The sequence below is a fragment of the Erinaceus europaeus genome, chromosome 16 (assembly GCF_950295315.1).
Source record: "Erinaceus europaeus chromosome 16, mEriEur2.1, whole genome shotgun sequence".
Taxonomy (NCBI): domain Eukaryota; kingdom Metazoa; phylum Chordata; class Mammalia; order Eulipotyphla; family Erinaceidae; genus Erinaceus; species Erinaceus europaeus.
The window spans coordinates 48518970-48781573 of NC_080177.1; the positions used below are offsets into that span (position 1 = coordinate 48518970).

Below are 262604 nucleotides of genomic sequence, written 5' to 3' on the forward strand. Positions count from 1 at the left end.
CTAGTTCCTCTTTACTTAATTTTGGAAGTTGGTAGGTATCAAGGAAATCATCCATTTCTTCCAGGTTCTCTAGCTTGGTGGCATATAGTTGTTCATAGAGGTCTCGCATGATATGTTGAATTTCTTTGGTGTCTGTTGTGATAACTCCTCTTTCATTTACAATCCAATTTATTTGGGTCTTCTCCCTTTTTGTTTTGTGTTCCACATCTCTTGAAGCTGCTGCCCACCTGCCAAGAGTGGTTTGAATTGGTAATGTTGTGTTCTACTGGGTGCACTGCTGCCCAGCCCCATGCTCTATTCTTGCCAACTCTGGAGTTGGTCTGAGCTCAGGGTCTGGGTCACAGTGGGCCTTGGGCAGAGGAGAGAGGCCTGTGCTGAGGGGTAGATGCGGGAACTGGACAGTGAGGCAGCCTGGGGAGCTGAGGCCCTCCTTGCAATGTGGGTGCAGAAAGTCAGTTTATAACAGTCTGGTGCCTGCGTTCTACCTAAGCTAGTTCTGAAATGTTGATGGGCAGAACTCAGCCCAGGCACCCTTTGTACCCAAGCCCCTAGCCATACCCCTTGCTAAGAGAAATAGTCTGGGACCAAGCAGAAGCGTTTCGGGGTGAGAGGCTGGGGAACTTCTGGGGTGTGGGTGGGGTTCTTCAGAAGGGTGGTGGAGATCAGAAGGCAGATGTACTGCAATTTCTGCCATAAAAACTAGCAGTGCTGCCCCTGGGTTGCCCTCTGGGTTGGGTTGAAGTGAACCAGTTGGGCACCATCACCTGGTTTGGTGACTTTTCGAGGGAGGAAGCCAACATGACCTGCCCTGGCTGTGGGCCAGGCTGGTGCTGTGGGAACAGTGGCAACCCCAGTGGCTCAGGACAGGTGCCACAGGGAAGTCCCCACCTGAAGGCAGGTCTGACTCTGACTTTTAAAGAGCTGCTGGGAATAGCCAACCAGCCAAGTCACAGGCCATGAAGCCCAAGACCAGATGCTAGTGCACAGGTCGGAGGTTGCAGGTGGCAGGTATGATCTTGTATACAAGGTGGTACCTTCCTCATCACTCACCTCAAGACTCAGGCAAGAGCTTGGACATTTCACTGACACACCCTGAGGGTGAATGCTCATCCAGGTCACCTGGGATGATGGGCTGTTCTGGACACAGGCTTTTACAAACTAAACCATGGTCAATCCTAGCTCATCAAGGACCATTATCTACTCCCCACTTCCAGCTGTTTTTTGTCCCCTCTGAAGACTATGGTGGCCTGGGCATGGCCCTAAAGCCCCCTCTCTGAAAAGGTCAACCTAGAGTAGTAAAGCCTACTGTCTTAGGCTGCTGATGCTCTGAGGGGTTCCTCCTCACCCCTTTAACTATTCCTAAGGTCTTTTCTGCTTGTCACCAAACCATCAGTCCATCTCTCTACCCCCACCCCCCCAAAGGTGCTGGACCTGTTCCCTACCCTGAGGGTGTAACCCCAACTACTCTTCACCCTTGAGAGAGGAAGTGAGGGAGAGGGTAGTGAAAAACTGACCCCCAACCTCCCTGCCCACCTCACTACTGTGTCAAGTCTGGTTTGCATTCTACCAGCCTGGCCACTTGCTGGTGAACCCCCTTCACCTCTGGTGGGTGGCCTGTCCCTCACTCCTACCCTGTCACCCAGTCTTGCTCACTTCCTTCAAGCTACCCTTCAGGGAAGTTCCTGAATTGATCTGGCCCTGGCCTAGCCTCAGGAAGCTTTGTCTCAATACCTCTGGGTTAGGGTTACATTTTGGTCTCCAGTCCTGGGTGGGACAGCCATTCTAGACAAGCCATAGGCAGGGCCTCAGTCAGATCTGTGTTTCTGTCCCAGTGTGGGCCTAAGAAGTCTCCCTATGGCTGTGGGTGTGGGTGTCCCTGTCCCTTTCTCTTTAGCCACATGTTCTTGAATTGGTTCCAGTCTGCAGATTCCAGTCCACAAACATGTTCCAAACACAGTCTACCCAGGAGTGTGGGCTTGTAGGCCAAGTGGCTGGCTACTGAGAATACCTGGGCTTAGTCAGGGGAGAGACAGGTTGACTGGAACCCAAAGCCTAGATGCTGAGACAGAGGGTTGATGCCATGTCAAGGCAAGGGTAAGGGAGGAGACACAGGTGAAGTGTCAGTGGAAACAGCTTTGCTCTGGATGGAGGAGGAAGGTAATGGGGCAGGCACATAGTGCTTCTCTCTGCCTCCTTCTCAATAAGACAAGTCACTTAGGCCTGAGAGCTGGTGCAGTGGACAAAGTGTTGAACTCTAAAGTATAAATGTTTTCTTTATTCTACTGGAATTGGCAGATGGCAGCTTCAGAGACTTGGGGGAGCAGGGCTGGGAATTCTAAAGAGCCCCCACCATCCAGGTTTTTGCAATCCTATCGCCCCCTAGTGGTAAAACAGAATAAGCACAATAAGAGCTGACTGGAGACCCTCAGGTTTGACCATTCTGCCTCTACATGAAGTTTTTTTTTTTTTTTTTTTTTTAGCTCAGGAAGCTTTAGAACCTTTTTAATTTAATTTAATTTTACTTTATTTTATTTCTTTATTGGGAATTAATATTTTACATTCAACAGTAAATACAATAGTTTGTACATGTATAACATTTCCCAGTTTTCCATATAACAATACAACCCCCATTAGGTCCTCTGTCATCCTTCTTGGATCTGTATTCTCCCCACCCACCCACCCCAGAGTCTTTTACTTTGGTGCAATATGCCAATTCCAGTTCAGGTTCTACTTGTGTTTTCTCTTCCGATCTTGTTTTTCAACTTCTGCCTGAGAGCGAGATCATCCCATATTCATCCTTCTGTTTCTGACTTATTTCACTTAACATGAATTTTTCAAGGTCCATCCGAGATCGGCTGAAAATGGTGAAGTTACCATTTTTTATAGCTGAGTAGTATTCCATAGTGTATATATACAACTTGCTCAGCCACTCATCTGTTGTTGAACACCTGGGTTGCTTCCAGGTTTTGGCTATGAAAAATTGTGCTGCTAAGAACATATGTGTACACAGATCTTTCCAGATGGGTGTGTTGGGTTCCTTAGGATGTATCCCCAGGCTTTAGAACCTTTTGTCTCACTCAGAGGACATTCTGCAGTACAAAGGACAGAGAGATAACATGGAGGCCTGGGTCACTTGGCACACTACTCCTACAGCAGATCTTCTGTCCATCATAGTGATAGACAGATGGGCCATGGGTCCTCCACAAGGCAGAGAATGCAGGGGTCACCAGGGCTGAGTGTTGGTTGATCCTGGGGGTGGGGGAGCTTCAGTTAGATTTTTTGAAGGGGGGGTGCTTTACCTGCAGACCCTTCAAAAAAAAATAACCTCTCCTTTACACAGGGGCTGAGTTCCTTCCTTCCTTCATTTCTTTCTTTGTTTTTAAAAATATACTTCTGTTTATGGTGGTTATCTTTGGGAAGTGGGGACACAGAACTTTTGGTGTGATGTAGAATATTGTAATCTTAAAATATTGTAACTCACTATCTGTTTTTTAATTTTTTGGTATTATCTTTATTTATTTATTGGATAGAGACAGAAATTGAGAGGAGATATAGAGGGAAAGAGACAGAGAAACACCTGCAGCACTGCTTCACCACTTGCAAAGCCTTCCCTCTGCAGGTGGGGACTGGGGGCTTGAAGCCCCAGTCCTTGTGTATTGTAATATGAGCTCAACCAGGTACACCACCTTGTAACTTGTAACTCACTATTAATCACAAATTTAACTCACTATTAATCCCTTGGAACTCACTACTAATAATAAATTTTAAAAATGGAGAAAAATAAATAAAGCAGGGTAAGACAATTAAAAATATGCATGTATTCATTAGAGAGGAGGAGGAGAGAGAAACAGTATAACTCTGGTATATTTGATACCAGGACTCTTATTTGAGAACTCAACATTCTGTCCAGTGTGCCACCTCGTGGGCCACCAGAAGAGCTGGATTTCTACCCACCTCCTTTGCCTTCAGCAGTCCCAGCACCCACATACTTTGCTTCTCCCCCCCAGCTGCCTATCAGCACCCCCTAGTCGCCAGAGTTGGTCTGGTCCATGGATTCCAGAGGCGACTGGAACACAGGAAGTGACAGCTGCAGTTCCCCTCCCAGGATTGGGGGCCTCAGGGCAACACCCTGCAGAGCAGGGCAGGCTCTGTGAGCTTGGTGCTGCCTGGTGGGGTGGAGCCTTGTTTAGATGCTGGGCTAGAACTCTGCAGTCTGCGTGGGGCAGCACAGGGTGGGGTAGGAGATTGAGTGTGCGTGCGTGTGTGCGCGTGTGTGTGCGCGTGCGCGTGTGTGTGTGTGTGTGTGTTTCTGCTTTATTGTCACTAGTTCTGGGAAGGCAGGGCTATGATTCAGTGGGAGTATCTGGCAGGAAAGGCAGAGCATGCTGACATTTCCAGCAGAGTGAGGTCACCAGGATAATAGAGAGAGAGAGTGGTGGCAGGTGCTGGTGCTGGTGTTAACCTAGCTAGGAAAGGGACTAGCACGGTGGAGTGGATTGGGGAGTACTTCCAGAGGGATCAGAGGTGTGGAGGAGAGAGGGGGCAGCAGGCTTTTTGTTCTGGAGACAGAGGAGGACAATCTGTGGTGTAAGGCTGGGGAGACTGAGGTCAGGTGCATCAGGGCAGGGGGGTGAGTCTTCAAAGCCAGGAGGTCCTGGAATCACTTGTTAGCGAGCATAAATCAAACCACCATCCACTGTAAGGAAGCAAAGATGTTTATTGACGAATTGCAATCCGGGCCGAGATGGTGACTGGTGTTAGTCTACCAAGCTCGGCCCCGAACAGGGCTCAAACAATACAATTTATAGGAATTCAGACTACACTCAGGGAGGGGGAGCACATCACCTTATCAACCTACATCCAATAACAGGCTATAGCAAACACAAGATCCAATCATTTCAAACTTAGCAAAAGCATGATCCATTCAAAGCAAAGCGCGGGCTAGTTTCAAATATAGTAAGATCACACAACCAATAGAATTCAACCAGGCACATCCTCCTGCCATCGGCTATGACCACCCATCAGGTAGACAGCACACCACAAAGTCAGTTCAAAGGTCCTGATAAGGCTTGTCCCCATGTAGGGTCCTTCGAACAATGGGTGGCCTTCACTGATGAGGTCCTGATAAGGCTTGTCCTCAGGCAGGGTCCTTTGAACAATGGGTGGCCTTAACTGATTAGGTCCTGCTTATTCAAGGGGGAAGGGGCAAGGAATTTTACACCTCATACTACAAGCAACTCATACTAAAAGCACTTAACAAACAACTGCATAAAAAGGGAATTTCAAGGCTACTGCCTTTTACATCACTGAGTCAGATAGCTTCTACATGCATCTGCTACAGAGAGACCCCCTCCACAGGTCCCAGAGGTGTTGAAGGTGGGAGCCAGGGACACTTTGCAGACTCTCAGGGCAGAGAACATACCTGGGTCTCCCCCCATGGAAATATGGAGGGAGAGAGGCTCTGCTGAGGAAGGTCATTTCCTTCCTCACAGCAGGGAGCTGGGTAGCAGGGTTCAAGCTAGGGGGCTTCTGGTTAGTTTGAGGCATGGTAACCCAGGCCAGGGAAGGCCCAGTAGTGTGTTGGGGACTATAGATAAACAACTCGAGCTCCCGGGAGTGACTGCTCTTCAAATTTTGTGGAAAATAAGGTCCAGCAAAAAGAATAAATGACAGACTGCTATAGGTATGTGGTCCTGACCAGGTGACCCAAGGAATCTGTGAGTCACTAAAACCAGCATTGGTGAGATAGGCCCTTCTTGAGCTGAGGGCACTCAGACCAACCCCCCCACCCCCAAAGGGCCCAGCCTAACAGTAGGCCCTTCTCTCCAGTGGGAGGGACAAGGTGGAGAGGGCTGGCTTCTGTGAGGACACAGGGCCTAAGGGAGATGAGCTGGGCCTACCTGGGTTGGATGGGTGCTCAGCCTTGTGTCCAGCTGCCAGGGGCCAGGCAGAGAGAGGCACTGGGCTGGGCCATCGGGTGGCTGGGCCCTCGCCCTCTGGGAGTGGATGGTGGGGGCGGTGGCTTGGTGTTCCTGGCTGGAAGCCCAGAGGAGCCTTTTGTAATCACAACATGATCTCTTGTGCTGAGCACAGAAGCCGGCTAGAGAGGCCAGCTGAGGCCTGGCCCTGAAGCTATACTTCTTTGGGCTCCAGCTCCCGCAGGGCTGCTCTGGAATTCTCTGGGTGCCTGTATTGTCATGCAGGCCACTGTGAGTGCCACTTAGCTTTTTGTGGGGGGCTGCTTGGGACTTGGGGGTGCCTGGAGCACCAAGTAGCCACATTCCTAGAGGAAGCTGGGAAGGAAGGGCCCAGCCTGGGAGGAGGAAGAGGGCTGAACTTTGGTGGGTGAAGTTGGGAACTGGCCACCAAGGGGATGGACCAGGGTGGTGCTTGCTGGGCCTGGCCCTGAGCTGCTTGTCTCTGCTGACTCCCAGTGCCACCTGAGGCTAGATTTTGGGCCTGTGGGAGCCCTCTCTCCTAGGAACTGTGGATTGGGGGCCAGATTCCACGAGCCTGGAATGGAAGGGGCTTCTTTTCTTGCTGTAGGTCTGGGTCTGGGAGCTGAATGCCTCCCCCCTCAACCTCCCTGATCCTCTGGCAGCCTCCCAGGCACAGCATTGGGTTCTGTTGCCAGAGCCATTTATAACTCCTCCTTAAGGCCTTGGGTGTAGCTGCGGGCCCCCTGGAGGGCTGGGGGAGGGGCTTCTCTGTGGGAGCTAGAGCTTAGATTTGAGGTTCTGACCTGGATCCCTGAGGAGGGAGAAAAGGCAGGCCAGTGGAATGGGGGTCTACAATCTGCTCTATAGCTCCCTCTGTGGCTCTGGCTCTAGGTGTGGGCTCTGTTCACTTATAATGGGTGAGTAAAAGGCAAACTTTGGAAATTGGCAGCCCCAAAGGGTGTGCAGTGGGTAAGCATTGAATTTCCAAGCACAAGGTCCTGAGTTTGATCCCTGCCATCACATGTGCCAGAGTGATGCTCTGGCTTTCTCTCACTCTCTCCCTTTTATTAATTGATAAGAATTAAATATATATGTATATATATATTTCCCCACCACAGTTATCTCTGGGGGTTTTATGCCTGCATGGCTCCTCTGTTCCCAATGGCTTATCTCCTCTTCATTTTCTTCTTCTTCTTTTTTTTATATTTTATTTATTTATCAATGAGAGGGATAGGAAGAGAGAGACAGAACCAGACATCACTCTGTCACTTGTGCAGCCAGGGATCGAACTCAGGACCTCATGCATGAGAGTCCACTTTATCCACTGCACCACCTCCTGGACCACCTTCTTCTTCTTTTTTAAACCAGTGCACTGCTCAGCTCTGGCTTATGATGGTGGTGGGGACTGAACCTGTAACAGTCAGAGCCTCAGGGATGAAAGTATTTTGCAGAGCCATTATGCTATCTCTCATACCCTTCCCCCCCTTTTTTGGTAGAAGGTGAGAGACAGGTAGAAGTAGTGAAAGGAGGGGAGTAAAAGACAGAGAGAAGGAGGGATGCTACTCATGAAGCTTTGCCTCTGAAGGTGGGGACCAGGGGCTTGAACCTGTGTCCTCACACATATTTATGTGTGTGCTTTACTGGGTGCACCACTGTTAGGTATCTAAATAAATCAGTCTCAAATAAACAAAAGGGGCCAGGGAAATAGCTCACCTGAATAGTGTGCTGCTTTGCCAAGTACACAAGCAAGCCCAGCCACCACTGCTCTGGAGGGAACTTCAGTGCTGTGGTCTCTTCCACTCTCTAAAAAAATTTTAAAAGTAAGGGGGCTAGGCAGTGGCACACCTGGTTAAGTATACATATCACCATGTGCCGCAATTCAGGTTTAAGCCCTTGCTCCCCACCTGCAGGGGAGATGCTTCAGGAGTGGTGAAGCAGGTCTGCAGGTGTCCATCTTTCTATTTCCCCCCCAATTTCTCTTTCAAATAAAATAGAAAGAAAAAAAGGAAAAACAGATGCCAGGAAAGATGGATTCATGAGCCCCAGCAATAAAGCTGGTGGCAAAAAAAAAAAAAAAGAAAGAAAGAAAAATTTAAAAAAAAAAAAGAAAGAAAAGAAAAGAAATAAAACCCAAAGGTTGGGGAGCTGGTGAGGGTTGGGCCCAGCAGCCAGCACATGGCTGCCCCCTACAGGGATCTCAGGGCACCAAGCCCTCCATGACCAGGCAGGAAGAGAAGGACGCTGAGCTGGACCGGAGGATCGTGGCTCTTCGAAAGAAGAACCAGGCTTTACTTCGCAGGTATCAGGTAAGCAGGCACCTGGCTCAAGGACTGGTTGAGTTAGCAAGGTGGGGGGGCTCTCCTGCCAGCTCTGGTCCTGGGGACAGGGAGGCCCATGTGCCTACTGGGGGCACTGCGAGGGTCTTGCTGACTAGGGTGCCTCTGCAACTCCCTCCCCCACTGTTCCCTGAGCTGCTTTCTGTGGAAGTCTCAGTGTGTCTGTGGTTCTGTGGCTGTGCTGACCCCAGACTCTCCCATAGGAGATTGAGGAAGACCGCCGGCAGGCAGAACGAGGGCACATGACCAGCACCACTCCAGAGCCTCCTCCGCCTGATGGCCTCATTGTCACCATCAGCCAGGCTCCTGGTGTGAGTGCTCTAGGGGTGGCAGGGAGGGAGAATAACTGGCTGAGCCCTCACCCACCCCCTTCCCCACTTCCTGGGGGCCCCATTGGAAAGGTCACCCCTCAGAAGTCTCTTAGTGCCCTTTTCCAGCCTGTATTGCTGCTCCGGAGCCCCTTCCCCAGGGGACATTTAGCAGGACTGATCACCAGCAACAAACCTGCCATACAAAGTACTGCTGTCTGAACCCGCTGTGGGATCTGGGCCTGGGCACAGCAGGAGGCTTGGGCCAGACTCAAAAGGGTTCGGCTCTTGCCTAAAGACACAGCGCCTCTTTTTGCAGGGGAAGCGAGTGGTCAGCCGAAACTGGGCAAGGAGCAGCCTGGCACCCAGAGCCACTGCTGAGCTTCTGGAGGGGGAGGAGGCAGAGGACCGTGCCTGGTGCTTAGGGGAATGGGTCGAGCTGGCAGTGACCATGGAGAACAAAGCCAAGGTAAGCAGGGGTGAGGGGTGTTGGGGGCCAGGCGAGCTGCCTCGTCCTTCCTCCTGGCTGCACACAGTTCCTCTCACTGCTCCAGGCCAAGCGGATTGTGAGTGAGAAGCCCAGAAGAGCCAGGAACCAGGGAGCAGAGGTGGCACCTGGGGCCCAGAGCCCATCTATACAGGCGCGCATCAGCTCAGACTCTGCACAGAAGGTGCATCTATAGGGACTTGGGGGTGCTGGCCCCGCAGCCCATGTGGGGCAGGCGGGGAAGTGGAGTCATGAGTGCCCTCCCCCCATCTGTGGAGTCTCCACATTGGGTGGGCCTTGGCGTGAAAGACAGAGTTAGTGGAGTGTCAGCCAATCCTTGGCGATGCAGAGTAAGGGCTTTGGCTGGAGGTGGGTGAGGACTGGCTCTGTGCCAGGCATGACCTCTAGGTGGCAGCAGACTCCCCAAGTCTTGGCTTTCTCAATAGCTCTGAGTTTAGCCACCCCAATGTCTACACAGAGAGGCCACACTCCTGATCCTGTGTGTTTGTTGTAGGTGGGCAGGGGCAGTACTATTATCAGCTCTATTTTATATTGTTGTTGTTATTTTTATTATTATTTATATAGAGAAAAAGCACAGCACCAAAGCTTTCACCAATGTGGTGAGGCCTAGGCTCAAACATGGGTTGTACTCGAACTTGGGTTGCACACATGGCATAGCAGAGCACTATTTGCACAAACTATTTAATTGGCCCAAGTTTATTATTATTTTTAAATTATTTACTAGAGAAAACCAGAGGACTATTCTGGCACATGTGATGCCTAGGACAGAATTCAAGACCTCATGCTTTCAAGTCCAATGCCTTATCTAATATGCCACTTCTGGGCTTCCCCACTTACTTTTTAAAAGAAGATTTATTTTCTTTTTATCTTTCTCTTTCTCTCTCTCTCTCTCTCTTTATTTATTTATTTTTTTTGTCTCCAGGATTATCACTGGGGCTTGGTGCCTGCACTACAAATCTACTGTTCCTGGAGGCCATTTTTCCATTTTGTTGCCCTTGCTGTTGTTGTTGTTGGATAGGACAGAGAGAAATGGAGAGAGGAGGGGAAGACAGAGAGGGGGAGATAAAGATAGACACCTGCAGACCTACTTCACTGTTTGTGAAGTGACCCTCTGCAGGTGGGGAGCTGGGTGTTTGAACTGGAATCCTTACACCGGTCCTTGCCATGTATGCTTAACCCACTATGCTACCACCCAGCCCCCAAGAAGATTTATTTTCAAATTTATTTATTTGTTAATGAGGAAGAGAGAGAAAACCAGAGCATCATTTTGGCAACATGGGATGTTGTAGATGAACTTAGCACCTCCAGCTTGAGAGTCCAAGGTTTTTTTTTTTAAATAAACTTAAAAATTCTTTTTTAGTTTTATATTTATTTAGGGTTATCACTGCACAAAGCCTGCATAATGAATCCACTGCTCCTGGTGGCCACCTTTTTTCCTGCTTTTCCTCTTCTTCTTCCTCCTCCTCTTCTTCTTTTTAAACAATGATAGAAAGAGCAGCAGAGTGAGACAGAAGAGAGAGAGGAAGAGATATCTGCAGCACTGTTCCATCATGTGTGAAGCCCTTCCCCATAAGTGGGGGGTGGAGGACTCAAACCCAAGTCCTTGTACATGTTGACTTGTGTGCTTTACCTGATGCTTCACTCCCTGCCTGCCCCTGCCCTCCTCCCCCCAGAGGGTCAAGACTTTTTATTCACTGCACCATATCCAGGGCCTCCCTCTTATCTATCCATCTGTGGAGGGCGGTGGACCAGAGCATCACTCTGGCTCAGGCCTGACATTGAATTTGCAAGACCTCGTGCCTGTAAATCCAGCATTCTACCTGCTGCACCTTCTTCCAGGCCACTATCACCCCCATTTTATAGACAAGGGAACATACACAGAGAGGTTGAGTCACTTGCCCAAGAGACACAGCTAGCAAGTGGAGGGGCACCATGTCCATGGCAGATGGTACACTGGAGGTGGATCTGATTCTTGAGCTAGGCACAGGAAACCCCTAAGAGGTGTAGGAGAGGGAGAAGACTCTGGGTTCATTATCCCTATTCAGACTCTCCCTGCTTCTGGCTCTCTTGCTAAGTGCTTTCTCCCTGCAGGATGCTCAGGATCCCTGGAATCCAGGGGGACAGGATCTGGTGCCCCGTCAGCCTCCTGGAGGGACCCTGGAGGTGGGCTGGAACTATATGCAATGGAAGCAGGAGCGGAAGCAGGTGGACTTGGCCCGGCTGGCCCAGCAACAAGACGCTCAGGGGGACTGGCGCCGCCCATGGAACCTGGATAAGGCCAAGCCCATGTGGGTGGTGGGGTCTGGCTGCTTGTTTTGGGAGTCAGTGTGGGGCTACCCTCAAATACTTCTTGGAGGGCTAGGGGGACCTGGTCTGGGGGATGCCCGGGGGGGCCATCCTTTCTCTGCTAATCCCAGCTATGGGGCTGGTGGCATGGCTTTGGGGACTGCCACAGCTTCTGCCTCTACTCCACTCCAGTAGCCGGAACCCCCTCTCTGTCTTCACAGGTCACAGACCCCCAGCAAGCCCCAGGAAGAGGGCCTGGCCAAGACGGGCAGTGCTAGGGGTGAGCAAAAAACCCTGCTCCCCCTTTCTTAGCCCCTCACCCCTTCACCTCCTTGCTATCTCTTGGTTGACCACTTAAAATTTATTTATTAATATGAAAGAAAGACACACACACACCAGAGCATGACATCGGCACATGTAATGACAGGACCACATGCCTAAGAGTCCAGTGCTTTATCCACTGTTTCACATCCCGGGTCGCTAGGCTTCTTCTTCGTTTTTTTAATAGTTTTTTTGACAATGGGGCCATGCACATATGCTATTCCACTGCTCCCAACCTGCTTGTTCATTTTTTTCTGTTCTAGACAGAGGAACAGAGACAGAGAGACAACTCAGCATTCTCCTTAGTGCTGTGCATGGTGCTCCCATGTCATGCGGGGCTTAAACCAAGGACCTGTATTTGTCCTAACTGGTTGAGCTATCTCCCTTCCTGGGGGTTCTAGAGAATCTGGGGGCAGGGGGCAGCTCAGGAGGCACTTGGCTCTCCCTTCTCACAAGAGAAAGCTGAGGGGATGCAGGGGCTGCTACTGAGCTGGCAAGGTCCAAGCACCCTTTTGTCCTGAGCCTCAACCCTGGACTGATGGGGGAAAGGTAGAACAGCTACAACTAGATCCAGAGGCCTGAAGGCTGCTCGCCCTGGAAGAACTGGTGTCCTGTTGTGGTCTTCTGCCACCTTATTAGGCCCCTTGCTCACTCAGGTCCTCGTGGCCACAGCCGGAAGGCTCTGTCTCCAGCACTATCCCCCAGCGGCAAAGGTGAGCTGGGAGAGGAAGTGATGGAGCTGGGGGTCCTGGAGCTGGGAAAGGAAGGGGCCACTGCAGCTCTTCCTTCCCCATGTGAATGAAGACTACCCCTTGCAGGCGGCAGATGGGGTCAGCCCAGCAGACCCTCCGGGGCACCAGCCACGCGCAGCAGGGCCCGAGGGACAGAGAGGCTGACTGGCAGGGCCCGCAGGTAACAGGTGGAGGGGAGTCGGGCTTGAGCCTAGGTGCCCGCTACAGCCCCTGGGGTGAGCGCCGCCTGGAGGCGGGTTAATGACTTGCTGCTGCGGGAGACTGGCGCCCTGGGAGGCCGCGGTAATTACCGCAGTTACTCCTGGGGGACGCAGTCTTTCCCAGGCAGCGCAGGCAGGGACAGGCCCGGTCCCCACAGATTGCCAGATGCCTCCGGCTGCGCTATAAACAGCAGCTGGGCGCAGGGGAGGGGTGGACGCCAGTGGCATTCGGAGGAGACCTGGGGGAGCAAGGGCTGGGTGGAAAGAAACATCTGCATCTGGAAGCTCTGGTTCCTTGGCTTCCCCTGGTGACAGCTACGGGCTAGAGCAGGTGGCAGGAGGGGAGACAGGAAGAGTAAGTCTTGCCCCAGTGCCCTTCTTTCCGTTCTTCCTTCTTCGCTTTCTTTCTTCCTAGTTACTAGGGCTCAGTGCCAGCATCACTCCACCACTCCCAGTGGCTTTTTTTTCCTTTTTTTTTTTCCCCTGAAGCTGTGAAGATAGTTATACAAAAGAACTTTGATGCCTGAGGCATCAAAGGTCCCAGGTTCAAACCCCAACATAAACCAGAGCTGAGTAGTGCTCTGGGAAAAAAAAAAGAAATTATTGGGGTTGAGTGGTAGCACACCTGGTTGAGAGCACAGATTACCAAGGCACAAGAACCAGGGTTTGAGCCCCTGTTCCCTACCTATAGGGAGGAATGCTTTACAAGTGGTAAAGCAGGTCTGGAAGTGTTTTTCTCCTTCTCTATGTCCTCTTCCCTCTTCCTCACTTAATTTCTCTGCCCTCTACCCAGCGTAATACCACCCCCCCACCCCCCCACCCCCACACACCATGCTGTTCCTACAGGTGGGACGAGACAGAGGACAAGCATGTGCTGGAGAGTCAGGAGGTAGGTTCTGGGCCCTAAGAGGGCAAGCTGAAGACTGGAATCCTGGACCTTTTAGCCAGCATGCCCCCCTCTTGTTTCAGGGATGCCAAGGTCTCAGGAGGAGTCTGGAGGAAGAGGCACAAAAACAGCAGACTGAGCAGGCCAAGACCAGCCCTACTCTAGCACTTCCAGAGGGGCCTCCTGAGGTGTCAGACTCTTCACTGACCAGTATGGTCCCCAGCTCTGATTTGGCACCCCTGGACCTCTCTCTAGGTCGGGCTAGGAGCCCTGGGACTGGGGAGAGAGCTTGTGTGCTCAATCCAGAGCTCGGAGCCCAGCAGAGTCCTCAGGCTGAGGACCCTCAGGTTGAGTCCAAAGTCCACATTTGCCCTGAGTCACAAAGAGAATCAGGGGTCCCAGGAGCCAGGGAAGATGGCCAGGCTACAGGCCCGGGCCTGATGCCACAAAGTAGAGCCCCTAGAGGAAGTGGCCGGGCAAGGGGCACAGGAAGTGTGAAAGGCAGGACTCGGGCAGTGGGCCCTGCAGAAAGACGCTGAACTCCTAGGAGCAGGGTGTGGATTATGCCAGGAGAGGAGTGGGGGACACAGGCAGGAGTCTTTGGGTGGTAGGCTTCTGGTTGCTGGATGCTATGAGAACTGTCTGAGCAGTTTGGCAAACTGTCTGAGAAACCGATACAGTGAGGCTATGAGTGTGTCCCTCCCTGTACCTATGTTTGTACATTGAGGGACACCATGGGGCATAGCCATGTGACACCCATTCTGTCTCAGGTCTGCCTTCCTGCATGGTAACAGGGGCCTGGCCTCACTCTTCAGTTGACCCACATTCCCAGATTCATGGGGCAGCCAGGCCAGAGGAAGCTCAGTTACCATCTGGCCACCTCCTTTCTCTCTGGTTCCCAGAAAAGTGGGGGCACACAGGTTATGCTGTGCTGATGAGGAACACAGATGAGTTCCCCAGTGGCAGTGAGGAGCTCTAGACAGTTCTCTCTTTGGAATGGGGATGGCAGAACCACCAACAGGGAAACACTGTCCCCAAACCTAGAAAAGACAAATACTTTTTTTTTTTGCCTCCAGGGTTATTACTGGGGCTCAGTGCCTGCACCACAAATCCAATGCTTCTAGAAGTTATTTTCCCCCCTTTTGTTGCCCTTGTTGTTTTATCATTGTTGTGGTTTTTATTATTGTTGTTATTGATGCATTGTTGTTGGATAGGACAGAGAGAAATGGAGAGAGGAGGGGAAGACAGAGAGGGGGAGAGAAAGATAGACACCTGCAGACCTGCTTCACTGCTTGTGAAAGTGACCCCCCTGCAGTTGGTGAGCCGGGGGCTTGAACAGGGATCAAGCCCTGTCATCTGTCCTTGCACTTTTGTGCCGTATGTGCTTAACCCACTGCTCTACTGCCTGACCCCCAAGACAAAGACTTTTATTTGCCACTAGGGTTTATTACTGGGTTTATTACTAAGTGCCTGCATGACGCCACCATTTCCATCAGTCTTTCCCACCCCTCTTGTTTTTGATAGAGGATAAGAGACAGAGAGGGAATGACAGATAAGGACAGACAACTATAGCACTGTTCCGCTGCTCATGAAGCTTCTGCAAGTGGGGACTGAGGGCTTGAACTGGGTTCATCCATGTGGTAATGTATGCAGTCTATCAGGTGAGCCAACACCCAGCCCCTCAAGTATACCCTGAATAGGGCCTGGAAGTCTGCAGCTCAGTGTTTCCTGCCCTCTCCCTATTCCTATACCTTCCGCCCCTGTCCCCTACTGCCCCCCCCCCCCCACACTCCTACATAGGAGCCAGGCAAAAGCAGGGTTCAGCTGGGACTCAGAACTGGAGATACAACTACTCCAGCCAAATCAGTCCTGCCAAGCTAAGTACAATCTCAGTGCTCACTCACCTTTCTCGCCTTCACGCCTGTCCCTCCCCTGAACCCCATAGCTGTGGAAGATCCTGACTCTACACAAGTTGTGTGCTCCTCCTAATTGCATGGATGTTTTCTGAGCATCCATTGCCAGCTGGGCTGTGGTGGGCATGGTGGCCTTGCTGGTGGCAAAGCCATGTTGCACAGCAGGCAACCTTTTTAAAGGGATGGTGGTGGGAGCCAAAGGGCACCATCCATCCTGACTTGGCATAGCCAGGCACAGCTCCCTTTCAAGTCATTTGTGTCTCTAAGCCTGGGCCTAGGTCCATCCATGTAGTAACATCCTGCCCCTCCTGCCAAGGGGCCCAGCCTCCCCAGTCCCTTTGGGTTCTCTATTATTTATTTTTTTGCCACCAAGGTTATTGCTAGGGCTTGGTGCCTGCATGACTTCACTATTCCTAGAAACCATTTTGTTTTATAGAAGGCAAGAGACAGGAAGATAGAATGAGAGAGACAAAGAGGAGAGATCTCTGCAGTATTGCTTCACTGCCTGTGATACTTCTCCCCTGTAGGCGGTGACTGGGGGTTTGGACTTAGTCCTTGACCGTGGTAACCTGTGTTCCCTACCTGGTGTGTAACCACCCAGCCTGAGAATTTGTATTTCTTTTTTTGCCTCCAGGGTTATTGCTGGGACTTGGTGTCTATACTACAAATCCACTGCTCCTGGAAGGCATTTTTTCCCCATTGTTGTTGTTATTATGCTACTGTTGTTGTTGGATAGGACAGAGAGAGAAATGGAGAGAGGAAGGGAAGACAAAGGAGGAAAGATAAAACGCCTGCAGACCTACTTCACCACTTGTAAAGTGATCCCCCTGTAGGTTGGGAGCTGGGGGCTGGAACAGGGATCCTTACACTTTGCACTTATGTGCGCTTAGTACACTACTGCCCGACCCCCGATAATTTGCATTTCTTTTTTTTTATATTTATTTTCCCTTTTGTCGCCTTTGTTGTTTTTCATTGTTGTAGTTATCATTGTTTTTATTGCTGTTGTTGTTGGATAGGACAGAGAGAAATGGAGAGAGGAGGGGAAGACAGAGAGGGGAGAGAGAAAGATAGACACCTGCAGACCTGCTTCACCACCTGTGAAGCAACTCCCCTGCAGGTGGGGAGCCGGGGGCTTGAACCGGGATCCTTATGCTGGTCCTTGCGCTTTGCACCACGTGGCTACCGCTGGACTCCCCGATAATTTGCATTTCTAAGGAGCTTCATGTGGTTGCCTATGCTGGTGACTCCATGAGCCAAAGTTTGGGCTAGAATATAAGGAAAGCTGATTGTGTATTTGGTGGGAGACAGGAGGTGGCAGTCACTACCAAGTGTTGCTGATGGCAGAACTAGCAGGAAGCTGAGGTTTTGAGAAGAGGTCTCTTTCCTTGCAGGGTGAAGGGGGTGTTCCTTTCTGTAATGGGGAGGGAAAGAGCTTACTGGAGTGACATGAGGAGAAGGCAAGAGTGGGATGGATGGAAGAGGTTGGTGTGGAATGGCTAAGAGGAATGTGGAAAAGGTTTGAGAATATTCCTACAGATTTGGGTAGGAGACCCCTATGAGACAATAGGAGGCCAGTGGTGAAAACTTCCTAATTTGCTTTGCACTTACTTTTTATTATTTATCTATTTATTGGATAGAGACAGTCAGAAATCAAGAGCGATGGGGAGATAGAGAGGCAGAAAGGCAGATACCTACAACATTGCTTCACCACTTGCAAAGCTTTCTCCCTGCAAGGGGGCAGGGGGCAGGGGGCAGGGGCTTGAACTTGGGTCATGTGTGCTCAGCCTAGTGCACCATCACCTGGCCCCTCCTCTTGCTTTTTAATCACACTTGGCACTGGCCCAGGAACCCACAGCTCTGGGTGGGGGCACAGTGGGTCCAGGGAGAGTCCTTGAACTCAAGTGTCTTCAGGATAATCACTACAAAAAAAATCCCAGTTCAGGACTGGTAAAACAGCTCACCCGGACAGTGTGCTGCTTTGCCATGTAGTTGACCCAGGTTCTAGTCCAGGTTCCATTGCACTGAAGGAAGCTTTCGTGCTGTGTTCTCTTTCACTCTCTATGCCTTATTGTTGTTGTCCCTGTCTAAAAAAATTCCAATTCAAAGATTCACAAAGAATTCCCAAGGCCCTACAGCTGCCAGCTGCAGCTGGCTTTCTGGCTTTGGGAGATGCCAGGGCATTATGCATGAGTGTTATCACTGCTGAGTTGGCTCTGCAAGTCTTTTTTCTTTTTTTTTTTTTTGAGAGAGAGAGAGAAGGGGAGATACCATAGCACCACCCCACCATCCATAGACTCTCCTGGTTCTGTCCATGGTGCTCCCATGTGGTGGTGCTCAGCACAGTAAAGTGGACACTCACATTAGTGAGCTCTCTACCAGCTCCTGTACAAAGCATTTTCTTTGAAGGGTATATGCCAAGGCATGTTGGGTAGGAGTGCGCATGTAGAATTGGGGCCCAGTTCTGGCTCAAGCTTGCCTGAAGAGCCTAAGCAGGAGGGAAAGGTAGGCAGGAGGGCCATGGGCAGGAGGGCTTCTCTCCCGAAGGCCTAGAAGAGCAGGTGCTGTGGGGTCACAAGGGGCTGGGGAAAATGGCAGCTAACATGGGGTCACCTTTAGAGTAAGATTATTCTAGTGCAAAGCAAGTATCACTCTTTCTCAAAAGAGGGGGAGTCCTAAGGGATCGGGGAACCAACAATCACAGCAGCTGCACTCCTTGTTGGGGGATGGAGGAGCTATGGGGCAGGAGACATGCTATCAGATGCACCCCTTCACACCCCTAGTCATGAGAACTGTTTCCATCACTTCTTGCCTCTCTTGTGCAAGGCCTAATGGAAAATCTTTTCCTGGGTCTGGGTCAAAGGCTCAGACAGAGTTGTGGGCGTTGGGAGCAGCAGAGGGCAATGAGGAGTCAGGAGGGAGGACAGAAGAGGCACAGGGCACCTGTACCTGCCTCTAGACCAACCTGGCAGGGAGGGCAGCTAACTGCACAAACTAAGGCCTGGAATCCAATGCTTGGTCAAGTTAACCTGAGTCTTGATTTCCTCATCTGGAAAGCTGGACTAATGATACCCACCTTCAGGGATCGTCAAGCAAATGAAAGATGAATCTGTACAACTAGCACACAGTAGGCACTCTAGAAGAGTAGACTCCGTAAATCTTTTTTGGAATAAATGAAGCTCTTTGGTGAGACATCAACTTTGGCTTGTGTCTCTTCCTTTACTTCTCTTCACTAGGAGTGACTCTGCTCCAACGGAAACAGAATTGTCTGCAAAGTCATGGGCCTTCCAGGTCAGTGAGCTGTGTCCAAGTCCCCTGGGGGCAGGGGAGTGGAGTTAAAAGCCTCTGGTGGCCCTGCTCTTACTGGAAAGTTCCCTCCTGCTCCACTGCCTGAGTGCCCCTAGGTCTCAGCAGGCCTTCCCCCTTCCCCCTGCACAGGCCTCACAGCCCCGCCACCCCCTCGTGTTTTCATCACAGCAACCTCTCCCACACAGCAGGTTTTCCTTCCTGAATATTTTCTCCTTAGTGGTATTTGTTCCACTTCTCTTGGAGTTAAGCATTGTCATCTAGAGGAGAGATGTGACTGTATTTTTCCTTTTTAAAATGAGAGAGAGAGAGAGAGAGAGAGAGACTCTCATTCTGGCAATTGGGATGCCAAGGATTGAACCCAAGACCTCAAGCACTCCATCCACTGCACCACCTCCTGAGCCACAGGATTATATTTTCTTATGGTGGGAGGCCAGCAGGCACAGATCTCAGAAAGCAGGGGAGCTCTAGCCATTGAGAAAGGTGCAAGCTCCAGCCTAGCCTTCCAGGAGGAATGAGGAAAAGCTGGCTCACCTCCTTCAACACCCCCGCCCCCAAATAAACCACCAAAGGAAATGGCAAAAATTCCCACATAGCCATATTTTCTTAAGTGGGGACAACTGGTGTAGCTGAAGCCACTGCTTCACTCACTGATAAGTGAGCCACTTATCAGTGTCCACAGGCCTCAAAATGAGTTGTCTGCAGCTCAGAGGAAGGGCAGACACAGTGGTCAGAGGCCTGGGGGAGTACAAGGGAGGGGGTGCACAAAGAGGAAGCCCAGGGAGCATTGTCAGAGGCTAAGAGGAAGCCCAGGGAGCACGGGCTGTCACTGCTTTCTCTCACAAGTCATCTGGCCCGCGTCACTGAGTATCCACTTGACGCCACTACTGGCCAGTGAAATAGTGCAGGCCCAGTACCAGAGGCACAACTGTGGCGCCCTCTGCTCCTTTTAAGGGCTGGCTGGAGGAGCAGGAAGCCCCAGGCCGGGAGGTGGAGAGACACAGCAGTATCTTTGAGGGAGTAGGAGGAAGTGCTTGCTCTCAGGCCTCCCAGGGAAAGCTCTCCTACAGTTGTAAAAAATAACAAAAACAACCAACAGCCACTGCAGGCTTTCCCCCTTTTTCTTAAGCACTCTGGGTGCTTAAGAAACAGTGCTTCCTCTTCTAGCCTCTACAGAGAAAGGGGCAAAAGTCACTTTGATAGGCATCTGTTGAAACAGAATCCTGAAGCTGGTGCAGACTAGTAGCACTCTGATGCGCATCAAAATCACCTGGAGGTCTGTGAAGAGGCACCATGGCTAACCAGCTGCTCCAGCAGGTCTGGCTTCAGGTTTAAGACACTGCCATCCTAGCAAGCTTCCTGGTGTTGCTGATGATGCAGGCACTGGTCTGATGTTTACTGATTCTCCTTCAAGTCTTTCCTTGCAGCTGTTTTTTGGCCCCAAGGGACAGACATGACTTGGAAAATGGATCCTTTCCTATGGGGTGCCCTGTCATCTCGATCAACTCCACCTGCTCCTCTGAATTCCCACTGGGCTAGGCAGCCAGGGGAGGGGTGAAGGGGCATAATCAATGGCACTATTTTCTTTTTAACATTTATTTATTTTGAACAGAGACAGAGAAATTGTGAGATAAGGGAGGGGAAGATGGAGATAACTGCAGCACTGCTTCACCACTCATGAACCCCCCCCACACACACACACAGGTGGGGAGCAGGGGCTTGAACCTCAATCTCTGAGCATTATAGCATTTGTGTTCAACCAGGTGCACCAGCATCTGGCCCCTCCAGTGGCACTGCTAAATGGACCTGACTATCTTCTGTTGAGTACACCTCCTGCCCTGGTCACCTTGGTGCCATGCTATGCAGCTATGACTCAGTGCCACCCAGCCCACTGGTGGGCAGCTGAAGGGCAGCTGGCTTCCAGGACACAAGGTGAGGGAGCCCTCTGTTTACTGTTTTCAGCCTGGAGTCAGCAAAGGGACATCCTTATGGTCAAAACAACTTTCTCTCCCCCACCTAAGTTGGTTTGGGAACTTTTGAGCCTGGCTTAGCACACCGAAAGTACTGAACCATTCTTGAATCAAAGACTTACAGAAGATATTCTTGGGCGAAGTCGGGCGGTAGCACAGTGGTTAAGTGCAGGTGGCGCAAAGTGCAAGGACTGGCATAAGGATGCTGGTTTGAACCCCCAGCTCCCCACCTGCAGGGGGAGTCGCTTCACAAGCGGTGAAGCAGGCCTGCAGGTGTCTATTTTTCTCTCCCCCTCTGTCTTCCCCTCCTCTCTCCATTTCTCTCTGTCCTATCCAACAACAGTGACATCAATCATAACTACAACAATAAAACAATAAAAGGGAATAAATATTTTTAAAAAAAGCAAAAAAAAAATTCCCAAGGCAGCAGGCTGGGTGGTAGCACAGCAGGTTAAGCACACATAGCACCAAGTGCAGGACCAGTGTAAGGATCCCAGTTCGATCCTCTGGCTCCCCACCTGCAGGGGGGTCACTTCTCAAGCAGTAAAGCAGGTCTGCAGGTGTTTTTCTCTCCCCCTCTCTACCCTCCCCATCTCTCTTGATTTATGTCCTATCCAACAACAACAACAGCAATAATAATAACAACAACAAGGGCAACAAAAGGGAAAAAATGGCCTCTAGGAGCAGTGGATTCATAGTGCAGGCACCAAGTCTCAGCGATAATCCTGGAGGCAAAAAAGAAAAGAAAAAAGAAAAAGAAAAGAATTATTTCCAAGGAAAGTAAGAGTCTTACTGCTAACTTAACTGCTAAGCTATGGCAAAAACAGATTCCAGAAGTTAAGGTAGAAAAACCCTGTCACCAGGGAAGAGTCTAGAAGACATGACTGTAAATTCATGCCACAGTGAGGGCAAGAACCAGGTGGTAAATTTCTGGCCTGAGTGACAGTTTAACAGGTGTTGAAACAATGGATGAGAGGGGCCAGCAGGTGGCTTGGTCAGTACAAGCACACTTGCTTCCATGGTACCATGCATGAGGCTTGAGCCCCAGTCCACCATAAGGGTAACTTCACTAGTGATGAATGGTGTATTGCTCTTTCTATTTATTCTTATCTCTCATCACCTATCTAGAAGAAAGGAAAAAATGGCCATCAGGAATGGTGGAGCTGTACTGGGTTCCAATAATACCCATGCTGGCAAAAAGAAAATGAACTAATTGCATCAACAGGGCACAGGATACTGGTCTGGCTCCTGATGTACCTTTCCACTAAGCATCTTGTGTGTTGTGTACTCTACAAGAAGTCATGCTTACATCTGCACATCACATAAGACGCAGAGCCTTACATGCATTCTTGATGTGTGGGAAACTTTTTTTTTTTTTACCATCACCTAGGTTTCATTGCTTTTCAGACAGAAACAGAGACAGAGAATGACAGATACCACAGCACTGAAGCTTCCCCCTACCACACTGGGCTAAAAGGAATCTGGGTCATGTATGCATGGGGCAAAGCCAGCACTTTCCTGGGGTGGGAGGTTTAGCTTGATTGAATCAGCTACTGGAGGGGACAAGAACTTAACATGGGGTTTCTGGCTGTAGACACCCATAGGCTATGTGAGAGTGAAAGACAGACAGAACAAACAATAAAACAAAATCCCATCGATAAAGCAGGTGTCTTTCTGGCTCAACATCAGTCTAAGTGTTGGGACAGAAGAGACAATAAAAGGGTTGCACTGTCTACACTGGTCCTATAAAGTGCTGTGTGGACTACAGCTGCAGGCTTCTGGCATCTGGAAAGGGCAGGCAGGGCGAGCCCAGGCCCTCAACTTGGGAATGAAGAAGGTGGCCAGCACTGCTGGCACAACTCCCTAATCCAGACTATGGCATGGGTGTGCAGACAGCAAATGGGCTGTGACAGTGACACCACAATGACAGGAGGATCAATAGGATGATCAGCTAGTGCTCAACAGACCCAAATAGCTTTGTATGCTAAGCCCAGGCTCTATGGTTGCTCCCTCCTTTTTATTTTTGCAAGGCAACTATAGAAATACCTCTATCTCAGCATGTGTGTGTGTGGGTGTGGGGACAGCTGTGACCTCTTTTACATACCCTCAGAGTCCTAAAGATCTGGGCCCCTGATCTCAAGGTTCCCCTTCAAGGAACCTGTAGGGACAAGGGGAGATCCCCTCCCTGCCCAGCCACTCACAACAACATAGAGACACTCCAACAAAGGACACTGGAATTCCTGTGACAGCTGAAAATCAAGGTAGACAGAAATGCTTCCCATCTCACACAACACTGTAATCTGCAAAACTGTTTCTTATGCTCAAAACCATCAGACACACACTCATCTGCTTCTCAGCATTAATGGGGTAAGAAACGACACCTGTGCCAAATGTTAGAATAACATGCCAGACTCCCTGACCCTCACCCTCTGAAGCTTCACAACCTCAATTTCAGGAGAGGATTCAAATTCATACTATTGGAATAAACACACCTGATAATTTTTTTTCAGTGCTTGGGCTTCACATGTGGGATTCCATCACTCTGGGGCCCTGTAATTCTTTTTATTCTGACTGAGAGAAACAAAGAAGGAAAGATTACAGGGAAAAGGCTCTATTGTGCTGCTCCATGGAGCTTCCCTTCATGCCATGATGTGCCCATGTGGTTGGTACCTAGGCTCCATCCTGGGACTTTCTGTATGGCAAGACACATGACTTACTAGGTGAGCTATTTTTTGGCCCCATATGATATAGGAGCAAATGTCTAGAAATGCTCCTGGGAGTCCAGGCACAAAGCCATTGAAGAAAAGTAGCCCTCCTTTGCAGTTCTTCCTTCCTGGCTCAAAACCAGATGGACAATATTGTGGCTAATTTATAGCCCATAAAGATAAAGATATTCTGATGGTCCTGGAGGTGGTGTGGTGGCTAGAGCACTGGAATTAAAAACACAAGGTCCAGAGTTTGATCCCTGGCATTGCAGGTGCCACAAGTGGTGTTTTGGTTCTCTCTTATTACTAAACAAATCAGTATTAAACAAAGAAGAGAAAGCTGTTTTGACCACTGTTCCCCACCACAGGCTCCTCTGTTGGAGACAGTGTCCTGCTTGCTGATCGCCAGGTTCCCACCCCACACAGCTGTGTGCCCAACTTGAGAAGCTTATGCAGCCAGACAGGCCACATGTCAGCTGCAGGAGGGAGGGGCTGACTCCCAAGAATCTCTGAATCAATTGAGCTCACACCCCTCCTGTACAGCCTTCAAGGCCATTGTGTGAGCTGGAGAGGGAAAGAAAAGGGGGCAGACTTTCCCCTGCTGCCCTGCTGACTACAAGATGATATAAAGCAAGGCGGCTGGCCCCCAGGGGCAGGAGAGAAGGGCAGGCCTCAGGGGGCACCGCCAACACTGGTTTCTCACTGGGGCTGGGCATCATTGTTTTATAATGAGCACAAGTTCCCATTTGTCTGTGTTTTGCAGTAGAACTAATTCCTTCCATTTGTGCTTCTCACCCACATGCTTTTCTTGTTGGTTGGAGGGGAAGAAAGGGCCTCACCTTGGAAACAGTCTCCACCTCTCTCAGCTTCTGCTGTAGACCCAGCTATGAGTGACTGTGCCTTTCTGAGCCTTGGCACTTCTTGAGCTATCTAGGGCCTGATGGTTTGGGGTGAGAACAGTGATGCCATCAAGTGACTGGTCCTCAGCTCTGCTTTGCCAGCTCAATGTTTCTACTCATTCTTAATACGCATGATTGGAGGTGCTCAGACCAGTGAGAGGTCTGCTTAGCCCTTTTTCCAATTTCCTTAAGATTAGCAAAATGGGTTGGCATTACCTCTCTAGTTGTTCTGCTTCCCCACTGAGAAGTTTGTCACTTTCTCCACAACCTGTTCCCATCAAACCACCAGGCGCAAGCTTTCTCCTCCTCACAGCACTACTCCACCTCTTCTATCTCTACTTTCTCCCCAATAAGTACAGAATGAGAAAGGTCTGACTTACACAGGCTTACATAGAGTTCTTAGAATGTATTTTGTTCACCTGAAAAATAAAACTTGTAAAAAATATACAGGGCTTTTTTTTTTTTTTTTTTTAGAACATGTAATATCTTAAATGGCTGAATTATAAATAATGTCTCTGGCTGGGTATGAGGCGCGTGCTGGAGTCAATGTCCCAATTCCAGTGAAGGCTTCAGAGTCAGCAGGCCAGTGGCTGGCCCAGGGAGGGGGGTCTCTCTTGATTCTGTGATCTGGTCCCAAGTGTGTTTTACAGTTCAGAATTCAGGAGTCAGGAGTGGACAGAGGACCGGACTCCTTGATGTCCTCTTGCGAGTTCAAAGCATTCTTGGAATAAGAGATCAGTTTACAAATTATTAAAATATAGGACTAAAAATCCACACAATAAATATAAATCACAGGTTATAGTTAAAGTTATAAAGTGGCATTATATACTTCTCCCCCTACCACTCCCACCCAAAATGTAAAAAGGCCTCTTAGGCTTTTCTTAATTACTCAGGAAATCTCTAGCCAAGACACTCTGGGGGTGTGACCAGCCTGGCCTGAGCCAGTGATAGCTCAGCTGCTGTTATCTGGTCCCCAACAGGGAATGGCATGACACAGGCTGTTGTCCTGTGAACTTAGATCACAGCTAACTTGAGCACAGGCCAGAAAACTGGAGACAAACTGTTTCAGGACTCAGGTGGCTAAGTTTTTATCTTTTTTCTTTTGAAGTGCCTCATATCCCCAAAAAGGAAACACTAAGGGGGTTGATAGCTTGTCACTACCCACACTGCCTGAAAACAAGTGGCAGGAAGAAAAAGAATCCAAACTGAAAACATGCTGTCCTCGTGCTGTGTGTATGGCATTTCCCCTCCACAGTGCTCCTTTCATGCCTACAGGCTGCATATAAGAAGGGTTTACCAGGGGTGGTAAAGGAGACTGGAATCAGCCTTCCCGGGACAACTCTCAGTTTGGAGTCCATCTTTCAATCCTGTCCTCTCCTGAGATGTCTCCCAACCTGGGGACTCAAAGCTCTGCTCTCCTAAAAGATTGTTCTCTGTGTAGGGTGAGCTGTCACTAAGGTTCAGGGAAAAGGGGAGGACAGGTAGTAACAGGATCAAGACATGATCTTGAGGAGCAGGGGGAAAATATAGATAAAACACTTGTGAGCCACTCTGGACTCCAGAAGCTTGCTCTTCCTCCAGAGGGCTGTGAAGGGGCCAAGGACAGAACACAGCAGCAGAGGCCTACCCACCCCCCTTCCCTGGCCTCCGCCCAGACACTGAAGGCTGCAACAGGAAGACTGGTGGGAGACTGGTGGGGGGCGGGAGGGGGGTTCGGGGTGGCTGGAGTGGGGAGAAGAGGCAGCCTCTTTTCCTAAGCCATGTTACATCCATGTTAGAGTCCTTTAACAGGTCCCGGGATGATTATACTATCTTTGTCAAACAGGAGAGTGAGTGGGGGCTGATTTAAAAGAAAATAAAAGCAACAATAATTGTGCCCTTCTGGCTAGCTGCCATGGTGGGGGGGTCAGCAGATAGCCCTCGCTCGACCCCTCAGCCAGCAACTCCCCAGAGTGTGGGAGGACGGATACACACGGTTCGCGTCGGTATAGCTGCGAGTGCATATGGCGACAGCTCTACAGGGATCTGGAAATGCCAAGCCTCCGTGGCCACTGCAACTAGGTCTCCGTACCTGAGCTCCACTACTCTGGGTGCCCTCCTCCTGGCTGGCGAGAGCTTCAGCTTAGCGAAGGAAGGCTCCCTGCGCCCCCTCCCTCCCCTGAGTCTGGGGGAGCCAGAGTCTCCCTGCACTCCAGTGGGACACACGCGGGCGGGCGGTCGGCGCAGGATCGCAGCCGGGGCCCCTCCCCACGCAGTGGCGCCGAGGCTGGAGGTCCGGTTGCGGAGGCGCTGGCCGGCGCGGCCGCGGTGCTCGGCCCGTAGTGCAGCAGCCCGGCGCCGCTCCCGGAGCTCAGCGCCCGCCGCCCCGTCCCGGCGCCCGCTCGAGCGGCGCTGCCCGCGGCCCGGCGGCGGGGGGCTCGGCGCGGCGGGACGGCCCCGTGGCGTTGGGTTCCGCCGCCCCCGACGTCCCGGCCGGGCCCGAGCCGTTGGTCCCCGGGGGCGGGCCCGCGGAGCTCCCCGAGGTCCCGGCGCCCACCGGCTGCCAGATGAGGCTGTAGTAGACGGCCAGCACGATGGCGGCCAGCGACACGGAGAGCACGTAGGCGAACACGGTGGCGAGCCGGACCCACTTCTTGTTGGTCTTGGCCGCCATCTTCGCCTTCTTGTCCCCGGTGTAGGTGGCCGGCTTGCCGCGCTCGGCCGGGCCCGCGGCGCGCTCCGTCATGGGGGGGGCCCGGCCTCTACCCCGGCGCTCCACCGCCCCGGCTGCGGGGGGCCTGGCGGCCCGCGGACGATGCTCTGGGGGCGGCCCGGCGCCCCGACTCCCCGCCGCTCCGCGCTCCGCTCCTCCACCGCGTCGCCGCCGCCCGCGCCTGTCACCGCCGCCAGCGCCGCCGCCGCCGCCGGCCCGCCAGCTGCTTGCCCGCCTTCGCTGCCGCCGCCACTGCCGCCACTGTCACCCGGCTCAGCGCCCCCATAAGCTGCTGCGTTGCCGCCGCGGGCCGCTGCTCCACTGCAGCGGCCGCGCTACTCCGCCAGCCCCTGACTTGCCGCGCGCCGGGGGGCGGGCCCGGCACCGCGGGGGGTTGTTCTTAAAAAGGCGACGTCGGGCTCCGGAAGTCGCGCGCAGCCTCGCGGACGCCCGCGCCTCAGGGGGAAGCGAGGTTGGCTCTTAAAAGGGCCATGGCGACGTCTCCTTCCCCCGTCCCCCGCGCGCTGGCGTGGCAAAGGGGGCGTCCCGCGTCTCTTTAAGAGGCCGAGGCAGTGCCGGGGTGGGGCGGGGCGCGGAACTGGGAGGGGGCCGCCTGCTCCGCCGCTGGGCACCGCCTCTCCTCGCCCTGGCAGTCCCTACTGACAGGTGTGGCAGACCCCCCCCAGGCCTCAGTTTACCTCAGTTGTGGAACGACGCCTTCGTCGGGGCCCTGGGTGTCCTCGTACCTGGAGCCTGGCTGCAGCGGAGAGCCTGAGCCGCGCCCCCCACCCGGCTGGGAGTAGAGTTTTTGGCGGGCCAGGGATCTTCCTCTGCGAGACCCCCCGGGGTAGCTCGTGCCGAGCTGGCCCCCTGGAGTCTCTCGCATCCTAGTCCCAGGTTTGGGCCTTTCCTCCGACTTTGGGGTGCACAGGGGCTCCTGGGAGTGCTGCTCTCAGAGGTTCCCTCCCACATTCCCTTCGGAACTCAGGGTGTAGGAGGGAGGCTGTGTCCCCCCATCTCCTTCCCAGTTGCAGCTGATGCACCCTGGGTCTGTCTGCTTGCTGGCTTCCTTCCTTCCTTCCTTCCTTCCTTCCTTCCTTCCTTCCTTCCTTTCTTCCACCCGTTCTCCCCATCCCCTCTCTAGAAAGCTTCCCAGACGTCCTGCTTCCCTCCTCCTAGAATTCTCCTTCCTGTCTTCCATGTGCGGGAGGGGGGAGATGCGGAGTCTGGGCATCTTGATGGGCGCACATGTGAGGGTGGGGGAGCTGGCAGCATGGGTGTGTGCGGGCCGAGGACTGTGGGTGTCTTTGGAGGCTTTATGGGTGAACCCTCTCTCTCCATGGCCCTGCACAGGCGAACCTGATCCCGGACTCTGGGGGGGGGGGGGGTGTTCTCACTGTCCACCGCATCTCCCCTCCTCCTCCTTGTGATCTTTAGCTTCCTGACTCAACACTACCTTCTGAGGAGCTGATGCACAAACACTGCCCCAGCGCTGAGCGAGCTGGTCAGCAACAGCTGGAACCTCAGGCTTCTAACCCGGGCCCTTACTCCTTGTCCTTGAGGCCCAAGTGTGACTGGGTGACTAGCAATGGCCCCTGGTTACTATTTCCAGGAAAAGCTTGCCTTTCTGCTTTCTGAGAAAACCGGAGTACATTGGAAGTTCAGGGTGTATGTTGCTTTCTGTAGGCTGATGGGGGAAAGCCGGTCTCTCTGTGCCTACTTAACTCCCAGAGCAGCTTGTGGACGTTCCCAGATTGTTCTGTCATTCTCCTGCCCTCAGGCCACCCTGGCAGGACTGATCATTTAATCCTACCGACTAGAGAACCACGAGTTATTCTTAAAGATTCTATTGACCAATTCCAAGCCTTCGTCTACCCTACTTATTGTATGCACTTATTCTGTTGCAAATCAAATCTCTTTTTATTTGGTTCCTAGTGGCATAGGGAAATAGCCTGCCAGGCTCTCGTATATCCTAGACTATTTTATTTGAAGTCCTTAATCCAATTCCTTCCTAATCTTCTCTAAACCAAATAGTGCCAGTTTTATTTTAACCTGTTACCAATAAGACCTATTTATTATTATCTGAATTTACATAGTGTCTTTTACCTCAGGAACTCAGAATGCTTTCAGATATCATTGAGCCTGATCTCTCTGGTGCCCTAGCCATTAAGAAAACATTAGTCAACTATTCTTGTTGCAGACAATTAATGGGCCCCCTAGTGGCCTGAAAGTGAAATTGTCATTCAAAATGCCTCTCCCCTAGTGAGGGCTGGAGCGTTCAGAGAAATCCCCTCAGAGAAGTCAGGGGAGGGAAAGACCCTAGAGGTCGTCTTTGTAAAAGCCACCAGTGGCCTTAGAAGCTCCTCCACAATATCCCCGTGAGACACATCCGAGAGTCAGCCAACTGTGCCCTTATGTTGGTGTAGATAACAACCTCCTCCCTAGGGCAGCTTTTTCTAGCTTTGGAAAATTCTGGCCAATTATAACAACAGCAACAGTCCAGAACCTCATTATGTGCTGAGCCTGTTCTAAGCACTTGTGTTCTTTGCCTCACAACCACCAATTAGGTCTTTCTACTTCTCTTCACTTTTAGAGGTGAAGAACCTGCCTCCAAAAGGTTATGCAGCTTGCTTCAAATCATATAATGAGATAGGACTCAAATCTGAGTCTTAGGGGCCGGCAAGACAGTTCTCTTGGATAACGCTCTTGCTTGGTCATGGTTCCAGCCTGGTCCCACCACACCGAGGAAAGCTCCAGTGCTATGGTGTCTTTCTCTTGTGTCTCTCTATCTCTGTCTTTCTGTCTGAAAAGTTGACCTAGAGTGGTAAATAACCAGTCATGACCAAATTAAATCTTAGAAAAGACTCAAATGTGAGTTTTCTTTCTTCGTATTATTTTTTTATTTGATAGGACAGATAGAAATTGAGAGAGGGAAAGAGAGAGGGAAAGAGAAAGAGAGACACCTGCAGACCCGCTTTACCACTTGTGAAGTGCCCCCCCCCCCCCCGCTGCAGGTAGGGAGTCGAGGCTCAAACCCATCCTCGTGCATGATAACATGTGTCCCCACCACCTGACAGAAATCAGTCTTTCTGAATCAAGGTCAGAAAGACTGGCAGGACTGAACTTAGTCTGTTTAGTGCTGTGAGGTACTACCTAGCACACTTTCAGAACAGAGTGCTGACTCATTCCTCTAGCTGCCAGGAGGGTTGGATGCTCTTGGGTGAGTGGGAGTTGCCCTCAGGTGACAAAGAAAATTACCCTTCTCTTTCTACTGGCCTGCAACACCAATAAATGTGGCAGCAAGACCTAGTGGGAGATGTGCAAGGACTCTTGAGGAAAGAGAGGGAGGTAAGCCCCCCAAAAGCCAGAGTGAACTGGGGGAGCCAGGGAAGGATGCAGAGCCTGCATCACGGGCAGGACTCAGTATTAGGAAGAATATGGGAGTTAATGAGCATCAGGCCACTCTCTCATCTTTGGACAAGGATCCTGACAGTCAGGAGAAAGCCCTGGTCCACCAAGTGAGATGGAAACAGAGGAACTACCATGGCAGAAGTGGAAGAAGGGGTTAAAAATCCTAGAGGGTAACTTTGGAGGTGGATGAAGAGTTGGATGCTCCTGAGTGAGGTCCCCAGTTTGATCCCATGTATCAGAGTGATGCTCTAGTTCTGTCTCTTCTTCTCCTCTCCCTTTCATCAGGTGGGGTGTCCAGACAAGAAAACTCTGCCAATGCCAGCAGGACAAGACATCCTGAGGCAGGCCAGGCTGAGGGGCAAAAATGGCACTGCTCAGGCTGTGCCAGCCAACTTCAGACTTTGGGTTTCAGGGATCATCTTTGTATTCTGGAAAACTGATGCCTCTAAAGAGTTTTCCTTTTTTTAAAATGTATTTTATTTTATTATTGCATAGGACAGAGATAAATTGAGAGGTGGAGGGGGAAATAGAGACAGAGAGACATCTGCAGACCTGCTTCACCGCTTGTGAAGTGACCCCCCTGCAGGTGAGAAGCTGGGGGCTTGAACTGGGATCCTTGAATAAATCTGTGTTTCTTACTATGTTCGCTTAACCCAGTGTGCCACCACCCAACCCCTCTAAAGAGTTTTTCTAAGAAAAAAAAAGTGTGTGTGTGTGTGTGTGTGTGTGTAGGGGCTGGTTGGTAATGCACCTCATTAAGCATACATGCTAGCATGTACAAGGACCTGGTTTCAGACTCCCAGTTCCCATCTGTAGGGTGTGTGGGGGGGAGCTTCAGGTGCAGTGAAGCAAGTACTGCAGGAGTCTCTCTGTCTGTCTCCCTCTCTATCTCCCCTTCCCTCCAATTTCTCTGTCTTATCATATAAAGAAAAATTTTAAAAGGTGTGTGTGGGGGGATATGGCTGCTGGGAGCAGTGGATTCTTTTTGTTTGCCCTAAGCCCTAGCGATAACCCTGGTGGCAATTAAAAAAAAAAGTGGTTGAGCTGGGGTGATAGCATAGTGGTTACGCAACAGATTTTCATGCTGGAGGGTTCCACATCCCAGGTTCCACCCTCAGCACCACCAACAGCTACAGCTGAGCAGTGTTCTGGGGGAATAAATAAATAAGTAAACGAGACTTCTGTCTGCTGTCATGTGCCATGTTCCAAACAAGACAGACATTCAGAATAGTTTTCAACATTTCAGGAAATTCAAATATTTGGTTATCAGTTTAAAAGTTTATTCCATGTGTGTTAACATAAATAGCATATTTTAAAGGAAAAAGCAATATTTTCTTTTAAAAAGTGAAGAGTAGATAGATTCTTCCTCCTCTCCCCTCCCCGTACATGTTAGCAAATCTTGGCTTTATAAAAAGAAAACTGGATTTCCATATCTTCTCCTGTTAGAAATACATTATTTTGACTAAATTATATGAAAAAATAGTTTTACCCAGATATATAGTTGGAAAAGAGAGTAACAATTTAACAGGCTTTTTCAATAATTGGGAGTATATATTTGTGACATTTGACCAAACTCAATAAGTAATATTTGCTTTTAAAATTTAATTTTTTATGATAAAGAGAGAGAATATCAGAACATCACTCTATTAAATGCAGTGCTTGGGATTCAACTTGGCACCTCATGTTTGAAAGTCCCACACTCTTCCCACTATGCCACCTCCTGGGCTGCATGCAACTTTCTTAAATGGTAGTTGTAATGTGGAATATGAAACTGTAGCAGCGAGCCCTTTTATTTCATTACATTCAGTCTATTACTTGGTCCACTGAGTTACAATGATATTTAATTATTAATATTTTTACCAGACCATTGCTAGCTCTGTCTTAAGGTGGTGCTGTGGATTGAATCTGGGACCTCTGGTGCCTCAGACTTGGAAGCCTGTTGCATTACCATTGACACTATCTCCCCAGCCTTTATGTTGATTTTTAAATAATTGATATAGAGCCAGGGAGATAATATGGTGGCTATGTAAAAGTCTTTCAGGTCTTTTGCTGTAGATTAGATTAAGCAATATTTTGAAAATCCTATTTGTTAAATCAGAAAAAAGCTTTTAAGTTTTGTGCATTTTGCCACGCTCACAATGATGCATACAGGGTTTCTAAAATTTTAATTTTTCACTTGAAAGCTCACACTTTATCATTGGCAACAAACACTATTGGCTCTTTTTCGGCAAAGTCATTGGCTCACTTGGTTCAAATTTGAGAAAGCATTTGCCAAGCAAATGTGAATAACCATTGTTTATTTTTTTCAGATAAGAATGGTGTTCCATGAGAAGGTGATTAGTTTAGCAAGTCACAAAGTGCATTCTTTTTAAAAAATAATTAACTAGTTAATTAATTATTGTGGTGTATTGCACCAAAGTAAAATACTCTGGGGTGGGACGGGGAGGGTTCAGGTCCATATGATGGTAGAGGAGGACCTATAGGGGGTTAAATTGTTATGTGAAAAACTAAGAAATGTTACACATGTATATACTACAGTATTTTACTGTCAACTGTAAACCATTAATCCCCCAATAAAGAAATAAAAAAATTAATTATTGATTTTTTTGTTATTGTTGTTAATGAACCCAGGACTTCACCCTTATGTGATACTATGAGGAGTCATCACCTCGCTCCTTCATCAACACATTCTCTTGTGAAATTGACTCTTTTCTAGTTATTTTTTTCTTTTCCTTTTGCCTCCAAGGTTATCTCGCTGGGGCTCAGTGCTGGTACTACAAATCCACCTCACCCAGTGGCCTTTTTATCCTATTTTTTTCTTCCTAATTTTTTTTAAAGATGGCACAGAGAGAAATTGATTGAAGCAGACCCCTTGCAGGTGGGTGACAGGGGCTCAAACCCTGGTCCTTGCACTTGATATGTGTGCTTAACCTGCTGTGCCATCAGCTGGCCCCTCTTTTAGTCTTTCTTCTTCCCTTCTTTCACAGTGAACTACCAGAACAGTTTGGTGCCATTGCAATGTCAGCACAGTTAAAAAGGCAAATGACATCTTATTATTGCCTAGCGAATATCTTGACCATGTGTAGCCTCTCCAATGGTCTCAGGACCCTCAAGAGATCTGCAGATCATATCCAATAATGACGACATCCATAATAACAACAATAAAAAAAAAACCAAGGGGCAACAAAAGGGGGAAAAAAGGGCTTCTCAGCTTTGCCACACACTGACAAAAAATAAATCTTTTAAAAAATATTTATTTATTCCCTTTTGTTGCCCTTGTTGTTTTATTATTGTAGTTATTGTTGTTGATGATGATGTTGTCGATGTTAGGTAGGACAGAGAGAAATGGAGAGAGGAGGGGAAGACAGAGAGGGGGAGAGAAAGATAGACACCTGCAGACCACTTGTGAAGCAATTACCCTGCAGGTGGGGAGCCGGGGGCTCGAACCGGGATCCTTACTCTGGTTCTTGCACTTCGAGCCACCTGCAGTTAACCTGTTGTGCTACCGCCAGATTCCCTCATATTTTTTTAAAAGATGTATTTATTAATGAGAGAGAGGAGGATGAGAGAGAGAGAGAGAACCAGAGCTCTGGCCCAATACTCTTCCTGCAAGCCAGTTGCAGAATAATTCTGATGTAATTGGCTTATCTGAGTCACCCAAAATTCTTACCCTTGGGCCCCTAGAGAGCCAGTCTCAGCCATCTGAAGGCTGATCACAGGTGGTTCTACATGGTTCCTTCCCCTGTCTGCCACAGCCCCCTGCCCTGCTGCCCTCTATCAAAACTCTGGAGCTTGTGGGCATCACATATCATCACACATAATCTCTCAGAACCCTCTGAATACATCAGCTGTGGCCTGACAACTTACAAATTAGAATGGGGTAAATCTTCCTGGAGTACAGAACTGTCACCACACACTGGAACCAAGAGTGAAGTTCTTTTTTTATTGTTGTAGTTATTGTTGTTGTTATTGATGTTGTCTTTGTTGGACAGGACAGAGAGAAATGGAGAGGGGAGGGGAAGACAGAGAGGGGGAGAGAAAGATAGACACCTGCACACCTGCTTCACTGCTTGTGAAGTGACTCCCCTGCAGGTGGGGAGCTGTGGGCTCGAACCATGATCCCTACGCTGGTCCTTGCAATTTGCGCCACCTGCACTTAACCCGCTCCGCTACCACCCAATTTCCCCCAAGAATGAAGTTCTTAAGGACAATGTGGTGGCACACCCGGTAGATAGAGCACACACATTACCATGCACAAGAACCTGGGTTCAAGCCCATGGTTCCCAACTACAGGGGGAAACTGCACAAGTGGTAAAGCAGTGCTACAGGTCTCTCTCCTTTCTCTCTCTCTCTCTCTCCCTCCCTTTCTTCCTCTCTTCTTCCTTCCCTTTCTGTCTCTCATCCTCTAGAGGAAAATAAAATGGCCACTGGGAATGATAGAGCTATGCAGACATCAAACTCCAGATGGCCCTGCTGGTTAAAAGAAAAAAAAAAGAAAAAAGAATGAAGTCCTTCAGATATCCAGACTTGGGGCTGAAGCAACTCACCCTGTAAAGCAGTAGAGCAGTGCTATGGTGTCTCCTCTCTCCCCCTTCTGTCTTTATCTGTCTTTTAAAAAAGTCTGCTGGTAATGGTGGCAGTAAATAAAAGAAAAAGGGAAGAAATCCAAACTTCTGGGGGTAGAGCTAAAGTAAGAACCTGGAAGGCCCTGACCTCATCACAGATCCACTTCCGACCTGCCTTTCCTTTCTCCAGGGTGAATTATTCTTTGCTAACAAATTTCCTCTTGATCTTTTTCTCTTTGTAGGCTGAAAAAGAAAAAGAAGAAAGGAAAGAAGAGAAGAGAAAAATTCATGCAAATCCTGCACCACTTTTCTTTCCCTTCCACCACCCCAGATCCCCCATAGTCTAGTATGTGAGCAGGATGGAGAATCACTGGGCCTGGTGCTTGACTCCTGCCCAGCAGACAAAGAGTCTAGATATTGAGTTTTTGGCAGGCATGCTGTTTGACTCAGACAGAACTGGCTGTCAGCAAAAGCCCTCAGCTTCACTCACATGTTCTTCCGCTGTTCTGAGCACCCTCCATGCCCCAGTACCACCAGGGGCTTGGAGGCAAACAGGGAGCTCTCCACTGAACCCTGCTCATTTTACTCACTAGGCCTGATTACTGCCCAAGTAGGTTAGGTTGTTTGTGAGCCTGATGAAGTCTCCCAGTCTGCTCTCTGTTCCCACTGACTTCCTGCTGCTCACACAGTTGAGGGGTCACTTGTTGTGTCTTTGTCCAGATAGACTAAAAGCTGGACCAGGACAGGAATAAAGGCAGAAACAACTGATTTTCTGTCACTGGCTTCTCAGATACCCAGTAGTACTCTAACTTCTCTCTCTCTCTTTCTCTCTCTCTCTCTCTCTTTCTCTCTTTCTCTCTCTTTCTCTCTCTCTCTTTCCTCTCTGCCTCATGTGAAACCTTCTCATATGTAATAAATGATGATGATGATGATAACAACAACAACAATAACAATAACACAACCATGACCCAGGAAGTTGGTCAATGGATAAATTGTTAGATTCTAAAGTATGAGGTCTTGAGTTTGATCTCTGGCATTGCATGTGCCAGAGTGATGCTCTGGCTCTTTCTCTCTCTTTACCTCTAACTACCCCTTCCTTTTCAATTTCTCTCTGCATTTAACATAAAAAGTTAAAAGGAGGGGGCAGAGCCAAGATGATGACTTCGTAGCAGCTGCTGGCATGAGTTCTGACAACAATTGCTGGAAAGGGTAGAATCCTGGCCTTCAGCAGGACAGGGAACAAGGCATTATAAGTATGACACCAAGGAGGTGACTATAGCTCAATTTGGGTTAGAAAATAGAGAAAAAAGAAAGGAAATCTTTTTATTATTTCTGAAACTCACCCCTCCCGCCCATAACCAGACCCCAGGGGCAGGGAGCCACTGCTAGCAGGTTCTCTGCTGACCTTTTATCTTTACCAAGATTCCTGGCTCACCAGGGGTGTCATTCCAATCCTGTTCCTTTCTGATCCTTTGGCTCTTTCTTTTTTTCTGCATACGTGACTTAGGCCCAATTGGAGTGATAAATATCTGACCAAGCAAAGCCTCACCCTGCCTGGGAAAGACTGCCTGAAATTTTTTTTTTTTTTTTACAATCAGTTGTCTCCCCTCAGGGTGCCTGAGCTAATTGGGAGCCATCCAAGCTGCAGGCACACAGAGCTTTTTACTCTGTTCTATTTTATTATTACTATTATATATATGCGTGTCCCTTTGCCCCCCTCCCTCAGGTTGACCAAAATTAACTCTTAGTGTATTTTCCATTGCTAGGCGACCGGATGTCTTGTTCATTGTGAGAGGAACTTGTTTTACTCTTCCTACCTCCTCTATTCACTCTCCCCCTTCTCCCTTCTCCTAGCTAATTAAAATAAATAAATAAATAAATAAACTCTCCTTTCACTGCTCTTTTTTTTTACTGTTTTTCTTTTCTTTTTTCATTTCTCTCTCTCCCCACCCCCACCCCATCTTTCTTCCTTCCTTCCTCCTTCTTCTGCTTTCTGAATTCACTGATACTCATTTGTGAATTATTTTGGGGAAGAAATATGACTCAGAGTGGACTCTCTTTGTGTGTGTCTCTGCTCTACTTCCCTTTCTCCTCTTGCTAGAATTTACTGGGGACAGTAGATTTGCATAATTGTCTATTCTTGCTATCCATTTTTTCCTTTCTCTTTTGTTTTCATTTGGATTTGGTTGCTATTTTTCTTAGACTGGAGACATTGTTGGGCTAACTGGTATTGGTTAAACTGCTTCAATCCTTGCTTCAGTTACTATTGTAATTTCCAAAGGTGGTGATTGCATTTGTTGTAAAGGTATTTAGTATAGCATGGCTTGTACTCAAAACACAACAACTGAGGAACAACAACATAAAAATAAAAAAACACATTAATAAAAAAATGGTTAAACCAAGAGCAAATAAAGCTGATACTATAATGAATGAAGACAAGAGCACAGAAGAAACTACAAATCAGCCAGAAGTAACCATAGATAAGTAAATTATGCAAGCAATAATAAACTTATTAATCACAGAAATGAAAACAACTTTGGAGGAAAGGGCTAGCAGTATTAGGGAAACAACAGATGAGACCCTCAAGGAAAATAATAACTACCTCGAGGTAATTAGAGAACTGAAAGCTGAAATAGCTGAACTGAAGAAAGAAGCTGAGGGAAGGGAAAGCAGACTGACAGAAGCAGAAAACAGAATTAGCCAGACAGAGGATGAGCTATAGAAAACTAAAAAAGAGGTAAGAGAGCTCAAAAAGAGATTGAGAGACACTGAAAACAACAACAGAGACATATGGGATGATCTCAAAAGGAGTAACATTCATATAATTGGCCTGCCAGAGGAAGAAAGAGACGAAGGGGAAGTAAACATTCTAGAGGAAATGATAGAAGAAAACTTCCCAGACCTGAACAACAGAAAGGACATTAAGATTCAAGAGGCACAGAGAGTCCCAAACAGAATCAATCCAGACCTGAAGACACCAAGACACATCATAGTTACAATGAAAAGAAGTAAGGATAAAGAAAGGATCCTAAAGGCTGCAAGAGAAAAACAAAAAGTCACATACAGGGGAAAACCCATAAGACTATCAGCAGACTTCTCCAGTCAAATTATGAAAGCCAGAAGAGAATGGCAAGATATCTATCAAGCCCTGAATGAAAAAGGGTTTCAACCAAGGATAATATATCCTGCTAGACTTTCATTCAAACTAGATGGAGGGATCAAAACCTTCTTAGACAGACAACAGTTAAAGGAGGCAAACATCACCAAGCCGGCCCTGAAAGAGGTTCTAAAAGACCTCTTATAAACAAGAACATCACTATAATACTTGCAATATATCAGAGCAAATAAAAAATTGTTGAATAATGGCACTACAATACATTAAATCCATATCAGTAAATGTCAATGGCTTAAACTCACCCATCAAAAGGCACAGAGTGGGAGGATGGATCAGAAAACATAACCCAACCATATGCTGCTTGCAAGAATCCCACTTGACCCAACAAAATAAACTCAGACTTAAAGTGAAAGGAGAGAAAACCATCATACAGGCTAATGGACCATAAAAAAGGGGCAGGAACAGCCATTCTCATCTCTGACACAATAGATTTTAAATTAAATAAAGTAATAAAAGATATGCAAGGCCATTACATAATGATTAGAGGATCAATTAGCCAAGAAGACTTAACAATTTTTAACATCTATGCACCCAATGAGGGACCATCTAAATACATCAAGCACCTACTCAAAGAACTTCAAAAATACATCAATAGTAATACGATAATAGAGGGAGACTTTAACACCCCACTCTCACACTTAGATCAACAAATCAGAGAATCAACAAAGAAACAAGAGAATTAAATGAAGAGATGGACAGACTAGACCTCCTGGACATTTCAGAGTTCTTCACCCCAAAATACTGGAATACACATTCTTTTCAAATCCACACAGCACATACTCAAAGATAGACCACATGTTAGGCTACAAAGACAGCATCAACAAATTCAAGAGCATTGAAATCATCCCAAGTATCTTCTCAGACCACAGTGGACAGCAGTTACAAATGCTGGAGAGGCTGTGGGGACAGAGGAACACTTCTGCACTGCTGGTGGGAATGTAAATTGGTCCAGCTTCTCTGGAGAGCAGTCTGGAGAACTCTCACAAGGCTAGACATGGACCTTCCATATGACCCGGTAATTCCTCTCCTGGGGATATACCCCAAGGATTCCATAATGCCCAATCAAAAAGATATGTATACTACTATGTTCACAGCAGTACAAATCATAATAGCTAAAACCTGGAAGCAACCCAGGTGCCCAACAACAGATGGCTGGCTGAGAAAGCTGTGATATATATACACAATGGAATACTATGCAGCTTTGTTCAGCTATGCAGAACAAAGAACCCACCTTATCTGACCCATCTTGGATGGAGCTAGAAGGAATTATGTTAAGTGAGCTAAGTCAGAAAGATAAAGATGAGTATGGGATGATCCCACTCATCAATAGAAGTTGAGAAAGAAGAACAGAAAGGGAAACTAAAATCAGGATCTGACTAAATTGAAAGTAGGGCACCAAAGTAAAAACCCTGTGTTAAGGGGGAGGGTGGACATTGGGCTTCCCCAGGTGGTGGCAGCAGGGGGCGGGGGTGGGTGGGTGGGATTGGACACAGTCCTTTGGTGGTGGGAATGGTGTTTATGTACACTCCTATTAAAGTGTCGTCATATCACTATTTAATTAATATGAGAGGAGAAAAATTGATTGTATGTTTTGAACTTAAACACAGACTGAGTCTTTTTAATACATAAGCTGAGTCTTTGATATGCTGACTCTCTCAAAAGTCTAGAACAGGTAGAACAGAAGCAACCGGTGGCACAGCTATATACAAGATGCTGGGTATTATACAACAAACCCTAACAAAGGGACTTCTCAAAGTTAACCCAATTACCAAATAATGTGATGATAACAATAACTATCTATTGTCTTCTTGAACCCTAAGACAGCAGGAACCTCCCATTTCCACAATAGAGCCTATATTTCCCCCAGTCCTGGAACCTTAGGGTGGGGCCCACTTTCCTGCATGCTTCTCTCAATTCATATCAAATAATATTGCATCCACTTATCGCAACCTAATCAACGCAATGAGTGCCACCTCAGCATGCTTCACTTCAGACTGTGTCCAGAGACTTCAGGTGTGGAATGACAACCCTTCAGCTTCATGAGTCGGGTGAGACCTTTCCTTTCATAGTATTCTCTAATTCCATTCCAGGTGGTCCACTTCCCAATAAAGTCCCCAAACCTAGATATAGACCAGGTCCCCTGAGATAGAGCATATGTTCATAAGTATCCATAAACCAGGGCAAAATATATACCTGAAAGCAGAAGCACACAAGAGTCTGCAGTGAGTAGCCCCTAACACTTCATCTGCACTATTCCAGCCTTAGGTCCATGATTGGTCAACAATTTGTTTGGCTTTGTATGTTAACTCTCTTTTCAGCCACCAGGTTCTGGATGCCAGCATGATGCTGACCAGACTTCTGGACTGATGACCCCATCAATGTGTCCTGGAGCCCCACTTCCCCAGAGACCCACCCTACTAGGGAAAGAGAGAGGCAGACTGGGAGTATGGATTGACCAGTCAACGCCCGTGTTCAGCAGGGAAGCAATTACAGAAGCCAGACCTTCCACCTTCTGCAACCCACAACAACGCTGGATCCATACTCCTAGAGGGATAAAGAATGGGAAAGCTATCAGGGGAAGGGATTGGGATATGGAGATCAGGTGGTGGGAATTGTGTGGAGTTGTATCCCTCCTATCCTATGGTTTTGTTAATGTTTCCTTTCTTAAATAAAAAAAAAGGAAAAAGGAAAGAAAGAAGTGTTAAAGAGAGAGAGAGAGATCAGAGAGCTCAGGCATCTTGCCAAGACCACACAGCAAATCTTTGCTCTAGTTGAGACTAAGATCTGTGTTTCAAGGGCCAGGTTTTGGGTCATTTGGTAGCATGGCACATGGTAGTGCAAGCCTCTGGTCCCCAGCAGCAGGGGGGAGAAGCTTCATGAGCAGTAAAGCAATGCCACAGGTGTCTCTCCTTTTTTCTCTCCCTTTCTCTGTCTCCTACCTTTTATTAAAGCAAAAAAGAAAGGATAGCGGAGTCAGGCAGTAGCGCAGCAGGTTAAGTGCACGTGGCTCAAAGCGCAAGGACCAGAGTAAGGATCCCAGTTCGAGCCCCCAGCCCCCCACCTGCAGGGGGTCGCTTCTCTGTCTTCCTTTACTCTCTCCATTTCTCTCTGTCCTATCTAACAATGATGACATAAATAACTACAACAACAATAATAAAACAACAAGGGCAATAAAAAGGGAAAATAAAATAAATATTTTTAAAAATAAAAAAAATAGAATAGTTGCTGAGAATAGTGAAGTTGTCATGCAGACACCACACCTCAGTGATAATCCTAGTGACAAAATAATAATAATAATAAATCTGGGTTTCTTGGGGTTGGGTTCACTGTGATACAAGATGGGTTTTCTTCCAAAGACTGTAATCTGCTACTTTCCAGTCCCTGGTGGCTCCTTCTTTGATTTTAGGAGAGCTCAGCATGGAAGAGCAAACAGGGCCTCCCTCCTGGGATTCTGGAGAGAAGTGCTGGCTTGTCCTTCTTCCCCATCCTGAGTCATTTGAATCTCAGCACCTGCTCCCTGCATGTCCCCCTGCTCTATCTCAGGCTACAGCTAGAGTCACAGCTGACTGTGTAGCTGAGCTGATGGGCATCCCCTGGGCCTCCCTCTTGCACTCTGTGGGCTGGGCTGTGAGAAGAATCTGGGAGGTTAGTACTTGCCTGTGAGCTGAGTCCTCGTGCTCAGGATTTCATGAGTTCAGGCCACTTGGGGGGATAGCCTTCTTCTGGTCTACTACCAGGAGAACCCCTAATTCAGTTTATCCCAGGAAAGTGGGCTTAGGCATTGAGTCACATAAACCCAAATATTAAGTTGGAGCTAGTAAGAACACTTAAATAGTACATGTAGTAGCAGAACACACTTTTTTCTTGCCAATGTCTGGTATAACTAATGACTGTGGTACTACCAAGCTCAAGTGCAGGTACCTCATTAAAATTTTTTTCCCCACCAGGGTTGTCCCTGGGGCTTGGTGTCTGCACAATGAACCCCCTCCCACTGTTCCAGCCCCCCCCCAATTTTTCTTTCTTTACTGATAGAGGCAGAGAAATATAGAGGAAGCAAGAGAGAGGAGGGGCACCTGTAGCACTACTCCACCATTTGTGAACCTTCCCTCTCTCCCATAGGTGGGGGATTAGGGTTTGAACACAAGCCCTTGAATATACATTAAGTATTTTTTTTCAATCATTACACTACAATGTGTATGCTTAACCAGGTGTGCCACTGCCTGGCCCCCACATAGGCACAATTTCTTTTTAAAATATTTATTTATTTATTTATTTCCTTTTGTTGCCCTTGTTGCTTTATTGTTGTAGTTATTATTAATGTCATTGTTATTGGATAGGACAGAGAGAAATGGGGAAAGGAGGGGAAGACAGAGAGGGGGAGAGAAAGATAGACACCTGCAGACCTGCTTCACCAATTGTGAAGTGACTCCCCTGCAGGTGGGAGCTGGAGGCTCAAACTGGGATCCTGATTCCGATCCTTTCGCTTTGTGCCACCTGCACTACCAGATGCACTACCGCCCGACTCCCATAGGTACAATTTCTTATCTCCCTATGATAGATGCCTGCAAAACACTCTCACCCCCAACTTAGGCTCCTTTCTTCCACCATTCACCAGGATCCCAACTCCCCCATCTACATTAAGTATATATATATTCTTTTGCCTCTAGGGTTATTGCTGGGGCTCAGTGCATGCACCATGAATCCACTGCTTCTGGAGGCCATTCCCCCCCCCCCTTTTTGTTGCCCTTGTTGTTGTAGCCTTGTTGTGGTTATTATTGTTGTTGTTGATATCACTGTTGTTGGATAGGACAGAAATGGAGAGAGGAGGGGAAGACAGAGGGGGGAAGAGAAAAATAGAGACCTGCAGACCTGCTTCACCACTTGTGAAGTGACTCCCCTGAAGGTGGGGAGCCAGGGCCTCCAACCTGGATCCTTGTGCCGGTCCTTGCGCTTTGCGCCATGTGCCCTTAACCCGCTGCGCTACCACCAGACACCCTACAATAAGTATTCTTAAAAGATTTATTTATTGACAAGAGATAGAAACAGGGAGAAGAGAGAGAATCAGAGCATTTCTCTGGCATATGCTATACTGGGGCTCAAACTCAGAACCTCATGTTTCTAAGTTCAAAACTCCAGCCTTGGTGCCACCTCCCAGGTTGTACTCTACTAAGAATTGTGCATCTGTTATACTGTTTAATCCTTCCAAGATCCCTGTGAGTATTATTATGTTCATTTTAAGGAGGAGAGTAGAGACAAGAAGGTTGAGCCTCATGAGATAAAATGGTTAGCCAGTAGCAGGTTTATAGAGCTGTGACCCTGGTTCCCTAGAAGAGAGTGAGAAAGACCACAGAGGATGCGACAGGGGGTCGTTATCATTTTGAAAGTGAGCTAGCCACTGCCCAAGACACAGACCTCAGGGCCCCTCAGCTCCACGGCTTCTCTAGGCAACGAATCCCACCTGACCCTCTTGGGAGCTCTGAGTTCAACCCCCACCACGTCAGTTTCCCAGATGTGCAGGCTGAGGTCCGCACATAAAGTAGTTTCCTAGGGTGTCCTTTTTGCTCAGATTCTCCACTCTCCCTGAAGATGCGGGCTTCCATTGTAGCCAGCAGGGGGCGTGTTCACCCTTCCGCCTTCTGCGCTGGGGTGTGGCTGGCAGGCTATCCTTTGGGACTTTGTGACTTCTCAGATCGTCTCTCCTTCTCCTCTGGCATTCCGTATGCCGACGGTCCTTTTCTTGGTTAATGCACATATTAAATAGCTTGTATGTCTTTTGAAAGGTAAAGGAGGGAGCTTGCCCTGCTCCCTCTGCAGCGTGGACCCTCTGCATTCTGAGGGCTGCTTTGGAGGACGCAGGCAGCAGGGCAACCCAGATCTGGGGTCAGGTAGTGCCATCATTAGTTAAAGCTAGCGTATTTGCCCGTGAATTCTGCAAGCCTTCAGAGACTGTGATTGAGAGAACCCCTCAAGTAAGGAGCCTTAAAATTTCTGCCATTCTTGTAGCACTCCCAAACCCATGAAACCAACGGAGCCCTTCACTACTCCTTCCATGGTCGATTTTCCTGGCCTAAAGTGGAGAGGAGCCTGGTAACTTCAAGGTGGAGGAGAGGCAGCAAATGGGATATGGGGCCAGGTGACAGGTGCAAAGACTTTGTGAAGGGGTGGGCATTTCCCTTGCAAAATCTATTCAAACACACACACAGCACCTGATCTTGGGGAGGGAACTGGAACTGCAGGGGCCCCCAGAGGGGCCCTGGGCTGCAGGGATATGGGAAGGAGAGGTGAGAGACAGCTGGGCTTGGAGGGGACTCGTCCCCAGAAAGGATGGGTCCTATGACAGGGAGCCCCTGAACTGCTTCTATGAGCCTCAGCCCAGTCTCCAGGTTTCATGCCAGGGGTCTTAAAATTGCATTTGGGGGGTCCATTCTTTCTTTCTAGAGCACTGCTCAGCTTTGGCTTATGGTGGTGCAAGAGAATTGAATCTGGGACCTTGGAGCCTCAGGCATGAAAGTCTTTTTGCATAGGCATTATACTACCTCTCCAGTTCTTCAGGGAGTTATTTTTCAGTGCTAGGAATTCTATTAGTTTCAGCTCCTCAATTTATTTTCTTTAAGATTTATTTATTGGGTCAGTGAAATAGCTCACTTGGATAGTGAGCTGCTTTGCCCTATGTGCAACCCAGGTTTGAGACTCCCTCCCAACATACACACCACATTGGAAGAAGTTGTGGTGCTGTGCTCTTCTCTCTCTGCCTTTTCTGTCTCTCTCTATATATAAAAATTTTTTAAGTATTTTAGTGGTGTGGGAGGTGTTGCAGTAGATAAAGATCTGGACTCTAAAGCATTAAGCTCAGAGTTTGATCTCCAACATCCCATGTGCCTATGTGCTGGTCTCTCTCTCCTCCTCTCTAACTCATAAATAGATAAAAGGAAAAATGTGTTTATTTAATGAGAGAGAAAGGGAGAGAGAGAGAAATATGATAACAGCATTATTCTGTCATATGAGGTGCTGGAAATTGAAACTACAGTATCACACAGTCCAGGAATGGGCTCTATCCATTGAACCTCCTCCCAGGCAGCCCTGCCACTTTCCTCCAATTTTCTGGGTGTTTTCCTTGTGTTTTCTTCAATTTGCAAATCATTGAGTCCTGGCCTTTGACTAAGTTTGAATCACACCATCTATTCTCCTATGAGCATTTGAAGCTGGGACTTAGGATTGCACTTGTCAGGGGCCAGTGAAATATCTCACCTGGATAGTGCACTGTGACACTATGTGCAGGACCCAGGTTTGAGCCCCCCACCCCACCCCCCACAAATACTGCATTGAAGGAAGTTTCTGTGCTGTGATCTCTTTCATTCTATATCTCTGCCTCTCAGTCTCCAAAAATAAAATAAAATAAAATAAAATGCCTGTCAGGCTTCTTTCACACATTTCTACTTGCCTTAAAGATTGACTTCCTCCCTATCTCTGAATCTTCTGCACTCAGGGCACCCATCAACCCCCAACAGGCAATCAGCAGGTGTGTAAGGTGAGTGTGATCAAGACAGAAGAGGCTTCACAGAGAGGAAGGAAAGGCTGAGTTGGGTAGGAGGAGAAAGGGTTCTCTAAAGAGCAGAGGTTCTGTACCCTTGCCTCGGCCCAAACTAGTCAGCAGAGGCAGTTCTCTGAGGCCTCCAGTTGCCAGGCTCCAGAGAGGGAAGGAAGTCAGGGCCCCACCCCTGCCCCCTCCTAGCAGGATTAAGAAAGGTGATAAGAGGGGTCTGGTTAGGCAAGCGGAAGCCAGCTGAAGAGGAGCTCCTGAGCTCCAGGCACAGTGGAGGCCTTGCCCCCTCCCAGTGGACACCCAGAGCTGTGGCCCCCTGCTTGGGCCTTGGACTCAGGGCAGAGGAGGACTCTGGGAGTAGAGCTTCAGAGGCCCCAAACCTAGATTTGGAGCAATGGCTGCTTAGCAATGGGCTGGTGGGGTGGGGGAGGGGAGCTGAACCTGGTCTGGGTGCAGAGGGTAAGGGCAGGGTGAGCACGGCTTGGTGGGTAAGGTTGAGGTGACCTCAGTTGCTCCTCATTTTCATGGGGCACAGGCACTGAGAAAAAGGAGCTGGGTGCCTAGCAGACTTTGCTTATTCAAAACGTTGCGCCCCAGCTGCACCCTGCCCCACGTTCACTGCCACCTCCTCACCAGTGCCCCACTACCATGGTGCACCCTCTCCTCATACCCCAACTGGACAGGGGGATCTTGAGCCGACCTCTGTAATGTTCCCCTCTGCATCTGACTAGGGTTGACTCCTGAAGCTGAGAGGTCTCTGCAGGACTCAAGAGTTGGCTTGGAAAAATCAGAGGGCTGGGCTCCAAATGAGCAGGCAGACGTCATTCAGGCCTCACGAGGTTGTAGGCGGGGATTTCCAGGGCCTCTCTGGACAGTGGTCATAGTTGCTCTCCCCACCCACCCCTGCCTGGAGGTGCGGAAGGAGGGGGCCGGGCCTGGCCACTGCCCTGAAGCCTATAAGAACCCTCAGCCTTCCATGACAGGTGCCATGTGAAGCCGGAGGCTCCCCCCCATCACCCCCATTCCCTCTCCCCTTTACCCTGTTGCCCTTACCCACCTGGCCTCTTCCAGTGTGCCCTCCTGCCCCAGGCACCATGGCTCTGCTCAGCCCTGTCCTGCAGCCCCCCAAGGTGAAGGCTTATCTGAGTCAAGGGGAGCGCTTCATCAAATGGGAGGATGTGAGTCGGGTGCTGGGGTTGGGGGTGGGAGCAGCTGCCTGGGTGGTCACAGGAAGTTCTCTCTCAGGCTGGGGGGCTGGAGCTGTCTGCCCTCTGACTCAGGAAAGAGAGCTGGGTTTACTGCTCCTGGTAACAGGAGTTGGGATGGAAAGCCACCTCTGCACCTCACCAACCTCTATCCCTCCACCACCCCCTCACCCCAGAAAGGAAAGTCCCAGATCCTTGCTGATAGCATGGATGTTATATTCCTGTCCCAGTGGCATGCTCCCCTCAGCTAGCCTGGCCCTATCTCAGGGGAGCCTCCTCCCTGAGACAGGAGGGAGTAGTCAGGAGTAGCCACAAAAGGCCCCAGGCCCTAGGGCCCAGTGAGAGTGTGTGTGTGGGGGGTCTGGCTGCCAGGCTGGTGGTGGAGGGCTTGCGTTTGATTCCAGTCTGGTCACCTGTGTCCAGCATGTCTATAGGGCACAGAGAGGTCCCTTGGTCCCCTGTACCTGTCTCCGAGGTGTGTGCTCCTTGCCAGGCTAGGGTGCTCTCAGCTTCTGGACATGTTGAGGAGCCCTCATGCAGGCTAGGGCTCCTGAAGCGGAAGAGCAGAGGATGTAGGGCCCTCCCTCAGGGAGGGGAAGCTGTTGGGTTGTCGGGTGTGAGAGCCACAGTCCTTGTCCCCCAGAAAAAAATCTGAGGCTGAGGGTGGGTGTGGGGAGAGGGCCCTTGGGAGCAACTCTGGTCTGGGAGAGGGCCTTGGGGGCTCCGGGCCTGAGTGAGGGCCTGGTGGAGTGGGCTGGTTGCCATGACTATGGGAGGGGCCATGTTGTGGGGCAGGCATAGCCTGAAGAGCCCAGAGCCCAGAGAAGTGGTTTAGAGTGAAAACTGAAGTGGTCTGTCTCAGTTCCTTGGGAAGTGTACGGAAACTGACTGGAGTGTGTGGGTGGAGGTGGGGGTGGGGGTGGGGTAGGTCACATTGCCACTGGGACATGCTAGGCAGTTTTCTCTGGAAGCCAGCCCCTGTGGACCAAACTGCTTCCCTCTCCTCCTCAAGACCGGGCAGTGTGGGGTCCTTGGACCCTGGGTTTCATGAGCAGGACATCTCCAAATCTCCCTTCCCCTGCCAGGGTCACTGTGAACTGGGGCTTAGCTCTGGGACAGTTGGCAGATGACAGGGGAAGGAACTGACTTCCAACCTTGTCTCCATAACCACTTCATTCATTCCTTTGTTCATTCATTCATTCATCCATTATTATTTTTTAATATTTATTTATTTATTCCCTTTTGTTGCCCTTACTGTTTTATTGTTGTAGTTATTGTTATTGATGTCATTGTTGTTGGATAGGACAGAGAGAAATGAAGAGAGGAGGGGAAGACAGAGAGGGGGAGAGAAAGATAGACAATTGCAGACCTGCTTCACCACCTGTGAAGCAACTCCCCTGCAGGGGGACTCCCCAGCCAGGGGTTCGAACTGGGATCCTTATGCCAGTCCTTTCGCTTTGCGCCACCTGCACTTAACCCACTGTGCTACTACCCGACTCCCTCATCCATTATTTTTAACCAGAGCACTGCTCAGCTAAGGATTGAACCTGGGACCTTTGGTGCCTCAGGCATGAAAGCCTCTTTGCATGAACACTGTGCTATCTCCTAAGCCCACCCCCACTTTTTTTAAAGACTAATTAATAACAGTGAGAATGAAAGAGGACACCAGAACATCACTCTGGCACAGGCAATGCCAGGGATTGAATTTACAACCTCATGCTTGAGACCAGTACCTTATCTTTTCTGCCATCTCCTGGGCTTCTGTGGTCCCAGGAGATGTGTCTAGTGGGAGGAACAATTCTTTTTTCCATGGGAGGAAACTCAGTCAGTCACAGGACATTCCAGGTGTTCTGGAGGAATAAGCAGTCCTGTGAGAACACTTCAGCACAAATCCATCTTCTTTCAGAAATGTTTGCATTCAACACTTCAAGCTTGATCTTCAGTGACATATCCTCGCTCTGGAGCATTCAACCCCTCTGAGAAGGCTTTCTGTGCTAAGCATCCCTGTCCTGCTCCTGGGGGGAGGCAGGAACGGAAGAGAGAGAGAGCAAAGTTGGGTTTTTTGTTTATGTAACCAGGGTTATTGCTGGAGCTTGGTGCCTGTACAGTTCCACTTTTTCCAGTGGTCTTTCTCTCTCTCTCTCTCTTTGCTATAGGATGAGGGAGAGAGAGAGAGAGAGGAGAGACACCTATATCTGTGCTCCACCTATCATGAAGCATTCCCCCTACAAGTGGGAACCAGTGTCTTGAACCCAGGTTCTTGTGCATAGTAACATGTTTGCTCTACTGGTGCTTCAGGAGACCCAGAGTTCTTAACTAAGCAGGAGACAGCTTCTGTACTTTTCGTCTGGCAGAAAGTTGAGACTTATTTCTCAGGAGGATCTTTTTTGCGTTGGGAATCTTCAGTGGGTGTGGGGCAGGGCAGGGTGGCACCTGCTGTCTGGATTCAGGGGAGGAGATGCTGATAATGGCTTCATCAGCCACCGAGAAGCCACTTACTGCCTCCAGCTTCCTGAACCTCTGACGTGTTTGTTTTGTTGTTTTAAATATGTATTTACCAATGAGAAAGAGAGGAGATATAGAGATAGATAGATAGATAGATAGATAGATAGATAGATAGATAGATAGAACCAGAGCATCATTCTGGCACATTTGATGCTGGGAATCAAACTGAGGACCTCATGCTTGAGAGTCTAATGCCTTATCAACTGTGCCACCTCCTGGGCTACAACCTTCGGCTTCTGTGTCTCTGTCTTCCACACTCTAGTGATTCAGGGTGATCAAATACTTCACTGCTTACTGCCTCTCACAGTCAGCCTGCCCCTATACTCAGATTCCCTGGCAGGATTTAAACCCCTGTCTGCTGGTCCCCAGGCCTATCTAGAGCAGCTGTGCCCTCATGAGGTGTATGGCGGGGAGTCAGACACCTCTACTCATATGAGAAGAGCTGGGGTGGGGGTGGGCGTCAAAGCACAGCCTTCTCAGACATTTTCTCCTCACAAAATGTTCTCTTTTTCCTCATATTTTTAATATTTTATTTATTTATTTATTCCTTTTGTTGCCATTGTTGTTTTATTGTTGTAGTTATTATTGATATCATGGTTGTTGGATAGGACAGAGAGAAATGGAGAGAGGAGAGGAAGACAGAGAGGGGGAGAGAAAGATAGACACCAGCAGACCTGCTTCACCGCTTGTGAAGCGAATCCCCTGCAGGTGGGGAGCTGGGGACTTGAGCTGGGATCCTTCCACCAGTCCTTGTGCTTTGCGCCACATGCACTTAACCACTGCGCTACTGCCCAACTCCCTTTTTCCTCATATTCTAACCCAAATGGCTCTTTCAGCAAGCACAGGCACCAAAGTCAGGTCAGTATATTATCTCACAGTCTGATCAGTACAGACATCAGGGTCATAACAGAATTAGGGTCAGTGTAGAAATCAGGGTTGGCATAGAAGCTCAAGATCAGAGGTCAGGCGTAGCAAGTGGGTTAAGCGCAGGTGGCACAAAGCACAAGGACTGGTGTAAGGATCCCGGTTCAAGCCCCCGGCTCCCCACCTGCAGTGGGATCGCTTCACAGGCAGTGATGCAGGTCTGCAGGTGTCTCCATTTCTCTCTGTCCTATCTGACAATGACATCAACAAAAACAACAACAATAACTACAAAAACAATAAAAAACAAGGGCAACAAAAGGGAAAATAAATAATAATAATTAAAAAAAAAAGAAGAAGCTCAAGATTAGTACAGAGTTCAAGGTTGGTACAGAAGCTCAAGGTTGGTACATTAGCTCATGGTCTAGTACAGATTCTCTTCCTAGGAACCCAGGGACCCTTTGGATTTTCAGATTGGAGTTCCAGGCTGGAAATAAGCTCTATCCCATTGCTACAGCTTGTCAAGAAGCATCTTTCTTCTTCTCTCTCTTTGTCTTTTTTCTTTTCTGCCACCAAGGTTATCACTGAGGCTCAGTGTTTGCACAATGACTCCCCCACTTCTAGTAACTATTTTCCCCCTTTTCTTCACGCCACTCTTAGTGACCATTCCCCCCTTTTATTCAAAAGAGGGTAAGAGTCAAAGAGACATAGAGGGAGAGGGAAAGAGAGTAAGAGACAACTGCAGCACTGCTCCAACACTTGTGAATATTCCCCCCTTAGAGACTGGGGGCTTGAACCTGGGTCCTTCCACATGATCATGTGTGTGCTCTACCATATGCACTACCACCCAGCCCAGGGGAGGATTTCTCAGAAGTGGTGAGGTGGTGGAATCCTTCACAGTACAATAGGGGATGGTGGGTGCATTGGGAGTCTGAGGACTGGATGTGTGGAGGTGGTCTGTGCAGGGAGGGCTGGGCATGTGGGAAGCTTAGATGTGGAGGTGGTCTGTGCAGGGAGGGCTGGGCATGTGGGGACTCTTGAAAGCAGGCATGGGTGTCTGAGTCCTAGGCTCACTGTGCTGAGCTCTCCTGGGGCAGCAGGGAGACTTGAAAAGAGACATTTTGTTCCTTCCACTGAGTCCTTGAAAGTAGGCTCCAACACCCCATTTGCAATTTAGAGGGAAAACGTCTCTAGCACTGCTCCTTCCGTTCTTCTCACCCATGGGACAGATCTGAATCTTGCTGCTTTTTTATTCAGATAGACAAGGAGAGAAATTCCACAGCACCAGAGCTTCCTCTAGTGCTATTGCACACCCATATGGTGCCGGGGTTCTAGCTTGGGAAGAAACATGGTAAGGCATATGCCCTGGCTGACAAATTCTTCCTCTAGCCCTGGTCCCTGCTTAAAAAGGGAACTGCCTGCAGATTCTCCAGATAACTGCCCCCTGAGGAAACAGTGAGCTGGAAGTCTGGTTTTAGAGAGACCCACCCCCCTCTCTGCAGGAGACTGCAGTTGCCTCCCCAGTGATCTTGCGTGTGGACCCCAAGGGATACTACCTGTACTGGACATACCAGAGCAAGGTGAGGCAGACCATCTTCCCTGAAAATTGTGCCAGTGAGTCCGAGTACTTTCTGTACTCGGGAGGGTGGGGCTAGAGACATGCTTGGCAGGGGAAGTCCTGGAGTACTCCTCCTACTGTTGCCTTGGGAAGTGGCATGAAGACACTGACCAGAGCTGTCTCCATCCCAGAGGCTCCAGTTTCAGCATGAGATGGGGTGGGGAGAGAAATTACAGAAGACTGACTCTCTGATTCTTTGTCTGTGGCTCAGTGATACTTGAGGCTTCTCATAGGTCAGAGAAGGGCCTGACCCCAACCTGAAGGGGGAGTCTGGGGAGGCCTCGGCCTGAGACTCCCTGGGAACTAGAGAGAAGGCAATGTCCCCGTGGGTAGGGGAACCTGAAGGTTGGGGAATGAGGCCAGGGTTTAGGGACTTCCAACAGACTTGACATCTAGAGAGGCTATTGACTTGGGTGTGAAAGGGTGTCAACCCCTCCTTCCCCACCTGACATTTCCTCTGTACCCCCTCTGTCTCCCACTGCCCCCCCTCCAAGGAGATGGAATTTCTGGATATCACCAGTATTCGGGACACTCGCTTTGGCAAGTTTGCCAAGACGCCCAAGGTAGGTGGGTCTGTGTGGCCCCTGGTGTGGTGGTAGGAACACTGTGTCCCAGCAGGAGGGGAAGGCTGATGTCCAGTGTTGGGAGGACTTCCTGGGCTGAGCAGCAGGCTTGGCCTGGAGTCCAGGAATGGGAGCAAGAGTATTAGGCCCAGGGCATCACTAGTGAGGATGATCAGAGGCCAGTTTAGACCTCCAACACTCCAGGATGTCTGGAAGCTACCACTGAAGCACACTCATACCCTCAATGGTGTGTCTCCATTTGCCAAATGCTGGCAGGGAACTGGGGAAAAGGGTTGCCATGAAGCAGAATTCCAGGACTGGCTGCTCAGACTCCATCTTCAAAAACAAAATGGCTCCTGGTAGCCATTGTGATTTTGATGGCAAGCAAGAGACAGAGAGAGATAGGGAGAGAGGAAAAGAGAGAAGGGGAGGCACTGTTCCACTGCTTGTGAAGCTGTTACCTTCCCCTTCACTGTGTCATCACCACCTGCTGCAGAGCCAGAAGTTGCGTGATGTCTTCAACATGGACTTTCCTGACAACACCTTCCTGCTGAAGGCCCTCACTGTGGTGTCCGGCCCTGACATGGTGGACCTCACCTTCCACAACTTCGTCTCCTACAAGGAGAACGTGGGCAAGGTGACTGGGTCCTGGTCTGGGCTTAGGGAGGTGGGAGGTGCCTCCATGCCAGGGACTGGACTGCTGTGCTGTGTGGGGTCCTGCAGGACTGGGCTGAAGACGTGCTGGCTCTGGCCAAGCACCCGATGACAGCCAATGCCCCCCGTAGCACCTTCCTGGACAAGATGTAAGTACCAGATCTGGAGGAGGGGGTGAGTTGGGCTGAGCTGGTCAGGCCTGAGACCTTGACAGCATGCTTTGCCCCCCACTCACACCCAACTCACAGACTTGTGAAGCTCAAAATGCAGCTCAACCCAGAAGGGAAGATCCCTGTGAAGAAGTGAGTCTTCCCAACTCCCTCTGAATACTTGCACCTGCCCCCACCCCTTCCAGGCCTTCCATGGCTAGGCCTGACTCTTTCTGCTGCCTCTCTTTGCTCCTGCAGCATTTTCCAGATGTTTCCTGCTGACCGCAAACGGGTGGAGGCTGCTCTCAGTGCCTGCCATCTCCCCAAAGGCAAGGTGAGTGGGTCCTTCTTCTTAAACTCCTGAATAGGCTCTGACTGGAGGGCCCCTTGGCCAGGCCTGGTGGGGTATGTTGCACCAGACTGACTTCCCACAAAGCCAGTGGCTCCTAAGAGGAGGCACACAGAGCTGGAGAGAGGTCACCTGAGTTTGCTTGACCATCAGGAAAGGCAGTGGTGGGTGGGCCTCACTCAGGTCAAGTGGCAGGGGTAGACGTGCCTTCCATTGGGATGAACTTGAGAGTAAATGCTTTTTGCCTAAAAGAGCAAGAGCAGATCAGCTGGAAGGGTCTGAGAGGTGGTGCAAGTGTATAAGGCATTGGGTTTCTTTTTTTTTTTTTTTTTTTAATTTTTTATTATTTATTTATTTATTTATTCCCTTTTGTTGCCCTTGTTGTTTTATTGTTGTAGTTATTATTGTTGTTGTCGTCGTTGTTGGATAGGACAGAGAGAAATGGAGAGAGGAGGGGAAGACAGAGAGGAGGAGAGAAAGATAGACACCTGCAGACCTGCTTCACCGCCTGTGAAGCGACTCCCTGCAGGTGGGGAGCCGGGGTTCGAACCCGGATCCTTATGCCGGTCCTTGTGCTTTGCGCCACCTGCGCTTAACCCGCCGCGCTACAGCCCGACTCCCGGCATTGGGTTTCTAACCATTCATTCCCTGGCATTGCCTATGTCAGTGTGATGCTCTGATTTTTTTTCCCTCTCTCCTGTTATGAAACACTCTTATAAGATGCGGGGGGGGGGGGGGGAGGGTGTTACAGCCATGACAGGTGGGGCTTAGGGAGTTGATAACGGAAGGACTTGGGGAAAACTGTCTTCTTCCTTCCTTCCTTCCTTTCTTTTTCTCCTTTCCTTTCCTTTATTTTTCCTACCCGAGTACTGCATAGCTCTGGTTTACAGTGGTGCTTAGGGATTGAGGCTGGGACCATGGAACCTTAGGCATGAATCCAGTCCTATCCTATCCTATCCTATCCTATCCTATCCTATCCTATCCTATCCTATCCTATCCTATCCTATCCTATCCTATCCTATCCTATCCATTACTTATTTTGCATAACCATTACACTATTTCCTAGACCAATGTATGCTTATTCCTTTTTTTTAGTGAAATAGAAGTTATCACATTCCATGCAGGTCATCCCATGAGCTACCTTATCTGGGTATCATTTTTAAAAGGAGTTCCCTGAAGAGGTAGCCCTGGGCCGGGGTTGTACCTGTCCAGGGGAGCCCAGTCGGCTCCTTTGCATAGAGCACCACTGCATTCTATGGAGACTCTTCTCCCAGCAAAAATCTGTAATATTATTTTGTGTGTGTGTTTTCTTTGAAAGACTTATGAAAGAGGGAGGGAGGAAGGGAGGGAGAGAGAGAGAGAGAGAAAGAGAGAGAGAGAGAGAACATCAAAGCATCACTGTGGCACTTGCAATGCCAGAAATCAATCAAACTTGGGACCTCATGCTTGAGAGTCCAACACTTATTCACTGAACTATCTCTTGGGTTGCTAAAATATTCTAAATGAATAAAACAGTGACCCCGGAGGCAGTGAAGCAGCACAGACTCCTGGCACTCTCTGTACCAGAGTGAGTCTGTGATTCTCTCTCATTAATAAATAGATCAAACTAATAGCCCATTGATAAGCTGTCCTTATGTATCCCAGGGGAAACTCTCCCCCCAAGATCTTAGTTCTCCCAATCTAATGACCTCTTTGTGTAATCACTCATGGAGGGTGAGAGTGTGGGGTTGGAGGGAAGGCTCTCTACCCTGCTGACACTAGATGCCAGGGTATCCACTGTACCATCTTCTGGCTGCTGGCATAATGTTCTCTCTTTTTAAAATATTTATTCCCTTTTGTTGCCATTGTTGTTTTATTGTTGTAGTTATTATTGTTGTTGTTGTTGATGTCATTGTTGTTGTATAGGACAGAGAGAAATAGAGAGAGGAGGGGGAAAACAGATGGGGAGAGAAAGACACTGTAGACCTGCTTCACCAATTGTGAAGTGACTCCCCTGCAGGTGGGGATCCTTGTTCCAGTCCTTTGTGCCACCTACGCTTAACCCGCTGCACTACCGCCTGACTCCCTTTGGCATAATTGTTGTTGTAATGATGTCGTTGTTGTTGGGTAGGACAGAGAGAAATGGAGAGAGGAGGGGAAGACAGAGAGGGGGAGAGAAAGATAGTCACCTGTACACCTGCTTCACCACTTGTGAAGCAACTCCCCTGAAGGTGGGGAGCCGGGGGCTCGAACCAGAATCTTTACGTCAATCCTTGCACTTTGTGCCACGTGTGCTTAAGCCGCTGCACTACCGCTGAACTCCCTGGCATAATGTTTTTAAGCTTCATCCATGACGTAGCTTGTATCAGTATGTCCTTCCTCTTTGTGACTGAATAATATTCTTCAGCATTGGTAGATATTTCTATTCTGTCCATTTTGGGGGTTATTTGGAACAATACTGCTAAGAACATTTGTGTGTACAACTTTGTCTGGACATGTCTTCAGTTCTCTTGGGTACAGATCTTGGAGTGAAGCTGTTTGTCATCCAGTCACTTTGTTATGAGCATTCTAAGCACTAGCACACTGTCTTGACTCACAACACCACTTTATGTCCCCACTGACACTGTCTGAAGGTTCCAATCTCCTCACCAGTTCCCCAACACTTGTTGCTATCTTCTGTTTGCACTTCTGTCATCTTGTACAAGTGAATTGATAGCTCATTGTGGATATGATTTTTGTTTTCCTAATGGCTAATGAGGCTGAGCATCTTTGCATGTGCTTTGTGTCCATTTGCATATCTGCTTGGAAGAAATGTCTATTCAAATCCATCATCCAACTCATAATAGGTAATCTTTTAACTGCTGAGTTGCTCTTGATTGGCGATCTAATCTACAAATACTTGGTTCTACCCTGTTTCTTTTTTTTAACTTAAAAATATTTATTTTATTTACTTCATGAGGCAGAGGGAGAACCAGAGCATCATTCTGGCACATGTGATGCTGAGGATGGATCTCAGGACTTTAGAGTTGAGAGTTCAACATTTTATTCACTGGGTCACCTCCTGGGTCACAAAGCTCATTTTAGTGGTTGTTGTTGTTAAAGTTCTTTGTGCTGTTTAGTGTCTTCAATGATTACTGCTGAATCATCTCCATCACCTTTCAATTCTCTGTTCTTGTTTATGCATTTGGGGACTGTGTCATTAGGTACTTTATCAGCATGCAAATTGCTTCTTTTTAAAAGTCTGTCCTTCAGTGAAAACAAACAAACAAAACAGATCACTCACTGCTCTGGCAAGCTGCAGCCCTTCTATTCATTCCCTTTCCCTGTGTCCCCCACCCCCACCCCAGTCAATCTTAGGCCCAACCTTGCTGTGACATAGCAACTAGATATGGTCCAAGTTCAGGGCCAGAGCAGCCAGCTGAGCCTGCTCTCAGATCATCAATCAGGGCCCTGAAGAGTGAAAGTCCAGGGGTCCTGGAGCCTCCTGGTCCTGTCCTGAGGTTCCCCTCTAACTAAGTGCCTATGCCCTGGGCTGGGCCAGATGTGTGAGCACTGAACTTCAGTGGCCTCTTCCCCCAGAATGATGCCATCAATCCTGAGGATTTCCCAGAGTCAGTCTATAAAAGTTTCCTCATGAGTCTCTGCCCTCGGCCAGAAATCGACGAGATCTTCACTTCTTAGTGAGTTTCTTGGGTTGGATGGTGGGTTGGGGGGCATGCTAGTGACTGGCATTTAGGCAGCAACACTGGAAAAGTTGACAGGGGTGGGACATCTAAGCCTGGCCTAGGGCATCTAGACCAGTTTCCCTCTCTTCTCCCTGGCCTGCAGCCATGCCAAGGCCAAGCCCTATATGACCAAAGAGCACCTGGCTGAATTCATCAACAAGAAGCAGCGTGATCCGGGGCTCAACTCCTTGCTGTTCCCACCTGCGCGGCCTGACCAGGTGCAGGGCCTCATCCACAAGTATGAGCCCAGCGGCATCAACGTGCAGAGGGGTGAGGCTGAAGAAGCCCTTGTGCTCAGCCCCCCATGCCTGGCTCACTGGCCACAGCCCTGATGTTTCCACCTGTTGTCCCCATAGGCCAGCTGTCCCCTGAGGGCATGGTGTGGTTCCTCTGTGGCCCCGAGAACAGTGTGCTGACCCAGGAAAAGCTGCTGCTCCACCATGACATGACGCAGCCCCTCAACCACTACTTCATCAACTCCTCGCATAACACCTACTTGACAGGTGAGTCCACCCTGCTCCCTGGATGCACCCTGGGGATGGGAGGAAGAGGTGGTGGGCTGCCTAGTGACGGCCTTGCCCTCCCCTTGGCCCAGCTGGCCAGTTCTCTGGCCTATCCTCTGCCGAGATGTACCGCCAGGTGTTGCTGGCTGGCTGCCGCTGTGTGGAGTTGGACTGCTGGAAGGGGAAGCTGCCAGATGAGGAGCCCATCATCACCCATGGCTTCACCATGACCACGGACATCTATTTCAAGGTACAGCTGGTCCTGGAGGTGGGCAGCGGCTGGTCAGGAGGGAGTCCTGGAATGCAGGGGCATGTGTGTATGTGCGGGGTATAAAGAGAAAGTAATGATGGGGGGCATCAGACCACATGGGGGCTAGGGGAACTCAGAGGAGATGGGAGGATTGGAAGGAGCCTTCCAGCTTTCTTTATATGTACACACACACACACACACACATTTACTTACACCAGAGAGACAGAGAACCAGAGCATCAGTTTGGCACTTGTGATGTCAGGGTTCAAACTCAAGACCTCCTGTTCCAGAGTCCAATACTTTATTCCTGTGCTGCTTGGCAGTCCTTTATTTATTTATTTATTTATCTTTAATCAGAACCTGGGATCTCAGAGCATCAGGCATGAAATATTTTTTGCATGACCATTACACTATCCTCTCCTTCCCACTCCCCATTTTTAGAGCATGAAAGACAGAGGGAGGGAGAAACAAAAGGAGAGACATATTCGAACCGTGATCTTCTTGCATGGTAATGTGTGTGTTCTAATGGGTGAGCCACCTACCAGCCCTCCCCCCTTTTTCCCTAAGACACGTTTATTTTTTTAACACAAGAGAGACAGAGGGTGAGAGAGAGTGAGTGAGAGAGAGAGAGAACAAGAACCAGGGCATCACTGTGGCAGGGGCTAGAACTCAGAACTTCATGAATTGAAGACCAAAGTTCTACCCATTGCAACACCTTCTGGTTATCCAGTTCTCTGTGTGTGTTGGGACTAGGGGGGGAAGGCATCGGGAAAGGAGAGAACTGGAGCACTGAGCCCTCTTTCTCCACTGTCTCCAGGAAGCCATCGAAGCTATTGCAGAAAGTGCTTTTAAGACCTCACCTTACCCAGTCATCCTGTCCTTTGAAAACCATGTGGACTCGTGCGTATCCAGGCCCTCAGGCAGACCCTTCAGCTTGCCCCCCTCCCCAAATCTCCCCAGAGCCTATCTCCAGTCACCCAGCTCTCAGCACAACCTCCTGAAAACCTGAGGCTCTCCAACTTCCTGGGCCCCCAGTCTGGGTCTTCAAGGGCAAAATGAAGAGATAGGCAGGGTGTTTGTGGTGGCGTTGATGAACCCCACCCCCCTCTGCTCCCTGCAGCCCCCGTCAGCAGGCCAAGATGGCTGAGTACTGCCGGACATTGTTTGGTGACATGCTGCTCACAGAACCCCTGGAGAAGTTCCCGGTGAGGGGCAGGGCTCATGAGAAAGGTGTCCTCAGCAGAATGGGAGTATGGACTGACCAGTCAACGCCCATGTTCAGCGGGGAAGCAATTACAGAAGCCAGACCTTCTACCTTCTGCAACCCACAATGACCCTGGGTCCATACTCCCAGAGGGATAGAGAATGGGAAAGCTATCGGGGGAGGGGGTGGGATATGGAGATTGGGCGGTGGGAATTGTGTGGAGTTGTACCCCTCCTACCTTATGGTTTTGTTAATTAATCCTTTCTTAAATAAATAAATAAATAAATAAAGGTGTCCTCAGAAGACAGGGGAAGTGGTGGGGCTGGGAGCTTGAAGGACTGGCATTCTTTTTTTTTTAAGAATGTATTTATTTATTCATGAGAAAGATAGGAGGAGAGAGAGAAAGAACCAGACATCACTCTGGTACATGTGCCAGGGACTGAACTCAGGACCTCATGGTTGAGAGTCCAATGCTTCATCCACTGCGCCACCTCCCGGACCACAAGGGCTGGCATTCTATCCATGCCTCAGGCACTATGCTGGACTTTGTGGACATGCTGGTCCCTGCCCTTCTGGCACCCCTACTCCCAGCCTGGCCATCACCACCCAGTGGCCACTGTGGGAGTAGCTGAGGAGTTCTGTCCTTGGCTTGGGGTTCAGGAAGGGCTTCCTGGAGGAAGTGGTGTCTGAGTGAGCACTTGCAGGAGTTAATGGCTTAGTCCCAGTTGGAGATGTGTTGTGGCATGAACGGTGCTCCAGGAGAGAGAGCCTTGCTAAGGAAGTGAAAGGTTGAGTCAGTGGCAATTTAGTGCTAACAGAAGACAGTAGCACTAACCCTGTTACTCTCTGCAGCTAAAGCCGGGTACCCCCTTGCCCAGCCCTGAGGACCTCCGAGGCAAGATCCTCATCAAAAACAAGAAGAACCAGTTCTCTGGTTCTGCAGCCCCCAGCAAGGAGGAGGGCGGACAGCCTGAGGGCAACTGCCCACCTGGAGAAGGCCCAGTGGGCGAGGATACAGGTGAGTCAGCCTCCATGGCAGGCAGAGGGGGTGTGTAGGCAGAAGCTTTGAGAATGGGAGAGGAGATGTCCCTGCTTGCCTCTGGGACTGACAGAGCTGTGCATGGCAGTGTGGGCTGGTGAGGAAGGGGCTGAACTGGAAGAGGAGATGGTGGAAGAGGACGAGGAGGAGGAGTCAGGGAGCCTGGATGAGGAGGAAATAAAGAAGCTACAGTCAGATGAGGTGAGTAGGTCTGCTCCCCCACCTCATGTCCCAGGCCAGATGGTTAGAGGGTGTGGGGGATGGTCCAGACCTCTGTTCTGTTCATTCTCCACCCTCCATCCTCTGGCTCCTCCCTAGGGCACAGCAGGCCTGGAGGTGACAGCCTACGAGGAGATGTCCAGCTTGGTTAACTACATCCAGCCCACTAAATTCATCTCCTTCGAGTTCTCGGCGCGTAAGGCAGTGAGGGCCCACAGGGTGGTGGGAGGGAACCCAGTCCTCATCCAGAAGGCCACTGGCACCAGGGTGTCTGGGGGGGGTCAATAAGTGGGGGTGTTCCCCCCACCCTTGGCCTCAGGCCACATATATAAATAGCCAGCAGAGGAGTCAGGCAGAGGGCTGCTTAAGTGGCCTTGGCTCCCAGCTTCTGTGTTGAGCATGGCACTTGGCACCAGGCAGAATGTTCTGGAATGTGTCATGTATGACAGGTCACTTTTTGAGAGTAGACCTGTGGCGGGGACCACACACTTCACAAGTGGTAAAGCAGGTCTGCAGGTGTCTTTCTCTCTCCCTCTGTATCTCCCCTTCCCCACTCAAATTCTCTCAGTCCTATCAAATACGAGTGAGAGAGAGAGAAAGAGAGAGAGAGAGAGAAGGGAAAGAATGAACAAATGAAAGAAAGAAGAGGCCACTGGGAGTGGTGGATTTACAGTGCTTGCACTGAACCCTAGCAATAGACTTGGTGGCAATTACATTTATTTATTTGAGAAAAAACCAGAGCATCACTCTGGCACATGCAATGCCAGGGTTCAAACTGGGGACCTCAAGCTTTAGAGTCCTAGACCCATCAATCATGCTCCAACCTTTCAGGCTTCAGTCGTCAGCTCTCCCTACTCATCCTAGTGTACTATGCACTCCTTTGTGCCCTCTAGGGACCCTCACTTCCCAGGATTATGAAGTACCCACCCCTGTGCAACCAACCCCCACCCCTAGTCTTACCAGTTGGCTGGTACACTGTTCTCCATACACTCCTGCCTGCACCCTGCTCTGGGTCTGGCCCTACTACCTCAGACCTCCATGGAGACTCAGGAGAGAGGTGTTCCTGTGGGTCCCAGCTTGATGGTCCCCCTATCTTCTGTCTCCCCAGAGAAGAACCGGAGTTACGTCATCTCCTCCTTCACAGAGCTCAAGGCCTACGACCTGCTCTCCAAGGCCTCCGTGCAGTTTGTGGAGTATCCTTGAGTCCTGCAGCAGCATCAGGAGCTCTGGGTGGGGTATGGAGGGGAGGCAGGGCTTTTGGGTTCCCCCCACAGTGTGGCCTCTGGGCTCCTTCACTTGGAGGGCAGTTACAACAAGCGGCAGATGAGCCGCATCTATCCCAAGGGCACCCGCATGGACTCCTCCAACTACATGCCCCAGATGTTCTGGAATGCTGGCTGTCAAATGGTGGCCCTCAACTTCCAGACCATGGGTATGTGCCCACCCCCACCTCCCCCTCTCCTTACCCTTGCCCCAGCCTTCCCTGCCTCTGTCCAATATAGGAGGGGTGTCTTTGAATCAGAGTGAGGTTCCCTGGACTTGTTTGCGTTGTGAAGTGTGTTAGGGGCCCCAGTTTCTCCGGGTCCACATGTGTCACATCTTCTATGATTGTTTTTCTTTTCTTTGTTGTAAAAACTTATTTATTTTTGTTGATAAGACAGAGAAAAATTGAGAGGGAGGGAGAGACAAAGAGGGGCAGAGAGAGACACCTGCAACACTGTTTCACTGCTCCTGAAGTTTCCCCAATGCATTTGGGGAGCTTGAATCTGTATCCTTGTGCATGGTAATACATGTGTGCAGCCTTTATTTATTCATTCATTTATTTGGAAGAGAGAGTAGGCAAGAGAAAAAGAACCAGAGTTACACTTTGGCACACTCAATGCCAGGGCTTAAGCTCAGGGCCTCATCCTTGAGAATCCAATGCTTTATTCACTATACCACCTTCCAGGCCACTTGCCTATGGTCTGGCCAATGCTTTGCATAAGCTGATCCCAGGTTGCCATCCTTCCTGTCAGATGAGATGCCTATGGGAACAGGCTGGGCCACCCAGCCTCACTGTGGAGCAGGGAAGCAGGCTGAGGCATGTGCTCAGGAGCACCCCTGCTCCCCCAGACCTGCCCATGCAGCAGAACATGGCCCTGTTTGAGTTCAACGGCCAGAGCGGCTACCTCCTCAAGCACGAGTTCATGCGCCGCCCGGACAAGCAGTTCAACCCCTTTTCTGTGGATCGCATCGATGTTGTGGTGGCTACCACGCTGTCCATCACGGCAAGAGCCGGGTGGGCACGTCCAGGGTGGGGGGGTGCGCCCAGAACCCACACAGACCCCTCCTCCACTGGCACCCTCTCCCCAGAGCCAGGCGCTGAGGTCCCAGCCAGCTCTTGCTTGCCTAAGCAAGTTGCCTTGGAAACTGCCACCTCCTCAACTCTGAGCTGCTTCTCAGTCCCCATGGAAACCAAGAGGAAGGGCTGAGGCTGGCCTGGAGAGGGGAGCAGAGTGGGCAGAAGGGGGTAGCAGGAGCCCCAGGCCCTGGGGGAGGATGCACACTTCCTCCCTGCTTGCTGGGAACACCCTGCCCGCCAGCTTAGCTCTGCAGTAACCCTTGACCCACACAGTCTCAAAGTGGGACTCTCCATGGAGCACCGGACCGGGCATGAGCTCAGCTTGCTGGAGGAGGCTGATAACTGATGGGTCCCTTCCCCCATGGCCTCTACCTACAGGTGATCTCGGGCCAGTTCCTGTCAGACCGCAGTGTGCGCACCTACGTGGAAGTGGAGCTCTTTGGCCTTCCTGGGGACCCCAAGAGGCGCTATCGCACCAAGCTGTCCCCCAGCACCAACTCCATCAACCCCGTGTGGAAGGAGGAGCCCTTTGTCTTTGAGAAGGTGGGGTAGGAGCTCAAGACTGTCCATAGGTCTTTCCACTATTTTTTTTTTTTTAAGAAGTAAAAGAGGAAAGGGCCCTTCCTGGTTCTTTCCCTGCCCTGTTCCCTCCCAAGTCTCCAAGTTCAAAGCCAAGTTTCTAGACATGCACTTGGAGGCAGGTTTGATCTTATGCAGGCACATATGTTCCTGCTAGGATCAGCCACTGAGCTGTCATATCTCAGCTTGAGGTTCAGGATAGAGTAGATCCTGGGAGACTTTTGTCCCCACTAGATACTGCTTGACAAAACTGCCAAGGACCCATATCCCCCTGGCTACATGTCCAGCTCAGCCTTACCAGCCATAGTGAGTCCTGGGGATAGTCATTGCCCTGAGTTTGCCCTCTGTCCTCCTCAAGTCTGATCACCCTGCTAGGCTCTCACTAGGACCTCCCCAGACTTCTAGAGCTAGGGAAGGGGGCAGCTTAGCCCCCCTGTTCCCTTACCCCCACCTTGTCCTGCCCTCCACTCTCTCCAGATCCTCATGCCTGAACTGGCCTCCCTCCGGGTGGCAGTGATGGAAGAAGGGAACAAGTTTCTTGGGCACCGCATCATCCCCATCAATGCCCTGAATTCTGGTATGAGGAGGGGGTCTTCTCTGTGGCCTCAGTAGCCTGTTGAGAGAGCAGGGATGGCCCAAGTCCTTCCCTGACATCCAAGTCATCAGCCTAAGAAGCAACGGGGGAGGGTAAGAACAGCGCCCTTCTAGGAGACTAACAAGAGTCTGGAATCTTCTAGAACTACAAGTAGTTGAAACTTATAGGACACTTCTTCCTTCCTCTTCCTCCTCCTCCTCCTCCTTTCTCCTCTTTTTTTTTTCTCCTCTCCTCCTCCTTTTTTCCAATTTCAGTACCACTTTGTTGAGGGAATGTTGATCTCATTTATAGGGTAGTTGTCAGGAGGGTACATTTCCCCAAGATGGATGTCGGTGCAGCTCACCTCCCACTGAACCATCTTCCTCTTCCACCACAGGGACTTAGATCCCCCAAACTCCCCTTAGAGCTCCTCTATCCCCTCTTCTTCTTTTCTCTCCCCACCACCCATTTGAGCCCCTCAATCTGCTATAACAGATGCCAGTCCATTTAGGTTTTGCCTCTATGTATTTTATGGACACCTCTAATGCATTGAGCACTTGGAATACATCTTCAGTTAGTCTGAATAATAGCCACAGGAGGCAGACACTACTACTACCCCTCATTTCATAAATGAGAGAGGATTCAGAGAGGGGAAGTAAGCTGCCTACGGTCACACAGCCAAGAAGGAAGAGGGTTCTGGCCTGTCCCTGCCCAGCTCACGGCTGCCTGCTGACCCCCAGGATATCATCACCTGTGTCTGCACAGCGAGAGCAACATGCCACTCACCATGCCCGCACTTTTCGTCTTCCTGGAGATGAAAGACTATGTCCCAGACACCTGGGCAGGTAGGCGCCCAGAGCTACCCACTCCCCACCCCTGGAGAACCAGGCCAGATGGGAACACTAGCTGCCAGGTCAGCCTCCACGTTGTGCCCTGTGCACACAGATCTCACCGTGGCCCTCGCCAACCCCATCAAGTTCTTCAATGCACATGACAAGAAATCTGTGAAGCTGAAGGAAGCCATGGGAGTGCCACAGGAGGTGGGCCACCTGCCCAGCTCCAGGCCTCTCCCAGAAAGGTGGGTGGGCCAAGCCTGCACTCAGGGACCCAGTCCTGCTCATTTTCCAGGCCCAAAAGCCCTTTCTGCTGGGAGGGACAGCTGCTGAGCCTCTCTGGGAGGCTGCCTCACCCACCAGCAATGGGTCAGCAGGTGAGTGCTGGGAATGCAGAGCTGGGGGCCCAGCCTGCCACCCTCAGTGTTAACCCACACTGTGGCTCTTGCAGCAGCACGGGCCAGCACCAGGGAGGATGCCCCGAAAAAAGCTGCTGGTAAGGGGTTGAGCCTGGAGCTCTGTCCTAGAGCTCAAGGAGCACAGTGTGTGTGTGTGTGGGGGGGGGGAGGGCTTGTCCCAGGGTCTAGAATAGAATGTCCTGGGGTGGGAGGATGTCCCAGAGTTGAAAGGTAGGGCTGTTTGTGGGTGGAGGTTGGGAGTGTCCTGGGGTCAGAGGGTGGAGTGGGGTGTCTGGGATTGGGGTATGTCACAGGGTGGTATTCCAGGGTGGGGGTCGGGGGTGATCTTCTTTAGAAGTCAGGGTGGGGTGGGGCTGTCCTGAGGTGGGGTGGGGTGGTGGGGAGCGATGTGCAGGTCTGGGTGGGTGGGATGTACAGGGTGGAGCTTGTCCTGGAGTGAGCGAGTGTCCTACGTTGGGAGTGAGGGGGAGGTAGGGGTGTCCCTGGCGGGATGTCCCTGGCGCGGTAGGAGGTCCCTGGTGGAGAGGTAGGGCTGTCCCTGTGGGGTGTTTGGCGTGGGTGGGGCGTCCTGGGTGTCGTCTGACGCTGGCCCTGCAGAGCCACAGACGGCCAGCCTGGAGGAGCTGCAGGAGCTGAAGGGCGCGCAGAAGCTGCAGCGGCGGCAGGAGAAGGAGCTGCGGGAGCTGGAGCGGCGGGGCATGCGGCGGCGGGAGGAGTTGCTGCAGAGGGCGGCGGCGCAGCTGGCGGAGCTGGGCCTGGGGACACGCCAGCAGGGCCCGGGCAAGGGCTCCCGCAGGAAGCGGTAGGAGCCGCGAGGTGCGCTGCTCGCCCTCCTCCAGCTCCTGGCGCGGCGCGGGGCTCAGGCTTGTCCCTCGTGGCCTCTGTAGGACCTCGGCGGCAGGCGAGGAGGCGGCAGCGGCAGCGGCGCCGGGTGACTGCCCCGACGGGGCGGATGCGCGGCGCCGGGAGCTGAGGAGGCGGCTGGAGCAGGAGCTGCGGCTGCAGGCGGAGGAGCAGTGCCAGGGAGTGAGGCAGCGCAAGGAGCAGCATGTGTCCGAGGTGCGGGGTGCGGGCTGGGCACACTGCCCTCCACTGCAGACAGGCGCCTCTGGTGATGACCCCTCTCCCCCTGCAGCACGTGGCCAAGGTGCTGGAGCTGGCCAGGGAGAAGCAGGCTGCAGAGCTCAAGTCCCTCAGGGAGACACTGGACAAGTAGGACATCCTCGCCCTGGTCTCCCCTCCCTTCAGGACTGGTGGGGGAGGGGGTAACACAGCTCCTGGTGTCTGTCCTCTGTAGTGACACCAAGGAGATTAAGAAAAAACTGGAGACCAAGCGGCTGGAGAGGATCCAGGCCATGGTCAAGGTCACCACAGACAAGATGGCCCAGGAGAGGTGAGGGACTAGGGTGGGGTGGGGGAGCCCAGGACTAACTTCATACTGAGCCAAGGGACTCACTTCCCAGGATGCACCCCAGCCCTGACACCCAACTGTTATCCTCCTCTGATCCTGTATGCATTGGGCCACACACATCTTCAGAGCTGCTCCCCACCCCACACACTCCCATGGTCCTTCAGTGGGTTCCTTCTGGCTAATTTTCACTCCCTACTGTGTGTTATTTCAGCTGCTTCTGTTTCTTTTTCTCCTCATTTCCCCCCTGTTTAGTGGCATACTTTTTCTTTTCCCCAAATCATTTTATTAGAGAAATGATGGTTTACAAGGCAGTTGCCACATTAAGAAAAAAATTTAATAGAGAGAAAGAACCAGAGCATTACTCTGGCACATGTGATACTGAAGATCATACTTGAGACTTAACATGTGAGAGTTCAGGGCCATATCTGCTGTGCTTGCTACTTCCTGGGTCTCTCACATATGGGCTCTTACACCTTACTAAAGAATCCCTATAGTGACTGGGCTGAATAGTACACCTTATTGAGTACACATGTTACAATGTGCAAGGACCCAGGTTAAAGCCCCCAGCTCCCGCCTGCAGGGGGAAAGCTTCTTAAGCTGTGAAGTAGTGCTGCAAGTGTCTCTCTCCCCTCTTTCCCTCTCAATTCTCTCTGTCTCTATCTAATATGTAAATAAAATATTTTAATAAAAAATTAAAAGAATTCCTACAGAGAAAGTACTTCCCTGCCTTTTATTTCTTCTTTACATGCATTTTTTCCCAATTTTTTTGCAGGGCAGTTGTCACTTGGGTACAACTTCTTTTTTTTAAATTTTTTAATATTTATTTATTTTACCTTTTGTTGCCCTCATTTTTATTGTTGTTGTAGTTGTTATTGTTGTTATTGATGTTGTTGTTGTTAGGACAGAGAGAAATAGAGAGAGGAGGGGAAGGTAGAGAGGGGGAGAGAAAGATAGACACCTACTGACCTGCTTCACCACCTGTGAAGCAACTCCCTAGCAGGTGAGGAGCCGGGGGCTGGAACTAGGATCATTATGCCAGTCCTTGCACTTGGCGCCACCTGCACTTAACCCGCTGCACTACCACCCAATTCCCAGGTACAAGTTCTTATCTCACTATGATGGGTGACTTCACACCATTCCTGCTCCAAACTTAAGTCCTTTTCTGTCATGCACTGGATCCCAAACCCTTTCTCAAATCCCTCCCCCAGCCAACCCAAAATACTTGACTTTGCTGAAACAGATAGAACCTAGTCCAAGTTTCACCTAGTATTCCTCTTTTCTTTCTTTACTTTTTAATTTTTATTATCTTTATTTATTTATTGGATAGAAACAGCCAGAAATCAAGAGGGGAGGGGGGATAGAGAGGAAGAGAGACATAGAGACACCTGTAACACCGCTTCACTGCTTGTGAAGTTTTCTCCTGCAGGTGGGACCAGGGACTCGAACCTGGGTCCTTGTGCATTGTAACATGTGTGCTCAACCAGGTGCGCCACCACCCAGCCCTCTCTTCTTCTTTCTTTAAGTTAGTTGTAAGTCTCACCTGTGAGTGAGATTATCCGGTATTCATCCTTCTTCTTCTGGTTCATCTCACTTAACATGATTCCTTCAAGCTCCATCCAGGATGAGGCAAATCATCTGTGTGTTTGTATTTTGCCCACACCCAGTAGAGATTTAATCTCACCCAACTTGCCCCAGAGGTCCTTTCTCCCCCCCCCGAAACTCATCATCATGAAACTCTCATCATCCCAATAGGTTGAAGCGAGAGATTAACAACTCCCACATCCAGGAGGTGGTGCAAGCCATCAAGCAGGTGTGTGTCAGCAGTGTCCCTCTCCCCTCTCCCAGCAGGGAAGAGGTGGCCGCAGACTTTCAAGAGATATGTATGGCCCAGGCAGCCAGGGATTGGAGGAGGAGACAATGCAAGGGAGGGGGCCTCTCATGGTCCTGGGGTGCTGACCTTGATGTTGGGTACCAACCTGGAAGGGTCTGTCTCTGGCCAGCTGCCCTTGTGTGTGAACAGGGGAAGGTGGGGTTGAGAAGGCCAGATTCCTTAGGCTATGAGCACTCCGAAGAGGAAGGAAAGCCCTGCTAAGAAATGGAGTAAAGATAGCTGGGAAGTGGTGCAGTGGATAGAGCACTGGACTCTCAAGCATAAGGTTCTAAGTTCAACCCCAGCAACACATGTGCCAAAGTGACGCTCTGGTTCTCTCTCTATATCTCTCTCTCTCTACACACACACACACACACACACACACACACACACACACACACATATATATGGTATGTATAATCATAAATAAGATTTTTAAATATAAATGGAACTAAAGCCTTCCTGGGGTGTTCTAATTGTTATCACTATTTAAAGATACATGCATTTACTTCATGATGAGAGAGATCAGAGCACTGCTTCAGCATATGCTCCCCTGGGTTTAGTCACAGCAGAGACAGAGCCACTACCCAAATCCTGACCTTGTGCTAGGTGCTTACATACACAGCCCAGAAAGATGGGTACAAGTTCCAAAGTCTGCCTTTCTTTTTTAAAATTTCATTTATTAGTGAGAAATGAGGAGGGAAGAGAGAGAGTGAGAACTCGCCATTATTTTGGTACATGAGCTGCTGGGGAATCAAACTCAGGACCTAATGCTTGAGAATCCAACAACTAATCTATTACACCACTTCCTGGACTGCTGTCCAAAGCCTTTTTTAAACTTTTTTTTTTTTTAAGATTTATTTTTGTCACCTATGGAAAAGAATTTTGCAGGAGACAGAGAGGATAAAGTGAGAGAATCCAGAGCTCCACTCTGGTACATGTGGTGACAAAGATCAAATCTGACTGTGCAGGCATGCAGGTTCAATGCTATACCAGTTGAGCAGCCTCCCCAGCTGCTGTCCAGTACCTTATTAATGGCTTGTAGCTGGCACCCAGTCCAGTGACCTGTCTGTGCTGTCCTGAGTCCCCCTTACTGTCCCCACCAGGTGACAGGGAACTTGCAGCGACAGCAGGAGAAGCTGGAGGAGAAGCAGGCTGCCTGCCTAGAGCAGATCAGGGAGATGGAGAAACAGGTGATGGGATGCCACCCTGGCCTGGCCCCAGAGTTTAGAGACTCTGCTTTGGAGAACTGCACTTGGGTGCAAGAGGTGTCACCAATGCTGGTCACAAATTACTAAGGGTCCTCGAGGCCCTTCCATTGGGGCAGCTCTCTTGCCTTGGCTGACATCTCCTCTTCTGAGAAGCCCTCCAGTGGGCTCCAGCACCCCTTTACCTTCCACTTCAAACCCCTGGGGTCCCACGGTCCAGGGGAGGGAGGGTGCAGATGACTCCTTCTAAGCTGACTGTTTATGATTCCTGCCTCCCAGTTCCAGCAGGAGGTGCTAGCAGAGTTTGAGGCCAAGATGACAGGCCTGGAAGCTGAGGTGAAGGAGTCGTTGAGGGTCTGCTTCCCCTCAGAAGCTGAAGACAAGCCCTGGGAGCCCATTGGGGTCCTGGGAGGGTCCTGTGAGCAGGAGCTTCTCACTGCCAAGACAGAGGCTCAGGAGAGCCGCCTCTGATGCCCGGCCCTCTGGGACACTCCACTCCACAAGCATGTTCAGCACATTAATGGACACAGCCAGAGGAGGGGGCCCAACACTCTGAGGCCCAGGACCTGGGGGCCCTTTCTCCACAGCAGGCTGGAGGGGGAGCTAGGAGTTGGGGCCACCAGGAGAGGGGCCATTGGGCCTAGATGGCCTCTACCAGCTGACTATACTTCTTATCCTCCCCCTCTCCTATGAATACCTGGAGGTGGGGCAAGAAGGAGAGAAATAAACAGGCTTTACAAATCCAGGAGAAAAAAGAATGGTGCTGAGCTTTGTAGGCAACCAGGGCAAGGTATAAGCTTTGAAGTAATACCCCCCACACACACACCTGAGAAAAGGGGTGGTCAGGCTCTGGGTGGGAGAGTGCTTCTACTCTGACCTGTAGTGCCAGCAGAACTAAACTCCAGTCCTCCTCATCTCCCCCATCCCACATGGTCAGGCACTTCCTCATCCAGATCTCTTTCTCTTTCTTTCTCTCTCTTGCTTCCTTCTTTCCTTCCTTCCTCTTCTTCATTTTTTGTATTACTACCAAGGTTATCACTAGGGTTTGGTAACTGCATGATGAATCCATTCCTCCTGGTGGTAAACCACCTTCTTTCTCTTTTATTGGACAAAACAGAGATAAATTGAGAGAGGAGGGGTAGAGGAAGAGGAAAAGGGTCATCTGCAGCACTGCTCCACTGCTCATGAAACTTTTCCCCTTAAAGCAAGGACCAGGGATTTGAACCCAGGTCCTTATGCATGATAACATGTGCACTCTACCAGGTGAGTCCCAGTCCCTTACCCTGATTCTAGGCCTCATCTCAGGCTGGCAGACATCCTCCAAAACAAAGTCCATCACCCTCACCAGCTTTCTGGGGACAGTTGCTTGAGAGATCCTCCTCAGCATGACCACTCAGGTCCCTATCAGCCCTTCTGGTAGAATGGCTTTTCCTCTAGGGTTAGAGAGGATAGGATATCTTTGGCCCTGCTGCCCCACTCCCACCAGCTGTGGCCCTGGCCTCCACCCTGGGCTGTGTGGCAGGACCAAATGCGCAGGTGCACAGACCTTCAGGTCCCCTGCTTGTTTTCAAAAGACTCAGCCTGGCTGGAGTCTTGGGGCCCCTGGCACCCCTGTAGTTATGCCCACTGCTTGCTCCACTGGGGCTTGTGGGCAGCCTGTCCCTGCATTCATGTTGTGGCCCTAAGCCCCAAATGCGAAGTCACTGGAGGGAAAGCTAAGGCTGAGGTTGGTTCTGGGAAGAGGCTGTTTGCTTCTCAGAGGAGTTAGAGCAAAGCTATCACTGGAAACACTTGTGCCTCCAGGAAATAAACAGGACAGGACTCCCCCCTAGCTCTGGGATTTTAGTCCCTTGGTACAGGGAGGAAGCTGGAACAGGCCTGTCACTCTGTCACTGCTGAGGCTCCATGTATACTAGCTAATGAGGGTGCCACTTGTGCTCCAGGCCTCCAGCTGGGAATTCGGTTACCCCCCCCACCCCCAATACACACACACACTCCCATGTAGGTGTGAGGCTCCAGACTCTGAGAAACTCAGTTACCCAGGTAAATCCAGACTCTGAGAAACTCAGTTACCCAGGTGGGTCTTTAAACCAGAACATGCTGGGCAGCGTGTAATATCTGCTCGAACTGCTGGGGCAGGTGACCTTAACCTATTTGCCTATCAGTCTGCTTGATCAGGCTCTAGGACTCCACTATGCATGGTAGGGGAGCCCAGAAAAAAGAAAGGGGTGCAATCTGCCTGCTAGAAAGGTCTGCAGGTTGGGTCTGAGTATCCACTCCTGACTTCCTGTGCTCTGAGCACAAGGGGTGCTCTGCTGTTCTCTATGGGGTAGAGGCAAGCTCCCCCCCCCCCACAACCTCTAACCTCTATCCCTCTATCCACTGGTCCTGCCTCCCGGCCCTCCTGGGTCCCACTGCTGACTCAGATACTAGAGTTCCCTGCTGACTCATCTGTCCCCTCCTCCTCCCCTCACCCCATTCCAGAAGCGCCCCATCTCCCAGACACTTGCAGACAGGCCTAGTCCTGCCAAACTGCTGCAATGTGACAAGGTGACAGGGTGAGGGGGCTGGTGACGCCTTAGGAGGAAAGGAAAGGATTGGGAGGAGGGGGGCAACTGCAGAGTTATAGACTATTGCTGGCCTGAATGGCCTCAGGGGAGAAGGGCTTTGGACAGCTCAGGGCATGTGGGAAGGGTATTCCACAGTTGGGAGGAGGCCCCCCCAGGGTGGCTCCTGCCTCCTTCCATCTCCTGTCAGTCCCCAGCTCCCTCAAGACAGCTTCTAATTCAGGCTGCTGAGGCTCTGTGCTCTGCTGCAGTCACAGCTTTTTTTCAGCCTTGCTATTTCTTTGTGGTTCAGAACATGCCGAACCCAAAGGGAAGGCAGAGTGAAGGCTCCAAGGCCCCAGGCCTGCCACCTTTCCTGTACTCCTTCCTGCTGGGGGTGGTGGGAGTGTAGGGAGACCAACTGCCCCCCCAGGAGTGCCCAGCATGGCATAGTGCTATCTGTCTGCCATCCTTGGTCAGGGGCTGATGGGCAAGTATCCTTCTCCTCTTCCTCTTATCTGGCTCCATCCTGTCTTGGGGAGCCTCCTCCCACCCCATGGCTCTTTGGAACCCAAAAAGGCCTCATTTCTGTGTCCACACTACTTGGAAAATTCCTGGTTTATCATGGAAGCCTGCCACACAGATCTCAGGGTGGGATGAGAGGAACATACTCCTCCCCATGAGCCTGGGAAGAGAGGCAGGAAGGGAAAAGCCAGTCTTCACTCTGCTAGGAAGGGAAACTAAGTCATGAGGGAGGCCATGTTTTTCTGCCCTCTGAAGAATGGGCCACACTGGTGAGGGCCCCTGAGCCTGCTCAGGGGAAGCTGGGGGCCTGGTGGAGCTTTGTGCCAAGTGGACAACACACTCCCTGAGTCGTTCATGTGACTGTGAATGAGGCAGGCAGGCCACAGTCGGCTACTCTCTGCACTTGAGGACACACTATAAACTTCTTCAAGCTTAGTTCCAGTGCCTGATCCATGAGAGGGAAAAGATAGATGCTAAAAGGACAACTGGAAGGTGGGCTGCAGCATGTAAGCAGGTATACATCACATGCTGCCCCAGAAAGGAGTCTGGTAAGGCCTCTGCTCTTGGCTGGCCTGGGGTGCCAGCTGGGAGTCCCTGGGGCCTAGGGGCTGGAGTAGCCATGGACCCCCTATGCTGGTCACCTCTCCAAGCCCAGGCTCCCTCTAGAGGCACATCCACTCCTCACCCCCAGATCTGCCCCAGCATCCTGTTAACCACCTGGAATCTACTCTTTAATTTCCTCTGTAAAACAAGCAGCCCCTTAAAAGCTGAAGTCCTTAATACTGTCTTGGAAAAGTGGTTCTCCTGCTTCCTCATCCTTGCCTCACTGGCCCACCCTGTCTAGGAGATCTTCTCATCTTCCCAGCAGTAGAGCCCACACCCTCTTTCTACCTAAAGGATCCTGTCCTCAGAAGATAGCAGAGTCCTTCCCTCCGCACAGCGCAATCAGCTCTCAGGGGATACATTTCCACTTTTCTTTTTTTTTTTGCCTCTGCAGTGGAAGCTATTTTTTCCCTTTTTGTTGCCCTTGTTGTTATTATTATTGTTGTTATTGCTGTCATTGTTGTTGAATAGGACAGAGAGAAATCAAGAGAGGAGGGGAAGACAGAGGGGAAGAGAAAGATAGACACCTGCAGATCTGCTTCACTGCTTGTGAGACGACCCCCCAGCAGGTGGGGAGCCTTATGCTGGTCCTTGTGCTTCCTGCCATGTGCACTTAACCTGCTACTGCCCAGCCCCCACAGCTCCACTTTTTGTGTCCTGCTCTTGTCTTCTGGCTTTGGATACAGTGGGGGCGGAGGGGGAGGAGAAAGGGGAATTGTACTGTTCCAACAAGAAGCCGACTTCTGCCTTTCTATTTCACTCTAACTGGCTCAATAAATTATATAGTTGAGACCTGATTCAGTTCTTACATTAGGAAGAGCCATTCCAGTCCTACCTTCCTCCCTCCCCATGAGGCCCCTGTTTTTTCCTCAACCCAAGCCTTGTTCATCTCCCACCCCCCCCACACACACACCACCACCACCCTTTCTCCTGCTAGTTCAGAGGGGGAATGTAGGCATTTCCCTTTATTCTTACTGACTTTTGTTCTCTCTTCTTTCTCTGAAGGGACAGCTAATGGTCAAGGTCAGAGCGTGGGGGTCGTTTTGCAGTCTGGAGGGAGGTGGAAAGCCCCAGCTATTTCTAGGGCGGCGCTGGGGAGGTGCTGAGGCGCCTGGCCTCCGTGTCTCTGTGCTTCTGGGAGACGTCTGAGATTGGGGAGCGCACACGCCCACCCCACGCTGAGCTAGTGCGGGAGGAACAATTGTGTGCGTGAAGGCTTTGGCTCTGCTTAGAGCGGCACTCCCCACCCAGCCTGAGCGCTTCCCATGCTGCGCCGCGGGGGTACCCCATCTCCAAATTGCTTTTCAGGGCCTCTCACTGCCACCTCCAGCTGTCTTAGGGTCCAGTTCTGCCCTCCCAGGCTCGGCTTTCTGTCCTAGGACCACTGGGGACAGCCCTCGCTTTCCCCCACAGCCTGTCCTGCCAGTTCCTTTTTACTTTTTGATTTCCTTTTTTAATTTTTAAATTTATTATTGGACAGAGACAGAGAAATTGAGAGGGGTGGGGAAGATAGAGAAACACCTAGAGCCCTGCTTCATCCCCACCTTGCAGGTGGGACCAGGGGTTTGGACCTTTGTCCTTATGCACTGTGATTTGTGTGTTTAACAGGGTGTGTCACCGCCTGCCCCCTCCCCATCAGTTTCTTTTTTTATTATGTTTATTTATAAAATGGAAACACTGACAAAAACCATAGGAGAGGTACAACTCCACACAATTCCCAACACCAGAACTCTGTATCTCATCCCCTCCACTGATAGCTTTCCTATTTTTTAAATTTTTATTATTTATTTTCCCTTTTGTTGCCCTTGTTGTTTTATTGCTGTTGTTGTTACTGATGTCATTGTTGTTGGATAGGACAGAGAGAAATGGAGAGAGGAAGGGAAGACAGAGAGGGGTAGATAAAGACACCTGCAGACCTGCTTCACCACTTGTGAAGCGACTACCCTGCAGGTGGGGAGCCAGGGGCTCGAACTGGGATCTTTAGGCTCGTCTTTGCGCTTGGTGCCATGTGCCTTAACCTGCTGCGCTACCACCCGGCCCCCAGCTTTCCTATTTTTTAACCCTCTGGGAGTATGGACACAGGGTCATTATGAGGTGCAGAAGGTGGAAGGCCTGGCTTCTATAATTGCTTCCCAGCTGAACATGGCCATTGACATGTTGATCCATAGTCCTAGCCTGTCTCTCTCTCTCTCTCTTTCCCTAGTGGGGCAGGGCTCTGGGGAAGTGGGGCTCCAGGACACATTGGTGGAGTCGTCTGTCCAGGAAGTTCAGTTGGCATCATGGTAGCAACTGGAACCTGGTGGCTGAAAAAAGCGTTAACGTATAAAGCCAAACAAATTGTTGAGTAATCATGAACCGAAAGGCTGGAATATTGCAGATGAAGATTTGGGGTCTCCGTTTTGAAGATAGCTAGTAGGCCTATTTTAGTAATATTCCAAAGAACCCATGACTATATATAGTTTTATCTTGAGCATGACATCTGATATGCAGGTGGACCCAAGTTGATGTCATGGCTGGGAAAAGGACCAGAAAGCTGGATCAGGGAAAAGAGTAACTCCCAAATATGGGGAAAGTGTATAAATATTGTTGACTGTAAACCCCATCGATTTGATCTGATCTGGGGTCCATATTCAACTTAGGAGCCTATGTGACCTCTGCATTCCTGTAGGTCTGAGCATTCTGTGGAATTTCTATGGAGCCTGGGGGCACCGGTTCCTCTGCTTAGGGGTGCGGTGTGGAGGGTGGGAGTGGGGGGCTACGGAAAACTTTAACTTGAGGGTGGACCGGGTCTGGTTCAAGTGGGCCCAGGAGAAGCAGCCCCCACCGCTACCCGCCACCGCCGCGCAGCCCCAGGGGAGCTCGGAAGAGAAGGAGCCGCCCTCCGACTGACTTGGTGGCCCACTGAAAGGCGGCAAGCAGGGCCGGACTCCCCATCCCGTCCCCATCCCATTCTGCCCTGATGGCTCAGCTGGCTTCCAGGGCAGCCATTGCCATGGCTCCCCATGGAGACTCCCCGGGGCTATAAACCCTGCCCCCAGACGGGCGGCGGAGCCCTCGCCGCTGAGCCCCCCAAGTGAGAAGCAAGCGCCCCGGCGGGCCCGGCCCCCGCTCGAGGAGAGGAGGCGGAGGCGCGGCGCCGGCAGCCTGAGCAACGCGCCCCCGGGGCGGGAGCTGGCGCAGGGCAGCCGCCGTCTCAGCGGGGAGCGTGCCGCCCAGGTCCGGTGAGTGGGGCGGCCGCCGGCCTGAGGGGAGCCGCTGGTCCCGGGGGTATCAGCGGCCGCTGAGTCCAGAGGGGGTCGAGCCCCGGCTGCGGTCGTCTCGCTGCCTGCACCCCCAGCCCTCACCCCGGCGGGAAGGAGTAGCTGGAGCCCAGGAGCGCGGCCCGGGAGGCGGCGGGGCAGCGGCAGAGGGGGCGCTAGAGCGGGCAGAGGGGCGCCCCCGTGCGGAGTGGCCAGCGGCCGGAACCATGCTCAAACCCAAGGACCTGTGCCCCCGCGCGGGAACGCGCACCTTTCTGGAGGCCATGCAGGCGGGCAAGGTGCATCTGGCCCGCTTCGTGCTGGACGCGCTGGACCGCAGCATCATCGACTGCCGCGCAGAGCAGGGCCGCACCCCGCTCATGGTGGCGGTGGGGCTGCCCGACCCCGCGCTGCGGGCGCGCTTCGTGAGGCTGCTACTGGAGCAGGGCGCAGCGGTGAACCTGCGGGACGAGCGCGGCCGCACAGCGCTCAGCCTGGCGTGCGAGCGCGGCCACCTGGACGCCGTGCAGCTGCTGGTGCAGTTCAGCGGGGACCCCGAGGCGGCCGACGCGGCGGGCAACAGCCCAGTCATGTGGGCGGCTGCCTGCGGCCACGGCGCGGTGCTGGAGTTCCTGGTGCGCTCTTTCCGCCGCCTCGGCCTGCGCCTCGACCGCACCAACCGCGCGGGCCTCACCGCGCTGCAGCTGGCGGCCTCCCGCGGCCACGGCACCTGCGTGCAGGCCCTCACCGGGCCCTGGGGCCGCGCCGCCGCCGCCGCCGCCGCCCGTGGCTCCAGCTCAGACAGTCCGCCCGGCCGGCCCCCGCCCCCGCCCGCGCCCGCTACCGCGCCCAGCCCCGAGCGCCGCCGGCCCAGCCCCCGCCGCCTGCCGCGACCTCTCCTGGCGCGCTTTGCGCGGGCGGCCGGCGGCCACAGCCACAGCCACGGTGGCGAGGCGGCCCCGGGGGGCAGGAGCTCCGGCCGGCACCGCGCACCGGGCTGCGAGCGGCCCGAGCTGGGCCGGAGCATGAGCCTGGCCCTGGGCGCTGTGACCGAGGAGGAGGCTGCTCGACTGCGGGCGGGCGCGCTCATGGGCCGGCCCCACTCGCCCCAGTCCTCGGGGGCCGGCCGGTGGCGTTCGCATGAGGTGCTGGAGGGAGCGCCCCCAACCCCAGCGCCAGTTCCCATAGGCCTGAGCCCTCACCTCGAGGGTGGTCCCGGCTCGGGCAGCTTGGGGCTGCGGCGCCGCTCCACAGCTCCAGACATCCCCAGCCTGGTGGGGGACGCAGCGGGGTCGCAGGGCGGCCCGGAGGGAGAGGCCAACGAGCTGCCCAACAGCGAGCCGGGGCCTGAGTCCTGGCAGGCGGGCACTGAGGCCGTTGAGCTGCATGCCCAGCGGTGAGCGGCTGGAGGCAGCCCAGCTCCCAGGGGTTCCCTTTCTCCCAAGACCCTCACTTCCCTGGCAGTTCCCCATCAATGATCCCTGGCACCACTGCCAAGGCAAAATGCCTTCTCTTTTGACAAAGAACACTGTCCTTTCTTCTCTGTGCTTGTTGGTGTTTTGGGCCCAAGCCTCTCACCTTCCCTCCCTGTCCTGGAAGGACAGGATCCAGGACACAGCTTTCCAGCAGGGATACAAACCCCTCAGTCCCACCAGCTCCTGCTAGCTTGGGTGCTTCTCATTGCCACCAGCCGGATAGACATCAGAGCCCACCTACACAGCCACGGGCTGGCCTGCTTTCCCCTTGCCTTATGACTTATGACCCAGGTCTCCAGCTTGTGAGACACAGACCTCAGAGCCATTCTGAACTGGAAGTCTGATAAGGAAGGACTCCGAGGTTGCATTATTCTGGGGAAGAAACTCCTGCCTCAAGACAGTGAAGTCATATTTCGGGCATGGCAGAGTCCCTGGTATTGACCACCAGCAGCCCCTGGGATCTGCAGTCTGGGACATCCAGCCCCCTCTGCCCTGCGGGAAGACTCCTGGTTCATTGCCCCTGCGTGTCCCTGCCTCGCCGGCTCCCTGCAGCTCTGGGGTCAGCTGCATTTGTGCTTCACTTTTGACATCTTGCTCATCTGGCCGGTGCCAGGCTATCTCTTCTGGCTCTCAGAGGCCACACGTGGAAAGGACTTAGCATGCCTCTGCCCCGGCCTCCCACCACCTCCACCTGCATGTGGGTGTTCCTGCGGGGTAGAACGATTGCTAAGCTTCGCCTAATTTGATTTCTTCCCAGTGCTCTGAGAACTTGTGTTTTGAGCCTTTTGTGAGCAAAGCAGAAAGCAGCAGGTCGGATCTGAGGCTTAAGAGCCTGACAATGTCTCTGGAAATAGAAGCTCGGCGAGGGGGATAATTGACTCAAGTGTTTGCCATGTTCAACTGCAGGCGCGCAGGAGTTGGGAGCCCACATGAACTGCAGGCCCTGACTTCAATCACATCAGACTTCAGAGAGCACTGAAAGGGGGCGAGGGCGGGCGGAGATGGAAGGTGAATGCTAGTGAAGAGATCTCTGCCTCCTTGGGCTGGGGAATAGCAGGTTCTGGGGAGTCTGCTACCAATCTGCGTGCTGAAGGCACAGAAGCACTGTTTTTATGACCCTGAAGGCTACGTCTATTCCTTCAAACACCTGTGCCCAGCCTCCCAGTGGTGAGGTTTTCTCAAGCTGTTGACCTATCCTCACCAGGAACTCCAAGGGAACCGCAGAGTCATGCGCACTGCACTGAATCTGGGGGTAAAGGGACCTCAGCTAATGTAGGGGTTAGGGGCACTTCCTTCCACCACAATCGTGCACCTGCTTCTGGGCCAGCAAGTCTACGCCTGCACCCAGCCTGGACTTGATCTCTGGTGCCCCCTAGTGGTAGTGCTGTGCTCTTCTCCCTGCATTCCAGCTCAGAGTTCAGACTTGAGGCTTTTGGGGTAAAGGTCCCTGTGTATTTCTCCCTCCCAGTGCTTGTTACTCACTAACTCTTCTTCTTCTTGTAGTATATTAAATCCGGATACTTGAAGCCACCTCACAGAAGCGAAGGGAAGGACAATGTTATAAAATCTCAGATTTGAAGTGTTAGGAACTCCATACCTTTCAGTGAAGACTCCCCCAGACTTTCCAAATATAGACTGTGTTTGAGGGGACTCCTGCTCTTTGCTGAAAAACTGAAAAACTGGAGCTTTATAACCCTCCTCCCACCCTGCACTTCTGGACTGTGGGGCCTACTTAATGTCTGCTCAGTTTTCTTCTGAGGAGATTTGCGGGATGTTCTGCTCTTCCTCCACTCCACAGAGTTCCAGCATGAGAGAAGCCAGAGCAAAAAGGATGAGGGTGGGATGGCATCATAATTGAACACCCCAGGAACAGACTCCTTCCCAACCCTAGCTAGCTTGCTCATTTACTCCCTTTCCTACTGTGTTTTCTTTCTACAATGATTTTTAATGGTGTGAGAATACAAGTGTTTTGACTCCTTTCAAAACAGCCTGGTGTCTGAGTTGCATGTTGGGTTAAAGGTGCTGTCATTGTTCAGGTATTGCTGACATGTGGCTTTCTGACTGAATATCACCTTGCACCCACTTTTTCAGGCCCACTCTGAGGCTGGTTGGCATTGCTGAGAGTCTAGGGTTGAAAAGTGATATTTCAAAAACCAAACAAACAAACCCACAGCAGATCTTTGCCATCTGGACTGAGTTGTTTGTTTTACTATCTTGCTGTTTTTGTAGACTTCTTTCTTTTTCCCACCTGGATTACTACTGGGCTCTGCTTGCATGATTCCACTGCTCCTGGAGGGCTCTTTTGCTTGTTTGTTTGTTTTCTAGACAGAAAGGGAGTGAGAAACAGAGCGAGAAGGAGACACCAGGGAGTCAGGTGGTAGCGCAGCAAGTTAAACGCAGGTGGCGCAAAGTGCAAGGACTGGCGTAAGGATCCTTGTTTGAGCCCCTGGCTCCCCACCTGCATGGGAGTCACTTCACAAGAGGTGAAGCAGGTCTGCAGGTGTCTGTCTTTCTCTCCCCCTCTGTCTTCCCCTCCTCTCTCCATTTCTCTCTGTCCTATCCAACAATGACATCAACAACTGCAACAATAATAACTAAAACAATAAAAAAAAACAAGGGCAACAAAAGGGAATAAATTAATAAATATCAAAAAAAAAAAAAGGAGACACCATAGTGGAACTTACCCGTGCTGGCGCTCACATGTGGTGACAAGGGGCTCAAATGTGGGTTCTTGCACATGATAAAGTGCATGCTTTATCAGATGAGCCATCTCCAGGCTCTCCTAGAAGAGTTATTATTTTTAAAGGGCTATCTATTAATGAGAGGGAGGGAGAAAGAACCAAAGCATCACACTGGTACATGCAATGCAGGGGATGAAACTCAGAACCCCACACTTTATTGCACCACCTCCTGGGCCATTTTTGCAGATTTCTTTCAGGCAGTTTTGTATGAACTGTTCAGGGCTTAGTAGTTCTCCTAGGCTTCTTCCCACTGGCAGTCCCAGGGGGATGAGGCTAGAGTTCTTGCCAGCTGTCTCTACTCAGGAAGGGACTTTTCTAGACATTTTGCTTTTCCAGATCTTGCTGTGCTCATGTCATAAAGAGCAACCTGGACCCCTGAAACTCAGTCCTCTACAGTCAGGCTCAACACTAGTCTGTGCATGAGGCTAAGTGGGTCATGCTTTTGGGACTACACTGGTGTAAGGGCTATAATGCCCAGCAGAGTAGTTAACAAATCCAGTGTTAGCCGTTGGCTGAAAGCTGACTTCTCTTTGCCTTGCCAACCACTCCTGATTCTGAGCTCCTTTGGAGAGGTGGCAGGGCATTCTTTTTTCTTGGAAAGGACTCTAGTTCCTGCCTACCTGCATTGTTTCCTGAAGGCTAGATTCAGCTGCTTCTTTTGGTTGAGGTGGTGGGGCTGGAACCCTGGGACTATGGGGACAGGAGGTCTGTGAGATTCATGGCGCACTGTTAAGAGGTTTCAACTGGGGATAGGAGAAGGCTCACCTGGTAAAGCACACACTTAGTTTGCACCAGGACTTGGGTTCCAGTCCTGAGCACTAGTCCTGGGTACCACATGGAAATACTGCAGAAGGGAAGCTTCAGGAGCAGTGGAGCAGTGCTATCATATCTCTTTCGCTATGTCTGTATCTTTAAAAATATTTGTTATTGGTAGTCGGGTGGTAGCACATCGGGTTAAGCGCATGTGGCGCAAAGCACAAGGACCAGTGTAAGGATCCCGGTTTGAGCCCCTGGCTCCCCACCTGCAGGGGAGTCACTTCACAGGCGGTGAAGCAGGTCTGCAGGTATCTATCTTTCTCTCCCCCCTGTCTTCCCCTCCTCGCTCCATTTCTCTCTGTCATATCTAACAACGATGACAAGAATAATAACTACAACAATAAAACAACAAGGCCAATAAAAGGGTATAAATAAATAAATATATAAAAATAAATATATATAATATTTGTTATTTATTAATGAGAGGGAGAGAAGGAAAGAATGAAAGAAAGAGAAAGAACACCAGAACATTACTCTGGCATATGTGATGCCAGAGATTGAATTCAGGACTTCACGTTTGACAGTTCAATGTTTCATCCACTGCACTGGAGGTCCAGTAGTGATAGCTCTACCTATCTGGTATTGAAAGGAATAGGGAGAAGAAAAAAAAAAAGAGAGAGTCCACCAGAAGTGGAATCACATAGGTACAAAAAAACCTAAGCAAGCAGTTTTATTTATTATTATTTTTTTAAGGGAGAGTTTTCCAGTTACCTCTGGCCTAGGTCTATGGGTTAGAGTGCACCTGCAGGGAGGAAGTACTGGTATCAGTAAGAGAGTAAAATGTCTAAATAACTTTATCTACCTCCCTCATCAGTGCTTGAACTTAAGCCTCACGATTCCCAACCACTCTACTCCACAGTCTTCAGCAGCCTCTTCATCTCTGAAGGCCCAGAGAGGGTCTGCTGTCTTGCTGGACACACTTCCAGCTCCTAACTGGTGGGAGCTCTTTCCATCTTACAGACCTTGCATTTCCAGTTTTCACCCTCTGTCCTCACTGCAGACACACAGGCCACTGAGAAACTGGATTTCCTGTGGACTGAAGTAACCTGTAGGGCCACACAGCAGGGAGCAGCTAAAAGCTGTCCTGGCTCTACTACCAGAGATGACAGGAAGTCCAGAAGTTTTGAATGAACACTCAGTTTAATTTAAAACAGGCACAAGTGCAAACAAGTCACAAAATTTTTTTTTCTTTCTTTTCTTTTTTTTTAGGGAAGATGCTTTTGTTTTTAAAATTCCAACCCTTAAAAAAATGGCCTTGCATCATTTACTTATTTCTGTCTTGCCCCCCAAGCAGTCCACTGGGGAACATTAGAATCTAAAAATATTGTCTAGATGGGGTCCAGAAACCTGGAGCTCTTCCCTGGAATTCCCTGTCTCAAGACAGCCCTGAAAGTAGGGAGAGAGGGAAGGAGAACATGGAGGCGGGTGTCTGAGGAAGCAACTAGGAGCAGAGCGTTTGCTCAAATGGGGTGCCTATTCTTTGGACATGATGGAACCCCAGAAGCTGGCTCATCTCTCCTAGATAAGGATCTTGATAAGAACAGGCCTTGGAAGACCTGGTGACTGAGATGAAGCTCACAGGTAAAAGAGATTTTGTACCCTGGTCATCCTGGTCTTGGCTACTAGGCTTTTACCCTCCATGATGCAGGAGAAACAACAAGATATGCCAGCTCCCCAGGATGTGGTAGATTCAATCCACATTTCTCCACTCATTGGGGAGAAACACTGGCCTCAGTGAAGTGGGAAGCCTAGAACAATGGTCCTTTCAGAGCAGAACATTATGGGAGAGAGGACGGTGGTGGCTTAACTGCAGTTGACTGTTGTGTGTACATCTCTCAACTCTGGAAATTGAGGCCACCACTGCCCCCCACCCCAGTGCTCACTCTTTCTCACAAGGCACCCCTCTACTCCCAGTGGGCCCCGAGCAGGTGTGATGGTCTCAGTATCCATGGATGGAGAGGACTGTCAGTGCAGGTGGCTCAGGAAGCAGGCGCATGTGGGATGGGCCTCAGGAAACAAACATAAGGGTGGAAGACAGATTCCATACAAACCTTCCCTGGGGCTCCCCTGAGGCCCAGTCAGAGGACAGCAGTGTCCCCATGGAGCTAGGCAGGCTGCCCTCTTGGGTGGATGGGGTGCTAGTGTCCAATGACCTTTAAAAACCACAGCAGCCTTCTCTGCTGTGTTGGCCTGAGCAGCCAAGAGTGCTGGCCTGTGTGTTGCTTAGAAATATCCCTGCACAATAACAAAGAGTCATCCCTTGGAAGGGGTTTTGTCTCTGTGGAGTGAAGATGAGGGTGCAGGTCCGGCCTGGCCCAGTGGGCTGAGGGGCAATGGTGGGCTTCACATTCAATCTTTGGAGAGAATACTGAGACATGTGGCAGGCTGGCTGCCTGCAGGCCCCCAGGGAATTCAGCGGGCACAGGTGGTTCAGCAGGAGGAGGTCTGTTTATGGTAGAGCTGGATCAAGGGCACCAGGCACTCGGGCAGTCCCGTCTGCAGCAGGAAGGGGTGGTCCAGGAGCTCCTGGGCTGTGGCTCTCTCCTGGGGATTCCGCACCAGCATCCGGTCCAGGAAGTCTCGCAGCACTGGGGAGACCTGGGGAGACAAGGCAGCAGAGAAAGCCCATTGTTAGCAGCCACTTTGGGGTGACCTAGCTTTGTGGCCCTGGCATCTTTTGAAAGTGCTGGTTTCTCTCTGTTATTTCCTGCTTCTTCCCAGGTCTAGCACTGGTGGAATTATCATGTAGGTTAAGAAGTCAGTGTCAGTCCAGGAAGTGGCCATTTTCACCTGCAGAGGGCACTGCAGAGCCATGGAATTAGGATGCCTGGTGTCTAGAGGCCTTAGACTGCAGCTACAACCCCACTGCCACCCTGCTTCTCAGAGCTCTCAAGATTGTTTTGACCCTTGTATGGAAGGAGCATGGGATTAGAATTACTGATCCAGTTCTAGTTTGTTCTTGATCTTGGGCAAGGCACAATTTTCTTCAGACTTCAGTTTTCTTGTCTAAGGATATATGTGCCTTAAGGCTTTACTGAAGTTGTTTGTTTGCTTTTGTTTTTCTTAAAATAAAGGTGGCCCAGGAGGTAAAACAGTAGATGAAGTCTTAAATTCTCAAGCATGAGGCACTGAGTTCAGTCCCTGCCATAGTATGTGCCAGTGATGCCCTGATTACTTCTCTCTCCCTCTCCCTCTCTTTCCCTCCCCCTCTCATAAATCTCTCTCTCTCTCTCTCTCTCTCTCTCTCTCTCACACACACACACACACACAGTATGAAGAAGTGCTTTAAAGATCACAAAAAGAAAAGGTAGGGGAGTGGAGTGGTAGTGCAGTGGGTTAAGCGCACATGGCGCAAAGCGCAAGGACCAGTGTAAGGATCCCCACCTGCAGGGGACTCACTTCACAAGAGGTGAAGCAGGTCTGCAGGTGTCTGTCTTTCTCACCCCCTCTCTGTCTTCCCCTCCTCTCTCCATTTCTCTCTGTTGTCCTATCCAAGAACAATGACAATAGTAACTACAACAATAAGTCAACAGGGACAACAAAAGGGAATAAATAAATAATAAATATTTAGATATAAAAAAAGAAAAGGTGGAACCTAAAAATGGATGATAGCTTTATGTCTAAGAGTTTAGCTTGTTTGATTCACTTTCAGCCAATCACATGGGATGAGACTATGTCTTGGACAGTTATAAACCTTCATCATCTGGAGGAATTAGCCAATTGGAAACCCCCTTTATCTGTTCATCTTGGGGTTTCCAGTCCAGGCTCCAAGGGTCAGTTGTTTCCTGGTTGTCTTCCCATTCAGCTATGTTAAAGGCACAAGTTGTTTCACTGTAGAGAATGGGCTGGCATTCCTCAATTGATATCCACTAGCAGCGCCATGACCGGTCCTACCAGCAGGGGGAGGCCACAGGTCAGTACCACAGGCTTGGGTGGATTTAGTAGAAAAGGGTTGAAAACACACACACAGATTTAAACACTTTTTTTCCCCCTTTTTTTGGTGAGAGAGCAGGGATTTGGGTGATTGGTTGTACATTCAGTAGAGCATATATATTACTATGTGCAAGGGTCTGGGTTCAAACCCCCAGTCCCACCTGCAGGGGAGAAGCTTCCTGAGCAGTGAAGCAGTACTGTAGCTCTCTCTCTCTTTTTTTTTTTTCCCAAAAAAAATTGGGAAAAAAGGTACCAAGCCCCAGTGAAAAACTTAGTATGACATCATTATCCCCATAATTACAAGTTAAAAAAAGGCTCAGACATGGCTAGGTTGTACATTGATGAAGGAAAGACAGGCCTGTTTGTTGTGGTAGATTCTATTCCAGGAATAGGTCCCCCCAGCAGACAAGGGTGGAGGGGCTCCTGCCCCAACTGATTCTCTATGCCCCTCCCCTAGACATGAGGGGATCCCAGATGCCCCGATTTCCCTGATCTGGGAACTCCCAACACTGGCAGCTGAGGAAGGACTGCTACAGCACCTGCAGGGAGGCCTGGGGACCAAGCGCAGGACCTTGTGTGAGGCTGTGTGGATACAGGCAAGTGTGTTGGGGAATCCAGAATCCAGCTTTGGTGGCAGGAAGATTAGGCCTGGGAGCCCAGATGCTGGCCCAGAGGGACATGCCTCCACACCCACTGACCTTGTGTGAGTTCTTCAGCCTGGGTGGGGGGCTGTTCCGGAGCCTCTTCATGGCTTGTACTGGGGAGTCACTGAAGTAGGGTGGCTCCCCATCCACCATCTCAATCACCATGATTCCCAGAGACCAGATGTCCACCTGCAGGAGGAGAATGTCTGACTCTACCAGCCAGAGCCTCTAGGTCTCCTTGGGGAGTCAGTCTTCCCTAGATGCCCATCCTGGGGGCAGCTCCTTCCTATGGGGGTTGGGGGGAGGGGAGCCTGAAAGCTATATCCACCATTCTCTAAGAAAGGCCACTGCCCATTTTGCCTCTGAGCTCTCACAGAGTCCTCTGGAGGTCAGGCAAGGGCAGGAACACCACTGCAGCTCAAGAGGTGTTGCAGTAGATTAGACATTAGATTTTTTTTTTTTTTTTTGCCTCCAGGGTTATTGCTGGAGCTCGGTGCCAATGAGGGCCATTCCCTCATTTTTTAAATATTTATTTGTATTTATTTTTCCCTTTTGTTGCCCTTGTTGTTTTAGTTATTATTGTTGTTGATGTTGTCATTGTTAGATAGGACAGAGAGAAATGGAGAGAGGAGGGGAAGACAGAGAGAGAGAGAGAAAGACAGACACCTGCAGACCTGCTTCACCGCCTGTGAAGCGATGTCCCTATAGGTGAGGAGCTGGGGGTTCAAACCAGGATCTTTATGCCGGTCCTTGCTTTGCACCACATGAGCTTAACCCGCTATGCTACCGCCTGACTCCCCATTCCCCCATTTTTTATTGGATAGGACAGAGAGAAATTGAGAAAGGAAGGGAAGATAGAGATGGGAGAGAAAGACACTTTGCAGACCTGCTTCACCACTTGTGAAGTGACCTCCCCAAGCAGGTGAGGAGCCGGGGGCTTCAACCAGAATCTTTGCACTGGTCCTTGCACTTCATACTATGTGTGCTTAACCCAGTGTGCTACCACCACTCCCCACTGGATTTTTTTTTTTTTTTTGGCCTTCAGGGTTATTGCTGGGGCTAAGTGCATGCACCATGAATCCACTGCTCCTGAAGGCCATTTCCCCCCCTTTTGTTGTCCTTGTTGTGATTATTATTATTGTTGTTGATGTCATTCATTGTTGGATAGGACAGAGAGAAATGGAGAAAGGAGGGGAAGACAGAGAGGGGGAGAGAAAGACAGACACCTTCAGACCTGCTTCACCACCTGTGAAGCGACTCCCCTTCAGGTGGGGAGCCAGAGGTTCCAACCAGGATCCTTACGCTGGTCCTTGCTTCACACCACATGTGCTTAACCCACTGCGCTACCGCCTGACCCCCCCACCCCCAATGGATTCTTAAGCATGAGGTCCTGAGTTCAGTCCTTGGCATCACATGTGTCAGAGTGATGTTCTGGTTCTCTTTATCTCTCTCTAGTTATAAGCAAATGTGTGTGTGTGTGTGTGTGTGTGTGTGTGTGTGTGTGTGTGTGAGAGAGAGAGAGAGAGAGAGAGAGCGAGCGCAAGAAAGAAAACTTGGAACCTGGCCTGGGAGGTGGTACAATGCATAAAGTGTCAGATTCTTAAGCATGAGATCCTGAGTTGATACCCAGCATGATATGTGCCAGAGTGGTACTCTGGTTCTCTCATTACTAATAAATATATTTTTGAAAAGAGCAGGACCACCCTAGATAGGAAAACAGGCAGTGGGGGGGCCTGAAAGCTGGTGTGCTGCTTTTGATGGTGGTGGAGGGGGGTCATGTCTTTTCAGGGATCACTGGGGAGTGGGGGAAGGGGCTGCTGTACCTCAGTAGCATAAAGAGACCTGGAGATGACCTCAGGAGCCATCCAGTATGGGGTGCCCACAAGGGACTTCCTCTTAGGAACATCTTTGCTGATCTGAGCACAGAATCCGAAGTCCGAGAGTTTCACCTGGAGTAGGGGTTGAGCAGGAGGAGAGCTGAGCAGTGTGTGGGGTGTAGGGAAGTGGAAGAATGGGTGCACGTAGTGGGGAGGCCTACCCTGCCGTCCAGGGTCAGCAGGATGGAGTCGCTCTTGATGTCCCGGTGGATAACGCCCTGGGCGTGCAGGTAAGCCAGAGCCTGCAGCACGGCCTCGCACACTGTGGCGATCTGTTCCTCGTTCAGCCTAGCCGGGGCAGGCAAGGCCACCACCAGCAGAGAACTCAGTGTCAGCTTCCCCAGGTGGACAAGGCAGAGTGGGGGTCCCGGGACGCGCCCCCAGGTTTGCCACATTCCCTGAGGGCCCTGAATCTGTCAACCCACCCAGGTGAAAGGTTGGGGGCTGATAGGCCAGACCTGGACCCCCGCCAACCGGCTGCCTACCTGACTTGGGACACGATGTCAGTGAGGGCCCCGCCCTGCAGGAACTCCATCAGCACCCACAGCTCCTCCCCCACCAGGTAGCTCTTGTACATCTCCACCACATTGAGGTGATGGTAGTCGCGCATGATCACCACCTGGGGGCGGCAGGGAGGCTGAGCAAGGCCCGCCCCCACCCTCACCCCCACCCGCCCGCCGGCGCCCCGCCCCACCTCATTGAAGAGCAGCTCCCGGCGCTGCTGCTTGCGCAGGTCCATCATCTTGACAGCCACCTGGCGGCCCGAGTGGCGCTCCCGGGCCAGGCACACGATACCGGTGGAGCCCTCGCCGATCTTCACGTAGCTGTCCAGCAGCCGGCGCGGGTCTCCCTGGTCCACCACCATGCGCAGCGCCGCCTTGAACTGCTCGTGTGTGACCACGCCCGGGTCCTCGCTGGCCGGGGCGCCCCTGGGGGCCGCGGGGTCCTGTGGCAGGTACAGGTTGCTGGTGCTGATCTGGGGGTGCCGCGTGCGGGGGGACCCCGCCGGGGAGGACCGGCCGGCCGCCGGAGCCGTGCGGGGGGCCTTCTGGGGGCTGCTGGTGGCCGAAGCGGGCAGGGGACTGAAGGCGCCTGCGGGCGGGTCTGCAGGCAGAGACTGGGCCTTGGCCACCTGGCCGGGCGGAGGATCCTTCTGCGATGGTCTGGAGGCGGCAGGCTGGGGGTGGGGGGACAGAAACGGAGTGGGGGGGGCGATTGTGGGGGCGCCCTTCTGGGTCAGAGGGTGGCCTATGGGACCTGGGGAGTGTGTGTGGGGGGGAAGTAGGCAGGGCCAGACCAGATAAGATAGGTGCTTCTTTCTAGCAAAGTGTTTCAGCTGGAGCCAGAGGCAGATCAAGGTGCTGTTCTTGGCACCCAGCCCCCAAGACCCAGGAGCACAGCCCAAACAGCAGCTCTTCCCATACACACTGCCAGCCTGGGGAGAGAAGGCCAGCAAGCTTCCGGGTGTCCTGAGCTGCCTATTTCTTCTTGGGTAGCTAGCAGAGCCCAGTGACACCCTCTGAGGCAGCACTGGGAATCTGGGTCCCAGGGGCCGCCAGTCCTGCGCACTACCCCCCACCTAAGTCGCAGTAGGTGTGTGACCCTGTGTGTGTGTGTGGGGGGGGGTGGAGGCAGTTGTACAGGGATATGATCTCCCCTCTCCAGGGAGACCCAGAACCAGTCTGGATCCTCCAAGTGGCCAGTGACACAGGGGTGGGTCAACCTGATATGGGTTGGGAATTGGGGGACATGGACGCTGATCTAAGAGAGATCTGGTATGAGGGTTTCTTTTCTTTTCTTTTTGGTAGGGGGGTTTTAAAGGAGACCCAAAACAGTACCCTTTCCCTCTGAAGCATGAAATGCCCAGCAAGGATGGGAAGGCAGGGTCCTTCTTAAGGTATGAGGAGGGGAGGGAGGAAGGCAGAACTGAAAGCTGCTCTGGTCCCCTGAGCCCACTCAGACCCAGCCATGGCAGGGAAGAATCTCATTTTTTTACTCCTTCCCAGTATGATTACCCCACCCCATCCCCCAGAATTATGGCTTTTGGAAAAAGTGTCCCTGGAGAGGGGTGTGTGTGTGTGTTTGTGTGTGTTTGGGGGTGAGGGTGAGTGGACAGTCACAGTGGGTGTCCTCTCTCATAAATACATATATATAATTTTTTAGAGTAACAGAACTGGAGAGGGGGAGCTCACCAAGTATGGTGACTGCCTTGTCATGTGGACCTGTACCACATTGGGGGATGCCATGGCACCAGAGGAAGCTCTGGTTGCTATGGTCTTTTTCCCTCTCTGCTTTTCTTTGTCTCTTTCTTTCTTTCTTCTTCCTTTTTTTTCATTTTTTTCTTTCTATTTTTTTTTATTTGACAGGACAGATAGAAATTAAGAGGGGTAGGGGAAGAAGAGAGGGAGAGAGAAAGACAGACACTTGTAGACCTGCCCACCACTCATGAGGGAGCAGGGGCTCAAACCTGAATCCTTACTCACTTAACTGGATGTGCCACTGCCCAGCCCCCTCTTTGTCCATTTTCTATTCTAGGGCAGAAGTTGCCAGGAGAGGTGAAAATGTGCAAGTGCAAGATCCTGGATCCACAAAAATAAAGTCAATCAGGGTTGGGCTATGGCTCCTCCACTAGAGTGCACACACTACTGTGTGCAAGAACAAGGGTTCAAGCCTCAGGCCCTCACCTGCAGGGAAAAAGCTTCAAGGGTGGTGAAGCATTGCTGCAGGTATCTCTCTTTCTCCCTCCTTTCCCTCTCAAGTTCTGTCTCTATCAAACAAAAGAAAGGAAAAGGAAAAAACAAAAAACAGGCCACCAGGAACAGTGCATTCATAGTAAAGGCACTGAGCCCGAGTGGCAATAAAAAGGAAAATAAATTGAAATAAAAATCTTAAAGTCATTTATTGAGGGGCTACCAATATAAATGTGCCAAATGCACCATCTAATTTAATTCATATGACCCTAAAGGTGGTAGGTATTCTGATCCCACAGTGTGGTTATGGTCCATATGGAGCCTAGAGAGGTGAAGTGACTACAGGGCCACTGATGGGCCAGGGACAGGCCAGCATTCAGCCTGAGCCCCGTGCCTCTCTGCCTACTGGTAACAGCATCCCTGGCCTATGATGACGTGGTTGTCACACAGTAAGTGCCTGAGATTTTATGAATTGGCCCTTTTGCCTAGGAGTGTCTCACTCTCTCTGAGCCAGGCTTCTCATATGCTAAATGGGAAAGGACATTACTACCACCTCTGACAGGTAGGAACAGGGTATGAAAAATGCAGGGAAATTCTCCTTGTTTGCCAAGATTGTGGGTGGATTTCTATTATTGTATGTTTTCTTTACAAAGTGTGTACACTGGGTGTTGGGTGATGGCACACCTGATAGAGTGTACATATTACCATGCACGAAGACCTGGATTCAAGCCCTTAGTCCCTACATGCAGGAGAGAAATATCACTAGCAGTGGAGCAGTACTGCAGGTGTGTTGGGAACATGTGTAAGCCTGATAGAGCTTAGGGAGAACCACCCCATCTTTGGATGGAGGTCTGAGAAGATAACCTCTTGGTAAGTCTCTCTCAACCGAGGTGAGCATAAGGGGGGAAACTCAGACTTGGTTCTTTCCTTCTTGACTCTCAGGCCCACAGATACCCCAGTACTTCCCTCCATTAACCACAGGCCACATGGCCGCAGATTCACTTATTCAAAGTCACCTTCTGATCACAGAAGAACACACCTTATCACACACTTCATCACACACCTCAGACCCCAGACAAGAGAAATTCCAAACTATATGGCCTTTTGATATTCATCTTCTCTCTGTCTCACCCTACGGGTTCAACCCCTATGCTTCTCTCAAATACCTTTGGATAATTAAGTTGCTTGTGTCATGGAAAATAACTGTCTTGTATCTCATCAATTCCTGTCATACCAGCCCCCTACCTTAGGGGCATGCTGACTGTTAAGAAACCTGTAATTTCTGACATATTTCAACAATAATTACCTCCATTGCTTTTCTATTTAACTCATGTCCACTTTGCTAATAAATGGACTCTAGGATTCTGGGACTCTAGGACTCAGATTCTAGGCATGCTAAGCGTCCCCTGGTGTCTTTTACTTCGTGTCACCCCTGTCGTGAGCGAGAAAGAACCAGCCCGTTACCTTTCCCCTGGAGACCACCCCGCCGGAGAGGGAGAGAGATACCCCGAAACAGGTGTTTCTCTTCCCCGCTCCCTCTCTATCTTCCTCTCAAATTCTCTATATCAGGAAAAAAAAGGGGGGGGGAAGGTACTGGGTACAGTAGAATCATGCAGGCATGGGTACCCATTGTTGACCCTGGTAGCAAAAAGAAAAGAAAAAGAAAGAAAGAAAAGAAGAACACACACATTGTAGGACCAGAGCATAAGCTTCTGCTGCCCCTGAACTGGGCCACCCCCATCCCCAGCCTTTTGTGTGAGTGTTTTGTCTGCTGTGGTATGCAGTTAATAATTATATGGTTATTGTCCATATAATGGCTTAAGCATGCCCAAGATAGCACAACCAGGGACCTGTGTGTCAGAAACCAACCTGGTCATAGGATCAAAGCCTCCCCAGGACAATGCCATAGGCTTGGAATCCTGGTAGTGACTCAGCCTGATAAAGATACTTCCTGGAGAAGCTTCATGAGCAGCAAAGCAGTATTGCAGGTGTTTCTTACTCCCTCTCTATCACCTCCTCCTCTCTCAATATCTTTGTCTCTATCCTGGAAATGAATGTGTGTGTATATATATATGTGTGTGTGTGTGTGTGTGTGTATATATATATATATATATATATATATATATATACACCCTAACTACAAGCCAAGTAGTAGATAAAGATAAAACAGAAACAAAAGAGACTCTTTTTTTTTTAAACAATGGTTATCACCAGAGCTCATATCTGCATAACTCTACCACTATTGCTGTCATTTTTTATCCCATTTTCTTTATTTTGACAGAGGGTAAGAGACAGAGAAATATACATGGAGAGACAGAGATAAAGAGAGATACCTGCAGCCCTGCTCCATTACTCATGAAGCTCCCATGGAGGTGGAGACTAGGGGCTTGAACCTGGACCTCGCACATGGCAATGCATATGCTCTACTGGGCAGTCAACCCTCCAAAATGATCTCTTGAAATGCTTCAAAGAATATGGCCCTGAAAACTAATGGACTTTCTGCTTACTCCAAAGATGCCATTAAAGGTGAATAAACTGATTTTTTTTTCCCCAGCCGTTGGCAGTTGGCCCTGGCTCACCTGCTGTCATCCTTGGTGACTTGCCTGCTCCCTGCCTCACTTGGCAAAATTGACAAACCTGCTTTCCCTGTACCTTTGCTGTGTTATTCTTACCAACCTTTGCCCCTACCACCACTGCCGGCCAGATGGTGACATCACCATCCAAGTAAGTCATTGCAGAAATGTTAAACAGCAGCCCTGAAGGAGGCATAATGAGTGGATAAAACCTTGAAACCGCAAACATGAGGTAGTGACTGAGTTCAGTCCCTGACACCCCATGTGTCAGAGTTCACTCTCTCTCATAAATTAACTAATCTTTCAAAACAAACAAACAAACAAACAAACAAAAAAAGGTTAAACCAAAAGACACTGCAAAAGAAGAGAGGAGCCAGTGGTGGTGCACCTGGTTGAGCACACATGTTACAATGCACAAGGACCCAGGTTTAAGCCCCCAGTCCCCACTTGCAGGGGGAAAGCTGGCTGTCTCTATCCAATAAATAAAGATCATTAAAAAAAAATAAGATAAAGGAAGAGAGAGATAGAGGCGTTTCATAGAAACATTCTGTCACCTCTGAGACAATCTCCAAGACAAGTCGGGAGGCCAGGGAGGAGTCAAGGAACTGAAGTTCACCCTCCTTGGAGCCTGGTGGGAGCTAGTGGGTGAGGGGTGTGATGGACCCTGGGGTCCCAGGAGGGCCTGTGGCTAAACATTTTTCTTGGGCGTGGCTTGTCTAGACACCCCTCCCCTAGAGGGCAGAAACAGGTGTGCTGCCCCCTTCATGACTCAGCTTCCCGCCCCCAACCCCACTTACCTTGCTCTGAGGCGGGGCACCTGGAGGGGCTGCGGCGGGGGTGGACAAGAACATGCTTCGGAATAGCCTGCGCTTCAGGCTATTCTCCTGGGCCTTGGGGCTGGGGCTGCCCTCGCCGCCCAGCCTGCCCGAGCCTACCAGGCAGGACTGCGGCCGAGTCTCCTCGGCCCCAGGCCTGGCTGCCTTGGTACCTCGCCTGCCCGGGGCCGCAGGGGGTGAGGTGACAGGTGGGGGGCTCTGCAGACAGGCGCCCAGCTGCAGGCAGCGCCCAACACCCTGGAACTCCGTGGGGCCCAGTGATTGAGCCTTGGCGGCCAGCCCCCCATTAGACAGGGCACAGGGGCTCTGAGGGCCCTCCCTGTGGCCTGCAGGGGCGCCCCCATTGCAGCCGAGATAGAGGCCATGGGGGTCCGTGCGCTCAGACTGAGGGCTCTGCAGGTACATGTCCGGGTCAGCACCCCAGTGCTCCTCCCCCAGGAGCCCCAGGGACTGAGCCCGCCTGCGACTGGCGGGGCTGCGGCCGCGGAGGGTGTTGGAGCTGGTGACAGACAGCTTCTGGAGGTCGTGGAGCAGCCCCGTGATGTAGCCGTCAGTGGGCATTGAGCTGCCCCGCACCACTGTCTGGGGAGGAGAAGCGGTGGGTGAGTGGGCAGCCAGCTGAGAGAGAGGTCATGGCTCTAGTTGGTTTAAAAAAAAAATGACCTAAAATAAGTTTGGCTGAGTCTGGCCGCCCTCCCACCCTGCAGGCAGGGATCCCCTGCCCCTCCTTCTTAAGCCGCCCCAGGGGATGCAAAGGCTGGTGAGTGGCAGTGACAACAGCACACTTATCACTCACTGCTTGCTGGTGGCCAGGTGCCCAAGTGGTCTGGCCAGGCTCATATCCCTGTGGATGGGAGGGGCTGTTGGGGCTCCTCCCATCCCCATTCCCTGCCCCATCTGCCTCACCTTCATGGGCTGCAACTGCACTCTTGTGATGCGTGAGGGGTCCACCACAGGCTTGGGGCGCCTTAGCGTATCCAGGATGTTCTGCCATTGTGGAGGGAGCCCCACAAACTTGCCTTCTTTCGGGTCAAAGGAGGTGTGGACACGGTGCTGGAAGTTCTGGGGGGCCGAGATTTCAGGGCGTTTCTTCTTTTTCTTACGGAACATGGTGCCTGCATGAGGAAAGGCAAACTGTGCTCTAGCTGGGGGTCCCCTTCCTCCAGCATAGCTCCCCATCCCGCTCCCCGCAGAGCTCCTGGAAGCAACAGCAGCACCATAAATAAGCCAATACAGGCTGTCAACAAGGAGGAGAGTTGTCTGCACTATCCTCTGAAAGCAGACAGAGTGTGGGGGTGTATTCTGATCACACCAGGAGCCCACAACAAACACTGGTCTGCTGTCAAAGAACTGGGGTGGGAGTGGGGGTGTTGAGGGAGGAAGGCAGGCAAATTCATTTCATGAAGTTGCTATGACCTTGATTATGATCTTTTTGTCATCTCCAGGTCTTCTTCATTGGTTCAAAATGACTTTTTCAGGTAAAGACAGAGACAGAGAGCTGGAGAGGGAGAGACACCACAGCACCAAAACTTCCCCCAGTGGGGTAGAGGTGGGGCTTGAACCAGGATGACTCACATGACAAAGCAGCTGCATTAACCAGGTGCGCTATCTTGCTGGGCCTGTGGCCTTAATTCTTAAACCAAAGAAGAGTCCAAGAAAGGAAATAATGGAACCAATCTCACTTATAAACATAAATGTGAAAATTCTAAGAACAACTCAAAGGTGAAACACACAGTGGTACATTAATGCTTTTTGTTTGTTTTTTGCATTTTATCACATTCAGCTAGGGTTTAGCCTAGGGTGGTTCAATAACAAGAGAACATGTGAAGGTTATAGATAACATTTATAAAACAATTAGCCCACTGGGGAATGGCAGGAGGCTCACCTAGTAGGGCACACACATTACCAAGCATGAGGACCACGGTTCGAGAACACACGGAAGCACCGTGCAAAGGGAAAGCTTTATGAGCAGTGAAGCAGTGCTGTGGTGTCTTTCCCTCTTCTCTATGCCTTGATTTGCAACTGAGCTGTTGGGAGTCTCCCAGTAATTTGGGGGAGACTCTGAACATGCCATTTGAATAATCTGAGCCTTCATGTTCTTTATAAAATGGGATTGGTAAAAGATAGCTGTAGGTCAGGGAGTCGGGCAGTGGCGCAGCGGGTTAAGCGCACGTGGCGCAAATCGCCAGGACCTGCGTAAGGATCCCAGTCCGAGCCCCCGGCTCCCCACCTGCAAGGGAGTTGCTTCACAAGTGGTGAAGCAGATCTGCAGGTGTCTGTCTTTCTCTCCTCCTCTCTGTCTTCCCCTCCTCTCTCCATTTCTCTCTGTCCTATCCAACAACAACGACACTAATAACTACAACAATGTTAAACAACAAGGGCAACAAAAAGGAAAATAAATAAATAAATAACTTGAAAAAAAAAAGATAGCTGTAGGTCTTGGGGAATGTGATGTGACAAGTGCTTAGTAAGTGGATGCCATTTCTCTCTTGCTGTCAGCTCTCTAAGTTCTCCATACTCAAGTCTCTAAGCTCAGGTCCTACAGACACAGGCCAATACAAATTTGGGGGTAGCTGGCCTGAGAGGTGGTAAAGTGGGTAAGACTTTGGACTCTGAAGCATGAGGTCCTAGATTAAATCCCTGACATTGCATGTCTCATTCATATATTTAAAAAGAACATATTTTATTCATTTTAATGAAATAGGCAGACACAGTGAGAAGGAGAGAGAGAGAGCTGCTCAGTTCTGGTTTTTGGTAGTGCTAGGGATTGAACCTAGAACCTCAGAGCCTCAGGCTTGGAAGTCTTTTACATAGCTGTTATACTGTCTTTTTTTTTTCCTTTTGTTGCCCTTTTTAAAATTATTGTTATAATTATTATTATTGTTGTTATTGATGTCATCATTGTTAGGACAGAGAAATGGAGAGAGGAGAAGACAGAGAGGGGAAGAGAAAGACACCTGCAGACCTGCTTCACGGCCTGTGAAGCGACACCCCTGCAGGTGGGGAGTTGGGGGCTCAAACCAGGATCCTTATGCTGGTCATTGCTTCACACCACATGTGCTTAACCCACTACACTACCGCCAACTCCCGCTATTATACTGTCTTTCTAAGTCTTAAAATAGACTAAATTATTTTTTTTTAAGTAGTTGGGTAGTGGGCAGCATAGTGGTTATGCAAAAGATTCTCATGCCTGAGGCTCTGAGGTTCCAAGTTCAATCCCCAGCATTACCAAAAGCCAGAGCTAAGTAGTGCTCTGATCTTTTTCTCTGTATCTCTCTCATTAAAATAAATAAAACAGTAAAACTTAAGATTAACTTAGATCGCACTTGAACCCTAGATCTATTCCCTCCCCAACTTGAGGCCAGATCCCATAAAACCAATACTGGTCTGGATACAACAGATGATGATTTAACAACTGGGAGAAAGTCTAATCTCAAAAAAGAAAGGACTATAAAAGCTGGGTAAGGCAAGAGACTGGCTTACTTTAATAATGGTTGTTTTTTGTTTTGTTTTGTTTTGTTTTGTTTTGTTTTTTTGTCAGTACCAGGCCACCCCATCATCTGGGGCTCTAGTCAGGGAATCCTTGGATTCCCCCATAGATATGATGGGCCTAGTCCTCTAATAGATCCCTCTCTCCACTATCACTAGTCACTTCCATCAGGAACATCATCATAAGTCTTCTTGTGACATCTCCGGGACTTTGCCCTCACTGTAGAGCAAGTAGGGACTGCCCTACTTTCTGAAGGGAGGCTGGGTCAGCCTACTCTACTATTGAGGAACACTGGTCTTGAAATGAGTGCAGCCTAGAATGTTCCCAGATGTGACCATGAGCTATGAGCTCAGACTGACAGGGACTCGAGGTCACACAGGCTCCTGTGTTAAATATGAATAAATTTGGGTCCTAGGTCAGATAGATGCGGTAAACAGTTACTGATATTTATATACTTTCTTCATGTCTGGAAGCTACTCTCTGCCCTAATTCAGATTTCTAGGCCTACTCTAAGCTCTGACACCATCTTCCCAGACAATATTTTTAGTCCACCTGCATGTTAGCTATCAGGCTAAGGCAAAAATTACTAAAAAGTAATAGGTCCCTTGGAACATACATAAAAAGACTTCCTAGCTTCTTCCCACATGAAGACCCCTAATTTCATCTGTTCTATTCCTACTTTTGGGTTCCTGTTTATTAAACATTTTGTCCTGCTTTATGTCTTTTTTTCCCCCTCCAGGCTTATCACTGTGGCTCAGTGCCTACACTACAAATCCTCTGCTCTTGGAGGCCATTTTTTCCAATTTTCTTTTTAATAGGATAGGACAGAGAAATTGAGAGAGGAGGGGAAGATAGAGAGGGGGAGAGAAAGGGAGAGAGAGGTAGACACCTGAAGACCTGCTTCACTGTTTATGAAGTGGCCCCCCTGCAGATGGGGAACCAGGGCCTCAAACTGAGATTCTTGAATATGTCCTTACACTTCATACTATGTGCACTTAACCCAGCATTCTACCACTGACCTTTTTCTGCTTTATATCTTACCACCTTTCAGCCATCAAGTTACAGATGCTATTAGGATTCCATTCTGGACAGACAGCCTCACCAATGTGTCCCAAAGTCTTAGCTCTCCAGAGGCCTACCCAACTAGGGAAAGCCAAAAACAGGCTGGGGGTATGTATCGACCTGCCGATGTTCATGTCCGCAGAGAAGCAATTATAGAAGCCAGACCTTCCACCTTCTGCACCCCATAAAGAATTTGGTCCACACTCCCAGAGGGATAAAGAATAGGAACATAGAACTCTGGTGGTAGCAACTGTATGGAATTGTATTCCTGTTATCTTACAATCTTGTTTGTCATTATTAAATCACTGATAAAAAAAAAACCAGTAAATAAAATATTTTGAAAAGACTGCAGAGCTAATTAAAAAAAAAATAGTTGAGGAGCAATGTGAAACTCCTTTCCTCTCTGATCTACCTGGCAAGGGCCTGTACCATATGGCAGGGTGCTATCTCTACTCTGTGGACCTCCTCCCTCTCGGCCTTTAGCCTTTGTCTTTGATCTGGCCTCTCCTCACAGCCTCACACAGACCCTATTAGTTTAGGTGACTGTTTCATGCCCCCCTCCTCAGCTCTGTAGAATCTTCTGGGGGGGGTGCAGGGACATACCAGAAGCTAAAGAAGTGCTGACTGATAGTACATTTCTCCCCAATTCCCCAGCCCCACCAAGGCACCCAGATTTTTCTGTAGGGATGCAGGATGTGAACCACTTTAATAAGTGGTTGAGGGCTGGTTAGTAGCTCATTTGCCATGTGCACAGCCCAGGTTCAAGCCAGGCCTCCACTACATAGAAGCTTTAGTGCTGTGGTCTCTTTCACTCTCTCTTTCACTCTCTGCCTTTCTCTGCCTCTATAAGACATAAAAGGAATAAGTTCTGAATGGGGGAAGATAGCACAATGGTTATGCAGAGACTCTGATGCCTGAGGCTTTAAGTCTTAGATTCAACACCTCCCCCACCCTGCATCACCAACAGTGCTCTCGAAAGAAAAGAAAAAAAAGGAGCAAGTTTTCACCAAGATTAAAAAAGTAAATGAAAAAAAAAAAAAAAAAACCTAAGGCAAAAGGTCAGCACAGAATCCTAGGGCTGGAATGGTGAGGAGCTGGCAGAAGTGATGAGATTAGCCTGGGTTTTGGGGTGAGGGGGCTAGAAAGCAGAGCTGGTCCATACTCTCCGGGTTAAGGCTTGGGGACATCCTGAGGGCAGTGAACACATTCCACCTTCCATGTCCACCCACAGAAGTTGTTTTGGTTTTATTTTAGATGATTTATTTATTAGATTAATGGAGAAGGAAGAGAATGAGAGTATCATTGTAACTCATGCAATGTGTAGCTCATGCAATGCTAGGGATCAAACTCAGGACTTCATGCTTGAGAGTCAAACACTTTTATCCAATGCACCCCTTCCTTGGCCTCCATGCACAGTTCTAACCCACCTATTAGAAGGCCACCATATAAGAATCAAAGCAAGAGCAGGGAGAGATGGCAGAGAACTGAGGGGTGGTCATCAGTTCACATGGAGCCAAGCACAGCAGAGAGGGCTGGCCCCGATCAGAGAGGGGAGAGACCAATGTGTTTCCTCATGACAGTGTTTCCCCACTGCAGGAAAACCGAGCCACTGGTGGTCCACATCAGGAACGGCAACAAATTTGAAAGTTCCTCACACTTCTAGGTAACTGCTATCTCAGGGGAAACAACGCCCCCCACCCCCCACCCCAGGCAACACAATATGATCTGGGTTGATTACAGATTTGTGACCTTCCTGACCATAGCCCCCACCCCACCTCATTCATGTAAATGGAGGGGGGGATGGCTCAGTGCCATCACCCTGGGAGAACAGAGCAGAGGAGACTGGAGAATGGGTGTGTCCCCTCCCTCCCATCCCTCTTTCTGCTTGGCATCTTCCCAGGCCTACCTCCATGGATGAGCTGTGTGGACACTAGGAAGCTACAAGGTGATACAAGGAAGCTAGCAACATTTATTGCCCATTAATCATGGTGCCAGCTCCCCCTGCTGCTCCTCCTCCACCTTTGTTAGTACACAACCACTGCTGTAATCTACCTGATACTTTCCCATTTTTGTCTCAACAAGGATGCTACACCCCTGCTGGATGCTTTTGAGCCAGTGCCTTGTACTTTAATCCCCTTCCTGCATTGCAATGATCCAACATTATCATCAGGGAGCTGCAGGCCACCACTGAGAGGCAGACTGAGCCGGCCTTGCAAACGGTAGTCGGTAGTCGAGCCTCTACTGTGAAACTTGCGGGTGCTACTGAATTGCAGATTCAAGGAAAGAGGGCATCAGGCTGTGCCAACTCAGGTTGTTGTGTCCGGTTCGGACCCTCTTCCCAAGGATCTCCATTCATGTGCACAATCAGATGTGTCCTACACTTTCCTCTAAGGAGATACCCTCTGAAAGAAACGAGGACTTTCCTTGTGTCTAGACTGGCAGAAATGATGTGGACCTGAGTCTCTGAAGTAGAAATGATACTCTGGTTCTTTCTCTTCTCTTTCACTAGTAAAATAATTATTTAAAAATAAAAAGGATAGAAAGGGATGGGCAGAAGGTGGGGCAGGGGGTCCCAAACCCCAGTTCTTGCACATGGTAATCGGTATGCTCAACTGGGTGGGTCACTGCTCGGCCCCCAATGCCATTGCTCTTGGTAGCCACTTTTTTTTTCTCCCTTTTTAGATAAAGGGTGAGATACAAAGAGATATAGAGGGAGAGAGAGAGAGAGAAAGAAAGACCGATAGAGGAGACATATCCACACCCCTTCATGGTGGCAGGGGCTCAAATCTAGGTCCTAGCATATGGTAACTTGTTCTTTCTACCAGATGAGCCCCCTCCTAGCCTGGTACTATTATTAGCCACAAATCCAAATGAGACTCAGAGAGGTTAAATAACTTGCCTGAGGTCACAGGACCAGGAAAGAGCTGAGGTGGGGTTTGAACTCAATTGGGGTCCTCTGAGGGGAATGAGGTGTAGGCTTCAGGAGCTGCACTATGGTTCCAGGCTCAGGTTGTGGTAGATGTGGGAGCACTTGGCTTCTGACCCAGCTTGCCAACAAATTTCAAGACCATCAGGGGAATGAAACCATGTGGGCAAGGTCACCCACCACAGCTGGTGGTCACACCAGATACAGCCAGTTGTGACATGTGGATCAAGCCATTCTCACAGGCGCTCTGTCTATAACTGTAAGACCAACTGCACAAGTGATGGGTCAGAGGATAGGTATGTACCTTGTTCATGTGGCCTATCACTCTCCCTCCCCAAGGCCTCTGTGGAGGCTCTCTATGGCTCCTGCTTTATACAGGTCCATAGGGTGCCATTCTAGACTGAACGCCAAGGACAAGGCTACAGAGATTCACAGATCTGCCTAGTCAGCTAGATCAGTTGAATCAACCCTGGTGATCAATGAAATGACAGATTACACAGCCAGATTGCTCCCACATCCCTGGATATTCTTATTCCGATTTCTGGAAAGCATGTACAACGACTCTAGGTAACAGGCCATGGGGGTGGACCAAGGTTAGCTCCTTCAGCTCAGATCACTGAGTTAGTTCCTGGCTGAGTTATGGCTCAGAGCAGGGGAGATGGGACTGTCCTAATCTGCAGGCTGATCTTTATTTTGTTTAAAACCTTTCTGTTGGGGGGATGGGGGAGGTAAGGGGTGGAGGTTGAATAGATGGTGATGCACCTGGTAGAACATACATGGTACTGTGCATTAAGGATCTGGCTTGAAATGGAACAGTTCTGCAGATATATGTTCCTCTCGCTCTCTTTCTCTCTGCCTTTCATTCTCTATCTAGAGGACAAAAAAAAGACAATGGGCACTGGGAATTCTGGAGTTATACAAGCAATGAACCCCAGTAATGTCCCTGGAAGAAGAAAAAAAAGGAAAGAAAGAAAAAAAGAAAAATCGGGGGGGGGGCAGGTGGTGGTGCACCTGGTTAAGCACACACATTACAGTGCACAAGGATTTGGGTTCAAGCCCCTCATCCCCATCTGCAGCAGGGCTGCAGGTGTCTCTCTGCCTCTCTCCCTTTCTATCTCTCCCTCCCTTCTCAATTTCTCTATGTCTCTATCCAATAATAAATAAATAAAATATTTTTAAAAAGAAGAAAAATCAAGGTATTTGATTGAAGAAGTTATTCATGAAGATTTAACTTGTTTTCCTCTAAACACAAAAAAATCCATCAATGGTATTTGCAAAGCCTGCACAACAAGAACAGCTAGGTCTCCCCCAGCCTGAAGCTGAAGGAGAAAAAAACTCAAGGAATCAGAACCTTATTTAAGACCACCTGACACACAAGCCCAGGGCTACTTCTTATTGAAGGGAGCAGTCAACCTTCTGAACTCTTGTCTTCTAATTTACCCACCATTCACCTCTTTCTCCCCCTCTCCCTCCTATAGTTCATGTCTGGCTATTCTTAAGAGTTTATTTGGGGGTGCTAGCAGGGTAGCACAGCTACTCATATGCCCTTGACCAAAGACCAGTCCATTTCTATTGGGGGAAGGTCATCCTCTTTGACATAACACAGCAGCTTCAGGAGGAATGCACATGAAGCAGTGAGAAAGGGGACACCCTCCTAGCCAGCCAGATCAGCTGAATCAACTCTGGAGATCAATGGGCATCCAGATCACCTTCCCATCCCTAGATATTCTTATTTCATTTTCTAGAAAGCATGCATAGCCATTCTAAACAGCAGCAGTCACCCCTCCTCCATCAATACCACCTGCCAGAGAGCTGGTGGTGCAGCCCCATGGGGATCACTGAAGACTCTGGGATCCCAGCAGGGGGCTTATTCTTGCCCCCTTCAAATATGTTTTTGGGGCTTTTCCCCCTTCCTGAGGCACCTTTGTCCCTCTCCCCCTGTACTGTTCATCCTTTGCATGACACTGAACTCTGCCCCCTCCCCAGCAGCTACCCTCATCTCCTCCAGGAGTTTGCTGGAGCACCTCCTTCAGGATCCTGGAATACATCAGTGGTGTTGAGGAAAGGACTTGGAAGTGATTGCTTTTCAGTCCAGTTTTTTTAAAAAACTACATTTGTTCATCTTTTTTTTTTAAGATTTTATTCATTTATGAGAAAGATATGAGGAGTGAGAGAGAAAGAATCAGATATCACTCTGGTACATGTGCTGCCGGGAATAGAACTCAGGACCTCATGCTTGAGAGTCTAATGCTTCATCCACTACGCCACCTCCTGGACCACTCTGCCCAATTGTTACCTGTGTGTTTTGGAGTAGCGGAGCTGAACTGAGCTGTGGGTCTCACTGCCATTGTCTAGGTGTCTGTACCATCTGCCCCAACAATGACACGCCACCAATGCTCAGTCACCTGTGATTCTATGGTCCCACTAGAGTGGCCCAGAGGACAGCTGAGTGTGGAGGCAGAGCACTCCATATGCAAGGAGCCAAAAAAGTTTGAGCTCACCACCCTTGCTGCCATCTCGAGACAGGTCCCAGTGGTTCCCCATGGGAGAGATAGTGGAGATGCTGGGGAGAAGAATAGGATAATGAAGTGCATTCAATCATTTGTGTCAACACTCCAGCTAAATGACCAGCTGAAGAGCCAGGACAGCTAGCAAGGAAGGTCAATATTGACTTGGTCCATCCTTTGACTAGCCTTCTCTAGCCTGTGCATGTGACTGGGGCTGTAGTTCAGGGTAGCTGCGGTCAGCCTAGCCCTCCAGCCTCTGTTCACTATACTCAGAACCCTGACCTGTCCTTTGGGCCCATCTGGACATAGGGTCATCTCCAGGGGTAGGGTGAAATATAGTCTTCAGCACTTCCTCATAGAGGCCTGAGTCCTCAGCACAGGATGCTCAGTGCTGAGCCAAAATGTCTATGACTGGAAAAATTAGGTCCCCTAGAGGCCAGAGAAAGAGTACAGTGTATATAACAGGTTCAAAACTCCATCCTTACCAGGAAGCTAGATTTGAGCAGAGCATTGATCAAAACTAAATAAGTGAATTAAACTTTTAAAAAGTCAGTACCCTACAAGGATTAAAAGGCAACCCAGTAATCAGAAGACATTTACACTTCACACATCTGACTAGGGATCAATATCAGATGCTTATAAACTACACAGGTCAACAACAAAAATAATAGATAACCCAGTTAAAAAATGTCATAAAAGATTTGAATAGACAGCTCTGTAAAGAAGACATTCATATGGCCCACAGCCACATAAAAAAAAAGTTCCACATCATTAGAAAATGCAGATTAAGCGAGTCAGGCAGTAGTGCAGCAGGTTAAGCGCAGATGGCGCAAAACGCAAGGATCGGCAATAAGGATCCTGGTTTGAACCCCCGGCTCCCCACCTGCAGGGAAGTCACTTTAGAAGTGGTGAAGCAGGTCTGCAGGTGTCTGTCTTTCTCTTCCCCTCTCTGTCTTCCCCTCCTCTCTCCATTTCTCTCTGTCTTATCCAACAACAACGGCATCAGTAACAACAATAGTAACTACAACAATAAAACAACAAGGGCAACAAAAGGGAATAAATGGATAAATATTTTTTAAAACCTTAAAAAAAAGAAAATGCAGATTAAAATCACAATCTCACACCTGTGAGAATGGCCTACAAAACAATACCGAAAATGGTAGATGTTAGAAAGGTGTTAGGAAAAAAAGGACTTTACTACACCGTTAGTAGGAATGCAAACTGGTGCACCCCCCACTATGGAAAACAGTATGGAGAGTCCTTAAACAAATGACAAGGGAGGGGGCCAGGTGGTGGTGCACCTGCTTAAGTGCACATATTACCATTCACAAGGACCTGGTGAAGTCCTTCATGAGTGGTGAAGCATGTCTGCAGGTGTCTATCTTTCTCTTCTATCTCTCCACCTTCTCTCAATTTCCCTCTATCTTATCTAATAAAAACTAGAAAGAAAGAAAAAAAAGGAAAAAGTGGTCTCCGGGAGCAGTGGATTCATAGTGCTGGCACAAACCCTCAGTAATAACCCTGTCAGCAATAAAACAAACAAACAAAAAACAGAAATATGACCCAGCAATAGCACTTTTAGACATTTATCCAAGGCACATGAAAACTACTTGGATGGGACACATAGGGATGTTCATAGCTGTACCATTCATAATAGCCAGAGTGGAAGCAGCCTAAATGCCCATCAACCAATGACTAGGTAAAGAAGTTACAGGGTAGGGGTCAGGTGGTGGTTGAGTGTACACATTAAAGCGCACAAAGGCCTGGATTCAAATCCCTAGTTCCACCTGCAAGTAGTGCAAGGCCCCACCTGCATAAGTGGTGAAACAGTGTTACAAGTATCTCATTCTCTCCTCTATTTCTCTCTTTCCTCTCAATTTCTCTTTGTTTCTATACAAATTTAAAAAACAAAATAATGATAGGGTGCCAGGTAGCGCACTGGGTTAAGCTCACATAGTGTGAAGCTCAAGGACCAGCACAAGGATCCTGGTTCAAGCCCCCAGTTCCCTATCTGCAGGGCGGTCACTTCATGAGCACTGAAGCAGGTATTCAGGTGTCTTTCTCTCTCCCCATCTGCCTTCCCCTCCTCTCTCAATTTCACTCTGTCCTATCCAGCAGCAATAACAATAACAACAATAATAATGGAATAAAGATGACCTCCAGGAGCAGTAGATTTGTAGTGCAGGCACCAAGCCCCAGTGATAACCCTGGAGGATATATATATATATATCTTTACAGGGTATATATTCAATAGAATAAGACTAGGTAATTTATAAAGAGTGTTGCTATGTTTCATATTGGTTTGTTCCCCTTCCCCCCAACTCTGAGAGAATTGGTTTGGCTCTTGCTAGTTTCATGCCCCTTTTTCTCCCTGCCCCCTATGCTAAGGATGTGCAGAGTCCCAGCAGTGCCGCGGAGGGAGAATGATGGAAAAGCACATGGTGTGGTGATTTGCCCGTTCGTGAATAAAGATATACAGCTTCCCGGCCCAGCCATGTGTCCTCGAGTCTCTCTCTACCGCCCTGACGCTAGCCCGGCCTGCTGGAGCCTCCGAACTTTAACGACAAATGGCACCCACGTGGACCAGACCTGCGTATCTCTCAGATAAGTGAAGACAATTTGGCTACCTCTGTACTATGGCCTTCTCTTCCGCTTGTGAAGAGATCTCCAAAGGCCTCTGCCCTTTCTTCACAAGACTGTTTCGCTGTTTCTGGAACATTTATCTCTGGGCCGCTCTGTGGTTTCCGCCCAACACCAGCCCGCAGGAGCCCAACGCCAGCCCACATGAGCCGGCTTTCCGCCGAGCACCGGCTCCCTCCACACTCCTCCGCTGCTGGGAGCAAGGCAGCAGACAAGGCAGGGCCATAGGGCAGGGCCACGGCGGCATATCATGGCCGCCACCCTGGGGCACCTTGGCCCGCGCCTTCTGCAAGGCTGGCCCGCCCGCCCTCGTGCTATGAAGTCTGGACAGATCCCGGACCACCCGGAGATGGCGGGCTCCCTGCCGAAACTGGGCCCCTTGGCCGAGATCCTCAGCTTGGGTCTGAAGGCAGACGAGCTAGAATACGCAGAGATTCGTGCAGAGATTGCAACCTATAATTCCTAGAAGTGAAGCTGCCCAAGAGGCCACCGCTGGACAACTCACTCCCCGAACGGCTAAGACAGTACAGATCTGAATTCATGTTTGAAATGACATGTCTTCGTAGCAAAAGTTTCTCTCCTTGTGTATTGAAGACCACGTATATGTGTGTGTTTAAAGTTTGGTAACATTAACTTTAAGGTTAAAAATATAACTTTAAGGCTATATTCTTACCAGACAGAGTTAAATGAAAAAAGGTTTTCAACGTAATTCTCATAAAGATAAAATTAACTTACATTTAAAGTCTGAGGTAAAAATTAGTTTAAATATCAATATATTTTAAATAAGTTGGTAAAAAAAAAAAAACAACCTGCGCACACCTAGGGTGTGTCTCCATCTTGAATGGGTGTAACAAAAGGTTAAAAAGACGTTGTTGATATGTAAAACTCTCAAATTCCTTCTCAATTAGAAATGTTAGATTGCGCTATGGTTATGCTAATAATTCTCATGCCTGAGGCCTTTTTTCTTTCTATGGTTCATGTTTGCCTTTCCACATTTTATTGTTTAAACTTTAAATAGCCTTAGAATCGTGCTGGAAGAGACTTCCAATTGTGATAGAGTTATCAATTGTGGTAAACTTCTAACATGCTACAAGTTTTGTTTTATAAGTAAGTGAATTGCAGCTGTCAAGTTCTCTACAGAAAAGCAGAATTCCAATGGCTGACATTCCCCATCGAGACAGACGTACAACAATTCACCCCCTGGCAATTCTTCGGTGGACATCTGCTTTGGACTTCTATCAGACTCACTGGTACACCTCGGACACTTTGCACAAAACTAGCAGCTTCCCTTATGCTGCTGGGTTTCTCAAAGACTGATTGCAGCCATGCCTTGGGACTCTAGGCCTCACCCTCCCCCCATGCTAAAAAATGCCTGTCGAGGCAAGTACACCCCATAGAGGCAGGAAATGTTTTTTTTAAGCTGATAAAGTTTTGCCCAGAGGCAAAAAATGGCCCCCTCAGGCCTTCCCTTGGCAGCACACTGGTTCTTGTTACTTGCTTACATGTTTCTCCATGTTTGTGCCAGTTTCTTTTTTGAAAATGCCTGTACGATATAGGTTTCTGTTCACCCCACACCCCTGATACTGTGGTCATTTAGTTAAAAACAGAAGGGGAATTGTTGCTATGTTTCATATTGGTTTGTTCCCCTTCCCCCCAACTCTGAGGGAATTGGTTTGGCTTTTGCTAATTTCTCCCCGCCCCCTACGCTAAGGACGTGCAGAGTCCCAGCAGCGCAGCAGAGGGAGAATGATGGAAAAGTACATGGTGTGATTTGCCCCTTCGTGAATAAAGATATACAGCTTCCCGGCCCAGCCGTGTGTCCTCGAATCTCTCTCTACCACTGCGATGCTAGCGGTCTGCTGGAGCCTCCGAACTCTAACGACAAAAGAGGATATTTTGTCCTTCAGGAAAGAATAGGGAAGTGAAGGTGATTATGTTCAGTGAATTAAACAAAGAAGTGAAGAAAGGGGCCTGATGGTTTAAGGACTCTCCAAACTGCTTTCCATATGGGTGTGCACCAGTCTGTATTCCCAGGTTCAAGCTCCCAGTCCGCACTTGCAGGGGCAAAACTTTGCAAGAGGTGAAGCAGTGCTGCAGGTGTCTGTTCTTTATGTCCCCACTCCCTTCTCAATTTCTCTCTGTCTCTATGCAATAAATAAATTACATTATAAAAACGAAGTGAAGGACAACTACCTGATGGCTTTATTCATATGTGAGCTATAGCTAATTAAAGCATATGAACTTACAAAAATAAAAATAAAAGGAACCAAACTGTCTCAGATTTTTGTGGTGGTTTGGGGAGAGGAGGAAAATTGAGCTTTGGTGGTGGATGTGATGTGAAATCTTCAAAGCCCTGTAATCTTGTAGTCTGGTAAACTAGTAAATCACTAACAATAAATTTTTTTAAAAAAAAATTAGATCTTCTAATCACAAAATAAATGGCAATGTCTTTGTAACCCTTAACTTTTTGTCTCTCTTTTGTTCATCTCCTTTCAATCTCAGCAGTGAGGTGGGGCCAACCTGTTCTGCTGGTTGCGTTTTAAAGAGGAAGGAAGAGGTCACACAGGGAACACACATGCATAAGGTCAGCACACGTCAGGTGCCATGTTAGCTGCTTTTTAGTAGCACATTTAATGGTCACCACAGCAGGAGCAATTAAGAGCTCTCCTTCACAGATGAACATTGAGTCAAGGCTCAGAGATGATTAACTGTCGAAGAAACTAAGCCTGGAACTGGGATTCAAACCCAGATCTTTACACTTCAAGATATTCTACAACGCTCAGAGCCCAGAGAAATCAAATAACTCCAGACAATATAGCTACTTAGGGCAGACCTGTACGTGTCCAGTTACTCAGAAGCTTGGGGACACATGTGACGTGTGTAGAGCTGGCTAGTTATGCCTCCAAATGTAAATCCCCTTCCAGAAAGGGCCCCTGCTCCCAGGCCACCTCAATCCTCACCCTGGGACACCCCTGCTTCCATTCCCACTGTTTACTTTCTGGCTCCCCCACAGTCTCCTGATGTGGAGCCAGACCACCTCAAAGCTCATAAAGAAACCGGTAACTGAGCTTTTCCTATATGGGACTTAGGCTCAGTACAACTGTCTTAGGAGGAAAACCTAGCCCTCCAGGAGGTGTAGATGAGGACAGCAAAGTATGCAGAGTGGACCATTTTGACTGAAGAATCAAAAGCAAAGCCAGGATTTGAACCCAGTACCTTTCTGGCTCCAAATGTTATGTTTTCAGCCACCATTGGATCAGTGTATGGAGGAAGAACCTCTCTGCATTGGAATAGATACTAGCCCAACCTTAACAGAGGGGGTAGGGTGAAGGCTGGGGGTTGGGGGCTCCCCCATCAGAAAACAAAACCCCAAACAGAAAAATGCAGTTTGTACTTTGTGAGCCCAGGAGCTCCCAGCGCCACACCCAGTTAACTGAGCAGGTTGGGGGCTTAGGGGACACGACCAGGGGGGTGTCCCCCCACCCCACCCCCCGCAGCTCATCAGACACGCGGTCTGCTGCTGCTCTTCCGGTTTGGAGCCGCTTTCTCAGCAGGAATTCCGCGCCAGCCTGGGGACACCACCCCGCCCGGGACAGGAATCCGCCCCCGAGAGGACAGGCCGGGGCGGCGCGCTCACCTGGCTCCCGGGGCCCGCAGTGCCCAACACCCGCAGGAGGGCCTTCAGCCCTGGGGGGGCTCTGCGCCACCTGCCAGGCCTGAGAGGCTCACTCACCTCGGGGCCGCCTCGCTTGGCGGTTCCTCTCCGGTCAGCGGGCAGGGTGCTCAGGCTGAGGAGTGGGGGCCTGGGGGCGTCCCCCGCCGGGTGGGCACCTGGGTGCAAACAGATCAGAGACACCATGACAGGTGGCTCACGTGTCCCCGGAGCACCTGGGGCTGCCCCACCGCGCCTGCTGCTCCAGCCATCTCTCAGGTGTGAGGGGAGGCCCAGGGCCCCCTGGGATGGGGTCGGGGGAGGACAGCGGAGCAGACAGCACCCCCCCCCCCAGGTGCCAGGGGTCACCTATAGGACTCCATCCCCCACCCTCAGACAGCCCTAAGAAAGGATGGGGGACAGGGCAGGCGCACAGGTGACCCCGCTACAGCGGCCAGTTCCTTGTGTGTGTGTGGGGGGGGTTCCCCAGCCGCAGCCCCAGCGTACCCCCCCCCCCGACGGAGAGCACAGGGCCCGCCCGGATTCCACAGGCGAAGGCCGGGAAGAGGGGTCGCCGGGTAAGGCTAGTCCTCTGAGGGGGCGGGGGGGGGGGGACCCACCTGAGGGCGGGAGGCAGCAAGGCTGCGGCTCGGCAGGTGGCGCGCACAGCCAGCTCCACCCGGCGGCGGGCGGGGTCCCGGGGTGTGGCTTCAGGTAGGACAGGGCGAACCTGAAGCCCAGAACCTGGAACCCAGAACCTGGAGCCCAGAACCGTCGCAGGGAGCGCAGGCCGCTCGCAGCCTCTCCGACCGAGGGACGCCCCCTCCCCAGCCCTGCTGCTCCATCCTCTGGCTTTCGCCTGCACCCCTGAGCCCAGCGCCTTTTGCATTATCAAGTCATTAATCTGCTCAGCAGAGTTGCTGGGCAGACTCCACACCCTGGAGGGCTCCAGCTGAGCCCCCAAAACTGCCAGGCTGGACAGGCCTCTCCCAGCTGGTCCAGCCCCAGCACAGCTCCCACCTACCCCCAACACCTTCGTAGGGGAGGCAGAGAAGTGGGAGTCTTCGCTCAGTTCTGAGAACCCTCTAATCTCAGGAGTCTAGGAAGAGGACATTGGGGGAAAGCGAACTGGCAGGAGCCCCACACCAACAAACAGCAGTAGCATCCTGTTCCAGAGTAGCTGCCCGCCCCCCACGCCATGTCCACAACAGTGCCCTGGTCTGTGATCAGTCTGGCGGCTGTCTGCCTGATTTTGTTTCTTTTGGATGAGAGGATGATTTCACAGGGCAAGTGTGTGTGTGTGTGTGTGTGTGTGTGTGTGTGTGTGTGTGTGTGTGTGTGTGTGTGTGTTGAGGACTGCAGGTGGCATTTGCCAGCAGTTCCTCAATTAAGAAGTCAAGAAAAATCCTTGCATTCCCGCTTTGGGTCCCCAAACATCTCTCTCCTGGGCCACTCAAGTTTATATTTATAAATTTGTATTGCTATATACATGGGGGGGGGGGAGGGAGAGAGAGAGAGAAACTGAGAGGGAAGGAGGATAAAAGTGGCTGTGAGCACTTTCCAGAAACTGGAATAAGAGTATCTAAGGGTGGGAGGGCAAAATATAAATACTGCTTGGGATGCTTCTCTACCTGCAGGTGCTCCCAGGGGGTGACTAGGCTCTTGGACCAGATCCTTCCACATGGTCTCCCGTTCTTCAAGGCCCCAGACCTGCCTCCACCTCCCTCCACTTCTCCAGATCCCAACCACTCCATCCCTCTGTAAGACCCACTTGACAGGAATACAAAATATAAAGTATGAGAGAGAGAGAACTGAAGTATCACTCTGGCACATGCAATGATAGGGATTGAACTCAGGACCTCATGCTCGAAAGTCTAACACTTTACTTACTGTACCAACTCCCAGACCACAGGCCTCCCCCTGCCCACTTCCCACCTTTAAAACATATTAGTGCAGTGTATGTGGGCTCTACGGTTTATGCACAGCTTCATCGAGGCATCCATCAAACAGAGCTAAGGTGAGGGGTTCACTAGCCCCAAGCAAGTTCCCATCTTCCACATTCCCCCACTTCCCTAGAGAAGGTGCCCCTGAAGAAAGGTGGAAGCTAGGACAGCTAACTGCTGGTACTCCTACCTCCTCACTCCCTCAACACAGGCCCACAGTGAGCCTCTGGTCCTCTCCTTTCCTTCAGTCTCCCCTCTTCCCACTTCTGTCCCCTAATAAGTCAGCACTGCAGGCCTACCCCTGCTAGCCATGCACTGGCCTCCTGTGGCCCCCAGGACACTGCCTGGTGAGCCAAGGGTGAGGACACAGGTGGCAGAGAGGGGCAGATGTGGTGTGCCATCCCCTAGAGGTGCACTGGCTGATGATGGCCACCAGAAGCAGGTTGTGTGGGGGTGGACGGGGAGGGTTGCAGAGGGTTGGAAATAAATGATGAACCAAAGCTAGAAAGAAATGTATTATGTCCATCCTTAAACCTAAGCTCAACCTGCTAAATACGGAAGCTCATAAATGTGTTTGTGGATTATTTTCTTTTCATATAAACACATTACACAGTAACTCAGTAGGTCCTCAGGAACAGAACTTTAGGAGAAACTGCACATAGTGAAAGCTAGGTCTCTGATGTCCTTTAGTTTAGCAAAGCTGGGATTGGTGTCTTTATTTTATTTTTAAAAATATTTATTTCCTTTTGTTGCCCTTGTTTTATTGTTATAGTTACTGATGTCGTCATTGTTGGATAGGACAGAGAGAAATGGAGAGAGGAGAGGAAGAAAGAGAGGGAGAGAGAAAGATAAGACACTTGCAGACTTATTTCATTGCCTGTGAAGTGACTCCCCTGCAGGTGGGAAGCTGGAGGCTCCAATCAGGATCCTCTCCCGGGTTCTTTTTTTTTTCCCTTTTTTTTTTTTTATTAGCCTTGTTATTATTTTTGCTATTGTTGGATAGGACAGAGAGAATCATCAAGAGAGGACGGGAAAGATGGGGAGAGAAAGACAGACACCTGCAGACCTGCTTCACCGCCTGTGAAGCGACTCCCCTGCAGGTGGGGAGCTCTCCCGGGTTCTTGCACTTTGCGCCACCTGCACTTAAGTTGCTGTGCTACCACCCTACTCCCGGTGTCTTTATTTTTATAAGAAATAGATTTACTGGGAGTCGGGCAGTAGCACAGCGGGTTAAGCGCACTTGGCACAAAGTGCAAGGACCACTGCAAGGATCCCGGCTCAAGTCCCCGGCTTCCCACCTGCAGGGGAGTCCCTTCACAGGCAGTGAAGCAGGTCTGCAGGTATCTTATCTTTCTCTCCTCCTCTCTGTCTTCCCCATCTCTCTCGATTTCTCTCTGTTCTATCCAGCAATGACGACATCAATAACAACAATAAAAACTACAACAATAATAAAAAACAAGGGCAGCAACAAAAGGTAAAATAAATAAAAATAAAAAAGATATCATTAGTATAAAAAAACTCTAAAAAAAGAAATAGATTTATTTATTTATTCATACAGTACAGGAGCCTTGAGCATATGCAATTCTACTGCTTCTGGAATGATTTTTTCATTATTTTTATTTCAGATGGAAAGAGCAGAAGTGAGAGGTAGAGAGAAGAGATGCAATACAGCTCCAACAATGTTTATGCCATTCATGGTTTTCTCATGTCGTGCTGGGGCTTGAATCTGGGTCCTTGTGTAAGGTAAGGTGTGTACTCTACCAGCAGAGCTATTTCCCAACTCCCTATCTCATTAACTTTATAAACTTGAGTGACCCAGGAGGTTGGTGCAGTAGATAAAGCACTGGACCTCAACCATGAGGTCCCAAGTTTAAGCCCCACCATTCCATATGCCAGAGTCATACTCTGGTTTCTCTCTGTCTATCTCTTTCTCATTAATTAAACAAACAAACAAACAAACAAACAAAAAACGTGAACAATTGGACTACATTAGAGCACAGCTCCAAACCATGCTTTGGAACTGTCCAGCTACAGTGAAGTGTGAGCTTTAAACTATCATCAGAAAATGAGCTAGTATTTAATTTGGTTTGCATATGACTTACATAGCCTTTACCCTACAGGGAATGGGTCTAGGAAATCCCTTGGGCCTTCCAACATTTGAGGGCTAAGGAGCTTGGGGTCTCAAGAAAGCTATTTTTATTTCCCAATATTTCATTGGAGGGGATTAAAGGAGCCAGACAGGACCTAGATATGTCACTAGACGCTAGACCTGAATCAGGGACTACTCTGGCTTGTCATCTCCCCTGTTTCTGCACCCTTTGGCCCTGTCCCCAGGGTATCATGCTGATGACAGGAAAACAGGACAGGCATACCCCCTTCAGCAGAGCAGGGCTGGTGTGGGGCTTGGGTTGAGGGAGTTGCCCAGGCATGGTCATTTGGGGGGTAGGGCGGTGTATGAAACTGAACAGGGACAATGAGAACACAGGGGTTATTGTGGGCAGTAGCTGCTCACCAGCTCCAAGGCAGTGGGCCAGGCTTCAAGGCAGACACTCCCAGATGCTTCCCCGCCTCTGGCTGTGGGGCCTATTCTAACACCTGAGCACTACAACCAAGGCTGAAAGCCTGTTTAAGGCCAAGGAGGAAAGATAGGGATCGGCTTGTGGTTTAGAAACACAAACATATTGTCGCACATCTACACATTCGGCTAGGGCTTGGGAAAGCTGCTGACAAGCTCACTCTCCCAGGCCTTTCTCTGGATGAGAGCCCTCCTCAACTAATATTGATGGCTGACCTCACTGAGCTGTTAGTGTGTTTCTCTTAAGTCATCACAGACACCCTGGTGCAGATGTCTGGCTGCCACTCTTTACTCCCTCCCTCCCTTCCTTTTTATAGACAGAGAAGTAGCAAGAGAATAAAAGACACCATGTGGTAGCACTGAAGCTCCCTCCAATGTAGTGTGGGCCAGGTCTCACATGGCAAAGCAACACACTATCCAAATGAGTTATTTTGCCAGCCCTGTCATTGTTCTCTTTTTACAGAAGAGGAAACTGAGGCTGAATGGCTATGTGTGTGTGTGTGTGTGCATATATATATATCAAAACAAACAAACAAAAAACCCAAGAATGGTAACATTTTTTCTTTCTATTTTATTAGATAGGATAGAGAGAAATTGAGAGCAGAGACACCTGTAGACCTCGTTCACCACTCATGAAACAACCCTCTCTGCAGGTGGAACTGGTGAATTCTTCATATAGGCACCAAGCCCCAGCAATAATCATGGTGGCAAAAAAAAAAAACAGCTCTCTGGTAACAATGGAATCATGCAATGGCACCCTGGTGGCAAAAGAAAAATTTCCCTACCTGTAGGGAAGCTTCATGAGTGGTGAAGCAGTGCTGCAGGTGTCTGTCTGTCTGTCTGTCTGTCTCTCTCTCTCTCTTTCTCCTCTCTTTCTTTGTTTTCCCCTCACCTTTCAATTTCTGTCTGTCCTATCAGATAAAAGAAAGAGAAAATAAAAAGGCAACAAGAGCAGTAAATTCATTGTGCAGGCACCAAGTCCCAGCAATAACTCTGGTGGCAATTAAAAAATAATAAAATAGGGAGTCGGTCGCTAGCGCAGCAGGTTAAGCACACATGGCACGAAGTGCAAGGACCAGCTTAAGGGTCCTGGCCGAGATCCCAGCTCCCCACCTGCAAGGGATTAGCTTCAAAAAGAATCCCGGTTGGAACTCCCAGCTCCCCACCTACAGGGGGGTCGCTTTATAAGTGATGAAGCAGGTCTGCAGATGTCTCTCTTTCTCTCCCCGTCTGTCTTCTCCTCCTCTCTCCATTTCACTCTGTCCTATTCAACAGCAACAACAACAAGGATAAACAAGGACAACAAAAGAGAAAAAATAAAGTAACTTAAAAAACAATAAAATAGGGAGTCGGGCGATAGCGCAGCGGGTTAAGCACAGATAGCGCAAAGTGCAAGGACCAGTGTAAGGATCCTGGTTCGAGCCCCCGGCTCCCCACCTACAGAGTGGTCGCTTCACAAGCGGTGAAGCAGGTCTACAGGTGTCTATCTTTCTCTTCCCCTCTCTGTCTTCCCCTCCTCTCTCCACTTCTCTTTGTCCTATTCAACAACAATGACATCAAAAACAACAACAATAACTACAAAAATAAAACAACAAAGGCAACAAAAGGGAATAAATAAATATTTTTTTAAAAGTAATAAAATAATTTTTAAAAATCTGTCTGCTATGATTTGACTAGGTGGGGGGTCTAATCCCTGGGAATAATTGGTAGGGGAAGACTACCTTCCAGGTCTGGGGAAGAGGTGAGGGGGTGTCCCTCTATGTCTAGTGAGGGCATGGTACTGGGCATGAAGGTTGATGGAACCACCCTGAGGGCTGATGCAGGGCCAGTATAAGTGTCAGTTCATTCCTAGGCACCCAGGAGCAGCTACAGGCAGAAAGAGTCCCCTCTGTGCCAAGGACCCTCAATGTAGAGATTCGATGGGCTCCCTCAGCATGTGTCATGGTGCTGCTCAATGGCCTTGCTCTTAATGTACCCCATACCTTGCTCGCATGGCTTCCTCTAGAGGGACTGATGTTGTTATTTTTTAAAGACTGATTTTTAAATTTTATGAGAAAGGGGAGAGAGAGAGAGAGAGGACACACTAAGGTATCTGTCTGGCACATGCAATGCTGAAGATTGAACCTAGAAGCCTTTGCTTACAAGTTGAGTGCTCTAGTCACTGCACCACCTCCCAGGAAAAACAGCTGTTTTCTTAAAGGGTCCTACTGGACAGGGTCCTGGCTAGGCAGCCACTGGGACCACCCCTTCCCTCTTTGCTTACACTTTCCCTTTCTGGCTACACTTCCTGCTCACATACCCTTCACCTGGATGCTAGCTGGTGAACGGGGATGATGCTGTACATCTTCTCCTCCACTGCCACACACTCTTGGCCTTGAATTCCTGGCACTGTGCCAGGTCTCCCGTTCTTCAGGGCCCCAGACCTGCATCCACCTTCCTCCACTCCTCCAGATCCCAATAACTCCATCCCTCTGTAAGACCCACTTGACAAGAATACAAAAGCTGCCTTGTTGGACTCAGGCCTAGTGATGGACAGGCCTGCGTTCTGGGCTCTGACCCTCATGGGGTCTCAGGGTATTTCCATGCCTTCTGGAGTCAATGGGTAAGAAGGCTCCTGCAAGGTCTTCTGTAGGCCTGCCCTCCCCTCTGCCTTTCTAACTTTTGAAGGAAGGAGATGTGAGCTCCTCTCATCACTGCTCCCTGTTGGACTTCAGACACTAACAGTATTTGGAGGCAAGCAGGTGACTCACTCACTAGGTGTGTGCCGTGTGGAAGGATCTGGATCTGAGAACCTAGTCACCCCCTGAGAGTACCTGCAGGTAGGGAAGCATCCCAAGCAGTCAAGGGGTGCTGTCAAGCCTCTCTCTCCCCCTCTCTATCTCTGTCTCTCACCCTCTATCTAGAGAAAAGAAAATAAATGGTCACTGGGAGCAATGGAGTTATGCAGGCACTGAGCCCTACTGATAACCCTGGAGGCAAAATACAGAAATGAAAAGGAAAACATAAAAAGGCACTAACAGTGTTAGGATAAAAATGTAAAATGGGGGAGTTGGGCAGTAGCGCAGTGGGTTAAGCACGGGTAGCACAAAGTGCAAAGGACCAACATAAGGATCCCGGTTCGAGCCCCTGGCTCCCCACCTGCAGCAGAGTCACTTCACAAGTGGTGAAGCAGGTCTGCAGGTGTCTATCTTTCTCTCCCTCTCTGTCTTCCCCTCCTCTCTCCATTTCTCTCTGTCCTATCCAACAACAATGACATCAATAACAACAACAATAATAACTACAACAATAAAACAACAAGGGCAACAAAAGGGAATAAATAAATAAATATTTAAAAAACATAAAATAGGGGCTAGGGAGATGGCAAGACGTGGTACACAGGACGTGTATGACAGAAGTCCTGGGTTTCATTTCCACAATACCAATAACCAGAGCTGAAAGTCTTCTAGTCAAACAAAAAATGCTTCCTGGGAGGAGCAGAGTTTGAGATAATCCACTTATAAATTATCTGGGCCTGTTTATCAGAATACCAGCCTAACATAAAAACTCTAATTCAGGGGCCAGGCAGTAGCGCACCAGGTTAAGTGCATGCGAGTGAGGTGCAAGGATTCCGGTTTGAGCCCCTGGCTCCCCACCTGCAGGGTGGGTCACTTCATAAGCGGTGAAGCAGGTCTGCAGGTGTCTTTCTCTCCCTCTCTGTCCTCCTCTCTCAATTTCTCTCTGTCCTAACAAACAACAACAATAATAACAACAACAACAACAATAGCAGTAGATTTGTGGTGCAGGTGATAACCTGGAGGAAAAAAACAACAACACTCTAATTCATAGGGACAGAATCACCCTATGGTCATAACTGCATTATTCACAATAGCTAAAGAGTAGAAACAGCCTAAATGCCATCGACAGATGACTGACTGGATAAAGAAATATGGGACATACAATCAATGGAGTATAACTCTGCAATTTAATAAAATGATAACAGGGACAGAAGAATAGCTCACCTGGACAAGGCACTGCTTTGCCATGTCTGAGATTCAGGTTCAAGCTTGGCCCCTACCACACAGAAGGAAGATCAGTGCTATGGTTTCTTTCCCTGTCTCTCTGTCTTTCTGTCTCTTGCTTTAATAAAAGAAAAAAAAATGATATTGTGCCCTTCAGAACAAAATGGATGGAACTGGAGTTGATTATGTTTAGTGAAATAAGTAAGGAGGGTAGGGGTAGATAGCATAATGGTTATGCAAACAGACTGTCATGCCTGAGGCTTCGAAGTCCCAGGTTCAATCCCCTGCACCACCATAAACCAGAGCTGATCAGTGCTCTGATAGAAAGAAAGAAAGAAAGAAAGAAAGAGAGAGAGAAAGAAAGAAAGACAGAAAGAGAGAAAGAAAGAAAGGAAGGAAGAAAGAAAGAAAGAAAGAAAGAAAGAAAGAGAGAGAGAGAGAGAAAAAGAGAGAAAGAAGAAAAAATGGTCTGGGAGGTGGTGCAGTGGATAAAGCATCAGACTCTCAAGCATGAGGTACTGAGTTCAGTTCCCGGCAGCACATGTACCAGAGTGATGTCTGGCTCTTTCTCTCTCCTCTTATGTTTCTCATTAATAAATAAATATATAAAATCTATTAAAAAATAAGTTAAGGAGGTGAAAGATCAGATGGTTTTACTCATATGTGAAATTTAAAGAATTGAAATACATGAACTTGTTGGAAGGAAGGAAGAAGGAAGGGAAGGAAGGAAGGAAGGAAGGAAGGAAGGAAGGAAGGAAGGAAGAAGGAAGGAAGGAAGGAAGGAAGGAAGGAAGGAAGGAAGGAAGGAAGGAAGGAAGGAAGGAGATAAAGTAGCCAAACTAGGACTTTGTGAGAATTGTGGTGGGGGCACAGAACTTCGGTAGTGGGTGTGGTGTGTAACTATATCCTGTAACCTTATCTCCTTGTAAACCATTATAACTAGCTAAATAAATAGAATACTGGCCTGGGCAGAGTGGGCAAAGCCTGTCCTCTTAGGAGGTGCTGATGAGTCAGCCTTTGCTGAACTGGAGCTCCACAAGGAACAAGATGTAGGGCTGGCAGGGCAAAGGCCTTGTTGGAGCGGGAGGGTCCGCAGGATGAATGTCAGTTGAGTCAGTCCAGAGCATCTTGGCAGCTGGAGAGAGGTGGCCTGGCCGTAGAAAACAGGGCAGGTCCTCTTCTGTGCCTCCTACTCCAACAACGCCTGGACCTCAGAATATTTCCAGCTCCCTCTGTAGGAGGGGGTGGGCCACATATTCTTGGGGACTCCCTAGGACAGGAATGGCTGTCAGTGTCACTGCAGCTATTCCCTTCCTTCCACTGCCCCCAGGCTTGTGCTATAGACATGGATGGGGCACTGTGGGATAACTGGGCTCCCCTCCACCCTCTGGACCTTCTCCCATAATTCTATGTGAACCCTCATTTGAAGCTTAAAGACAGAGTGGCCTGACCCAGGAAGTGACACAGTGGATAAAGTGTCAGAGAGTTCAGGTACTGGAACAGGATGGTAGAGGACCTAGTAGGAGCTGTATTGTTCGATGGAAAACTGAAAATGTTATGCATGTAAAAACTACTGTATTTACTGTCAACTGTAAAACATTAATCCTCCAGTAAATACATTTTTTTAAAAAGAAAAAAGTATATATGGAAAATGGAAAAAAAAGTGTCAGACTCTAAAGCATGAAGTCTCAAGTTTGATCCCCAGTATCACATGTGCCACTGATGTTCTGGTGTTCTCTCTATCCTTCTCTTCTCTCTCATTAATAAACAAATAACTCTATAAAAATAAAAGCAAGGGAGCTGGGTGGTGGCACAGCAGGTTAAATGCACATGGCACTAAGTGCAAGGACCGGCGTAAGGATCCTGGTTTGAGCCCTTGGCTCCCCACCTGAAGGGGGGTTACTTCACAGGTGGTGAAACAGGTCTGCAGGTGTCTGTCTTTCTCTCCCCTCCTGTCTTGATTTCTCTCTGTACTATCCAACAACATCAGCAATAGCAAGAATAACAACAAGGGCAACAAAAATGGGGGGGAAAATAAAAGCAAAACTACAACAAATAAAACATCATAACAGAACGACCACAGGAAGCTGAAGCAGAGAACCAGTCCTTCAGGTTTTGGTCTTAACCCCACCTCTACTGCAGGGAAGGTGGGCAGGGGCCTTGAGCCAGGTGAATAGCTCCTTGCTCTCTGCCCTTGGGGAACTGGCCCCTTCACTGACTTAAGCTTCCTGCACCTGCTTTGCTGGACACCCTTTCTAGGTCTGAGTTTTGGTTTAAGCAGCCTGGGTATGAAAATACACCCCTGCTTGCAAGCACCTCCTTAGTAGAGGCTACCTTGAGGCTTTGGAAAGTCATGGCACCGTAAGACAGATGCTGCATTTGGCAAGCCATGTGGCACTAGAAGGGAGAGGCTGACATGAAGAAGCCACAGGTGCACATCATCCCTTTATAAAGATGTGGGTGGCTACACTCTCTGATGTGTCACTATGAGGCCTTATAGAAGATGCTGGCCAGCAGCTTGGGAGGTGGCACAGTGAATAAAATATGGGACTCTTAAGCATGAGGTCCTGTGTTCAATCTCTGGCATCACAATCTCTGGCCAGAGTGATGCTCTTTCTCTCTCCTCTTCTTTTCCTCCACCTCCTCCTTCCTCTCTCTTTCTCCTAAATAAATGAATAAGGCAGGGGAGATAGCATTATGACTATGCAAAAGATTTTCATACCTGAGACTCTAAAGTTCCAGGTTCTCTGCACCACAGCAAGCCAGTAAAGCTGAGCAGTACCTTGGTAAATAAAAGAAAATGCAGCTAGCTTGGGTGACTTTTGGTTGAGGTGGTCCCTCATTATTATGAGGTAATCTCTTTTTTCCCTTGCTTATTCTCCTAGAATCTGCCATGTAGGGCAGAGGGTAGATAGCATAATGCTTATGCAAACAGGCTCTCATGCCTGAGGCTCCAGAGTCCCAGGTTCAATCCCCTGCACCACCATAAGCCAGAGCTGAACAGTGCTCTGGTTATAAATAAATAAATAAATAAATAAATAAATAAATAAGTAAATAAATAAAAAGAATCTGCCATGTTTTGGGTTTGCTTGGATCTTTAGGTGAACAGAAAGAAGCTGGCGTTGCCTTTCTTCAATTCACAGACAGGTAACACTTTGGCAAGAAAAGAGAAACATCTCTGAGACAAACCTTACAGTTTCTAAGAACTTATGGCATCTTTTATTTCTTTTTTACATTTTTAAAAAATTATCTTTATTTATTTATTGGATAGAGACAGCCAGAAATTGAAAGGGAAGGGGGTAATAGATAGGGAGAGAGACAGAGAGACAGAGAGACAGAGAGATATCTGCAGCACTGCTTCACCACTAGAGAAGTTTTCCCCCTGCAGGTGGGGACCAGGAGCTTGAGCCCAGGTTCTTGAACATTGTTACATGTACACTCAATCAAGTGCATGGCTGCTTGGTCCTTCTTTCAACAATATTAACAACAATGATAAACAACAAGGGCAACAAAAGGGAAAAAACAGCCTCTAGGAGCAATGGATTCATAGTGTAGGCACCAAGTCCCAGTGATAACCCTGAAGGCAAAAAGAAAGAAACACATACAAAAAAAAAAAAAAAGAAAGAAAAGAAAAGGAAGAAAGAAAGAAAGAAAAGGAACCCTAACAAACTCCTCAGCCACTCTGGCAGGTGATATAGAAATAAGGGATCTGGTAGTGCACACATTACTATGCACAGGAATGAAGGTTCAAGCCCCCAGTCCCCACCGCAGAGGAAGTTTCACGAGTGGGGGATCAGTGCTATAGGTATCTCTCTTGTACTTTTCTGTATCTCTCTCTGTCCCATGCTCTTGCACATTGTCACATGTATTGTTCAATCAAGTGTGCAGCCACTCAGCCCTTCCTCCTTTCTTTTTCTCTCTCTTTCTTTCCTTCTTTCTTTCTTTCTTCCTTCCTTCCTTTCTTCCTTCCTTCCTTTTTCCTTCCCTTTTCTTTCTTTCTTCCTTTCTTTCTTTTTCCTTACCTTCCCTTTTCATTTCTTTATTCCTTTTTTTTTTTATCATCATGTTTATCATTGGGGCTCAATGCCTGCACAACTCAACAATTTTTTTGACAGAAGGTGAGAAACAGAGATAGAGAAAGATGCAAAGGAGAGATATCTATAGCACTGATCCCCCACTCTTGAAACTTCCTCTGCAATGGGGAATGGGGGCTTGAACCTTCATCCCTGTGCATAGTAATGTGTGCATTACCAGGTCCTTGATTTCTGTGTCACCTGCCAGAGTGGCTGAGGAATTTGCTAGGATTTCTTTTCTTTTCTTTCTTTCTTTCTGTATGTGTTTCTTTCTTTCTTTGTTATTAGTATTGTTGGATAGGACAGAGAGAAATCAAGAGAGTAGGGGAAGACAAAGAGGGGAAGACAAAGATAGACCCCTACAGACCTGCTTCACTGCTTGTGAAATGACCCCCCTGCAAGTAGAGAGCCCAGGGTTTGAACCCCCCTGCAAGTGGAGAGCCCAGGGTTTGAACTTCTTATGCCAGTCCTTGCGCTACCGTCCGGCCCTTTTCTAGTCTCTGTGCACGCAGTATCTCCAGGTGCTTCACACAGAAATCATTAGTCTCTCTAGGAATCAGGGCTACCATATGACAGGGCTCAAGAAGAAATGGAACCAGGCCAGACTCAGCCTCTTGGCTGCCCTTACCAGGGACAAACAACCCACTTCCAGTGCTCAAACCAGAGCCATGAGGGAAGAGAAGGGCACTCTTAGTATGCTCAGGAGCCTTTAGTAGATAAGCAACTGTTATTTGAGTGAACTGGGAGGCAGCACAGTTGATAAAGCATTGGGTTCTCAAGCACAGGCTTGAGAGGCTCCAAGTTCAGTCCACAGCATCACATATAGTAGAGTGATGCACTGGTTCTCTCCTCCTTTCTCTTTCATATATAATTTTTTTTAATCGCTATCTGGGGACAATGGATTTGAAATCATTTCTTTCTAGTGTCACTGGGGTTGAACGTGTTGACATCTGAGTGCTTTAGCTTCTCCTCAGGACAGGGTTCTTTCAAAGCCACCTCCTGCATGAACCTAATTCTTCTATGTTTTGCTCCCCAAACACCAAAAATCATTACAGTGGTACGTTAACTGTTGGTAAGCACTCACATGCTGCTGAGTTGTCTCTGTTGTTTGATTTAGTCCCCTCAGCAATCCTGTTTCACAAGTTCAATAATTTACCCAGCAGCAAAGGAGGTGGTGCAGTGGATAAAGCATTGGACTCTGAAGCATTAGGTCCTGAGTTTGATTCCTGGCACCATATATGCCAGAGTGGTGGTCTCACTCACTCTCCTCCTCCTCCTCCTCTTCTTCTTCCTCTTCTTCTTCTTCCTCTTCCTCTTCTCCTCCTCCTCCCTCTCCCTCTCCCTCTCCCTCTCTCTCTCTCTCTCTCTTTGATAAGTAAGTAACTTAAAAAAGAAGAGAGAACCTTACCCAAGGTCATCTAGGCCAGCAGAGCACTGGGCCTGCCTCCTCGCTGACTCCATACTGTCCCCTGGCCACCACCCAGCCTGTCCCTGCACCTGTCAGTCTTCCTCATCTTCAGCCCAGAGCAGAAGTTCTTCCCTTTATATTTTATTCTCAATCTCTCTCTTTCTCTCTCTCTCCTCACATATATATTTGTTACTTGATTCTCAGGTAGAGAGATGGGACACACCAAGGCTTTAATGCACAAAGCAGTGTTTATGATGCCAGCAGACCCAGCTGGACTCATGTCCACAAAAGCCTGGGCCCTGAGTACAATAGCTCTTGTTCTTTTATACAGTTATCAACCTTCCCCTAGTAACTTACAGCAACAAGTGTAACAGATTATTTTTTCTTCTGTGTATACAGACAGTATGACTTGTTTGCTAAAGCAGACTATTGGGCAGAAGTAGCAGATTCTAAGACTGCTGACCAAGGACATTTTGATGACAGAAGTAGAAAGCCCTGTTTATGCTGGAAGGAGGGGGGGAAATGGCTGCTAACTCCATTTTTCTTTTTCTTTTCTATTATCATTATTTATTTGATAGAGACAGCCAGAAAAGAGGAAGGGGGATATAGAGATGGAGACAGAGGGAAACCTGCAGTACTGCTTTACCACCCATGAAACCTTGCCCCCTGCAGTTGGGGACTGGGGGCTCAAACCCAGGACCTTGAGCATTGTAACATGTGTGCTCAGCCAGGTGCACCACCACCCAGCCCCCTGCATTTTTCTTTAACTAAGATGTTAACCCTTGCTTGCCTCGTGTTAAGAACTATCTCTTCTGAAAATTGGTTATAACTTTAGGAACTGGGGGTGGGGGTAACCTGGTTAAGTGCTCATAATATGAAGAGCAATGACCCACTCAAGGATCTGGGTTCAAGCCCCTGCTCCCCACCTGCAGGGGGGGAATACTTCATAAGTAGTGAAGAAGGTTCGCAGATGTCTGTCTCTCTCTCTCCCCCTCCTCTCAATTTCTCTCTATCCTATCCAATAAAATGGAAAATATAGCCACCTGGAGCAATGGATTGGCAGTGTTAGCACTGAGCCCTAACAATAACCCTGGAGGCAAAAAAAAAAGGAACTCTGGGCTGGATGGGTGAGTGGATCACAGCTGGCCAGTGAGCCCAGACTAGGAGTGGGCCCTGAAGCCCTGGCCACCACTCTGTCCTGTGGCAGGGCTCCACTCCAGGCTCAGCCTCCCCAGTCCTCCCCACTCCAGGTACCTCAGGAATGCAGTCTTTCTACCTTCTCCCTGCTGCCCTCCCCCAGAGCTAGCTGGTATAAGAAAGGCAAGTTCAGAAGGTGGCTCACTGGTGTAGCATACACCATGTGTGAGGACCTGGGTTCAAGCCCCTGACCACCAAATGGGAGGGTTTGCAGTGGGAAGGTTTTACAAGAAGAGTGGAGTGGTGCAGGGTGGGAAGGGTGTGTCTCCCACTGTCTCTCTCTCTCTCTCTCTCTCTCTCTCTATATATATATATATATATATATATAATCTATACAGAAGAATGGAAAAACTGACTGCCAGGAACAGTGAGGCTGTTAAGGCACTATGCCCTAGTGGTAATCCTGGTGACAAAAAATAATTAAAGAAAGAACAGAGGGCAGGGGAGATGGCCTAATGGTATGCCTGAGGCTCTGAGGTCCCAGGTTCAATCTCATGTACCATAAACCAGAGCTGAGCTCTGGGGTGTGTGTTTTTCTCTCATTAAAATAAATAAAATATACGTAAAAATAAAGGAAGAAGGGAAAAGAAAAGGAAAGCAGAATCCAAAGCCACCCCTCCCCACCCCAGGTCTTCTTCAAGATGCAGACAGACTTTCTGCTCTGTTCCAACCCAGACTCTACCCTCTGCCCTTCTAGACCTGGCAGCCCTAACTCTATGGGCTTGCTGTCACAGCCGGGCACCAGCTGCTCAGTTCCACACACAGAGGGGCCTTCAGGCTTGGAGTCACCTTCCCCAAGAGGTAGGAAATGCCCCCACAACTGGAACCATCTGTGGCTTTTGAGGGGGAGAAGCCAAGGACTCATGCTGACTCTGGCCCCACGTGTTACTCGGGTGGGGGCCTTACTGAGCACCCTTAGGAGTCATGTTCTGAGTGGGCTCCACTATCTCAGGGACCCCAGATCTCCCTTTAGCTTCTCTGTGTGACCTGGCCATCTCAGCTCAAACCAGTGAGCTCTTGGGGGTTTCATGCTGACCCCACATTCCTACCTGCGGCCATGTTCAGAGGCCTTTTGGAAACAGCTTATTTAGGTGGAAAGAAAACTTCCAGGAAGTCCTGGCTCCTAGTCCTCTTGACTAGGTTTGCCCCCTGCCCTGTCCCCAGCCCCAGATGCAGAAGGTGTCTTGCTTGGTCCAAGGCTGTTTTCCCAGCTAGTTGACCCTCCATAGGGTCAATTCGGGCAGCTGAGGCCATGAACCCAGGGCTTCCCCCTCCCCTTGTGAGACAAACTCCCCCCAGAATTTTTTAGAAAAAAATGTCAGGAAGTGCCACAGTGGATAAAGCATTGAACTCTTAAGCATGAGGTCCTCAGTTCAATCCCTAGCATCACATGTGAGAGTTATGCTCTTTTTTTTTCTCTCATCTCTCTCATAAATAACCAGAGGAGAGGAGAGGAGAGGAGAGGAGGGGAGGGGAGGGGAGGGGAGGGGAGGGGAGGGGAGGGGAGGGGAGGGGAGGGGAGGGGAGGGGAGAGGAGAGGAGAGGGGAGGGGAGGGGAGGAGGGGAGAGGAGAGGAGAGGAGAGGAGAGGAGAGGAGAGGAGAGGAGAGGAGAGGAGAGGAGAGGAGAGGAGAGGAGAGGAGAGGAGAGGAGAGGAGAGGAAGCCACCAAGCCCAAATGCCAGGTGTCTGACCTTGGTGTGTGAAGCTGGGCAGACAGAGCTAAGGAGTGTTCAGCTTGCTTGTCAGTGGGTCCTCAGTACTCTCTGAACCTGAGCTGTGGAGTTCTGCCTGCCCAATAATTGTGCTGCAGAGGGGCACTGGTGCCTGGCCAACTCTAAACTCCACCTGACAGCAAGAACAGTCAGAACCTGTGCCAGACCCCGCTCAGCATGAGGGCAGGACTTGGAGCCCAAACCATGTGCCTTCGCCCATATCTGTGGGTTAAGTCCCAGAAGGGAGTGTCCCAGAGGTAGCAGGGTCACAGGGGTGTGTGCCTGAGGGACGGTTTGGAGGCTCTGGCTTGTAGGAGGATTGAAATGAAGGTAGAAACAAGTCTTTTCTTATCTGGCCTAAGAGCCAGAGATCAGCTTGAACTGAGCTGCTTCTAAATCCCTCAGAAAGAGAGTGGCAGAACTGGCATTGGGGCCCAGAGGGTGGGCAGTCCCCAGGCCTCAGCCCCCACCTGCCTCGGGAAACTGCCACAACAGCAGCAGTAGGGACCTTACCTTGGCTGCTCCTGGGGCCACTGGGCCTGGCTCTCTCCCCCACTGCAGGCTGGCACTTGTCTCCAGCCCAGGAAGGCGGCACTCCTTTCAGGACAAATCGGGGGGGGGGGGGGGGGAAGCAAAAAAGAAAACCTCAGCACTTTTCTTGCTTGGTCACGTCTTCCCAAGGCTCCTGGCTGATGTGGCCCTGCCTCTGTGGGCACACAGCCTCCTCCCTTGCTTACTCACCTGTGTGCCTGGAAGGCTGGGGCGGAAGAGAAGTGAAGCCAACACCCCTCTGTCTGGGCAAGCCGCAGGGTCAGTAGTTGGGGGCCAGGCAGTGGGCCTGGCTGGCCCTTGAGTAGGGGATCCATGCCTGGCCAGCACCCTCCACAAGGAGATGCCCAGAGAACTCAGTAGAGGACATAAGCAGGCGCTGGCAAGCACTGCTTATGATAGGGAATGGCTTCCTTATTCAGGATGAGAGCTGGCCCAGCACTGTCCATCCCCCTGGGTCTGGCTTCCTCTGGACCACGCTTCCTGCCTGCCCCTGCCCCTGGATTCCAGCAGGCTGGTCTTGGCTGGCAACAGTTCCTCCCCCTGCCAGGTGAGCTCAGGGGATCCTGAGCAGCCTAATTTGGATAACAAACTGCTGTCATGTTCCTAGACCCCCCCCCCCCCCCCCCCCCCCCGCCCCGCACTGTCCTCATCTGGGGCCATACTGCCTGTCTCTGAAGTGGAGCCACGCCCCGCAGAGCCACCTACCTGCCAGGCCAGCCTGAGCCAATCTGGTCTTGCTCTCCACACACCGCTGGGCCTAGGAGCCACTCATTCACAGAAAGGTCCGCCAGAGGTGAGTTCCCAGCCAGCCCGGGAGGACTTCCCTGCTCTCCCCACCCCTCCAAAGGGCACGGTGGCTGGCCGTCACCATGTCTGCGATTGCATTTTGCTGCCTGCTTGTTCTTCCTGGGTGCCTTCTGTCTCCTTAGAGGGTGAAGGCAGAGTCCCTGCAGGTCCCATGGTCCTTGAATCCCAGGTAGGAAGGGGAGAGGGGAGCAGGGGTGGGATTCAGGTGCCACCCCAAGTTTCCAGATCCCCCAAAATAAGCGGATGCAAAAGGGACGCAAGCTTCAGGCCAGCAGTGACTCAGTGCCAGTGGGTTGGCTTAGTCACCTGGATGGTGCTGGGGCTCCCTGCACAGCAGGCTAGGCCAGCAGCGGCACCTCCCCCACCAGTCTGCAAGTGTGGCCTGGGCTCCTGCGGGTTTGGCCTCTACACTGGCCAGCATGCACCCCTCCTCCCCTGGGGCACCTCAGCTCACTCTGGGGTCTCTCCATTCAATCCTCTGGCGGTGTGACCTGCTCCTGGGCTGCTGTTCTACGTTGCTTGGCAATTTTGCTATCGTCTGGGGTTGCCATGGGGAGGAGGGTGATGTCATTGACAAAAAAAAAAAAACCCACTGAATTTACAAATCAGATGGGGCTGGAGCTATTTATAAAAACACGTTTCTCCCCCCTGCTTTCCTCAAGGAGGAGGAGGGAGAGCTGCTGCTCAACTTGGCTCAGCCTTCCTGGCTCCCCACCCCCATGGCCACCAGGCTGGGAGGCAGCACCCCCTCCCCCATTCCTATCCCTGGCCCCCACTGGGCTGAGTTCTTCTTCCAAGGCTGCCAGGTACCAGAAGCCAGTCTCTTACTGGGGTCTCTCACTTCATCTCCTGGGTCAGTGGCAGGGATATTTGTAGGGTGGATAGCATGAGCACAGCTAGAAGTCCACCCACACATGGGTACTCCAGGGAGCACCAGGGAGAGTCTTTCCTATTTGGAGGGCTCCAGCATCCCAGCCTACCTGTCTCCTTCACTGCTTTTCTTCTCCTATTGTCCAAATGAGGGATGCCCAAGCCCCAGTCTTGGCTTCCTGCTGCTCTTTTCCCATGATCACCCATCATTCCTGCTGAACCACCATACTGCCCATGACATTGACCTACACCTTGGAAATGCTCAGCCTAGGGCCTTACCCCACTTTGCACACCACTCCTGAGTCAACTCCTGTTTCCAGTACTGCTACAGCCACATGGAAGCTTGGCCTTCTCAAATCTCCACACACCAGCTCTTCACACCCAAAGCAACCTTAGGCAGCTGATCATATTCATTTGAGAACCCAACACAGTGTGGTGCTGGGTGCAAAGGGTGACTTCTAAGTTTTCAGTCCTGACATGAACTGGGTCTGCCATTTCTCCACCACACGATCTCTGGCATGTTACTGACCCAACTGAACCTCAGTTTCTTCACCTACAAATTGGGATGAACCTGCCTCCTGGTACAGAGACCACTGCCAGGGAACTCAGTGAGTGCTTGCTGTCTTCCCAGCTCTCACGACTGTGTGGTTGTGTTCTTAGTCACACACCCACCAGTGGCAGGTGACTCTCATAACCATGTCTTTAGTATAGTATCCACGTACCAGACTGAACATGTAGACATTTTGCTTTAATGGCATTGTTCAGTCAAACCACATGACATTTGGCATTTTTGTGAAAACTTCAATTAGTGGACCCGTGTGATATATTTTTGTCATCAGTGGGGCTTCACAGCTCCAGATTGACTTTTTCAGGTAGAGAGACAGAAAGAGGGGCTGGGTGGTGGCACACCTGGTTGAGCACACATTATAGTGCACAAGGGCTGGGATTTGAACCCCTGGTCCCCACCTATGGGGGGGAAGCTCTCTAAGTGGTAAAGCAGTGCTGCAGGTTTCTTTCTGTTTCTCTCTTTCTCTCTCCCTATCTCCCCCTTCCCTCTTGATTTCTGGCTGTCTCTATCCAATAAATAAATATAATATAAAAAATTAAAAAAAATAGACAGAATGAAAGATACCACAATACCAAGACAGTGTGGGGCAAGTGGATAAGGTGGGGGAAAGGTCTCGAACCTGGCAGCCTACCCAGGTAAGTTATTTGCCCTCCCCCCTTTTAACAATGTTACTATTTTTTTCTAGAGAGGAATTCTATATATTTTTTAAAAAATATTTTTTTGGCCTCCAGGGTTATCGCTGGGGCTTGGTGCCTGCACTATGAATCCATGCTCCTGGAGGCTATTTTCCCCCTCTTTGTTGCCCTTGTTAATCACCTTCGTTGTTGTTATTGTTGTTGTCATTATTATTGTTGTTGCTGTCATTGTTGTTGGACAGAGAGAAATGGAGAGAAGCAGAAGACAGAGATAGAGAGAGATAGGCCCCTGCAGACCTGCTTTACTGCCTGTGAAGCGACCCCCCTGCAGGTGGGGAGCCGGGGGCTCTAACTGGGATCCCTGAGCTAATCTTGCACTTCATGCCATGTACGCTTAATCCACTGTGCTAACGCCTGACACCCAGAATTCTGTATTTCTATTCTTTTTATGTCTCATTATAATTTTGAGTGAATTTAATCATAAATAAACCATATCTGCTCAATCTTACAAGTGATCTAAGAACCAATAAGTAAAACAGAAAGGATACACACACCCCTGTCTATCATATGAAAAGAATAAGGTGTGGCTAAGAAAGTGGTGCAATGACTATAGCACTGGACTCTCAAGCATGAGGTCCTGGGTTCAATCTCTAGCATTGCATGTGCTAGAATAATGCTCTGGTTCTCTCTCCCTCTCTTATAAATAGATATATCTTGGGACGTTTGCAGTGGCACACTGGGTTGGTGTACACATGATAGTACATAAGGACAGAAGTTCAAGCCCCCCAGTCCTCATCTGCAGAAGGGGGGCTTCAAACGTGAAGTGCAGGACTCTTTCTCTCTCCTTCTCTGTCTCTATCCATAATGAACACATGAATAATAATAAAAAACTAATCTCCTTGAGCATGTAAACTGTGCACTATGCTAAGCCCTTGCTATGTATTGGGTTATCAGAAGAATCATGATGCATTTTTGCATAGAAAATAGGAAAAAAATACATGAATTTTCAGGCAATCCTGTATTAAGCTATTTAGCTCTCACAACAATCCAATGAACTAATTTCATGGACACTTATGGAGTCCTAGCTGAACACAGAGCTCTGTTCTAGGTACTGGATAACTCAGTAAACAAGTCCACAGCCTCATGAGACTCACCACCCAGGCAGGAACTGATTCCAGCAGAAATGAAAAACTAAGCTTTCCTAAAGTTAGCTTATTTGCCCTGGTCAAGTGACAGTACAGGGGTCTGGGCATAATCTGAAAGCCCAGATGGGATTTTGCTGCTAAATCCTTCCTTATTGCAGACTCTGCCCCCATCACTTATGAACAGACTCCCTTGGTTGCCTCTTTTATCCCTCTCATCTTGCTTCAGCAGCTAATAGAAGCCCAGTCTCTTTGGATGCACACCATCCTCTTAGCTGGGTGTTCAGAGTCAGCTCCAAGCTGGCCATTCCCTTCCTTTTGCCAGGGATTGGTTCAGGCCCCAGGAATGTGACAAGCCAGCCAAAAGACAAGTGGGGAAAGTTTCTGGCAGGAAGCTGAGAAGATTTTCTTGTGCCATCTCAAGTTGCTTCTGGCTCTTGGTCACCATTTACCCTGAGATGGTAAACCTCTGCTTTTAGCCTGGAATATAACTGTTTCTACCAATCATAAACTCTCTGGAGGGAGTAAGCAGGTCTTGCATTTCCTTGTGTCCTTTGTGTTAGTGCTAAACCCAGGTAGTTCTTAATAAATATTTATTGGCTAATCTTTGACACATTCCAAGAGGCTTGCTTGCCTTGAGGGGTAAGTGAACAGGTTTCAACAAAGAACAAAAACAGGAGCCAGCAGGTTACAGCCCAGGCCTGAGTGACAAAGAATGCCAGGTATGCAAGCCTCACTGTAGATTCCACAGTGGTTCTCACCAGCTCTGGTGCTGCCTGGGCTGAGGCTGGCTGCTGGGGAGAAAGGCGTCCACTGTTCACTGCAAGCCAAGGAACTCTCACAGTTCAACAACCACATGCTGTTTTTGACTCTGACAACTGTCTATCAGTGCAGTCAGCACTGGCTCATAGAGGGAAAGCAAAAGTAGTGTGACCTGCCCTCTTAAGAGTCTGGTGAAAAGCAGGCCTGACAGTTGAGCTAAGTTTTCCCACTTTCTGACTTATAGTCCCTCTTCCTTCATCAAGTGCTTACCTTCTATCTGCTGGCTGCAGAGAGAGATGTCACAGCATGATATACAATCAGTTTCAAAGGCACAGGCGTCTCAATGCTTTAACCTCTTTTCACTCTTTTTGTGGAGCTGGGTCCTCCCAGGACCATTTTTACATTCAGAGAGAGAATAGCACCAAGAGCTTCCTCTTTTACCACAGCACTTCCCGTGTGGATCCAGGGTTCAAACCTGGGCCACGACCATGACAAGACCCTAGCCCTAGCTGCCAGATCCTGTCTCACTTTGAGTCTGTGTTTGTCTTGTTGAGTTAGGTGGGATTCCTGCAGACAACATATGGTTGGGTTGTGTATTCTGACCCACCTTCCTACTCTGTGCCTTTTAATAGATGAATTCAGACCATTGACATTTATTGATATTATAGATTGAAGATATTTTAATGCCATTTTTTCAAATTTTTAGAGTGTTCTGTTATATGGCATTTTTATGATGACGTGAATGTTTGTTTATCAGAGACCTTTCAGAACTTCTTTCAGGGCAGGCTTGGTGATAGTTGATTCCTTCAACTGTTGCTTGTCTGAGGTTTTTATGCCTCCATCTTATCTGAATGACAGTCTAGCAGGATACAATAGTCTTGGCTGAAAGCCTTTCTCATTGAGAGGTTGATATATATCTTGCCATTCTCTTCTGGCCTTCAGAGTTTGTGTGGAGAAATCTGCTGCTAATCGTATCATATGGGTTTTCCTCTGTAAGTGACTCTTTGTTTTTTCTCTTGCAGCCTTCAGGATCCTTTCTTTATCCTTATTCCTTTTCATTTTAAATATGATGTGTCTTGGTGTCTTTAGGTCTGGGTTAATTCTGTTTGGGATTTTCTGGGCTTCTTGAACTTTTATGTCCTTTATGTATTACTCCATCATTCATGAAGCTTCTCCGGTGCTGTAATGGTGCTCTCATGTGCTGCGTTATCTTCTGGAGACTACCTTACGAACACGTTTGGGCAGCCCAGGAGGTGCTAAATGGTCAGAGTGTTGGATGTGTATGTGTGTGGGGGAATGAGGTCCTAATTTAAATCTCCAGCACTACATGTACCAGAGTGATACTCTGGTTCTCTCTCCCTTTCTCCCCATATCCCTCTCTTATCAATAAACACAATCTTAAAAAACAAAAAGTTCATTTCCTAAAAGTTCTTCCAGTAGACACTACTCATCTCACCCAAGCTTTAGATTACAGAAGATCATGTGTCACCTGAGTTTTTACATTATAGATTCAATTCTATCTTATACTGTGAATTCACAAAATAGTAAAGCTCTAGTCTACCTGAGCTGTTTCCAGCAAATGCCAACCACTTAAACAAGAGTAGAAATCACTCAGAGCTTAGATAAGTATCTGAATGGCTTCTCAGACCTGTTTCTTTAGAACCGGTCATCATCATTACAGAGGAAGCTATTGACTCAGAGGCCAAGTTATGAGTCCAAGCCCAGGCCTTCTAGATCTCAAGGAGCACTGCTAAACCATGTTAGTGCTTGATTTGGCATGGAGAGCTACATCAACTCTGTAGGAGTTGTAGCAGGCCCTGGGCCTGTGAGGTTGTCCTCTTAGAATCTGAGCACTAGATGCAAACTATAGCCAGGGTATCAATACAGTCTGGCAGGTGGAGCAGTGGTAGAGCTTTAAACTTGACATATGAGGTCCTGAGTTCAATCCATAGTATTATATATGCTGGTGTGATGCTCTGGGATCTCTCTCATGAATGAATAAAAGCCAATTTTTTAATAAAAAAGGGAGGGGCCAGGCAGTAGCACACCTGCTTAAGCACTTACATTACAGTGTGCAAGAACCCAGGTTCAAAGCCCTGGCCCTCACCTTCAGGGGGAAAGTAGTGAAGAGGGCTGCAGATATGTTTTCCTTTCTATTCCTTCCTTCCCTTTCAATTTCTGTCTCTACCCAATAATAAATAAATAAGAAAGAGGAATACACGAGAAAAGGTGTAATTTGGGAGGCAGTGTAGTGAATAAAGCATTGCACTCTTAAGCATGAGGTCCTGAATTCCATCTCTGGTATCACATGTGCCAGATTGAAATAAAAAATTTCCCGCTCCCACCTGCAGTGGGGATGCTTCAAGAGTTGTGAAACAGGTCTACAGGTATCTTTCTCCCTCTTTATCTCCCCTCCCTCTCAACTTCTCTCTATTCTATTGAATAAAATGATGGGTGGGGGGAGAAAAAATGGCCATCAGAATTGGTCGATTTGCAGTGCCAGCACCGAGCCCTAGTGACTGAAGGCAAAATAATAAATAAAATATTTTGGAGGGCTGGGGAGATAGCACTCATGGGTAGAGCATTAGACTTTTATGCCTGAAGCTCCAAGATCTTAGGCTCAATTCTCAGCACCATCATATGCCAGAGCTAAACAGTGCTTTAAAAACAAAGAAAGGATTCAGATCTTGTCCCATAGAATTCATCTGTGCTAGAGAGACAAAGCAAGTACATGACCTACCCAAGTCAACTAATACTGGAATGCAGGAAAAGGATAGTAGGAACTACAGGCTCCCCTCAGTGAACTGTACCATGGCCTCTTTTTTTTTTTTTTTTGCATTATCTTTATTTATTGGATAGAGACAGCAAGAGGGAAGGGAGTGATAGAGAGGGAGGGAAACAGAGAGACACCTATAGCACTGCTTCACCACTTGCAAAGCTTTCCCCCTGCAGGTGGGGACCGGGGGCTCGAACCTGGGTCCTTGAGCACTGTAATGTGTGCGCTTAACCATGTGTGTCACCACCTGGCCCCCCATGGCCTGTGTCAGGATACCTGAGGGCCTGTCTGGCTGAGTCCTTAGCAAAAGACACCTTTATTGGAGTTCTGTCTGAATTTACCTTGGCAGGGCCAAACCAAGTAATTTTTGACCTACAGGCTTAGATGTTCCTCACTCCTGCATTAGTGTTAGTGATCTGGAATGTATCATTAGGGCACACTTGCTCACCCACCCACCTGATCTCCTCTGCCTACTGGGACTCTATGACTCTACACTCACTCTCAGCTTTCTCATTTCCATGAACAAGCCAATCTCACTTAAGTTTTATGTGTCATACTTTTCATTTTTTAAAATCACTTTATTCAGGGATCACCAGATCTCTCAGTAGTATTATCTTTTGAATCCTCATGAATGTATTATTCCAGGGACGAGAGACCTTTTTGCCGGCCAAGGGTCATTTGGATATTCATTTCATTTGCAGGCTATGCAAAATTATCAGTTTAAAAACCAGCACTTAATATTGCTATGAAAAAAAGCTCCTAGATTTGTTGAATTCCGAGTTCCGCCTGAGTTTTACTTGGCAGGACCAAACCAAATAATTTTTGACCTGCAGGCTTGATGTTCTTCACTCCTGCATTAGTCCACTGCCCTGTTCCCAGCAGACTTTCCCCTTTTTAATTTCAGATAGAAACCAAGGAGGCATACCACTACATCGCTCCACTGTTCATGAAACTTTTCTTAGTGCCATACACAGTGCTCCCAGGTGGTGCTGGAAGCTGGAACCTGCATTCTTGAGTACAGCAAATTATGTGCTCTACCAGGTGAGCTAGGTCCTAGTCCCTACTTTTAAAATGTAAAAGCAAACAAATATAATTCATCTTTTTTGTTCACAGATTTTTTTTAATTAAAAATTTTTTTTTTACATTTATTGATTCATTTTCCCTTTTGTTGCCCTTATTGTTTTATTGTTGTAGTTATTATTGTTGTTACTGATGTCGTCATTGTTGGATAGGACAGAGAGAAATGGAGAGAGGAGGGGAAGACAGAGAGGGGGAGAGAAAGACAGACACCTGCAGACCTGCTTCACTGCCTATGAAGCGACTCCCCTGCAGGTGGGGAGCTTGAACCAGGATCCTTATGCCAGTCCTTGTGCTTCACTCCAGTTGCGCTTAACCTGCTGCGCTACCACCCGGCTCCCTTGTTCACAGATTTTAATGAAATGTTTTTTTTTTTTTTAAATGAAATGCTTTCCTTGCTTTGCTAATTGCTGGACTCAGGCAATAAAAAGCACCACGTGGCCAGGGCAGTTCGATTAAACTAAGATGAAACTGGAGCACATACTTATTCATATCACTGTTTCAAATGAACATGAGGCTGAATTAAATGTGAATGGGAAATAAAGCACATAGGGGTCGGGAGGTGGTGCACCTGGCTGAACACACGTTACAGTGTGCAACAATCCAGGTTCAAGCCTCCGGTCCCCACCTGCAGGGTGAAAGCTTTGCAAGTGGCAAAGCAGAGCTGCAGGTGTCCTTCTGTCTCTCTCCCTCTCTGGCTCCCCCTTCTCTCTTGATTTATGACTGTCTCTACCCAATAAAGACAATAAATTTTTTTAAAAAGGAAATAAAGCACACATCTTGGTAGTGACTGTACTCATGAAAATAACACTTCATTCTCAAAGTAGACAGGACAATGGAATGTATCTCAAGGTTAGAAAGTGAACCACTAAAATGATAACAAGATTACAGTTGTGGGCACATCTAGAGACTATGATATATTTATCTCCTCACTAAGGCTCCAGTGTAACTGGCTTTTGAGTTCATGCTGCTCTTTTCCAATATTTTAATTCACTGCCATGTGCTAATTTCTAGGGTATATGAAGTAAGAAACATTGCCATTAGTTCACAAGCAGTTTGGAAACTAGTAGTTTGACTGAACAACTACTACTTCCCTGGGAGAAGCCAATTTGAGTTTATGGGACACTACTGTTCAGCCACCAACTCTGCCACAAGAACTTCTTCTTCTTTTTTTCTTTTTATTTAAGAAAGGAGACATTAACGAAACCATAGGATAAGAGGGGTGCAGTTCCACACAATTCCCACCACCCAATCTCCATATCCTATCCCCTCCCCTGATAGCTTTCCCATTCTCTATCCCTCTGGGAGTACACAAGAGCCACAAGAACTTGTAAGGAACAGTAGCACTGGAGGAAATATGCTTGGGTGGAGAAGTACATGCTTATAGAAGTGTGGCCTAAGTTCATCACTGTTTTTCTTTGCTTTGTCATACATCACTTTGTAGAAATTCAAGTTTTTGTATGAAAGAAACAAATTTTTTTGAAGATTTTATTTATTAGTGAGATAGGAGGAGAAAGGAAAGGGACCCAGAGCATCATTCTGGTACATGTACTGACAGAGACTAAACTTAGGACCTCAAGCTTGAGAGCCCAACACTTTATCCATTGCACCACTTCCCAGACTGCAAAATGTCTTTTATTTTTAATAAGTCAGTAGGAAGGTTATAATTTTAGAAAGCACATCTTGAATAAAATTATTACAAAACACTTGATATGTGTGAATTTTTAGCACACTAAAAATAGTTTAGATACATTATCTTCAGTGATTGAAAACTATTTTCACTCATTTTAATTCCAAATTAATCTTGTTTTTATATTTGGATGGTAAAGCTTCCCATTTAAAAAAACACACACATCTGAAATTTTTATTTATTTACTTACTTATTTTTATTATCACCAGGATTATCGCTGGGGCTCAGTGCTGGCACTACAAATTCACTGCTCCTGGCAGTAATTTTCCCAGTCCCCCATCACCCTAATCTTTACTAGTTAGGACAGAGAGAAATTGAGAGAGAACAGGGAGATAGAGAGAGAGAGAGAGAGAGATAGACACCTGAAGACCTACCTGCCTCACCACTTGTGAAGCAGACCTCCTGCAGGTAGGAAGCAGGGGCTCCAACCTGGGTCCTTGCCCTTGGTAATATGTGCGCTTAACCAGGTGCACCACTACCCGGCCCCCCACAACTAACATTAGGGTTTACATTTTTTAAAATAACATGAAGGGAAGAGATGACAAAACTACAGCTCATAGTTTTTCTCAGTGTAGATTATTCCATTCACATAAAAAGAAATCCGTGTACAGGGCCAAACCATCTAGAGTGTATAAGAAACGTATGAGTTAAAAAAAAAGTATAAGTCCGGGAGTCGGGCTGTAGCTCAGCGGGTTAAGCGCAGGTGGTGCAAAGCACAACGACTAGCATAGAGATCCCGGTTCGAGCCCCCGGCTCCCCACCTGCAGGGGATTCGCTTCACAGACGATGAAGCAGGTCTGCAGGTATCTATCTTTCTCCTGCCCCCTCCATTTCTCTCTGTCCTATCCAACAACGACATCAATAACTACAAAAAAAAAAAAGGGCAACAAAAGGGACTAAATAAATATTAAAAAACATTAAAAAAAAGTAGAAGCCCTCATTCTCTCTCCCTTCTACCCTCTATACCCCCCACTCATTCCCCCCTCAGTGTTATTTATTTATAAAATGGAAATATTGACAAGACCATAAGATAAGAGGGGTAACAATTCCCACCCCCAGAACTCCATATCCTATGATTTTTTTTAAAGACATACACTGAAAATGTGTGTAAATCATCTACCATAATTTAACTTGGGTTCTGCTGTCTCTAGTGGGTCACAGCAAATCAGAAGACTGGCCCCACTGCTTCTCAGCATCAAGGTCAAGGTGCTCCATATGGGGGTGGAGTGGTGCTACACCTGGTTGAGCACACGTTACAATGTGTAAGGACCCCAGCTCAAACCCCCAGTCCCATTCTGCAGAGGGAAAGCTTCACAAGTGGTGAAGCTGGGCTGCAGGTATCTCTCTCTGTCTCTCTCCTTTTCTATCTCCCCATTCCTCTCAATTTCTGGCTGTCTCTATCCAATAAAGAAATACAAAATTAATTTTTTATATTCTATATTTTATATTAATATATTTTTATATTTATATTTTATATTTATATTAATTTTTTATGTTCTATATGAATATATTTCTATTTATGTTGCCTTTCAATTCTTTCCAGAGTTCTTTACTGCAGCCTGGGTAAAAGGCACAGTGGATAGTATTTAACTCTCAAGTATAAGGTCCTGAGTTCAACCCTGGGTATCACATGTGCCAGAGTGATGGTCTGGTTATAAAAAAAAAAATTAGATTAAAAAAATTATTTTATTTATTTGTTTTTACCAGAGCACTGCTCATCTCTGGTTGATAGTGGTACAGGGGATTGAACCTGGGACACTGGAGCCTCAGCATAATAGTCTCTTTGCATAACCATTAGGTTATTTATACTCCACCCATAAATAATTATTTTATTTTTATTTTAAATATTTTATTTATTCATTAAGAAGACAGGAGAAAGAGAGTGAGAGAATCAGACATCACTCTGGTACATGTGCTGCCAGGGATCAAACTCAGGACCTCACGTTTTAAGAATCTAATGTTTGACCTACTGCACCACCTCCCAGACCACCATAAATAATTATTTTATTTAAAACAATTTTTTATTTATAAAAGGAAACGTTGACTAAACAATAGGATAAGAGAGGTAGAACTCCACACAACTCCCACCACCAGAACTTTGAAATAATTATTTTAAAGGAGAGTTATTTGTTATGTTTTATTCCTCCAGGCACTAACTTTAGACACTGGGGTTAAAACAGAAAAAAGTAAATCCCTGCCCTTTAGGAAACTGAATTCCATCTATGGGGTGCAGGAAACACACACACACACACACACACACACACACACACACACCACACACGGCAATGGCAGGTGCCATTAAAATATTAAAAGAAGGTAGAAGGGCTAGAAAGTCATAGCAGTATGGTTGTGGAATGCCACTCTGCACAGAATGGTTGGAGAAGGCCTCTTATCATGTTCTGTTTTGATAGGGGTGTCCCAAGGAAAGGGAGTGGTCCAACTGGGGATTTGGGAAAGAGTCATCGAGACAAAAGTTAAGAGCAAACAAAAAGGTTGTGAAGAAGGAAAACAGTCAGCATTTGGAAGCAAAGCAATCAGACAGGGGAGACTATAGAACCCTAGTGTCAGAGTTGGCAGAGTCTTGCTGGTGACAGTCTTTGGGTTTAAGACAGTGGAGGGTTCTGATTATGCCTGCAGGTGGGTGGGGGAACTTGAGACCAGTTAGGAAGCCTGGAGATAATGCAAGTGAAATACAATAAACAAGTTGCAAATTCATTTATTTGAGGAAAGGCCAAGTTAGATTATGTTTTTTATTTCCCTTCAAGATTAATGAGAGAATGACAGAAAACAAGAGTATCACCCTGGCACAAGTGATGCCAGAGCTTGAACTCAGGATCTTATGCTCAAGAGTCCAACAGTTTATCCACTGCTTCAATACTGAGCCTAGACTTAAGAAAAAAAAATTTATATTTATTTATTTACCCTTTTGTTGCCCTTACTTTTTATTATAGTTGTTTATTATAGTTGTTATTGTTATTGATGTCATTGTTGTTGGATAGGACAGAGAGAAATGGAGAGAGGAGGGGAAGACAGAGGAGGAGGGAAAGATAGACACCTGCAGACCAGTCGCTTCACTGCCTGTGAAGCGACTCCTCTGCAGGTGGGGAGCCGGGGGCTCGAACTGGGATCCTTACACCAGTCTTTGCGCTTTGCAGCTTAAGCCAGTGTGCTATCACCTGACTCCCCCCCCCTTTTTTTTCTTAATCTACTATAGTCATAAATAACAAGCTTTTCTGCTTTATCTAAAATTAAAGCCAAAATATTAATATGAAAATATTCATTTTCACATTAAAATTTTATTACTATTTTTAAAAATTATCTTTATTTATTGATAGAGACAGCCAGAAATCAAGAAGGAAGGCAATGATAAGAGAGGGAGAAAGATAGACATTTGCAGCCCAAACCCGTGTCTTTGCATGTTGTAACAAGTGCGCTCAACCATATGCGCCACCACTCCACCCCCCCATTAATATTTTAAATCTAAAATTATTTTGGAGAGAAGCTTGAAACAAGCAGATCAGTTCATATAGGTGTACAATTATTCACTGCAGAGTACCAGACTGAGGAGGGCAGAAGGAGGCTGACTTCAGTGAAACTACAGCACACTAGGGAGATAAAGAAGGTGTCTTTTTCTAATTTATACAAAGGTGTTATAAGAACTGAGAAAGCCGGGAAGTGGCACAGCGGGCTAAGCACAAATGGCAGAAAGCACACAGACCAGCATCAGGATCCTGGTTCGAGCCCCTGGCTCCCCACCTGCAGAGGAGTCACTTCACAGGCAGTGAAGCAGGTCTGCAGGTGTCTATCTTTCTCTCCTCCTCTGTCTTCCCCTCCTCTCTCCATTTCTCTCTGGCCTATCCAACACCAACATCAATGACAACAACAATAAAACAAGGGCAACAAAAGGGAATAAATAAATATTAAAAAAAATTTTAAAAGGAACTGAAAAAAAAAAAACAAAAAACTGAGGCACCAGAGGTAAGGTCAAGCTCAAATCTATGTCTCAACACTGACTACTGAATAAGACATCTTTTTCTATGCTGATTTGAAATGCTATCTTTTTTTTAAATTTCTTTATTTCATTTATTTTTATTTATTTATTTCCTTTTGTTGCCCTTGTTGTTGTAGTTATTATTGCTGTTGTTGTTGGATAGGACAGAGAGAAATGGAGAGAGGAGGGGAAGACAGAGAGGGGGAGAGAAAGAGAGACACCTGCAGACCTGCTTCACCGCCTGTGAAGCGGCTTCCCTTCAGGTGGGGAGCCAGGGGCTCAAACCGGGATCCTGCCGCCGGTCCTTGAGCTTTGTGCCACGTGCGCTTAACCTGCTGCGCTACCGCCTGACTCCCTTGAAATGCTATCTTTATCTTATTAAATACTCAGTTTCCAGCATCTTGGTGGAACAAATGTCTCAAAAGGTTTGCCATATTAAAAACCAAAACAAACAAACAAACAAACACTTTAAGCATCTTCCTCACTAGGAAGATTAAAAGTGTATTTTGGAGATATCTGAAACCCCAGAGGTCTCTGTTTCAATCTCAGCACCATCATAAATCAGAGCTGAGCAGTGCTCTGGTTTAAAAACAAAGGGAAAAGGGGTCCAGTGGTGGTACACTTGGTAAAGCACACACATTATAGTAAGCAGAGACCCAGGTTCAAGTCCTTCATCTCCACCTGTAGGGGGGAAAGAGTTTCACAAGTGGTGAAACAGTACTGCAGGTATCTCCCTGTTTTCTCTGAATATCTGTCTTTATATAAAACAAGCATTTTTTTTTTAAAAAAAAGAACAATTATAAAAAGACATAAAAACCAAAAACAATAAATTAAAAATAAAACAAAAACCCAGGGGCCCAGGTGATAGTGCAGCAGGTTAAGTGTATAAGGATCCCGGTTTGAGCCCCCGGCTCCCCCCCTGTGGGGGGGTCACTTCACAAGCAGTGAAGCAGATCTGCAGGTGTCTATCTTTCTCCTTTCCTCTCTCAATTTCTCTCTGTCCTATCTAACAACAATGGCAATGGCAACAACAACAAGGGCAAAAAATGGGAAAAACGGCCTCTAGGAGCAGTGGATTCATAGTGCAGGCACTGAGCCCCAGCAATAACCCTGGAGGAAAAAAGAAAAAGCAAAATACAATGTCTCATTTTCCAATGCAAAAGAAACTCACAGACTTTAGCCTGAAGAGGAGTTATTTCCAAGAGACCTGTGCTAACTCTGAAAGGCTTTCTCACCTAGTTTGACTTTACCTCAGTTGGTAGGCCAAAGTCATTGTTTTACAGAAAATCACTCTTATTTCCAGATTTACATTTGCCAGCAGTTAGAATCCTGGGTGGAAGGTCTCTACAACCACCAGATAAGAAAGAAGGCCATAATGGCGGATTAGTGGATGTACACCTTGTGAATTAGATACCAGGTGGTCTTTAAAAAAAAGAAAAAAGTGGGGAGTTGGGTGGTAGCAAAGCAGGTTAAGCACATGTGGCGCAAAGTGCAAGGACTGGCATTAGAATCCCGGTTCAAGCCCCTGGCTCCCCACCTGCAGGGGGGTCGCTTTAGAAGCGGTGAAGCAGGTCATAGGTGTCTATCTTTCTCTCCCCCTCTGCCTTCCCCTCCTCTCTCCATCTCTCTGTCCTATCCAACAACGTTGACATCAATAACAACAATAAAACAAGGGCAACAAAAGGGAATAAATAAATATTTTAAAAAAAAGAAAAAAGTGAAAATCCTGACTACAGCTATTTTAAAAATTATTTATTTATTTATTTATTTATTTGTTTATTTATTTATTTATTTTTAACCAGAGCACTGTTCAGCTCTGGTATACGGTGGCACGGGGATTGAACCTGGGACTTCAGAGCCTCAGGCATGAGAGTCTCTTTGCATAACCATTATGCTATCTACCTCCGCCCAGCTATTTTTTTTTTTAGTCCACTGTTCCTGTCTTAGTGAAACCAGATATAAACCACTTGAAATTTCTGTCTAAATAAACAAAGAAAAAACTTTTCCCTCTAAGACAAACAAGTCTTAGGAGGGGAATAAAATAGAAGAAAAGTAGAAATGGGCTTCCTTGGGAGTCAGGTGGTAGTGCAGTGGGTTAAGCGCAAGCGGCACAAAGCACAAGGACAGGTATAAGAATCCCGGTGCAAGCCCCCAGCTCCCCACCTGCAGGGGAGTCACTTCAAAGGTGGTGAAGCAGGTCTGCAGGTGTCTATCTTTCTCTCCCCCTCTGTCTTCCCCTCCTTTCTCCATTTCTCTCTGTCCTGTCCAACAATAACGACATCAACAACAACAATAGGGAGTCGGGTGGTGCAAAGGGCAGTGACCGGCTTTGAGCCTCCCCCTCCCCACCTGCAGGGGAGTTGCCTCAGACTGTGAAGCAGGTCTGCAGGTGTCTTTCTCTCTCCCCTCTCTGTCTTCCCCTCCTCTCTCCATTTCCCTCTGTCCTATCCAACAACAATAACATCAATAATAACCACAACAATAAACAACAAGGGCAACAAAAGGGAATAAATATTTTTTTAAATTAAAAAACAACAATAAGGGAGTCGGGCTGTAGTGCAGCGGGCTAAGCGCAGGTGGCGCAAAGCACAAGGACCGGCATAAGGATCCCGGTTCGAACCCCAGCTCCCCACCTGCAGGAGAGTCGCTTCACAGGCGGTGAAGCAGGTCTGCAGGTGTCTATCTTTCTCTCCTCCTCTCTGTCTTCCCCTCCCTCTCTCCATTTCTCTCTGTCCTATCCAACAACGACAACAACAATAATAACTACAACAATAAAACAACAAGGGCAACAAAAGGGAATAAATAAATAAAATAAATAAAATAAAAAAAAAGAAGAAGAACCTAGCTTATATAAGATAGTCTAGAAGTGGCAGTATAAAGCACACCACAATCTGGGCCAAGTAGAAAACCTTTCACACACAGGGTCTGAAGTCAACTATTTATAAAATAAATAAATAAATAAATAAATAAAACAACAAGGGTAACAAAAGGGAATAAATAAATAAATAAATTTTTGTTTTTTTAAAAAAGGGCTTCCTTATGGCTTTAAACTTGGGCAAAGAGAAGCTAAGATTCCATCAGGTCTTAATGTCCAGATGCTGTTTTCTCCAGTTTGCAATGAGGAGGGGTTGGGGCTGGAAGGAGAGGTGGACAGTGTCAAGAACTCTAGTAATGTAGCTTCTTTAGATTAGGCCCCTTTTCTTAGTGTGAACTTTGAGAAACAGAGCTTTATCAATCAGAGAGAACAGTGGTTTATCAGCCTTGCTGTCAAGGTTGATGAAGAATTCATTAGCTGGCAGCTAAGTCTATGTTTAGAATGAATCTAATTTTACTGCCCAATCTCAGAGTAGTGACTTCATGAGTCAAAACAGGAGATGGAGGGATGAGGGTAACAGTGAGGTAGTAAGGCTTGGTTATATAAACAGTAAAAATACTGCAAACACAAAAAAGTGTTTGAAAGTCTTATTTTTGGTTAAGAGAAAGAACTTCTAATTTCACATCCAAGCCAAGTCAGCACTTCCAATTATCTATGCTTAAATATTTCTAGTTGAGATATACTTATAATTTCTGCTTTCCAGTGATCTAAATCTAATCCAGAGATAAGAGCAGATAAATGACAAGAGAAAAAAAAAAAGCCACCAGCATGAAGGTACACATTTTACATTTTGATATGAACAGATACTTTTCTTTTAAATTCTTATTTTATTTTATTATTTTTTTAACTAGAGCACTTTTCAGTTCTGGCTTATGGTGGTGCGGGCGATCGAACTTGGGACTCTGGAGCCTCAGGCATGAGAGTCTGTTTGCATAACCATTATGCTATCTACCCTCTACTCTAGAACAGATACTTTTCATTCCTTTTTTCTGACAATATTCCTCCCAGCTCTCTAGGCCAAAGAGTAATTCATGTTTCCATTTGTGGGTCCAATATCTGATTAAGATCTATTCTCTCCCAAGGTGTTCTATGCTTCAAAGTTAACATTTTCTGATCTTGTCTGTTCAGATCTCTCGTGCACAGCCCACTCTGTATCCCTTCACCAATCTTTTGCCCTCATCCAACACATTCTCAATGTAGTTTCCATTCCTGAAAAGTCAAGTAAGCCCTGTTCAGTTCCTTTTCCTCCTAATAGTCAGTGCTAATCAAGAAACCCAGTGACAAGAAGCACCACTAAGAAGACAAGAGGTTGTTTAGGGATAAAAATGAAAATAATTTTGCCACTTGAAATCTAAGAAAAATGGTTTTAAGTAAATCATTTTATCTACTTTTCAACCTATACCACTGAAAGGTAAAAGGCCAGAAACATTTAAAAGGTGGCCTAGGAGCTGGAGCAGTAGACTTAGGAGCATGAGTCCGAAGTTCAATTCCTAGCACTGCATGTGTCAAAAAGATGCTATGGTTCTCTTTCTCATTAATAAATCTTACTACTTTTTAAAGCCTCCAGAAGTTGCATCTAAAGAAACATTTAAAGGAATAAGGCTTACCATTCTGTTTTGCTAGAATACTAACAGTTCCAAGTTTAGGACATATACATTCCCACAGCAAAATAGCTTCTGTCTTTAAAAATCAAGTCATCTATTACTTTAGCTTGAAAAAAAAATAGATCAAATGTCAGAAACAAATTTAACAAAAGCTACTTTATTATTTATAAAATACAAAGTGATCTCTGGGTCACAAATTATGGAAGGGAAAGGTAGAAACAGATGTGTTAAATGTAGCCATCCACAAGGTAGCATCCACACAGAGTCCATTAAGAATGTTTTGTAAAGTTAGGTAAGATCAAGAGTAGGTACATGGCTACATATGGGAAAAAAAAAAAAAAAGCCAGTTACTTAGAAATATGCCTCTACCAAAAAGCTGAAAAATGTGTCTGAGGTGAAATTAAAGCATGTACAAGTTCAGTGCTCTACAATTAAACTACTAGTTTTAGGAAGGAATCTGTGAGAGACATTATTGCCTATTTTGTTAGAAGAGCAAAGTCCCAAGACTGTTTAACTTCTCTACTTTCCAGAAGGCTTTGTTCAGGTGACTTTGGAAGGTGGCATCAAATACCTCATACATTTCAACTGCAAGTTCCCTCAGAACAGACATTGTGGAGTCATCATGGACATTCAGAATCCGCATAAAGAATTTATTCCACAAGTCACCGTCTTTTAGCCTAAAATAATACAGAACCATTTCCATCAAGATTAGGCATGTGAAAGTTAGACTTCATTCTATGTTTACTTCATGGTACTTTTTTTTTTTTTTTCCCAAACCAGAACCCTGCAAAGCTCTGGCTTATGATGTAATTGGGAATTAAACCTGGGAGCTGAGTATCAGGAATGAAAATATTTTTGCATAACAACTATACTCTCCAGCCCTCCATGATACATTTATGCAGGAGGATATTTAAGTACACTTTTTTTTTTTTTTTTTGCACTACCAGGGTTACCACTGGGGCTTAGTGCCTGCACAACAGATACACAATCCTGGAAGCCAATTTTCTTTTCTTTCTTTTCCTTTCTTTCCTTTCCTTTTCCCTTCTTTCCTTCCTTCCTTTCTCTCTTTCACAGGAAAGAGAGGAACAGGGGAAGGAGAGAGGGAGGGAGGAAGAGAGAGAGAGAAAGAGAGACACCTGCAGACCTGCTTCACCACCTGCGAAGCAACATAATGTTGGTGGGAAGTGGGGACTTGAACCTGGGTCTTTGCACATGGTAATGTGTGCTCTCAGCCAGGTGCACTACATGAACTTAAGGTTAGAGATTAATCAGGTAGTTCTCTGAAAGACCCCATGGAGGAACTACCAAAAAAAAAAAAAAAAAAAACACCTCCAAGGGATCTGGGAAGTTGTGCAGTGGGACAGCACTGGGCTTGCAAGCATGAGGGCACTAAATTTGACTCCTGGCACCTTATGTGCCACAGTGATATCTGGCTCACGTTCTCTTTCACCAATACCATGGTGATATTTTTTTTGTCCAATCATTTTTTAAGGGGGATGAACTACTATACTGGGAAAAGTTGTAATACAATGCATGTGTAGGGCATGTCACTCACCTAAATTTATGCATTTCCTCTATGTATTAAGGTATAACACTTTCTTCTATAAATAAGAGTAAAAATGAATTTTGCCTCCTTTACCTTTCCCTAAAATCTAGTTCCTTAAAAATATTATGGCTTTTGGGAACCAGAATATGGCTCACCTAGTAGAGTGAGGACCTTTACCAATCATGAGGACCAGGGTTTAAGCCCTTTAGTCATGGAAGTAACATGCACAGGGGAAGCTTCAGGAGCAGTGGAGCAGTGCTGTGGTCTATCTCTCTGTCTCTGTCTCTGTCTCTCCCTCCCTCTCTAGAACAATTACAAGTCCACCAGCAAGAGTGGATGATGTAAGCATGAAGTTTTACTAAAAACCCTCATGGCAAAATAAACATAAAAAAAAAAAACAAAAAACAAGGAGTTGCGCTATAGTGCAGTGGGTTAAGCACACATGGCACAAAGCGCAACAATAATAGCAACAACAACGATGAACAACAAGGGCAACAAAGGGGAAAAAGTGGCTTCTAGGAGCAGTGGATTCATTGGTGTAGGCACCGAGCCCCAGCAATAACCCTGGAGGCAAATAAAATAAAATAATATAAAATAAAATATCTCCCCAGTCCTTTTTCAATTTCCTCTGTCCTATCAATAAAAAGGGAGACTAGGGAGTCGGGTGGTAGCGAAGCGGGTTAAGCACAGGTGGTGCAAAGCATAAAGACAGGCGGAAGGATCCCGGTTCAAGGCCCGGGATCCCCACCTGCAGAGGAGTCACTTCACAAGCAGTGTCTATATCCCCCCCCCCCATCTTCCAATCCTCTCTCCATTTCTCTCTGTCCTATCCAACAACGATGACATCAATAACAACAACAATAAAAAAAAAGGCAACAAAAGGGAATGAATAAATATATTTTTTAAATGGGAGACAAAAAAAAAAAAGAAAATCCAAACATCACCCCTCACTAGTGTTTCTGAAACGCTATCTAGAGCTTTGATCAACAAGATATAGTTGAACATACCTATATGCCTCATTTCATATTTCAAGTCTATTATTAAAGTACACTTTAGAGAGACTGAATTCTTTATCAGATAAAGAAAAAATATATAGGGGAGGGTTCAGGTCCTGGAAGATAGAGGACCTAGTGGGATTTGAATTATTATGTGGAAAACTGAGATATGTTACACATGTACAAATTATTGTATTTTCACTGTTGACTGTAAACCATTAATTCCCCAATAAAGAGTATTTCAATTATTGGGAGGCAGAAGGAATGTTAAAGCTTTGACACTGATTTTTTTTTTTTTTTTGCCTTTTTTAACCTCAGTACATACCAATAAGTGATACATTGATAAGCTTATTCTGGAAGTTATTAGCTATGCTAAATGGAACATGGGATATTTAATTTTTTTTTTTTTGCCTCCAGGATTATTTCTGGGGCCAGTGCCTGCACCATGAATCCACTGCTCCGGAGGCCATTTTCCCCCCTTTTGTTGATGTAGTCTTGTTGTGGTTATTATTGTTATTGTTGATGTCGTTCATTGTTGGATAGGATAGAGAGAAATGGAGAGAGAAAGGGAAGACAGAGAAGGGGAGAGAAAGACAGACACCTGCAGACCTGCTTCACCACTTGTGAAGCAACTCCCCAGCAGGTGGGGAGCCGGGGACTAGAACCAGTATCCTTAAGCCAGACCTTGCACTTTGCACCATGTGCGCTTAACCTGCTGTGCTACTGCCCGACCCCCATTTAATAACTTTTATGGTTAGGCTCAAGGGAGCACTAAGGCTCTGAGACCACGCAACTCTTATTACTCTTATTAAGAAAGCGTTCACATTTTCATCAACAAGGTTCAGTTCTTTCCTTTGGTTCCACCCACTCATTAAATTAAAAATAGTTGCAAATTAGAGTATAATTTAGAAATTTAACTTTCTTCAAGAGATACTTATTAACTTTTGGTAACAAAAGCTACTGAAAAGGGGTATAAGACTAAAAGCAGGGGCCAGGTGGTGGCGTACTTGATTATAGTGCCTGGGGATCCAATTTCAAGCCCCTGGTCCCCACCTGCAGGGGGATAGCTTCACAAGTCATGAAGCAGGGCTGCAGGTGTTTCTCTCTCCCCCTCTATCTCCTCCTCTCCCTCAATTTCTCTTCGTCTCTATCCGATAATAAATAAACTATATAAAAAAGAAAGATTGAAAAAAAAAAAAAAGACTAAAAGCTTTGGCCAGAAATCTGTTCTCCTGAAATGCTTCTACTAGCAATTCTGAGGGGTTCCACACTACAGTCATAGCCTGTGCGGCTCAGTGATAAAAGAATAGTCTGATAGCTACTTCTGATCAGCAATTTCTTTGTCCAGCAATAGGTGCACCACTGATCCTCTACCAAAAACTGGCTGAAATGAATGAAATATAGTTTTTGGACTTAGAAAATTAAGGTTATCACAGCATGGAGAGGATCTAAGAAAATAAGGACACTGTTTGGCTAAACCAACACCCTGAAGTCACCAATACTTACTCAGACATATTTTGGCTAAGTTTCCAGAGGGACCCATCCCAGAAGACCTGTAGGTGTTCCTTGAACAACAGTAAATGTGCTAAATCTGCTATACCAACCAGATCTACCTGAAATCACAAAAAGCACCATCAGCTAAGATCGTTCTTTCCTATGATCAAGGCTGTTTATTTGTAGACAGGGTGTTACAGTACATAACTAAGTTTATCTCAGCTCACGCATTTTAGTATATTCTTTACTCTTACAGTAAAAGAAGACAGGCCCTTGCCCCTGTCTCCAAAAGAACTGATTAACAGAACCAACTCTGGGAACTATCCCTAACAAATGATAGCAGAGATAACGAACAGGACTGTCAAATCCAAGCTTGTAGACCTCCTGAATTTGCATGCATGGACCCCAGCTGTGCTTTAACTGTGGTCCACGTGACTACTTTATGCTACAGATTCAATCAGGAGTGCCATTTACCCAAAGATGAAGCAGAAGAAATTTTCATATATGATGCTAGCACATCAAATATTTTATACTTGTCCTGATGTTCTAAGTACAATGTCACTAAATCCTCACAACAATTGTAATGTATGCAGAGCAGATTGTCACCCTCACTTCATAAAGATCACAGAAAACAGCTTAAAAATGATCACGAGTAAGTAGGAGAAATGGCCTTGACACTGATATTACTGAGTTAGTCATGAATCTGCACGTGTGCGCAATTATCCTTTAGTGCACAATTCTCCTGACTGGGTGATATTTGAAAACTAGGTCATAGGAGAGTCAATATCAGTAAACACTAGCTTTCTATATTATCTAGACCAGAAGCACACCAAGAAACCTCTACATTTGTTCAGGCTTATCCCTCACGTACCTGGTAGGGAGAAGAACAGTTCGCCAGGATCTTTTGTTCTTCTAGGCTCTGCACAGTCGGGAAGCTGCTGAGGCTGAAAGTGTCCAGCTGTACCCCAAGGTCGACACTGTAGGAAAAGTCCACAATCTTCAAAGCTTGATTCTTCCTATTACAGTCACTGGGATCGTGGATCCTAAGCCCAGGTTTAAGAGAACAACATAATAAAAAAAGGCCATGAGTGCTGCTGCAAAGCTGGTCTTTAGAAAAAGAAAAAAGGAAAAAGCAGAGGTACTGCAGGTGTGACTTAGCTATACCAACAGCTCCTTCTAGTGGCTAGTTATGAAAATGCACCTGCAAGAGCAGCAGCAGAGTCCACCCACCTGGGGAATGGACACTATACATTAATTTACTGACTCCCAGTATGATTGGCCTCTGACCACTGGTTTGCACTGTGTGGTTCCACTTATCTACAAAGTTCTTTCAATAAATATTATCAGTACATGAACTGTTATACTTGTAAATAAATAAATACCTGTGCTTCACACTATTCTTTTTTCTATCTCATACCGGGGATTGAGCTGAGGGTTTCATATAAATGAAGCATACGCCCCATATACTTTCTTTAATCTTTATTTATTATACTGGATAGAGACAGAGAGACATTAAAAGGGTGGGGGAGATAGGGAAAGCTGCAGCCCTGCTTCCTTAGTCTCGAAGCTTTTCCCCTACTGGTGGGGACCAGGGGCTTGAACCTGGGTCCTTGCACACTATACTGTGTATGCTTAGCCAGGTGTGCCAACACCTGGCCCCTTTTATCTTTTATTGTTAGCACACTTCACAGCTCTTGCTTATGGTGGTACAAGGTGAATTCTGGGGTCTACAGTGCCTCAGACATGAAGTCTTACACTACTGGCAGCACCGTACTCTCTCCCCCACGTGTCTTTTCTGTCTTGATTAGTAACTGTTTTGTGTCATATGAGACAATACTTGATGGAAGTACCGACTCAGCTGTTAACAAGATATTTACCAGTGTAAACTTATGTCATTGCAAAATAATTACCGAGTGTATTTTCCTCATGATTTTCATCTTTTTTTTTTTTTTACCCTAGCTTACTTTATTATATGAATTCAATAAGTAATACAAATGATGTGCAAAATAAGTACTAGCTGTTTGTGTAATTGCCAAATTTCTAATCAATAGCAAGCTACTAGTAAGTAAGTTTTGGGGGAGCCTAAAGTCACTTGTGGGTGGTGGTGACTAGGGGTGTGGGGTTGGGAGAGGATGGAAACCTTAACTCCTGGGGGTGGGGGTGCACTGAGTTAAGTGCAAGGACCCACACAAGGACCTGGGTTCAAGTTCCCACCTTTAAGGGGAACACTTCACAAGCAGCAAGGCAGGCCTTGTAGGTGTCTATCTTTCTCTCTTCTCTCTCTCTCCCTCTCAATTTCTCTGTTCTATTAAAAACAAACAAACCTTGACTCCTGCATTGTTCAAGGGATGAGCATCTGTCTAAACCACATGCAGAGCCACTACGGCACATCTGTCTAGTGCCCACATTAGCACCAGAAGCAGAGTGGAGAGCATGCATCATTAATGATGAGAATGGCGATGGAGGCAATTCCAGGTGTCACAGCCTCTCTTGTTTGAAAGTACAGATTAGCCTTTCTAAAAGTTCACCCCAAAAACAGAGTTGGGAGAGACCAAGCATTTTTTTTATAAAAAATTTTTTTAAAAAATATATATTTACTTTATTCCCTTTTGTTGCCCTTGTCTTATTGTTGTAGTTACTATTGTTGTTATTGATGTTGTTGTTGGATAGGACAGAGAGAAATGGAGAGAGATGGGGAAGACAGAGAAGGGGAGAGAAAGATACCTGCAGACCTGCTTCACCGCTTGTGAAGTGACTCCCCTGTAGGTGGGGAGCCGGGGCTTGAACCGGGATCCTCACGCTGTTCCTTGCGCTTTGCGCCACGTGCGCTTAACCCGCTGCGCTACCGTCCGACTCCAAGACCAAGCATTTTAAAAAGCAAACTTCTTACTCAAATCTCATGAAATTAATGGCCTTCCATCTCTCTCTCTCTCTCTCTCATTAATAAACAGAAACCTTAAAAAAAAATGTTGGTTTCCCTAGTCCTTTTCATAAATCAAAGCTCAAACTGTCTTTGTCTTTTTGATGCCATAACATTTTAAATATTTTCTGAGTTCTTAGTATTTGGACTTCTTTATTTCCTGCTCTGCCCTCATTCCTTGAATGTGCTGGTTAACATGGGTTTAATTTGAACAACAACCCCCCTTTTGTGGCATAGTCTGCTGCTTCATTCTAGTTTTACTCATTTCTCTTGTCAGTTACTTGGTAAGAATCTGGTTTTCAAATGACCCCATCCACAAATTGGTAGAGGATATGAACAGAAAATTCACTACAGAATCCAAAAGGGCAATAAACATATGAAACAATGCTCCAAGTCAATGGTTGTCACAGAAATGCAAATAAAGACAACAATGAGATACCACTTCACTTCTGTGAGAATGTCATACACCAGAAGATAGCAGCAACAAAATGCTGAAGAGGCTGTGGGGACAAAGGAACCCTTCTGTACTGCTGATGGGAATGTCAATTGGTCCACCCCCTGTGGAGATCAGTCTGGAGCTCTCTCAGAAGGCTAGAAATGTACCTACCCAATGACCCTGCAATTCCTCCACTGGGAATCAAACATACCCATCCAAAAAGATTTGTGTATACTTATGTTCATAATAGCATAACTTGTAACAGCCAAAAGCTGGAAGCAACCCAAGTGTCCAAGTGGCCGAGTACGCTGTGATAAATACAATGGGATACTACTCAGCTATTCAAAATGGTGAATTCACCTTCGTCACCTCATCTTGGATGGAACTTGAAGAAATCATGCTAAGTGAGATAAGTCAGAAGCAAAAGGATGAATATGGGATGATCTCACTCATAGACAGAAGTTGAAAAACAAAATCAGAAGGGAAAACACTAAGCAGAAATTGGACTGGAGTTGGTCTATTGCACCAAAATAAGACTCTGGGTTGGGAGTCAGGGGTTTAGGTCCTGGAACATGATGGCAAAGGAGGACCTAGTGGGGGTTGTATTGTTATGTGGAAATGTAATGCATGTACAAACTATTGTATTTCACTGTCAACTATAAACTATTAGTCCCCCATTAAATTTAGAAAAAAAAAAAAAAAAGAATCTGGTTTGACTAAAGCTTTAGTCTATGGAGTCGGGCAGTATCTTGGTTTTGCTAGCATCCTTGATAGATACACCCTTAAAGAAAGTCAACCTATTTCACATTCCCCAAAACATTCCAGTGCACATTTCTTCTGATATGAATCACCAAAATTCTTTTTTTTTTTTCTGAATGTGCTTCTTCAGCATGCTTTTTCTTGGACTACTTTTTAAATTGTACGTGGTGGTTACAATTTAATCTTAATCTTTATCTTAATTTAATTTTAATCTTTAGGCAGCAACTTTTCTCTCAACATAACTGCATTGATCAATATGGTTATTTATTAAAAGGCAGAAGAAAACGGCAATGATCCACATTTTAAAAGAAAGCTGAGAAAGCTACCATAGAAATAAAAGAACCAACCTCTTCATCCCATTTCTAAAAATCAGACTCCTTGGATTCAAGTCACCATGGACTATTTCTGCTTTGTGTAGTTTTTCCACTACTGTCAAGAGGTTATAAACAATCAACATTATCAGTTCATGGGTAATAAATTCACTGTGTTGAAGAAGATCCTGGAAGCAAAAGAACAGAAAACTCATTACTTTTTAAAATTATTTATTTATTGCCTCCAGGGTTATTGCTAGGGCTTGGTGCTAGCACTATGAATCCACTGCTCCTGGCAGCTATTTTTTCCATTTTATGGATAGGACTGAGAGAAAGAGAGACAGCTACAGATCTACTCCACTGCTTGTGAAATACCCCGCTCTCCTCACCACAAGTTGGGAGCTAGGGGCACAAACCCGGATCCTGGTTCAGGTCCTTACACACATTACTATGTGTGCTTAATTGGGTATGCCACCACCTGGGCCTCAGAAAACTCATTTTTAAAAAGCTGGTGTGGCTGTTTTTAAATTCAATATCTTACTGACTATTGATCTGTATTCTGTTCTCTACTACGATCTGTGGCTACTCTGTAGTTTCTCTTTATCTCTGCTTTCCTATAATATTATTTGTAAGCATTTAATGGAATAATAAAAAATCAGTAGTTTTTCAACTTTTCTAGGATCCATAAGAGAAGATGAGGACACAGGGCAAACCAGTGCCAAGACCAGAGAGAATGGTAAATACTGAATCATAGCTCACTGGAGTTAAGCTCGCACAAAAGCTGTTCAGGGAACCAGTAGCAGAGTAGAAAAACCTGAACTCTGACAAGTGGAGGCTCAGTGTAAATATGTCTGCCAATAAAAACTCCCAGGGGACCCAGGCAGGCTACTATCCAGGCACCAGGCTAGTAAAGGCCTATTTACAGCAACTCCTTTCACTATTTGTGCCCAGCTTTCAAGACAAAAATTCCAAAACATACTAACAGGTAAAAAACACAATTAGAAGATGAGCAGGTACAGAAAACAGACACGAGAAAAAAAAAAAAAAAGCTGGAATTATAAGACCAGAAATTTGTATTGAGAGGCCATGAGCTGAAGGTTATCATAACTGTACGACTAGATCATCACACAATTCTGCCTGCTTGTATATGTGCTTGAAAATTGACATAATAAACAGTTTAAAAATACCAAAGAGATTCTTGGTCAAATAATTCCTGGGAAAATAAAATGATTAATATTTCTAACATAAAATTCACTGATTTATTTCATTTTTCTTTCTTTCTTTCTTTTTTTTTTTTTTTTGTCTCCAGGATTATTGCTGGGGCTCGGTGCCTACACTATGACAGAGAGAAATTGAGAGGAAGGGAAGATAGAGAGGGGGAGAAAGATACCTGCAGACCTGCTCCACCATTTGTGAAGTGACCCCTGCAGGTAGAGAGCCAAGGACTCGAACCAGGATCCTTGTGCTGGTCCCTGAGCTTTGTAGTATGTACACTTAACCTGGTGCACCACTGCCCAGCCCCCAACCGACTATTTCTAAAACAGTAACAATTTTATCCTGTATTCCTTTGTTAAATGACACAAACTTATCTACTTGAAAACTTAAAATTATGTAGTTTTATATTACTGCAAACCTGAAGACTGAAGCAGTTCCTATATTGGTACCATATGATAGAACCATCTTGATACTGATAGCAATTACATAAATCATCACACTCCTCATTCAAGCGTTCCTTTAATTTGAGATTAATATAAAAGTCCCATGTAACTGGTTGAGAAGAAACCTACAACAAATCATATTTTAAAAATAATTAGAACCTGTGGTTATGGATGACAGACTAAAACCTGAAAAGAAACAGTAAAGGAACATCTTAAAAGGCATAGGAGCAACAGAGTCTAAAAGCAGGAAACAGAATAAAATATAAAAATACATTTAGCAGACCCAAGGAAAGTAGATTCTAATAGTGGACACCTGGTTGAGTGTGCACATTACAATACACAAGGACCCAGGTTCTAGCCCCTAGTCCCCATCTGTAGGAGGGAAGCTTTACAAATGGTTAAATTGTGCTGCAGGTCTCTCTCTCTCTCCCCCCTCCAACTCAATTTCCTCCTGTCTCTATCTGAAAGAAGAAATAAAGAAAGAAAGAAAGAAAGAAAGAAAGAAAGAAAGAAAGAAAGAAGGAAGGAAGGAAGGAAGGAAGGAAGGAAGGAAGGAAGGAAGGAAGGAAAGAAAGAAAAGAAAGAGGGAGAGATAGGAAGAGGAAAGGAAAGGGAAGGGGAGGGGAGAGAAAGGGGGGAGAAGGGAGGGAAGGGGAGGGGAGGGAAGGATATTAGGTTGAGGGCAACAAATTTATGCTCTCTCTCTTTTTTTATTGTTTTCATTTATTAGATAGGGACAGCCAGAAATCAAAGAGGGAAGGGAGAGCTAGAGAGAGAGACAGACAGACAGAGAGAAACAGAGAGACACCAGCAGACCTGCTTCGCCACTCATGGAGCTTTCCCCCTGCAGGTGAGGACCAGGGGCTCAAACCCAGGTCCTGTGTGTGGTAATTTGTGCTCCACCACCAGGACCTAGGTCATTTTCTACAGTATAAAAAAGGTGGCACCAATTATATATAATAGGAGAAGGTACAGCAAAAAAAAAAAAAACAGGGGTAGATGAACTGTGCTAAATAAAGTAGACCTCAGAATCATCCTCCTCCTATTGCCCAACTTAGCATCTACCTCTCTCCATTCCTAAACACCTGGCGTTTATCCTAGAAACAAAGCAGGGTGCTGTGACAGAGGGTATCAGGCACTGCTGAGGATTGTAAATACCACATGGGGAAGAGAAACAGAGTTCTAGATCAAACTTTAAGATGGACATTCCTGTTCCTCCACTTTAAACTAATTTCCTTACTTGGTTTTCAAAAACCTAACAGTAAGGCTTACATGTTCCAGGCAGGAAATTAGAAGTTTTCTCTGAGGGCCTGGATCAACTTAAGACAAAAGACCCAAATACCAAGGTTTAAAAAAAAAAAAAAAAAAGCCAAGGAGATCATCCTACAGCAAGGTTTGTAACTGGAAAGATTACCCCCTTAATAAAGAAGAACTGTCAAGTGGCCCAGGAATAAAGCATTGGGCTCTCAAGCAGGAGGTCCCCAGTTCAATCCTTGGCAGCACACGTGCCGGAGTGATATCTGGTTCTCTCTCCCTCCTATCTTTCTCATAAATAAATAAATACAATCTTTAAAAAAAAAAGTCAATTCATTTTCAGAGTTCCATACTTTGAACAGTCACAAACTTGAACTTTCTAACATGAAATAAATCAAAATAGACAAAAGTAAATAGATGATGCAGAGAAAAACAATTATAGCACCACTAATAGACTCAGAGAATCAAGGAATATTTCATCTTTGCAATGAAGCACAGAATGCAACATAAAGGAAATTCAGAGAGTAAAAAGGAGTTTTTGCAAATGAAACAAAACTCCTAGTAAAAAGACTATTACTTCACAAGTAGTGAAGCAGGTCTGCTGGTGTCTATCTTTTTCTCCTCCTCTCAATTTCTCTCTGTCTTAACCAATTTAAAAAAAAAAAAAAGGATAAAATGGCTTCCAGGAGCAGTGGATTTGTAGTGCTAGCGCTGAGCCCCAGCAATAGCCCTGCAGGCAAAATAAATAAATAAGTAAATAAATAAAGGGGCTGGGTGGTGGTGTACCTGGCTGAGTGCACATGTTACAGTGCACAAGGACCCAAATCCAAGCCCCCAGTCCCCACCTGCAGGAGGAAAGCTTTGTGAGTGGTGAAGCTACAGGTATCTCCCTTCTGTTTCCCCTACCCTCTTGGTTTCTGGCTGTCTCTATCCAATAAATAAAGATAACTTTTTTTTAAAATTATCTTTATTTACTTATTGGATAGAGACAGCCAGAAATTGAGAAGGAAGGGGGTGATAGGGAGGAGAGAGACAGAGAGACACCTGCAGCCCTGCTTCACCACTCGAGAAGCTTTCCCTCTGCAGGTGGGGATGGGGGCTCAAACCTGGGTCTTGCACTCTGTAACATGTGCGCTTAGCCAGGTGTGCCACTGCCCAGCCCCAATAAAGATAATTTTTAAAAAATTAGAAAAATAAGTGTTGAATAAAAATTTTTCTGACCTGGAACATGATGGCAGAGGACCTAGTGGGGGTTGTACTGTTATGTGGGAAACTGGGAAATGTTATGCATGTACAAACTATTGTATTGACTGCTGATTGTAAAACATTAATCCCCCAATAAATAATTTTTTAAAAAAATTCTGACATGGAAGGCTTAAAAAAAAGGTATATACCCATGCACCCTTTCTCAGGAAGCTATCAAAATATGTGTTTTAAGTCAAGCAAGGAGGGGAAAAAATGGCATCCAAGAAAACAGGCATTTTTGGAAAGATTTTACTGTCTAGGATGACAGTGAACAGAAATTTCAAGTTGACAGACACTGTATACCTAGGAAGCATCAAGTGTAACCTATTTAACTGGGGCAAGCAAACTGATAAAATACTTAATATATTAGAATATATCGGAAGTTGACACGAAGGTCTCTCACCTTTCCTGTCTGATGCTGACCTACAGTGGTAACTGATTTCCTGATAGGTTACTGACTTCCAACAGATGAAACTATTATTACAATGAAGACTACTAGAAAGACTTGATGGCCTGAAGGGGCTACAGTTGTAAGCTCAACCCCCATCACTTATAATGTAACTAAAATAATAAAGAATCAGTCCTACCTTTATTATAGTTAATTCTGTGGAGTTTCTGGAAACCACCCTGAATAATTTGTAATCTTCACATATTACATATTCTTCTTTAATATAGTAATTCTCATCACCTGTTGAGAAGGTTGGACTCCATTTAAAAATCATTATGAACAAACAGTTCCTTGGGTGGGGGTAGACAGCATAACAGTTATACAAAGAGATTTTCATTCGAGGCTCTGAAGTCCTAGGTTCAATCCCCGACACCACCATAAGCCAGAGCTGAGCTGTGCTCTGGTTAAAACAAACAAACAAAAAACAGTTCCTAAATTTTACTTCCTGGTTTAAGGGTTAAGAGGCACATCTAGAATACTTTTCAAAATCATTTGTTAAAGGGTGGGGCTAGATAGCATAATGGTTATGCAAAACAGACTGTCATGCCTGAGGCTCCGAAGTCATAGGTTCAATCCCCCACACCACCATAAGCCCATAAGTCAGAGCTGATCAGTGCTCTGGTAAAAAAATAAATAAATAAAATAAAAATCATTTGTTAAAGACCAAGAGGGAAGGACAGAGTTGTTATTACTACTGGGAAATGAACTTATTGATGTGTCAAATTCTTTTATTATTATTATTATTATTTATTTTCCCTTTTGTTGCCCTTGTTGTTGTTGTAGTTATTGTTGTTGTTGATGACGTCATCGTTGTTGGTTGTTGGCTAGAACAGAGAGAATTGGAGAGGAGGGGAAGACAGAGAGGGGGAGAGAAAGACACCTGCAGACTTGCTTCACCACCTGTGAAGCAACTCCCCTACAGGTGGGGAGCCGGGGGCTTGAACCGGGATCCTTTCGCCAGTCCTTGCGCTTTGCGCCACATGCACTTAACCCGCTGCGCTACCGCCCGACTCCTGATGTGTCAACTTCTATAATGCTAAAATTAAATGCAATGTAGAATTAGACAGAATAACTAATTACTAGAATTGATAGTGTTAAAGTATCAAGTCCAAATATAAATGGCACTTCTTGGTATAATACCATACTTGAAAGTACATGTGCTCAATGACTTACCTAAATCAATTTCCATCTCTATCTCCAACTTGGGCATTGGCTTGTCTCTTACAAAAAACTCTGCAGTGGCATTCAACTCTGGAAAGGATTTTAGTAGTAATTGCCTTCGATACTGCAAACACCAAGGTGATTGAGTAGGGTTATCTGGAGAAAAAGAATCAAAAACACATCACCCTAAGTCTAAAAAAAGAGGAGGAATAAAACCAAGATAGCACAATCAACATAGTTAACCCAATAACACTAGTCACAATCTTTATAGATGCTATGTTTACTGAGTATGAATATAATATAAAAAGTTGACAATAGGGATGGGGGTTGGTAGCTTAATGGTTATGCAAAAAGATTCTCGTGCCTGAGGCTCCAAAGTCTCAGGTTTAGTCCTCCACACACCATAAGCCGGAAATGAGCAGTGCTCTGATAAAAAAAAAAAAGTTGACAATAGTGGTCCAGGAGGTGGTACAGTAGATAAACCAGCTGACTCTCAAGCTTGAGGTCCTAAGTTCAATCCCCAGCAGCACATGTACCAGAATGATATCTGGTTCTTTTTTCTCTCTCTTCCTACCTTTCTTATTAATAAATACAATCTTCAAAAAAAAAGTTGACAATTTATAACAAATCTTCTAGAGAAGAAAAACATGCACCTCAATTTGATATGTAGTATATAGGAACCTACCTGCAATCTCAGTAAGCTCCAGTTTCTCAGGAATTTGAAGAGATTTGATGGAGGAAGTACTTGTAACTGAGGAAGAAGACCCAGAGAACCCAGATGAGTGTGTGGCTTCACGGCTGTCTTCAATTATTGGGCTGAAAAAAACATAAGAGTCAACTATCAAAGAGATAATATACACTAATTCCATTTGTTATTTATTTTTATGCAGTGCTTAGGAATGAACCTAGAGTTTTTTTTCCTTAGGCAATTTTGCTAAAATGACTACTTAGCCCAATCTCCCCAATATATTTTGAAAGAGATACAAGGAGACACACCAAGACACTCCACCTCCCATGAAGATCCTTAGTGATGCCCATAGTTCTTCCATATGGAACTGGGGATCAAATCCAAGGTCTTACATATATTCAGACATGCACTTATTTGCTGAGCTACCTTCCAGAATCTTGTATTATAATTTTGTTTAATATGCAATATTGTCATTTACTTATTTTTAATATTTATTTTCCCTTTTGTTGCCTTTGTTTTTTTTATTGTTGTTGTAGTTATTGTTGGTATTTATGTCGTTGTTGTTAGATAGGACAGAGAGAAATGGAGAGAGGAGGGAAAAACTGAGAGGGGGAGAGAAAGATAGATACCTGCAGACGTACTTCACCACCTGTGAAGCAACTCCTCTGCAGGTGGGAAGCCAGGGGCTGGAACTGGGATCCTTATGCTGGTCCTTGCACTTTGCGCCACATGCGCTTAACCCGCTGTGCTACTGCCTGACTCCGTCATTTATTTATTTATTTAAAAAAAAAAAAACACTTTTAGGTAAAATAACATAGCGATTATGCAAAAAAGGATTTTGTGTCTGATTCTCTGAAGTTCCATGTTCAAACCCTGGCACTTCTATAAGCCAGAGGTAAGGAGTAGTCTCGTAAAAAAATAAAGTAAGTGAAAAAAGACCATTTATTTTCCCCAGAAACTTAGTTAGAATCTAGATTATTAGGTAGGGGTAGATAGCATAATGGTTATGGAAACAGTCTCATGCTTGAGACTCCATAGTCCCAGGTTCAATTTGCCCACACCATCATTAAGCCAGAGCTGAGCAGTGCTCTAGTAAAAAAAGAAAAAGAACATAAAAAGAATCTATATTATTTTATCTACCCTGATTGACAAGCAATGTTTAGCATGACATTTCTGAAATTCTTTTTTCTTTTCTTTAAACTAGAGTGCTGCTCAGCTCTGGCTTACGGTGGTACTGAACTCTGGACTTCGTAACTTCAGGCATGAAAATCTTTTGTATAACCACTGTGCTAGCTCTAAAGCTTCCTCCAGTGCAGAGTGGACCTGACTCAAATTTGGGTAGCATGCATGCACAGCAAAGGCAAATTATCTAGGTGAGCTATTTTTTCCCAATTAAAGGCACAAATCAACAAGTTAAGAGAATAATTCCAAAAAGTAGACTTTTGATCTATTTTTAAAAGCTATATTACATATTAGCAAGATAGAGGGAAGCATACATGTACTGCTGAAACTCAAACTGGGAGCCTCTGATATGAAAGTTTTACATTCTGCATATTGCTATTTCCCCAGCAGTGAAAAACTATTTTTTAATTTTTTGCTTTTAAAGTTATTTTATTTTTCTAATTTTTAAAAAATTATCTCTATTTATTGGATAGAGACAGCCAGAAACCACGAGGGTAGGGGAAAATATAGAGGGAAAGAGAAGGAGATACCTGTAGACCATCACCACTCACAAAGCTTTCCCTTTGCAGGTGGGACTGGGGGCTTGGACTTGGGTCCTTGTGCACTGTAACATGTACATTCAGCCAGGCACACCACCACCCAGCCCATATATATATACACACACACATTTATTTATTTATTTATTTATTTTGTTTTTTGCAAGATTATTGCTGGGGCTCAGTACTAGCACTACAAATCCACTGCTCCTGGAAGCCATTTTATCCTTTTTTTTTTTTTTTTTAAATTGGTTAGGACAGAGAGAAATTGAGAGAGGGGGAGAAAAAGACACCAGCAGATCTGCTTCACTACTTGTGAAGTAACCTCCCCACCACCACCCCCCTGCTGTGAGGAGCCAGGGGCTTGAACCAGGATCCTTGTGACAGTCCTTGAGCTTCATACTATGTGCACTTAACCTGGTATATTTTTAAATATGAATAGATGACTAGTCTCAGCCCCTGGCTCTTTGTGCTATTCCCCTAAACCCAGTCATAAGGTTTACCTATCAAAAGACACTTAAAAAAATTTTTTTTATTGTTGCTGTAGTTATTATTGTTGTTATTGATATCATCGTTGTTGGATAGGACAGAGAGAAATGGAGAGAGGAGGGGAAGACAGAGAGGGAGAAAGAGACACCTGCAGACCTGCTTCACCACCTGTGAAGCGACTCCCCTGCAGGTGGGGAGCCAGGGGCTCAAACCTTAAATGTTTTTTTTATATTTATTTATTTCCTTTTTGTCACCCTCGTTGTTTCCATTGTTGTTGTAGTTATTGTTGCTGATGTTGTCGTTGTTGGATAGGACAGAGAGAAAGAGAGGAGGGGAAGACAGAGAGGGGGAGAGAAAGACAGACACCTACAGACCTGCTTCACCACTTGTGAAGCGACTCCCCTACAGGTGGGGAGCCGGGGGGCTTGACCCTGGTCCTTGCGCTTTGTACCATGTGTACTTAACCTGCTGCACTACCGCTGGATTCCCTCAAAAGACACATTTACAAAGTACATCTCTAGTTGCCTATTTGAGATTAGTATCAAGTTATTCTCTGTTATTTTAATTCAAATTACAGGAAAAGTAAATGTCTTCTCTCTCAATCAGGTATACTTTGTCAAAATCCTTCTGGGACTCTTAGGTTTATAACTATCAGAACATCTTTTAATCTTCATATTCAAATCACTCACTAAATCCCACTGACACTTTCCCTAAGGGAGTCTTATTGTCATGTAAGCACTTAGCACAGAACCTATGTGACAGTAAGAACTTCATAAGTGATCACTGTAATTGACAAGCACATAGAGTAAGAGCACAAACAACATCTGGCGTGTGTTATCTTTAGCCAGCATCACCTCAGTTTCTTGATGCTGAGAGTTGGATTATATCTAGTGCCACAAGCACTGTGCTGGTCCTCATCGGTCTTGGCATCCAGCTCCTCTTCCTGTAGGAGCTTCCCAGCATCAGAAGGGAGATCCTTCAAGGGCAGTATCTCATGAAAAGGAGTGGATACAAAACGAGCTGCTTGAGCAAAATCACAAGTGTCCTCTGGGTTAGGACAAAGAGTTACATTCCTAAAGCCTGTGATAATAGCATCTTCACTCAAAGGCTCAATTCCTGTAAATTCATGCTGAAATAAAAACGAAAAAGTTTGGCTGAAATATTTGAAAGAACATGTGATCAGACCCTCCTTTTTATTTAGAAACACCACTAGATAAATGATTTTCAACACAGGGCATACAGAAGTATCTTGTCAGATTCTCTAGGGAAAGACAACTGTAAAAAAACATGTCATTAACTTTAAAATAGGTTTTGTATAATGAAAACAAACTATTTCATCAAAAACAATACTGTGAGGACTCACCACACAAACAAAAAATATTAGACAAATTATATTTTCTTCTAGCTTCAACTTAGTAAACAATGACAATCTGCTAAACACTTAACTTTTAAAGTTTTTTTTTGTTTTTAAGATTTTATTTATTTATTAATGAGAAAGACAGAAGGAGAGAGAAAAAGAACCAAACATCACTCTGGTACATATGCTGCCAGGGATTGAACTCAGGACCTCATGCTTGAGAGTCTCATGTTTTACCCACTGCACCACCTTCTGAACCACAGCTTTTAAAGTCTTTAAGCTACATACATTTTATTTAACTTTTTTTTTCTTTTTTTAGTTTTTATTCAGAGCAAGGGCCTTGAGCATGTGCAATTTCACTGCTCCTGGGTCAACTTTTTCACTCAGGTAGAAAGACAAGGAGACAGATACTAAAGCTTCCTTCCCCCTGGTGCCAGAGCTTGAAACTGAGCTACACGCATGGCAAGACAAGCACTCTACCTTGTATGATATATCTCTGCCCCTAACTTCTATTTCTTAAAAATAACTCAAGGTCATAGTAGAAAACAAAAGCATCTTCATGCCTGAGGCTCTGAGGCCCTAGGCACAATCTCCAGCACCACCATAAACTAGAGCTAAGTAAAGTTCTGGTAAAAATAACAACAGTAGTGAAATTAACTTTAAAATATTCAAAATGTTTTTGTCTTTAAAAATAATATATGTAGGGAGTCGGGTGGTAGCACAGCGGGTTAAGCGCAGGTGGCACAAAGCGTAAGGACTGGCATAAGGATCTCGGTTCAAGCCCTCAGCTCCCTGCAGGTGAGTCGCTTCACAGGCAGTGAAGCAGGTCTACAGGTGTCTATCTTACTCTCCCCTTGTCTTCCCCTCCTCTCCCCATTTCTCTCTGTCCTATCCAACAATAATAACATCAATGACTACAACAACAATGAAAAACAACTAAGGCAACAAAAGGGAAAATAAATATAAAAAATTTTTTAAAATATATGTATACAGCTTGAAAGTCTTCCTCCTACACTTGACCTTCTCTCTATATATTAATTACTACTCTTGAAAGGTGACTGATATTATTCTATACATTAAGACACAAGCAAATACATGTTCTATGCATTTAAAAAGGAGGACTTAAATGAAACTAAAGCATATGTGCTAGTTTATATTACTTTCTTCTATGTATTTATCTTTATTTATTTGTTTTAAATCTTCCATGTATTTTAAGCATATTTTCTGTATTACTAAAAATTTTTAAAGAACATGATGGTCAAAGTATGGGTCTATCAGGAGTTAATATATTTGGGTAATTCCCCATTTTTTAATATTATAAAACTACTTTAAACATGTTATATATGAAATCTTTGGGAATACTTCAATTTTCTTTTAGGAATAATTCCTAAAAGTGGAATTAACAGGCCAAAAAGTTATAAACATTAAGATTTTGTGTACATATTTGCTAGCTACCCTAAGAGGCTACACCATCTTATACATTTACCTGCAGTTTACAAAAGTGACTATTTCATTAAACCCTTGTGGATATTAGATATTAATTTTCTATATCATTGCCAATGTGATATATACTTAAAATCTACCTATAGGATACAACAGACAGTAAAAGCATTGTAAAACTAAAGTAAAACTTGCCCTAGTCAGGGAGTCCTGAGATTCCCAGACATGATGGGCCTAGACCTCAAATAGATCCCTTTCTCCATTGTTACCAGTCATATCTATAAGGAACAACACAATAGACCCTTAAGTGGGTCCCTATAGGACCTTGCCCTCGTGGATCAACAATGGTAGAGATTGTTTCATCTTCCAAAGGGAGGCTGGACAACATACTCTATGCTACACCTGAGGAAGATGGGTCCTGAAACTGGAGCAGCTTGGAACATTCCTACTCATGACCACAGAATGTGAGTTCAGATCTACAGGAATGCAGAGATCACATAGGCTCCTAAGCTGAATATGGGCCCCAGATCAGATCAAATCAATAGGGTTTACAGTCAACAATATTTATACACCTTTCCCATATTTGGAAGCTACTCTCTTCCGTGATCCAGCTTTTTAGCCCTTTTTCCAGCCATGACATCATCTCCCCAGACAATAACTTGGATCTACCTGCTTATCAGATGTCAGGCTCAGGGGAAAAAAAAAAAAACTAGTATAGACATGGGCTCTTTGGAATATAACTAAAACAGGCATACTAACTCTTCATTTGAACTATTCCAGCCTTTACATTCATGATTAGTCAACAATTTCTTTGGCTTTATATGTTAACTCTTTTTTTAGCCACTAGGTTCCAGATGCTAACATGATGCCAACCAGACGACCCCACCAATATGTGCTTCCCCAGAACCCCACCTCACTAGGGAAAGAAAGAGGCTGGGAGTATGGATCGACCTGTTAACACCCATGTTCAGCGGGGAAGCAATTACAGAAGCCAGACCTCCCACCTTCTAAACCCCATAATAACCCTGGGCCCACACTCCCAGAGGGATAAAGAATAGTAAAGTTATCAGGGGAGGGGACGGGATATGGAGTTCTGGTGGTGGGAACTGTGTGGAGTTGTACCCTTTAAAAAATGTTTCTTTTATAAATAAAAAAAATTTTTTTTAATGCATGTTGTATAAACACTACTGGTTAAACATTTAAAATATTTTTATGTAACAATTTCTAGTAGCAATCTACTAACAAAATTCAGTTAGACAGCCATAAAAGAGGCAAACAAAAGATTAATCCTTTACTAATTTAGATTGTTCCTAAATAGCTGATCCTAGAACCAAAGTCAGTCTCCGTCATATCTCTTTCTTTCTCTCCTTCACACTCGCTGGTTGTATTCTCCAGAACACAACATGTGAGTCAGGTGGTAGCGCAACGGGTTAAGCGCACGTGGCAGAACACAACATGAGTTACTCGCCTATGTAATGAACTTTTCCTAGCCGTCAATGGACTATCAGAATTATATGTGAAAGTATAAAAAGCAAAACCAACTTGTTTGGACTCTATCCCTAGAAACATAGCACCTTCAGTCATAAGTGGCTCACCAAGCTTCTCTGAGTTTCTGGAAACTTTATATATTTTATATATAAAATTTTATATATTTTTTACTGCCTAGGTTACTGCTGGTGCTCAGTGTCTGCACAATGAATCTACCATGCCTGGGGCCATATTCTCCCTCCCCCCCCCCAATATAGTCTTTATTTGATAGGACAGGTAGAAATTGAGATGAGAGTCAGATAAAGAGAAAGAGTGAGAAAGAGAGACACCGGCAGTACTGCTTCACTGTTCATAAAGCATCCCCTCTGCAGATGAGGACCAGGAACTTGAACCTAGTCCTTGCACACGGTAAACGTGCACTCAACCAATCCTCCAGGCCACTTGCTGGAAGCTTTATCTTGATCTCAGCAGAGATTGAACAGATGTTCACATATGTGAAAAGTGAACTCACGAATGCAAGTCAAAAACATGATGAAATACTATCACATACCTGTGAGACTGGTATACCTCAAAAAGAACAACAAATGCTGGTGAGGGTGTGAGAAAAAAAGAAATGCTTGTGCAATGTTGATAGCCATGTAAACTGAGGCAGCCATTTTGGAAGACAGTGTAGAACTTCTTCAAGGAAGTTAAAAATTGTTACCATATAATTTAGCAATCTCACTTCTGGGTATCTATGCAAAGAATGTAACAACATTACCAAAGTTTGTGCATCTTAATTTTTTAAATATTTAATTTATTTATTGGATAGAGACAGAGAGAAATCGACAGAAAAGGGAGAAGGGGAGTCACCTATACCATTCTGCACTGCTCATGAAGCTTCCCCCTAAAGGTTGGGACCAGAGGCTTGAACGTAGGTCCTTGAATATGATAGTGTGTTCACTCTACCAGGTGCACCACTGCCTAGACCCCCAGCTTAATGTTTATTGCAGCTTTTTTAAGACATGAAAACAACAAAAGTGCCCATTAATAGAAGAATAAATAAAGAACATATAGTATGCATACAAAATGGAGTGCTACTTAGCTATAAAAAAGATGAAGCTTGGTCATCTGTGACAGAATGGAAAAAACCCAAAGGCATGAGAAGCAAATTAAGTCAGAAGGAAAAAGACAATACTGGAAGAATTTAGACTTGTATAAAATATAATGATATAAAATTGATGAACAGCTAAAACAAAATAAAACAAAACAAAAAAAATGAAAACTGGCAATAGAACAGAGAGGAAAAGGGTGAGTGGTAGGGGAAAAGAGTGTAAGGATAGGCCATGGAATTTATTTGTAAAAAGAAAATAAAAGTCTGGCAGTTTATATCTTGTTTATCCATCTATTAGTGGATGGACATTGCAGTATCTCCCTTTTGGCTACTGTAATATAACTATGAACATTTATGAGCAAGAATTTTATCTGAACATGATTTTCAGTTCTCTAGAATATATACCTAGGAGGAAATTATTGGCTATGATAACTGTATGTGTAACATTCGGAAGAAGTGTCAAATGTTACCAAGTGGCTACAGTTTTATATTCCCACCAGCAATGTCAGTTCTAATTTCCCCACATTCTCACCAACACTTGTTTTTTTGTCTTTTTGATGATAACCATTCTAGTGGTAGCACTGTGGATTTGATTTGCAGTCTTTGAGAATGATGTTGAGCATCTCCTTCTTCTTAAGTCAAGTTTTAATTTTAACTCTATTTTTCGTGAGAAGTGATTGAACCATTTATTAGTCTATATTAATTTAGTGATACTGGTCCTTACACAAACATCTGGAGACAGCTCCTCATTTGAGATGATGCTTTCTGAAGTTTTGAGGATTGCCAGGGGTCTTCTTAGGGCTGAAACTTGTGTGGGATGTGGAAGACTGGATAAAAACAATGCAATTAACATTTTATCATTAATGCAGAAAAAAAATCTTCTAAATCATCCACATTAAAAACAAAACAAAGAAAAAACCCTCAAACCTGGTATTCTGTTTCTCTGAAGGAAGAAACTCATCAAAAATAGAGAAAGATGCACTGGAACCTATAAACAGAGACATCAGAGTTTAGTCTTAAGAATAAAAGTTCTACTGTTTGGGATAAATAATCAATACCTTGGTTTAAAAGCTGAAAGAAAATATGATTTTTCTAATGAACAATTTCAAACACATAAAAGACAATTTAATAACAAAATTCAGCTAAACAAGGATAATCATTTCATCTATTGAGTTGTCAAAAAAGTCGTATTTTTTGTTTTTCTTTGCAAAAATATGTCATGGCTTTTCTGACAACCCAATATATTCTCTACCACTTTACTTCCCCAACCCAGCCCAACTCCTAATTATTTTGAATTAAATTCAACACAACATTTCAGTATGTTTCTAAAATGGAGGCTCCTTTTAAAAAGCATGACTTCAAGGGCCAGGAGATATCTCATCAGGTAGAATGTACAGTTTATCAAGCTTAAGGACCTAAGTTCACGTCCCAAACACAAGATGGGAGCATCTTGTATGGCACCAAGAGGTACCATGAACAGTGAAGCAATGCTGAGGTATCTGTTGTTTTCCTTTTCTTTTCATCTGAAATTGAAAGGAAAAAGCTCACTAGGAGCAGCAGAATTATGGAATCACAAGGTCCTGGTAATAATTATATATATCACAAACACAGAGGTAGAAAGAGGGGAAAAGAAACCACAACACCAAAATTTCCTCTGATGTGGTAGGGACTGGGCCTGAACCCACAATGTGCACACAGCAACGCAGTACTCTAGCCAAGTAATCTACTATGCAGGCCCAAAGTTTTATATTTCACTTTTTTTTTTTTAAAGAAACTTTGAATTGGTACTGTTAAACACAATTCTAAATACTTTGAGTGTTTGAAATGCCTCTTGAGTTGTTTTTTCTTTTAAATAAAGAAACTAGTTATTTACTCAAATGCTGATTTTTGCCAATTATATCTTTCTGCCTATAAACATTAACCTATAAAATGGTGGCTAGAATTAGCTTAGTCAGATTCCATTTTACTTTTACAAAACTTTTTATGAACAGAAAAGAGTAAATTTGAAAATAAAATAGCTCTTAAATTTTTTTCTTTTTTTCTTCCAAAACAGTAAGACACTTTTCTGGTCTTGGCTGCTGAATACTCCTGAAAGGCTTTGCTTAGTGAAAGATGATTTGGCAATTAATATAAATTTAAACCAAGTATTTAAGAGCATTGAAAGATCTTATAAAACCAGTCTTTCAAATGTCTATCCTGTTTTGAATTACAAGCTTATAAGTAAATTCCACAGTTAAAAGAAACAGTTCCTTAGTCTCCTGTCTTCTTTTTTTAAATTTATTTACTTAGTACATAAACACCATTCCCACCACCATTCCCATCCCCCACCCCACCCCATGAAGCTGAACATCCACCCTCTTCTTTAAATTTCCTCTAACACAATTAAGAAAAATATTTACTACTTATTAGAGATGCATTTGTTATCAGCAAGTTTTTCATGATATGATCAAATACAACTTACATTTAGAATTAGGTTGTACCTGCCAAATATTTTCCGCAAGTGAAGCTTCCCTGTGAAGAAAATATATTTTAAAACATGTGGTTAGTCCCCACAAAAATAATGACCTAATTCTCAGTAGTCCCACAGAATAATCCCTTAAATGCAATCTTCACTTTAAGATTAAAACAAAGTCTAGATTAATTGTTATGTGGAAAACTGGGAAATGTTATGCATGTACAAACTACTGTGTTTTGCTGTCAACTGTAAACCATTAATCCCTCAATAAAGAAATTTTGAAAAAAAAATCTAATAATGTCAATATAAATTCTGTAAGATGGAGCCTTCAGTCATTAAAACAGTTGTAGAAATACATTTGATAAAATGTTACATTAACAATATAAGCAGATTACAAAATGGTTAAATTCTCATTTTCAGAAAACAATTTAAAAGAGAGATATACCAGTGTTAGTAGTAGTCATATTTTGGTGTAAGAAATGTGTGACTTGATTTTAAATATCACGTATTTGATCTAATTTTTTTTTACATATTAGTTTACTTAAACTAGAAAATGTGAGGGGCAGGGTGGTGGTACACTCTGTTGAGTACATATATTATCATGTGCAAGGACCCAAGTTCAAGACCCTGATCCCTACCTGCTGGGGGAAGCTTCATGAGTCGTAAAGCAGTGCTACAGGTGTTTTTCTTTCTTTGCCTCTCTATCCAATAAGTGAATAAATAAATAAAATATTTTCAAAAGTTAAAAGGGCGGGGTAGATAGCATAATAGTTATGCAAAGAGATTCTCGTGCCTGAGGCTCCAAAGTCCCAGGTTCAAAACTCCCCCCCCACCACAATAAGCCAGAACTGAGCAGTGCTCTGGTTAAAAAAAAAGTTAAAAATGCCAGTATCTTATCCTACCTTATCAACTAATGTTTTTGACAGAGAATTAACAAAATAATAAACCAAAAGAAAAACATCAGTATAATAGAAGGAGGCTCTAAATGCTCTCCTATAAGCATTGTCCTTTCCACCAACTGGTCCTACCTTGCACAAGAGTTTACTGGACAAGCAAAATTAGACACAATCATTCCTGGTATCTCCTCAGACTTGGAAGCAATTTGCAGGCCATCTGTCTCTGTAGTAGATATCCTTTCTTCTTGCTATTTGCATTAAATAAACAAAATCATTATACTCCTCAAGCTTTTACTCCAAAATTTAGTTTTATCGTATTTCCCCCATAAATACCCACTAATCATAGAAAATGTCACACTGATAAAAGTTCTTTGCAATAATTTATATTCCTACTATAAACTGGTACTAGAACTGAAGTGTCAAGTAGATACTGAAGTTCTTTAGTTAGCCCTGTTTAATGGAACATAACGAGACTAAAAAGTAAAAACAGTAAAAACAGAAGTAAAAAGACAATGACTCGAAACACAACTAAGAAGTCAATAAAATATATTAGTTAAACCACATGCCACAAATTCCAATTTAATTCATCTGTTAAATTATAAATCTCAACTTTGCTAATAACTAAGAAACTAACAGAAACTGAATGAGTTTTACAAAAGACATACTTTTTTTTTTTTATAAAAGACTATATTTAAAAGTTTCAGTAAGTGCTAACTAGCTTTGTGCATTAAAAAAAAAAAAAAAAAAATGACCTCATCAGCTGCTCTTTCTTGCTGAGTCGTTTGGATTTCTTTGAGTTTTTTCTCCATCTCTTCAATCTGTTTCTGCATTTCTGCTTTCTTCTCTGCAATGGTCTGTAGCTCGGCTAGAAGCAGTAAATAATGTTGTCTGAAATATTAGTCCTTACAGTAATTTACTCTGTCAGAAACTATCTTGGGGGCTCATGTTCTTGCATATGTTATAATTACAAATGAAGCTGATATGAGAGGCACACTAACAACAGAGGGAAAAACAAAATATGAGATTAGAGACAAGGCAGGGACAAACTCATAGGTAGAGTTTGAGTAATACTGTAATGCAATGAAAAAAATGCTGGAATGATTTTACGTAAAGAGATGAAATTACTTATTTTTATTTTTTTTATTTTCCCTTTTGTTGACCTTGTTGTCTTTTTTTAAATTGTTGTTATAGTTATTGTTGTTGTTGTTGTTATTGGTGTCATCGTTGTTAGATAGGACAGAGAGAAATGGAGAGAGATGGGGAAGACAGAGGGGGAGAGAAAGATAAGACACCTGTAGACCTGCTTCACCGCCTGTGAAGCAACTCCCCTGCAGGTGGGGAGCCGGGGGCTTGAACTGGGATCCTTATGCCAGTCCTTGCACTTCAAGCCATGCGCTTAACCCACTGTGCTACCGCCCAACTCCCATGAAATGACTTTTTATTAGTGGTTTAACAATGATTTGCAAGATTTTAAGATAACAGGGGCATAGTTGCACACCACACCCACCACCAAAGTTCTAAGCTTCCACACCACCAATGATAACCACCATAGTTCTCCCAAAGTCTCAGACAGGCTGGCTACTTTCTCTTTTTTACATGTTTTGATTCTTTATATTCTACTTATAAGAGTAAAACCATCAAGTAGTTGTCTTAGGAGTGACATGACTTTTCTTTTTAAACATCATTTGATGCTCACTTTAGCAGTAAATACACCAAAACTGGATGGCACAAAGATTAGCAAGACTCCTGTGCAAAGATGATATGCAAATTCCTAAAGCATTCCATATTCTAAAATTTAAATTAAAAGATCATTTACTGTGAGAAAATTGGACTGTCAGGCCAGAATGAGGGGAGTCTAGTGACAGTCATCCAGTTAAACAATTATGAACTGAACTGAGGAATAATGGAAATAGTGATGAAAGAGAGATTTGAAAATTGGGTGTGGAACAATGGTAAGGAAAGAGGGATCAAGTTTCACCTCTGGATTTTTCTAGCTTGCACAACTATTAGCTTTTTATTGATTTTAAAGCCTTTTGTTGAGATTCAGAAGCAATGGCACATATATGTTTTATACAGAAATTATTAATTCTGTTCTGATTATCTTGAGTTTAAATTATCTCTTGGGATAGCCAACAGATGTAGATAACTAAATGTAAGTCTGAAGTTAAGTGAAATATCAGAGATCGGGATTTAAATGGAGGGTCCATCACTTTAAAGTGGATGTAACCTGTCAGCCAGAGTTTTGAAGATGAAAAAAAGAATGGGATATTCCAGGATTCTAATTTGGGTCTTAGGAAAAGATAGTAGATAAGAACAGCAGGAAAGAAAATTGAGAGATAATACACATCAGAGAAGCCATGAGGTTCATAAAGATCCTAACTGGATTTGGTATTTTAATAAAAAAGTGGTCTCTGGTGACTGTGACCTAGGTTACTCCACAGACTAAAAGAAATGCAAAATAAACCAGAGCTCAGCTCTGGTTTATGGTGGTGCTGGGTATTGACCCTGGGACCTCAAGAGGGTCAGGCAGGATAGGCTTTTTGAGAACCATTATGCTATCTCCACAGCCCTTTTTGTTTTTTAAAGACCAGAAACATGATGAAAACTGCTTATCAGGAAAGAGAAAAGGGACATTCCTATGATAGGAATAGAAAATACCAATTTTAACAGGAAAAAAAAAATTAGGACAAATGGGTACAGATTGCAGATAGGTTAGATTTGGTACAAGTTGGGGGGAGGCTGGGCTTGAACCTAGTTGGTGTATATGGCACTGTCACTATTTTGCTGACCCTATTTTCTCTATTTGTAGGAAAGTTTCTCTTAATTTAGAAAAAGTATCTTTAAGAAAGAATGCTGGGCTAGGGAGGTATCTCAGCCTTAGAGCACCAGACTTGTTTGCATCAGGCCTCTGATTTAATTCAGAACTGAATGGTGCTCTGGTCTTTGTTCATTCTCTTTCATAAAAACAAATAGATCTTTAAAAAGAAAGAAAGATTTAAGTACCTATATCTAAGTGACAGAGGTGAGAATGTATATGTTAGTCTAAATAAATCTTTTGAGAAATTCTAATGGGGTAGGATATCAAAAATAAAGTGAAATATTTCAGGCAGCATTAAGAAAAGTATTTAGTACACACCTTACTAGGGAAAGATAGAGGCAGTCTGGGAGTATGGACCGACCAGTCAACGCCCATGTTCAGCGGGGAAGCAATTACAGAAGCCAGACCTTCTACCTTCTGCAACCCTCAACGACCCTGGGTCCATGCTCCCAGAGGGCTAGAGAATGGGAAAGCTATCATGGGAGGGGGTGGGTTATGGAGATTGGGTGGTGGGAATTGTGTGGAGCTGTACCCCTCCTACCTTATGTTTTTGTTCATTAATCCTTTCTTAAATAAAAATTTTTTTTAAAAAATGAAAAGAAAAAAAAAAAAAGAAAAGTATTTAGTGAGAAGACAAAGCATATACATGTCGATAGACAGATTATATCTGTACGATTTTTGTATTGGAGAATATCAACTGTTCTTACAGTTTAGTTTCTTCTGTTCCTTTACTTTTGAACCCAAGGGTTTTCATGCAGGCAGCAAATAGGAGTTCAGCTTAAATAGATATTTAAGTCAGCTCATACATACCACAATTAAATTAAATGACTTTTTTTTTCCTTTTTTCTTTTTTATCGTTTTTACCAGAACACTGTTCAGTTCTGGCTTATGATGGTGTGGGGGACTGAACCTGGGATATTGGATCCTCGGGCATGAGAGTCTGTTTGCATAACCATTTCACTATTTACCCTCCGCTCTAAATTAAATGACTTTTAAAAACTTGATCAATATATACTTATATATATACCTTCCCTTTGCTGTTTTAATTTCTTCCGGAAAGCTTCAGCACGGATCTCTTCAAAGGAGAACTCCCCCACTCCTGCATAAATCTTCTCCTTACAATACATCATCTTCTCTTTCTTCTCCTCAGACTCTTGCTGATGGTTCTGAACTCTCTGTAGGAGATCAGTTTCTTCCTTCCCAGGTTTTCTTGTGCTCAAAATATGATTTATACTGGGTTCAATTTTACAGGGTGTCCTAAAAGAAGCAAAATTATTATTATATATCACAAAGATCAAATGTTCTATTTCTCACATGGCTTGATAAAACACAATGTCCGCAGAAAACTATATGTGATCATCTTCAAAATACAAAAATAATTTAAAATTGAAATAAGATGCTAAAATAATTTAAATGGGTCACTGACAATTATGCTCTGAATGTGTGCTACTCTACTATGAGAAGGAAGGAAATGGGTCATAAGTTAGTGTCAAAGAGCATACATTCCGGGGGCTGGGCAGCAGCGCAGTGGGTTAAACGCACATGGCCCAAAGCACAAGGGCCACTGTAAAGATCCTGGTTTGAGGCGCCAGCTCCCCACCTGCAGGAGGTCACTTCACAAGCAGTGAAGCAGGTCTGAAGGTATCTATCTTTCTCTCCTCCTCTCTGTCTTCTCCTCCTCTCTCCATTTCTCGCTGTCTTATCCAACAACAACAACAGCTATAACAACAATAACAACTACAACAAGGGCAATAAAATGAGAAAAATGGGCCTCCAGGAGCAGTAGATTCGTAGTGCAGGCACCATGCCCCAGTGATAATCCTGGAGGAAACAAAACAAAACAAAACAAAACAAAAAAACATTCCTTTTAAGAGAAAGTAAATAATGTCTTAATGAAACCCAGTAAGAACATCAACTTACATGATAAAAACTATTTCCCATTGCTTGGAACCCAAAAGAATTAAGAGCTAAGTGAGTATACAGCATTTAGAGAACTGGTGATGTGAATTTCAAGGTTCTTGATGAAGGGGGAAGAATGATACCTATAAGTTTGAAGAATATGAAGCATAAACTACCTTAATCAGGATAGGGTAGATATCTCAGCCATGGCTAAGAGTCAAATTGCTTATACACTTTTAATTTTTTCTTATGTACCTTCTTTTTCTCAATTATCTTTTTTCATTTATGGATATAACATTGGTTTATAAAATTACATATATTTAAAAAATTTTTTTTTTTTGCCTCTAGGGTTATTGCTGGGGCTCAGGGCCTGAAGCCACTGCTCCTGGAGGCCATTTTTTCCCCCTTTTGTTGCCCTTGTTGTTGTAGCCTTGTTGTGGTTATTACTGTTGTTGTTGATGCAATTTGTTGTTGGACAGGACAGAGAGAAATCAAGAGAGGAGGGGAAGACAGAGAGAGGAAGAAAAAGACACCTGCAGACCTGCTTCACCACCTGTGAAGCAACTCCCCCGCAGGTGGGGAGCTGGGGGCTCAAACCAGGATCCTCACGTCAGTCCTTGTGCTTTGCGCCACATACACTTAACCCGCTGTGCTCTTAAGCTGCTGCACTACTGCCCGACCTCCTAAAATTATGTATTTTATAGGTATAGTTTAATCACACTTATACTGGGCCTTACCCCCCAGGTCCAATGAATTAAAACTTTTAACGATAAGACCAAGCATCTACATGCTTAAAAGACTTCCTCAGAAGCAACCCAAGTGCCCAAAGACAGATGAGTGGCTAAGGAAGTCAAGGTACATATACATGATGGATTACTACGCAGCTATCAAAATAATGAGGTCATCTCCTTTGTAATAGTGTGGTTAGAACCTGAAGGTATAATGTTATTGTGAGACAAGCCAGAAAGAGAAAGAGCAATACCAAATGATCTCACTTACAGGTGGAACTTAGTAACAAAGAACAGTAAGAAAAACATATGGTGAAACCTGGACTAGGAGTGGCATATTAAACCAAAAAAAAGGATTTGGGGGAAGGAGAGAAAGGGACAGGATGAAGTAACACTGGGGTCCTCGTGTGTATCCTAGATACCAATAAAGGGAACAAGAGAGGCTGTGCCTATGTGTGAAAGACTATACTGTAAACCATTAATGCCCCCTCCCCAATTTAAAACAAACAAAAAAGTCCTCAACTTGTTCAATCTGATAAAGGACATCTACAAAAATTCCACACAAAGGCGTCAGGCAGTAGTGCAGCAGGTTAAGCCCACGTGGCCCAAAGCGCAAGGACAGGTATAAGGAGTTTAGCTGTGTTCTGGTAAAAATAAATTAATCTAAATTATGTATTTATTGACCTGATAGAGATAGAGAAATTGAGAGGGAAGGGGAAGATAGAAAGAAAAATATTGGGAGTCGGGTGGTAGCACAGAGGGTTAAGCACATGTGGCACAAAGTTCAAGGACCGGCATAAGGATCCTGGTTCGAGCCCCTGGCTCTCCACCTACAGGGGAGTCGCTTCACAGGCGGTGAAGCAGGTCTGAGGTGTCTATCTTTCTCTCCCCCTCTGCCTTCCAGTCCTCTCTCCATTTCTCTCTGTCCTATCCTGCAACGAACAACATCAACAACAACAATAATAATAACCACAACAAGGCTACAACAACAAGGGCAACAAAAGGGGGGGGAAGGCCTCCAGGAACAGTGGATTCATGGTGCAGACACTGAGCCCCAGCAATAACCCTGGAGGCAAAAAAAAAAAAAAAAAGCCACACAAACATCATAGTGAAGGATTGGATGCTTCCCCACCTAACATCAAGAACAAGAAAAGGATATTCATTTGTCACTTCCACTTGCTGCTGAGTACTGTAAGTTCTAGGTAAGGCAATTAGGTAAAGAAAAATAATCATCAGGGGCCAGGCAGTAGTGCAGAAGCTTAAGAGCACATGGCACAAAGTGCAAGGACTGGCGTAAGGATCCAGGTTCAAGCTACAGGCTCCCCATCTGCAGAGGGGTTGCTTCACAGGTGGTGAAGCAGGTCTGCAGGTTTGTCTTTCTCCCCGCTCTCTGTCTTCCCTTCCTCTTTCAATTTCTCTCTGTCCTATCTAACAATAACAGCAAAGGCAACAATAACAGCAACAACAAGGGCAACAAAATGGGAAAAATGGCCTCCAGGAGCAGTGGATTCTTGGTGCAGGCACTGAGTGCAAGCGATAACCCTGGAGGGGAAAAAAAAAGAAAATAATCATCTAAAAGTAAAATAGTTCAGGTGTAGATGAACTCATATGTAGAAAATGCTAAAAGTAGGCTGGGGAGATAGTGTAGTAGTTATGCAAAAAGGCTTTAAGGCATAAGACTCCAAAGTTCTAGGTTCAGGTTCAATCCCCAGTATCACCATAAGGCAGAGCTGAGAAGTACTCTGGGGGGGGGGGGGGGATGCTAGGAACCTACTATAGTAAGTTAATTTATTAAAGAAGCAAAATACAGATTAATAAATTTTAAAAATCAATGTATTATACTATATATACCTGTAATAAACAATGCTAAGAGTAAGAAAATAATTCTACTGGTTGGGGGTAGATAGCAGAATGGTTATGCAAAGAGACTCTCAAGCCTGAGGCTCCAAAGTCTCAGGTCCAATCCCCTGCACCATGAAAAGGTGGAGCTGAGCAGTGCTCTAGTAAAAATAAATAAATAGAAAATAATTCTACTGCAACAGCACAAAAACAAAATGCTTCAGAATAAACTTTTTTTCGCTTCCTATAAGTGCTGGCACTATGAATCCACTGCTCTTGGCAGCCTTTTTTTTTTTTTTTTTTTTTTGATAGGACAGAGAGAAATTGAGGGATGAGGGGTACAGAGGGGGGAGAGAAAGACAGCTGTAGACCTGCAACCTGCTTTGCAGCTTGTGAAGTGTCCCCCTGCAGGTGGGAAGCAGGGGCTCAAAGCCGGATCCGTGTGCGGGTCCTTGCACTTAATACTGTATGTGCTTAACTGGGAGCACTACAGCCTGGCCACCTCAGAATAAACTTTTTTAAAAGTACAGACTCCACTAAAAAGATATAGGCAGTGGGGGCCGGGCAGTTGCATAGCAGGTTACGCAAACATGGAACAAAAAGCAAGGACTGGCATAAGGGTCCCGGTTGGAGACCCCGGCTCCCCACCTGCAGGGAAATTGCTTCACAAGCAGTGAAGCAGGTTGGCAGGTGTCTTTCTCTCCCTCCTGTCTTCCCCTTTTCTCTTGATTTCTCTCTGTCCTATCCAATAACAACAACAGCAATAACAAGGGCAACAAAATGGGAAAAATGGCCTCCAGGAGCAGTGGATTCGTAATGCAGGAACTGAGCCCCAACAATAACTCTGGAAGTAAAAAAAAAAAAAAAAAAAGATATAGGCAGTAACTAGCATATGAAAATAAATATGACTAAGACATTTTTAAAATATTTTATTTACTGAATAGAGACAGAAATTGAGAGGAAAGACAGACAGAAAGGGAGAGAGACAGATACACCTGCAGCATTGCTTCACTGCTTGTGAAGCTTTCCCCCTGCAGGTGGGGACTGGGAGCTTGAACTCAGGTCCTTGTGCATGATAATATGCATACTAAGCCAGGTGTGCCACTGCCTGGTCCCAAGTAAGACATTTTTAATTTTATAAATGTTTTTAAACCACCGATGTAGTGCTAAATAAAAATACAAGTGCTAAAATAGGAAAAGGTATTTCCTTTTCTTTTCTTTGCCTTTTTAAAAAAAGATTTATTTATTTATAAAGGTGAGCAGTAAAGAACCAGAGTTAATCATTCTGGCATATGCATTGCTGGGGATCAAATTCAGGACCTCTTGCTTGAGAGTCCAACTTTCCACTACCTCCCTAGGCTATTTAATATCCTTTCTTATTAGTGTGGGATAATATAGGTCAACAGTTTTTTTTATATTTTGTTTTATTTTTAGAGAATAAAGCAAGACTTTATTAGAAAAGCAAAAACAAAACAAAAAAAAACTTGTGTTGAGCTGATCATCAATTATTGCTCGCTCATTAAATCTCAATAGAACAAAGTTCGCCCAAAGTGAAAGAACCCTTAAAAATAAGATACTATGAAACAAATCTTGGAATTACCTAACCTTATGGCGGGTGATGACTCACCAGGTAGACTGTACGCTTTACAAGTTTCCCTTAATGCTGAGAGAGCTCTTATCAAGACACAATTTTTGCTTAAAATCTTACCTGTTTTTGCATCCTTACAGTACCTACCATACAGTGAGGGAAAAGTTATGAGAAAGTTCTTACATAGGGACATAGAATTCAACCTACTACTAGAACTCTGAAATATTATGTATAAAACTGCCTCATTATATAATCATCATCTCTAATTTTTTTTTTTTCTTTTTTAACCAGAGTACTACTCAGCTCTGGATTCTGGTGGTGCTAGGGATTAAACCCGAGACCTTTAGTGCTCTGGGCATGAAAATCTTTTTGTCTAACCATTGTGCTATCTTCCTAGCTCCTATCACATCTTTTCTTATACACAAAAACACTAGGTACTAATAAGATAAAAGAAAAAGACACCCAGAAGAAAGAGCAGAATAAGTGGGAAAATTGTCATAACTTCCAATTACTATTAATAATAAAACACTGAATTTAAATCGTAGTAATGATCTTTGACTATAGCAATGTAAACATAAACCTATTAAGTTTATCCCTTAAGATTACTACCAAAAACAAATGATTACTACCAAATGGTCTTTTAGCCATAACATTCAAATGAATACAGATATAAAGCAAACATAAAGCTTTGTCTAGTGATTTTTCATCTCCACAAAGAAAATGTTTTTTGGAAACTAGGATAAGTGACCTGTCTCCTCAAACACACTCTTAATAACTCCCATCTTGAAATATCTGAGAATCAGACTTACATGACTGGCTGTTGTGCAGTCTCTTCCACATATGGAGTAAAGCTGGGGAGCACAGGGGGTAAAGCTGTCATAGAAGGTGTACTGTTTCGAGGCTGACAATGAAGAACAAACTTGAAATTACCACAGCTTTACACTCAGATAAGACACATGCAGATCAAGTCTATTAGTCAAGAAGGTGCCAAAACTATTCTTCTATTAAAAATGTGAAGTCTCTTTATGTGAGGAAAACACACTCTATGAATCAGTCCTTACCCTGTGTTCCAAAGGCCTGCCTGTATTCCAAGGGCCTGCTTGCAACTCATTCTCCTTGGCCCGAGATGATGGTGGTGCCATCCATGGTTGGGCTGTAGGCCTGGAGAACTCTGCTATAGACGCTTCACCAGTATTCTCATCAAAGATAGCAATTCTAGAATTATTCGGTCTCTGCTGAGGAACTGGATTTTGGAATGCTCTGTTCTGGTTTGCAGCTAGGAGGCAAATGTTAAAACTATTCATTATCAACTTAAATACCAAAGTATACCTGTTCATCCTCAAATAGATTACTTCTATTAATCACAGAATCAAAGAGCTTTTAAAAGTAATTATTTTAAAACTTAGTGTACCAAATTAGAAAATTATAAGTTCTGTTTGTTGGGAGTCAAGCGGTAGCGCAGTGGGTTAAGTGCAGGTGGCGCAAAGCATAAGGACTGGCATAAAGATCCCGGTTTGAGCCCCCAGCTCCCCACCTGCAGGGGAGTCGCTTCACAGGTGGTGAAGCAGGTCTGCAGGTGTTTATCTTTCTCTCCCCCTGTCTTCCCCTACTCTCTCCGTTTCTCTTTGTCCTATCCAACAATTACATCAATAACAACAATAAAAAAGGGGGGGGGGACAATAAAAAAAAGGAAATGTTAAAAAAAATCTTTTAAAAAATTGTTTGTTGGGGCTGGGTGGTGACAAACCTAGTTGAGCGCACAAATTACAGTGCACAAGGACCTAGGTTTGAGCCCCAGTCCCTACCTGCAGGGGGAAAGCTTTACGAGTGATGAAGCAGGTTTGCAGGTGTCTCTCTGTCTCTCTCCTCTCCCTCTCCTCTTCTCAATTTTTGGCTGTCGCTATCAAATAAATAAAGATAAAAAAATAAATTAAAAAAAAAGTAAAGCCAAAAAAATGTTACTTATATTCACCTTCCTCTCACTTCCAATCTTTTATTCTAAAAACAAAAAATATGTCTTCCTTAAGTATAGTTTAGTATAGTTTTATTAGAGCTTAGCATAATCTAAACCTTCACTTTTCATTATCTTTTCTTTCTCTCAATGCAAATCAGCTGAGATGCACTGAATCAGGAGAAGACAAATTTGCCCATCTACTAGGGTTTTCTATTATGACAGTGTTTATTACAACCAAACTTTACAGGGGCCAACCTATAGCACAGAGGGTTAAGTGCATATGGCACAAAGGGCAAGGACCAGAGTAAGGATCCCAGTTCAAGCCCCAGGCTCCCCACCTGCAGGGGAGTGAAACAGGTCTGCAGGTATCTATCTTTCTCTCTACTTCTCTGTCTTCCCCTCCTCTCTTGATATCTCTCTGTCCTATCCAATAACAACTACAAAAACAAGGGTAACAAAAAAGGGGGAGGGGTGAAATGGCCTCCAGGAGCAGTGGGTTTATAGTGCAAACATCAAGCCCCAGCAATAACACTGGAGGCAAAAAAAAAAAAATCCACTTTACCACGATCTAGATGAAACAAGTCCAAGGATGTTTTAGGTACATATTCCATGCACTCTAATTCCAGGACCTCCAAGGAACATTTTGACTATTGTCAAGTTGGTACAAGTAAAGGGACAAGAGAAATAAAATTTCGGTCTATAGCCTAAGTGACATACATTCAGCTGATAAGTCAGTTGCTCTCTGTACTTCCTACTCAATTTTGTTGGGAACCTAAAATTTCCTCTAAAAATAGTAAATAAAAAAGTTCATCGCTGACATGTTTGGCTCTACTGTACATGATGACCTTAACCCTCCTTAGATTTTCTCATTTTGTTACCTAGTAGTCAGAAAACTAAGACAGTGTCCACATATATATTTATATATTATTTCCATAAATAATTTGCCAACCACTGAAGACTAAGCATTTCCCATAATAACAACTAAGAAAGTTACCCTTGAGAGCACTTCCTACACGGTTGATTGGTGCTTTTGCTGTCTTTTTCCCTTTGCTTTTTAGTTCAGCCAGTGTGCTGCGCTGTGGTGCTGTAGATTCAAAAGCTTCCTCCTCAAGTGCCAACAGAGTTTGCCGGGACACTCTAGCTTGGAATTGCCTAGAAGAATGGACAACTTATTTTTGGCAAGATAAACATTAGTCACAAGATTCAAAATCTTGGGGAATAAAGACACAGAAAAAAGTCCAAAGAAAATATTTTTTCTTTCAGGAATAAAGATAGTTCTTGTGATCACAGAAGATTTCAGTTAGAATGATTACGCTCTCTCTTTAAATGCCCAATTCTGCCAATTAAAAATAATGTGGTTCTCTCTCTTTTATTAATGAAGTCTTAAAAAAAAAATCTGAAGGGGAATGGAGACAGCTCACTCAGTAGTGCACACTTTACAATGTGCCATATTCAAGGCCCCAGTTGTCACAGGGGAGAACCTGTACCTATAAGCTTCACAATGACAGAGCAGCACTGTGGCATGGTCTTCCTTCCTTCCTTCCTCCTTCCCTCCCTCCCTCTTTCTTTCTTTCTTTCCTTCCCTGTCTCTCACTTTCTATCAAAAAGGATAGGAAAGATATCAGGGGAGGGGATGGGATACAGAGTTCTGGTGGTGGGAATTGTGTGAAGCTGTACCCCTCTTATCCTATGGTTTTTGTCAGTGTTTCCTTTTTATAAATAAAAATTAAAAAAAAAAAAAAGAAGAAAGGAGGGAGGAAGGAGGGAAGGAAGGAAGGGATAGAAAAAAAAAAAAAGGCTGCCTAGACTCCCTGTGATAACCCTAGTAGAAAAAATAATTTAGTATTTATGAATATAAGATAGAGCACCACCCTGCTATATGCAATGCTGTGATTAAACATAAGATCTCATGCTTGAGAGTGCAATACTTTATCAACTGTGCCACCTCTAAGGCAGAAATTATAAAACTTAACAAATAGCTGAAAAATTAAATAAGCACTAGCTGTTGATATCTTGCCATATTTACTTTATCATTACTTGTATGTCTTTCTTGTCTAAGTATACTGCTCACTCCCTAAACCCCATCTTTCCTAAACAATTTGAAGTTAACCTGCATCTAACATGACATTTCACTTTGCAAAAACTGGCAGAAATTTGAAGATTGCAGAATTTCCTGTGTTGTTGCCAATTTTAAGTATTATCAACAGGATAAAGAACTGGAGTAAACTGCAAGTGCAGGCTAAGATGGTGTTAAACACATATCAGTCTCTCTCTCTCTCTCTCTCTCACTGACCAGAATTTAAAACTGAGACTGGGAAGAGAGTGCAGTGTTTACACAACAGACTTCCATGCCTGAGCCTTGGAGGTCCCAGGGTTAATCCACAGCACCACTGTAAGTCAGAGCTGAGCTGGGTTCTGGTATAATAATAAAATAATGATGATGATGATGATGATGGAATTTAAAACTCTAAGCAAAGTATAAAATAAGCAACTGAGGCCTCTCAAAAGTAAACAAAATCAAGTGGACTGTGAAGAGATATCAAACTTGAAGAAAAAATAAAACAGTGTTGCTTCCTGGTTTTGTTTTATCTTAATCTCATTTATCATCAGATAGTCAGAGCTGCTGAAACAGTAGTGTGAGAAACTAGATCTTCTATAGAAACCTCATTTTTCTGGCTAGGGGACTAGTAAAAGAGAACTTTGAGGTTCAAGAAATCCTAGAGACTAAACTGATGAGATTTTTCTAATTCTGTATATGGACTGGTACAAGTCACTCCTGGACTGTGTACATGGCAGTGAAGACCCAAAACAGAATAAGACAGGTTTTGAGATCTGATATGTGACAGAAACTGCTGCCTAGATTCCAGACACAGGAGAGAGATCCAGAGGTCTTGAAAACTGATTTGAACCACCACCCAAATAAGATGAGAGCTGTGATGTCTGTAATTTGATTGCTTACCAAGCCAAAAACACCAATATCCCCCAGAGCTAATCTCAACCTAGGACCCAGAAACTGGCAGGAAAAAAAGTTAGTACAGATGTCCAAAATATAATCCAAATTTACTAGACATACAAAGAACTAGGAAAATGAGACAAATTTTCAAAGAAAAAGATAACAAATACGAACACCAAGATGTCTAGAAGTTGGGAGTTTCCAGATTTTAAAGTAACTATAATAACTATGCTCTCTGAAACACAGGCTAAAAAACATTTAAAATCAATGAGAAAAGAGATATTCTCAACAGAGATAAATCAAGTGGAGTCAGGGAGATGGTTGTGCATGCTTTTCAGGAGGCCCTGGGTTCAATCCTAAGCACTGCATAAAATGAAGAATGAAGAATGATGTAGTGCTCTTGGTCTTTCAGATTTTTAAATATTTTCGCTAATTTAATGGAAAGTTTTATCTAAACAACATCAGAAATGTAAATTTTACTGCATGGATGCAGTATTAGAATACACATGGCAGAGGAAAGAATGAATAAAAACTGAACAATTTAAAGAACAGAAGGGAAAGAGATTTAAAAATGAACAGAATTTTGGAACCTGTGGTAAAATATCACAAGGTAAGTGTTGTACAACTGAAGTCCTAGAAGAAAAGTTAGGAGCAAGAAAGTGTTCTTTTTTTTTTTTTTTTGCCTCCAGGGTTATTGCTGGGGCTTAGTGCCTGCACTATAAATCCACTGCTCCTGTAGCTATTTTTATGGTTTTTTTTTTTTTGGATAGGACAGAGATAAATTGAGAGATGGGGAAGACAGAGAAAAAGAGGGGGAGAGAAAGACCCCTGGAGACCTGCCTCACCGCCTGTGAAGTGATCCCCCCCTGCAGGTGGGGAGCCGGGGGCTCAAACCGGGATCCTTGCACCGGTCCTTGTGCTTAGTAGTACTATGTGCGCTTAACCCAGTGTGCTACCACCCACCCACCCCCCTTTTCTTTTAGTGATTTAATAATGATTGACAAGATTGTGGGATAAGATGAGGGTACAATTCCCACCACCAGAGTTGCACAGCCCATCCCTTCATTAGAAGCTTCCCTATTCTTTATCCCTCTGGGAGTATGGACCCAGGATCATTATGGGGTGCAGAAGGTGGAAGGTCTGGCTTCTGTAATTGCTTCTTCACTGAACATGAGCATTGACAGATCGATGCATATTCCCAGCCTGTTTCTAGCTTTCCCTAGTGGGGTAGGGCAGGAAAGCATTTTTTAAATAATGGCTGAAGACCTTTCAAATGTAGGGTTCTATTTATGACAAATATACAGAATGCAAAAACTGTAAAGTCATAGGCCCCTTGGAATATACCTTAAATAGACCTACCAGCTTTTTCCAAAATGGAGACCCCAAGTCTCACCTGCTATATTTTTACCTTCAGGTTTCTGATCATTAAACAGTTTGTTCTGCTTTATATCCTAATGCTTTTCAGCCACCAAGCTGCAAATGTTATCATGGCACTAACCTGACTTTCCTGGACAGATGACCTCACCAATGTGTCCTGTAATCCCACCTCTCCAGAGCCCAGACTCACTAGGGAAAGATAGAAACAGGATGGGGGTATAGATTGACCTGCCAACACCCATGTTCAGTGGAGAAGCAATTATAGAAGACAGACCTTCCACCTTCTGCACCCCATAATGACTCTGGGTCCATGCTCCTAGAGGGATAAAGAATAGAAAAGTTTGGGGGCTGGGTGGTGGCAGACCTGGTTGAGCGCATATTACAGTGCTTAAGGACCCAGGTTCGAGCCCCGGGACGACACCTACAGGGGAAAAGCTTCATGAGTGGTGAGGCAGGGCTGCAGGTGTCTCTCTGTCTCTTTCCCTATCACCCCCTTCCCTCTCAATTTCTGGCTGTTTCTATCCAATAAATAAATAAATAAAGATAATTTTAAAAATTTTTTAAAAAGAATAGTAAAGTTTATAATGGAGGGGATGGGATGGTGCTGGGAATTATACCCCTCTTTTCCTACGGTCTTGTTCATCATTATTAAAGCAATAAAAAAGAAAGAAAATAGAAATATAGATATATGCAAAACAGTAACAGTTTTGTATCCATTTGCTTAGCATAATCTACTGCTTTCATAGTCTGGAAAATTATCAGTTCTCAGCTGTTCAGAACATGAAAAGTATTGCCTTCTTTATATAGCTATGAGTACGTTCTAAAATAAATAGCATTACATTAATAAAAAAGGGGGGCAGAGGGTAGATCGCATAATGGCAAAGAGACTCTCATGTCTGAGGCTCCAAAGGTCCAGGTTCAATCCCCTGCACCACCATAAGCCAGAGCTGAGAAGTGCTCTGGTTAAAAAAAAAAAAAAGGGAGGGGGGTGAAAAAAAGAAACAGGCTGGGAGTATGGATCAATCTGCCAATGGCCATGTCCAGTAGAGAATCAACTACAGAAGCCAGACCTTCCACCATTTGCACCCCATAATGATCCTGGGTCCATGTTCCCAGAGGGATAAAAGATAGGAAACGGATGGGATGGGATGCAGAACTCTGGTGGTGGGAATTGTGTGGAATTGTAACCCTCTTATCCTACGGTCTTGTCAACCATTATTAAATTTAAAAAATATATATATATATATAAAATGTATTATATATTATATCACTATATAAAATATATATGGGGGGGAGAGAAACCAACCTTCTTCACGCATCTTAGATGGAGCTTGAAGGAATCATGTTAAGAGAGATAAGTCAGAAAGAGAAGTATGGACTTCCAGAGGCTGAGCTACAAGCAGCAGATCGATTTCTCTCCTCTCCCGGATCAACTAGGAATACCAAAGAAGACCACCCGGGACGGAAACAAGACAGGACTAGAATGACCACAGGAACCCAGTAAATCACCCGTGAGTACAAACACATGTGGCTGGTGAAAGAGAAGACAGAGGAGCCTAAGGAGAGATTAAGTGACTGCTAACAGTTCAGCAGTTTATCAGTTGAGACACCACCTCCACTCTGCTCCACCAACAAGGGGACAGCTTAAGGGAGGAGAGGACTCCCCATAGACTCACCGAGTGCAACTCTGAGTCTCCATTGCGACTACCCTCAGAATCTGGAGCAGTGAAAGGGAGGGACACAAGGGGACAGAGATCTAACCGGGAAACTCAGGAGAAGACCTATACCTCAGTGGCATAGCTGAGGGGCTGTGAAAGTCTCTTTGCATAACCACTGGATTATCTCTGCCACACCCTGCTTTATCTCTTGGTCAGGAGTCAGTGATTAAGCTAAGAAGCCTATTGATAGTTTAAAAGCCCTCAGGCTCCCATAGCCTACAGGGAAGAAAAAAAAAAAGAGGCTTTTAAAGCACTGAGCTCCAACTCAGGGATTGAAACAACTGTTAACTTCCGCCACTATAAACCCTTTAATTAACTTACTTAGATACAAGTCAATCCAGGCAATAGTGATAAATAATTTGAAAGGTACTGATAAAGGGAACTCATAACATAATATATAAAATGGTTAAAACAACAAGAAAAAATATTGGAGAATTGAACCAGGACAAGAGTCCAGCTAAAAGTCCCCCAGAGGGTGAAGCACAAAATAACGAGTTCAACATCCAAACATTAGCTAGGGAAATAATAACAGGAGTAAAGAATTTGAAAAAATTGTAATCAGAAATGCAGGAACAAGAAATGAGAATATGGAAGAAAATACTAATTATCTTATGGTTATTAGAGAGCTGAAAGCTGAAATCGCTGAGCTAAGAAGGCAGCAAGCTGAACAAGTTAAAACAGTATCAGAGCAGGGCAACAAAATAGATGAACTGCAGAAAGCAGTAGAGGGCAGAGAGAATAGAATCTATGAGGCTGAAAACAGAATTAGCAAGATTGAAGATGAATTAGAGACAACTAAAAAAGAAGTAAGAGATCTCAAAAAGAGATTAAGAGATGCTGAAAACAACAACAGAGTCCTATGGGATGACTTCAAAAGAAACAATATACGCATTATTGGCATACCAGAGGAAGAAAGAGAAGGAGAGAAAGAAAGCATTTTCCAGGCCATAATAGCTGAAAATTTCTCTAGTCTAGACAAAATCAAAGACATAAAGATTCAAGAAACCCAGAGGGTCCCCAACAGAATTAACCCAGACCTAAAGACACCAAGACATGTCATACTTAGAATGGAAAGGAATAAGGATAAAGAAAGGATCCTGAAGGCTGCAAGAGAAAAACAAAGAGTCACCTACAAAGGAAAACCCATAAGATTAGCAGCAGACTTCTCCATACAAACACTACAGGCCAGAAGAGAATGGCAAGATATCTATCTAGTGCTCAATGAGAAAGGCTTTCAGGCGAGAATACTATATCCTGCTAGACTGCCATTCAGGATACATGGAGGCATCAAAACCTTCTCAGACAAGCAACAGTTGAAGGAATCAACCATCACCAAGCCTGCCCTGAAAGAAGTTCTGAAAGGTCTTCTATAAACAACCAAACCACCACAAATAGGACATATATCAAAACACTGTAAAACTCTACAAGAATGGCGTTAAAATATCTTCAATCTTTGATATCAATAAATGTCAATGGCCTGAATTCACCTATTAAAAGACACAGAATAGGAAGATGGATCAGAAAACACAATCCAACAATATGCTGTCTACAGGAAACCCACCTAACGCAACAAGACAAACACAGACTTAAAGTGAAAGGATGGAAAACTATCATTCAAGCCAATGGCCCACAAAAAAGGGCAGGAACAGCTATTCTCATATCTGACATGATAGACTTTAAAATAGATAAGATTAAAAAAGATAGGAATGGACACTACTTAATGCTCAGAGGATCAGTCAATCAAGAGGACTTAACAATTATTAATATCTATGCACCCAATGAGAAGCCATCTACATACATCAAACTTCTACTGAAAGAGCTACAGCAATATATTAACAGTAACACAATCATAGTAGGGGACTTCAACACCCCACTCTCAACTTGACAGATCATTCAGGAAGAAAATCAGTAAAGACATAAGGGAGCTAAATGAAGAGATAGATAAACTAGAACTATTGGACATTTTCAGAGTCATTCATCCCAAGAAACTGGAATACACATTTTACTCGAATCCACATGGGTCATTCTCAAGGATAGACCATATGTTAGGCTACAAAGACAGCATCAGCCAATTCAAGAGCACTGAAATCATCCCAAGCATCTTCTCAGACCACAGTGGAATGAAACTAACACTTAGCAATCAACAAAAGATTAGTAACAGTGCCAAAATGTGGAAGCTCAACAGTACACTTCTTAACAACTTCTGGGTCAAAGAGGAAATCAAGGTAGAAATCAAAATGTTTCGAGAGTTCAATGAAAATGAAAACACAAGCTATCAAAATATTTGGGACACAGCTAAAGCAGTCCTAAGAGGGAAGTTCATAGCTATACAAGCACACATTAGGAAACAAGAAAAGGCACAAATAAACAGCCTGATTGCACATCTTAAAGACCTAGAAGAAGAACAACAAAGGAATCCTAAAGCAACCAGAAGGACAGAAATTACTAAAGTTAGGGCAGAAATAAATAACATTGAGAATAGGAAAACCATACAAAAGATCAATGAAAGTAAATGTTGGTTCTTCGAAAGAGTAAACAAAATCGACAAACCTTTAGCCAGACTCACAAAACAAAAAAGGGAGAAGACCCAAATAAATCTGATAGTAAATGAAAGAGGAGAAATCACAACAGACACTGCAGAAATTCAACATATCATGCGAGGCTTCTATGAACAACTATATGCCACCAAGCTAGAGAACCTGGAAGAAATGAATGATTTCCTAGATACCTACCAACTTCCAAAAGAGGAAGTGGATAACATGAACAGGCCCATCACAGCTAATGAAATTGAAACAGTTATCAAAAATCTTCCCAAAAATAAAAGTCCTGGACCAGATGGTTTTACAAATGAATTCTACAAAACCTTCAAAGAAGAACTAATACCTCTACTTTTAAAAGTCTTCCAGAAGATTGAAGACACTGGAATACTCCCTGCAAGCTTCTATGAAGCCAACATCACCCTGATACCAAAAGCAGTCAGGGGCACAACCAAAAAAGAAAACTACAGACCAATATCTCTGATGAACATAGATGCGAAAATATTGAACAAAATTCTAGCCAACCGGATACAGCAGTATATCAAAAAGATTGTTCATCATGACCAAGTGGGGTTTATCCCAGGCATGCAAGGTTGGTTTAATATACATAAATCAATCAATGTGATCTACCACATCAACAAAAGCAAGACCAAAAACCACATGGTCATATCAATAGATGCAGATAAAGCCTTTGACAAAATACAACATCCCTTTATGATCAAAACACTACAAAAAAAGGGAATAGATGGAAAATTCCTGAAGATAGTGGAGTCTATATATAGCAAACCTACAGCCAACATCATACTCAATGGTGAAAAACTAGAAGCATTTCCCCTCAGATCAGGTACTAGACAGGGCTGCCCACTATCACCATTACTATTCAACATAGTGTTGGAAGTTCTTGCCATAGCAATCAGGCAGGAGCAAGGAATTAAAGGCATACAGATTGGAAGAGAAGAAGTCAAACTCTCCTTATTTGCAGATGACATGATAGTATACATGGAAAAACCTAAGGAATCCAACAAGAAGCTTGTGGAAATCATCAGGCAATACAGTAATCTGTCAGGCTATAAAATTAACATTCAAAAGTCAGTGGCATTCCTCTATGCAAACACTAAGTTAGAAGAAATTGAAATCCAGAAATCAGTTCCTTTTTCTATAGCAACAAAAACAATAAAATATCTAGGAGTAAACCTAACCAAAGAAGTGAAAGACTTGTGAGTCAATACTCAAAGAAATTGAAAAAGACACAAAGAAGTGGAAAGATATTCCATGTTCATGGGTTGGAAGAATTAACATCATCAAAATGAATATATTACCCAGAGCCATCTACAAATTTAATGCTATCCCCATCAAGATCCCAAGCACATTTTTTAGGAAAACAGAAAAAATGCTACAAATGTTTATCTGGAACCAGAAAAGACCTAGAATTGCCAAAACATTCTTGAGAAAAAAGAACAGAACCGGAGGCATCACACTCCCAGATCTCAAACTATATTATAGGGCCATTGTCATCAAAACTGCTTGGTACTGGAACATGAACAGACACACTGACCAGTGGAATAGATTTGAGAGCCCAGAAATGAGGCCCCACACGTATGGACATCTAATCTTTGACAAAGGGGCCCAGACTATTACATGGGGAAAGCAGAGTCTCTTCAACAAATGGCGTTGGAAACAATGGGTTGAAACATGCAGAAGAATGAAACTGAATCACTGTATTTCACCAAATACAAAAGTCAATTCCAAGTGGATCAAAGACTTGGATGTTAGACCACAAACTATCCAGATACTTAGAGGAAAATATTGGCAGAACTTTTTTCCGCATAAATTTTAAACACATTTTCAATGAAACAAATCCAATTACAAAGAAGACTAAGGCAAGTATAAACCTATGCGACTACATCAAACTAAAAAGCTTCTTCACAGCAAAAGAAACCACTACCCAAACCAAGAGACCCCTCACAGAATGGGAGAAGATCTTTACATGCCATACATCAGATAAGAGTTTAATAACCAACATATATAAAGAGCTTGCCAGACTCAACAACAAGACAACAAATAACCCCATCAAAAAATGGGGGGAGGACTTGGACAGAATATTCATCACAGAAGAGATCCAAAAGGCCGAGAAACACATGAAAAAATGCTCCAAGTCTCTGATTGTCAGAGAAATGCAAATAAAGACAATAATGAGATATCACTTCACTCCTGTGAGAATGTCATACATCAGAAAAGGTAACAGCAGCAAATGCTGGAGAGGGTGTGGGGGTCAAAGGAACCCGCCTGCACTGCTGGTGGGAATGTCAATTGGTCCAACCTCTGTGGAGAACAGTCTGGAGAACTCTCAGAAGGCTAGCAATGGAACTACCCTATGACCCTGCAATTCCTCTCCTGGGGATATATCCTAAGGAACCCAACACATCCATCCAAAAAGATCTCACTCTCAGGCTGAAGTTGAAAAACAAGATTAGAAAAGAAAACACAAGTCGAACCTGAAATGGAATTGGAGTATTACACCAAAGTAAAAGACTCTGGGGTGGGTGGGTGGGTGGGGAGAATACAGGTCCATGAAAAATGATGAATGAAATAGTGGGGGTTGTATTGCTAAATGGGAATCTGGGGAATGTTATGCATGTAAAAAAAAAAAAAAAGAAGAAGTAGAAACGCAAAGCAGAAATTGACTGAGTTTGGAGTATAGCACCAAAGTAAGAAAGCAGAAGTATACTAGAGTTTGCAGTGAGTACCTCCCTAATACTTCCTCTCCACTTTTCCAAGCTTTGGGTCCATGATTGCTCAACAATTTTTTTGGCTTTGTATGTTAACTCTCTTTTCAGTCACCAGGTTCCAGGTGTCATCAGGATGCCGACCAGACTTCCCTGGATTGAAGACACCACCAATGTGTCCTGGAGCTCAGCTTCCCCAGAGACCCATCCTACTAGGGAAAGAGAGAGGCAGACTGGGAGTATGGACCGACCAGTCAACGCCCATGTTCAGCGAGGAAGCAATTACAGAAGCCAGACCTTCTACCTTCTGCAACCCACAATGACCCTGGGTCCATGCTCCCAGAGGGATAGAGAATGGGAAAGCTATCGGGGGAGGGGGTGGGATATGGAGATTGGGCGGTGGAAATTGTGTGGAGTTGTACCCCTCCTACCCTATGGTTTTGTTAATTAATCCTTTCTTTAATAAAAAAAAAAATAAAGAAAAAAGAAAAAGAAAAAAAAAAAAAAAAAGATCTGTGTACACATATGTTCTTGGCAGCACAATTTGTAATAGCCAAAACCTGGAAGCAACCCAGGTGTCCAACAACAGATGAGTGGCTGAGCAAGTTATGGTATATATACACAATGGAATACTACTCAGCTGTAAAAAATGGTGACTTCATTGTTTTCAGCCGATCTTGGATGGACCTTGAAAAAATCATGTTGAGTGAAATAAGTCAGAAACAGAAGGATGAATATGGGATGATCTCACTCTCAGGCAGAAGTTGAAAAACAAGATCAGAAAAGAAAACACAAGTAGAACCTGAAATGGAATTGGCATATTGCACCCAAGTAAAAGACTCTGGGGTGGGTGGGTGGGGAGAATACAGGTCCATGAAGGATGATAAATGACATAGTGGGGGTTGTATTATTAAATGGCAATCTGAGGAATGTTATGGATGTACAAACTATTGTATTTACTGTTGAATGTAAAACATTAATTCCCCAATAAAGAAATAAATTTTTTAAAAAAGAGAAGTATGAATATTGTTAAAAGAGGTAAGTCAGAAAGAGAAGGATGAGTATGGCATGATCCCACTCATAAGCAAAAGTTGAAAAACAAGAACAGAAAGGAAAACACTAAGCAGAACCTGGACTGGATCTGGTATGCTGCACCAAAGTAAAAGACTCTGGGGTGAGTGGGAGGGTTCAGGAACCTTACAGCAGAGGAGGACTTAGTGAGGGTTGAACTGTTATGTGGAAAACTGGGAAATGTTTTGCATGTACTAACTATTGTATTTTACTCTCAATTGTAAACCATTAATCCTCCAATAAAGAATTTTTTTAAAATGTTATAGAATATATATTCCATGGTATACTACTCTGCAATCAAAAAAGATGATACTGTGTCCTCCCTTTGGGACAAAATAGATGGAACTGGAGTTGATTATGCTTAGTGAAATTAGTAAAGAAATGAAAGACAACTACTAGAGGGTTTCACTCATGTGTGGAATCTAGAGATTTGATACACATGAACTTGGGGGGAAGAAAAAAGAAAAAAAGCAACCTGAGACTTGTAAGAATTATGGTGGTTTTCTTTGGAAGGTGGGGGGGAGACAGAACTTTGGTGGTAGGTGTGGTATGGAACTATACACTGTAGTCTTGTAACCTACTATTCATCACAAACAAAAATGAACAAAAAAATAGATATATAGATATATGCAGATATAATGGCATTTACAGATATAATAGATATAATGGCATTTACAGAGGTAGAAAGCAGATTAGTAGTCTGGAACTGGAGTGAGTAGGAATGAGAAGTAACTGCTACTGAGTACAGGTTTTATTTTGAGGCCTAAAATGTTTTTGTTTTCCTTTGTTTTAATTGTTTGGTCACTGCCAGGGATTCAATATTTCTGGCTCAACTTTTTCCAGAGAAAGAGAAAGATACCACAGGACAAAATAGACAAAATCCCCCTAGGCTCAAACCTGGGTCCCATACATGACAAAGCAGGCACATTATCCAAGGTGAGTTAGCTTGCTGACCCCTAAGATGTCCTAAAATCAAACTGAAGTGATAGCTGCACAACTTTAACATTAAAAATAAACAAAGGGGGATTCAGGCAGTAGCACAGTGGGTTAAGTGCACATGGCGCAAAGCGCAAAGACCGCAGTAAGCATCTGGTTTGAGCCCCGGCTCCCCACCTGCAGAGGGGTTGCTTCACAAGCGGTGAAGTAGGTCTGCAGGTGTCTATCTTTCTCTTCCCCTCCTCTCTCCATTTCTCTCTGTCCTATCCAACAACGACGACGGCAATAATAACTACAATAGAAAACAACAAGGGCAACAAAAGGGAATAAATATTTTTTAAAAAATCAACAAAGGAAAAAAGGATCATGTAAACAGAAAAGCTCAAGTGGCTGTTATTATCAAGCAAAGTAAACTTCAGAATGAGTATGAGCAGGGATAAAATAAAGATGGACATTATAAAGGAATCAACTCTGGGTAAACCCCTAACAGCAGAAATTTCAAAATATATGAAGTGAAACCGATGGAGCTGAAAGAGCAGATAGATGCACAATAAAAAAGATGTCAAAATTCATCTCCGAAATCAGTAAGAATAAAAAAAAAAAATCAAAGCTGTGGTGGTTGGTACAGTGTGTAATCTTATGCTTTTATAAACCCTTATTAAATCACTAGTGTAATTTTTCCTTTTTTTCTCCCCAGAGCACTGTTTAGCTCTGGCTTATGATGGTGCTGGGGAATTGAACCTGGGGCCTTTGGTATCTCAAATATGAAAGTCTTTTTGCATAACCATTATGCTGTTTTCCCAACCTATTTTATAATGGAAAAAAGGAAACGAAAGTCACAAGTACAGAAGCCCAGAACAGTCCATCAGATCTGCCCAATCTAAATGTTTACAGAACATTCCGATCCAAAATAGGAGAATATTCTTTGCAAGTATACACTGAACAGAACATATTTCTGGGTTATAAAATTAACCATAATACTCAAAAATTATTCATGATCAGGGGAATGCAAATAAAAACAACAATAAAATATCACTTTATACCTATGAGAATGTCACACATTAGAAAAAACAAGCACCAAGCATTGGAGAAACTGGGGGGGGGGGGGGGGAGGGCGGCAGAAGGGGACGACGTCTCCCTACATGGCTAGTGGGAATGTAAATTGGTGTCCAACCTTTGTGGAAAACAGCCTGGAGACTCATTAGAATATCAGAAATGCACCTGCCGTACAAGCAAGCAATTCCTCTTCTGGGGATATATCCAAAGGAAGCAAAGACTCTGAAGAGAGTTATACGCCTCTATGTTCAAAGCAGTACAATCTATAATAGCCCAAACTTGGAAGCAACCCAAATGCCAATGACAGAAGAGTGGCTAATAAAGTTGTGGTGTAAATATCTGGAATACTATGCATCTATTAAAAACAACAAAGCCATCTCCTTTACCATATCTTGGACAGAACTTGAAGATGTTATGTTGAGTGAGATAAGCCAGAATAGGAAGGACAAATAAATGATTTTACTCATTGGTGGAACCTAAGAAGCAAGGACAGTAAGGGAAATCATAATGTGAAACTTGCACTGGGTATGGTATATTGCACTAAAGCAGAGAACTCGGTGGGGAGGGGGAATGGGACAGAAGGATGGGATGGAGGGCCTCTTGTCTCCTGGTATCTGATTGTGAAAAAGAACCTACGTTGGTGGAGAACATCTTGTAGACAACTATTATGAAGAGATGAGAAGTTGTACCTATGTGTCAGCAACTGTTATTATAAACCCCAATTAAGTGTGTAGAGGGTGGGGGTTATATAATATAACTATATATAACTATATATATATATATATATAAAATATATGTAATTATATATTATATAGGTTATAACCATAAAAGTTATAACTGATAACATATAAATTGTGTTTTCTGACCACATAGGAATTAAATGAGAAATGAGCAAAATAGATACTGGAAAACATCCCCAAAGTATCTGCTAGTTAGGCAGTGCTTTTTGGCTTCTGTTTTTCCTCCCCCACCTTCCTTCTTTGTTTATTTGTTCTTTGTTTCCTTTATTTTTAAATTATATTTATTTATTCATTTATTGCATAGAGACAGCCAGAAATCAAGAGGGAAGGGAGAGACAGAGAAGGGAGAGAGACAGAGAGATGCCTGCAGCCCTGTTTCACCACTTATGAAGCTTTCTCCCTGCAGGTGGCGACCGGGGGCTTGAGCCCAGGTCCTCATGCACTGTAACAAATGTGCTCAACCAGGTGCACTACCACTCGGCCCCCATTCGTTCTTTCTTTCTTCCCTCACTTTATTTTCCTTCCTTCCTCCCTCCTTCCCTCGCCCTTCCTTCCTCTCTTTTCTCCTGGTGCTGAAGATTAATTCAGGAACACATACATGCAATAGATGTGCTCTTTCTTCTGAAGGAAATCTTTTATATTAGAAATGGTCTAGAATCAGTGATTTCAAAGTACAACCTTAAGGGACCAGGTCCAAGGAGTAGGATCCCTTACCTGCAGGGGAGAAACTTCATAAGTGGGGAAGCAGTGCTACAGGTCTCACTTAGTCGACTGGTTGGACTCTCTCCCTCTCTCCCCTTATTTCTCCCATCCCTCTGTTTCTCTCTGTCTCAAAAAATAATAATAATAACAAAGTATATACTCTTAAATTCGGAAAAGAAGTTAACCTCAAATCAAACACAATAATAATAATAGAAACTAAAAAACTAAAAGATAAATATGAGATAACAATTAATGAAACCGAAAACACATTCTCCAGAGTCAGGCAGTAGTGCAGCGGGTTAAGTGCAGGTGGCACAAAGTGCAAGGACCGATATGAGGATCCGGTTCGAGCCCCCGGATCCCCACCTGCTTCACAGGCGGTGAAGCAGGTCTGCAGGTGTCTGTCTTTCTCTCTCCCCCCCCCCCCCCCGTCTTCCCCTGCTCTCTCCATTTCTCTCGGTCCTTTCTAACAACGATGATATCAATAACAACAACAATGAAAAACAACAAGGGCAACAAAAGGGAAAATAAATAAATAAATATAAGAAACCACATTCTCTAAAAAGATTAATAAAGGGCTGATAAAATAGTTGATCTGTATAGTGCACCTGCTTTACACCGTGTGAGACCTAGGTTCAAGTCTGGTCCCAACTTCATTGGAAGAAGCTTCAGTGCTGTGGTACCTTTCCCTCTCTGTGTCTCTCTTTTTACCTAAAGCATTGATGCTATGGCAATGACCAAAATAATAATAATAACAGAAAAAAATATTTGAACAACTCTCTGCCTACACACTCCTCAGTTTAAATGATGCAAAATAACTCAAATCAATTCCTTGAAAAATAAAAACTACCAAAGAACAAAGAAAAAAGAACTAAATATAAAAAGAAATACAGCATGTATATGGAAGTATCAATCAAAATCCCTTAAAGTTGATTCTAAAATTTATATGGAAAATGAACGAACTAAAAAGAACAAAGCTTAGAGGATTCATAGTAGCTGGTTTCCAGACTTTCTGCAAAGCTACAATAATCTAGACAGTGTGATATACAATAATGAACAGACACGTAAATCAACGGAACAAAACAGTTAACACAAACCTGGAAGAATATAATACACTGATTTATGGAAAAGGTTTGAAGCAATTCAATAGAGAAGTTAATTTTTCCAACAAGTGTTACAGGAACTAGTGGACATTTATATAAAGATTAAAAAAAACGACTTATACCTTCTACAAAAATCAACTTAAAATGTATCACAGATATGTGTAAAACCTATGAGATGAAAAAAAAAATTATGACTTTCAGTTGGACAGAGTTCTAAAATATACCAAAGTGTGAGGCATACAAGAAATAATACTTGTGTTTTCTAAAAGTAAAAGACTCTGGGGTGGGTGGGTGGGTAGGAAGAATACAGGTCCATGAAAGATGATGAATGACATAGTGGGGGTTGTATTGTTAAATGGGAATCTGGGGAATGTTATGCATGTACAAGCTATTGTATTTACTGTTGAATGTAAAGCATTAATTCCCCAATAAAGAAATAAATTATTTAAAAAGAAAAGAAATAATACATTAGATTTCTGCAATTTAAAACATTTGTGCTATAAGAAAAAACATTAAGAGAATGAATAGACCAGATTTAAGCTGACAAAAGATTTGTATACAGAATACATAAAGAATGAGTGATGAAACTAGTCTCTATTATGAGAGGTTTGAAAATTTATTACAATTTGAATCTATTTGAAAATGTATTTCTTTAAACCTTTGAACACTACTCTATGTAGCGTGGGGATAGAATCTGGGACCTCAAAATCCTGTGTTCTACTGTGAGCTACTTCTCCCAGTCACCTGTAAAAATTTAAGGAGCCACGGGCCGAGTGGTAGTATACCTTGTTGAGTGCATGTATTACAACATGCAAGGACACGGATTCGAACCCTGGTCTCCCACCTGCAGGGGGAAAGCTCTGCGAGTGGTGAAGCAGTGCTGCAGGTGTCTCTCTGTCTCTCTCCCTCTCTATCAACCCCTTCCCTCTTGATTTCTGGCTGTCCTTATCCAATAAGTAAAGATTTTAAAAAAAAATTTAAGGAGCCACACATTAAAGAGTGGATTTTACTGTTATATCAAATAATTTTTTTAAATATGTCCTTTTATAAATTTTAAACTAGAAGAGAAAATCCATAGAGAACACTTTATTCAGATACAAAAGGGACCATTTATATTTATTGGTTTTCAAAATTAAGACATGTTCCACAGAGCAGCTTACCGGTGCTGGGACTGAAGTCTTTCCAGTGGTTCAGCCTTCTGTTGAATCCCTTCCTGAAATATCATATCCGCTTTCTTAAAGTTTTCTCTAGCTTCATATTCTTCAGCCCAAGAGATATAGAACTGAGCCAGTGAAATGCCAATTCCTTGGCTCTGTAAATAGCTGTACATATCCAAAGGCTCATTGCATAAATGACCCTAGAACAAATTCAAAGCTTAAACAGTTAGCCTAGAAGCCAAACAATTATTGTAACTATTGTATGTATTTAAAAAAAAAAAAAAGATTTTAGGACCTCATGCTTCAGAGTCCAAAGCCTTACCACTGCACCACCTCCCAGACCACTGTAGTTTTATTTTTTTATGGTTTCCTTTTTCTTCCTTTACTTCTTTCTTTATTAGTAATCTTTTATTTATAGGATAGAGACACCCAGAAATCAAGAGGAAGGAAATGATAGAGAGGGAGAAAGACAGAGAGACACCTGCAACACTGTTTCACTACTCATGAAGCTTTTTCCTTGCAGGTGGGGACCCGGCGCCTGAAGCATGTTCATTCAACCAGGTGTGCCACAACCCAGCCCCATACTGTACGTAGCTTTAACATTGAAAAACATAATATTGTGTTATATAGGCTATACCTGGAGAACTAAAATAGTAGACAAAAGAGATTAATTTGTACAAAAAGGGAATGGAGAGGAAAAACTTCAAGAAAGAATGGCCTTTGAATGTAGTCATGAAGGAGGAATCAGGAGAATGGATAAGAACTTTCTAGACAAAGAAAATAGCATGAGCAGAGGAAGAGACTAGAAATTTGTAAGGGTCAAGGCAAGATAGGAGTTTTGGGGGAGAAAAAATGTAAAAAGTCTTAAGTATTATTTAGGAATTTACCTATATGTGTGTTGGATGGGAAAACTTTACCAAGGGAATGACATCATCAAATCACTTGGGGGTGGAAGTGGGGTGGGGAAGACTACTAACAATCCTATGTAACAAAAAGTTTAACATATTTTATTAAATCAATTTATCCCTTAAGGGACACATACATACTATCCTATCGTGTATAAGAAGATATTATCGGGAGTCGGGCTGTAGCGCAGCGGGTTAAGCACAGGTGGTGCAAAGCACAAGGACTGGCATAAGGATCCTGGTTCGAGCCCCGGCTCCCCACTTGCAGGGGAGTCGCTTCACAGGCGGTGAAGCAGGTCTGCAGGTGTCTATCTTTCTCTCCTCCTCTCTGTCTTCCCCTCCTCTCTCCATTTCTCTCTGTCCTATCCAACAACGACAACAACAATAACTACAACAATAAAAAACAACAAGGGCAACAAAAGGGAATAAATAAATAAAATAAATATTTTTTTAAAAAAGAAGATATTATCACATAAGCTTTCGATGAGATTTGCTCTTCTTCCACTTAACAGTGGCATCACTCATTTCTTTTATACCACTCCTCATTTTTTAATTGAGAGCAGGTAAGCAGAGCAACAGTCACTGTTGGTATCAAGATCAAACTCAGGGTCCCACACACACAAGTTCTTCCAGAGTCATCTCCCTGGCTCCCATTCACTAGTGTTTTAAATGGATAAAAAAGTTTCATCTAGTATGTCTTCTATAATTTAACTATTCCCCTATTCCTGAGTAAACAATTTCTAATTTTATCATAATTCTATAATAAACATCTTCATATATACTTTTCACATTTTATAGTACTCCTTTAAAAAGGGTTCTTATAGCTGGGGGCTGTGTGGTGGAACAACCCGTTGAGCCTACATGTTACCATGTGCAAGGATCTGGGATCAAGCCCTGGTTCAGGGGGAAGCATCACAGGTAGTGAAGCAATATTCCAAGTGTCTCTCTCCGCCCTCCCTCTCAATTTCTCTGTTCTATCTTATAAAAAAATAAAGAAATAGCTGCTACGAGCAGTGGATTTGTCATGCAAAAAGTGAACCTCAATGATAACCCTGGTGGCAATAAAAAAAAAAATTGAAAAGCAATGTTACAAAGTCATAAGCTGCTTTCAAGAGAGTTGCATACATTTTAAATGTAGTAGTAGTACCCTAATTTCAGACTTTTAAAAATGCTACACTGAGGAAGGAACCCTGGGTCTCACACATGCATATCACTGCTTAATGCTACCCAGGCCACTTTTTTATTCTTTATTTTATAAGCAGAAAAGAGAAACACCCAGTACTATTCTACCCTCCATATGCAGCTCACCTGGTATTATCCACAGTGCTGCCATGTGTTGCTCGGGCTCAAACCCAGAACCTCATGCACAATAAGGCATGCGCTCTACTAGGTGAGCTGTCTCTTGGCCCCAACATAGACTCTCATTTGTAAGTTTCTAATTTCACAAAGAAATGGCATTTGAGTTCTAATTAGTTCACTTGCTTCTAGCAATAGCTAACATTTTCTCCTGTTTATTTTTTTTTAATTTTTAAAATATTTATTTATTCATTTTGTTGCCCTGTTTTATTGTTGTAATTATTCTTATTATTGATGTCGTTGTTGTTGGGTAGGGCAGAGAGAAAATGGAGAGAGGAGGGGGAGAGAAAGACACCTGTAGACCTGCTTCACCTCCTGTGAAACGACTCCCCTGCAGGTGGGAAGCCCGGGGATCCAACCAGGATCCTTATGCCGGTCCTTTCACTTTGCCAAGTGCGCTTAACCCACTGCGCTACTGCCCGACTCCCTCCTGTTTATTTTCTAAAGGTATTTTCTGGGGTGGTAGTGCACCTGGTTGAGCGCATATGTTGTACTGCACAAGGACCCAGGTTCAAGCTTTGCAAGTGGTGAAACAGGACTGCAGGTGTCACTATTTATCTCTCCATCTATATCACCCCTTCCCTATTTCTGGCTATCTGTATCTAATAATAATAATTATTATTATTATTGTAATTATAATAATAATAAAAGAACAAAAGAAAAAAACTCCAGAAAAACAGAAAACATTGCCTTCTACTCTGTTCTAATTTTTAGTCAGCATCTGGTAGAAAATGGTAATGGTTGAACAAGTGAAATGCTCCATTTATCTCTCTTATAAAATCAACTAGTGTTTTTTATATTTTTGCAGTAATTCAGCAAATGATATTTTTTGCTAATTTACATACTTTTTTTCCACATTGTTCAAGCAAAGTTTTAATTATGAATGTATTATCAGTATAAGATTCAGTCCTTGATCACTACCACTATATAAATGAAACTAAACACTGACTTCACAAATCTAACAGCTTTATGTCTAGCTCTGGTATAGTATAGGATGGCCAATAAAGAATTCTAGAGTGTTGAATAAGGTCACTTAAGAAATATTGCGGGGGTTGAGCGATAGCACAGGTTAAGCGCACATGATGCAAAGTGCAAGAACCAGCATAAGGATCCCTGTTAGAGCCCCTGGGTCCCCACCTGCACAAGCAGTGAAGCAGGTCTGCAGGTGTCTATCTTTCTCTCCCCCTCTCTGTCTTCCCCTCCCCTCCCCATTTCTCTCTGTCCTATCCAACAACAATAGCAACAACAATAGTAAACAAGGGCAACAAAAGGGAAAAGGGGGGCTCCAGGAGCAGTGGATTCATAATGAGGCACCGAGCCCCAGCAATAGCCCTGGAGGCAAAAAAAGAAAAAGAAATGTTGCGGAGGGACCAGGTGGCAGCATACCTGGTTAAGCACACGTTACAGAGCACAAGGGCCCAGATTCCACCTCCCAGTCCTCACTTGGAAGAGGAAAGCTTTGTCAATAGTGAAGTAAGGCTTCAGGTGTCTGTGTGTTTCTCTCCCTACCACCCCTTCCCTCTCCATTTCTGGCTGTCTCTATCCAATAAATAAATAATAAAAATAAATACTTCACTGTTGAAAAAAAGCATGATAATCTTTTTCTACACAAAATAAGGGGCTGAGGCTATGTGGTGGCACACCAGGTATAGCACACACATTATAATGCATCACAACTTTTCTGACAACTTGATTAGATAGATTCAAAACTTAAATCTTTGCTGGGGAAATCCCTAAAATCCAAATTAAAACAATTTGGTACTTTTAACTAAAAATCCTGGCTCTTTCTAACAATGAGTTTTTCCTTAGTTGCACTATGAGGACCCTACAAAAATGACTGACTGGAGAAATCTTTCCATAACGAAAAGTAAAGGAACACATCCATTAGTCCTGATAAAGTCCTGATGATGCTACCTCCCTTGTCCTAGGCTAGGCTTTTAACTTAATGAGACTTTGTTAATCTCTACCACCAGATAAGCTCAGTGAACAGAGAAATTACTTTGATTAACAAATTCAATCAGATTTGGATTAAAAGCCCTTTTAGAGGTTTATCTAGACCATCCTTTTATAATGAGTCACATAGGTAATTATATAAAATGAATAAAACCTAATAGAATACTACCTGGGACTATACTCTCCATGTTAACAACTCTTTGTAGCATTTTTGGGGGGGGCTGGAGGTGGGGAGGTATCATCTTGTTATAAATTCCTATAAAGTCTTTAAGGCAAGCTCTACAATTAGTCAGTAAAGATTATATGACACTTTAGGTATTAAATGTCCTACATTATGTCTTCAGAATTCACCTGATTTTCTCCACTAGCTGAAACTTTTTTACTAGAGCAATATACTAGTAAGACAAACAAAAACACAGTTCAAGAACTAATCGTTATACATGTATATATTTTTTTTAATTGGAGAATTAATGTTTTACATTTGACAGTAAATACAATAATTTGTATATGTATGTCATTTCCCAAGTTTTCCATATAATAATACAACCCCCACTAGGTCCTCTGTCATCCTTTATGGACCTGTAGTCTCCCCCACACCCACCCCAGAGACTTTTACTTTGGTGCAATACACCAATTCCAGATCAGGTTCTACTTGTGTTTTCTCTTCTGATCTTGTTTTTCAACTTCTGCCTGAAAGTGAGATCATCCCATATTCATCCTTCTGTTTCTGACTTATTTCACTTAACATGAATTTTTCAAGGTCCATCCAAGATTGGCTGAAAATGGTGAAGTCACCATTTTTTATAGCTGAGTAGTATTCCATTGTGTATATAGACCACAACTTGCTCAGCCACTCATCTGTTGTTGGACACCTGGGTTGCTTCCAGGTTTTGGCTATTACAAATTGTGCTGCTAAGAACATATGTGTACACAGATCTACTTTGATGGGTATGTTGAGTTCCTTAGGATATATCCCCAGGAGAGGAGCAGGATCATAGGGTACTTCCATTTCTAGCCTTCTGAGAGTTCTCCAGACTGTTCTCCACAGAGATTGGACCAATTTACATTCCCACCAGTAGTGCAGGAGGGTTCCTTTGACCCCACACCCTCTCGAGCATTTGCTGCTGTTACTTTTTTTCTTTTTTAGAGATTTTATTAATGAGAAAGACAGAGAAAGAACCGGACATCACTCTGGTATATGTGCAGCTGGGGATTGAACTCAGGACCTCATGCTTAAAAGTCTAGTGCCTTAGCCATGGCACCATCTCCAAAACCACATGCTGTTTTATGACATTCTCACAGGAGAGAATGTATGACATTCTCACAGGACTGAAGTGTTATATCATTGTTGTCTTTATTTGCATTTCTGTGACAATCAAAGACTTGGAGCATTTTCTCATGTGTTTCTCGGCCTTTTGGATTTCTTCTGTGGTGAATATTCTGTCCATGTCCTCTCCCTATTTTTGGATGGGGTTGTTTTCTTGTGGTTGAGTTTGGCAAGCTCTTTATATAGTTGATTCTTTCAACTGTTGCTTGTCTGAAAAGATTTTTATGCCTCCATCTAGCCTGAATGACAGTCTAACAGGATACAGAAGTCTTGGTTAAAAGCCTTTCTCAGGGCCGAGTGGTGGCACACCTGGTTGAGCGGAGATGTTACAATGTGCAAAGACCTGGGTTCGAGTCCCCAGTCCCCACATGCAAACGCTAGAAGAAGGGGAAAGCTTCACAAGTGGTGAAGCAGTGTTGCAGGTGTCTCTTCTGTCTCTCTTCCTCTTATCCCACCCTTCCCTCTTGATTTCTGGCTGTTTCGACCCAATAAATAAAGATAATGAAAAAATAATTTAAAAAAAAGAAAGCCTTTCTCATTGAGCACTCAATAGATATCTTGCCATTCTCTTCTGGCCTATAGTGTTTGTGTGGAGAAGTCTGCTGATAATCTTATGGGTTTTCCTCTGTAAATGACTCTTTGTTTTTCTCTTGCAGCCTTCAGGATCCTTTATCCTTATTCCTTTCCATTCTAAATATGATGTGTCTAAATATGATGTCTACTTTGTTACCCTGTTGTGATACTGTTTTAGCTTGTTCAACTAGTTGTGTTCTTAGCTCAGCTATTTCAGCTTTCAACTGTCTAGTAACCTTGAGATAGTGTTTTCTTCCAGAGTCTCATTTGTTGTTTCTGCATTTCTGATGATAATTCTTTCAAACTCTTTACTCACTCCCGTGATTATTTCCTTAGCTAGTGTTTGGATGTTGACCTCATTATTTTGTGCTTCAACCTTTGAGGGGCTTTTAGCTGGACCCTTGTCTTGGTTCATTTGTCCAATATTTCTTCTTGTTGGTTTAACCATTTTATAAAGTATGTTATGAGGTCTCTTTCTCAGTACTTTTCAAATTACTGATCACTCTTGCCCGGATTGACTTGTGTCTAAGTAAGGTACTTAAAGAGTTCACAGTTGTGGAAATTGACATTTGTTTCAATATTATTTTAATCCCTGAGTTACAGCTCAGTGGCTTAAAAGCCTCTTTTGTTCTTTTTCTTCCCCATAGGTTATGGGAGCCTGAGGGCTTTTAAACTATAAGTAGGTTTCTTAGCTTAACCACTGACTCCTGACTAAGAGATAAAGCAGGGTGGGGCAGAGATAATCCAGTGGTTATGCAAAGAGACTCTCACAGCCCCACTGCTAGGCCACAAGAGGTAAAGATCTTCTCCTGAGTTTCCTGGCTAGTTCTCTGCCCCCTGGTGTCAGCACAGGCACCACCACCACCACCACCACCACCACCACCACCGCTCCAGATTCTGAGGGCAGTAGCAGTGGAGACTCAAAGTTGCACTTGGTGAGTCTTAGGGGAGTCCTCTCCTCCCTTCAGCCATCTTTTTGTTGGTGAAACAGACTGGAGGTGGTGTCTCAACTAGTGAACTGCCGGACTGTTACCAGCCACTTATTTTCTCCCTAGGCTCCTCTCTGTCCATGAGCCTCACATGTTTGTACTCATCGGTGATATGGTGGGTCCTGAAGTCCTTCTAGCCCTGTCTTGTTGTGGCCCCACGTGGTCTTCTTTGGTATTCCTAGTTCACCCGGATATGTTTTTTTAAGTTCTGATTTCTTTTTTTTTTTTTTTTGGTGAATTCTAATATCTACCCTCAACATTCTCGGCCCCAAAATTCTGTCCTTATAGGGAAATTATAGGAAATAATTTGTCGTTATAGTTTAAGAGTATCTTTGTCCATCTCATTGAATTCTTTATTTTATTTTCTTTAAAGATTTATTTCATGTGAGATTGAGAAAGAATTGGGAGAGAGAAGCCAGAGCAACAGTCTGACACATAACGGCACTGAGGATTGACTGGGAGCTTCAAGCATGTGTATCTTGTACTCTGCCAGCTGAGCTAATTTCTTCATCTTCTCTGGACTCACAGTTGCATTTGGTGAGTCTTAGGGGAGTCCTCTCCTCCCTTCAGCCATCTTTTTGCTGGTGAAACAGACTGGAGGTGGTGTCTAAACTGGTAAACCACCAGACTGTTACTAGCCACTTAGTCTCTCCCTAGGCTCTGTCCATGAGTCACACGTGTTTGCACTCAACAGTGATTTGGTGGGTTCCTGAAGTCATTCTAGTCCTGTCTTGTTGCGGTCCCAGCTGGTCTCTTTTGGTCTCCTCTAACTCATATTTTTATGGTGATTGGGTTGGGTTGCATTGGATCGACCTTCTCGTGGTGCATCCCGTGAGTACCCATTCATTGGGGAAACTGACGATCCTTCCTAGCCAACTGAATCCACATGGATCCCAGTCACTTTCAAAGCCAGCAACAAGCAGCTCCTGACAGCTTTCAACCTGACGCTGTTGACTGGCTACGGAAGAAGGGCAAACACTAGAAGAAGAATGGTGATTGGGTAATATGTACTACTGCTAACTGGTGACTCCTACACTTCCTCCCCCATTACAGTGCCATGACACAAACATGTTCACATAAGCAAATAACCTATTCCCAGGCAGAGGTATAAAGGCTTTAACCTTTATTTATTTATTTATTTATTTATTTATTTATTTGGCTTCAATCTTTATTAAAGTCTATGGTAGGATCATCAAAAGAATGTACTTGTATGGTGTATCTTCTTTTCCATGGGTGAAGCCCACTTTTTGTGGACTTTATAAGCTTTTTTCCTCAAGGTTTATTTCTCTGCATATGTGTGTGAGTGTCAGAGCAGCATATGCCATGCCAAGGATCAAATATGGGACTTCAAGTTTGTAGATTCAGAACTCTTACCGCTATGCCACTGAACATGCACAACCTACTTTAAAGCCCAGCCCCCCCTCTACTGAAATGCACTGGAGGAATCATTGGTGCTTTCCTCTGTCTTTTTGTTCCTATTTGAGAGTGAGCCCAAAGTAGTGAAGCCCCATTAAAACTAAAATCAATTTAGCAAGTACTAAATATTTATTAAGTGTTTATTATCTATTAAATGTCTTGGGTTTTCACAATATTTTTGGAGTACCAGAAAATTCTAGAGAAAATCTGTTAATCTAATACTTTAAAATTTTTGGTAGATGGCACTTGAGAAAAACTTACCAATTTAAGCCAAAGGTTGAGAAATCGAGGATCACCATAATACCGTTGTTCTCCCTGCAATGCTTCTATGGCTCTTTCTAGTAATGTTGACATATTACTCTCCTTCCCACCCTGAGGATAGTTCTGCTCTGTCCAGCTAATATATCTGAGTAATAAGAAAAATAAAATATGATTATGATTTTTAAAAGTTTAACTTATCCTTTTTCTTCTTGCTCCAAGATTCATTCTGATTTTAAGCTGTAATTTTCTAATATATTAAAAATATATTTAGAGGTCCTGGGAGGGGATAGATAGCATAATGGTTATGCAAAGAGACTCTCTGTCTGAGGCTCCAAAGTCCCAAGGTTCAACCCCCTGTATCACCATATGCCAGAGCTGATCAGTGCACTGGTTAATATATATATATAAATATATATAGATGTGTGTGTGTTTTAGGGGTGCTCAGTGATAGATGCTAAATCTGTATTGCTCAAATGTTTCCAAATATCTCTCACTAAATACTTCTAATACCTTTGGGAAATAGTGAAGATGGGCACAGAAAGGTGTAGCACATAATTACATATCACAGACTTGAAATCTCTTCAGTTCTTAAGCCTCAGAGAGATACATTATGATTATTCTAGCTCTCTTGTGTCCCCAAGATACCACTTTTTACTGACACACTGCTCTATATACTCCACTTTGAGAAACCTGGCCATATGAACTCATCTGTTAAGTTTTTATTACCCTTAATAAAAAAGACCTACCTATCCCAAACATCCAAAGGGTCATTTCCACTGTAAAATCGAATTTCAGATTCAAAGGCCCTGAAATTTAAGCAGAAAATGTTAACATAAGCAAAAGTGGTAACAATCAAATGAGTATTACCTACATTGTTATTTATTTATTAAGTTTTTTTTATACCATTTTTAGATACCTCTACTGAAATATAAAGAGTTAAACAAAAACGGCAGAAATAGTGAAAATTCTGTCTAGTAACATACTTAGAAGGATAAAACATGTACAAATGAGACAAATTCCAAAATAACATAGGAAAGCAATGTTACACAATTTAAAGTTCTGGAATGTTGGGAAATTGTGAGAATGTGGTTGAGCTTGGCAGGGCTTGACCTGAGGGGACATCCATCCTCTCATCTTATCAGACTTATTATCTACTTAATCATTGTTTTGCCTGAAAGATCCCCACCCATTCCATTCCTTTGATCTATCTTCTTTCTACCCTCAAGACCCTCCCTGCCTGCAGGGTATTATTAAACCTACCAGTTAAAACCCTCACAACAGTTGCTAAGGAAGTTCCTACCTTTCCAGCCCTTTTGCCTTTCTTCGCCCCTTTCCTAGCCACTTCCGTTTCCGACTTGCCACTTCTGGTTCTGCCCTTTAAAAGCCTTGGCTTTCTGATCAATAAAGAATTGAATTGCCTCGGCACGAGTCTGTTCCCAAGTCATCTCAATCGCGTCTGAGTGAGTAGCAGCCCAGGCTGGGTTCTCTCCAACCCAGAGAGTACACACCCAGGAAGAGGCACCCCACGCTAGCCCAACACTGGAACGGATAGATTAGTGTAAGGCTCAAATCCAGTTCAACTAAACATTACCTGAGTGACAATTCTATTTTTAAGTTTCCTCACCTATAGAATTGGGGTGGTAAGTACCAATCTTATTAGACTAATTAGTGTTGAAGTTTAGATACAGTAATTAATCGATAAAAGACAGCTGTAATTTAATATGCATAAGGGGTCACTGAACTAAATATACATACACACACAGAAATAATCTTATTAGAATATAAGTAATAAAAAGTCCATGGATAATATTAGTTGTTGGGAAATTGTGAGCATGTGGTCGAGCTTGGCAGGGCTTGACTTGAGGAGACATCCATCCTCTCCCTGTCCCCCAAAGCACCCTACATTCTATGCTACTAATGGCCAGTCCCTTTATTATTTACATATCAATCTCTTGCCTTGTCTTACAAATGACTAAAGGTCTCCTTCCTAAGTCCCCACAGGGTATTGCTAATTCCTGCCAGTTGAATCCCTAGCAACTGTTGCTAGGGAGGTTCTACCTTTCCATCCCCTCCCATTTTTCTCCACCCCTCTCCTAACTATGTATGGATTTTGAAGCCACTTCCTGGGAAGGCTTGGCTCTTCTGGTTGAGGGAGGGGAAGGGGGAATGTGCAGGGGGTGGCAGTCACGGGTCATTGCGGTTTTTGGCTCCACGTGGTTTTAACCAGCTCCCTACATGCCTGACTCTGGGGCACCCACATGAATAAAGATTTGGATTGCTATTGCCATGAACTTGGTTCCTAGGTTATCTCTCCCTCCCGAGACATTAGCCCGACAATTAGAGAAGAATAACAGCAAATATAATCTAGGCAATGTATTAAAGTTTAAAAGCTGGGAAGAGTAAAGGGTTAAAACTAAGATGAGGGGGGACAGGATGTGGCAGTGCAACCAGTAAAGCATACAAGTTACTATGTACAATGATCCAGGTTTCAGCACAAGCAGTCAAGCAGGCTACATGTGTGTCTATCATAATTTAATACAAATAAATAGGATAAAATGGTCACTGAGAACAATGGAGTCCTCATGAAGGCACCATCTGGTAGATGAAAGAAAGAAAGAAAGAAAGAAAGAAAGAAAGAAAGAAAGAAAGAAAGAAAGAAAGAAAGAGAGAGAGAAAGAGAGAGAGGGAGGGAGGGAGGGAGAGAAGAGAGGAAGGGAGGGGAAGGGAAGGGAGGGGAGGGGAAGGGGAGGGGGAGGGAAGGGGAGGGGGAGGGAAGGGGAGGGGAGGGGGAAGGGGAGGGGAGGGAGAAAGAAAGTGAGGGGGGATAGGACAGGGAAGATAGTTTAATGGTTATGAAGATTCTCTCATGTCTGAGTCTCCCAAGTACCAGGTTCCAATTCTACCACCACCATAAGTTAGAGCTGAGCAGAGTTATGGTAAGAAGGTGAGAGAGAGAAGAGGAGAGGGAGAGGAGAGAGATGAGAGGGAGAGGAGAGAGATGAGAGGGAGGAAAGACAGAAATAAAGGTGGCCTAACAAGTGGCACAACTGCAGAAATGATAAAGAAATAAAATCTTAGATAGTACTAATAAAGATCAGGTCAGCAAGCCTCTACATTTACCAAATCACACAATGTCCACTTCTAAAACCGACATGATTACCTTAAAATTTGCTTGAGGTGGAGGCTGGGCAGTGGTGCACCCAGCAGAGCGCAACCGTACGTATTACTTCACTAGCTGTGAAGCAGGCCCACAGGTGTTTCTTTCTCTTTCTCTATCTCCCCTCCCCTTTTGATTTCTCTCTGTCCTATGAAACAAAATGAGAAGAGAGAGGAAGAAAGGAAGGGAAGAAGGAAGGCAAAAGGAAGGAAAGGGGAGAGGGAGGGAAGAAGAAGGGGGAAATGGGCCACTGGGAGTGGAGGGTTAGTAGCACTGGCACTAAATCCCAGCAATAACCATGGTGGCAATATAAATAAATAAATAAATATTTAAAAGTCAAACAGTTTGTGGTAAAGAACTGAAAACAGCCAAAACAATTTCAAAATGGAATAAATCCACAAATACTCAGTCAAAGGACTTTTGACAAGAGCCCTACAGCAATTTAACGGTGAAACAGCAACAGGAAATCTCTTGAACAAAAAAAGGCAAAACAACTAGTTATACAATTGGGGGTGGGGATTCCAACTCATACCATCCACATAAACTTTAGATGCATATAGAAGTTAAAACAATACTAGCCTGGGAGGTGGCTCAATGGTTACAGTAACAGACCTACAAGTGTAATGTCTAGAGTTTGACCCCTGTGCCACAGTGATACTCTGGTTCTCTCTTTGTCACAATTTTCTTTTTATTCTAGTTCTTTAAAAAAAAAAAAAAACAGGTTTTGGGAGTCAGATGGTAGCGCAGCGGGTTAAGCACACGTGGCACAAAGCGCAAGGACTGGGTAAGGACCCTGGTTCGAGCCCCCAGCTTCCCACCTGCAGGGGAATTGCTTCACAGGTGGTGAAGCAAGTCTGCAGGTGTATTTCTCTCTCCCTGTCTTCCTCTCCTCTTTCTATTTCTCTCTGTCCTACCCAAAATCGACGACATCAACAACAGTAATAACTACAACAATAAAAAACAAGGGCAACAAAAAAGAATAAATAAATAAATAACAGGTTTTTAAATTTTTTTATTATCTTTATTTATTGGATAAAGAAAGCCAGAAATCAAGAGGGAAGGAGGGTGATAGAGAGGGAGAGAGACAGAGAGACACCTGCAGCACTACTTCACCACTCGTTAAAGCTTTCCCCCTGCAGGTGGGGACCAGGGGCTCGAACCCAGGTCCTTGCACATTGTAATACATGCGCTCAACCAGGTGTGCCACCACCTGGCCCCAACAAATTTTTTTTAAAAAAGCTAAAACACAGAAGCTATTAAAAGAAAATGTAGAGGTGGGGGTAAATAGCATAATGGTTATACAAACAGACTCTCATGCCTGAGGCTCCAAAGTCCCAGGTTGAATCCCCCACACCAACAAAAGCCAGAGCTGAGTGGTGCTCTGGTAAAAACAAAACAAACAAACAAAAAAAACCACGAGAAAATGTAGGAGAATATCCTTGCAACTTTGGAATAGGATAAGACCACTCTGACAAAATAAAAAGTATTAATGATAAAATAAAATACATCATTTCATTAAGCTTCTCTTCCCTCTTCCCCTCTCAAGTTCTCTGTCTCTATTTAATAACAAATAAATAAAAATGTAATTAAAAAAAAAGAACTCTCATGACTGGTTGCTTCATGAAGGAGGGGAAAAGCCATAAGAAAACTTCTGGGGGGAGTCAGGCGGTAGCGCAGCAGGTTAAGCATAGGTGGCGCAAAGCGCAAGGACCAGTTTAAGGATCCTGGTTCGAGCCCCCAGCTCCCCACCTGCAAGGGAGTCGCTTCACAAGTGGTGAAACAGGTCTGCAGTTGTCTATCTTTCTCTCTCCCCCATCTTCCCCGCCTCTCTCCATTTCTCTCTGTCCTATCCAGCAACAACAACATCAATAATAATAATAATCGTAATGATAAAAACAAGGGCAACAAAAACGAAAATAAATAAAATTTTTAAAAAAGAAAACTTCTAAGGTAATGAAAATGTTCTGTGTCCTAAAATGTGAAAACTGACTAAATGCTAACTTTAAAATCTTGAGCATTGGAGGATGGGCATAGCACACCTGGTTAAGCACATGTAGTGCAAAGTGCAAGGATCCTGGTTCAAGGCCCCAGCTCCTCACCTGCAGGGGGAGATGATTCACAAGTGGTGAAACAGGTCTGCAGGTGTCTGTCTACCTACCTTTCTCTCCCCCTTTCAATTTCTCTCTGTCCTATCCAACAATAGAAGTAACAACAGTAATAACAGTAACAACACTGGGGAAAAAAAAAATGGCCGCCAGGAGCAGTGGATTCATACTGCAGGCACCAAGACCCAGCAATAACCCTGAAGGTTAAAAAAAAAAAAAAACAAAAAACTTGAGCATTTTACTGCATATAAATTATGCTTTTGGTAAAAGGTCATGTGGCCCATGAAGTAGTGGAGTGGTTAGAGCATTAGATTTAAGAGTATGAGTTCCTGGCATTGATCCCCAGCATTGCAAGTGACAAAGTAATCCTCTGGTTTTACTCTCTTCTCTTTCTCTCATGTTAGTAAATATTTAACAACAACAAAAAAAGTGGTGGAAATTGTGTGGAGTTGTACCCCTCTTATCCTATGGTTTTGTCAATGCTTCCATTTTATAAATAAGTTAAAATTAAAAAAAAAAATAGTGGGGGTGGGCGGTAGCACAGTGGGTTAAGCACACATGGTGCAAAGCACAAGGACCAGCATTTCAAGCCCGTCTGCCCACCTGCAGGGGGGGTCACTTCACAGGCGGTAAAGCAGGTCTGCAAGTGTCTTTCTCTTCACTCTCTGACTTCCCCTCTTTTCTCCATTTCTTTCTGTCCTATCCAGCAACAACAATAGCAATAACAATAATAATAACAATAATAAACAAGGGCAACAAAAGGGAAAAAACAGCCTCCAGGAGCAGTAGATTCATAGTTCAGGCAATAAATAACCCTGGAGACAAAAAGAAAAAAAAAAAAAGGAATAGTGGAGGGGCTGGGCAATGGCATGTCAGGATGATGGAGCCCTGGGTTTGAGCTCCCACCCCCCCACCTGCAGGGGGGATACTTTGCAAGTGGTGAAGCAGGTCCACAGGTGTCTCTCCTTCTTCCTCTCTATGTCCCCCTCCACCTCTCGATTTCTATCTGCTCTAGCAAATAAAAATTTAAAAATAAAGGAAACTGGCCACTGAGAGTGGTAGATTCGTAGTACAGGCATCCAGCCCCAGCAATAACCCTGGTGGCAATAAAATAAATAAATAAATGTAATAGTGAGCTGGGGAGACAGCATAATGGTTACGGAAAAGACTTTCTTTCCTAAGGCTCTGATGGTAAATATTAATCAGGTTCAACTGTCAGCACCAACATAAGCCAGAGCTGAGCACTGTTCTAGACTTTCTCACTAAAAATTAAGTAGAGGCCTGGGAAGTGTGGCACAGTGAATGAAATACTAGGCTGTCAAGAATGAGGTCCAGAGTTCAATCCCTGGCATCACATGTGTTGAGATGATGCTCTGGATCTTTTTCTCAGTCTCTCCTCCATTCTCTCATATATATTTTTTAATGAGTATTTAAAAAAAAAAAAAAAGACAGGAATAGTGAAGTGGAAAAACTATAAGTTTTAGAAATGTAATAGAGGGGGTTGGGAAGTGGTGCAGCAGTACAAACTGCAAGGACCCACGCAGGATTACAGTTTGAGCCCCCAGCTTACCATCGCCAGGTGGGTTGCCTCACAAGCAGTGAAGCAGGTCTGCACGTATCTATCTATCTTTCTCCCTCTCTATCTTGCCCTCTTCTCTCAAGTTCTCTCGGTCTTATCCAGTAAAAAAAAAAAAAAGGAAAAAATGGCCACCAGGAGCAATAGATTCATAGTGCAGTCATAGAGCCTCAGCAATAACCCGAGGCAAAAAAAAAAAAAAAGGAAAGAAAGAAGAAAGGAAGGAAGGGAAAGAAAGAGAGAAAGAAAGAAAGAAAGAAAGAAAGAAAGAAAGAAAGAAAGGAAGGAAGGAAGGAAGAAAGGAAGAAAGAGGAGATGAAATGTAATAGAAGCCTGGAAGAAGACTTATGGATGGAAAATTCACTGCCATCTTTAAAACAAAGACATAAAGCAAAAGTTTTTATTATTATTATTATTATTCCAATGAGGAGACCAGGTGGTGGCACACCTGATTGAGCACACATTTTACAATGCACAAGAACCTGGGCTAGAGCCCCCAGTTCCCACCTGCAGGGGGAAAGCTCTGTGAGTGAAGAACTGGTGCAAGTCATCTGTCCCTTCCCCTCTTGATCACCTCCTTCCCGCTAGATTTCTGCCTACCTTAATCCAGTAAATAAACATAAAGGAAAAAAAATGTTTTAATCCAGAGAAGATGAAGAAATTAGCTCAGCTGGCAGAGTACAAGATACACATGCTTGAAGCTCCCAGTCAATCCTCAGTGCCGTTATGTGTCAGACTGTTGCTCTGGCTTCTCTCTCCCAATTCTTTCTCAATCTCACATGAAATAAATCTTTAAAGAAAATAAAATAAAGAATTCAATGAGATGGACAAAGATACTCTTAAACTATAACGACAAATTATTTCCTATAATTTCCCTATAAGGACAGAATTTTGGGGCCGAGAATGTTGAGGGTAGATATTAGAATTCACCAAAAAAAAAAAAAAAAGAAATCAGAACTTAAAAAAACATATCCGGGTGAACTAGGAATACCAAAGAAGACCACGTGGGGCCACAACAAGACAGGGCTAGAAGGACTTCAGGACCCACCATATCACCGATGAGTACAAGCATGTGAGGCTCATGGACAGAGAGGAGCCTAGGGAGAAAATAAGTGGCTGGTAACAGTCCGGCAGTTCACTAGTTGAGACACCACCTCCAGTCTGTTTCACCAACAAAAAGATGGCTGAAGGGAGGAGAGGACTCCCCTAAGACTCACCAAGTGCAACTGTGAGTCTCCACTGCTACTGCCCTCAGAATCTGGAGCGGTGGTGGTGGTGGTGGTGGTGGTGGTGGTGGTGCCTGTGCTGACACCAGGGGGCAGAGAACTAGCCAGGAAACTCAGGAGAAGATCTTTACCTCTTGTGGCCTAGCAGTGGGGCTGTGAGAGTCTCTTTGCATAACCACTGGATTATCTCTGCCCCACCCTGCTTTATCTCTTAGTCAGGAGTCAGTGGTTAAGCTAAGAAACCTACTTATAGTTTAAAAGCCCTCAGGCTCCCATAACCTATGGGGAAGAAAAAGAACAAAAGAGGCTTTTAAGCCACTGAGCTGTAACTCAGGGATTAAAATAATATTGAAACAAATGTCAGTTTCCACAACTGTGAACTCTTTAAGTACCTTACTTAGACACAAGTCAATCCGGGCAAGAGTGATCAGTAATTTGAAAAGTACTGAGAAAGAGACCTCATAACATACTTTATAAAATGGTTAAACCAACAAGAAGAAATATTGGACAAATGAACCAAGACAAGAGTCCAGCTAACGGAGTCCTGCAGTAGTGCAACGGGTTAAGTGCAGGTGGCACAAAGATTAAGGACGCCAGTTCGAGCCCCCAGCTCCCTATCTGCAGGGGAGTCGCTTCACAACCAGTGGAACAGGTCTGCAGGTGTCTACCTTTCTCTCCCCACCTCTGTCTTCCCCTCCTCTCTCCATTTCTCTCTGTCCTATCCAACAATAATGACATCAGTAATGACTACAACAATAAAACAGCAAGGGCAACAAAAGGGAATATATAAATTTTTTTAACAAAATATCCTTTAAAAAAAAAAAAGAGTTCAGCTGAAAGCCCCTCAAAGGTTGAAGCACAAAATAATGAGGTCAACATCCAAACACTAGCTAAGGAAATAATAATAGGAGTGAGTAAAGAGTTTGAAAGAATTGTCATCAGAAATGCAAAAACAAAAATTAGACTCTGGAAGAAAACACTAATTATCTCAAGGATATTAGAGAGCAGAAAGCTGAAATAGCTGAGCTAAGAACACAACTAGCTGAACAAGCTAAAACAGTATCAGAACAGGGTAACAAAATAGATGAACTCCAGAAAACAGTAGACGGGAGAGAGAATACAATAAATGAGGCTGAAGACAGAATTAGCAAGATCGAGGACAAATTAGAGACAACTAAAAAATAAGTAAGAGATCTCAAAAAGAGATTAAGAGATACTGAAAACAACAACAGAGACCTATGGGATGACTTCAAAAGAAGCAATATACACATTATTAGCTTACCAGAAGAAGAGAGAGAGGGGAAAAAGCATTCTTCAGGACATAATAGCTGAGAACTTCTCTAGTCTAGACAACATCAAAGACATAAAGGTTCAAGAAACCCAGAGGGTCCCCAACAGAACTAACCCAGAACTAAAGACACCAAGACACATCCTATTTAGAATGGAAAGGAATAAGGATAAAGAAAGGATCCTGAAAACCGCAAGAGAAAAAACAGAGTCACCTACAGAAGAAAACCCAAAAGATTAGCAGCAGACTTCTCCACACAAACACTATAGGCCAGAAGAGAATGGCAAGATATCTATTGAGTGTTCAATGAGAAAGGCTTTCAACCAAGAATACTATATCCTGCTAGACTATCATTCAGAATAGATGGAGGCATCAAAACCTTCTCAGACAAGCAACAGTTGAAAGAATCAATTATCACCAAGCCTGCCCTGAAAGAAGTTCTGAAAGGTCTCCTATAAATAATCAGACCACCATATATAGCATATATGGCACCATATATGCCATATATCAGAACACTCTAAAAATCTACAAGAATGGCATTAAAATATCTTCAATCTTTGATATGAATAAATGTCAATGGCCTGAATTTGCCTATTAAAAGGCACAGAGTAGGAAGATGGATCACAAAGCATAATCCAACAATATGCTGTCTACAGGAAACCCATCTAACAAGACAAACACAGACTCAAAGTGAAAAGATGAAAAACTAACATACAAGCCAATGGCCCACAAAAACAGGCAGGAACAGCTATTCTCATATCTGACACAATAGACTTTAAAATAAATGAACTTTAAAAAGATAGGGATGGACACTACTTAATGTTCAGAGAATCAGTCAATCAAGAGGACTTAACAATTATTAACATCTATGTACCCAATGAGAAGCCATTTAAATATATCAAACATCTACTGAAAGAGCTACAGGAATATATTAACAGAAACAAAGTCATAATAGGGGACTTCAACACCCCACTCTCTCAACTTGACAGATCATCCAGGAAGAAAAATCAATAAAGACATGAGGGAGCTAAATGAGGAGATAGATAAACTAGAACTATTGGACATTTTCTGAGTCATTCATCCCAAGAAACTGGAATACACATTTTATTCAAGTTCACATGGGTCATTCTCAATGATATGTTAGGCCAAAAGACAGCATCAGCAAATTCAAGAGCATTGAAATCATCCCAAGCATCTTCTCTTATCACAGTGGAATTAAACTAACACTTAACAGTCAACAAAAGATTAGTAATAACCCCAAAATGTGAAAGCTCAACAGTACACTACTTAACAGCTACTGGGTCAAAGACAAAATAAAGGAAGATATCAAAATGTTTTCAGAGTTCAATGAAAATGAAGACACAGCTATGGAAATATTTGGTACACAACTAAGGCCGTACTGAGAGGGCAGTTCTTAGCCATACAAGCACACATTAGGAAACAAGAAAAAGCATAAATAAACAGCATGACTGCTCATCTTAAAGACCTTGAAGAAGAACAAAAGAACCATAAAGCAACCAGAAGGACAGAAATAACTAAAGTTAGGGCAGAAATAAATAACATTGAAAATAAGAAAACCATACAAAAGATCAACAAAAGTAAATGATGGTTCTTTGAAAGAGTGAACAAAATCAGCAGACCTTTAGCCAGACTCGCAAAACAAAAAAGGGAGAAGACCCAAATAAATCTGATAGTAAATGAAAGAGGAGGTATCACAACAGACACCACAGAAATTCAACATATCATGCGAGGCTTCTATGAACAACCATATGCCACCAAGCTAGAGAACCAGGAAGAAATAGACAATTTCCTAGATATCTACGAACTTCCAAAATTCAGTAAAGAGGAAATAGATAACATGAATAGGCCCATCACAGATAATGAAACTGAAACAGTTATCAAAAACCTTCCCAAGAATAAAAGCCCTGGACCAGATGGTTTTACAAATGAATTCTACAAAACCTTCAAAGAAAAACTAATACCTCTACTTTTAAAAGTCTTCCAGAAGATTGAAGACTGGAATACTCCCTTCCAGCTTCTATGAAGTCAACATCACTTTGGTACCAAAAGCAGACAGGGCCACAACCAAAAAAGAAAACTAGAGACCAATATCTCTGATGAACATAGATGCTAAAATATTGAACAAAATTCTAGCCAACTGGATACAGCAGTATATTAAAAAGATTGTTCAGTGGTCCGGGAGGTGGTGCAGTGATAAAGCTTTGGGTTCTCAGGCATGAAGTTCCTGAGTTCAATCCCCGGCAGCACATGTGCCAGAGTGATGTCTGGTTCTCTCTCTCCTATCTTTCTCATTAGTAAATAAATAAAATCTTTAAAAAAAAAATCATTATATTCAGTGGTGAGAAACTGGAAGCATTTCCCCTCACATTAGGTACTAGACAGAACTGCTCACTATCACCATTATTATTCAACATAGTTTTGTAAGTTCTTGCCATAGCAATCAGGCAGGAGCAAGGAATTAAAGGCATACAGATTGGAAGAGAAGAAGTCAAACTCTCCCTATTTGCAGATGATATGATAGTATACATAGAAAAACCTAATGAGGGAGTCAGGTGGTAGCGCAGCAGGTTACACGCAGGTGGCGCAAAGCACAAGGACCAGCATAAGGATCCCTGGCCCCTGGCTCCCCACCTGCAGGGAATCGCTTCACAAACGGTGAAGTAGGTCTGCAAGTGTCTGTCTTTCTCTCGCCCTCTGTCTTCCCCTCCTCTCTCCATTTCTCTCTGTCCTATCCAACAATGACACCAATAACAACAACAATAATTACAACAATAAAACAAGGGCAACAAAAGTGAATAAATAAATATTTAAAATATTTTTAAAAAACAGAAAGAAAGAAAGAAAGAAAGAAAGAAAGGAAAAGAAAAGAAAAGAAAAGAAAAGAAAAGAAAAGAAAAGAAAAGAAAAGAAAAACCTAAGGAATCCAGCAAGAAGCTTTTGAAAATCATCAGGCAATACAGTAAGGTGCCAGGCTATAAAATTAACATTCAAAAGTCAGTGGCATTCCTCTATGCAAACACTAAGTTAGAAGAAGATGAAATCCAGAATGCAATTCCTTTTACTATAGCAACAATAATAAAATATCTAGGAATAAACCTAACCAAAGAAGAGAAAGAAGACTTGTATACCGAAAATTATGAATTACTCAAGGAAATTGAAAAAGACACAAAGAAGTGGAAAGATATCCCATGTTCATGGGTTGGAAGAATTAACATCATCAAAATGAATATATTACCCAGAGCCATCTACAAATTTACTGCTATCCCCATCAAGATACCAACCACATTTTTTAGGAGAATAAAACAAATGCTACAAATGTTTATCTGGAACCAGAAAAGACCTAGAATTGCCAAAACAAGTTTAAGAAGAAAGAACAGAACTGGAGGCATCACACTCCCAGGTTTCAAATTGTATTATAGGGCCCTTGTCATCAAAACTGCTTGGTACTGGAACATGACTAAACACACTGACCAGTGGAATAGAATTGAGAGCCCAGAAGTAAGCCCCAACATCTATGGACATCTGATCTTTGACAAAGGTGCCCAGACTATTAAATGGGGAAAGCAGAGTCTCTTCAACAAATGGTGTTGGAAACAATGGGTTGAAACATGCAGATGGATGAAACTGAACCACTATATTTCACTATACAAAATACAAAAGTAAATTCCAAGTGGATCAAGATCTTGAATGTTAGACCAGAAACTATCAGATACTTAGAGGAAAATATTGGCAGAACTCTTTCCACATAAATTTTAAAGACAAAAATGAACCTTTTGCTATTTTATAAAAACTTGAAAAAAAATTTTTAAAGACATCTTCAATGAAACAGATCCAATTACAAAGAAGACTAAGGCAAGCATAAACCCATGGAACTACATCAAATTAGAAAGCTTCTGCACAGCAAAAGAAATCAATACCCAAACCAAGAGACCCCTCACAGAACGGGAAAAGATCTTTACATGCCATACATCAGACAAGTGATTAATAACCAAAATATATAAAGAGCTTGCCAAACTCAACCACAAGAAAACAACCGCATCCAAAAATGGGGAGAGGACATGGACAGAATATTCACCATAAAAGAGATCCAAAAGGCCAAGAAACACATGAAAAAATGTTCCAAGTCTTTGATTGTCAGAGAAATGCAAATAAAGACAAGATACCACTTCACTCCTGTAAGAATGTCATACATCAGAAAAGGTAACAGCAGCAAATGCTGGAGAGGTTGTGGGGTCAAAGGAACCCTCCTGCACTGCTGGTGGGAATGTAAATTGGTCCAGCCTCTATGGAGAGCAGTCTGGAGAACTCTCAGAAGGCTAGAAATGAACCTACCCTATTTATCTCCTGGGGATATATCCTAAGGAACCCATCAAAAAAGATCTGTGTATACACATATGTTCTTAGCAGCACAATTTGTAATAGCTAAAACCTGGAAGCAACCCAGGTGTCCAATAACAAATGAGTGGTTGAGCAAGTTGTGGTCTATATACACAATGGAATACTACTCAGCTATAAAAAATGGTGACTTCACTGTTTTCAGCCAATCTTGGATGGACCTTGAAAAATTCATGTTAAGTGAAATAAGTCAGAAACAGAAGGATGAATATGGGATGATCTCACTCTCAGGCAGTAGTTGAAAACAAGATCAGAAAAGAAAACACAAGTAGAACCTGATCTGGAATTGATGTATTGCACCAAAGTAAAAGACTCTGGGGTGGGGGGTGTGGGGGGGAGAATACAGGTCCATAAAGGATGACAGAGGACCTAATGGGGGTTGTATTGTTATATGGAAAACTGGGACTGTTATGCATATATAAACTATTGTATTTACTGTCAAATGTAAAATATTAATTCCCCAATAAAGACATTAAAAAAAAAAACATATTTAACAACACATTAATGAAGAGCAAGCTTGTAGGTCCATTTGAATAACACAGTAGTGCTTTCCAGCTTTTCTTTATCCAGAGTTTATTAATTTTTAAAGAAAAACTTTCCAGTATAAAATCAGTTGTTCTGGTTATGCAAAAAGACTTTTATGCCTGAGGCTCCAAGGTCCCAGTTTCAAACCCCAGCACCCTATAAGCCAGAGCTGAGTAGTGTTCTCGCATCTATAACTCACTCTTTCTCTCTGTATATATCTCTCGTTAAAATAAAATAAATTAAATAATTTTAAAAATCAATAAATGAAATGAAATCAGTTTTTCTGATGTTTACACTTCCTTTGGAGACCATTACTTCTTTCTGATAGTCTCATATTTTCCTAGACATTTACTAAGTACACAAAAAATAGTCAATTTATTCTTCCTCTGTACACAGAATCCAAGAAAGCAAAGTCTCTAATTGATTATTATCAAAGAGTTGAATCTATTTGGGGACCCAGAATGACAATACTTTGGGGAAATATTATGATACATATTTTAGTCTGCTTATCAGTGCCCCTTGTAAAATGAATTTCTACAGAAATAAGGAACTGGCTTCTCCAAAACAAAATGGGATTAAATTGCTCGTAGGCTTAACTGTGTGCGTGAAATCTTTAGACAAATGTTGTGTGATGAGAAAGCAGGTGGGAACAGATTCTTCTATCAAGTTCTAAAGACTACATCTCACACCATCCTGCAAGGATCCATGACCACATTACAGAGCACAGCTGAAGATGAATGATAGAGATGAGCCCCCAAACCGTTCTACAAACCGTTTCTGCTGCTGGAGAACAGTGTTACAGGCAGATTCTTGCTGTGCCAGGGCTCCCTGGAGAGTGGACATGATCCGCCCCTGCCTTAAGGGCTGCACATTTTCTTTACTCAGCTCCCACTCATCTCCCTCCAGAGGTGAGGCTTCACTGTGAAAAGGAAAACAGAAGTAATGACTCTCATACCAACAATGAGTTATTGTATCACTTAATTATTGTAAATATATTCAGATGAGTGATTGTTCATGGTTGGCACATTAGGAATATTATGTTTCTAAGGCCCTAAATCTTCTATGACTTGTTTTCTAGTTTATAGCTTATGGGAAAGAACTAGCACGAAATTATGGACAACATCCTGAGAATTAAGGCACTGTCACACAGACTTAAAGTTGGATGTTTAAAGCAGGAAAAAAGAAGAGAAAAAGCCTTAAAAGTTAAGCAATGCTGAGAAAAAGTGAGGGGATCATCCAGTTGAGTTGAAAATTAGCAAACTGTTGGTCAGACTAACATCACACGTTTTCAACTAATGACTTAAGACTGTACTATCAGAAGCAGACAGAAGTTTACTGGTCACAACAGCACCACCACCAACACTCCTGCAAATTCTACATGAGTGAGGGTAGAAATCCCCATAAATAGTTTTGTAAGTAGTAGCCACCATATGGTATACTCTGTACTCTGCTATAGCTGGAGAGAACCCAACTTTTGGTTGAAAATCGTTATCTCTAGGTTTAAAACGGAGACTGTCTCTAATCTCCAAAACAGGAGAGTGGGCTCAATGGTAGAGTGCATGCCTTGCATGTCTGAGTCCCTGCTGGGTTTGCTCCCTTGTAACACATATGGAAGTGGTGCTCAAGGGATTCTCTCATTAAAAACAAAAACAAAGCCCGGGTTGAAACTTATGTATAAAGTCCATCCAGATGAGAGTTGAAAACTCTTCAATAAAGAAATCTGTATAGCAGTAAGGATGTTCAGTGGTAGAGAGCACAGGAAATAAATGAATAAGGTCCAGAATTAGATTCCCTAGCCAGGCAAAAGTAGAGTAATACTGTTTTCTCTCTCTAGTATTTTTTTTTTTTTTAACTAGAATACTGCTCAGCTCAGGCTTATGGTGGGGCTGGGGATTGAACCTGGGACCTCAGAGCTTCTGGCACTAGAGTCTATTTGGGTAATCATTATGTTATCTCCCCCAACCCATAAATAATTCTTCTTTTATATTATCTTTATGTACTGGATAAAGACAGGCAGAAATCAAGAGAGTAGGAAGACAGAGAGGGAGATAGACAGAGAGACACCTACAGTACAGCCTCACCACTCACAAAGCTTTCCCCCTGCACGTGGGGACAGAGGCTTGAACCCAGGTTCTTGTGGATTATAATATGTATGCTCAACCAGGTGCACCACCACTTGGCCTCTATTTATTTATTTAGCTTCCATGGTTATCGTTGGGGGCTCAATGCCTGCACTAAGAATACACTGCTCCTGGTAGCCACTTTTTTGCCATTGTTGTTGATGGCAAAGAAATTGAGAGAGGAGGGGAAAACAGAGAGGGGAAAAATAGACACCTGCAGATCTGCTTCACCACTTGCAAAGCAACCACCCACTGCATATGGGGAGCAGGGGCTCGAACCAGGATCCTTGCACCACTGGTCCTTGGCCTTTGCACTATGTGCCCTTAACCCAGTGCACTAACGCCCACCATTTATTTATTTATTTATTTATTTATTTATTTATTTATTTATTTTCTCCAGGGTTATCACTGGGACTCAGTGCCTGTAGCATGAATCCACTGCTCCTGAAGGCTATTTTTTTCCCTTTTGTTGCCCTTGTTTTTATGGTTGTTGTTATTATTGCTGTCATTGTTATTAGATAGGACAGAGAAGTCGAGAGAAGAGGAAGACAGACGGGAGAGAAAGACACCTACAGACCTGCTTCACCACCTGTGAAGTGACTCTCCCCTGCAGATGGGGAGCTGGCGGCTTGAACTGGGATCCTTACGACGGTCCTCGTGCTTTGTACCATGTGCATTTAATTCACTGCCCTACCGCCCAGGCCCCCTATTTATTTATTTTTAACCAGAGTACTGCTCCACTCTGGTGTGTGGTAGTACCAGAAATTGAACCTGGAACCTGGAAGCTTCAGTCACAAAAGACTTACGCATAATCATCATGCTGTCTCCCTGTTCAATTTTTTAATAATTAATTTTTTAATATTTTATTTATTTAATGAGAGAGACAGAGAGAGGGGAGAGACCAGAGTACTGCTCAGCTCTAGCTTATGGTGGTGCTGGGGATTAAACCTGGGACCTTGGAGCACCAGGCATGAAAGTCTCTGCATAATCATTATGCTATCTCCTCAGCCCTAATTAATTTATTTATCTTAGATAGAGACAGAGAAATTGAGAGGGAAGGGTGAGATAGAGAGACAGAGAAACACCTGCAGCTCTGAATCACTGCTTAGCTTCCTCTTTGCAAGTGGGGTGTGGGGCCTTGAACCTCGGTCCTTGCGCACTGTGATGTGTATACCCAACCAAGTGCACCACCACCTGGTTTCCTGAATCTTTATTTTTTAGGTACATAAAACTGAAGTGTTAAAAATTATAACCATCAACATCTTTTTACTCATACTATATGAGTCTTCAATATCAGGACCATGTAATTTATTCGTGTGTCCATAATCTAGTACAGGATCTGACACACACTTAGTAAATGTGGAATTCATCTGAATTCCTCTTGCTCTTAAAATAACAATTAATGGAACTATATCAAACTGAAATGTTTCTGTATGGCAAAAGGACTCATCACCCAAACAGAGAGAATAGTATTCCATACAGAATGGGGAAAGACTTTCGCATGCCATATATCAGACAAAAGGCTAATAATCAGAATGTATAAAGAGCTCACCAAACTCAGCAAAAAAAAAAAAAAAGAGAAAAAATAAAGCGCCATGCAAATATGGGGAGCAAATACTGGCATAACCATCACCAAAAAAGAGATCTAAAAGGCCAACAGACGTGAAAAATACTCAAAATCATTAATTATCAGAGAAGTGCAAGTAAAGACAAGATACCACTTTACTCCTGTGTGAATATCACAGATTAGAAAGGATAGTAACAACAAATGTTGCACCAGTAGTGCAGAAGAGTTCCTTTACCCCCACAGCTTCTCCAGCATGTGTTGTTAGTATCCTTTCTGATGTGTGGCTTTCTCACTGGAGTGAAGTGGTATCTTCTTGTATTTATTTGCATTTCTCTGACAATTAATAACTTGGAGCATTTTCTCATATGTCTGTTGGCCTTTTGGATCTGTTTTTGGCGAACATTCTGTGAGACATGCTTGTGGGAATGCAAATTGGTCCAGCCCCTGTGGAGAGCAATCTGGAGAATTCCCAGGATAGAAACTGAGCTACCAGGGCCAGGCAGTGGTACATCAGATTAAGTGCACATAGTCTGAAGCACAATGACCTGCACAGGGATCCTGGTTTCAACTCCTAGCTCCCCACCTAGGGGCAGGGTAGTAGCCTCACAAGCAGTGAAGCAGGTCTGCAGGTGTCTATCTTTCTCTCCCCTCTATCTTCCCATCTCTCTCAATTTCTCTCTGTCCTATCCAACAGCAACAACAAAAATGGAAAAAAATGACCAAGAACAGTGGATATTCATGGGAGCCCTAGCGATAACCCTGGAGGGAAAAAAAAAGTAGACCTACCCTTTGCCCCAGCAATTCCTTCCTGGGGATATATCCTAAGAAAACAAACACACCCATCCAAAGAATCTATGTATACCTATGTCCACAGCAACACAATTTGCAACAATCCAAACTTGGAAGCATCCCAGGTGTTCCAACAACAGATGAGCAGCTAAGGAAGTTGTGATATGAAGGCTGAGTAGTGGTGCACATTACCATGAGCAAGATCCTAGGTTCAAGCTTCCAGTCCCCACCTGCAGGAGGGAAGCTTCAGGATCAGTGAAGCAGGTCTGCAGATGTCTATCTTTCTCTCCACCTCTCTATCTCTCCCTCCACTTTCAATGTCTCTCTGTCCAATCTAATAAAAAAGAAAAGAAAAAACGGGTCACTGTGGATTCATAGTACTGGTACTAAGCCTACCAGCAATAACCCTGGTGGCAATTTAAAACAAACAAAAAATTTTGTGCCATATATATATATATATATATATATATATATATGATCAGCTGTTAGGAATAATGAAGTTGTCTGCTTTGCCTCATCTTGGATGGAGCCTGTAGAAATTAACTGAAATAAGCTAAATCAAGAGGGATGAATATAGAATGATCTCACTCATAGGCATAACTTATTAAACAGTAATAGGAAAGGAAAACACAAGTAAAACATGGACTGGGTTTGGTATATTGCACCAAAACAAGGCCTCTGATGTGGGAATGGGGGAGGTTAGGGTTCCTGGCACATGATGGACTTAACACATGATGGACTTAAAGGACTTAAACAGGTCTGTTTTGCAGACACCTATCATGGGGAGATGAGAAATTGTACCCATGTGTCAACAACTGTACTATGAAACATTAACCCCCCATAACATGATATAAAATAAAATTAAGATAACAAAATTCTCAACTAAATGTCCCAAAGTGAATTGACTGTCCCATCCCTCCTCCTGCAGTCTTCCCTCAGCTCAAATAAAGATCAATGCCATTCTTTCAGTTGATGCAGTAAAAAAAAAACTGAGTGCTACACTTAACACCTCCCTCACACAGCCTCCAAATTCTGTTGATTCTGCCTTCAAAGAATCCAGAAATCAATCTCTTCTCACCACCTCCACCATTTCCAGACTGGCTCCAGCCTTTAGTTTTTGTTACCTGAATTATTTCAACAACCTGGTCTCCCTGATTCCACCACTTTCTGCCTTCAGTCTCTTCAGTACTGCAGACCCATGTCAGATCACAACGTTTCCTCTGGTCAAATGCTCCCAACAGTGTCTACAATCAGAGGCAAGTGAACGCCAAGCCCTTAGGAGAGGCCTGCAGCCTCACCTTTCCTACTTTAATTCCTCCCACTTGTTGTCAGGTGCAGGTCCTTCCTGACACCTTCAACTTCCGGCCTTTGCATTCCCTCCCAGAGAATCACCTGAGTTTTCTTCAAGTTCTGAACCTCATGCCAAGTTCTCAGTGAAAACCCCAGTTCAAAACTGCTGAGAAGTGGGCAGAGGGTAGATAGCATCATGGTTATGCAAAGAGACTCTCATGGCCTGAGGCATGAGTCCCAGGTTCAATATCACCCCACCACCACCACCATAAGCCAGAGCTGACCAGTGTTCTGGTTAAAAAGAAAGAAGAAAAAAAAAAAACTGCTGAAAAGCCCACTAGCTCATCTTCTTCAGTATCTGTTGCTACCCACCAGCATCCTAGTCCAGAACATAAGCTTCAGAAAGCTTTGACTTGGGAGTTGGGCAGTAATGCAGCGGGTTAAGCACACGTGGCACAAAGCGCAAGGACCAGCATAAGAATCTGGGTTCCAGCCCCCTGCTCCCCACCTGCAGGGGAGTTGCTTCACAGGCGGTAAAGCAGGTCTGCAAGTGTCTGTCTTTCTATCCCCCTGTCTTCCCCATCTCTCTCCATTTCTCTCTGTCCTATCCTACAACAACAGCAATAATAATTACAACAACAATAAAAACAATAAGGGCAACAAAAGGGAAAATAAATAAATAAAATAAAATAATTTTTTTTTAAAAAGAAAGCTTTGACTTGTTGCAAAAATACCTGCAAGATAAATTAAAGAATTTGTAAAGCTTATAATGAAAACTGTGGGTGAAAAAAAGGGGGGTGAACAGGATGATCACACACTTCCCACTAAATCTTGGGAAAACAATATAACTCCTTCGGCCAGAGCCAGGATGACCCTTCAAAGCATTTCCCTCCGGGCTTTTGCTTCCAACATCCAATCAGATAAAAAGAGATCTGAAAATGCCTCTCAAAACAGGTGAGTTAGACATTTGCTCCTCAGTTTGCATGCATTTCCTCCCACCTTGGAGGGATAGCCGCCTGAAATAGGAGCATTTCATAAACAAGTACTTTGTGGTCATTGTAAGTGCTGGGCATTCTCTACAGGGAAAAGGGTTTCCTTTCCTTTCCTCTGCCTTCCTTTCCTTTTCTTTCCCTTCCTCTCCGTCCCCTCCCTTCCCAACTTTGTGTTGTCATTCACGCTAACAGCACAAGCAGAATGCCATCCTAGGGGGACGGATATGTTTTTTGTCAAAGAGCTGCAAGCATGCAAAGGGCTTCGTAGGTTCTAACCCGGCTGTTGGCAAGATGACCCTCCCCAACACTAATCTGGGTGCTTTCCCTCTGCAAATACTTGGAAGGCGTGGACGTTCTCCGCGGTCAGCCGAGATCCAGAGTCAGCCAGCAGAGCTGAGACTCATAAGGGCCACACCCTGCAGTCCACGCTCCCGCGACCCGGCCCCCCTGCTGCCTGTGGGCCCCGCCGCCCCAGCCCAGGCCTCCCCCACGTCCATCCACCCGGGTCCCCCAGGCCTGGTTCCCGACAGCGACGCGGGACTTACCCCTGAGCGCCGTCTTCCTTCTTGAGCTCCGCCATCCTGCATTCCCACACAGCCTGGCGTCCTTCCTCTCCGATTTCAAATTCAACGGTCCCGCGCAGACGACGTAGCCCCGCCCCTCACGCCTCCGTCCTGGTGACTTATGGGGCTTGTAGTTTATCCCCGGGTTACGCCATGGTGTCGGGCTGTCATGGGAATTGTAGTCGCCGGGATTCATGACTGTCACGGCGCTGCCCAGGTTATCCCTGGCGCTGAAGTCAGTCTGGGTCTGACGTCAGCACCAGAATCTCTTTGATATTTTATCTTTTCTTTTTATTTATTTCTTTCCTTCTTTTCTTTCTTCCTCTCTCTCCCTCTTTTTTTTTTTTTTTATGACTAGTGTCTGAAATTGAACATGGGACCTGGGAGCCTCAGGCATGAAGATCTTTTGCAGCACTATGCTGTCTCCTCAACTTTTTTCTTTGATATTTTGCCCGGAGGGAAATACCTTTCAGAGATTGCGTTTGGCCTGATGTTTCCGAGGTGGCTGGTGGCCAGGTCTGATCACCCCAGTGGTCTGCCACAAGTTTTGTCCTAACCTCCTAGTTCTTCACTCTGACCTAGCAGTTTCTTGCCTCACTCTTAAAGTCAGAAAAGCCCATTCTCATTCTGTGAAAGTCCCACTAAGCATTTATCACTAATGTACAGTACACAATCTCTCTAATGGTTAGTTTCCCTCGTTATGCATCCTGATTTCTCTGCTGCACGATTGTTGTCAGAAAGTACTACTATGCAACAGCCCCAAGAATTCTCTTATCCCCTTTAGAGTACTAGCTGACACTGGTCTCAGTCCCAGTTCCAATTTCCTGAGCATGAAACTATGGCAGGCTCAGTTATAGCCGGGGGATATGGTCTTCTTTTAAAAGTCTGTTTGTTTGCTTACCTGTATATTTATGAGAGAATCACAGCACCACTCTGGCATATGCAATGCCAGGAATCAAACTTGTGACCTCTTAAGAACCCATAATTTATCCACTGTGCCACCTTGTAGACCAAAAGGAGTTCAGGTTTTTGTTGTTGTTGTTGTTGTTGTTGTTTAACAGGTCTGGGTACACAGAAGTTCTCTAAGACAGCGGGGTGATGGGCCAGGCGGGGATTGAGCAGCTGGGAATGGTGTTCACTATTTGGTTCTTGGCTTCTGCTTCTTTGTACATAGTGTGAAAACTTTATTCTCCTTGAAGCCCTCTGAATTCTTGCTTGCAATGAGATTAATATCCAACTCCAATTCACTTATCCTGAAAAGGGAATTTTCTGGCTCTAATATATTAAAAATGTTAGATGATATATAGGACTTATGTAACATTATCAAGTCTGGGTCTCTCTCCATTTCTCGCCTCTCCTTTTAGCCAAGTTGGCTTTTTGTTATTCTCCATTGAGTAACATCTTTATAACTTTATCCTTCGAGGTCCAAGTTCAAATTTAGGAGATCTCAGTTTCTCAAATTTCAGGGTTAGTGAATTCAAGGCTCCAGTTCCAAATCATATGTTTCACTTTGGTACTGAGAGGATGGGTTCCCAATATGAAATTTTATTTACTCTTAACAAATTTATTGGTTTATGTATTTATTTGAGAGAGAGAGATAGAGAGAATATAAACCAGACTATCAGTCTAGCACATATTGATGCTGGGGATCAAACTTGGAACCTCATGCTTGGAGAGTCCAGTGCCTTGTCCATTATATCACCATTCAGGGCACATTGATTACTCTTTACTTCTTCCAAGTCCTGTGTATTTCAGGAAGCCACTCTGGGTTGTGGGAGATGTGTTATATTGGACTCTCAGTTGACTCATTTTCTTCCTTACCTTACACCAGTATTTATTGCCCTCCCCTATGATGTTCTGTTCATGTCTTCAACTCTTCAATTTTGATTGCTTGCTATAAATTTCATCCAGGAACTATATATAGCATTTGCTCTTTTAGCTTCAGTCTTTCTTGTAGCCTAACCAAATGTCCTATAAGCTATGATGCAACATAGAACCTGTTAATGCTAAACTTGTTGCTTATTTCACCAGAAAAAAAAGAAAGAAAGAAAGAAAGAAAGAGAGAAAGAAAGAAAGAGAGAAAGAAAGAAAGAAAGACTAGGTAAATAAGAAAAGACAAAAGAAATTATAGGAATGTGTGGCAGAGGTACTTTATGGTCTTGTTTGGAAGATAAGCTCTTGGAGGCCTTTCCAGAACTTTGGTTCCTTTTTGCCAGGCTTTATAGAGATTCATTCTCATTCTTTGTCTTATGGCCCCCTTTCTCCATCTATAAAGTCAGCAAACTAGCCTCCTTTAAAACCATATCTGTCATCACATCTCTTTTTCTAACCATGATGAGAACAATTTCTCAGCTTTTACAGGCTTATGTGTATAGGTTGAGCCTATACAATAATACAAGATAACCCGAGTCTTAATTACATATCCAAGTACCTTTTCCCACTTAACAAGTTCTGTGGGTAGGGACTTGGATATTTTTTTAACACATTTATTTTTTAACTATATTTATTTATTGGGTAGAGACAGCCAGAAACTGAGAGAAGGCCGGAGACAGAGAGACATCTGTAGCCCTGCTTCACTGCTTGCAAAGCTTTCCCCCTGTAGGTGGGGGCCAGGGACTTGAACCGGGTCCTCGCACACTGTAACATGTGCACTCTGCCAGATGCACCACCACCTGGCCCCAGTATGTTTTAATATTTATTTATTTATTCCCTTTTGTTGCCCTTGCTGTTGTTATCATTGTCGTTGTTGTTGGATAGGGTAGAGAGAAATGGAGAGAGGAGGGGAAGACAGAGAGAGGGGGAGAGAAAGATAGATACCTTTAGACCTGCTTCACCGCTTGTGAAGCGACTCCCCTGAAGGTGGGAACCCAGGGGCTCAAACCCGGATCCTTACGCCGATCCTTACGCTTTGCACCACCAGCGATTAACCCACTGTGTTACCGCCCGACTCCCCAGGGACCTGGATATTTTAAGGGACATTATTTGGTCTAACATAGAGGTACTTGAGGATGTTGACACCTCTAAACAATTCAGCCAAAAAGAAAGCTTCTCACACATCTTCCACAACACATTTGGAGCTTTTTATTTCTGTTTATTCTAAGTGTGCTGAGTATCAAGCCCAGGACCCTATACATGTGAAATATGTACCCTACGGCTAAGTTACACCTCTGGTTTTCAGTTTGGGCTCTTTATGAGTTGGCTCCAGGAGAAGAAAATTCATGAAGGAAAAAGTAGCACCTATCAGAAGTGCAAGACCCCACACCTCACCACTTCACCAAGGTTTGTTTATTTGGTTTTTTTTTAACATTTATTTATTGAACCTGGGATTTGGCATGTTAGATAAGGCACTTAAAGCATGAGGTCCTAAGTTCAACCCCTGGCATCCTATGTGCCAGAGTGATGCTCTGGTTCCCACCCCACCCCCATTAACAAGTAAGTATTTCTAAAGACTTATGTGTATACTTATGGGCAAGGTGAGGGGTGGTGGTGGTGAGAGAAAAAAGCAGAGACTTACTCTGGCACATGCAATTCCAGAAATCAAACTGAAGGTCTCAGTTATGATTGTCCAATACTGGATCAACTGTGCTATCTCCTGAGCCAGTTCAGGAAAGTTATGCAAATCTACATCAGTGACTTTTCAAGGAATATGGTGGTCAGAAATCGATGATCTATTGCTTGGCTGTGTGTGCTTTTGATTGTACAAAGACTGATTTCCCACCATTTTTCCTTCTTGGATGATACAAAGTCCTACTTCAGCAACTAGGCATGGCAGGGATGGAGACCTTGGATGGACTACTTGTCCACTGTATAACCGCAAGAGGAGGTGGGACTGTCTGAGGGTGTGAGGAGAATTGAGAAAGATGCAGCAGTTCTGTATGTTCTGGGTCTGAAGGCAACTACATCTAGGGAAGCAGCATTTCTGTGGGGACTTTTACCCCAGCAACAATCAACCAATAAGAGCAGCAGCTGCATCTTGCACTGGCCAGTGGTGCGATGTCTCGTGGTAGAGTAGCCAATGAGACAGAGGCATGTTAATCCAAATAACCGCATAGTGTCTAGAGCAAAGAAGGTGAGTGTAGAGATTTCCTGGGCTTTACTGAATGAAGGCTGCTGGTTAGGACCCACTTGCACCTCATAGCAGCTGTTGCCAGGGCTTTAGGGAGCACTGTGGGAATCTGGGTTTCTTTCTGGTCCCATGGAAACTCCTTTCAGAGTCACACTTACGTTTTTCTCCAGAAGAACGCTACTTTCTGAGGGTCTTCCCAAACCATTGGCAATTGCCTGACCTGGAATTTCCAGACTTTGCAAAAATATGCAAATGCAAAAATGTGTTCCAGATGGACTAGGAACTAGTGCAGTGGATAAAGTGCTGATCTCTTAAGCACAAGATTCTGAGTTTGAATCCTAGCATTTCACTGATGCTCTGGTTCTCTCTCTCTCCTCTTTCTCTCATTAATGAATAAATAAATCCTTAAGCAAATATATGTACTATATGAACAAGAAGCTAACAATTCCCAGATTTTTTTGCTTCTGGTAGAAAAGAAGCAAAAGATTAGAATGGTAAGACAATGGTGAAAGTCACCCAGTGAGGAAGAATTCACTGGGACCTGGGTGCAGTCAGCTTCTTATCTCAAGTCCTAAAGCCTCTGGTTGCCACAAACTTCAGTCTAAATTAAGGGACTCCACCAGACCTGAGGCCCAAATGATGGTGCACCTGCTAGAGTGCACAAATTAGCAAGTGAAACGACCTCGGTTCTTGCTCATGCATTAGCATTCTCCAGTGAATGTGAACTATTACCCAGTGGCTCCAGAGGCAGAGCTCATCAGCCAGGCAAATTAATAATGAAAGCAAGAGCAAGGTAAGTCCCTGGTGGGAACTGTGGATAATGAATCATTTGGTTATCCCAAGTGCTCTAGACAATACCCAGATGATGTGGAGGAGGCTCTACAAGGGGGCTGATTCTAGGCAGCATATACTGTGTACAGATCAAGAGTCAGGAGATAGTTCACTGGGTTGAACACTTTCCCAGACCCAAGGAACTGGGTTACACCCCCACACAAACACACACAACAAGAAAGCACCCTGAATGGCAGGAGCTGTGGTTAGTCTCTCACACTCTCTCTCTCTCCCTCCCTCTTTTCCTCCCTCCCTGTCTCTATCTTGAAAAATAAACAGGGTACTTCAGGAGTGATAGAATTTTGCAGGCATGAACCCTTAGCATGCTAAAACAAACAAACAGAAAAAAGACAGAAGCATATAGTACACAGATCATACTATTTCCAAGCTTGGCCAGAGGCAGGAATGAAAACACTTTTTGCTTTGTCCAGTCTGAAGAGTCACCTTTAATAGTCATCGTGTAGCTTGAGAGGTAGTACAGTGAATAAAGCATTAGATACTCAACTATGAGGTCCTAGGATTGATTCCTGGCATTACATGTGCCAAAGTGATGCCCTGGCTCGCTATCTCTTATAAATAAAGAAATCTCCTTTCTTTTCTCCTCTTTTCTTCCCTTTTCTTTTCTCTTCTTTTCTTTTCTTTCTTGTCTCTATGCAACCCAGGAGGTAGTGCAGTGGATATCACATTAGACCCTCAAGCATGAGATCCTGAGTTTGATCCCAATGTGCCAATGATGTTCTGGTTCTCCCTTTCACTCATAAATCTTTATAGGTTCATCTGCCCAGAGGCACTACCTACTTCTGCTGTACAAGACATGCTGTGTACTCTCAAGAGACTGTGGAAGAACTGGTGGAATTTTAGGCTTTGGTGTCACTTTATCACAGTCAAGTTTGAGGACACAAGTGATCTGTTCTTATTAGAGAAGGTGGTGGGCCCACAGTGAATGAACAGCAAAGGAAGACTCTGCAGAGCCCACCAGTGTGGAGAAACTGGCAGAGGGGTCTGGGGAAGGTAACCCCCAACTGCTCTGGCTTCCACACTAGGCCAACCACCTGCCCCTCCCCTCCCAACCCGCATTGTCTCTTGGGGTCCAGTGCAGACTGGAAAGTTTGCTTCTGACAGTCCCAGAGGCCCAGCTGAAAAAAGCCTTCAGGAGCCCCAGGGGTCTCAAGCTCAGCTGGGTGAAGCTGGGAGTATTGTAAATGACTTAATTTGCCCAGATGTAGGAGCCAAGCATGGAAGTATCCCATTAGCACAATGAGAAGCTGGTCCTGGCTAGACTTTTGATCATTCAGAGAAGAGTCAAAGGGAAGTTATAACTTATCTGACCTCCAGCTCTCCTGTTGGGGGCTTTACCTAGAGGTATGGGTCTGTGTGGTGACCCCAGCAGGAGTTTGGGACTATTAGGATACAAATGTCACCCTGAGGAGGTGCTTCAGAGAAGGGGATGTATAAAAGCAGGGACTTTGAGCACATGGGCTCTCTTTGGCTGCTGCTGCTGCTGCTTCTGGTCAGAAGCTTCTTCTGGTCAGGTATCCACGATGGCTGCTTCTCCTGGGAACTGAACACGTGTGACTCTGCTAGCCGGTAAACTTTTAGACCCCTCTACAGCCATGAGCAACCTTTACCAGAGCTTATAACTGTTCATCTTATGGGACTAAACTTTGATAACCATATTCAGACTTTATAGACCTAGCGTATGCTTAACCCTTGATGATAATTGCTTATTTTGCCTTTTACCTGTTTCACCCTAATAAACCATGTATTGATTAAACCAGTTCCCAGCTCCCGCTGTGAATTCTTCTATATGTGCCACAAGCAGCCCCAAGCCTCATACCTCATTTTAAGTTCATTTGCAACAGGTCTATTCCAGGGTCTGTCAATATTTTTCATTTTTCTCTTTTTGTTTGATTGTTTTGATAGCAGATGAGAGATAGAAAGCTAAAGACAGAGACAAAAGAGGGCAGATACCTATAGCGCTGTTCTACCACTCATGAAGCTTCCTTCCTGCAGATGGGAATTAAGGGTGTGAACCCAGGTCCTTGCTCATGGCACTGTGTACACTCTACTGGGTAAACTACCACCTAGTCCCTCACTTTTCATTTCTTAAAATAATTCTGAATCTGAGCATGAGGGAGAAGCCTGAATGTGGGACTTTTCTAAGCAATGCTAGAGGAACATTAATTTTATTCTTTGTTTACAAATGAATAAATTTCATATTATTTATAATAAATAGATTTATTGTTTATAATAAATAAATTTCATATTATTTAGTTCCAGCATATGGTAGTGCTGGGGGTTAAATTTGTAACCTTTGGTGCCTTAGGTATGAAAAACTTTTTGCCTAATCTGTCCCCCAAACAGAACACCCCTAGATGTGGGGCTATAGGGGAGCCTCCACCACACAGACAGATAGGAGAAAGTCTTCTGTCCCTGCAAACAAAGAAGCTGGACCCATTGGGTGCTCCTATCCCTCAGTGGTTCTCATTTCCACCAGTGTTCCTCACTGGAAAGAAAGTACCACTAGGCAGTAGAGTGAGAGCAAAGGCAGTAGCAGTACTTGCTCTTCTCTAAAGACCTAGTCTCAAGCCCAAGGCAGGAGCCCTCAAACACTCATTGACTGACAGACAGATGGACAGGAACAAAAGGAAATAGTGTATTCCCCTTTAGACTGAACCACGTAGGAGGACCTTTATCTACTCCACAAATCTTGATAAACTATTTTGCATTAGAATTATTATTAGTAGTAGTAGTAGTATATTGCAGGGTTACTACTGGGTCTCTATGCCTGTGCTATTTCACCAATCCTGGAAAACTCTCTCCTTCTTTCTTTTTTCTTATTTTTAAAGATAGAACAGAGAGGGTAAACAGCCTGGGAAACAGCACAGTTGATGAGGCTTTGGACCTTCAAGCATGAGTTCAATCCCTGGCATAGCCTGTGCCAGAGTGGTGCTCTGGTTCTCTCTTGCTTCTTATCTCGCTCATTAATAAATAATAATAATAATAACAATAAAAAGAAAAGAGAAGGAACAAATGGTGGCACATCAGGTTGAGTACACATGTTACTATGCACAAAGACTCCGGTTCAAGCACCTGGTCCCCACCTGCGTGAGGAAGCTTCACAAGTAGTGAGCAGTGCCGCAGGTCCCTCTATCTCTTTCTCTCCCTCTCTCTCCCCGTTCCATCTTAATTTCTCTCTGACTTTACCCAATAAATAAATGAATAAACAAATAGTAAACAAGATAAAAAGAAACTAGACACAGAAAGGCAAATCTCTTTTTTTTAAGGGAAAAGAGGGCACCAGGCAGTGGTGCACCTGGTTAAGTAAACACCCTACAGTACACAGGATCCATGTTCAACCCCCTGGTCCTCACCTGCAGGGGGAAAACTTCACGAATGGTGAAGTAGAGCTGCAGGTGTCTCTGTCTCTTTCCCTCTCTATCTTTCCCTCCCCCTCTCAATTTCTCTCTGTCTCTATTCAATAATAAATAGTTTTTTTTAAAAGGGAAGAGTAAATAGAGAGCAAGAGATACAAAGAGAGGATAAGAGAAAGAGAGAGGGGACAGGTAGTGGTGCACCTAGTTGAGTGCACACATTACAGTGTGCAAGGACCCAAGGTCAAGCCCCCGATTCCCACTTGCAGGGGGAAGGCTTCATGAGTGGTAAAGCAGGGCTGCAGGTTTCTCTCTGCATCTCTAATTCCCCTCCCTTCTCAATTTCTCTCTAACTCAAATAAATAAATATTAAAAATAAAAGAGTGATACTGCAATATTGCTCCACCACTCATGAAACTTCCCCCATGTGGTAATGTCAGAAAAGATACTAGAGGGTTGGGAGATAGCATAATAGTTATGCAAAAAGACTTCCTTACCTGAGATTCCAATGCCCCAAACTCAGTCCTGGGCACCACCATAGGCTAGTGCTCTGGTAAAAATAAGTAAAATAAAGTAGTTTTTTTTCTAAATAAAAACATCCCCCACAGCAATTATTGTCATCTGGTTAATACAGGGTAATCAAAACAATATGAGCAAATGTTTTAAAAGCACATGCCCTACAACACACACAAAAAACAAAACGAAGTAAATGCTGTGCTTTCTCAACCATTTCTCACGTCATCCATCATTTCTAGTTGGAGACACTTTGCAGCAGAGTAATATTATCTCCTTTTAATATGATCTAACCCAGCTGCTTTCTTGACTTTGTTTTAGAATGTATCTCTTCTGCATCATCTAATACGAAGTTCATATATTCATCAAAACCAGTGATGCAGCCCCCTATCTGCATATTCACTTGCTCATAAAGCTGTATTTGAGTCTGAGATCTATTTTGCAAGTATCTGAAGATGAGGCTGGTGGGCTGTACCATCACCTTCTGCACTTTTTGGCTGTGGCCACAGTACACCATGGTGGTGGAAACTCACAAAGACCACACTCAGTCACATGGGAGCTCAGAATATAAAGTAAATTTTTGTTTTATTGAAACAATAATATTGAATCTTTATTCAGAAGTTTGGCAATATTTTAAAAATTTTTTTAAATCTCTTTACTGGAGGATTAATGTTTTACATTCAGTAGTAAATACAATAGTTTATACATGCATAACATTTCTCAGTTTTCCACATAACAGTACACCCCCCACTAGGTCCTCTTTCATCCTTTTTGAACCTGTACTCTCACCCCACCCACCCACCCCAGAATCTTTTACTTATGTGCAATACACCAACTCCAGTTCAGGTTCTACATAAAGTAGATTTTTTTTAATTTATAAAAAGGAAACACTGACAAAACCATAGGATAAGAGGGGTACAACTCCACACAATTCCCACCACCAGAACTCCATACCCCATCCCCTCCCCTGATAGCTTTCCTATTCTTCAACCCTCTGGGAGTATGGACCCAAGGTCATTGTGGGATGCAGAAAATGGAAAGTCTGGCTTCTGTAATTGCTTAACACTAAACCTGGGCGTTGACAGGTTGATCCATACTCCCAGACTCTCTTTCCCTAGTAGTGTGGGGCTCTGGGAAAGCGGAGCTCCAGGACACATTGGTGGGGTTGTCTGTCCAGGGAAGTCTGGTCGGCATCATGCTAGCATCTGAAACCTGGTGGCTGAAAAGAGAGTTAACATATAAAGCCAAACAAGTTGTTGACTAATCATGAACCTAAAGGCTGGAGTAGGGCAGATGAAGAGTTGGGGGGTCTCCGTTTTACAGATAGCTAGTTATACTGTATATAACTATATAACTAGTATATATTTTAGTTATATACCAAAGGGTCTGTGGCTATACTAGTTTTTTTTTTTTTTTCCCTGAACCTGAAATGTGATATGCAGGTGGATCCAAGTTATTGTCCAGGGAGATGATGTCATGGCTGGAAAAATGCTAGAAAGCTGGATCAGGGAAAAGAGTAGCTCCCAAATATGGGAAAGGTGTATAAATATTGTTGACTGTAAACCCCATCGATTTTATCTGATCTGGAGCCCATATTCATCTTAGGAGCCTATGTGACCTCTGCATCCCTGTCGATCTGAGCTCACATTCTGTGATCATAAGTAGGAACATTCCAAGCTGCTCCAGTTTCAGGACCCATCTTCCTCAGGTGGAACATAGAGTATGTTGTCCAGCCTCCCTTCAGAGGATGGAACATTACCATTGTTGATCCACATTGAGGGAAAGATCTTATGGGGGCCTACAAAGTGGTCTATTTTGTCGTTCCTGATAGAGATGACCAGTAACAATGGAGAGAGGGATTTATTCGAGGTCTAGGCCCATCATGTCTTTTTGGGAATCTCAGGACTCTCTGAATAAGGCCTCAGATAAAGTAGATTTTTTTTTAAATAATTTATTTCTTTATTGGGGAATTAATATTTTACATTCAACAGTAAATACAATAGTTTGTACATGCATAACATTCCCCAGATTCCCACTTAACAATACAACCCCCACTATGTCATTCATCATCTTTCATGGACCTGTATTCTCCCCACCCATCCACCCACCCCAGAGTCTTTTACTTTGGTGTAATACTCCAATTCCATTTCAGGTTCGACTTGTGTTTTCTTTTCTAATCTTGTTTTTCAACTTCGGCCTGAGAGTGAGATCATCCCGTATTCATCTTTCTGTTTCTGACTTATTTCACTCAACATGATTTTTTCAAGGTCCATCCAAGATCAGCTGAAAACGGTGAAGTCACCATTTTTTACAGCTGAGTAGTATTCCATTGTGTATATAGACCACAACTTGCTCAGCCACTCATCTGTTGTTGGACACCTGGGTTGCTTCCAGGTTTTGGCTATTACAAATTGTGCTGCCAAGAACATATGTGTACACAGATCTTTTTGGATGGATGTGTTGGGTTCCTTAGGATATATCCCCAGGAGGGGAATTGCAGGGTCATAGGGTAGTTCCATTTCTAGCCTTCTGAGAGTTCTCCAGACTGTTCTCCACAGAGGTTGGACCAATTGACATTCCCACCAGCAGTGCAGGAGGGTTCCTTTGACCCCACACCCTTTCCAGCATTTGCTGCTGTTACCTTTTCTGATGTATGACATTCTCACAGGACTGAAGTGATATCTCATTGTGGTCTTGATTTGCATTTCTCTGACAATCAGAGACTTGGAGCATTTTTTCATGTGTTTCTCGGCCTTTTGGATCTCTTCTGTGGTGAATATTCTGTCCAAGTCCTCCCCCCATTTTTTGATGGGGTTATTTGTTGTCTTGTTGTTGAGTCTGGCAAGCTCTTTATATATGTTGGTTATTAAACTCTTATCTGATGTATGGCATGTAAAGATCTTTTCCCGTTCTGTGAGGGGTCTCTTGGTTTGGGTAGTGGTTTCTTTTGCTGTGAAGAAGCTTTTTAATTTGATGTAGTCCCATAGGTTTATAATTGCCTTAGTCTTCCTTGTAATTGGATTCGTTTCATTGAAAATGTCTTTAAAATTTATGCGGAAAAAAGTTCTGCCAATATTTTCCTCTAAGTATCTGATAGTTTGTGGTCTAACATCCAAGTCTTTGATCCACTTGGAATTGACTTTTGTATTTGGTGAAATACAGTGATTCAGTTTCATTCTTCTGCATGTTTCAACCCATTGTTTCCAACACCATTTGTTGAAGAGACTCTGCTTTCCCCATGTAATAGTCTGGGCCCCTTTGTCAAAGATTAGATGTCCATAGGTATGGGGCCTCATTTCTGGGCTCTCAAATCTATTCCACTGGTCAGTGTGTCTGTTCATGTTCCAGTACCAAGCAGTTTTGATGACAATGGCCCTATAATATAGTTTGAGATCTGGCAGTGTGATGCCTCCGGTTCTGTTCTTTTTTCTCAAGATTGTTTTGGCAATTCTAGGTCTTTTCTGGTTCCAGATAAACATTTGTAGCATTTTTTTCTGTTCTAAAAAATGTGCTTGAGATCTTGATAGGGATAGCATTAAATTTGTAGATGGCTCTGGGTAATATATTCATTTTGATGATGTTAATTCTTCCAACCCATGAACATGGAATATCTTTCCACTTCTTTGTGTCTTTTTCAATTTCTTTGAGTAGTGACTCATAATTTTCAGTATACAAGTCTTTCACTTCTTTGGTTAGGTTTACTCCTAGATATTTTATTGTTTTTGTTGCTATAGAAAAAGGAACTGATTTCTGGATTTCGATTTCTTCTAACTTAGTGTTTGCATAGAGGAATGCCACTGACTTTTGAATGTTAATTTTATAGCCTGGCACCTTACTGTATTGCCTGATGATTTTCAAAAGCTTCTTGCTGGATTCCTTAGGTTTTTCCATGTATACTATCATGTCATCTGCAAATAAGGAGAGTTTGACTTCTTCTCTTCCAATCTGTATGCCTTTAATTCCTTGCTCCTGCCTGATTGCTATGGCAAGAACTTCCAACACTATGTTGAATAGTAATGGTGATAGTGGGCAGCCCTGTCTAGTACCTGATCTGAGGGGAAATGCTTCCAGTTTTTCACCATTGAGTATGATGTTGGCTGTAGGTTTGCTATACATAGACTCCACTATCTTCAGGAATTTTCCATCTATTCCCTTTTTTTGTAGTGTTTTGATCATAAAGGGATGTTGTATTTTGTCAAAGGCTTTCTCTGCATCTATTGATATGACCATGTGGTTTTTGGTCTTGCTTTTGTTGATGTGGTGGATCACATTGATTGATTTACATATATTAAACCAACCTTGCATGTCTGGGATAAACCCCACTTGGTCATGATGAACAATCTTTTTGATATACTGCTGTATCCGGTTGGCTAGAATTTTGTTCAATATTTTCGCATCTATGTTCATCAGAGATATTGGTCTGTAGTTTTCTTTTTTGGTTGTGCCCCTGACTGCTTTTGGTATCAGGGTGATGTTGGCTTCATAGAAGCTTGCAGGGAGTATTCCAGTGTCTTCAATCTTCTGGAAGACTTTTAAAAGTAGAGGTATTAGTTCTTCTTTGAAGGTTTTGTAGAATTCATTTGTAAAACCATCTGGTCCAGGACTTTTATTTTTGGGAAGATTTTTGATAACTGTTTCAATTTCATTAGCTGTGATGGGCCTGTTCATGTTATCCACTTCCTCTTTACTTAGTTTTGGAAGTTGGTAGGTATCTAGGAAATCATTCATTTCTTCCAGGTTCTCTAGCTTGGTGGCATATAGTTGTTCATAGAAGTCTCGCATGATATGTTTAATTTCTGCAGTGTCTGTTGTGATTTCTCCTCTTTCATTTACTATCCGATTTATTTGGGTCTTCTCCCTTTTTTGTTTTGTGAGTCTGGATAAGGCTTGTCGATTTTGTTTACTCTTTCGAAGAACCAACATTTACTTTCATTGATCTTTTGTATGGTTTTACTATTCTCAATGTTATTGATTTCTGCCCTAACTTTAGTAATTTCTGTCCTTCTGGTTGCTTTAGGATTCCTTTGTTGTTCTTCTTCTAGGTCTTTAAGATGTGCAATCAGGCTGTTTATTTGTGCCTTTTCTTGTTTCCTAATGTGTGCTTGTATAGCTATGAACTTCCCTCTTAGGACTGCTTTAGCTGTGTCCCAAATATTTTGATAGCTTGTGTCTTCATTTTCATTGAACTCTCGAAACATTTTGATTTCTTCCTTGATTTCCTCTTTGACCCAGAAGTTGTTAAGAAGTGTACTGTTGAGCTTCCACATTTTGGCACTGTTACTAATCTTTTGTTGATTGCTAAGTGTTAGTTTCATTCCACTGTGGTCTGAGAAGATGCTTGGGATGATTTCAGTGCTCTTGAATTGGCTGATGCTGTCTTTGTGGCCTAACATATGGTCTATCCTTGAGAATGATCCATGTGGATTTGAGTAAAATGTGTATTCCAGTTTCTTGGGATGAATGACTCTGAAAATGTCCAATAGTTCTAGTTTATCTATCTCTTCATTTAGCTCCCTTATGTCTTTACTGATTTTCTTCCTGGATGATCTGTCAAGTTGAGATAGTGGGGTGTTGAAGTCCCCTACTATGATTGTGTTACTGTTAATATATTGCTGTAGCTCTTTCAGTAGAAGTTTGATGTATGTAGATGGCTTCTCATTGGGTGCATAGATATTAATAATTGTTAAGTCCTCTTGATTGACTGATCCTCTGAGCATTAAGTAGTGTCCATTCCTATCTTTTTTAATCTTATCTATTTTAAAGTCTATCATGTCAGATATGAGAATAGCTGTTCCTGCCCTTTTTTGTGGTTCATTGGCTTGTATGATAGTTTTCCATCCTTTCACTTTAAGTCTGTGTTTGTCTTGTTGAGTTAGGTGAGTTTCCTGTAGACAACATATTGTTGGGTTGTGTTTTCTGATCCATCTTCCTACTCTGTGTCTTTTAATAGGTGAATTCAGGCCATTGACATTTATTGATTTCAAAGATTGAAGATATTTTAACGCCATTCTTGTAGAGTTTTACAGTGTTTTGATATATGTCCTATTTGTGGTGGTCTGGTTGTTTATAGGAGACCTTTCAGAACTTCTTTCAGGGCAGGCTTGGTGATGGTTGCTTCCTTCAACTGTTGCTTGACTGAGAAGGTTTTGATGCTTCCATCTAGTCTGAATGACAATCTAGCAGGATATAGTATTCTTGGCTGAAAGCCTTTCTCATTGAGCACTCGATAGATATCTTGCCATTCTCTTCTGGCCTGTAGTGTTTGTATGGAGAAGTCTGCTGCTAATCTTATGGGTTTTCCTTTGTAGGTGACTCTTTGTTTTTCTCTTGCAGCCTTGAGGATCCTTTCTTTATCCTTATTCCTTTCCATTCTAAGTATGACATGTCTTGGTGTCTTTAGGTCTGGGTTAATACTGTTTGGAACCCTCTGGGCTTCTTGAATCTTTATGTCTTTGGTGTTGTCTAGACTAGAGAAATTTTCAGCTATTATGCCCTGTTGAATGCTTTCTTCCTCTGGTAAGCCAATAATGCGTATATTGTTTCTTTTGAAGTCATTCCCATAGGACTCTGTTGTTGTTTTCAGCATCTCTTAATCTCTTTTTGAGATCTCTTACTTCTTTTTTAGTTGTCTCTAATTCATCCTCAATCTTGCTAATTCTGTTTTCAGCCTCATAGATTCTATTCTCTCTGCCCTCTACTGCTTTCTGGAGTTCATCTATTTTGTTGCCCTTCTCTGATACTGTTTTAACTTGTTCAGCTAGCTGCCTTCTTAGCTCAGCGATTTCAGCTTTCAGCTCTCTAATAACCATGAGATAATTAGAATTTTCTTCCATATTCTCATTTGTTGTTCCTGCATTTCTGATTACAATTTTTTCAAATTCTTTACTCACTCCTGTTATTATTTCCTTAGCTAATGTTTGGATGTTGAACTCATTGTTTTGTGCTTCACCCTCTGGAGGACTTTTAGCTGGACTCTTGTCCTGGTTCGAGTTTCCAATATTTTTTCTTGTTGTTTTAACCATTTTATATATTATGTTATGAGTTCCCTTTATCAGTACCTTTCAAATTATTTATCACTATTGCCTGGATTGACTTGTGTCTCAGTAATTTAATTAAAGGGTTTACCATGGTGGAAGTTAACAGTTTTTTCAATCCCTGAGTTGGAGCTCAGTGGTGTAAAAGCCTCTTTTTTTTTTTCTTCCCTGTAGGCTATGGGAGCCTGAGGGCTTTTAAACTATCAATAGGCTTCTTAGCTTAATCACTGACTCCTGACCAAGAGATAAAGCAGGGTGTGGCAGAGATAATCCAGTGGTTACGCAAAGAGACTTTCACAGCCCCTCCCTCAGCTATGCCACCGAGGTATAGGTCTTCTCCTGAGTTTCCTGGTTAGATCTCTGTCCCCTGGTGTCCCTCCCTGTTGCTGCTCCAGATTCTGAGGGTAGTAGCAATGGAGACTCAGAGTTGCACTTGGTGAGTCTATGGGGAGTCCTTTCCTCCCTTCAGCTGTCCCCTTGTTGTGGAGCAGACTGGAGGTGGTGTCTCCACTGATAAACTGTTGAACTCCACTGATAAACTCCACTGATAGCAGTCACTTAATCTCTCCTTAGGCCCCTCTCTCCTCTCTGTCACCAGCCACGCGTGTTTGTACTCACGGGTGATTTACTGGGTTCCTGTGGTCATTCTAGTCCTGTCTTGTTTCGGTCCGGGTGGTCTCCTTTGGTATTCCTAGTTGATCTGGGAGAAAAGAGGAGAGGAGAGGAGAGGAGAGGAGAGAAAGCGATCTGCTGCTCGTAGCTCCGCCTCCGGAAGTCAAATCCTTCTGTTTCTTCGATAAAGTAGATTTTTAACAACAACAACAACAAAATGCTAGAAAGAAGCCGACATAATGTAGGGAATTGCTTTAATTTATACTGGAAAGATGTAGCTTGCCTTGCACTTGCAGCTAAGACCACCCAGAAACTGGGCTGTCATTTGAGAAAAACATCACAAGGTTCTACATGTAGCCAGATATCAGCCACTGATCCTTCATTTGTACCAGCCAGACTCATTAAATAGAACAATCAATGACATGAATACCGCCTGGCCAATTACAAACAGTGCGAGGAGGGTTCAGACAGTAGAACCAAAATCAGACTATATTTTCAAATAACCTGGGAGTTTCCTTATTTTTCATTTTCTTCTTTTTTATTTATTGATAGTAGAAATATAGATGATAGATAGGTAGGTAGATAGATAGATAGATAGATAGATAGATAGATGATAGGTGATAGAGTGTCTCTCTGGTACATGCAATGTTGGGGATCAGACCTGTGACCTCATACTTCAGAGTCCAGCACCCTATCTTCTGCAGGACTACTGCTCCACATAGAGCATACTACCTACTTCACTTTCTCCTCTTTCTCTCTAACTTTCACCTTCTGTTTTATGAATAAATCTTTTTTACCAATGCCTCTGGAATTTGTGCACAAAATATCTATTTTGCAACCACAAAGAGAGTCTGTGACCCAACAAGAGGCCAAGGAACAACTCTATGGGCCACTCCTAACAGTAACAGTGCCAGGGTCCTGAGTCCTTGTGCTTGGTAAAACATGAGCTCTACCTAGAAAGGACCTGAAAAAACTATTGCTCACTCCAGGTGAGAAGGGGAAAAGGCATCCAGCTGACCCACCTGATGCATTCTCTTCCTCACCTCACACACAGCCCTAAGACAGCAAGGTATTTCCCTTTCTTTGCTTCTTCATGATTTGTCCATTGGTGCTGCCAGGACCAGGGGGACTAATCCAACTGGTCTGACCAGTTGGACTGAATGTTCTCATTCCTCCCTACCCCCGCTGGCTGGGATATGCCAGGCTAGGAGCCTCACCTCCTTGATCCAGACTGAACACCTGGCACCATATCCCTCCCCACCCATGTGATTTCCCACCAGGAGTGTCTTTGGCTCCCCTATTAGACTTTTCTGATTGTCTCCACCTGGGGGGCAAGGATAGAGGGGGGTGGTGGTGGCATGTGTTATCTGCATCTAATGCCACCAGGCCAGGAACGATGCTGAACACACTACAAAGTGCAAGACAGTCCCCCATGGCAAATAATTAACCAATTCCAAGTGTCAGCAACCCAGAGGCTGAGAAACTCACTGAGCCACTGAAGCATGTGGTCTAGAGTTCAGTCCTTGACATTGCATGTTCCAATGTGATGCTCTGGTTTGCCCACCACCCTACCTTAATAACTAAGTCTTTAAGAATTTTTTTAATGGTGTGAAATATAATCTGTGGACAACCTGGTTACACTGAAAGTTGGCAACTCCAGCCCTAAGGCTGCCAACATATGTCATAGTTAAAGCTGTGTCCCTCTGAGCAAAGCCACATTATCCAATTAGAACTGATAGTCCCAGAGGTAAAACTGGTAGAATTCTGGACTAGCAAGCCTGAATTTAGTCCCCACAATGCATATGCCAGAATGATGCTCGGCTCTCTCTCTCAATTTTTTTTTCTTGTAAAATAATTTTTTTAATTTATTTAAGAAAGGATAAATTAACAAAACCATAGGGTAGGAGGGGTAAAACTCCACACAATTCCCACCACCCAATCTCCATATCCCACCCCCTCCCCTGATAGCTTTCCCACTCTCTTTCCCTCTGGGAGCATGGACCCAGGGTCATTAAGGGTTGCAGAAGGTAGAAGGTCTGGCTTCTGTAATTGCTTCCCCGCTGAACATGGGCGTTGACTGGTCGGTCCATACTCCCACTCTGCCTCTCTTTTTCCCTAGTAGGGTGGGTCTCTGGGGAAGCAGAGCTCCAGGACACATTGGTGGGGTCTTCAGTCCAGGGAAGCCTGGCCGGCATCCTGATGACATCTGGAACCTGGTGACTGAAAAGAGAGTTAACATACAAATCCAAACAAATTGTTGAGCGATCATGGACCCAAAGCTTGGAATAGTGGAGAAGAAGTGTTAGGGGGATACTCACTGCAAACTCTAGTGTACTTCTGCTTTCAGGTATATATTTTGCAGTAGTTTATGGATACGTGTGAACATATGCTCTCTCTCACAGAAACTGGTGTATATCTAGGTTTTGGGACTTTGTTAGAAAGTGAACCACCTGAGATGGAATTAGAGTATACTATGAAAGGAAAGGTCTCACCCAAGTAATGAAGCTGAAGGGTTGTCATTCCACACGTGAAGTCTCTGGACACAGTCTGAAGTGAAGCATGTTGAGGTGGCCATCATTGCATTGATTAGGTTGTGATCGGCAGATGCAATATTATTTTATATGGAATGGGAGAGGCATACGGGAAAGTGGGCCCTATCCAAGGGTTCCAGGACTGGGGGAAGTAGAGGCTCTATAGTGGAGATGTGAGGTTCCTGCTGTCTTAGGGTTCAAAAAGACAATCGATAGTTACTGTTATCATCACATTATTTGGTAATTGGGTTAACTTTGAAAAGTAAAATAAATTTTAAAAAGAAGAAGAAAGAGAAGGATCAGTGCAGTGGCACACCTGGCTGATCATGTGCTCAAGGACCTAGGTTCAATCCCCCAGTCCCTATCTGCAGGGGGAAAGCTTTGCAAGTGGTGAAGCAGTGTCACAGGTGTCTCTCTGTCTCTCTTCTTCTCTATCTCCCCTATCTTCTCAATTTTTTTTTTTTTTTTGGTCTCCAAGATCATCTCTGGAGCTCAGTGCCTGCACTACAAATCTAGTGCTCCTGCAGGCCATTTTCCCCATTTTTGTTGCTGTTATTATTATTGTTGTTGTTATTGCTGCTGTTGTTGTTGGATAGGACAGAGAGAAATCAAGAGAGGAAGGGAAGACAGAGAGGGGGAGAGAGAGAGATAGACACCTGCAAGCCCACTTTACCGCCCATGAAGCAACCCTCCTGCAAGTGGGGAGCTGGGGTCTCGAACCATGATCCTTAAGGCCCAGTCTTTGTGTTTTGCACCACTGCTCTACTACCCGGCCCCTCCTTCTCAATTTTTGACTGTCTCTATCCAGTAAGTAGATAAAGATAATGAAAAAAAAATTAAGAAGGAAAGAAACACACACATGGAGGTGTTGAGCAAAGGGCTAGGATAAAATGGTGACAGAGTGACATGGGTGTAATATTTTAGCTCTAGTCCTGGGTGTTCACAGATGTTTCCTATTCCAATATATATAAGTGTTCTTTAAAGGACAGAGAGATAGTATAGAACTAAGGCTTCAGTGGTCCCAGGTTCAATCCCCAGCATCACCATAAGTTCAGGTAAATATATATGTATATATTTTTAAAATATATTTACTTTATTTATTTCATATGAAATACAAGGTGTGGAGAAAGAGAAAGAAAGAAGCTAGAGCATCATTCTAATACAGGAGGTGCCCAGGATCAAGCTGGTAGCTTCAGGCATGTAAATCCTATGATCCATCATCTGATATTTGGAAATCCATAATTAAATTAAAATTAGCATAAAGGTGGCCCATCTTTGGATCAGTGAAGAGAGAGGGCTATAGCCTAAGGCTTGTGACTAATTTGCTGTACTTTTATTTTTTCTCTTCTTTTCAAAAATGAATGACCTGGGGTGAGTGACTAATAATAAAACAATAGCATTATACCCAGGACAAAAATATCTGTGAGGGGGAGAGAAAGTGACAGTTTCCACAGGAAGACAAAGGTAGGCACTCTGGGTGGCACAGCCGTCACCTCCTGACTCATCCCACATCCTGAATAGAGGGCAACTGAAAGGCACAGGCCACTTGAAGTCTAGTGCTCAGGGTCAGCCTCGCAGACACCCCGAAGACTGTCATTTCATGCTCCACAAGCCCACTCAGTGGGCTCAGCTACTGTGACAAGCATGGGCAACCAGTAGCATTTCCTTTTCCTTTCTTTTTTCTTCTCTTCTCTTTTCTGTTACCTTAGGGCTTTATACTCTGGGCTGATGCTTTTTCAGGTAGAGACAAAGGGAGAGAGAAAAAGGTGCCACACTGAAGCTTTTCCAGAGAGATGGATACCAGGCTCAAACCTGTGTTTTGTGTGTGCCAAAACAGGTGTACCATCTAGTGGAACTATCTTGCTGACCTGGAGGTACTTGGAAATTTTCTAAGTTCCAAAAATTCACCAATGTCCTCATAGCCTCCTCTGTTTCAGTGACCAGTTTGGTTGTGGAAAAGAGTCTCAAAGTAACAGCAACTTTAACACAACAGAGACTGGTTCTCTCAGGGGTGACTAGGGACAGACAGGTCACATGTGGTGGCCAGCTTGCAGCTCTATGGGTAGACCCTTGAAATCATTTGGCCTGGCCCTGCCAAGTCAACCATAGGCAGGGCTCAAAATTCAACAAGTCTGGGAGCTTATTTTTCATAGCAACATCAAGTGCTCATTGGTAAGGTTCTGCAAATTATGTTATAAAATTTCTGCAAATTATGTTATAAAATTTCAAGTGACCCTTAGCAGAGAAAAAGATTCCCCACCTCTGAACTACAATTTGGCCCTCTCATGAATTATCTGCCAAGGGTAACCCAGGAGATGATTCAGTAGCTAGAGTGCTGGACTCATAGGGATGAGGACCTGAGTTTGAACCCCAGTCTCTCATGTACCAGAGTAATGTGGTCCTCTCTTTTTCTCCCTCTCATAATCTACCTATCACTTATGAAATTAAAAAAAATCTCAAAAGTGTGTGTGTGTGTGTGTTGTTGTTGTTGTTATTGTTGTTGTATATCATATACATTACCATGTGAGAGGACCTGGGTTCAAGCCCCTAGCCCCAACCTATAGTTGGGAAACTTTCACAAGCAGTGCAACAGTGCTGTAGGTATATATCCTTCTCTCTGCCTCAATCTCTCTCTCTCTCTCTCTCTCTCTCTCTATTTCTATCTCTGTCTCTCGTCCTCTTAAAAAAAAAAGGTTACCAGGGCTGGTAACACAGCAGGTTAAGCGCACATAGCACAAAGTCCAAGGACCAGCGTAAGGATCCCTGTTCAAGTCCCCGGCTGCCCACCTGCAGCAGGGTGGGGGTGGGGGTCGCTTCATAATTGGTGAAGCAGGTCTACAGGTGTCTATCTTTCTCTCCCCCTCTCTGTCTTCCCCTCCTTTCTCCATTTCTCTCTGTCCTATCCAACAACAATGACATCAATAACAATAACAATAATAACCACAACAACGATAAAACAACCAGGGCAACAGAAGGGGAAAAAATAGATTCCAGGAGCAGTGGATTTGTGGTGTAGGCACAGAGCCCCAGCAATAACCCTGGAGGCAAAAAAAACAAAATGGTTATCAGCAGCAGTAGAGTCATACAGGCATGAAACCCCAATGATAACCCTGGTGATAAATATAAATAAATAAGATATATATATATTCCTATTATATGTAATATACTATGTATAATATAGTATGATATATATATTGTATTATACATATTACATGTATTCTTTTTTTACCACAGCATTTATCAGCTTATGGTGAAGTAGGGGGTTGAACCTGGGATTTTGGAGCCTCAGGGATGAGAATCTCTTTAACCATTATGCTGTCTACCCCTTCCCTTATGTGTATTCTTTATCTGTCAGGAGATAAGTCAAGTATCCTTTAGTGGAGCAGAGGCACCAACTCCTGGCATTACCCCTAAACCCCTGCTCCTTCATACCTGCTACAGTGAGAACCCAGCCTGAGGTCCATAGCACCTCAGGTTTGAATAGTTTGCCCCCTGCCTTGGGGAGCAGCACAGAACAGTGGAGAACAGTTGAGAATTGGGCTGGAGCTCTAGTTTACAGTTATTTAAGAACACATAGCTCCAACAGAGGCAAAGGCCCCCTGGGGAAGGCCAGCCAGGCCCATGATTCCTTGGACCATAACCTGCCCTGGGCCCTCAGCTCAGCTGTGTGGAGTCAACCTCTAGGTGTAGCCAGGCTGCCTTCCAGTACATAAACAGTCAACAGTAAGATCACAATTTGAAGTATCAGTAACTGATTGCCTGGATTGGCCTAGGGTCGGACTAGCTTCACGAGCAGAGACAGACGACCCGGGACTCATGGCTGAGCTGTATGCAGTATCTCTTTATTCATGCAGGACACAGCACAATCTAAGCCAAGCTGAGCTAAACTAAAACTAAACTAATATACTTGCCAAATAGGGTGTAAACAGGATGTGATGTAGAGAGGGTGGAGAGAAAAGTGACTGGTGAAAATCAGGGTGTGACAAGGAGAGGGGCGGAGCAAAAACACATCATGAATCAGTGGGGATTAAACCAATGCCATGCAGTGGTTATGTAAATAGAATACATGGTTATGTTAGATTTACACATAGGCCTATTTTATGTATGTTTAAAAGATTTATTTATTTACTTATTTATTGATGAGACAGAAAAAAAAAACAGTTGGAAGAGACAGAACCAAAGCAGAGTATCACCCTGGCACATGTGATGTCAGGGACTGAGCTCAGTACCTCATGCTTGAGAATCCAAAGACTTATCCACTGTACCAGCTCCTGGGCTACTGTTTTGTGTATAATGTTATATCTTCATTGTAAGAAGGGCTGAGATTGGGAAAATGTAGGCAGTCCAAGTCATAAACAGGTATTTCCAATTTCTCCTTAAGAAAAAAAATTTTTTTCATCTTATTGAAGGGTTTACAGCACAGTTCTACACATGGGCACAGTTTCCTAGCTCCACATGACAGTGGTCTGCAAAATACTCTCACTCCCAACATAGGATCCCAAAACTGTACCCCAAGCTCCCCTCTTTCAACCTTCATGTTTTGGTGTAATACACCTCCCCTAGTCCAAGTTTTACCCCATCTTCTCCCTTTCTGACCCTGTCTGACTCCATGTGTAGGTGGAACTCAGGAGACAGGGTCAGAAAGCAAGATTTTTTCCAAAGGCTGCTTTTATCTATACATACAAAAGTTTCCACAGGAGACAAAGACAGAGAAACCAAAGCACCAGTGCTGGAGATGAAATTAGGACTCAGGGAGGCAGGTCCAGTGCTCTATAAGTTGAACTATTTTCCCAGCCACCTGCCTAAGATTTTTTTTTTTTTACTCCTTCTTGCTCTGTTACAGTGTCCACCACTCTGTGGGCTCAATAATCCACTCTAGGGCCAGTGAAATAGTTCACTTGGATAATGTGCTGCTGCTTTGTCATGTACATGATCCAGGTTCAAGCCTGGCCCCTGCACTACACTGAAGGAATATTTGGTTGGTGCTGTGGTCTCTTTCACTCTCTGTATATCTGTCTCTTTAAAAAATAAAAATAGGGCTGGAGTAGACAGCATAATAGTTATGCAAACAAACTGTCATGCCTAACGCTCTGAAGTCCCAGGTTTAACCTCCCCGCACCACCATAAACCAGAGCTGACCAGTGCTCTGGTTAAAAAACTAAATAAATAAAATTTAACATAAATAAATAAATAAAAATGAATGGGGCTGGGCAGTAGTGCAATGGGGTAAGCATACATGACACTGAGTGCAAGGACCGATCTAAGGATCTTGGTTCGAGCCCCCGGCTCCCCACCTGCAGAGGTGTTGCTTCACAAGTAGTGAAGCAGGTCTGCAAGTGTCTATCTTTCCTCCCCATCTCTGTCTTCTTCTCCCCTCTCAATTACTCTCTGTCCTATCCAACAACAACAACAACAACAGCAATGACAACAATAACAAGGGCAACAAAATAGGAAAAATGGCCTTCAGGAGCGGTGGATTTGTAGTGCAAGCACCATACCCCAGAGATAACCCTGGAGGCAAATAAATAAGTAAGTATGACTCCATGGTAAATGCATCCTGGCTATCTGGGCAAGTTCTTCAGCCCTCTCTCTGGCCCATTTAATTGTGGGCATGACCCGGATATGAGGACACTTATCCTTGAAAACAGACTTGATGTTGTGGTGGTGGCCTGAGACTCCTCTCCTGTTCCAAAAGGAGTTTTTCTTTGATCCCACAAGAGCTCTGTGTGCAAAAGTCCTTTGAGCCTAATCCATGCCCACCCACCCCCAACAGTTGGCAAAATGTTCAAATTGGGGGTGGCAGGGTATGTGTGTGTGGGGTTATGGTCCCATACATATACTGGCTAAGTAACAGACCAGTCCTTGCCCAGTTGTGCATGTCAGCCCAGGTTGTGAGCAAGTGAACAAACTTGGAAGCAGGAACTGAAAACACCCTGAGTTCCTAATGAGCTGCTAGGCTACTTCCTGCTGGTGACGTAGCCTCTCTGGTTGCAGGTGGCAGTCGTGGTGGTGCTGATGGGTTGTCTGCCAGTGAGAAAGCCTGATGTTCACCTCGGCTGCCTGAAGCTTGGCTTTCCTGTTCTGGGTCACAGGGTAAAGACACTTTGTCCCTGGGAGGAAGGGGCATACATTCTGTCTGGGGAGTGAGTGGTGGGTGGGTAGGACTTCAAGGTGTCTGGGGAACAATTGGCTCTGAAGGCTGCTATTGCCCCAAAGTCCCAACCACAGGCATGTCAGCCAGCCTGTTGGTGGCATGCCACCTCAGGATCTGTAGGGACAGGACAAGTGTGTGACTGTCACTTGGTGATGGAAGGCTTGGAATTGGAGAGCTACCTGGAGGGGTTTTCGTTGTTTCTTTGTTTAGATATTTGCTTTAAAGATGTCTTTATTTATCAGTAATACAGGAGAGAGAGGAAAAAAAAAAAAAAAAAACCAGAGCACCACTCTGACACATGCAATGCCAGGTATCAAACTCCAGATCTCATGATCGAGAGTTCACTAATTTATCCACTGCACCCAGGCTGCCTACCTTGAGTTCTTTCTGTTAGGGTCAGTTCTGAGAGACAGGTCTGGAACTTCAGTAGCCAGGACGTGGCCACTTTGTTTTTTTTTTTTTTTTTTAATTTTTTATTTAAGAAAGGATTAATGAACAAAATCATAGGGTAGAAGGGGTACAACTCCACACAATTCCCACCACCCAATCCCCATAATCCCCCCCCTCCCATGGTAGCTTTCCCATTCTCTAGCCCTCTGGGAGCATGGACCCAGGGTCGTTGAGGGTTGCAGAAGGTAGAAGGTCTGGCTTCTGTAATTGCTTCCCCGCTGAACATGGGCGTTGACTGGTCGGTCCATACTCCCAGTCTGCCTCTCTCTTTCCCTAGTAAGGTGTATCTCTGGGGAAGCTGAGCTCCAGGACACATTGGTGGGGTCTTCAATCCAGGGAAGCCTAGCCAGCATCCAGGTGGCATCTGGAACCTGGTGATTGAAAAGAGAGTTAACATATGAGGCCAAACAATTTGTTGAGCAGGCCACTTTGTTTTATGTTACCACATATTCCCTCCTACTAGTGGGGAAGAACTTAAAGGTAGCACTGGGAAATCATAAATTCTTGAAGAGCACAAAAGAAGCACCTTTACATGGTGGGAGGAGTTTTATAAAGGTAATCACCTCTAGGAAACTGAAACTCAATAGGAAAGACTGGTTGGTGATCTCAATGGACCAATGGGAAGCTAGTCCCAGGTGTGAGAAAGTTCAAGGATTTAAGAGAAGCAAAGACACAGAGGAAAGACTTTTTCTCTCTCTTCTTGGGCCTAATGGGTCTATTCTCATGAGCACACATTGTCTCTCTCTTTAATTTAAAAAACATATATTTTGGATAGAAACAGAGAAATTAAGAGGGAAGGAGGAGATAGAAATTGAGAGGGAGGGAGTTGAGCAGTAGCACAGTGGGTTAAAGCTCAAGGACCGGCGTAAGGATCCCAGTTCAAGCCCCAGGCTCCCCACCTGCAGGGAAGTCGCTTCACAAGTGGTGAAGCAGATCTGCAGGTGTCTATCTTTCTCTCCCCCTTTCTGTCTTCCCCTCCTCTCTCCATTTCTCTCTGTCCTATCCAACAACAATGACAACAATAATAACTACAACAATAAAACAACAAGGGCAACAAAAAGGGAATAAATAAATAAATATTTTTTTAAAATTGAGACAGAAGGAGGGAGAGGAAAATAGAGATACTTTCAGTGCTGTTTCACCACTCACGAAACTTCCCCCCTGAAGGTGGGGACTGGGGACTTGAACTTGTGTCCTTGCATGCATATATATATATGGCACGACTTCTACACTACATCTTTCACAGTCTATAAGTCTTTTCTTTATTTATTTATTGAATAGAGACAGCCAGAAATCAAGAGGGAAAGGGATGATAAAGAGGGGGAGAGAGAGAAAGACACCTGCAGCCCTGCTTTACTACTCAAAAACTTTCCCCCTGCAGTTGGGGACTGGGGACTTGAACCCAGGTCCTTGTGTGCGCTCAACCAGGTGTGCTACCACCCAGCCCCCTCAAGTCTTTTCTTTTTAAAAAACTATTTTATTTATTTATGCATGAATTTATGAGAGAAGTAGGAGGAGAGAGAGAAAGAGGACCAAAGTATTACTCTGATACATGTACTGCCAGGGATTGAGCTTGGGAACCTCATGATTGAGAATCCAATACTTTATTTACCTCCTGGACCACTAGATCTCATTCTTGAGAGTACAATACTATCCACTGTGTCACTTCCTGGACTGTATGGCAGGTTTCCATGACAACAATCAATCTCTCCTTGGCTTTGGCAGGAAATGTCTGAGGCTTCCTTGCCAATCCTTGAGAGAAGGAAGGTCTGACCCACTAGGGCCTGTGCTCTGGAGAGGCACTGCAGCCTGGGCTGAGCAGAGTGAACAGAAGAAGGTTCTGATTCCATGTCTTCATTTGTTGGCCAATCAAGCCAACTGTGGAGCCTTAGGCTGGGAAGGGAAGGGAGTTGAAGACACCAGGCTGGGAGCCATGCCCATGTTTTTTCCATCTACTTGTCTCTACAGACTTAGTGGGTTCTAGAAGGTGCCCAGCCCAAGATGGTCTGAGGGTAGCGGGGAATTGTCACCAGAAGAGGATCTGTTAGAAGCAGAAACTCAGGTGAGGCCACTATACCAAGTGACAAACACCACGCAGACAGGACATTTATAGAGAATCCCATCACTCCCAAACATACCCTGTATTATTTTTTAGGACTTATTATTAATGAGAGAGGGAGATAGATAGATAACCAGAAAATCACTATGGCAATGCCATAGTGATTGGCAGGGACCAAACTCAAGACTTCATGCCTGAGAGCCTAGTGCTTTATCCACTGCACCACCTTCTAGGCTGCCTACTCATATTTTTTACATGTGGAAAGCACACATTTGCTCACTCAGAAAGTATTATTGTGTCACTCAATACAAATCCCTAGTAGGTGTGCAATGATGGACTCTTGTATCTGCCTTTCCTCTACAGTGCTGCTGGGCTCTAACCTGGTAGCCTCTCCCTTTCCATATCTCTGGATTTTGCTGAGTTCCCATGCTCTTTTTCTCCTCCCCCCCTTTTTAAAATTGCTCTCTTTCATTAAATATTTTATTTTATTTTAATGAGAGAAATGGGTGCAGAGAGAAAGAAGCAAAGAAACATTATAGCACTACTCAGTTCTGGCTTATGGTGTTGAGGATTGCAGTTGAGACCTCAGGCATGATTGAGGAGCCTCAGGCATGATCTCATGTTCCTTCTTTAGCATCTGCACTTTCTATTTCTATTTGCATCCCACTGAACCAGTGATGAACAAGTCATGAGCTAACTGATGGGAAAATCAAGACTCCCCAAAGCAGGTTTCCCCAAAGCTTACACACTTAGTGGAAGCCAAGCTGTCTGTTCTGGTATATGTACTGCTTTCTCTGTCTGTCTCTATCTTTATCACACACACACACACACACACACACACACACACACACACACACACACACACACACACACACACACCTCAAAAGAGGAACTGTTCATTGCAGACTATGAGTAATACATGGAGAGAGAAATCCACTCTGTTAACACAGAGGGAGTCTACCAGGGAAAGGACACTTTGTCCTTCGAATTCCTAGTTGTTATCACTCACAGCACCCCCTCGTCCCTCCCCCCGCCCCACCCCCACTCCCAGAAGGAATTAAGAGGGATGGGGGTCAAGGACTGTGCACTCCCCCACCCTTATCCTCTCCTTCCCCATAAATCAGTTTCCAATCCACCCCCTCCCCTGGGGGTTGAGTTACCACCCTCAGTAACCCAGGGGCCGCCTGCCTGGCAATTCCTATTATTCAACTGTCAGCTGGTTTTTGAAAACCTCCCTTCCTAGTGATCCAGTTACTGGAGTTTTCGAGCCCCATCCTTGTCTGGAAAGAAATCCTATAGCCAGGTGAAACAATGGAGAAACCTGTCCTCTTTCTACTGAAAGTGGGCTCCCCTTAACTCTTTGCATTCCTTCCAGATGGCTGGAGAGCTGGGGGGTGGTCTTCCTCCCTCTTGGGCTTCCATGCTGGTGCCTTTTTCTGATGACCTTATTTCTTTTTTTTAATTTTATTTATTTATTTTCTATTATCTTTATTGGATAGAGGCAGCTAGAAATCAAGAGGGGAGGGAGAGACAGAGAGACACCTGCAGACCTGCTTCACCACTTGCAAAGATTCCCCCTGCAGGTGGGGACTGGGGCCTCAAACCTGGTCCTTGCACAGTGTAACATGTGCGCTAACCAGATGTGCCACCACCCAGCTCCATGACCTTATTTCTAGGGTCACCACCAGTCAGTAGAGGAGGAGACAAATCAGGGAAAAGGGTGGGGAAGAAACAGAGAGAAAGGAAAGGCCCCCAAAGGAAGGCTGTGGCTGCAGTGTACAATTATTCTGAACTTAGTTGAAAGTCTAGGGTTCAGGACTGAAAGATGGCTCACCCAGCAGAGTGCACAAATTCTCATGCATCAAGACCTGGATTTGAGTTTCCTGCCACCACATGGGAGCACCATGCAAAGGGGAAGTTTCATGAGTGGTGGAGCAGTACTGTGGTGTTTCTCCTTCTCTGAGTCTCTCGATGTGAAAATGAAAAGGTGAAAGAAAGAAAGAAAGAAAGAAAGAAAGAAAGAAAGAAAGAAAGAAAGTGAAGAGTCATCTGGGAATATTAGAACCATGCAGGTGCAGGTGCAGGTGCGGGTGCAGGTATAAAACCCGAGCAAAGAAACCCTGGTAGCAAACAAAGAACAAGAAAAGAAATGCAAGGTTCATCTGTCACAAGGGTGCAGCTTGTAGTCAGGGGCATCAACCCACTCACTCCCCATTTGAGAAATGCAGCAGGCCCTATCACCTTGGAGTCTACCCTGTACTGGGGGTGAGGGGTGGAGAGAAAGGAACATAGAGAGGGGTCTTCTTTGTCAGTGTTGAGAGGTGGGGAGTGAGGCTTCTGACCACCAGACCCCCAGGTCCCTGTCACTGCTTTCTGGTTTCTCCAGCTGCTTGACCTTAGAGCTGGAACATGCATGAGGCCACACCTTGTGGCCTTCAGGAGCTGTGAGAAAGTGCCAGAGAAATAGCTCACTTGGATAATGCACTACTTACCATGTGTGTGACTCAGGTTTAAGTCTAGCCTCCACTGTATGGAAGGAAGTTTCCATGCTGTGTCTCTTTCATTGTCTCTCTCTGCCTCTCTGACTTGGGAGGAGGAAGAGGAGAATCATCATCCTCAGCATTGAGGGAGCAGGCTGAGGGGGCTCACAAGGGAGAGATGGCTTAGCAGGAATGCTACTTCCCTACCTGACAAACTGCCCAGTCCCCAGAAGATGACACCCTCTGCATCCCAACCACATCTCCCTCTAATAACTTTTACAAAGATTTATGTATTAATTTATAAGAGACAGAGAACCAGAGAATCATTCTAGTACATCTAATGCCAGGGATCAAACTCGGAACCTACTGCTTGAGAGTCCAATCGATGATTTATCTACTGTGCCCTCTCCAAGGACTCACAATGGTGACTTCTACCCTTCTGTGGGGCTACAGAATCCTTCCAAAAATGTCTAAACTTTATAGCCCTCCTCAATGTTTTGTGTGATCCTGCAAACACAATTCAGTCAGTTTGCCAGTTTCAGGAGTGACAGA

General features: G+C 45.1%; 6 protein-coding genes, 1 long non-coding RNA gene and 1 pseudogene across 13 annotated transcripts; 4 read left to right on the plus strand and 4 right to left on the minus strand.

Annotated features, from left to right (window-relative positions):
* The first annotated feature begins 6069 nt into the window (after positions 1-6069).
* Positions 6070-18644, plus strand: CCDC9B (coiled-coil domain containing 9B). Of its 4 annotated transcripts, XM_007538061.3 has the most exons (11): positions 6070-6209; positions 8132-8245; positions 8479-8586; positions 8903-9052; positions 9138-9254; positions 11183-11379; positions 11599-11657; positions 12355-12411; positions 12517-12610; positions 13497-13539; positions 13620-18644. In XM_007538061.3, the coding sequence occupies exons 1-11, from the start codon at positions 6198-6200 to the stop codon at positions 14073-14075; spliced, it is 1407 nt and encodes a 468-aa protein (XP_007538123.2). In that variant the 5' UTR covers positions 6070-6197; the 3' UTR covers positions 14076-18644. The 4 variants fall into 4 exon arrangements, with proteins under 4 accessions (XP_007538123.2, XP_060031113.1, XP_016050239.1 ...); XM_060175130.1 differs by lacking the exon at positions 9138-9254; XM_016194753.2 differs by lacking the exon at positions 8479-8586.
* Positions 18645-24717: 6073 nt separating this feature from the next.
* On the minus strand, positions 24718-27553 carry INAFM2 (InaF motif containing 2). The gene has a single exon (XM_060175153.1). The coding sequence runs from the start codon at positions 27049-27051 to the stop codon at positions 26677-26679; it is 375 nt and encodes a 124-aa protein (XP_060031136.1). The 5' UTR covers positions 27052-27553; the 3' UTR covers positions 24718-26676.
* A 19116-nt stretch (positions 27554-46669) lies between these two features.
* Positions 46670-70528, plus strand: PLCB2 (phospholipase C beta 2). Of its 2 annotated transcripts, none has more exons than XM_016194398.2 (32): positions 46670-46890; positions 51786-51863; positions 52396-52464; positions 52961-53101; positions 53188-53267; positions 53367-53420; positions 53526-53601; positions 57175-57275; positions 57424-57590; positions 57677-57823; positions 57916-58073; positions 58891-58973; positions 59194-59278; positions 60130-60295; positions 60405-60517; positions 60635-60731; positions 61644-61728; positions 61843-61967; positions 62648-62802; positions 63255-63419; positions 63933-64032; positions 64770-64874; positions 64975-65069; positions 65158-65239; positions 65314-65358; positions 65879-66083; positions 66169-66340; positions 66417-66493; positions 66579-66674; positions 68445-68502; positions 69669-69755; positions 70050-70528. In XM_016194398.2, the coding sequence occupies exons 1-32, from the start codon at positions 46807-46809 to the stop codon at positions 70239-70241; spliced, it is 3543 nt and encodes a 1180-aa protein (XP_016049884.1). In that variant the 5' UTR covers positions 46670-46806; the 3' UTR covers positions 70242-70528. The 2 variants fall into 2 exon arrangements, with proteins under 2 accessions (XP_016049884.1, XP_060031082.1); XM_060175099.1 differs by having other exon boundaries at positions 65317-65358.
* A 5885-nt stretch (positions 70529-76413) lies between these two features.
* ANKRD63 (ankyrin repeat domain 63) lies at positions 76414-80143 on the plus strand. The gene has a single exon (XM_060175100.1). It carries the CDS (start codon positions 76911-76913, stop codon positions 78081-78083), a length of 1173 nt encoding a protein of 390 aa, XP_060031083.1. The 5' UTR covers positions 76414-76910; the 3' UTR covers positions 78084-80143.
* A 2693-nt stretch (positions 80144-82836) lies between these two features.
* Positions 82837-129169, minus strand: PAK6 (p21 (RAC1) activated kinase 6). Of its 2 annotated transcripts, XM_007537330.3 has the most exons (11): positions 128710-129169; positions 127966-128049; positions 110627-110724; positions 95175-95383; positions 94230-94850; positions 88864-89346; positions 88655-88788; positions 88331-88457; positions 88116-88241; positions 86347-86481; positions 82837-84313 (listed from the first exon to the last, which is right to left on the minus strand). In XM_007537330.3, exons 4-11 carry the CDS (start codon positions 95376-95378, stop codon positions 84146-84148), a joined length of 1998 nt encoding a protein of 665 aa, XP_007537392.1. In that variant the 5' UTR covers positions 95379-95383; positions 110627-110724; positions 127966-128049; positions 128710-129169; the 3' UTR covers positions 82837-84145. The 2 variants fall into 2 exon arrangements, with proteins under 2 accessions (XP_007537392.1, XP_060031103.1); XM_060175120.1 differs by lacking the exons at positions 127966-128049; positions 128710-129169 and having other exon boundaries at positions 88331-88493; positions 110627-111048.
* Positions 128712-167881, plus strand: LOC132533456 (uncharacterized). Its single transcript, XR_009545349.1, has 4 exons — positions 128712-128797; positions 136469-136605; positions 155942-155998; positions 167561-167881. It is a non-coding gene; the product is annotated as an uncharacterized LOC132533456 (long non-coding RNA).
* Positions 146943-232028, minus strand: BUB1B (BUB1 mitotic checkpoint serine/threonine kinase B). 2 transcript variants are annotated; one of them, XM_007537329.2, is made up of 23 exons: positions 231931-232028; positions 225400-225546; positions 211081-211140; positions 210335-210479; positions 201558-201754; positions 184473-184630; positions 182586-182800; positions 182334-182425; positions 176498-176727; positions 173405-173517; positions 172785-172900; positions 171763-171812; positions 170229-170289; positions 170026-170128; positions 164778-165052; positions 161714-161844; positions 161041-161184; positions 160007-160107; positions 156896-157045; positions 155299-155450; positions 151708-151879; positions 150849-150955; positions 146943-147478 (listed from the first exon to the last, which is right to left on the minus strand). In XM_007537329.2, the coding sequence occupies exons 1-23, from the start codon at positions 231963-231965 to the stop codon at positions 147286-147288; spliced, it is 3147 nt and encodes a 1048-aa protein (XP_007537391.1). In that variant the 5' UTR covers positions 231966-232028; the 3' UTR covers positions 146943-147285. The 2 variants fall into 2 exon arrangements, with proteins under 2 accessions (XP_007537391.1, XP_060031096.1); XM_060175113.1 differs by lacking the exon at positions 150849-150955 and having other exon boundaries at positions 147324-147478; positions 231931-231980.
* An 8942-nt stretch (positions 232029-240970) lies between these two features.
* LOC107523406 (small nuclear ribonucleoprotein E-like) lies at positions 240971-241272 on the minus strand (annotated as a pseudogene).
* Positions 241273-262604: the final 21332 nt, after the last annotated feature.

Excerpts from the sequence above, each read along its gene's own strand:
- CCDC9B (XM_007538061.3), top strand. Across the intron at positions 11,380-11,598 it reads CTGGATAAGGCCAAGCCCAT|GTCACAGACCCCCAGCAAGC; the intron begins GTGGGTGGTGGG and ends CTGTCTTCACAG. Across the intron at positions 12,611-13,496 it reads CTGACTGGCAGGGCCCGCAG|GTGGGACGAGACAGAGGACA; the intron begins GTAACAGGTGGA and ends CTGTTCCTACAG.
- INAFM2 (XM_060175153.1), bottom strand. The coding sequence starts at position 27,051 with ATGACGGAGCGCGCCGCGGGCCCGGCCGAGCGCGGCAAGCCGGCCACC.
- PLCB2 (XM_016194398.2), top strand. The coding sequence starts at position 46,807 with ATGGCTCTGCTCAGCCCTGTCCTGCAGCCCCCCAAGGTGAAGGCTTAT. Across the intron at positions 52,465-52,960 it reads AGTTTGCCAAGACGCCCAAG|AGCCAGAAGTTGCGTGATGT; the intron begins GTAGGTGGGTCT and ends CACCTGCTGCAG. Across the intron at positions 57,824-57,915 it reads GCATAACACCTACTTGACAG|CTGGCCAGTTCTCTGGCCTA; the intron begins GTGAGTCCACCC and ends CCCTTGGCCCAG.
- ANKRD63 (XM_060175100.1), top strand. The coding sequence starts at position 76,911 with ATGCTCAAACCCAAGGACCTGTGCCCCCGCGCGGGAACGCGCACCTTT.
- PAK6 (XM_060175120.1), bottom strand. The coding sequence starts at position 95,378 with ATGTTCCGTAAGAAAAAGAAGAAACGCCCTGAAATCTCGGCCCCCCAG. Across the intron at positions 88,242-88,330 it reads TGCTGACCCTGGACGGCAGG|GTGAAACTCTCGGACTTCGG; the intron begins GTAGGCCTCCCC and ends CCCCTACTCCAG. Across the intron at positions 86,482-88,115 it reads GGTCTCTTTATGCTACTGAG|GTGGACATCTGGTCTCTGGG; the intron begins GTACAGCAGCCC and ends CTCCTCCTGCAG.
- BUB1B (XM_007537329.2), bottom strand. The coding sequence starts at position 231,965 with ATGGCGGAGCTCAAGAAGGAAGACGGCGCTCAGGG. Across the intron at positions 161,185-161,713 it reads GGAGCTTACTGAGATTGCAG|ATAACCCTACTCAATCACCT; the intron begins GTAGGTTCCTAT and ends CTTTTTCTCCAG. Across the intron at positions 155,451-156,895 it reads GGAACTGCTTCAGTCTTCAG|GATCTTCTTCAACACAGTGA; the intron begins GTTTGCAGTAAT and ends TTTTGCTTCCAG.